The sequence below is a fragment of the Kogia breviceps genome, chromosome 10, assembly GCF_026419965.1.
Source record: "Kogia breviceps isolate mKogBre1 chromosome 10, mKogBre1 haplotype 1, whole genome shotgun sequence".
NCBI lineage: Eukaryota > Metazoa > Chordata > Mammalia > Artiodactyla > Physeteridae > Kogia > Kogia breviceps.
In genome coordinates this window covers 75,485,170-75,773,527 of record NC_081319.1, presented here as the reverse complement: position 1 = coordinate 75,773,527, position 288,358 = coordinate 75,485,170, and the positions used below count along the sequence as shown (strand labels likewise).

General features: G+C 44.9%; 1 protein-coding gene and 1 pseudogene across 4 annotated transcripts; one reads left to right on the top strand and one right to left on the bottom strand.

The window, feature by feature from the left end:
- Positions 1-60,412: 60,412 nt before the first annotated feature.
- LOC131764186 (small ribosomal subunit protein uS3-like) lies at positions 60,413-61,414 on the bottom strand (annotated as a pseudogene).
- A 16,342-nt stretch (positions 61,415-77,756) lies between these two features.
- Positions 77,757-284,341, top strand: TRERF1 (transcriptional regulating factor 1). Of its 4 annotated transcripts, none has more exons than XM_067006223.1 (18): positions 77,757-77,856; positions 78,698-78,783; positions 163,531-163,613; positions 216,891-217,005; positions 243,338-245,002; positions 246,434-246,480; positions 247,376-247,526; positions 248,591-248,833; positions 252,357-252,741; positions 253,901-253,967; positions 255,011-255,150; positions 255,285-255,388; positions 256,899-256,974; positions 264,830-264,918; positions 266,949-267,062; positions 273,871-274,074; positions 276,774-276,985; positions 280,582-284,341. In XM_067006223.1, the coding sequence occupies exons 5-18, from the start codon at positions 243,596-243,598 to the stop codon at positions 280,904-280,906; spliced, it is 3,564 nt and encodes a 1,187-aa protein (XP_066862324.1). In that variant the 5' UTR covers positions 77,757-77,856; positions 78,698-78,783; positions 163,531-163,613; positions 216,891-217,005; positions 243,338-243,595; the 3' UTR covers positions 280,907-284,341. The 4 variants fall into 4 exon arrangements, with proteins under 4 accessions (XP_066862324.1, XP_058931624.1, XP_058931618.1 ...); XM_059075635.2 differs by lacking the exon at positions 77,757-77,856 and adding an exon at positions 78,165-78,286 and having other exon boundaries at positions 248,591-248,893; positions 280,582-284,340; XM_059075641.2 differs by lacking the exons at positions 77,757-77,856; positions 248,591-248,833 and adding an exon at positions 78,072-78,286 and having other exon boundaries at positions 280,582-284,340.
- The last annotated feature ends 4,017 nt before the right edge of the window (positions 284,342-288,358 follow it).

Sequence of the window (288,358 nt, the reverse complement as noted above, 5' to 3'; positions counted from 1 at the left end):
TCATTGGGCAGAGATAACCAGCATTAAGTTTCTCTGGATCTTAGTTTCCTTAACTGTAAAATGGGAATAATAATATTATCAACCTTATAGAGTGTTAATGGGGGCTAAATGAGTCTGGCACATAAAAGGCACTGAATTATCTGTGATCAATTATGATAATTATTAATCATTAATATCATCATTCTTAAAAATTCAAATGGAGACATGTTATATGAATTGTTCTATACCTTGCTTTTGTTCACCTTTCATATCTTATTCTTTTTTACAAATGCATAGAATTCCTTTTTAAAAATTAATTAGTTGCTATTGATGGTCATTTATTTTCAACCCTTTTCTATTTGATTACTGCTTCAGTGAACATCTTTGTGCTGCAAAGATTGTCCAAAGGCACTTCTTCTGGGTAGTCTAGGCAGTGAGCCAGTCACAACTTGGAGCTGACCTCCTCTCTACTTCTCCTAGCGGGTGGGGCTACAACTGAACTCCTTGCTGGTGGAACTGGAAACCGGGCTCTCTCATCTAGGTGCTGGCAGTTGGCTTTCCCAGAGAGCACAGTAAACAATGGCAAAAGGGCTGAGACTAGAATGCTTGGACGCAAAATTAAGAGGGTACTCAAATCTCAGTAATCAAGGAAAATAACATTTAATGCAATACTTTTAAATATGTTAATTGCAAAAAAAAAATCCATGATGAGCAAAATATCAAAATTTTAAATGAAGACGGGATCAGTAACAGTGCTATGCCAAGTCCTTTTGGATTATACATTAATTTTTCTTTTAAAATATTTTATTAAAATATAATTTCTCTTGATTACTGTGTTTTTTGGTGCCCTCTTAAATTTTGCACCAGAGATGAGAGCCTTATTTGCCTCACTCTAATGTCTAGACTCTGGCTGGCACCTTATCCAGGTGGCACAATGTCCAAGCTTGTGCTTCATTGATAAGGTGGTTCTCATGCTTGCCCTAGAAGAAGGGAGCCCCTCACAGCAAGCGGGTCCCTCCTATGGAACACAAACCTACATTGCATATACAGTAGGCTGCTTGGTCCTAGCACACCTCTCCAGGGGCAAATGGGTTGATGAGGATCACAGGCCTTCTCTTGCTGGCCCTGACTTTTCTTTTACTTTCTTTCTTCTTTTTTTTTTTAGTAAAAATATATTTTTATAAGCTCAAGCTTTAAAAATGTTACTTATTACAGATTGATTAAGGGAGAATGCTAGGTGTACTCAGTTGAATGCAAAAATATGCATTCTTTAAATGTCTATTCTTTATTCTGAGTCCTGTAACACAACATGAATCACTCCTGAAGGGATCTGTCTAAGACAACAAATCTTGTTTACATGGTTTTGTAAACATATGAGAATATATCTACAGTATAAAGAACTGCCAGTCCCAATGGTGTGTACACCACAAGTTTTGATAAATACAACCAATTTCCTCTCCTATGATAATGTATTAATTTACATTCCCACTAAAAGTATGTGAGAATAACTGTTTCCCCATATTCTTGACAACATTGAGGATTGTGGCGCTTCTTAATCTTTGCTAATTTTACAGATAAAATAGTATTCCATTTTTGTTTTAATTTATAGTTCTTATTTATGAGCAAAACCAAGCACTTTAAATCTTTTTATGTGTTTATAAAACATTAATATGTTCTTCTGTAAGTAAGTTCCCTGGTCCCATTTTTCAAGTAGATTATTGGTCTTTTCCTTATTGATTTGTTAATACTCTTTATATATTAAGGAAAATGACTCTGGCTGTTATATATATTGCAACTATTATCCCTGATTTTTTTTTGTTGGTCTTTTGACATTTTAATGATTTTTTTCACCTGAAGGAATGCTTTACATTTTTATGTAGTCAAAGTTATTAATATTTTTCTTTGTTGTACTGGATTTTGTATTTTATTTAAAAGTTGTTTCTCAGAATGTTTATATGCTGTCTACCTATGTTTTCTTCTAGTACCTTTTATGGCTTTATTTCATCTGTTTACATCCATCTAGGATTTGCTTGGGAATAAAGTAAGAAAGACATCTACCTCTTTTCTCCTAAATGACTAGCCAATATGATTTACTGAGAAACTATTTTTTCCCCCACTGATTTGAAATGCCACCCATATCACATTTAACATTCTCATTTGTATATGGGACTTTTCCTGAATTCTTTAATCTGTTATAATTGTGTATTCCTGAACCAGCACCAAATTGTTTCAAATAAGGAAGATTTGTAATGTGTTTTAGTATTCAATATTTGTTTTCCCTGGAGTTAATTATTGCCACCCCTCCCCGCATTTGTTTAGTTATTTTTCTTAATGTCTTTATCATTAATTCACTTCAAATTCTTTTCCAGTATATAAAGCTCTTCTCAAGATTGATTATTTTATCAGTTTTAGCTTCCTGAAAAAAATCTGGACTTGTTGGTCTGTATGCCGGTGCATATTTGTTTGCCTTTGTCATTTGTCCTGGGGATTCCCTTGGCCTTTCTCCTGTGATAGAGCTCCAATTTTTGGACATTAGGCCTTCCTTTTTCTTGGTTTATTATCATGTTTTAGTAAAGCATATCCTTCAATAGCTTCATAAGGAAGGATGCTTTGGAGGTAAATTTTTTCACAACTAAAAATGTCTTTACCTTACTCTCATACTTGAATTGCTAGGTATGGTACTCTAGGTTGAAAACCACTTTACTCCAGAATTTTGAAGACATTGTTCTGTTGCTTTCTAGCTTTCTCTTATAGAAGTCAGAGCCATTTTTATCCCTCATCTTTTATATAGGCCTTTTGTTTTCCTCTCTAGATATTTGGAGGATTTTTTTTTCTTTGTCCCCTTTGCTCTGAGATTTCACAATGATATGCCTTAGTACAGGTCTATTTAAATTCTTTGTTCTGGGCTTCCCTGGTGGCGCAGTGGTTGAGAGTCCGCCTGCCAATGCAGGGGACGCGGGTTCGTGCCCTGGTCCGGGAGGATCCCACATGCCGCGGAGCGGCTGGGCCCATGAGCCATGGCCGCTGAGCCTGTGCGTCCGTCCGGAGCCTGTGCTCCACAACGGGAGAGGCCGCAACAGTGAGAGGCCCGCAAAAAAAAAAAAAAAAAAAAAAAAAGATAAATTCTTTGTTCTGAACGCTTTCAGTTTGGAGACTCATGCTCTCCAGTTCTGGGAAATTTTCTTGAATTACTTCTATAATGGTCTCCTCCCTTTTATGTTCACTGTTTATTCTTTCTGGAACTCGTATTGTTTTTGTATTGGGCCTCCTGGATCAGGCTTCTAATTTTTCTAGTCTTTTCTCTCTTATTTCCCATCTCTTTGTTTCTGTGCTGTACACTCTGGGAGATTTTCTCAGTATCATCTTCCAAACCTTCTGTAGATTAAAAACAAATCTCTGATATCATGTCTTTAAATTTCAAGAGCTCTCTCTCACTCTTTTTCTCTGAATATATTTTCTTTATAGCAGCGTAGTCTTATTTTATGGAGGCAATATCCCAATAGCTTTCCATTTTTCGAAGGATATTAGTGATAGTTTTTGTTTTGTTTGTTTTTGTTTTCCTCTTGTTGCATAATGGCCGTAATCCATTTCCTCAAAGTTCCTTTTTCTGTTTTCACATTTTGGTTTCTATGCTTCATGTTAGAAGTTTTCCTTAGATGCCTGGTGATCTTTGGTCATCTGCTCCTATTTAAGCTGATTGGAAGCTTTGATGGTGCTGAGAAGGATTTGTCGGGTGCTGTCCTTGATACATCTTCATGTCTTTCCTTGTGAGCTGGTCAGATTCCCCAAGTAAGTCTTATCCAATCTCCTCATGGAATGGTGAAAGGCAGGCTGACATCTTCTAGGAGCAGAGGCAGAGGAGGGCAGAGGTTTCAGCATCCAGTACTTACACCTCACCCTGTTTTCTGGTACCCCTGCCCTCAAGTGTGCCTAGTGTCCTCCAGACCAGAAGAGCCGACCCCTGCCCCCCCAGGTTTTCCCTTAACAGAGAATAAACCTGCAGTCTTTTGCTGTGGTGGGACAGGTAGTGGGGAGAGTAGTTAGGGCTCTAACTGCCTCTTAAACAGTATTTCAATCAGTTTTCTTTCTCCTTCAATCTCCAAATGTAACTAGTTCCACCAATTCCTGAGCCTTTAGGGGATTCTGTACTATAATTGGTTTGATTATTTTTCCCAATGCCACCTTAGAATTCTGTTCTCTCAGGTCTGAGTCCTTTACTTATAGAACAGCTGTTCATTTTTGTACATTTATTTTACAGTTAGACACTGTAGTGCATTTTCTTACTCTTAGGTCTTCAAAGTATATAATCACAACATCTGCAAATAATGAAAAATGTCTTTCCCTTAACAATTTTTATACTTTCTATTTCTTTCCCTTCTATAATTGCATTGCCTTATACCTTCAGTACAATGTAAAAGAGCAGTGGCGATGTGGGCATCTTTGTCTTTTTCTAGGTTTACTGGGTGTCCTTTTAGAATTTCACCATTAAGCCTGACGCTGGTTTTGACATGACCGCATACATTTATTATGTTGAGGAAATATTCCTCATTTCTATTAAGAGATTTTTATCAGAAATGACTGTTGAATCTTTCAGATTCATGAGTGAAGTTTGTCTGTAGTTTTCTTTCGGCTGCTGTGTTTTTCAGGGTTTGGTATCAGTGTAATACTGGTTTTGTAAAACAGTCTGAAAGCTTGCTTTCTCTCTTATGCTTTTGAACAGGTGAACAACATTGGAACTATCTGATGAGTAAATGTTAGAAATAATAGTGTCCAGTACTTGAACAGATTGGCGCGACACCATCCTTCAAATCAAATTATAGTTTGTAGGGTGATGCCTACCTCTAAGCAGATGCATATTATAAGCTGTAGTATCAGCAGGCACAACAGAGGTAATATTGAATGAAAGATGTAAAATTTACTTTCTGGAAGCTTCAGGGAGCCGGAAAAGGAGGAGAAGGAAAAGGAAAAGGAGGAGGAGGAAGTTAATTGTATTGTTTGGACAAGAATTTAGTTCGGCAGAACCATGCTTCTCTTCAGCAGGCCTGATAACATAGGACAAAGGAAAAGGAATAATACTACTCCTTTCTCCACAGTCCTCAGACTTGGCCCACTATTCTGTGGTCTCCCCAGTCACCTTTGTAGAAACTTTCCTAGAGGAAACATGTGAGGCCCTCTCCGTACCACTGGAACAAGGTCTGGGGTTGCCACGTTCTGACAAACAGAAAAGCTCTGTGTTGGTTTAGGGACTCGATCATCCCTTTCTCTGATGAAAGATGGTGTTTGATATATTCTACCAGTTTGACTTGGCTGTCTAATTCAAGACCTAATGGCTTTTCAAAGTTTGTCTACCACCAGGAAAAATGCTGAGGTGGAAGGTTCTGGAAAGAGTTCAGTATGTTATAAGTGAGAAACTTCTGGCTATGTTTGCAAATGGAAGTTGCTGCCTCTAGAGGCTGAACAGGGTGTCTGGGTGACTCTTGTAATTCTCTAATGTCCACAACTCTATGACATGGGGATGTTTTGAAGATGTCTTCATATTTTAATTAGGGCTTTGCACTTAGATCGTCTCTACACTCCCTTTAACTGTCATAATTGATGGGAGAGTCAGTAGAGTTCAAGTGACCAAGAGCATAGACTCTGGATTCAGACAGACACAGTGTGAATCCCATTTCTGCTCTAATTAGCTATATGACCTTGGTCAAATTAATGAGCCTCTCAGAGCATCAGCTTATCTATAAAGAGGGGACGTCCTAGTACCTACTTCATAAGGCTGATGTGAAAATGGAATGAATATTGGGTATAGGGCTTCTGACATGGTGTCTTATTACAAGACTTATTATATAGAAGCTGTTGTTAATGCTGTTAATATTATTCTATAAGCCTTCTGAGACTGATCCTTATATCACGAAATAGGAGCTTTTGGAGAGATACTGGTAAAATCCAGGCCTATCTTGGAGTAGATGGGAGCTGAGGACCTGTCAGTCAGTCCTGTGGTCAATCAGAAGACCCTGATCCCTGACTCTTCACTTCTTGCTCCTGAGTCTTTTGTCTTAGGGAAAATGGCAGAGACTTTTTGGATGCCTAAGTTCTGTCCTCTGAAAGTGGACCAGACTCTTGTTTCCGGCTAGAGACTGGACTCTAGGTGTGCAAATCTGGTTGCTACTTCTGATTGGTCATCAAAAGAACAAAGGCCACCTCAGGGGAGTCGCTGCTTCCTGTACCATCTGAGCTTTCTCTGGTCATCACAGTGCCCCCTCGCACCTTCTGGATAACACTGTGCAGCTCAGCTTCCCTTCCCTTTGACTCCAGCCACCTGCTGAGTCCTTTTTCTGACTGGTCAGCTAGGTTCCCAGGAAAAGCCTAGACTGGCTACAGATGAAGAAGTTTGTTCCCTTCTTCCCCCACTCTACCTTCTCTGCAATGTCCCCTCTTGCTCCCCCAGGGATCCCCCAGTCCCCATCTCCTTCCATTACCCTGTGTTTACATTCTTCTTCCCATTAAAATCAGATTTTATATCTTCTATTCACAAAATTTAATAAGTGAATCAGATTACTGGGAGTGCATGTTGGGCTCTTTTGCTGGTAATAAGGAGTCTTCCTTGGTTTACCACAAATAATTCCCTTACCCCCAGTGGGAAGGTGAGGTACACAATTATTGTAAGGAGTCCACATGGTAATTAATCAGGGCTCTGCAGGCACCTACAGTAGTTTCCCAGCTGGGCTTCACTGGAATTAGAACACAGCTCAGAGACCGGAAGGGGGTTCAGGACCCAGAGCTCTAAGGACAGTGATGTGTCCCCACCTGGGCAGGAGACTGCCCACTCCCCAGCATGACAGTGACACAGCCCCCTTCTGCCTCTGCTTCTCACACTTCTGTTACTACCAACCTACCTCTCACTCTACTTTTCTCTGCCTCATGGCTTCTGTTCTCTCCAAGCTGCTGCTTATCGAGAGTTCTGGGCCTCTGTGGCATCTACTACCTCGTGATACTGCCTCCTGTCTGATGAGCAGGAGTTTTCATAGCATAGCTCTGTGCTGGCTGGGCCACACTCACTGTGTTGGTTTCCCACCTCTGGTGCATCCATCTGTGGCCATGGAAGGCATGTGGTTGTCTGGGGCTTTGCTCCTCTGCACAGGGATGTGGCAGGGCCATGACTGCCCAGCACTCTGTGAACTTGGCTTTATCCAGGAAACGCTGTTATCCTTCCCACGAGCACAGAAGGGTTAAATGGGAATTTCAATGATTCCCAAACCAAGTGAATAGCAGACTCTCATGGGCAAATTTTTACAAATGCAAATTTCTAGGAGCCACTCATCTGTAAAATGGAAACAGTAATAACACTTACTAGATTGATGTGATCTATTCTTTTTTTTTTCTGGAATTTTTTGTGTGCTATGTTCGTTATGAAAAACAGTTGGAAATCTAATGCCCCCCAAATAGGAACTTGTTAACTCGGTGGTTTTCAAGGTCTGGGAAGAGAGAGAGGAACAGTATATCAGAAATGCTAGGGCTTCCCTGGTGCAGTGGTTGAGAGTCCGCCTGCCGATGCAGGGGACATAGGTTCGTGCCCTGGTGCGGGAAGATCCCACGTGCCGCGGAGCGGCTGGGCCCGTGGGCCATGGCTGCTGAGCCTGCGCGTCCGGACCCTGTGCTCCGCCGCAATGGGAGAGGCTGCAACAGTGAGAGGCCCACGTACCGACCGCAAAAAAAAAAAAAAAAAAAAAAAAAAAAAGAAATGCTTGGGGAGCCCCATCCCTGATCTTTGTCACCAGAATGGAGTCAGAGATTGAATTTCTCAGATTATATACCAGCTGCAACCCCCAGCCCCCAAAGCACTGCACTAAGTGACCTACAGTAATATATCCTTAAAATGGGATCTCATGTAGCCTGTCAAAACGATCTTGCAGGCGTGTATTTTTTTTTAACATGCAAAGGAGGTCATGATGGATCATTGCATAAAAAGAGCAGTTTATAAAACAGGGGTAGGAATTTTTAGAGAAAAGGTACATATAGGTATTTATGAATAATGAAGCATATGGAATATTAAAAGTATGTTTGGCAAACCTGCTGCATTAGCATTACCTGGGAGCTTCATAGAAATGTAGAATCCGGGACCTCACTCCAGACCTACTCAATCAAAGTATGCATTTTTGACAAGATCAACACCTGGTTGGTGTGCAGAGTCAAGTCTGAGACTCATTGCTCTAAGGACACTGGCTCTTGTCTTGGGTGCTCATCAGAATTCACCTGGGGAGCATTAAAAAAAAAAATCTGATGCCCAGGTAGCACCCAGGCCAATTAAATCGCAGTCTCTGTGGGTGGGGCTGGGCATCGTATATCTTGGAACTCTCAGGTGATGCCGAGGAGCAGCCAGGGTCGGAAACACCAGCTGTGAGACTACACCCCAGCTGTTAGAGTGCTTATTCTGTGGATGATGCCAACCTCGTGCTTCTGATTTTGTTCTTTCTGCTTTTCTATATTTTCTGATTTTTGTTTAGGAAGCGTGCATTATTTTTATAGTGATAAAAAAAAGTTATTTTAAATTAAAAAACCCTGGGCTTCCCTGGTGGCGCAGTGGTCGAGAATCCACCTGCCGATGCAGGGGACACGGGTTCGTGTCCCGGTCCGGGAAGATCCCACATGCCGTGGAGCGGCTGGGCTCGTGAGCCATGGCCGCTGAGCCTGCGCGTCCGGAGCCTGTGCTCCGCAACGGGAGAGGCCCGCGCACCACAAAAAAAAAAAAAAAAAAATTAAAAAACCCTAAATGAATGCAAGGCTCATCTGAAGTTTAGACAGCAACCTTGAAGTGAGGAAGATGTTTCAGAGCAGGATTCACCATAGAAAGGGTAGTAGAGGGCACATGCTCCCAGGCTGGGGGAGGGAGAGTGGTAACAAAGCAATATGTTGTGCTATTTCTTTTAGTTTTAGTCATGATATTGAACTTTTAAAATTCTGTTTTGAAATACAAACGATCAAAGAAAGCATGTGCTTTTAATGTTTAGCAAAAGGGAACATGGGTTAAATGTTGAAAAACCCTGTTTTAGAGGAAAAAGAGGAGTCAGTCATTCCATTTGCCACCTGACCTGGTGCATCTCTTCCCCTTTAAAGAAACTAAACGTTGCTGAGAGCTCGCTAACCGCCAGCATCATAATAGGCATTTCATTATCCTTGCAATAATGCCGAGGAGCAGCATTACCATGTCCCCATTTTAAGGGAGACTGAGCCCTACAGAGGTTACTTAATTTGCATGTAACCCCTAGCCTTGCCAATATGGCAGCCACTGGCCACACACTGAGCACTTAAAACAAGGCTGGCCCGAATTGATCTGTGCTGTGAGCATAAAATAGGCACCAGATTCCAAAGACTTAGTATGAAAAAAACTGTAAAATAGGGCTACCCTGGTGGCGCAGTGGTTGAGAGTCCGCCTGCCGATGCGGGGGACACAGGTTCGTGCCCCGGTCCGGGAAGATCCCACATACCACGGAGCGGCTGGGCCCGTGAGCCATGGCCGCTGAGCCTGTGCGTCCGGAGCCTGTGCTCCGCAACGGGAGAGGCCACAACAGTGAGAGGCCCGCGTACCGCAAAAAAAAAAACCCCACCAGCAAACAAGCAAAAACTGTCATTAATAATGTTTCATATTAATTACACATGGAAGTGATATTGTTTTGGATGTATTGGGGGAATAAATAAGATATATTATTAAACTTTATTTCAGCTATATCTTTTTCCCTTTTTAAATGTGGCTACTAGAAATTTAAAAATTATTTACGTTGCTTGCCTTTTGTAGTTCATACTTTATTTCTAGCCGAGCAGAGGCAACTATGAGTTAGACCCAGGGCGATTATTTGCTGTTTATTCTCTTTGGAACCATTCTAAGAGCAGAGGAAGAGGTGAGAGAGGAAGCAGCCTCTCCCTGTCTGATTGAGGATTGGATGGAAAAGAGGTTAAAATCAGTTTGAGGGCATCCCTGCCAACTTTCTTTAGTGTACTGGTTCTCAGCCTCAGCTGAACTTTCAAATTTCCTGGAGAGCTTTCTAAAATCCTGATGTTCAGCCACACTACTGTCTGATCAAATCAAAATCTCTAGAGGATTTCTATTTTTCAAGATACCGACCGAGGTTCAGCCAAGATTGAGAGCAACAGCTTTAGCCAGATTTTTTAATCCTACCTCCCTGGGAACAAACTACAGCTGTCTAGGAAAGTAGGCTAGCAACTTTTAGAAAGCAGAGACCTTAGATGATATTGAGGGGTGTTATTTGGGTCATTATATATTTTCTTTAAGATTAAAAAAAATGAGGTTGCTTTATTTCTGTTTTGTGAATTAATCTTGAAAGAACAGGGTTGGTTTAGTTATCTTGAAAATTCAGTCTCTTGGCCACTAGGGGGATTGGATTAAAACACTTGCAGAAGGATAAGCCTTTGTCCCTTGGAGAAACTCCTTAGAGTGGAAGTAAATTGGCACTGTCATCCTGGTAGGCAAAGGAGCAGCTTGTATTGCTACTTTTAAACTTTTATTTGACTTAAATCCTATAGCTGGAAGGGCTTGACCTTTGTCTTGTTTTTTTTTAAAATTGGGGTATAGTTGTTTTACAATGTTGTGTTAGTTTCTACTGTACAGCAAAGTGGAGTTCCTTGTGCTATACAGCAGGTTCTCATTAGTTATCTATTTTATACATATTAGTGTATATATGTCAATCCCAATCTCCCAATTCATTCCACCACCATCCCCACCCCCAGATATCCCCCCCTTGGTGTCCATACGTTTGTTCTCTACATCTGTGTCTCAATTTCTGCCCTGCAAACCGGTTCATCTGTACCATTTTTCTATATTCCACATATATGTGTTAATATACAATATTTGTTTTTCTCTTTCTGACTTACTTCACTCTGTATGACAGTCTCTACGCCCATCCACATCTCTACAAATTGAAAGGGCTTGACCTTTGTGTCAATGAAAAGCGATATAATCTTTCTGAAGATCATTTTAACAATATAATTATAGAAAATATTTAAGGAGGGCTCGCCCTGTGTCAGACACTGTGCTCAGTCCTTCACACACATTATCTCACTGAAATCCTCACAACAATCAAATGCAGCAGGTACAATTATTATCTTAATTTCAGATTTAAAAAAACACAAGGGCTAGAGGGATTAGAGAACAAACCCCATGGCCACAGAGCTGGAAAATAAAAGATTTGAGCCCAAGCAGTCTGTCCCTAGAACCTGCCTCTTAACCTCTAAATGATATCATATAAAATATACTTAGACTTTGCCCTGTGATTTTAGTCCTAAGACTTTACTAAAGGAAATGATCAGACAACAGCTTAATTCAGAACACAACTAGATCTAGAAAAATCTCAATGTCCCTTTTCTTGTAGGAGACTAAACAGATTACTGTATCACCATAAAATGAAAAAAATATGTAACAGCTAAGAGTACTGATATAGAAGTGATGTATTGAAATGGAAAAAATCTTCATGAAGTATTATTAAGTTAAGAAAGCAATTTAGAAAACATATACAGTACAATATCCAGAAAGAAAAAGCCAGCGGGTATGTGTGTAGGCAGGAACACTAAAACATTAACAGTGGCTATTTTTAGAGGGAATATCAGGAATTTTAACTTTCCTCTTTACATTTTTCCTTATATTCTAATTTTTTCATAATGTCTTTTCAGGCAGTAATTTTTTTAGAGCAATGCAAATGAAGATATTTCAGCATATGAAAGAACAATGCCTGCTTAAAGGAAGTGAAAGGAGTTAGTGGGAACATCTTTGAGGTGGCCCTGGGCACTAAATTTAGCACTAGAACTCTGGCAGCCAAAGGAAAAAGAGAAACATGTTGGTTGTATAAATTTCATAGTATTTCATCTTGTGTTTTATGAGAGAGTCTCTTAGGTGTTTTTCTGCATTTCTAACTGTTTACTCTTGTGAACTTCAGAGTGTGCGACCCTAAATAGATGCTCCACGCTTATCCCAATTCTCTGTTACCAAGTGCCCTGAACTTGATTGAACTTGTGTTCACTGAGTATCTGCCATGTACCAGGCTGGGGGCCGAGTGCTAAATATTCTCTTCCTTGCAACAAAACTGATTCATACCTTCCGCTCATCCCCCACCTGGAGTCCCATCCCATGCAAATGCTTCTGGCTCTAAAGTCTAGTTCAAGCACTGCTACTAGAGCCTCCAGGGCAAGCCAATCGTCCCCTTTTGAGATGCCTATTGTACCACCTGTCCTCATGGGACAATTCAGTACATACACATTCCCTCATCTTTTCATAAGCATTCACTATGTCTCCACTATTAGACCGGAAACAACCTGGGAACATGGTCCTATTTTCTCTTATGTATAGAACTCTGGAATTCTAGCATTTTAGAGTTTGAAGGGGATGCCTGACAGCTGGGATGACCAATGCACCCTGGTTTGCCTGGGACTTTCCTAGTTTTAGCACTGAAGGTCCCATATCCGGAAAACCTACTTAATCCTGGCAAGACAGCTGGGTACTTTCTGGGTACTCACTAATTATTACTTGATTAGTTGGATTATTTTATATGGTAAAATACCTACTGGGCGCATTCCCATTTTTAGCTATATATTCACAAAATAATAACCCCTGTATTAACATGGCTCTCTCTACTGCTGTGTTAGTATAATCTTCAGGCAAACTCTGAAAGCAAGAAAAGGCAGGGGTTATTAGTCCAGCTGAGAAAAGTAAGGCAGAGAAGAGTTTTGTAAATTTTTCCAGGTATTAAGTGAGTAGTCAAAATTATGAATTGGGTCTTTTGATTCCTATTCAGGGCTCCCTGGAATTTGAAAATACCCACCATGGAGCTTCCATTGTTTTAAATAATTGCGCAAGGCTTTTGTGAAGAAAAACACAAACTGTAGTTTGAGATCCAAAGGGCTTGCATAAATGGAACGTGGAATATCATCATCTTTCTAAATGGAACAATTCAATGTTATAAAGATTATTTCCCCAAAATTAGTTAATAAGTTGAATGCAGTTTTAACAAAAATTCCAACAAGATTTTTCTTAGAATGTGACAAAATTATTCTTCAGATCGTCTTCTTACAATACCCACTGAAGAAGAGTTCAAGAAAATTTTGAAAAGGAACAGTTGTGAAGGGGGTAATTGTACTTCTATGTTTTAAAAGTTATTAAACCACAGTGCTTTAAGCAGTGAGGTGTTGGCACAGGATTCATTGATCAATGGAATGAAATAAAAAGTCCAGAAAGAGAACCCAAAGCATCTTAGAAATTTGGTATATGATAAAGCTGGTTCAGGTCAATGGGGAATGATTATTTAGTAAATGATGTTGGGCAAATAGACCGATTATATAAAGGCAAATAGGGACTTCCCTGGTGGTGCAGTGGATAGGACTCTGTGCTCCCAACGCGGGGGGGCCCTGGTTCGATCCCTGGTCAGGGAACTAGATCCCACATGCATGCTGCAGCTAAGAGTTTGCATGCCACAACTAAGGAGCCCTGGAGCTGCAACTAAGGAGCCCGCCTGCTGCAACTAAGACCCGGTGCAACCAAATAAATAAATATTTTTTAAAAATAAATGCAAAAAGTTTAGGGCTCTGTCTCTCCCAAAATGCCCAAATAAATTAACTTTTAATGTAAAAAAAATAATGCTGCAAAAGAATCAGAAGAAGAACCAGTGAATGTTTAAGTGATCATTGGGAGAAGAAAAACCTTTCTAAATAAAACATGAAAGGCAGACATCATAAGGGTGAAAACAGATTAAATTTGACTACATGAAAAATAGATTTTTTAAAGGTTTAATAGAAATGACAATGTGGGAAAAACCTTTGCTGTGTATATGACAGTTTGAAAGAATTCTTACAAATCATTAAGAAAAAGATAAACATACTAATAGAAAAATGGCAAAGTACACAATTTGCCATGGAAGTACAAATTATTAAAAGTTCTGTTTCCTTAGTAAGCAAATGAAAGTAAATAAAAACCCAAAAGTTCTCCCCCTCCATTTTTTTATCTTACCTAATGATATTGGAAAAAAAAATTAAAACCATATTATCCTTTGCTGATGGGAGAATAAATCAGCAGCCTTCCTGTGAGGCCAGTTGTAATAGGAATTAAAGCCTTATTAACCTGTGTTCATTTTGATCCAGCAATTCCACAACTATATATATTTTTAAGTAATAATAAAAAATATGTGCAGATACCTCTTTATAATTATGTGTGTGGGAAATTTTTTTTAATTTTTTTTTTGTGGTACGCGGGCCTCTCACTGTTGTGGCCTCTCCCATTGCGGAGCGCAGGCTCCGGACACGCAGGCTCAGCGGCCATGGCTCACGGGCCCAGCCGCTCCGCGGCATGTGGGATCTTCCCGGACCGGGGCACGAACCCGTGTCCCCTGCATCGGCAGGCGGATTCTCAACCACTGCGCCACCAGGGAAGCCCATGTGTGTGGGAATTTTATTTACTGTAGTTAAAAGGAAGAAACAATGTCTAATTCTAGGGAGTTGGTTGCATAAATGACAGAATATTGCTCCAGTAGAATGAGAGGCAATTATACAAATATACTTTGCAGTTAATGTTGTAGAAGAATATTTAAGGACATGAAAAATATTCATGACGATGTATATTGCTAAGTGAAAAAATCATGTTACTAGGCTGTATTCATAGCATGATACTGTGTTTGTTTACACACATATGTAAACATATACACAGAACATGACTTGTGCATTACAAATGATTTGGGTTTTTTTTACGTTTTTGCATTTCTACTGTACACATTTATTAACTTTTTAATATGAAAAATTAATAATTACTATTAATTATTGTTAAAGAGAACTTAGATCCTGGGTTAGTGTTCTTTTTGAGGGTATGGAATTGTTTGTGTGCTATGATATATATTTCTGTAATGCTTGAATTTTGTTTACTGAATTTGATCATTTTTATAGTCAAAAGGAAACAATTTTTAAAAATAAAGAAAGGGCTGGGGAACAAAGAAGTTCATACTCTTTAATCCAACAATTTAACTTTTAGAAACGTTCTTAACCCTGAATATGAGTAAATATTTATACAGAGATTGCTCATCATAGCAGTATTTACAACAGAAAAAACAATCAAAAACCTGATAAAAAACATCTAAGCACCATTTAAACAATACAGAGCTAGATAAATTATGACAGGCCCATTAGATGAACCTACAGCAGCATAGTGAAGTCAGCATGAATCCAGCCTGCCTGGATTCAAATCTCAGCTCCACCACTTACTTGCTGTGTGACTTTGCACAAGTTACTTAACCTCTCTGTTTCAATTTCCTCTAGTAAAATGAGGATAACAATAGTACCTACATCATTGGATGGTTATGAGGATTTTGAAGTAAGAGCCCATGCAGGAAACAGATGACACACTCAAATTAGATAATTTGAGTAGAGTTTAATAAAAGGACTCTTTACAGAGGTGTGGACAGGGTGTAGTGAAACCACCAAGGATAGTGCAGTACTCTGGGCAAGTAGTAGTAGGAAGTCATAGGGAGCAGTTGGGCAGGTATTAGAACGTGGAGAGAGAGAGAGTTCCTAGGAGGAGCTGTGCTCTTTGTGAAAAGCCCAGTGACCCTTCATACCTTAACCTCACCCTCCAGGCTGCTTCTGAGACATCTGTGATAAGTCTGCCACTGCTGCAATAATGGTGCATATAAACAACCCCAAATCTCACTGGCTACAAACTGCAGACATTTGTTTTTCTCACTCCCAGGTTGACTGAAGCAGCTCTGCTTCAGGCTTTGGGTTGTTTGAGTTCAGGTCAGCTTCCTGGGCCTCTTATTTTGGGAACAGCCACCAAGAGGCCAAACCAAACAGGCAAGTCCCTTTCAGGCCTCTGCTCACACCAAGTGTGCAAACATTCCATTGGCCAAAGCATGTCCCATGACTGAGACTAAAGTAAATAGAGTAGAGCTATTTATATTCCACATACTCTAGTAGAAGGCAAACTCCCATGGCAAATCCTAACACAGGGAGAGAGGAAGAGAGTGGAGTTGGGAATGATAATCCAATGACAACTTGTCATTGGCCAAATCCAAGGAAGTGAGAGGGCACAGAAGCCGGGTGATGCGGTCTGTACAGGTTGGCCTTTGGGGGCACAGAGCAAGGTGGAAGAGGGTAGAGGGGTCTGGAGAGGCAAACAAAAATATCTGTGCAGGATTACATGAGTTAATAGTTTTAACGGGTTTAGGATAGTGACTGGCATGTAAAAAAATACTATATTAAGTGATAAATGAAATAATAAAATATGGTGCCATTGGAAATGATGTTTTCAAGAATAATTAAACATTTAAAATGTTTATAATTAACTGTTAAATGAAAGAGGTTATAGAGCAGATGTACACTATAATATCATTAAAAAATACAATATACCTAGAAGAAACACTGGGAGGAAATGTAGCAAAATAATAATGTTGTTGCTGGGAGGTAGAATCGTGGGGAATTTTTTCCTTTCTGTGCTCTGTGTTCAGAAATAGGTTGCCACATACGATCTCATCGGTTGTGCACTGTACAGCTCCTGGAGCGCCATTTGTCCCTCTGCACACCTTCAGCTTATACAAACTCCTTCATTGCCCACAGCTTCTAAAACACACATGTATTACCCTTGTGTAACCAAATAAATGCAATAAAAATTGCAACCTTGCTTTTTCTCCCTAAAACTCTTCAAAGACAACAGAAATTGTCGTAGTTTGACATTTTCACTTGAGTGGCAAAGAAATTATTCCAGTATAGTTGTCCTTCAGGATCCTGGGGGAATGGTACCAGGACCCCCATGGATACTAAAATTCATGGATGCACAAGTCTCTTTTATAAATGGTGTAGTAGTTGCATATAACCTACACAATCCTCCTGTACACTTGAAATCATCTCTAGATTACTTATAATACCTAATCCAATGTAAATACTATGTAAATAGTGTGCAGCAAGTTCAAATTTTGCTTTTGGGAACTTTCTGGAATTTTTTCCCCTGAATATTTTTGATCTGTTGTTTGGTTGAATCTGCAGATGTGGAATCCACGGATAAGGAGGGCCGATTGTGCTCTGAGATGATTGTTATAAGGCACACTCACCAACGCTTGAGGCAATCGAGGTTATACAGTCACCGTTGCAGAACTGAAAGGTATGTCTTCATGCATGTCATATAAATAGAGAAAACATGTTTGGCCTGTGTGAGTTACTACAATTTTTAAAATCCTTAATATATCTTTAGCGGAGAAATTCAGAACAGCTGGATCAGAAATGGGATATTTCTACTAAATCCACAATGGAGAAGATTTAAAGTAAAATGAAAGCTTCTCTCTCCATGCCCAGTATGAAATGAGCCTAGCTCTTAAAGGCATTCAGACCAACCCTGCACTTCCTGTCTCTGTATTTCTTGTTATATGAGATAATGAGTATCTTTACTACTTAGGCTCTATTTACTGTATTCTATTACTTGAAGCCAAAAATTATATGTATTCTCTTCAAAGCCCTCCCTTCCCAAGATAGAGTTAAACATCCCTTCCTCTGTGTATCCACAACCCCTGTGTATGTACCTCTATTTTAGAATTTAACATATAGTGTAATAGTCATTGACATGACTTGTTTATGAGATCATTCAAAGAATTCATGGATTTTCCTTTCATTTTTGTAACCTCAGTATCCTTCTTGGTACCCAACGCAGAAGCGTTTGTTGAGTAGGTGTCAAGACTTCCTATGTTCACTGTTCTGGGAGGCGTGGAGGGCACTGTCTCTTGAGAGTGTGGGACAGTGGTGGACAGCCCATGTACATACTCAGGTGAGCCTGTTGGGAAAGGCTGAGTCACAAATACCCTAGAGAACCTCCAGCCCTGAGCTCCCGACAGCACACTCCTGAAAACTGGGAGACAAAACCAAAAGCCATCCTAGATGCGGGGTGGAGCAATTCAGAAGAGTATGTCTCTTTTCCCATTTGGTTCTTAGGATCCTTTTTAGGTATTATTTTTATTTTTTTATAAAAATATTTTTGGAGATTAAAATGTCGGTTTCATTGCAAAGTTAGATTGGAGGGTGTGGCTTGGTTGTGAAGTCAAATGGGTTTGCTAATACTCTCCTGTTTTGAACTTAACCCTCCAAAACGCCATCCTCCACCCCTGCTGGGACAGAAGCTGTCCTGTTTGGCTTACCACATGGCTGGGGGTACAGACCAGAAAACACCTGCACTCCACAGAGCAGGTTCCCGAGCAAAAGTGAAGTCAGAAAGCCGGGCCTGCCAGGGGAGCATGTACAAAGACATGAACTTCTGCACTGGAGAACTGGTGCTGCACATTCTTTGTAATCTTTTTCACTTTCCTCTCCTGGTTTGGATCATTGAGAGGTCACAGTATTTAAACATTTCCCCCAACCTTGGTTTGGCTTTTGCTTTCTTACAATATGAAGAAAGTAGCCTCCGAACCAGCTGAGGAATGTGAGTGGCAGAGTGTGGACTGTTTCGTGTTTGATATCATCATATTTTGATACTTTCTCCACAAAGTCTCAGTGTGACGGCTGGAATGATCATTGGCAGAAATACACAGGATTCTGAATTTGAAAGTTTGGGCCACAGGTTGTGGTAAAAGTAACCAGTCCAGGGTGCTATTTTCAGAGTTCAAATATCCTAATGGGCAAATCTGCTAAACTAATTTGAAAAGTGTTAATGGGAAAGAATAGGTTTATGTGTTAGACCACCCAAACCTCATTTGCTTTTTTTATTTGATTTTTATCGGAGTATAGTTGATTTACAATGTTGTGTTAGTTTCTACTGTACAGCAAAGTGAATCAGTTATACATATACATATATCTGCTCTTTTTTAGATTATTTTCCCTTATAGGTCATTACAGAGTACTGAGTAGAGTTCCCTGTGCTATACAGTAGGTCCTTATTAGTTATCTGTTTTATATATAGTAGTGTGTTTATGTCAATCCCAATCTCCCAATTTATCCCTCCCCCTGCTTTCCCCCCTGGTAGTAAGTCAGAGAAAGACAAATATCATGTGGTATCACTTATATGTGGAACCTCATTTGCTTTTCAGCAGTCACTTTCAATGTCTTGCCTGAAAGGAGGGTGTCCCGTAGGAATGGTAAGCCATGTTGCAGGTCTCTTCAGGGAGGCGGTTGTATCTGGCACCCCTAAATCACGGCATATAGGAAGCTCCTACTTTATTCTCCCCTGCACAAGGCCATGTAAGATTGTAAGAATGCAGTGGAAAAGGGGGAATTTTCCAGGTTTAATTCAGAAGGAGCAAAGCACAGATGGCCCCAGAACAGGGACCCTTCCAGCTCCACGCCATCATGATACACTTCACCAGCTTGGGCTGAAACAGGAAGTAGGTGAGGGCAACACAGAGCCCTGAGAATGTGACCAGGGCACCATTTCTGGGTTCTGTAGCGTAAGTTGACCGGACCAGGCTCTCTCCAACCAGTTTGAGACTCAGCCTCTCCTGTCAGCCTCCTCAGCCTAATACTGCCCTGGGCCCCCAAAGTCCACAGTTCACCAGCCCCAGGCTCCATGACACAGCCACAGTCCCTGTGCAATACTGGCCAGTTGTCAAGTTAATGAGTCTCCGGGGTTCTTAGGGGACTGGGCAAGAGTGTGGATGACTCAGTGTGGCCCATCCCTGTTATTAGAGAAACAGCTCAAAGCAAATGGTTTGTGACGGTGAGTTAGTAATGTCAGCTTCATTAGAGAATATCCTGTGGAAGGTGCAGCAGTGAATAGCATTTGCAAACCTTTTAAGACTAATTTTTGTGTCACGGAAGAAAGGGGAAGTTAGAGTAAATAGCCTGAGACTCAGATGATTTATTTCTCAGTTTAGACTTGTGTGTTTCATTCACTTCTGGGACGTTTCTTCTCTTCTCGTCTATCTGCCTTTGGGGATCAGCATTGAAAGAGGAATGAGTCATCATTTGGCCACGTCTTCTTTTCTGTGTTTAATCCCTTAATGTAAAAGAGAATTAGGCAAGAGGATTAAGAGACATTAAACAAGATTCATTATTGAGTTATTAAAAATTAAGCTCTGGCTTAAACAGCCTAAGAGGAGGTGCATACAATATGTAAGGGACACAAACACTCCTTATTCAAACACAAGAGATGGTATCCGTTTGTTCTTGATAAAAATCAATGGTTAACAATAATACACTCAAAAGATATCATAATGTCTCTTCATTCACGAAGAGACCCTACCAACCCGCCTCTGGGAGGGTAAAGACTTAGAGAAAAATAACTCTGGTCCTGAGATGGGTTAACCTGATATTTCTCTTCATCTGCCATAGGACCAGGTCTTCTTACCCAGTGGGTACTCAGCATTTCCAGCTGATACGCCATCAAACGCCTGTAGGATTTATAAGCACCTAAGTAGTACTCTAGGGCAGGGCTTGAGTGAGATAATGAAAATGAACAAACTTCCCCTTCCTCCTTTTGAATCACAGACGTAGCCTCTGAGGTCAGCTTCTCAATTTCTTCAGGCCTTCAAGTCTTTATGTGGGAGAACCAGGAAAAATTCTGAAAAAAATTAAAATTAGGTTTTTCTCAGAGAACCTCTCAAAAACTGAAAATTTTAGATGATAGGAAGATGTATAAAACCTTTAAGATAAGATGGTCTTGGTTTGCACATTCAGCTTTATTCCTCTGAAGACATTTCTTTTTAAAATAACGTTTTTAAATATTTATTTATTTATTTACTTGGCTGCGCGGGGTCTTAGTTGTGGCATGCGGGATCTAGTTGCCTGACCAGGGATCGAACCCGGGGCCCCCTGCATTGGGAGTGCAGAGTCTTAACCACTGGATCACCAGGGAAGTCCCCGAAGATATTTCTTAAACCACAAAATAAGTGAAATTTCTGTAGGGTCCGCTCAGTCTTAGATTACACTTCGAGACTTCAGAGGCAGACTGAGACTCTCAAAAGACAAAATGTGTGTTTGCCTTCAGAGCTGCTGTGATTTTCATGAGGACTCACTGCCTTCTCTTTGTGGGCTTGTGGCTGCTGTGTTTAGTCTAGAGCAAAGTTTTATATAACTCTCTGCGAGGACCACGGATGGACAGCTAGGGGTTTTTGAACCCCATGAACTTGTAGCAATTTTCATGATACATGTATTGGTTGGGGCAATGTGGAGGATCCAAAGCTCTCATTAGATTCTCAGAAAAGTCCATGACCTCATATGGAAGAGGGTTGCAAGGCTTTTCCAAGGCTGAAGCATCTGCATGCTTTCTGGTTCAGCAGTAGCCCCACACCTGAAATACAGGTAATGTTATTATACTCACCTTACAGATGAGGAAACAGGCTGACAGAGTTTAAAAAACCCGTCGAACCTCCCACAGCTGGTAAATGGTAAAGCCAGGTTATAAACCCAGGTCTGTCTGACTTCAGAAACTGAGCCTCTCATTAGTGGGCAATGCTTTGTCTACATTTAACAGGTTTAAAAGAATAAGATCTGGAATTTGTTAGGGCTCTTCCAGCTTTCCCGAATCATTACGGTAGCATCCCTGACAGGTGACCCAGCTCTGCCCGAACCCTTCTGGGGATGGGCGCTTCCTACCTCACCAGGGATCAGTTCTGTTGTTGAACTTAATGAGCGCTTTTCAAATATTAACCCCCAATTTACCTTACGATTGGATGCTGGCAAGATGCTTTCAAATGTAGTGAAATACAGAATGTCTTCAGGTGTGCTATCCAGGACTGGAGTCTGAAATTCTGAAGCATGAAGACCTCTGCTTCTCTCCCTCTGCAAAGTGGGGCACATGGGAGAAAGTGGCCTGTGTTGGAAAATCCAAGCATGCACATCAAGAAAGAATCTAACATGTGGAATAATGGACAAGGCAATCATTCAAAGACATCAAAAGGTGTGCTTTGAAAATGAGAATGACCTGACAGTTTCCGTATACAGCAAAATCTTTATTAGCTGACATCGGAGGTCTTTTTTCCTCTAGCTTCTTTGGTAAAAATGATCCTTTTTTTAACTTCCTTTATGCTTTAGTGAATAAGAAATCTGGAAGGTGGTGGAGGATGCTTTCTGAGAGTATTGATGGTTTCTTGTGAGCTCAAGTTCTTTCCTGCCTCTCAAAAGGTCCTCAATGATAGATGACTTAAATGCCTTAAAAAATGGAAAGCATTTAACAGTAATGTTAGTAAATTAGAAAAATTACTATTATCGCCTGAGTAAACTATTCTTTTTGGGGCAGTTAGTCTTCATAGACGGTCACTAAGGGTCCATGCCTCCCAGGACTCATGCCTCGGAATCTAGACTGGCCCAATGGAGTGTGATGGGAGTGATGCTGTGACAGTTCCAAGCATCAGCCTTAGAAAGGTCTCAAAGCTTCCACTTTTGCACTTTTGGGAGCTCTGTGCTGCCATGTATCAATCCAACTACTCTCATGCTGGAGGGGCCACGTAGAGAGAGAGAGAGAGACACCCCAGGATGATGTGGAAAGAGAGTCCCAACTGCTCAAGTATTCCATCTGAGTTCAGCCTTCCAGCCATCCCTGTGAAGTCACTAACCAGACATGTATCTGAGCTATCTTGGATGTTCTGTGTAGTCGAACTTCCAGGTGACTGCAGCCCCAGCCGATATCACACAGAGAAGAAGAACCACCCAGCTGAGCCTAGCCAACTTACAGAATCATGAGAGATAATAAACTGGTTGTTGTTTTAAGCCCCTAAGTTGTGGGACGGTTTGTTACATAGTAATAGATAACCAAACACTTTTCATATTCATATAGCAAAACTGATTATTTTTATGGGTAAACAAAGTTGATAAAAATGCATATTATAGCAAAGTGATTAAAAACACTCACTTATCTTACAAAACACCCAATCAGAAATAAGCCTCATTAAAGCAGTATTCTAACCACAATGAGATAGTGCTTTATAACCACTAGGATGACTACAATCAAAAAGACAGATAATAACAAGTGCTGACAGGGATGTGGAGAAGTTGGAGCCCTCATATACTGCTGATGGGAATGTAAAATTGTGCAGCTGCCTCAGAAAGCAGCCTGGCAGTTCCTCAAAATGTTACTTATAGAGCTGGCATGGGACCCAGCAACTCCACTACTAAGTATATACCCAAGAGAAATGAAAACATATGTTCCCATAAAAACTTGTACAGGAATGTGCATAGCAAACATTATTCATAATTGCTGAAAAGTGGAAATAACTCAAATGTCCATCAACTGATGAATGGATAAATAACATGTATTATCTATACAAGGGAATTGTACAGATAAAAAGGAATAAAAAGGGATGAAGTATGGATACGTGCTACAGCATGAATGAACCTTGAAAATGTTAAGTGAAAGAAGCCAATCACAAAGACCAGATACTGTATGATTCTGCTTATATGAAACGTCCAGGCACATCTGAAGAGACAGAGTGTAGATTAGTGGTTGCCTAGGGCTGGAAAGCAATGGAGAGTGACTGTTAATGGGTACAGAACTACTTTTTGGTATAATGAAAATATTCTAAAATTGAATGGGTTGATGATTTCAACCTCCATGAATATACTAAAAACATTTAATTGCACATTTTAAATGGGTGACTTGTATGGTATGTGAATTGTATCTCAGTAAAGGTGTTACCAAAAAAAGAAAGTCAATCTCCTATAAGACTGATGTTCATTTTGTTTTGACTGCTTTGGGCACCAGACTCTTGCCTATGATCAGATAAGGCTAAATCAACCAAGAGAGCTAACAGCAGTTGAATGGGCTTTTTGATGGGGGAGTTTATAGAAACAACATATGAAGCGAAAGCTGAATGACAATTTATTATACAGTTAATATAGTGTAAACTTACAGTTAATATTCTTAGCTTCTTCTTATCTGTAAGGTGAAGATCAGTACAGAGATTTGGTCTGAATCCTTAAATTCTCTGATTGTGAAGTTTGTTAAGTCACTTCTTGGGACCTGCTGTGTTCTAATTATGACGTGATATTAGCTTGTCAGTATGAGGGCAGTATTGCCCCCCTCTCAGTTTCCCAGAAAACAAAACAATGTTCATAACTATATTTGCAGGAACTGTCAAAAGTATCTGAATTCATTACCTACATAGAAAACGTAAGTTCCAGTTAGACTATCCTGCAGCAGCGTAATAGCACATTTTTCATTGTCTAATGGCTACTGAATGGTTGACTTTTGTAGATGTTTTTTGTTTGTTTGTTTTTTTGCGGTACGCAGGCCTCTCACTGTGTGGCCTCTCCCGTTGCGGAGCACAGGCTCCGGACGCGCAGGCTCAGTGGCCATGGCTTACGGGCGCAGCTGCTCCGCGGCATGTGGGATCTTCCCAGACCAGGGCACGAACCTGTGTCCCCCGCATCGGCAGGCGGACTCTCAACCACTGCGCCACCAGGGAAGCCCTAGGTGGTTTTTTTTTTAATTTATTTTTTATTTTATTTACTTTTTGGCTGCGTCGGGTCTTCGTTGCTGCACGCGGGCTTTCTCTAGCGGTTAGCGGGTGTGGGGGCGCTACTCTTAGTTGCCATGCGCGGGCTTCTCATTGAGGCGGCTTCTCTTTGGTGTGGAGCGCAGGCTCTAGGCACGCAGGCTCTAGAGCGCAGGCTCAGTAGTTGTGGCGCCCAGGCTTAGCTGATCCGCTGCATGAGGGATCTTCCCGAACCAGGGCTCGAACACGAGTGCCCCGCGTTGGCAGGCGGATTCTTAAACTCTGCGCCACCAGGGAAGCCCCGTTGTAGGTGTTTCTGAAAAAAATATGTATGCTCTATTTGTTGTGATGTGCAATTTTATACGTAGCCATTTATTTAAGCTTAATTGTGCACTTATGTCCTCTATAGCCTTATAATATTTTAGCTACATTTAGAATGATAAATATTATAAATATAATATTTACTCATTGATACCCTAAAATGTATCAGGTCCCATGCCAGGCTCTGAGGATTCAGTCCTGATCAGTACACAGTTCCTGTCCTCACAGAGCTCACAGTTGATGACAAATGTCTCAGCAAATGAGGCTATAAGACCTGCAATGCCAGTTTGTATTTACTTTGAATGTATATTTTAAATTTATAGGTATATTTAATTTAAAGCTTTGCCTTTTTATCTTTTTTTTTAAATAATGTTAAAATCTATGGTCGTGAAGTCATCAAATTCTCCATTAGATCTGTTAATTTTTGCTTAATATACTTTGAGTCTCCTTTGTTAGATGTACCAGTTCAGGATTTTTATAACTTCCTGATGAATTCTCTCTTTTATCTCCTGCAGTGTCTAATCTTCACACCATCCAGTAAAACTTTCATTTTCATCTCTAGAGGTTCAATTTGGGTCTTTTTATATCTTACCATGCTCAATCTTTCCTCTACCTTCTTGAATTTATAGAATATAGTTACAATAACTTTTAATGTTCTTATCTACTAATTCTGTCATCTGCACTGTTTCTGGATGTGTTTCTATTGATAGATTTTTCTCCTCATTGTGGGTCAGAGTTTCTTGCTTCTTTGCATCCCTCATAAGTTTTGATTGGTTGCCAGACATTGTGTATTTTACCTTGTTAAATGCTGGATGCTTTGTATGCCTGTAAACATTCTTGAGCTTTGTTCTGAGACACAGTTAAATTACTTGGAAACAGTTTGGTCCTTTTAAAGCTTTTTTATTTTCAAGCTTTGTTAGGCGGGATCCAAGTAGACTTTAGTCTAGGGCTGATTTTTCCCCACTACTGTGGCAGTACCCTTCTGGTTACTCAATGCCCTATGAATTACAGGGTCTTCCACTCTGTCTGATGGGAGCCCAATTCTTCCTAGCCCTGTGTCATCTTCCTGGATTGCTACCTCTGCGTCATTCATTCTCTGGCTGTGGGTAGGTTTCTCACACTCATGGGCTGATGAGCATTCAGTTGAGGACTCAAGGAGGATCCTGTGCAGATCTCTGGGACTGACTTTCTCTGTGTGCAATTTCACCTCTCCACTATTGTGCCTGCAAACTCCAACAGCTTTGGCTTCCTTAGACTCCTGGGATTTATCCCTTCAACTCGGAGACCCTGCATCTGCCTGGGTTCCCCCTGCCTGGCTATGGCCTAGAAACTCTCCAGCACTAAACTGGAGCCATCGTAGGGCTCACTAATGTGTTTCCCCTATCAGGGATCACGGTGCTGTATGATGTCCAAAGTCTGAAAGACCTTTGTTTCAAATATTCAGTCCAGTTTATTGTTTTGTTTTGTTTTTTGCGGTACGCGGGCCTCTCACTGTTGTGGCCTCTCCTGTTGCGGAGCACAGGCTCCGGACGCGCAGGCTCAGTGGCCATGGCTCACGGGCCCAGCCGCTCCGTGGCATGTGGGATCTTCCCGGACCAGGGCCCGAACCCGTGTCCCGTGCGTCGGCAGGCGGATTCTCAACCACTGCGCCACCAGGGAAGCCCTGTCCAGTTTTTTAGTTGTTCCAGGCAAAGAGGGTAAATCCAGTTCTTGTTACTCCATCTTGGCTGGAAGCTGAGGTCTACTTAATTTCTAGTGATGCTTTTTCTTAATATGTATTTTTGTCTGGTATTGCCACACCAGCTTTCTTTCCACAATTATTTGCCTGGTGTTTATACGTCCACCTCTTTACTTTGAACCTTCTTATATCATTATGTCTCAGGTTTGTCTCTTTAAAAAGAACTTAGCAGTTGGACTTTATCTCCTAGTCTGAGAATTTTTGTCCTTTAAACACTGGGTTTAATCGTTTAAATTTATAGGGGTTAGTAATCTATTTGGATTTATTTCTATTTCCTTTTTTGTGCTTTTCCTTTATTATGCTTTTTATTTTTTCTTTTATTGCTTTCTATTGTATTAATATAGTTTTTCTTATGCTCCCCCTTTTTATTTCTACAGGTTTGGAAGTTATGTATTCTATTTTTGTTCTTTTAGGAGTTACACTCTGAATTTTAATATACATTCTTGACATAGTAAAGTACAAAGCTAATTGGTATTGCCATCCCCACCCTAAAAAAATACAAGGTCTTATAAAGATTTAATTCCTTTCTCTGTCTCCCACATTCCACACTAATGTGGCCTAAAATGTATTTCCAACTTGTTTTTAAACATCCCCAACAAATTAGTAATTTTTAATAGTCAATGTTTATTAGGGTTTAGATTACCCATTTGCTCATACTGCTTCTTGCATCACACTCCTTCAACTATAATACCATCTTACTGAAGAATGTCCTTCAGGAATTCTTTCCCTGAGAGTTAGTGAGACATGAACTCTGAGTCTTTCGTTTGTCTGAAAATGTCTTTATTTTATTCTGTGCTCAGTGTAAAAACATGATTTTGCTGAATATAGAATTCCAGGTTGACAATTACTTTCCTTAATACATTGAAGATATTGTTTCATTTTCTTCTGGCATTTGTTATTTGATAAGAAGTCTGTTCTCAGTAATTATTGTTCTTTTGTAGACAGTCTGTCTTTCCAGTTTGGCTGGATTTATCTCTTGTCTATATTGTTCTGCAGGTGTGATGATGTGTTTAGGTGTGGATTTGTATTATTTATTCTGTTCAAGACAATTTACTACTTCAATTAGAAAGACTCATTATGTTCAACACTGTCCTGCACCACCTGGATCCCTCTTCAGGACTGATGGACCTAATCCCCCAGATGCTAGGAGCTGGGGGTGCTTCCAGAAGACAACGCTCAGATGTCAGCCTTCTCTAGGAATTGCCCTCAGCTGAATAGTGCTGTTTTGCTCAAGAGGTTACACCCCTTCCTAAGGGCAGCCGACATCCAATGATTTGTCAGTACAGGGGTACAAAGAGCCAGCCCTCTTGTCTCAATGTGGGACAATTCTAAAGGTCCTTCTTAGCGTCAGAGCTCCCTTTGGTACGATAATCAACTAGTCCTTTGCCAAGGACTCATGTCTCTAAAACCCCTCAATCTTGCATCCTGGGAAACCCCTCGATCCTGGGCAAATGGGGACAATTGGTCATCCTTTCCATGAAGTTGGCCAAAGTCTTTGTTGAGGCTGCATCACACCTCACCTTCTCCCTCTGCCCAGTCCTGCTTCCATCCCTTCCACTGGTATTGATCTCAAGAGCTCTCCATAATAAGCCTCCTGCACACTAATCTCTGTTTCATTCTATTTCCCAGGGAACTGAACCTACAACATTAATGTATTTCCAAATTTAATTATAGAAAATTTCTCTTTAAATAGTGCCTTTTCACATTCTCTATTCTTTTCTTCAGGGACATCCACTAAATGCACGTTGAATCTCTTCATTCTATCCTCCATTTCTCTTAATCACTCTTCTTTTTTAAAATTTTTAACTTAAAAACATTTATTTATTTACTTATTTATTTATTTGGCTGCACTGGGTCTCAGTTGCAGCATGCAAGATCTTTGTTGTCATGTGCGAGATCTTTTAGTTGTGGCACGCAGATATTTAGTTGCGGCATGTGAACTCTTAGTTGCGGCATGTGGGATCTTGTTCCCTCAAGGGACAAACCCAGGCCCCCTGCATTAGGAGCATGGAGTCTTAGCCACTGGACCACCAGAGAAGTCCCTCACTCCTCTAAAAAAAAAAGCATTCCATCTCTATTTTTGAATTTGCTGATTTCATCTTCATGCAGGTCTCATTTGCTGTTTAACCCATCTGTTTACTTTTACACCTTAATAACTTCCTTCATTTGGCTTTGAAGACACATACTCATCTGGTTTTCTTCCTCTATTTCTGGTTGTTCTGTTTCAGTCTTGTTTGCTGATTCCTCTTCATCGTCCCTACTTCTAAATGATGAAGTCCTAGGGCTCAGTTCTTGAGACTCTTCTCTTTTTCACAGTTTAAATCACTTTCCAGATGAAGTCATCAGTCTTGTGACTTCAAATACCATAGATATGCTGATAACTTCCAGATTTATATTTCCAGCTCAGATGTCTCCCCTAAACTCCTGACCCACATATCCAGCTGCCTATGAGACAGCTCCACTTGGAAAGTTAAAAACTGAGCTCCTGTTCTTTATTCCCAAACCTCGAAGTTTTCCCTGTCTCAGTTATTGGTAACTGTTATTATAGGCATTCAGGGTAATATCTTGGAGTCATCTTTATTTCCTCTGTCTCACACTGCAAATACTGCAAATCCTATGGATTTTCCTTAAAAATGGATCCAGAATTGGCCCACTTCTTATAATCCTCACTGCTGCCCGCCCCCACCCCGCCCCCGGCTCCAAGTCACCATCACTTCCTGCCTGGATTATTGCAACAGCCTCCTGACTGGTCTGCTTTCAGCCGATTCTCAACATGGCAGAGTGACCTTGTTAAAATGTTAGTCAAATCCTTGCCTCCCTCTGCTCAGAACCCACCAGTGACTCCCTTGTCAGTCAGAGCAAAAACACAGTTCTTGCTGTGATTGCAAGTCCCTGCATGATCCAGCCTGTTGTTACCTCCTGGGCTTGTCTCCCACTGCTCTCTCTCTCTCTCCACACCCCTGCACACCAAGTTCCTTGCTGTTATTTAAAAATACCAGGCATGGTTCCCCATCAAGGCCTTTGCTCTGGCTGTTTCCTCTGCCTGAAAAGTTCTTCCCCACACATCCATGTGGTTTGCTCTCTTACTCCTTCAGGTCTTGAATAAACACCACTGGCTCAGTGAAGCTTTCCCAGGTATCTTATCTAAAACTTCAACCCCTCCCTCTTAACATTTCATACCCTTTTTTCCTATTTTAGTTTTACTCCTTAGCACTTATCCCCTACTTCATATGCTATATATTATATTTATTATCTATCTTCATTAGTAAAATGTAAACTCTATTAGACTAGGCTTTTTTGTCTGTTTTGTTCACTGCGATGTCCCCAGAGCCTTGAGCTGTGTCTGGCACATGCTATGGGCTCAATAAATATTTGGTGAATAAATGAAAGAGTGACTCTTTTTCATTTCTAGAAATTTGACTTTAAAAATCTGCATGTTCTTATTAAATAGTGTCCTTTTGCTTTTGATTTATAGTGATGAATAGCGAGTGCTCTAGAACTAGACTGCTTGGGTTCATATCCCAGCTCTGCTACTCTAACAGCTGTGTGACCATGAGCAGATGTCCTAACATCTCATCTGTAAAATGCAGAAAGTAATAGTAGCTGCTTCACAGGGATTTACTATATAGCTGTAAAAAAAATTAGGGAGCCTTTTACTGATATGGAGAGAACTTCAGGATCTATTTTAAGTAACAAAAAGAAGGTGTAGAATAGTAATATATAATTTTCTGTCTTTTATGCAAGAATTTGTACCTGCATAGACACATTTTGGAAGTATTTAAAAGAAATTAATATAAGTGCTGAACTACAGGGAGAAGGAGAGAGTAGGGGTAGCATATCAAGAAAGAGAGTGACTGGATTTCCTGTTCAAAGAGGAGGATAAAGATGTTGATTAACTTTAGGTTTCGTTGATCAAGTCAGGATAGGCTTGGTTATATTGTAGTTACAAACACACCAAAGTCTCAGTGGTCTTCGCCCCCAAGATTTTTTCTTTCTCCGACTAAATGTCCATCCCAGCAGACTGGGAGTTCTATTACGTAGTTCTGGGATGGGCATATAACCTAGTTCTGTCCAATGAGAGGTGACAAAATATCCTGAAGTGCTTCAGGGAAACATTTCCCCATTCTTGAAAAGAAACAAACAGGAATAGGTATCCCTTCTGCATCCCAGATTTATATAGGATGCTTGGTAATATGGGAGCCATCTTGTTGCCTTGGGAGAGGCAAGCTTGGAAGATTTACACATCTGACCTCCAGGGGATGATAGAGTTAAAAAATAGAAAGAACCTGGGTCCTTAATGAGGTCAGCAAACCACTGAATTAACCAGTTCTGGAGACTTCCTACCTCAGGATTTCTTATTATGTGAGATAATAGAATTTATTTATTGTATAAGCTATTTCAAATTAGATTTTCTCTAATTTGTTGATGAAAACATCCTCATTTATAGGTTTCTCATTCATTTTTCTTATTTCATTTTACTGACTAGATCTCCCAGTTTAATGCTATATAGTAGCATGAAAGCAGGCATCCTTGTTTTATTCCTGATTTAATAGGATTACCTCTAAAATTACCCCGAAGTATTATAATAACTGTAGGTTTTCATAAGTTGTTTTATTAAGATAAGAAATTTCCCTTCTAGAGCTAGCTGCTTAGAGGTTTGTGGGTTTTTTAAAAATCAATAATAGATTTAAATTTTACCAATTATTTTTCAGCATTTGTTGGTATCATCAGATACCTTAATCTGTAAATGTAGTGAATTATATAAGCTTTCTAAGTTAAAATTAGATTCTTGGACTTCTGTAATTAACCTCCCTTTGTCATAATATATTCCCTTGATACACTGTTGTATTTGCCTTGATGAAACTTAAATAGAATTTTTGCATCTATGTTCCAAGTGAGGTTAATCTTGTTGAGTTTTGGCGTCAGTGCTTTGCTGGATGCACAAAACGAGTTAGATACCTTTCCAACACTAGAATAATGTATATAACATAGAAATTATCTCTTTTTGGAAAGTTTACTAGTACTTGTCCATTAAACTTCTTAGGCTTAGTGTCTTTTTTTCCTGGCCGTGCTGTGCGGCTTGCGAGATCTTAGTTTCCCTACCAGGGATTGAACCGGGGCCCTCTGCAGTGAAAGCACGGAGTCTTAACTACTGGACTGCCACGGAATTCCCTCACAAATTTTTTAAAAGTTAGAAAAAGATGGGCTTCCCTGGTGGTGCAGTGGTTGAGAATCCGCCTGCCGATGCAGGGGACACGGGTTCATGCCCCGGTCTGGGAAGATCCCACATGCCGCGGAGTGGCTAGGTCTGTGAGTCATGGCCGCTGAGCCTGCACGTCCGTAGCCTGTGCCCCGCAACAGGAGAGGCCACAACAGTGAGAGGCCCGCATACCACAAAAAAAAAAAAAAAAAAAAAAAGTTAGAAAAAGACACTAAGGGAATTCTCTGGTGGACCAAGGGTGGTCCATCCCTCCCCCATCCCCCTTCCTCCTTGGCAACCACAAGTCTGTTCTCTATGTCTGTGAGTCTGTTTTGTAGACAAGTTCATTTGTGTCATATTTTAGATTCCACATATAAGGGATATCATATGGTATTTGTCTTTCTCTTTCTGACTTCCTTCACTTATTATGATAATCTCTAGGTCCATCCATGTTGCTGCAAATGGCATTATTTCATTCTTTTCTATGGCTGAGTAGTATTCCATTGTACATATGTACCACATCTTCTTTATCCATTCATCTGTCAATGGACATTTAGGTTGTTTCCATGTCCTGGCTATTGTGGATAGTGCTGCTATGAACATAGGGATGCATGTATCTTTTTGAATCCTAGTTTTGTCTGGATATATGCCCAGGAGTGGGATTGCTGGGTCATATGGCAACTCTACTTTTTGCTTTTTTAGGACCCTCCACGCTGTTTTCCACAGTGGCTGCACCAATTTATATTCCCACCAACAGTGTAAGAGGGTTCCCTATCTTACACACCCTCTCCAGCATTCGTTATTTGCAGACTTTTTTTTTTTTTTGGTTTTTTTTTGTGGTACGCGGGCCTCTCACTGTTGTGGCCTCTCCCGTTGAGGAGCACAGGCTCCGGACGCGCAGGCTTAACGGCCATGGCTCACGGGCCTAGCTGCTCTCCAGCATGTGGGATCTTCCCGGACCAGGGCACAAACCCGTGTCCCCTGTATCGGCAGGCGGACTCTCAACCACTGCACCACCAGGGAAGCCCTGCAGACTTTTTAATGATGGCCATTCTGACTGGGATGAGGTGGTACCTCATTGTAATTTTGATTTGCATTTCTCTAAATTAGTGATATTGAGCATCTTTTCATGTGCCTATTGACCATCTGTATTTTTTCTTCGGAGAAAAGTCTATTTAGGTCTTCTGCCCATTTTTCAACTGGGTTGTATGGTTTTGATTATTGAGCTATATGAGGACTCCTAAGTGGTTTTGACACTCTCTGTGGCCTTTGGCTTTCTTATCTCTGATATGACAATTTGTTCCAGACTCATCTTGTACCTTTCCTGAGCCAGACCTGGAATCAGCCTTTTCTCAAGTGAGCCCTAATTCCTTTTAGTGGTAAATGATGTTTAGAGACCACTACTTGGGTATCAGGGGTGCTCACTACTATTGGGTGGATCCATTTTCCAGCTCTTCATCGAATTTTTTAAAAATTTTATTTATTTTATTTATTTTTGGCCATGTTGGGTCTTCAGTGCTGTGCACAGGCTTTCTCTAGTTGTGGCGAGTGGGGGCTACTCTTCATTGTGGTGTGCAGGCTTCTCATTGCTGTGGCTTCTCTGCTTCTCTTGTTGCGGAGTGTGGGCTCTAGGTGTGGGGGCTTCAGTAGATGTGGCTTGCAGGCTCTAGAGCACAAGCTCAGGAGTTGTGGCTCACAGGCTTAGTTGCTCCATGGCATGTGGGATCTTCCCAGACTAGGGATCGAACCCATGTCCCCTGCATTGGCAGGCAGATTCTTAACCACTGTGCTACCAGGGAAGTTGCTCTTCCTTGAATTTTATTTTATTTACTTTAAATATAATCATACATAGTTTCTTTTTATTAATTTTTATTTGAATATCTTTTTCCATATCTTTATTTTCAACTTTCTTAGATGATTTTTATCATTTTTTTTTCCCACGTGGCTTGTGGGATCTTAGTTCCCCAACCAGGGATCCAACCTGGGCCTTCAGCAGTGAAAGCATGGGAGTCCTAACCACTGGACTGCCAGGGAATTCCCTAGACAAGTTTTAGATGTGTCTCTTGCAATAGCTAGATTTTTTAAAATCCAATATAAGATTCTCTTTTCATCCAGGAACTGAGCCCAATCACATTCAAAGTGATATTGATACATCTGAACTCCCATCATATTTTGCCTTTTCTACTTAGCCTGGATTTCTGTTGTTTCCTTTTGTCTTTTGTAAGATTGATTGACTTTTCATTGCCCTATTTTATCGTTCTTAAAATCTGGAACTTGTATCTGCTATTTCTTCAAGTGGTTACCTTAACTTATATGAATTTTACAATAAGTTTCACTGATTTCTTTAATAAGATACTGCTCATGTATCTCTCTAGGATTACTATTTTTCCTTTTTTTCTAGGTAAGTACATTCTCTATTAATTCTTTGTGGATGGCAAATGTTCTGCACCCTTGAATATCTACAAATATATTTATTTTACATTCACATTTGAATAATAGCTGAGTATAGAATTCTAGATTTGTAACCATTTTTCTCTCAAAATTTTGAAGATATATTTCTTCTGTCTTCTTGTATCCAGCATGTTTCCAGTGAGAATTCTGATTTGTAGAAATGTTTTTAAAAATCTTTTGATGATTTTAGGAATTCTCTTTATTGCCATTGTTCTAAAATTTCACTCTGTATATCTAGATGTAGTCCTTCCTTTCTTCTTTTTTAAAAAATTTACTTATTTACTTATTTACCTATCTCTCTATTTATTTATGTGTAGTTATCTCTCATTCATCTTACTGTGTTCCCAATCTGAAGAATTGTGTCTTTATTCAGCTCTGGAAAATTTTCTTTTATTATATTTTGAATTATTCTTCCCCTTTATCATTTATGTCTTTTATTTTTTCTGGAACATGTATAAATAGGTTGGGAAACTCTGGCTCTAGTCTCCATGTTTATAAATATTTCTTCATACATTCTGTCTTCTTGTACCACATTCTGGGAGAATCCCTTAGCTATTGTTTCCAGCTCATTCTGCTATTTCCCCTTCTTCTGAATACTTTTCTTTTCCAAGGTTTCTACTTGGTTCTTTTTTTAAAAAAAACAGTTATCTTCTTTTTTTAAAACTTTAAAAAATAATTAATTAATTAATTTTATTTTTAGCTGCGTTGGGTCTTTGTTGCTGTGCGTGGGCTTTCTCTAGTTGTGGTGAGTGGGGGCTACTCTTTGTTGTGGCGTGCAGGCTTCTCCTTGTGGTGGCTTCTCTTGCTACGCAGCACAGCCTCCAGGTGCACGGGCTTCAGTAACTGTGGCAAGTGGGCTTAGTTGCTCCGTGGCATGTGGGATCTTCCCAGGCTAGGTCTCAAACCCGTGTCCGCTGCACTGGCAGGTGGATTCTTAACCACTGCACCACCAGGGAATTCTCTACTTGGTTATTTTCATAACTTCCTTTTTGTCTCATGGATTCAGTTATCTCTCATTTCTGTGAAGATTTTAATTATATTTCCCTTAAAATCACCTTCTCTGGGTTCCATTAAACTGTTCCTTAGCTTGGGCTTCCCTGGTGGCGCAGTGGTTGAGAATCTGCCTGCCAATGCAGGGGACACAGGTTCGAGCCCTGGCCCAGGAAGATCCTACATGCAGCGGAGCAACTAAGCCCATGCGCCACAACTACTGAGCCTCTGCTCTAGAGCCCGCGAGCCACAGCTACTGAAGCCCGTGCTCTGCAGCAAGAGAAGCCACTGCAATGAGAAGCCTTTACATTGCAATGAAGAGTAGCTCCCACTCGCCACAATTGGAGAAAGCTCATGCACAGCAACAAAGACCCAATGCAGCCAAAAATAAATAAAATAATTTTTTTAAAAAAGAATTGTTCCTTAAATATTTGTCCTGTGTTGCATTTTGGCTTCCCTTTTATGATATATTAGTAATTCTTGTCTCTGTGCACATCTCTTCCTTTGAGAGTCTCTATTACCCTGACTATGGGAGCTGTTTATTGAAACTCGCTTCCAGCAGCTATTGGTGAGGAAGATGGGGATGGGCCCATTATGTCGCCTTTTGAGTATGAGGAGCCTCCCAAGATGCTGCCTTGCCTATTGAAACCAAGTGTCTCCTTTCACTGTTCAGGAGCACATACCTCTGCTAACTACTGCACAGCACAAAATGGGAAGTAGTGAGGGGCAGGCTATCAGTGTCCTCCCACCCAAGTGTACTGGGTTGAGTAGTGTCCCCCCAAATTCATGTTTGCCCAGACCTTATTTGGAAATAGGGTCTTTGCACATGTAGTCAAGATAAGATGGGGCTTCCTTGCTGGTGCACTGGTTGAGAATCCACCTGCCAATGCAGGGGACACGGGTTCGATCCCTGGTCCAGGAAGATCCCACATGCCACAGAGCAATTAAGCCCGTGCGCCACAACTACTGAGCCTAAGCTCTAGAGCCTGTAGGCCACAACTACTGAGCCTGCGTGCCGCAACTACTGAAGCCCATGTGCCTAGAGCCCGTGCTCCACACCAAGAGAAGCCACGGCAATGAGAAGCTGGCGCACCGCAATGAAGAGTAGCCCCCGCTCACAGCAACTATAGAAAGCCCACGTGCAGCAACGAAGATCCAATGCAGCCAAAAATGTAAAAAAAAAAAAAAAAGTACAAACTTTAAAAAAAAAAAGAAAAGATAAGATGAAGCCATGCTGGATTAGGGTGGGCCCTAAATCCAATTTGACAATAAGTAGGCTCCCTTACCAAGAGAAAGAAATTTATCACACAAGACAGTCTTTCCTGCTTGGTGTCTCTGCAGTCGAAATCACTGTCCCCTCCTAGCTAGATAACAAGTCATAATGATTCAACTCTTCAAGTCTCAGTTTACTCATCTAGAAAATAGGAATGATAATACCTCCTCTATAGAGTCATTATGAAGATCAAAAAAGATAAGATTGGGCTTCCCTGGTGGCGCAGTGGTTGAGAGTCCGCCTGCCGATGCAGGGGACGCGGGTTCGTGCCCTGGTCCGGGAAGATCCCACATGCCGCGGAGCGGCTGGGCCCATGAGCCATGGCCGCTGATACATATTTTAAATTTTTCGTAAAATATTTTATTTTTAACAAAATAGTATTAAAATTGTATTATAAAGATTAATTCACTGCAACCTTCATTAATATCCATGTTATTAAGACAAAATTTAACTTCCTATTGACATGTGACAAATACTTTAAAATACAAGAGAAAAAACATAATTTGTGATATACATTTTTAAATGGAATCATTTATTATACTTAGTTTAGGGACAAAATCTATATTTAATATAGATTGAAAGAAACTATATGCTGTATTTAATATAGATTAAAGAAAACAAAACATTGTTTTCATTGCCTAATGTTTAGATTTCTTGCATTTTAACTTAAAATATCAATGGTTTTATTTTTATAATTTTCATATTTTGTTTCCAAATGAAGAGTTGAGAGAGATTTCAGACTGTCATTTGCAAATACTTCTCTACAAATACATTTGGGAATGGAATTTGGGTGTGGATGACTGTTATTCCCAGTAAATGGATTGCTTCTCCCCACTTTTAAAACAGATTTTAATGTATAAGACATATTTTGAAGTTTGAATTCATGTTATTAGTTATAAAATAAAAACAACTTACATATCTCGTAAAGACTACCTCAAGGAAAAATGTCAGAATTATAATTTTTTTATTGTGGTAAAATACACACAATATAAAATTTACCGTTAATGACATTTAGCGCATTCACAATGTTGTGCAACCATCACGACCATCTAGTTCCAGAACATTTTCATCAACCCAAAAGGAAACCCCATAACTATTAAGCGACTCATTCCCCATTGCCCCATCTCCCAGTCCCTGGCAACCACTAATCTTCTTTCTGTCTCTATGGAATTACCTATTCTGGATATCTCATATAAATGAAATCATACAATATGTGGCCTTTTGTGCCTGGTCTCTTTCATCTAGTATGATGTTTTCAAGGTTCATCCATGTTACAGTATGTATCAGTACAGAATTATAATTTTAATGCTTCTCATTCACTTTCTATATTTTAATAACACTGTTCCTTATTCTTTCTGTTGAAAGTCTATAATCATTATGAGTGTAGACTAAATAATGCAATAAGGAATAAAGACTATAACTGTCCAATAGGTTTCCTAGGTATTAGTGCCCATGGTGTTGTGTTGAGCAGGGTAAGGACTGAGGGGATGGTTCATGACCTCTTCTAATCCTGTCTGTGCAGCTCACTTAACACATACCCAGAGGTTCTCTCGTGCTGGTTTTTAAAGGGGAAATGTTTTAAATAACTAATTGAGCTACTTTTTACTTTTTGAAATTCAAACAAATGTTATTGCCAACTTTGAATGTGGAATAATGTTCCACGTTCCCCGGAATTCCCTGGAATAATGTTCATGGAACTTGCAAAAGGTCAAAGACACTTTATGGCGTTCTCATGAGGTAGAATGTTTTGCAGCCATTAAACATAATGCTCATGAAGACAATGTATTACAAGAAAAATATTTATGATCTAATGCCAGAGGGGAAAGCAGGATTCAATGTTGTAAGGATGCTACGGAAACGAGAGCAAGACCACTTAAAGCTATGTAAAACACTTATAGGAAAAAGACAGAAAGGAAATATGCAAAATAATGAAATAACATGGTGGATGGTAGAATTATGGATATATATTTTTCTTTCCTAAATTTTCCAAAGATCTGTAATGTGCTTATATTACTTTCATTAGGTAAACAACTGTACATGAAGAAAGGTAATAGCTCATGATCGTTGACCTTTAGCAGCTGTCTGCTAAGTCATCCTTGATTCAGGCCATCTTAAAAGGACATGCAGACCCACATGTACTCTATAGATAGAAATCTTGAAGTTAAATTATTGGAAAATTACACAAGAACTTCTTTCTAATGTTCATTTTGGAAGGATAACTGCCATTGGCTTACCTTGTAGAGGACAACTTCTTTTAATAAGGCCCTTTATGTACTTCATTAATCCCCCTTGGATGGCCTTTAATCAGAATTCTGCTTACTATCTGCTTCTTAAAACAAAAGCACATGGAAGGTACCAGACCATCTATTACAATGTGCTGGGAAGGACATTGGCTTGGGTGTTAGGAGGCCTGAGTCTGAGCCTTAGCTGTGTGGCCTCGGACAAGTCAACTTCATCTCTGAACTTTATCTTCCTCCTCCGCACCATGGGGATGGGGGTCCTGACTTCTATGGAGCTCTAGATGAGAAGGAAATTCTCAGCTATTTAAATGACCTTTGACTTCTCCTAAGTAGGGACAATCAGAAAGGTGTCTGACTCCTACTAAAGTAGAAACAGCTGCAGAACAGGAAAGGGAAGAGTGATCAAAAAGGATACACTTGAAAATAAGCAAGAGCGAGAGCACTGGAGTGTGACTCTCAGGAGACCTGAACTCTAGTCCTAGCTATGCCACTGGCTGAGGGTGTGATCCTGAGTTAGTCATTTCCTTTTTCTAGGGCCTGGCTTCTTCCTCTGTGAAATAAGGTGACAGGCCTAAGGCCCTTCCTGGTTACAAATTCTGTTAATATATGATTCTATATTATAGGACGAGGGGTGCCTGTTGTAGCCTCACTTGGTTCTTGCAGGGCCTCTTTGTTATTCAAGAGACTCAGCACAATGTTGACTTTTTAATCTTTTAATTAATTCTCATGTCATCCATGAAGTAAATCAGAAGAGAAAATCCAGATGAACATTCCCATTTAAGCCAGTTTCTTGAGGCTGATATTTTAACAAACAATAAACTGATGAATCATGAGATGACTTTGGAAAATATTAGACTCTTAAATCTTCTCAACATTTTTCAGGAAATAGGCTGTAAATGAGGGAAGAAAAATGTAAATATGTTCAAGATGGGGAACTACCTTAAATAAAAATAACTACATTTTACTTTTAAATAAAAAAAAAAAATCTCCTCCTGAAAGAGTACTTGGGATGGGTACAAATGTAGTATCAGGGATTTTTCTTTAGATCCCACAACCAGCTTTTTATTTGCTAACCAGAGCATTTTGGAAAATTTGCATCATGAATGCAGACCCAGGCAAGGAGGCCGGTTGGGATGGGTGACTTCTCCAACCACTTTCTCAGTTATTTGGTTTTCCTGATGGTCAACTCTGCCCTAAAACCAAACTCATCATCATCAGGGGAAGCTGTGGGTTAAAAATTTATCTTCTGGTTCAGCATCTAGTTCTCCCTGCTCAGTGTCAACTCGCCAAAGCTGCCTTATATACCTGTATTCTTTCTTCTCTCTTTCCTCCCACCCTCCCTCCCTCCCTCTTTCCTTCCTTTCTTCCTTCCTTCCTTTCTTTCTTTTTCTTTCTTTCTTTCTTTTCTTCTTCCTTTCTTTCTTTCCCTTTCCCCTTTCTTCCTCCCTTCCTTCCTCCCTCCCTTCCTTCTTTCCTTCCTTCCTTCCTTTCCCTTTCTTCCCCTCTTTCCCTTTCTTTCTTTCCCCCTTCCTTCCTTCCTTCCTTCTCTCTTTCTCTCTTTATTTCTCTCTTTTCTCTCCACACATTCAATATATTTTACCAGGAGAAATTTTCTACATTTATTGTTCTGACCTATAATTGGTTGAGAATATCCTACAGTGGGTTATATATTCCCATGTTTGGTAAGCTTATAGGATTAAAACGCTCAAACAAATGGAATACCTTTTCCACCCACAGCCTTGAGGGAAGGTGGGGGTGTGAGAGGAAGGGGAATTTATAGGGTCTATCAATCAGGGTCCATCTGCAAATAGCAGAAACCACTCTGGCTAATTTCAACAACCCTTTAATTAGGGAATTATGTGCTTACAAAATTGTTTGAAGGGTTATCGGAAGAGCCCTAGGTTGAGCTTCCAAGAATGACCCCTAGAAGTGGCCCACAAAGGGAGCTGTTACTTCTGTCAATACTAGTAAGTTGGGGGATCAGGAAGTGCTAAGACCACATTGCTCCTGACACCCACAGAGCTAAGAAACAGACACTGGGACTCCTGCCACTGCTGTCACATAAGAACCCAACCTATCTCTACTTTCATGTGTGCCAACAGAAATAACAGAAAACAGCAGAAGTGTGGCCTGTACCTTATTTCTGCCTTCCAAATCCCCAGGTGTGTTTCCTTGATGGACTCAGAACTCTCGTTGTCAAGGAGTCTAGGAAATACATAGTCTACCTTTTTTTATCTGAAGTACTTAGTGAAGCATATTACAAGGGAGTTGGAGCGGAGCTGAGTGAGCCTAACTGTGATATGTAACATGGGAGGAGGGAGGAGGAACAACTTCATTTTCCCCAAGGGGCCTGGAGGTTCACTCCCATATGCCAAGGCCAGCTGTGAACATCATCATGGGTATAGAAAGAAGCCACATGGAGCATAAAGCCCTCTGGTAGGGTAAGACTCAGAGTATAGAGTGTAAGTCACTGCTGGCTTCCTAGAGCTTACACTGTCTCACCTGAGAAATGGAAACACAGACTCACAGTCTGGCAGGCCAATTATATATATAGATATGTAGATAATGATATATCTCTCTCTATATATAGATAATTATATATATGTGAATATATATATATATGTCTTTGAAAACAAATGCATTTGGTAATTTAATTTGCATTTAAAAAAAATCAACCTTAGATGCCATCCATATGTAGAGATATGTCCAACTCACAACATCTACTTGTTGTGAGCCTGCTAAGTGCCAAGGAATGCTTTCACATGTGCTTTCTCATTTAATTTTCATAGCACATGAATTCAGAATTCCTGCACTATGAGCTCTATTGTATATATAAGACAGTTATTAAACTTCTTCGAGGGGGAAAGGAGGGACTTCCCTTAGTATGTGTGAAGGCGATTCATGTATCCTTACTGGAGAAAGTGAAAGTTGAAATATACATGCAACTATTTAGAGAAGATGTCAGATTTCCAAAATCAGAATGTGTGAGGAAATTTAAATATATGTCTAACCCATGTGACATCGGACTGCCAAACTTTAATTTAATGGTGTTGCAAAAGAAGTGTTATGACCTTAGTGGTATTGTGTTCTTGTGTGTGAACAGAGCATAGTTTATTTAACCAGTTCCTTATTGATGGGCATTTGGTTGTCTCTGATCTTTTTCTATTGTAGACAGTGAAGCAATGATGAATTATCCTGTACATGCATCATTTTGTCAGTGTGGAGGGAAACATATAAAATCTCCAGAAGTGGAAATGTCAGGTCAAAGGGTAGATGTATTGCAAATTTGGGAAATATTGCCAATTGCTTCCTATTATGGTTGTGTCACTTTTCACTCCCACTGACAATGGTTGAGATTACCTGATTCCCCACAGCCTTGCTAACAGAAACTGCTGCTTAACTTTTGGGTTTTTCCTAATTTAATAGTTATCTCAGTTTAGTTTGAATTTGCTTTTTTCATATTATAACTTGAAGAAAGTTTACTTTTTATATTTGTAAGGGCCATTTGTATCTCTTTTTCTATGAACTTTCAGTTCACGTACTTTGCTCATTTTTCTTTAAAAAGACTGATCATTATTGGTCTATTTTGTATTGATTTATTGTAGGTCTTCATATACTTGGATAATTAGCACTTTGTCTAAGATTGCAGGTTGCAAATATATCTTTCCCAATTTATCATTTGTCTTTCAACATTGCTTTGGCATATTTTTCCATGTACTTTAAAAAGTTCTATGTAGTAAAAATTGCTAATTTTTGTGTGTGTCTTCTGCATTTTGAGTCATAGCTTGTAAAGAAGTTACTCATGTTTTCTTCTGATAGTTTTATAGTTTCATTTTTCAACATCAAGATTTTAAAGATAGTTGCTTTTTGGGGGCTTCTCTGGTGGTGCAGTGGTTGGGGGTCCGCCTGCCTATGCAGGGGATGTGGGTTCGTGCCCCGGTCCGGGAAGATCCCGCATTCCGCGGAGCGGCTGGGCCCGTGGGCCACGGCCACTGAGCCTGCGCGTCCGGAGCCTGTGCTCTGCAATGGGAGAGGCCGCAGCAGTGAGAGGCCTGCGTACTGCAAAAAAAAAAAAAAAAAAAGAAGATAGTTGCCTTTTTCCTGGTACATGATGAGAGGAATAGGTTCAACTTTATTTTTTCCAGGTGGCTACTCGGTTGTCTCAACATTTATTTGAAACTTTTTTCTTGCCACTCTGATTTGAGTTACCATCTTTTCATATACTAAATTTTTGTATGTATTTGTCTCTATTTCTGCAACTTAAATTCTCCTCCTTTAGCCTGTTTAGTCATGCACAATTATTAGGACCTGTTAGTATGTTTTAATATCCATTTGGGATAGCTCCAGCACATCGTTCTTCATTTTTCAAGTTTTTTTGGTTACTCTTGCTTATTTATTTTTTGGAATGAATTTAGAAAAAATTTATCTATTTCTTGGGAAAAAAACAGTTGGTAATTTTATTAAGATCAGGTTAAATTTATAAATTGACTCAGAGAGAACAGACTTTTTGTCATGTTGAATTTTTCTACCAAAGAATAAGGCATATATTTCCATTGTTCTGTTCTACTTTTGTGTCCCACAATAGTGTGTTGAAATTTTCCTCATAAAGATGTATATTTCTTGTGAAGTTTATTCTTGTGTTTTATCTATTTGTTGTATTTGCTGTTGCAGATGTGCTTTTCTTTTCCATTGTTTTGTTTTGTTGTTGTTGTTGTTGTTGTTTGCGGGACTCGGGCCTCTCACTGTTGTGGCCTCTCCCGTTGCGGAGCACAGGCTCCGGACGCTCAGGCTCAGCGGCCATGGCTCACGGGCCCAGCTGCTCCGCGGCATGTGGGATCTTCCCGGACCGGGGCACGAACCTGCGTCCCCTGTATCGGCAGGCGGACTCTCAACCACTGCACCACCAGGAAAGCCCTCCATTGTATTTTTAAAACTAGTATTGTTTTATATGAGAAAACTATTCATTGCTGTATATTAATTTTATAACCTGCAATTTACCACATTCTCTTATTATGAGTAGTAGATTTTCAGTTGGTTCTCTTAAATATATAATCATATCTTCTGAAAATAGTGACAGTTTTACCATCTCTTACAATTCTTACACTTTCTCTTGTCTAATTGTATTTCTTAGTATCTCTTAGTATCTCTTAGTGATAGAGAGCATCTTCAGCTTGTTTCTTACCTTAGCATGAGTTCTTCCATTGTTCTCCATTAAGATTGTTTCTCGTTTCTGGCTTAATAAATCATGTTAAATAAATCATCCATTTATAATTCATGGGGTGGTTTTTTAAATTAAGAATGGGTTTTTATTTTTTTGCAAATCCTTATTAGCATCAGTTGAGATAATTTTTCTCCTCAGATATATTAATATAGAAATATCACGGATATTAAACCATCTTTTCATTCATGGAATAAACCACACTTGATCATTATTTTAAATGTACCCCTTGATTCTGCTTGCTAATATTTTATTTAATGTTTTTATGTTGATATTTATAAGTGAGACTGATCTGTAATTTTCTTTCTTTGTGCAATCTTTGCCAGGTTTTGGTATCAATGTTATATTTGTTCTGGAACCATTAAGAAATACACAGATCGAGATTTCTCAGAAAACATGGGCCTTGTGAATTTTTTAAAAAAATTTAATTTCATTTATTTTTGGCTGTGTTGGGTCTTCGTTGCTGCGCACGGGGTTTCTCTAGTTGTGGTGAGCGGGGGCTACTCTTTGTCGCAGCGTGTGGGCTTCTCCTCGTGGTGGCTTCTCTTGTTGCGGAGCACGGGCTCTAGGTGCACGGGCTTCAGTAGTTGTGGCACGTGGGCTCTAGAGCGCAGGCTCAGTAGTTGTGGCGCACAGGCTTAGTTGCTCCAGGACATGTGGGATCTTCCCAGACCAGGGATCGAACCCGTGTCCCCTGCATTGGCAGGAGGATTCTTATCCACTGCACCACCAGGGAAGTCCCGGGCCATGTGAATTTAAGCCATGCACCTGAAGGCTAACTGTGGTTCTGTATTTTCAGAGGATATTTTTATTTTCCCTCCCATCCACCATCAAGATTGAAGCAGGTAAGTTTTCTTACTGTACTTTTCTGTATGCTGGATTTTTCTAGCTCATCTTTTGGTATTTTAGCTTTGTGCATGGGTCTCCTATCCATCTCCCTCACTTTGGGAGGACTTCCATGCTCTAGACATTGGGAGGCTGTCAAAATAGAAATTTGAGGTCATAAAAGATGACTTTAAGGCACCTGGCATTGCACTTGGATTTCTCCTTTCACCCATTTGGCCTATATAACTTTTTGTAACTTTATTGCTGACCTATTCTTAAAACTGAAAACAAATCTATTTTGTCCAGAATTTTTACTTGTCTTGCAGAAAGAAGCTGTTAAGGCTATCTGGCCTACCATACTGCTAGAAACAGATATTAGGACTTGCCATATGAAATATCAAAATATTTTATAATACTAAAGCAATTAAAATTGTGTGGTTTTGGCATAGAGATAAATAGGTTAACGAGGCAGAATGGAGACTATAGAAATAGATCTGTCTCTATATAAGAACTTAGTATATATCCTTGCCACATAGAACTTTTAGAATTAAATTCCAGATGGATTTTAAAAAAACCAAAGCTACGAAAGTGTTAGATAAAAATACGGACCAATGTATATATAACTACTGAAAAGGAAAGATCCTCTAAGTCAAACACACATACACTCATATAAGAAAATATATTTGTAACAAATATTTGTAACCCATGGGGTAGAGAAATTCTCTAAAGCAAGACATACTCATGCTTGCACAAAGAGCTTTACAGGAAAAGTTGATAAATTTGATTACTTCAACATCAAAACCAAAGTGAAAGAATAAGCAAGAGCCTAGAAGAAAAGATTTTCATCATATATACAGTAACAAAAAATTACTGTCACAAATCTATTAAACAGTCAACAAGACAAAAAAGCAATTCAGTAGAAAAATTGTCAATGGCTATAAAGAAGTAAAACAAAAACCCAATAAAGATATTAAAAGATATGTCCCTTTTACAGTTAATCAGGGACATGCAAATCTTAACAATGAGAAACTATTTGTTAACTATGATGTAGTCAAGAATTTCATACTGGTTATATCAAATGAAGGCAAATAGGCAGAAAATTGATATCCTAATTTCAGTTGGGAATCTAAATTTATATAATCTTTTTAGAGATAATTTAATGATATCAAAATTCTAAAAATGCATACCCTTTTATGTAAGCATGCTACTTACACAGCATACACTATAAGAATATATGCACATATGACAAAGAGATTCTATAATAGTAAAAATTTAAGACATTATTATTCTATAATAATAATTTTTTTAAATTTGTTAAATGATCTGTGGATTGTACATGTGCACAAGGAGACATGTACAATAATGTTTATTGCATCACTGTTTGTGATAGCAAATAGTCAAAAAGAACTTAAATGATAATGATGAAGGAATGGATAAAGTGTGGTCTAATCATATGGTAGATTACTATGTAGCAGTTAAAAGGAATAAACAGACATGTTTATCAATGTGGATGGATAGCAAATGTAATTTGCATGGTAAAAGCAAGTCATAGAGTCATACAGAAAGAAGCCATTTTTGTAATAATTTTTTTAACATTTTTTGTCTGTAGTATTAACATAGAATAGATTCTCTCATTCAATAGTATTTTGAGTATTCAATAAATCTTCTATGATGAATTATAGGAAACACAATACTTTGTTGCAGAATTCAAGAAACTAAGAAAAACAGATGTAATGAGAAATAATATCTAGTGGGCCAAGTGCCAGGTACTTTTACAGCTACTGTATTACTTATTTCTCCCAAGTGTTGGAGATGCATATTATTACCCTTTTTTTTTTCCAATGGGAAACTAGCTAAGTTAATTATATTGCATATACACAATAAAATACCATGAAGAAAGCAAACACATATATAGTCTTTGGTTGAACCATATACCATTCTAAGTGCTCTAGATTACATATACTATCTCACATAATTTCCCAACAATACTACTACTATCCCATTTTACATATGAGACAAGAAGTTACGTAACATGCCCAAGATGACACACACACACACACACACACACACATATATATATATATATATATATATATTATGTCATAATGTTGACATTCAGTCCAGTAGTCCTCCCTGTAACAGCTCCTTTACTCTGCAGTGAAAATTGATTTGTATATTTTTTGCCTCTGAGTCCTTGTGGGATGTTTAAATTCAAACAGAAAGTCACAAAAATTATAATCATCCTCATCAGTTCACTCAGTCCCATGTAATTAATTTTTTTTATCTGATCTTTTGTTAGCACTTTTATGAATTCATCAGTTTTCCATTAGAGTTCTGAAAATGCTTATTCATTCAGTTCAGCAGTATAGTCAGTTACCAGAAACCTGTACTTGTCAGAGTCTTTTCCATGAATTCCTTGAAGATGAAACCCTTTTATAGGAACATTTTTGCAAAAGCATCAGCGTACACCCAGAACTGTCTGTAAATGACAAAAGACTTAAAAATGACCATGGTTACAGATTTGATGAAAGTTCATAATAATGCAATTGACAAGGAAATTTACTTATTTCTGAGATATACATTTTAAAGTAATAACTAGAAGTATGACTTATAACATTATATGAGAACAAATAAGATTTTTAGAAATTTCATGTAATGTCTGAAACATTTATATTAACATATTTCCATACAAATAACCCAAAGAAAGTTTAGTATTAGTTGCTTTTTTTGTTTGTTTGTTTTTATATACTGCAGGTTCTTATTAGTCATCAATTTTATACACATCAGTGTATACATGTCAATCCCAATAGCCCAATTCAGCACACCACCATCCCCACACTACTGTGGTTTTCCCCCCTTGGTATCCATACGTTTGTTCTCTACATCTGTGTCTCAACTTCTGCCCTGCAAACCGTTTCATCTGTACCATTTTTCTAGGTTCCACATACATGCATTAATATACGATATTTGTTTTTCTCTTTCTGACTTACTTCACTCTGTATGACAGTCTTTAGAACCATCCACGTCTCAACAAATGACTCAATTTCGTTCCTTTTTATGGCTGAGTAATATTCCATTGTATATATATGTACCACATCTTCTTTATCCATTCATCTGTTGATGGGCATTTAGGTTGCTTCCATGACCTGGCTATTGTAAATAGTGCTGCAATGAACATTGGGGTGCATGTGTCTTTTTGAATTATGGTTTTCTCTGGGTATATGCCCAGCAGTGGGATTGCTGGATTATATGATAATTCTATTTTTAGTTTTATAAGGAACCTCCATACTGTTCTCCATAGTGGCTGTATCAATTTACATTCCCACCAACAGTGCAAGAAGGTTCCCTTTTCTCCACACTCTCTCCAGCATTTATTGTTTGTAGATTTTCTGATGATGCCCATTCTAACTGGTGTGAGGTGATACTTCATTGTAGTTTTGATTTGCATTTCTCTAATAATTAGTGATGTTGAGCAGCTTTTCATGTGCTTCTTGGCCATCTGTATGTCTTCTTTGGAGAAATGTCTATTTAGGTCTTCCGCCCACTTTTGGATTGAGTTGTTTGTTTTTTGATATTGAGCTCCATGAACTGCTTGTATAATTTGGAGATTAATCCTTTGTTGCTTCATTTGCAAATATTTTCTCCCATTCTGAGGGTTGTGTTTTTGTCTTGTTTATGGTTTCCTTTGCTGTGCAAAAGCTTTTAAGTTTCATTAGGTCCCATTTGTTTATTTTTGTTTTTATTTCCATTACTCTAGGAGGTGGATCAAAAAAGATCTTGCTGTGATTTATGTCAAAGAGTGTTCTTCCTATGTTTTCCTCTAAGAATTTTATAGTGTGCAGTCTTACATTTAGGTCTCTAATCCATTTTGAGTTTATTTTTGTGTATGGTGTTAGGGAGTGTTCTAATTCATCCTTTTACATGTAGCTGTCCAGTTTTCCCAGCACACTTATTGAAGAGACTGTCTTTTCTAAGCTCACAAAATAATGCTGTATGTTATCAAAGAAAAATATGACAGGTGGATTAGAAAGACACACATTAAATATCTGAGAGTAGATGTCTATAGTGAAGGGAGAAGAGTGGTGGTAAAGGAATAAAACCCCAAATTGGCTGTAACTAAGGTGTGTGAATAATCAAATCATGTCAATCCGTTTGTACAACTGAGGTCTAACAGTTTTTGAAAAACAAAACAAACAAACAAATAAACAAAACTCTGCTACAACCATACCAGTTCTTAGGTGAGAATTAAAAGAAGTTAAAAAAGCAAAATCAAGGGACTTCCCTGGTGGTCTAGTGGTTAAGACTCCACTCTCCCACTGCCGGGCACGGGGTTCAATCCCTGGTGGGGGGACTAAGATCCCACATGCCACAAGGCCAAAAAAAAAAAAAAACAAGTGAAAGAACCATGTGTACAGTGTAATAAAACATAAAACAAACCTACAAAATGAAACTCTCTTTACACACACACACGCAAATGCATAGAGAAAGTTTTGAAAAAGATAACTATTGGAAAACTATAAATAGTGATATGGAAAATTTTCTTACATTATTCATAAAAAATTATCAATAGTATAGGATAAAATAAATGCAGATAGAAACTCCAGGAAAAACAAAAAGCAGTAAGAAAGGAAATCTAATGATCACTGCTTCTGTAATGAACAATATTTTCACAGTCACAATAATGTAAAGAGGTGGGTTTTTTTTTTGGCCCTCTTTCTCTCACTCTACACAGGTGTGTGTGAATGATGTATATATATGTTACATATGTGAGTATTTAATTTTTGCAAGGATTTTATGCCCCAAATATTCATGCCATAGTAAAATTTTTTTCATTTATGTATAGAATATAACTCCCAAGCAGACCATATACTTGCTCTTTTACAGTCACATCATCTCTACCTATCTGAATGTCTGTCTGTCTGTCTCTCTGTCTTTGTCTCTGTCTCTCCCCAAATATATATATATAGGTATTTCTCAGCTATACAGCAGGTCAAGTTTTTAGAGACTTCCATGGAGTTAAAATGAGAGGAGATAGACAATGCTACTATTGAACAGTATCTGACTCTGTAATTATAATGCATTTATTGCCAAGAGCAAAGAGTTTTAATTGATTTTTAGTTGTTCATAACCAACCTATCGGTAAAGCTTAGGAGACCTAGTTATAAACTTGATAATGAAAAAATCAAGTATGGATGACAGAAGATACAAAGCGAAGTGTAGAATTACTGAGTGGATTTGTTGGGGAGCTAATATCTTAATTCTATAAAAAGACAGTTTATGAAATAAAAACGAAAGGTGTTAGGATGTTATTTATAGTTATAAAGGTATAGAGCAACTAAAAGGGGAGGTAGAGGAGGTGTTGGAAAATGAGCTGAGTTTTTCATCTATCATAGGACAGGTTCAATAGATAATGTCAAACATTAATAAACTAAGAAATGGCAGTAGAAGCTTATTTAGGAATATGGAAATATAGCAGAGTGCTTTTTTTCCCAATAACAAAAATAACTCCAATTCAGTTTGACTTGGATTGTCAGGAAATGTATTGGCTCTCATCACTGAACTTCCAGAGGAGGGCAGGTTTAAGATTGATCCAATCCAGTATATCTAGCTCTGTTTCCCTGCATTTCTCTCTCTCTCTCTTTTTTTCTTTTTTTCTTTTTTTTTTTTGTGGTACGCGGGCCTCTCACTGTTGTGGCCTCTCCCGTTGCGGAGCACAGGCTCCAGACGCGCAGGCTCAGTGGCCGTGCCTCATGGGCCCAGCCTCTCCGTGGCATGTGGGATCTTCCCGGACCGGGGCACGAACCCGTGTCCCCTGCATCGGCCGGCGGATTCTCAACCACTGCACCACCAGGGAAGCCCCGCTGCATTTCTCTTGACCCTGAACTTATTTGTGACTTGGCCTCTCCTCAGGTTGGTATTAAGATAGTTGGCATTCTAGGTCTTTCCACATTCCCAAGTCCTGGAAAAAATTGGTCTCTAATTCCCCAGAAGGAAAATGAAATTTCCTCTTTCTCTCATTTAAGGGTCTTCTTACATTTTTTATATTCTGACTGAAAATGAACCTATTTACATGATGGCTGGTGGCAGGAATAACCATTCTTCATAGAAAGGAAAGACTTGGCCACTTCCATGGTAGAGGGTGAGCTGCTTAGAGCAGGCCAGGGGAATGGCCATGGACTTGCTTAGACTTAGGAAGTAATTATAAGTTGTTCTTTTTTTTTTTTTTTTTTTTTTTTTTTTTTGTGATACGCGGGCCTCTCACTGCTGTGGCCTCTCCCATTGCGGAGCACAGGCTCCGGACGCGCAGGCTCAGCGGCCATGGCTCACGGGCCCAGCCGCTCCGCGGCATGTGGGATCTTCCCAGACCGGGGCACGAACCCGTGTCCCCTGCATCGGCAGGCGGATTCTCAACCACTGCGCCACCAGGGAAGCCCCTAAGTTGTTCTTAAGTAGTACACCTGCCTATTATTCTCAACCTCCAGTAGGTGTTATTTTTTTAAAAACCATTTATTTATTTATTTAATTTATTGGCTGTGTCATGTGGCTTGCAGGATCTTAGTTCACCAACCAGGAATCGAACCTGTGCCCCCTGCAATGGACGTGCAATTGTCCTAGCCACTGGATGGCCAGGGAATTCCCTCCAGGAGGTGTTATTAATGTTACATCTCAGTCTCAATGTTGCTGGGAGAAGTTAGGAAAGAGCTGGTGCCCAGGCTTGGAGCAAAGAATTACAACTAAAAGTGGAATACCTAACCCCTAGATGGAGATGGTTAGCAGTATCAGTCAGCAGAAGGAACTGGGTCCAGAAGAAAGGTGAGCCATGACGTGCGGACTAAGGAGAAGCTTCTCAAACACATTGGGGGATGCGTGTGGTTATTTATAGCGAGGAGTTTGCTAGGGGCTTGAATCATAATTATGGGTATAATTATGTGGGTATAAAGAGGATGAATGACCAAATTTTATATATGGGTTTCAAATAGATTGGATTTCAACCCAGTTTTTCATCAATCCTTCTCCCTTTTGGAAGAATATTTGGAAAAAAATATTCCCCTATTTTACAGAAAGTCGCTATCCTCTGTAAATGAATTTCCTGGACAGAATCCATTACCTGGCCAGTGGAAGGAAGGCTCCTTAGGTAAAACATAAATACCTCCTTGTCCACTTAGCTATTGATTTGATTTTTTTAAAAAAACTCTACCATTTGTGTGCAGGTGTGCCTGTTCATGTTCAATCACAAATTATAGCAAGACAGAGATGGAACCTGTGAAATTCTCCTTCCACAATGCCTGCCATTTCACTATGTGTAATTGCGCTTCTAATAAAAGATTCCATGTACTGGTGTTCTTCTAGGGGAGCTTTCTAGGGCAGTTGTGGGGCTGGAGATGTAGCTATTCTGGTCAAATATGAATATAATATTCACTTTTAAATTCTGGAGAAGACTATCTGGGATAGCAATGTATTTCCTGATTGCTAGAGACTATGAATGGAATGGACTGAAACTTGTTTTTGATAGTTTACCTGTTCATCTATCTGAAGGAAGAATGCAAAATCAGATACACTTTCAAGGTCCTTTTCTAGTTCTGCCTTTTTACATATTTAAAATTCAAGAGCACAAAAAAATTTTAAGCTTCCCATTTCATTTTGCCCCCAAGGTACATAAGTTTTATGAGAGCATGGGCAAAGTAAATGGGAAGAAAAATTATAAACTTGGGTTTAAACTTGTTTTTCCTTAAAATGACAAAGCTATGATTTGTCACATATTCTATATAGCTTTGGAAGAGAATTCTTCCTCCATTTACTCCTAAGAATTATTATACTCAGGAGAAAGGCATAGGGAAGAGTGTTTCTAAATAAAATTTCATTCAAGGTTGGCAGCCATCGATGTTCAAGGAAATAATAATAGGGCAATAATCATTTGTTCCTGCAAAATGCTTTTCCATGGAAGGATCTTAAAGAACATTTAGAAATGGTGACCTCATTAATCCCAGCCACATTTATGTGAAAGAACAGGCACACATGTGACAATGTTGCAGACAGCCAAAGGGCTGCAAAGGAAAGTTAAATGATTTGTCAAAGGTCAACTTACAGATCCCTAGGAAGAGTTTGACGATTATTTTAATCACTGACAGTGATATGTTAATATCACTGGCGTAATATGTTTCTCTTCCAAGAGTATGGGAAGATCGTCTTAAGTCTTTGGAATAAGCATCGTCTTTAAAATATAATTTGTTTTACTTTCTCGGATTATGAAAGTAGTACATGATCATTGTGGAAAATTTGAAGACATAAGACAGTAGAAAGATGGGGAAAAGTCATCATCATCCCACACTCTCAAAAACAGTATCTTTTCTTTCTTGTAATAGCTGGAATGGCTTTGATTTCTTGACCAGGTTCTGACCGATACATTGGATAGCATGGTTCAAAACTTCTATAGCACTACTTCCTGCTAAGTGACTGGGGTCCATATCATAGATCACAGATGCTGATTCAAGTAGGTCATTATCAGAAGGTCAAGTAGGGCTTCCCTGGTGGCGCAGTGGTTGAGAGTCCGCCTGCCGATGCAGGGGACACGGGTTCGTGCCCCGGTCTGGGAAGATCCCACATTGCCGCAGAGCGGCTGGGCCCGTGAGCCATGGCCGCTGAGCCTGCGCGTCCGGAGCCTGTGCTCCGCAATCAGAGAGGCCACAACAGTTGAGAGGCCTGCGTACCGCAAAAAAAAAAAAAAAAAATTCTCTACAGAGAATTGTACATGTATATAAATGCCTTGTTTCTCCTTTGCCTGAAATGGAGGGAAATTAAACCCATGAAAGACATCTTTTATATGGGCTCCTCTGCGCCATAGGGTAAACTTTCCTCCTTCTCTCTGCTATCTAATAATGGCCTCCTCCCTTTTTTTTTTCCTGCTATCTCTTCTATTACTTAAGTGACTTCATCTGTAAGGATAAAAAACTTTTTATGCAGTACCAACTTTAACGATACCAAATTTTGAAACTGGAACATAAGACAAATGGGCATGATTTTAAAGAGAGAAATTGTAATATCAATGACAATGAAAACTGTTATGAGTCAGAAGGAAAATATTTTCAAGTTTTAACAAATAGCTGTTCAGAATGTATCATGTACTATGTCAGGCACTGCTGGTGATGCAATGATTTTTTTTTTTTTTTTAAGATGTATTTATTATTTATTTATTTATTTTGGGCTGTGTCGGGTCTTAGCGGCAGCACGCTGGAACATATATTGGGAAGGGCCAAGCGATGAGTTGCCGAAATTTGGAGGAGGAAGAGCAGGTGTGAAGGCAGTTTGCTTCTTGGAAGAACTGGGATTTGAACTCCCCTTTGAGGATAGGAAGGATTCAATAGGCACAAAAGCCTGGGGAGGTCATCCCAGCAGGAGGCACTGACCTGAGCAGAAGCCTAGAAGCTGGACAATGCAGAACAGCCTCCGGTTAGGAGCAACAGAGACCAAATGTTAAGCGACAATGGAGTCTTTGGTTGAAAGACAAGGAATAGGACTGATTTTTAAAGCATTACCCAAGGCAAAAGTTCCAAGACCACTTGGCCAGAATAAAATGTGACTACTGAATTTGCTTCCCTGTTACTGGAACTGACACTCCTGTGTTCTATACACAACTCATGCCAGCAGAAATGATCGCATTATTTACTCTAATGAGTTCTCCTAATTTTTGGATTGTCCAAAATAACAGAAAGAGTGTAACCAGTGAATATATGACAACAGTAATCAAAATAAATACATGGGATGCCCGAGACCACAGCCCAAGGCTATTGTTCATTAAATGGGGGAAGAAAAATTCCTACAAATACAGGGTTCTGGGTCCCTTTCCTAAATATTAATTGTTTATTTCATGATTCTCCTCCACTCTAAACAGACCTTAAACCACCCCTTCTTAATATGCTCCCCTAAAGGATTATAAACTAGAAAGGAGGTTGGTTTAAACAAAGTAATCAGAAAGTAAGCAATCTTTTTCTCTTTCTCTCTGGCTCAAAGCTTGTTATGTCTGTTAAGGAACTTTTCTCTTCAGCGCACAGACTTCAAGGTCAAACAGAGGTCACTCTTCTGCTTTTTGAGGTATGGGTGCTTTCATGTTATTTGCTCATTTTTATTGCTGAGAATAACCATCCATTTGCCCACATAACCAGGGCCTCCCCAACACAAAGACTTGAGAGTGGGCTCTGGCGGGGGGTTAATCCCATTCAACACAAAGCAAACAAGTTCAAATCTTATTAAATGTTGGACTTTGAAGCAAGAATACAAATATTTTCAATTTAGAAAAGCAAGATAGAAATGTGACAGAAGTATTCTAATCATTTAGTAGAATAAATCGTACCAACATGATCCTAAAACTGTCAACTTGGTGGAAAAAACAATAAAACTCCATTAATAATACAACAGCAATGCTTACTTTTTCACATGAGGAAAATTCTATTATAACAAACAGCCTGAGGCTTTTAAATTGCTTTTGTTCTAGATCAGTGGAATATTGTTATGAAGAATATATTGCTAGCAATGATGGTTTGGATCTGAGGATGAAAACTAGCCGATTTTTTAGTGTGAACCAGCAGAGAAGGTGGTGATTGCACATGGGGCCGTGTGTGAATAACCTCCTTTGTGCAAAATTTTAAAAGGTAGACCCTTCATTTGGGCACACATCTTGGTGAGCAGAGTGCAGGGTGGAATTCAACTCCATTTGCCCCCTCAGCCAGGGCACAGCTATACAACCTTCTGCAGAGGCCCAGGTGGCACGAGATTGTTCTTTTAAGACCTATTTATAAGTTGATTCTCTGAAATTCTTTTCCTTGAGTCTACACCAGGACAGGCCTCACTCTATGCCTCCTTTTTAGTTATAAGGTCCTCTATGATAGAATTTCCCATTTAAAGATTTGGACCAATGTTTTTTTCCCCTGGTTTTGGAAGCACTTTAGATTCATCCTACAAGGGTCTTGTAGGTCTCTCAGTTACCAACTGTGGCATCTTGGGGTAAGTTATGGGTTTTTTTAATTCTCTTAGCCTAGCTTTCCTTAACAAGGAACTATTAGTTCACTGGTTCCCAATAAACATTTTGTAGTGTCCTTTTCTATACCAAAATGAAATTCATAGGTAATATGATCATTCTACACACAAAATTTTAAAATAATTATAATGTCTACATATAAAGGGGAAAGAAAAGAAGAGCTGTTTATCATAAAACTGTATAAAATGAATAGGCCTAACTATAATAGAAAACGTAATGAAGTTGTCAATGCTGAGCAAAACAAAGTTAGAATCTTCTCTCAGTTTAAATAGTAGTTTACATTCCTGGAAAAAATCAGTGTAAACCCACAATACACTTTGTGATTATGTGGAAAAGAGTTAGGTGCTAGTCTTGATCATTAGAACAGGCTTTCCGCCCATATAAATGGGCTTTTGAAAGTTATGTGGAGCATTCATGGAAATTGTTTGTTGGGTAGTACTGTCTCATACATGGAAGGAGGTATAGCACCCCTGGTCCCAATCTCCTAATGCCAGTAATGCCTGATCATTGTGATAATCAAAAATCCCCCCAAATTTCCACAACATACCCTGGTAGGGATGTATTTCTCTCATTGACAACCACTGGATTAACTAGTCTTGAATCCAAGAAGCCTGAAAAACTCAGGACCAGAAAAGGCCTTCCTCAGTGAAGATTTTACTACAACTTCCACTTTCCTTCAGCCTCTCCCAGGGATTCCAGCTCTTAGGGGAAGGGAACACAGCTGATGTGACAGTTGGCCAGGACCAGCCCTGAAAGGACCTTGAGGAAGACAAGTGATACCTCTACCTTCTCCCCACTCCATCCCCTCCCATCCCCACAGGAATTTTCCCACTTATTCTTCCCTCTCAGGCTTTCTCCCTATCAAAAATCACTTTCAGAAGTACAGACATGTTAGCGATTTATACTTCCATGTGAATATGTGTTAATTGTACGTCTCTTAAATCCAAATGGCTTATGAGCATATAAAAAGGTGCTCAGCCTCACCAGAAATTAAGGTAGTGAGAAATTTATAATAAAAATGAGACACTATTGATATTTCATACTCATCAGGTTGGCAAAAGTCTAAAACTCCAACAATACCAAATGTTGGAAAAGAGTGGGGAAATTGGTACAGCCACTTTGGGGAGCAGTTTGATTTTATCTATTAAGATTGGAAATGCTCTTAATCGTACATCACAGGAAATCGACTCTTAAGTCTATACCTTAGAGGAAAACTATTTGTTTGTACCGGAAGATATATATGTTTGTGGCAGCATTACTTTTAATAGTGAAAAACTATATCAGCTGGAAACATTTAAATGCCATTAATGGAAGATCAGATTCATATATCATTGTGTATCCATCAAAGGGAATATTATACAGCAATTACAATGATGAATCACAGCTTTGTGTCTGCACAATGATAAATCTCAAAAACAATGAAGAGGGCTTCCCTGGTGGCGCAGTGGTTGAGAGTTCGCCTGCCGGTGCAGGGGACATGGGTTCGTGTCCTGGTCCGGGAAGATCCCACATGCCGCAGGGTGGCTGGGCCCGTGAGCCATGGCCGTTGAGCCTGCGCATCCGGAGCCCGTGCTCCGCAACGGGAGAGGCCACAACAGTGAGAGGCCCGCGTACTGCAAAAAAAAAAAAACAACAATGAAGAAAAGCTAATTGCAGGGTATGTAGAGTGTGACACCATTTAAATAGTTAAAAAACCTGCAAAACGATGCCATATACTGTTTATAGATACATGAATATGCAGTAAAAGCATAAAACATGTATAAGAATGATTAATTATTCATGATCTTGGTTATTTCTGAAGAAGGAGAAAGAATGAGATTGGGAAGAGAACACACAGAAAGCTCTCAGTTGTATCTGCAATGTTTTTGTTCTCCAAAAAAATATCTAAAGGAAATGTGGCCAACTGTTAAGGTTTAATTTGCTATAGATAGTGCTGGATATACTAGGTACTCATTATATCTTTTACATATTTCGATGAGAAAGAATACCATAATAAAAATAATTTTTTAAAGTGATGCATCTTTAAGGGGTATTTGTATTCTTGATTTAGCAGATTCTTCACGACCTTCTAGGCACCAGGTGCTGACACAGAGAACTCAACAATGAACAAGATACGCTCCCAGTCTTAGATGGTGGTTCTTAAACTTTATTGTGCATCTGGATCACCTGGAAGGCTTGTTAAAACACAGACTGATGGCCCCACCCCCCAGAGTTTCTGATTCATCAGAGTTTCTGATCCTAAGTCTAGGATCAGGCTTGAGAATTTGCATTTACGACAAGTTCCCAGGTGATGATGATGTTGCTGGTTCGGGGACCACATGTCTTCTGAAGTTGTTTTAACACTATTGTGGAAGGACTTTATTCCTGCTCTAAGGATTCCAAGAACTGATGGGAGAAGTATATTTTCTGGACAGCATGCTTGGCCAAGTCTCTAAAGCACAATTATGCTGCCCACCCTGGGCCACAAACAGCACATCATCTTCCTGGCGTCTCAAGAAATGTCACTGCATCCTCTTACCCCTTCTAACTTGTGGTTGTGTATCTTTCAATTTATTCCATTAAAACTTCAGCTCCTCTATACATCCTATTTGGTGTACACCCTATACAAAATGTCAACAGCAGTTATTCTCTGATAATGGACTTATGGTTAATTTTAAAATCTTTTTGCTTGTCTGCATCATCTAACATTTCCATAATGAACATTTTCATTATGAACAAGAGTTAATTATATAATAAGGATATTCAAGTAAAATAAATATATATCAAATTGTGTTAGGCTCTGTGATGCGGGCAGAGGTGCTAAGAAGTAGTACGGATATGGACTTGCCTATAAGAGGTTTATGATCTCATTCATATATACATTGGAAAAACATTTAGCAATAAGACAAGCTATTCAGGAAAGTGTTCACCGAGAACTAAATGTACAGTTGGCAAGTACTTTGGAAGGAAAAAATGACTAGGCTGAGTGGCCCTAGAAGGAGCATTTGGGTCCAGCCTTGGATGATAAACCTGCCAGAGACTAAGCAGAAGGCGAGGGAGGATGCAAGGGTCTCTGCAAATCCCCGATATACGTACAGGAGCTCAGTGAACACTGAAGAATTGAACACTTACTGAATTCATATAGAAACTTCACTCAGGCACAGGTACATTCAGCATAATAGTGGTTATGATGATTACATCTCAAAAGTGCATCTGTGGGTTTGCAAAGAAAGACCCATCTGGACTGGACATCTCTTAGGTGTGTTCTCCTCCCCTTTTGCCCTTAATTAAGATGGGGGAGTTCTTACTGGTCTTCTAGATCCTCTGTTCAAAACCTTAGTGGTCTTCTAGTTCCTCTGTTCAAAACCATACTCACCCTAAAGGAGCATCTCTTCACCTCTTTATGTTTGGATTGATTATATTTTTCTCTGTGTTAAAAAAGCCTGGAGCCATCTCCTTCTGGACAAGATGAAACAACAGGGTCCAAATTTATCCTTTTGCCTTAGACAACTAGAAAAGCAGATTAAAATATATGAAAAAATGGGAGCAGAGGTATAAGCAGGGGCTGGACTGAAGAATTACACAGGTGCATGAGGAAACTTTTGAGACTGATGAATATATTCATTATCTCGATTATGGTGATTCTTTCGCAGGGGTATACATATTTCAAAACTTAGACTGTATACTTCAAATATGAGCAGTTTTTGTATGTCAATTATATCTCAATAAAACTTTTTTTTTTTTTTTTTTTTTTTTTTTTTTTTTTTTTTTTTTTTTTTGCAGTACGCGGGCCTCTCACTCTTGTGGCCTCTCCCGTTGTGGAGCACAGGCTCCGGACGCGCAGACTCAGCGGCCATGGCTCACGGGCCCAGCCACTCCGTGGCATGTGGGATCTTCCCGGACCGGGGCACGAACCCATATTCCCTGCATTGGCAGGCGGACTCTCAACCACTGCGCCACCAGGGAAGCCCTCGATAAAACTTTTTAAAAGTACTGGAGAGAGAGAAATAAAAAAAAGCCTGGGAGCACAGGTACCATCAAAAAAAAAAAAAAATACTCCCGTGCTATTAGTTGGATAGTTTCCCTTTCTTTTAGCAGATTTTAAAAATTACTGTTAAGCAGAGGTGAATATACAGAGAACAATAATCCTATGCTATTTAATTGAATAATTTCCCTTCTTTTTTATCAGATCTGTTATTCATGTTAAGCAACTGAGTTGCTAATGAAGTTAAAGCTTCTGGACCCTCACTTACAAGTTCTTTCCAAAGTTCTATAGCTGATTTTCTGTTTGTAATTGTGATTTCTTTTTTTAAAAAAGAGGCCCCAGACTTCCCTGGTGGTGCAGTGGTTAAGAATCCACCTGCCAATGCAGGGGACACGGGTTTGATTCTGGTCAAGGAAGATCCCACATGCTGCGGAGCAACTAAGCCCGTGTGGTGTGCCACAATTACTGAAGCCCGTGCACCTCGTACCTGTGCTCTGCAACAAGAGAAGCCACTGCCACGAGAATCCCGCACAACACACGAAGGGTAGCCCCCGCTCGCTGCAACTAGAGAAAGCCTGCGAACAGCAACGAAGACCCAAAGCAGCCAAAAATATAAATAAATTTTTTAAAAAAGAGGCCCCAGATTGTATAAGAGTCAGGCTCCATGAAACCTGGATGCAACCCTACTTTTTTAAAAAAAGATTTTATTAAAGGTCTTTATAGAGCAACATCAGACTCCAAATCCAGCTGCCAAGGAGACTGTGTTATGCAGTGGGTACTTGCTGGCATGGCAGGCATCTATGGCTTCCCTCCCTTCTGTTCAGGGATGGGGAAGGTGACAGTGGGCAGTGTCTCATCTATGGGTTCCACCATGCTCAGTAGTCAGGCAGGGGCTTCTTAAGGGCCCATCTTTCCACTTGGGTCCCAAGGCAGCATGATCTTCACTTTGATGCCCAGAACACCCTGTCTGAGCAGCGTATGGCACTCAGTGGTGTCTGTGTAGGAGCTAACAAGGTCCTCACTGTGGGTCATCAGGCCATCCACAACTTCATGGATTTAATAACCCTCTGTCCTTGGAATTGCCCAGGCATTACGACCTAGCAGCCCTTGTCCCCACTCTCCATGATGACCTGCAGCACACCACAGCAAGCCCTCCTAGAAGTGTGTACTGCAGATCCTGCCTGGGTGATGTGCACAGAGCTCTCATATATTCCTTTTCCTCCTAAAGCTCTACACTGCCCTCAGGGAAGCCAAATCTCTTCTGAAGCACAGTGGTCAATTCCTGGATCCACCAGCCCTTCTCCCCAAGAACATTGTGTGTCCTGGAGGCCAAGATGATGACTTCCGTCCTGGCTGGTGTAAATCGGACTTCAACTCCAGAGTCATCATCTTTGGCCAGCACCCGAGTGAGACGCTTGTTCAATTCAACCTTGAGGACGCCATCAGCAACATCTTGGAAATTGACACGGCCATCTTGCCACCTGGCAGCACCTTAAGGAATGGCCCAGTGCTGCTGTTAAATGGCCTAAGGAGTGTGATGTGAGCAAATGGTTCCCATTGCTATTGCAGACAGAACACAAACACCCAAAGAACTTTAGGACTATGGTGGCCTAGAGCACCATTCTCTCCTTGGATAAGCCTTTGTGTGGACTTGGTAACAGCAGCTGAGGGGCTGTGAATAATACTTCAGACTTCCTCACTTTCTTTTTCATCAATTGCTCTATCTGGAGGGACCCAAGTGTGAAGGAGAAAAATGACCCAATAAATACAATTCAGCTTCAGCAGCTTGAGAATGCCCATTCCCTGTCTCCTCCATCCGCACTCCAGAATTGAACAAGCAAGGTAGGAGAGGAGAGCTTTGCCTCAGGTGCTCTTTGTGACTCAATATTGGGTAATTTCAGTTCCAACACCTCCAGAGAAGGTGTCTTGAAATGATTGTGGAAATAGGATCTTTTACCACATTTGGGCCACATTTCACATTGTTCCTGAGTAGAATATCCTTGCTCTGCCTCTCTGTCAACCAGATCCCACTAGTTCCTCAGTACAAGCTCAGTGCCTTCCTCCTGGAATTGCCTTCCCAGATCTATCCAGTACAGAGTGAAATCTTCCTTACCTAAACCAAGCACTTAAGATATGAGAAGCTGTAAGGAGTTTAGACCCAAACTCCTATAGCCATGTGATCTTGGGTAAGTGATAGTTTTTCTGAGCAGAGAGTCCCCAATAATAATTCATTTCCCTCTCTAATATGTGTTACTTTTATAATTAAAATGTTTTATGATGGCAATAACAATTCGTACTGATCTCACGGAGCTGGCATGAAGCTTAACTAAGATAATATATGTAAATATCTTTTGTAAACTATAAAATGCTGTACAAACATAAGGTACTGGCAGAGGTGATATTCCAAATATTTAATGACCTGTAGGCACTGGCCTTGACCAATCAGAATAGTTTCAATCACAGCACTGGAGCTCAGTCCAGTAAACTCCCTGTGGTGTCAGACATTAACTCTTTAGTTGCTAAATTAAAGGAAGGTTTGGGGTTTCCTGAAGGAGTAGCTAAAGTAATGGGGGTCTAGTGGAAAGAGACTCAGGGGGCTAGGGGCTATATTCTTTTTCAGATTCTCTTCCCTTATAGGTTACTACAAGATATTGAGTATAGTTCCCTGTGCTATAGAGTAAGTCCTTGTTGGTTATCTATTTTATACATAGGACTGTGTATATGTTACTCCCAACCTCCTAATTTATCCTTTCCCCCACTTTCCATAAGTTTTTTTCTATGTCTGTGAGTCTCGTTCTGTTTTGTAAATAAGTTCATTTCTATCATTTTTTTTTTTAGATTCCACATATAAGTGATATCATATGATATATGTCGTTGTCTGGCTTACTTCACTTAGTACGATACTCTCTAGGTATCCATGTTGCTACAAATGGCATTATTTCATTCTTTTTTATGGCTGAGTAATATTCCATTGTATACATGTACCACATCTTCTTTAACCATTCATCTATTGACAGACATCTAGGTTGCTTCCATGTCTTGGCTATTGTAAATAGTGCTGCAATGAACATTGGGATACATGTATCTTAGAAAATATTTTTGCCTGGACAAAAATGAAGCACAACACATAAAAATTTGTGGGGTGAATTAAAGCAGTTCTTAAAGCAAAGTTTATAGCATTATAGAGTAGCTTATCTTAGAGAAGAAGAAAGGTCTCAAATCAACAACTAAGCATCCGTCTTAAGAAACCAAGGAAAGCAAAATAAACCAAATGCAAGCAGAAAGAAGGAAATAATAAAGAGCAGAAAAAATGACTTTGAAAACTGAAAAACAGTAAAGAAAATCAATAAAATCAAAAGCTGATTCTCTGAAAACATCAATGAGATCAATAAACTTTAGCCATACTAAAAATTTTTAAAAATAGAAGAGACACAATGTCATTAAAGACCCCACAGATATTAAAAGGCAGTGCTCTGAACAGCTCTATGCATATAAATTCAATAACTTAGATGATATGGACCAATTCCTTAAAAGCCACAAACTTCCAAAACTCACGCAAAGAAGAAATAGGCAACATATATATTAAAGAAATGGAATCCATAGGTAAAAACCTTAAAAAAAAAAAAAAAAAACCACCCTCCAGGCCCAAATGGTTTCACTGGTAAATTCTACCAAACTTTTAAAGAACAAATAGCACCAATTTTACACAATCTCTTCCAGAGAATAGAAGGGAAGAGGATACTTCCCAACTTATTTTATGAGGCTAGAATTGCCTTGATACCAAAAAACTAGGCAAAGACAGTACAAGGAGAGAAAACTATAGACCACTATCCCTCATGAACAGTACACAAAAATCTTCAAAAAAAAATACTAGGAAATCAAATCCAGCAATATATAAATAGAATACTACTCCATGACCAAGTAGGGTTTATCCTAGAAATGCATGACTGGCTCCAAATTCAAAAATCAATCAATGTAGTTCACCATATTAAAAAACTAAAAAGGAAAAATGACATGAGCATAACAAACAATGCAGAAAAAACATTTGAAAACATCCAGCATCGATTCATGATAAAAACTCTCAGCAATAGAGAAATAGAAGGAAATGTCCTTAATTTGGTAAAGGCCATCTACAAAATACCTACAGCTAATGTAATGTTTAATGGTGAAATACTGAATGCTTTCTCCTAAGATCAGGAACAAAGCAAAGATGTCCTCTATCCTATTCAGTATAGTACAGGAAGTCTTAGTGCAGTAAGGCAGAGAAAGAAAGTAAAGGCATACAGATTAGAAAGAAAGAATACTGTACCTATCTGCAGGTGACATGATTTTCTACATAGAAAATCCCAAGGAATTTACCCAAAAAGTCTTAAATTAATAAATGAGTTTAGCACAACTGCAAGAGATAAGGCTAACTCACAAAGAACATTATATTTCTACATGCTTAAACAATTTGGAAATCAAAATTAAAATATATATTTCATTTAAAAATTTTAAAAGAGAAATACTTAGGTATAAATTTAACAAAACTTGTGCAGGATCTGTATGCTGACAACTATAAACACTGAGGAGAGAAATCAAAGGACATAAATAAATGGAGAGACATACTGGATTCATGGGTTGGAAGATCCAATTTAGTTGAACATGTCAATTTTCTCTGAAGAAATCTATAGATTTAATACAATTCCAATCAAAAGTCCAATAAGATTTCTGCAGATATAGACAAGCTGATTCTAAAATTTATTTGGAAAGGCGAAGGGACCAGAATAGCCATAACAATTTTGAAAAAGAAGGATAAAGTGGGAGAAATCAATCTACCTACCTTTAAAACTTACTGTAAAGGAACAATAATCAAGACACTATGGTACTGGTGGAGGGATAGAGACATAGACCAATGGATCAGAATATATGAAGCAATTGAGTCACAAAATGTCAGTTGTTGACAAACGTAAAAAAGCAATTCAAGGGCTTCCCTGGTGGCGCAGTGGTTGAGAGTCCGCCTGCCGATGCAGGGGACACGGGTTCGTGCCCCGGTCTGGGAGGATCCCACATGCCACGGAGTGGCTGGGCCCGTGGGCCATGGCTGCTGAGCCTGCGCGTCCGGAGCCTGTGCTCCGCAACGGGAGAGGCCGCAACACTGAGAGGCCCAAGTACGGCAAAAAAAAAAAAAAAAAAAAAAAGTTATTCAATGGAAAAAGGATAGCCTTTTCAATATATGATGTTGGAATAACTGAACATCCATATGCAAAAGTATGCCACGAAAAGCTAAAGACAAAGAAAACTTGACCTCAGTCTCACATTTTATACAAAAATTAACTCAAAAATAGATCACAGATGTAAAACGTAAAACTATAAAATTTTTAGAAGAAGATATAGTAGAAATGTTTATGACTTGGGATCAGGGAGTTTTCTTAGACTTGATATTAAAAGCACAACTCATAAAAGAAAAAAAATTGACAAGTCCGACTTTATTAAAATGAAAACCTTTTGCTTTGTGAAAGACACTAAGAGAAAGAAAAGCTATAGACTGGGGAAAAATATTTTCAAATCACATATTCAACAAAGGACTTGTATCTAGAAAAACTCTTAAAACTCAATAGTAGGAAAACAAACAACCCAATAAAAAATGAGAACATCTTGTTATAGTTTAATTCTTATAATCCTTGAAACAAAGGTACCTATCCTGATAGGAAACGAAGACCAATGCCTTTTGTTTGTTTGTTTTCAATGCCATTTTAAAATATAGTGCTTTCTGGATAATTCACATTACTGTAGATGGGAACAAAGTAATCGAGGTTTAAAATTAATTCTGTTTAATATTATAGGAAAAGTATAAACTCAGCATTTTATTCACGTCAGTTTGATTTAAGTGATCAGCTCTTCTAGAAAGCTTTCCTTGACCCTTAAGTATGAATTCCGTATTCCCCCACTGTGCTTTGCCAGGTTCCTGTGCATATCTTTATCACAGCACCTTTCTTATTTTACAATATTAACCTGTCTCCTAAGGTTAAACCTCCTAAGGTTTCACTTTATTCCTAAGCCCTAGCATAGTAACTGGAAGGTAGTAACCACTCAGTGTGCTTGTTGAACAATTAAAGACTTGTGAAGAATAAATAAAAATTATTGATGAAATAATAAAATAGCAACAACACTAATAAAATCTGATAATATTAGGATGCTTTTAGAATGGTCCCTGACACATAGTAAGTATGCAATAAATGCTCATTTATTCAACAAATATTATTGTAGTTTTCCTACAATGTATGAAGCACTGTTATAGTTGATAGGTAAATTACATGCATTTTTGGTTATAGCCCTTAGAGCAAAAACAACACAGACCAAAACCCCCACCCTCATGGAATTTACATTTTAATAGGAGAGACAAACAATAAGTAAAATAAATAGGTGAAATATGTAGTTTGCTAGATGGAAAAAAGAAAGGCGAGGGGCAAAAGACTTAAACGTCTATGTACATTCACCAAAGAGGAAATAGCCCATGAAAAGATGGTCAATACAATCAGCTATTAGGAAAATGCAAATTAAAATCACGATGAGACACTACTACACGTCTATTAGGATGAAAATAAAATCAATAGCAACAAAAGCCTGACAGCATCTACTGATGGCGAGGTTGTGGAGCAACTGGAACTCTCATTTGTTGCTTGGAATATAAAATGGTACTCAGGTAAACAATTTGCCTGTTTCTTATAAAGTTAAACACATACTTACCATATGACATGGTATGATCCCCCTCCTAAGTATTTACCTTAAAGAAATGAATTTTATGTTCGCCCTAAAACCTGCACATGAATGTTTATATCTGTTTTATTCTAATTATCACCTAACAGTGGAGACCACCCCAAAATCCTTCAATGGGTGAACAGATAAACTGAGTACATTCATACTCTTTAGCATTAAGATACTATTTAGCAATAAATATTATTGCTAATAGAGTATGAACACTATTGAGCAATAAAAAGGAATGAAATACTATCATTACATGTAGCAACATGAATGAGTCTCAAAGACATTATGTAGAGTCAAAGAAGCCAGTCTCAAAAGACTGTATACTTTATGATTCCATTTCTATGACATTCAGGAAGAAGGCCAAGTGAAGGAGTAATGGAGAACAGACCAGTGATTTCTAGGGGTTACAATGGGGGCAGAGTGGAACTCTAAAGGGATTTTTTAGGGTGAAGGTGACAGAACCATCTGTATCTTGATTGTGATGATGTTTACACATAGGACTGTACACACACACACGTCAATTTTACTTACTATATGTTGATTTCAGAAAAGAAAGCCTACTGCGTGCAGCAATGAGGACCCAACGCAGCCAAGAATGAATGAATAAAATAAATTTATGAAAAGAAAAGAAAAGAAAGCCTATATTCAGGTAGGACCTCTGAATCCATCTGAAAGAGACAGTTTATCAAAATTCTGTGTTCCTCAATCAATTCCAAAGGAGAAAACAAATATTATTAAGTCAAATAAATAGATTTAAAAAACAACAAGAATTGGGCTTCCCTGGTGGTGCAGTGGTTGGGAGTCCGCCTGCCAATGCAAGGGACACGGGTTCGTGCCCCGGTCCAGGAGGATCCCACATGCCGCGGAGCGGCTGGGCCCGTGAGCCATGGCCGCTGAGCCTGTGCGTCCGGAGCCTGTGCTCCACAACGGGAGAGGCCACAACAGTGAGAGGCCCGCGTACTGCAAAAAAAAAAAAAAAAGAAAGGTTAAAAAAAAAACAACAACAAGAATTAAAAAAAAAAAAACAAACAAGAATAAACAAACCAAAACCACACCTTCTATATGCAAGCTCAGTAACTCAAAGTCAGAGTTGATTTACTAGGTAATTATCCTACACAACCATACAATCATGCTTCAGGTTATTACAGCAACAGGCTGAACTGAAAAAACTAGCTACGTGCTTTCTGATATGAAGTTGTCACTATTCACAGGTTTACTGTGTTGTTTTTCTTCTTTGACTTCATTTTTTATTTCAGGCTGGATTTATTGATAAGTGCTCTGATAAGCTATTTTTGTAGAAAAAAAAAGTGTGTGTGTGTAAGAGTTCACAGTGGGTTACGAGTGATCTGTATTTTCTTTTTGCCTCTTAGTGTTGTTTTAAAAATTTCTCTAATGAGCATGTATTACTTTATAAACCAATAACCTAAATAAATTATAAGAACTCAAGTCAATTGCTAACTAGAGTATCTCCCACATAGAAAATTCTTTGGAATGTGTTTTATTTTGTAGGCAAGAATGGGCTTAGTTACTCTAGGTATGATATCTAGTGGTTGTAAAATGGGTGCTTCTAAAAGGATTTCAGAGTTCCCTTAAAAAGATTGTGTAAACAATTTGGCAGTTCCTCAAAAAGTTAAACATAGAATTACCATATGACCCAGCAATTCCACTCCTTTGTGTATACCCAAAAGAACTGAAAATAGGTATTCAAATAAGTACCTGTACACTCATGTTCATAGCAGCATTATTTATAATTGTCAAAAGCTGGAAGCAACCCATATATCCATCAACTGATGAATTGATTAAAAAAATGTTGTATATCCACACAAGGGGATATTATCCAGCCATAAAAAAGAATGAAGTACTGACACATGCTACAGCATGAATGAACCTTGAAAACATTATGCTAAGTGAAAGCAGCCAGACAGAAGAGGTCATGTATTTTATGATTCTATTTATATGAAATATTCAGAATAGGTAAACCTAAAAACTGAAGGCAGATAAGTGGTTATGAGGTGCTAGGGGGAGGGAAGAATGGGGAATGACTGCTTAATGGGTATGGTGTTTCCCTTTGGCGTGATAAAAATGTTTTGGAACTAGATAGACGTAATGATTATACAACATTGTGAATGCATTAAATATCACTGAATTATGCACTTTAAAATGATTAATTTTGTGTTCTGTGACTTTTACCTCAATTTTTTAAAAAAGATGAATGTGTCCCTGCAATCTTATTCACATTTGCAGCAAAAATCTTATTTTTCAAGGAAATTATAGAGGATATATATAGTTTAGCCCGTATCTACATAGTTAAGAACTCTGAATGGCATGTGAATTAATGAGTGATATGTACTTTTTGGAAAGTGATCTGAATAGTCTTGAAATGTTCAGAGGAATTGAGTAGTCAGAATGGTTACAAAGCAGCATAATGAACTCCCTTTGTACAAGCTTTTCAATGCTCCTCATGTGTGAAAGGTATCTACAAATATTTAATTGTACCAAAATCCTCGGTTGGAATACATTCTATTTAGCTGCTGTTGCCCTAGTGGTCCTTGCAATTCTTGGGATGCTGTGCCTGTCAAAGGTACTTTTTTGTTGTGATGTTGGCCTAAGGGTGAAGGGGAGTGGGGTGTTACCTACAAAATTTGACTTTGGGGCCTGGAATGTTTCTAAAAATTTTGAAATCCCAGGCTTCTCTCTTCACTTAATGATGGCTCTTTCAAACATCTAATTTTCTTGAAAATTCTTGGATCATCTTGTTTTTCCTTTGAAAGTATGTAAAACCTTGAACATGATGCATACCAAATGATTACTCTTTAATAATCAATACAGAGTCCTTTACTGAAATTCATTGTTTGAATTTTCCATTTTCATGTTATTTACTCTTAACCATGATCCTGAAAATTTCAGGTAAAAGTCCTGAGCTGGCTATTCTCTGCCCTTTCCAGATTCACTCTTACCTTTTTCCACTGTACCCTATGCCCTGGCAGGCTGCCCTCCACTGATTTCATCAACAGGCTCCTAGAGCCCCTGGCTTCCTGTAGGGTTCAGCCAATGGGAGGCACATGTAGGAGATCAGAGGGCAGGGGCAGAGAGAAGCTGGGGTAGCTATTCATGTGCCTGTGCTGTCTGCAGGCTGTGGGTTGACTATGGCTGTGTTCTGTGTTGTGTTCTTACAGAAGGCCGTCACTTGTGTTGTGTGACCCTCTCCTACAGCTACAGTCACAGCCATAACTTCAGAGACAGCGTTTCCTCCGTTCCAGGTATTTCTCTTTCTTGCCCTTTCTGACTTATGGGTAGCAAATGTTCCACACTGTTTTTAGTTCTTTGGTCCTATACCAACCCTTGCTGGTTTCCCTTAGCCCTGCACAAAGGACTAACTACATAGTTTGTGGGGTCCAGTGCAAAATGAAAATGCAGAACTTTTTGTTCAAAAACCACAATGGATTTCAAGATGGCGACCGCAAGGCATAAAGCAGTGCAGGACCTTCTAAGTGCAGGATCCTGTGTGACCACACAAGCTGCACATTCACGAAGCCTGCCCTGACTGCACACTATTGTAAACAGTACTTACCATAAAAGCTCCTCAGTTACCTGTCGAGTGTGCCACCCATTTCCTGCCAGGATCTTTTCTAATACAAGGTCTTAATAGTTCTCCTTCCCATTTAAAAAAAAAATGTGACTCCATTACGGGTTCTGGAAAAGTAGCTGTTATCTATACTTAGATTTAAACACTCTGCAATTTAAAACTTTTGAATAGATTTGCATCTACAGTAGGAAATTCACTTATTCTCTCTCTTCCTCACCCTTACATGGAACAAAGCCACTCATTTGGGAACCAGTGGGGGCCACCGCAGCCCTTGAGCACTACCCACCATGTGCTGGTACCGTAGTTGAAATGTGTGACTCCCAAGCATGCCTTCTGGGCAGGTGCAGAAATTTTTAGCAGTGATTTCAACCATTGAGTTGCTTTTTGATTTTTGTCCTGGATACAGAATCTACTATCCTAGTTTGCTTGTTTGTTTTCCCTCTCTTCAAAATAAGACTTAAACTGAGAGCTTTCTCATAGCCTTTCTCTCTCTGGCTAGAAACTTGCCTGAGATAGTGATCTCTTAGTATTACTAAACAAACACCAGTTAGGCCTCCTGTCTTGAGTAAGGCCTGCTCTCTCTACACCTTCCTTAACAGACTTGGGGGTTGAGGTGACAGTCAACAAATTATGCTATCTTATTGGTTTCAAAATGGGAGTCCCATAAGCCCTTCTGTGCCAGGACTTTTTGCTTTCATTGCTTTGGTTGTTACAAATTCAGGGATGGCAAATAAACATGAGTTTGAGAAATACTCTACAACTATAATGTTTCACTGCTTGCACTTGCCACAGACTTACTGGCGCTTGACCGCGGAGCTTTCTTCAACAACTGCATTAGTTACATCCATCACTCATTTCTAAAGCACCCACTGACTTTTTCTACCCTCACAGTCCCTTGATTTGGCCACGTTGCCTCTCAGAGGCTTGGATAGAGCAGGAAGCAAAGTTGGGATTTTCTTTCCATGCCTTTTCTCCCCCATTTCTCCATGCCTCCAGTTTTCCCTGTTTTTAAGAAGCGCTCCTGAAGAGTCACCTTTAATGTAAAGTACTATATGGAAGGGTTCACTTCTTTGAAGAGTTACCAAATATACTGTCTCATCTTTTCTCGCAAATTTTCTCTCAAGGAGGACAAACTTGCATTTCAAAAAGGGGTCATATGAAAAAAATAATTCCAGCTGTTTAAATCCAGAGCACAGAAAAATTATTCCTAGAACAATACACAGAATGTTCACTGGGCCTGAAACATTTCATTTGGTTGTGAATTGGCTACAGTTCCATTGCCATTCAGTTTTTTTTTTTTTTTTTTTTTGTGGTACGTGGGCCTCTCACTGTTGTGGCCTCTCCCACTGCGGAGCGCAGGCTCCGGACGCACAGGCCCAGTGGCCATGGCTCACGGGCCCAGCCGCTCTGCGGCATGTGGGATCTTCCCGGACCGGGGCACGATCCCGCGTCCCCTGCATCGGCAGGCGGACTCTCAACCACTGCGCCACCAGGGAAGCCCTGCCATTCAGTTTTGATCTGTTCTTGAGTTAGGCAAATAACCAGTGTGGCCTCAGAAATGATCCTTCTCTTGTGAAAGCCAACAGAATGGCTTAGGCTTCTAGTCTGGATGGCTGGAAGGGGCCTGAGAGGTTTATTACACCCGAACTACAAATGAGGAAACTCAGAGCAGTTCTGGACTGGGTGACATAACTGGTAAGCATAGAGTAGAGAATTTTGCCCAGTGCATCAGATTCTTAATCCATGCAATTTTGAAGTAGCTCTGTGGAGACACATTTTTCAGGGAAAATTGGCTCCCAATTTTAATTTGCCTCTTCCTCCATCACCCAGTCCTGCCATTTTCCTTCCTGTACATTGTCCTCTGAGTGGTTGAGGGGTGTCCTTAACAATTACCTGTCCACCTTGCTCTCTGCAGTGTTCATTTCTGCCCCCTCCCTGATTTACCTGCCAGACATAAGTGTTGCTCTGAATGTCGCACAGTAACAAAATTGCCATTTTTGCATCTCTACTATAAGCCAGTACTGTATTTCAACAATTTAAAAAATTTCATAGTAAATACTTATCACAAATTAGATCACAAGCAAGTTTTATGTGTGTACACATACATATATCCATGTGTATCTGTCTAAAAATGTGTATACAGACATACATGTATCTATGCACGTTTGTTATCACTTAAATGTTTAAAATCAATTGTTTTCATTAATTAACAGTATTGAAAAAGTATAAACTAAGAAATCAAAAATGCAGACTAATTACAATAAAAACAAACTACTTAAAAAAATTTCATAGTTACTGATAACATTTCATAGTAATTGAATAAGCCTTATTTTAAATTTCAGTGCTTTAAAATAGAATTATTTTACTTTTAAATTTATTTCACACTTATTTGAAACATTTCAAACATTCAGCAGAAGTAGGGTGAACAGTATAACAGAAAGCTCTACCAATTATCCATACTTTTCTAATCTTGTTTTATTTATCTTTTGTTTTTTTGGGAGGCGTCTGGATTATTTGAAAATAAATCCTAAACATACTTTCACCCCAGATTCCCCATTATGCATTCTAATAGATAAGAACACAAGAAGAAATTTAACCACAATACCATTATCACATGTAACAAAATTAATAATTTCTTTTATTTTTTAATTTAAAAAATTAATTAATTTTATTTTTGGCTGCGTTGGGTCTTCGTTGCTGCGCAGGGGCTTTCTCTAGTTGTGGCAAGAGAGGGCTACTCTTTTGTTGCTGTGCACAGGCCTCTCATTACGCAACAAGACTTCTCTTGTTGTGGAGCATGGGCTCTAGGTGTGCAGGCTTCAGTAGTTGTGGCACTCAGGCTCAGTAGTTGTGGCACACAGGCTCAGTAGTTGTGCCTCGTGGGCTCTAGAGAGCAGGCTCAGGAGTTGTGGTGCACGGGCTTAGTTGCTCTGCAGCATGTGGGATCTTCCCAGACCAGGGATCTAACCTGTGTCCTCTGAATTGGCAGGCGGTTTCTTAACCATTGCGCCACCAGGGAAGTCCCATTTCTTAACATCTATATCAAGTCCACATTTTATTTCCCTGATTATCTCAAAGTCTTTTTTTTTTTTTTTTTTTTTTTTTTTTGCGGTATGCGGGCCTCTCACTGCTGTGGCCTCTCCCGTTGCGGAGCACAGGCTCCGGACGCGCAGGCCTAGCAGCCATGGCTCACGGGCTTAGTTGCTCCGCGGCATGTGGGATCTTCCCGGACCAGGGCACGAACCCGTGTCCCCTGCATCGGCAGGCGGATTCTCAACCACTGCGCCACCAGGGAAGCCCTCAAAGTCTTTTATTTTTTAATTTTTTAATCTTTTTTTGTGGTACGCAGGCCTCTCACTGTTGTGGCCTCTCCCGTTGCAGAGCACGGGCTCCGGACGCGCAGGCTCAGCAGCCATGGCTCACGGGCCCAGCCGCTCCGCGGCATGTGGGATCCTCCCGGACCGGGACACGAACCCGTGTCCCCTGCATCGGCAGGCGGACTCTCAACCACTGCGCCACCAGGGAAGCCCCTCAAAGTCTTTTAAACAATTGGTTTATTCAAATCAGAGCCACACAGGATCTAAACACTGCATTTGGTTTACTGCACCTTTTAAAAGCCATTATTTACACACATTTGACTTTCACTTCATTGACCAATGAAGAATGTATGGTCCCAGTACACAGGTGGGTGAACTGGGGCTCAGAGAGGTTAAGAAACCTCCCCAAGTTCTCATTGCGGGTAGGGGCCAGGGCTTGAATTAAGGTCTGCCTAAGTCCAAAGACTCCATTCTACTCCTTCCCCTTCAGGCTACCATAATTTTCCCTATGTTGCAGAGAGGCAAGAGGCCTAGTGGTTAAGAGAGAGCGTTTGGGCTCAGGTTGGCCTGGATGCAAATTGGAGCAAGTTACATAATCTCTCTGATCCTCCACTTCTGTCTGCGTCTGTAAAATAAGGTTAATGATGATGGTTTGGGGCTGATTAAATAGGAGAAAGCATGTCTAGTACTTAGCACAGTGACTGGCACATAGAAAGCACGCAGTAAACCTTAGCTATTATTCCTAGCATAAAGGAGGAGAAAGAATCACAAAATGGTTGTTTGCTTTTGTCAGTAGCTCAGGAATTGTGGTTCATCATTGTTACTAGAACTTGTTTAGGATTGAGGCTGAGGGGGTGGGGAGGTTGGGAGTAGGGTGTTGATTCTGCCTGGATTGGAGAAGGAAGCCCTGGACATAAAAATTTAAGTAGGCATCCAAGGAATTCTCCCGAGACCTCAGCTGGAAAACAGTTGAACCTGTCTTCTGACCTTCCATAGAGGGAAAACCAGTGGGGAGCAGACATGGTGGGAGGGAGAATTCTCAATGTTTATTTGAATTTGGAACCACGTAAATGCATTAAACCAATTGCAATAAAATGAATTGCATTAAAAAAAAAAACCCTCTTTTACCATGGGGTAAGTGCTGAGAATGGGAAAACTAAGATTTAATGACAATAATAATAGTAATAATAATAATCCCCTTTTCCAGCTTGACTCTGATTTAAAAGATCTAAGGTAATATTTTAACTTTCGCTATCCTCCCTCTGACACTCATTCTAAGAGTCCAGAACCAGCACTCCAGATTTGGAGTTGTCTTCAAGCATATGCATTGTCAAGGGCTGAATCTATTGGCTAACTAAGGTCTTTGTATGTACTGTCTGTACTGAATCTATTGGCTAACTAAGGTCTTTGTATGTACTGTCTGTACTGAATCTATTGGCTAACTAAGGTCTTTGTATGTACTGTCTGTACATTTATTGGTGCTTTCCCAGTTTATTAGGCCCTAAGTTGTTTTTGATGCTAAGTAAAGATTCTGGGGCTCTGATTTTCTAGAGTCCTTGGGAAGGGAAGGGGGTCACATAACCCCACTCACAAATAATCAAGAACTTGCCTAGACTCTGTTCTAAGGCCGTTACATACACGAACTCATTAAAACCTCACAATAACAGTACACTGCGGGTACCATTATTCTGATTTTACAGGCAAAGAAACTGAACCAAGTGAGGTGAAGTAACTTGCCTAAGGTCAGAGCCTGCACGACTAACCACTAGGCCTACTACCTCTCTGTTGGCAGTGGGCCAAGCATGTAGGGGTCCTTTGAAGGTGATGCAGGCATCCTTGGCTGTGCAGCAGCAATGCTTAAGGTTCCAAATCCTTCTTTCTAGTTTAGGACCAAGAAAGACCAGGGTGTCAATTTCCTCATTGACCCTGGGCAAGTCACTTACTCCCTTCAAGCCTCAGGTTTCTTATCTGTCCCAGGGAGGAGTTTTATAAAAGACCTCTCCTTGCATTACGAGTGTGGGTGTGTGCTGAGGGTGGGAGGTGTAGGGGTTGAGGTTTCTGGGCGGTACTGCGCTGCTTTTCCTAGGTGTCTTGAGGAAACAGGGTGTTTGGAGGTTTTGTCCTAGTCAGCTTCCTCCCAGGAGGTCGGGCCCCCAGTCAGTGATGGCGCGCAAGCTTGGCTATGCCTCCTTCGCTTGGAAAAGGGCCGCCAGTGCGGCCAGCTACCACCAAAGCCCGGCTGCCCGGAGGTCGAGGGTGGGTCTTTTTTCCCTGAGGGAGTTAGAGCTGAGATGTATCCTTAGGAAGGCTTCTTGGAGGTAGTGACAGTTGAGTCAAGTCCTGTAGGTCTAGCAGGAGTTAGTAAGAAGAGGTGGAGGGGGAAGGGTTACCCCCGGCCCAAACAACAGAACAAAGAAGCACAACCCGGCTTACAGTATGGGAGGAGGAGCTGTGAGAGTGGAGAGGTCTGTAGGGGCGAAATCGCGCGGGGGCTTCAAAGCTTTATTCTAAGAGCAATTGGGAGGAGTTTGAAGGAGGGTAGTCCGGAGTTTTAGAAAGATTCTTCTAGCCACTTGGGAAGAATGGGTCGGAGAGGGGCAGGAGGCTATCATAGAAAGCAATCGGGTTGGAAAATCACCGAGGACTGAGGAAAGTGGCGCTGGGGGGCGGAGCCGAGCATCTGAGCCTTTCTCAAACCCCACGACACTGTGCGCTGTCCCTCGACTTTCTTTGCTTATGTGGAAGGGCCCCATAAAGGGCAGGGCACCGGCCAAAAGCTCAAAGAGCGAAACAGCGCAGAGGTCTCTCTTCTTTCGGGGGCTCTCTGGTCCACGTGCCCCAGAATTCGTAGGGTTTTGCAGGAGAACTTAACACTGCTTAAGATGGAGAACCGTTACCCCTCAAAATACACAAAAACCTCGGCCTCTTTTGGCAGCAGCCTCCTCCGTCCATGACCTCATGCTTTAAGCTCCCATATAGCCTTCCCCCGCCCTGTCCACACCCGGTGCCCGAGTGGGGGTGGGGTGAGGGGACAGTGGCGAAAGTCTGGGTAGAGGGAGCACCTTATTTATATGCGCGAAGATTTGGGGAAAGGGGCACAACGATTTTCCCATACCGAAAAAAGCATGGTTTAACTTTCTCCTGAGCAAAAAACACTCGCTGTCTTGTGGGACCTCCTCGAGATAGATGCCCCGTACCCGGCCCGAGGTAGTCTGTTTAAGCCCAACCATCTTTGGTTCACGTTTCCTTGGACCAGAGAAGCCGCCTGGAAGTGCTGGCGTCCCGGGCTGGACCGAAGGGTGGCCGCGCCTTCGAGGGACCAGGGGGCTGTCAGGCTCTCGCCCCCCTGGCGCCGCCGAGGTTTGAACCCTTGGCTCGCCTTTCAGCCCGCGCCCTGCCCCCTGCTCGCAGCTGCTCTAGGTTTGGGTGCAGCGGTTTCCCCCGCAGAGGAGGAGGAGGAGACTGCACGAGGAGCGACTCCCTGCTCGGGTTTCCGCACCAATGCCGAGCGGCCCCAGGCGGCCCCCGGCGGCCGGCCCTCCTCCCCGGCACCACGTTCCACAGTCATGGCGCACGAGGAGGGGCAAGCGCGCGCCGCGGCGGCACCCGCGCCCCTTCCCTTCCCCTCCGCCGCCTGGTTCCGGCCCCTCTCCTAGGCAACCTCCCTCCCCGGCCTTCAGCGCCGCGGAGATGTCGACCCCTCCCCAGAGGGATGCAGTTCCAGCGCCGTTTGCAGCACCCCCTCCCCGCCCCCATCGGGGCGGAGGGATGGAGCCGCGCGCTTCGCGAACCTCCAAGCCCCTTCCCGGGAGCCTCAGCCTTTCTCCCAGCCCCACCGAGGCCGGGATGCAGCGGGGGGTAGGCGCAGACCGTTTCCCCGAAGCCCACCTAGACCTTGGCATCTTTGCAACCCCTTAAAAAATAAACATAAAACCCAAACCCCAGTCGTTAGATTGCAAAGCGCGTTACAATAACCGGGACGGCTACGCAGGAAACAATCCTGCACTGGTCCGGGTCTCAGGCGGCAGCTTCCCGGCCACGCCACCTTCTCCCGGGCCTCGATTTTCCGGCCTTGCCAGAGAGTCTGCCACACCCCGGGGCTGACAGGTCCCGCGCGGGGCCGCATCTTGGTCCGCGCCCCCTGCCCCATCCATGTCCAGAGTCTCGCCAGCCTACAAAAGGTGCAACCTCACGTACAGGCAAAGCACACAGATAAGGTCGGCAGCGCACGCCACGGAGGCTGCGAACAATGCGCCGGGCGGCCCGCGCCGGCCAAAGCGCGGCGCCCCGGGGGACAGGGGGCGCGGGCGGGGGCCGCGGCGGAGGACCCGCCGGCCGCGGCGCTGGACACCTTACTTCCTGCTTCCCCGCCCGCGGCCAGACCCAGCTCTGCGGAGGGATATCTCTCCCCTCCTCTGTCCCTCTCTCTCCCTTCCCCCGCCTCCCCTCCTTTTTGCTTCTGCTCCCCCCCACCCCGCCTTTCTCCTTTTGCAAGAAAATAATTTGACAGTCGATTTGCTGACAGGGGAGGAATTTGCATCCTGGATTAAAAAAAAAAAAGGCCGAGAGGAGCTTGGGAACGGTTGCTAGGGGTGGGTAATGGGTGAAAAAAGGGGGCGCCGGGGAGCGGATAAGGAGGGTTAAGGGAGGGGGCCAGGGTGGGGAGCAATGCAAAAGGTAAGGCCAGGTTACACCGACTCGGCCCCGAGTGGGCTGCGGCCGGGGGAGGGGCGAGAGATACATATGTATTTCTGTCTCCCTAGCACACCCCCTTCCCTCTAAGCGATGGCTGAGAGGCGGTGCATGCAGATGGGGAGTAAGTTTCCTGAAGGGGAGGGTGGATGCACGCGCGCGGCCCCGCGCTGCAAATTTCCACCGGGGAGGGAGAGTGGCTGGATGCAGAGTTTGGAGTTGCTTGCGGCGGAGGGCAGGAAGGGGAGCAGGGCCGGGAAAGGGGGCTGGCGGGCGCTATATCTGGGAGTAAGTTTCCAGGATCAGGAGAGCCTGCACGCTTTCTCGCTAGTAAGTTTCTGGCCGGGGAGGGCGCGTGGGGAGGAGGAGGGGTGCATGTATATAGAAGGGGGGAGGGGGGAGCAGATTTCCTGCGGGGAGGCTGAATGCATATGGAGAGTAGATTTCCTGAAGGGAGGGTGGAGGCGTAGACGGACCGAGTAAGTTTCTTGCTGGGGTGGTGGCGGAGGTGGTGGGTTGGTGCTCTGGACACCCGGAGCTTCCTACCCTGGGTTGGGGAGCACGCTGTTGCGGGGGGGAGCGTGAAGGGCCAGGTTCCCTGCTGGGGAGAGGGGCTTGCATCTGGGGAGTATGTTTCCTGGCGGAGCGATATTTGTTTACAGGCTGAGGGCAGTACTGTAAGTGAGTAGCGCTTCGAGAAGGCGGCTCTGACATAAATTAATATTGAAATTACTCCATCAGCTCTGCTCGCCCCCCCATCTCACCCCCCAAGCGAAGACTGGTCTTCTTGTCGGATTGCCCATGCACTTGTTGCAGAAACAGCCAAGGTAGGCAAAAAGCTTATTAAGTTTCATTTTTAAAAAATTAGTTGGGGGATGCTCCGTGAGAAGACGGGGGAGGGGAAGAGAAAAGTAGGGGGACAGATTAGGAGAAGTCTCCCCCCACTTCTTTACTTTCAGTATGTTAGCAGGGCCTTCTCTGCTTCCCTTCTTCCCTCTTCCCTCTGCGCTGCAGAGCATCCCAGCAAAGGGGGGAGGGGTGAGGTGGGCGCTATAATTGGCAGACCCGGCTTAAAGGGGGGGGGCTTGCAACTGAAGATTGTGTTGTTATAAAGCCTTCATTATTCCAGCCAAGAAACCGCAGGACCCTAGGGATGTGCCTTTTGGGGTTTTTGACATGATGCATATGTGTATGTATACGCTCCTGAGGGCTCTTCGAGGGCTGGGTACTACCCAGAAGTTAAAGTGGCCACCCAGATGGGAGAAATGTGTAGGGGAGTAAACCTGCCCCTTGACTCCCCAACTTCAGTTCGGGAGACTGTGAAGTTACTGCCGGTGGTCTAAAGAAGTAGATGTTAAAAAAACAGCATAAAACCACCCATTCACTGGCAGAGGCCGAGAGCACCTGGCGGGTCAGCCTCTGGCCAGCACTGGGCTGGAGCATGTGCGCCTGCCATCCTTAGGTTAAAAGAAAATGACTTCTGGTTTCTCCGTGTGCCTTCGACTGGCCCGTTAGAGCCAGCTTTGTGGAAACTCTTCCCCACACTAGACGCGGCTTTGGCAAGTGAACGTGTTGAAGCGGGTTGCTAACAGCATGGCCCCGGCTGTCTTGTGAAGTGCATGGAAGTGATGTTTAAGAATGACGGATCCAGGGATGGCTGGAGTTCTTTTAAAAAAATGCCGGCTGTTTGCACTTTTTTGCAGGCCATGGAGCAGAGCTTTAAGAAAGGAGTTTTAAGTTGTCCCAATTGGTACCAACCTTCTGCAACATAGACTGTCTCAAGAAAGCAGTCTGGTAATGGAAAGAAAATGTGGTCTTGGTGCTCGCTGCAAGGATAACAACCAGGAGTATTCAGCCCTTAACTAGTTAACCAGCCCTCTTTGCTTCTCTATGCCTCTTTTCCTGGTCCTCAGCCTACTGGTTTCTGCAGATGAGTTGTAGGTCTTGGCTGTCAGGTACCTTCATTAGGCTGGGAGCTTTACTTATTTCCTTCTTTTTTTTTTTTTCTTTAATTGAAGTATAATTGACCTAACAGCATTGTGTTAGTTTCAGTTGCATAACATAGTGATTTGATATTTTTATACATTATGAAATGATCGCCACCATAAATATGCTAGGAGTTTTTAACTTGGCCAGGATAATTTTAGCACCAGGGATTCAAACCCAGACAAGTTTAGTAGAGTCAGGGAGTGAACACTAGGCATTGTGGTTAACTGAAGTTAGTTAAGCTTTCTGCAGTGCTATAGACAGGCTCAATACTAGCAGGGGAAAAAATAGGTTTTAAAAAAGATGATCTCTTTACATGTTACTGATGGACAGTGGGTTTTTTTTTTTTTTTTCTTTCCTTTCTGTCATCAGATTTCCAGATTGAGAATTGGATTTTTGGCAGCTTGAGAGTTCAGTTAGTTGGGAATTCAATACTATTGCCACTCGTCAAATGTTCCTAACTAGGCATTCGTTAAGCAAATTAGCTATTATTTTTCCCTTGCTGAAAATCTGCTTCTGGTTGATATATATGCTGGGAAGATAAACAGAATCATTATGTGTGTTTACCCCAAGGTAGGGGAATTATTTACATGTCTACCCTCCAAGCCAAGCGTGGTCATTCAGTTTTGTTTTTTTTTTTAATTTATGAGATTTATTTTATTGTCTTTCTTTGGCCATTAATCAAGTCACAGTAGCTTTTTTTTCCTCTTCTGCTGAGAATGTTCTGTGGTAATAAAGGTTTGAAGGCCCATGAATCATAATTCATTCTTTTAAAAATATTGTCAGGATTTGATTTATAGGAATTGATACCAGGAGTGACACACCTCTTTGGGCTCCGCCCTTTTAGGCATGTCCATTTTCGCCAAAGAATTGTTTAAGAAGCCAGCTTAACATGTCAAAAAAGAGCATTTCCCTTCTGCTTTATGGGCACTGAGAAGATTAGTTTTGCAGGTTCCATAGTAAGCATGGGTCTTTTCACAGCTTGGTAAGCAGGCTTCCACATAGCAGGCATGTGGTAATATCACATAGCATTTATGTGAGCTTGCTGTGAAAACACTTGTTCTATGAACTGTGTGGAAAGTACTCAGTTTTGCCTCCATTAACCCACTTGGGCCTATGGTTTTTGTCGAGGTGGGAGCTTTCACTGTAAGAGAGGGGACAGACTAGTGTTCTTTGCTGCTTATATAATAAAATATGTGGTCACAGAAACAAGCTTACTTAAAATTCTTTTTCTCCTGCTCTGATGGGTGAATTGGTCATAATAATTGAAAGCATCAGAGGTTTTTTTTTGGGAAAGTCTGAGGATTCTCCGTAAAGTTGATTAATCAGAACATGTTAAAATTGTGTTCAGCAGTTGGCTCAGTTTACAGTATTTGTAAAATGACAAAGAACTTTTAAGGTGGTTTTATTCTCAATGCAGGAGCGCAGCGTCACTGGAAGAAAAAGTGGGGAGGGTGTCAGTGTCTAGCCATTTCTGGACTTCAGAGTTTTTATCTTAAAAACGCATGGTTTGATCTGTGAGTTCCATTCATGTCTGAAATTCTGTGAGTCAGTCTTGTGAAGAAAAGTCTCAAGAGATCTCCACAGCCTGTCTCTTCCTGGGCCAACGGCCAAATTGCCTCATGGACTTGGGTGAGTTGATTAACTTCTCTTTTTGTCTTCTCATGGAGAGAGTGGATTTACACCTTGGCATTCCAAAAAGGACGCTTGAGTGGCCTGGTAATCTTGACCGTCAAATGCAAGAAAATGCTTATGGAAGTCTGCCACCGTCTTGGAAAAAAAAAAGTGCATGGTTGAGTCCCAATTATACGTGCTAATAGAGAGTGGGGCATATAATCCCAGGCACCAAAAATAATTTCAGTTCATCTTGGAAGTTTTCCCCTCCAGCCAGCTGGTTCACCTGCCTAATTATGCCTGGTCAAGTCTAAGGTTAATTGAGCTGTTAATCCCAGGCAGAAGGGGGAGGTAGTCTTGGGAGGAGTGGGAGACCAGAAAGCCTAGTGTGGCTTTACCCACTTTCTGTGGAGAATTCACATGTGAGTAATTGGGATATGGTCGTATATTTGTGATAAGGTTCAAAATAATGATATTGTATTACTGTCACTTCTGGGATATCATATATTTCACCATGGGCACTTTTGGAGGAAAAGCTCTTGATGTTTTTATTGACTTTGAGCATTGACATGAGAAGTAAGGATCCAGACAAGTGGCTCAGACCCCAGGCAGTAGAGATTGGTGCCGATTGCTCTAAAAGCAGTTGACTTCAGCTTGTTTTATTTCTGACTTCATAAAACTGTGTGATTTAGGGAGGAGAATCAGCTGGAATCTTGTGGATTAATAATATTTCTGAATTTGCATGTTGGAGGGGAACCAATGAAATAAAAGGGAAACTAAAACATAGTTGATTTCCTTTGCGGGGAGAGGGAGACAAGAGCAGCTGGAGTCCAGATATTGGCATGTTTTTCAGCAAGGATATTGTGGCATCTTAAGGAATAACAGAGTCCTGGTAACATGAGTTTGATCCCCTGGCTCTCTTCTGGGTTAAAGAAAATACACACCAAAAAGTTTCTGTGGTGTTTTCTAAAGATGTTTAAGTTCTCAAGGCAGCTGCTTGTAGGGTCTTCTGGTTAATTGGGGTTTACTGAAGAAACATGATTTTTACTTTTTCCTCATGAAAGACATCAAGCCGGGGATGAGTGGAGTATACTGAGCTGTTGGACTGTTGGTTTAGCAACATTAAAAACATACATTTTTGACAGAGAGGAAGGGGAAAAAGAACTTGTATACCTAAATGGTCACCAAGGGCTTATAGGAGGTTAACAGTTACTTTCGTGCTGTGACTGGATCTGGTTTATTCATGCGTACGTATTGACAGCTCCTTATTGAGCACCTACTGTTTGCTAAGCACTGTGTTACCGCTCTGGGTATACACTAATAATTAAAAGACATAATCATCTTCCTCTACCCATCCCCCACCCCACCGCCTAGCCTATAGTCCAGAGGGGAGGCAGACATGTAAAGAAATATATCTTGCAAAATGTGGTAAATGCTCAGATGAAACCACAGGGAGCAGTTACTTAGTTAAAGTAGCCTAGAAAAGCCTCTCTGAGGATTGGGGGTGAGGGGAAGACAGAGAGCATCAGGCAGAGAGAGGAGGGCCTGTGTGGAAGGACTTTGGCCTTGGCCGGGCGGGGGGGGGGACTAAAAAGAGGCACAGGTGGACAAGGAGGCAGGGGGAGAGGGCAGCATGAGATGATCATGCATTACTCGGGGCCTTGGAAAGGTTTGGGTTTCATTTGAAGGGTAGTGGGAAGCCACTGGAAGTTTGCAGTGGGAAGTGACACCCCCTAACTCGTGTTTAAAGGGGGTGGCATTGGTGAAGAGGGCAGGTGTGGAATTGGGGAGTGCAATAAAAAGGCATTTGGAGCAGGCCAGGTGGGGAGGTGACAGGAGGTGAATGCAGGGGAGCAGGTGGGTGTGAGATGCTTATTAGAGGTAGAATGGGCAGGGCTTGCTGATGGATTTGGTGGAGGTTGGGGAGGAGGAATCTAATAACTGAGGTTTCTGACTGAGCAGTTGGGTAGATATGGGTGGTGCTCTTTGCTGAGATGGGGGCGAGGGAGAGTCTCGGGAAGCAGAATCAAGCGATTTCAGTTTGGACACTGCTAAGTTTGAGATGCCTGTTAGACTCAAGGTGGAGATGTTAAGCTTGCAGTCTGATATAATGTCCAGCGCTACAGGTATGGCCAGGCAGGAGATAAAAATGTGGGAACCATCAACTAAGGGGTGGTATTTAAATCCAGGAGGCTGGATGAGGTGCTCTAAGGAGTCTGTTGAGAGAAGAAAAGGCTGTGTGTGTGTGTGTGTGTGTGTGTGTGTGTGTGTGTGTGTTGGGTCGGGGTGAGTGTTAAATGTTTCATGAGTTTAAGGTCAGAAAAGTCCACTGGATTTGGCAAAATGGAAGCCATTATCAACTTTGCAAAGAACAGTTTGAATGGAGCAATGGATTGGGTGAGAGCAAGGTCCGAGGGATTGGGAGGGGAATAGGAGGTGAAGAACTGGGAGTAGCATGTGTAGACAACTTTGGGGCAAAATTTGACTGTGAAAGGGAGGCAGAGAAATGGAGGGGGAGCTGGAAGCACATGTGTGTAGAGGGAAGGGTTTTGGGGGCAGTGCTGCTGGTCTGTGTGTGCGTGATGATGGGAAAGACTAGTGGAGAGGGAGGGATTGTTCAAGAGCAATGGGTTGGGTCAGCTGAGCAAAAGCCATTGAGAAAGTCTGTGGGAAGATCTGGCCTTGGCCGGGAGGCAGGAACACTTCCTTCATGATGCCTGGAGGGAAGACCTAAGAAGAGTGAAGGTGCAGGTGAGGGAAGGGTGGGGAGCGGTGCTGGGGCACAGGTGCTGTGTCTCTCCAGGTTGAGGCCGCGCTAGCCTTGGGCAGGGGTTTGGGCTCGGGCTTTGACACCAGCCAGAGACGACAAGGGTTAAGACTGCATCAGAAAACTGTACTGCATTTTTCTGAACATTTGACTGCATTACTGAGCAGTACAAAGGAAAGACCAGATTCTTTCGCTTGGGGAAAAGAGTCTTCAGTTAAAGTAATTTGGGCCTTACAATTAGATTTATTTGAAAACTATGTTTGGGAGAAGACATCTGTGATTTGCAGCCCTGTTCAAAAGTTGGTGGGCACTGTGTTGTACGTTTTGAGCAAGGAAAAAAAAAAAAAGGCGAAAGGGCTGCTTCTACTTCAGGCCGCCTTTCACAAAAATAGGCCATAGACTGCCCTGCTTGCCCCGGTGGCCCCAACGATGGGGTCTGTATGGCAGATGCGTGGGTGAGCAGAGAGTCAGAAGACCTGGATTGGGGTCCAGCCCCGTCGTATGGCTCTGGACAAGTCAGTCTCCGAGTCTGTCTCCGCATCTGTAAAAAGAGGGTGATACCATCTGTCGCCTCTTCTCTGAGAGTTGTGAGGACTGAATCAGATAATGTACGCAAAGTGCGATGTAAACTGTAAGAAGCATGGCACACAGGCGGCAGCGAGGTGCAGTGATCTTCAGCCGGATCTCCTTTTAGATGTGAAACCTGACAACCCATGAAAAACTGCCGTCAGTTCCCTAAAGCTTCTGCTAAAAACCCCTTTCACCGTGTCCACTCTCTCTTGTTCCCTCCTTGTAGCCCCTTTCTGTTTGGGGTTTTCAAGTCCTCTGTGATTTCTTTCAGCAAAACTGGTCTTACTGCTGGAAGGCTGGCATCAGAAAAGCTGGCTGTGAAATGCCAGTCTGTATAGGTTCACACTCTGATTCCATATATAGAATTTGCGACCTGCCCACTCAAAGGTCCAAATGAACTTGGTTTGTGAACTTGGTGCAGGGGAACCTTGAACCTACCCAAGAATCCCAACTGTGGCCAAGTGGTCTTAGCAGTAATTCATTTGCCTTCCAAGTTTGTTTTGCAAATGAGAACTGTTCTATAAAGCTGAGTCTACCTTACAGTCCTTAGCCCTTAGTCTTACTGTGTATGCTGGAAAGTCATTTCTAGTTTTAAAAAGCAACCAATGTTTTTTACTAATTGGACTTTTGGCCTCTGCCTAAGAGGATGATGCTTTATTTATTTATTAAAATTAAATTTTACTATGAAAAAAGGTTAAACACACGCAAAAGCAGACAGACTAGTATAATGAACTCCGTCGTGCCCATCACCTAGATTTAGCAGTTAGTGAGATTTTGCACACCTGTGGATAAGAGGACTTCTTCCTGTATTTTTAAAATAAACACAAGTTATCAGTTTTGAGAGATCAGTGGAACCGATATCAATTTGGTTTCATAGGGAAAATAATCAACGAAAAATCAGAGAGTGAGAGAGGAAATGGGTGATGTCATTGTAATAGCCAGTGTTTACATAGCATGTTATGGGTCCAAAGCCTCTTTGGCATATCTTATTTTAACTGTCTTGCAACAACCATAGGAGGTAGATATTTTCATTTTACAGCTGAGGAAAGTGAGGCTCAAGAAGTAGAATTGAAAAAATATAAGTAAGTGATTAACCCAGAGTCACATGTCCAGTCAGCATTCAGAGCCCTAGTTTAATGCCAGAATTTGAACGGTCTCCAAATTTTGTGCACTCTCAGATAATGCTATATGGTATTCAGTAAGAGATGTGGTACAGAATATATGCAAAGGATCATGGAGACCAAGAAGATAATCTGGGAATTTGGGGCTTAGAACTCAACGACCTTAGCTGGAAATACTCAGATGATTTAAGCATGTTTTGGGCATTACATTTGTCAAAAAATTGTCTGGCTCGTGCTGGAGCACACAGCTTTAAGGATGCTTCATAATGAAAGCCCAAACTTGACTTTTAACAGATCTAGTGGCTATTCTTCATTAGCCTCCTACTCTCAGCCCTGTCCCCTCTGTGGAGCCCCTCCGTGGTCACTTCTAGAGATTGTGACCTTGAGTCTGCAGGCTCTGGCTTTGAACACATGGGACCTAGAGCAGGTTGCCACCTGGGTGAGGCTTCCTGAGGGCCCCCTAGGGTTCTTTGTCTTTACGGAGGCTATAACAGAGGCTGCTCTGAGAGCCTCTCCTCATCTTTGGGAAGCGCCCTCCAACCCAGCTTCTTTGGAAGATTTTTTAAAAAAGAAAAAGAAAAAAGAATGGAGTCGATGCCCAAGGAGTTGGTTTTTTTAAAAAATATTTTTTTAACATCTTTATTGGACTATAATTGCTTTACAATGGTGTGTTAGTTTCTGCTGTATAACAAAGTGATCAGCTATACCTATACATATGTCCCCATATCCAAGGAGTTTTAATAGGAGTGTCATTTGAGTTCCCTCTGTGGTCATCACAGTGGAAGATACCAAACTCTCTTAAAATTCAGCTGAAGGCTCTCCGTAATGAGCAGACTTGTTCACTTCTCTGTTTTAATTGGGTGAACACACATGAGCTGAGGTGCTTTCAAGGGGAGCCGGGGTAGGTAAGGTGTAGGTAAGGACATGCAGCGGCCTCTTTCCTTTTGAAGAGTCTGAGCTTCTTTAGAGACCAGCATGGAATTCCAGCAATTTCACTGTGCACATACTCATTCCTTAAGTCTTTCTTGAGGGCTCTGTGTGCCTGGTCGGGGGCCAGACTTGGGGGTGGGCTAGAGCGGGGGATGCCCTTGGGATCCTGCAGCCCTTGGCTCACAGGGCTGTTGTCATCCTGACTACTGGGCGTGTCCTTGACTCTTTCTAGACTGCCCTGGGAGGGCAGAACTGGGTCATCACTCAATTTTGCACCCCCATCACCTAGTACAGAGCCTGGCGCTAGTTAGTACAGTATAAATGCTTACAGCTCCTTTGTTGCTTTGGTTTTGCCTCTCTGGTTCTCTCCCGATCGGTTCTCGTTGGAGGGAGAAATCCGGGCCTCTCTGCCACCAGGGTCAGCTCTTGCAGCCGCTGAAGGAGACCAGACTGGAGAAATGTTTCCTTCCCCCTTGCCTTTCTGGCCTGGCAGCCTTTAGCTGGGGTGGTTTAACTCAGATGCAAATGTGGCCCCATCCCCCATCTCTTTTAATAAGTGACATTTTGTTGAATCACTTATTCAAGGCCTTATCTATATTTCTGTCTGTGCTGGCTTAGTCAAAATAGGAAAGAGTGAATATTAGATTCTTTCGCCCATCCCCTCCTCCCTCCCCTTTAAGCAACTCTACGTAAGATTCCTGATAGGGGAGGGGTGATGTGTCCTTGAAGTAGTAAAAGCTGCCTGCAGAAAAAATGTGGAGGGCTTTGACTTGTAGCGAATGCTGTTTTTCAGCAGCTGTGATTTTTCCATTTTTCTTTTTCTTTCTGTTTTGATTAGTGGAACTCATTGTGCTCCGGGGTTGGGATTGCGTTGGGGGAGGGTGCAGAGGGAACAACATTTACTGGGAGAGCTCAAGTTGGGGAGGAGGAAGGAGAGAAGGGATTTATTGAAAATATATGTCTACTTCTGCTGTGATAAAGCAGCAGGCATGTAAAAATGCAACCGGGAAATCATTATTGTGGTAATGTAGGCAGAGCTCTGCTTTCTCATTAACGGAGCTTAGCCCACGTGGAGGAGGGGGCTGCCTGGCTGCTTTGAGGGTCGGGGTATTCAATAATAGCAGAGACTCAGGGGATTGTCCCCATCCCCCAGTGCTCACCCCCTCCAGCTGCCTTCTCCTTTCTTTCTCCAGTCAGTTTGTAACCTTTTAAAAGCCGCTTGTTGGATTTCATGGTCTCCTTCCTCACCCCTGCCACCCCAAAATGCCGTGAGAACTGTTTAATTTTTAAAGTTAGATGGAATTAAAATAAATTTTCCCTTGGGGACTCGAGGAGATTTTTGGCAACACATTGTGAGTCAGAGATTGGATTATAACCCTTGCATCCCAGGGAGCATCACGAAGAGCCGATTTAGGGGCTCAGGAATTTGCATATGCCGTGGGGTACCGAAGTGAGGGTTCCACATCGCTTTAGGAGCAGTAGCTACTGCTTATAGACAGCTTACTGTGTGGCTGGCCTCGTGCAGATGTGTCAGGCATTTCACCTGCACAACAATTGTAAGAGGCAGATGTGATGCCTACTTTACACTTGAGGAAACCGAGGAAACCGAGGCTTTGAGCATTTTAGCAACGTGGTTAAGGACATTCAGGGGCTACGTAGCCCAGCTGGTCTCCAGACCTAGGACCCAAAGACTGGCTCCTGATCACTAGGCTATGCTGCCTTTAAAAACTGGCTAGTCACCTTCCTTGTACAGGTCTCTAGATTCTAGGAACTTGGGGATAATAGAGCCACCCTAAGGCCTGCCAATGACAGTTAAGGGTAGAGTCCTCAGGACAGTCATGAGAACCTTTCCTGAGCTCCTAGACAGAGCTGTCATTCTAAGAAAGGTCAAGTTTAGGGGCTCACATCTTTGGTAGAAGAGGTGAATGCCCTCCCCCCCATCCCTGCCAGGCTATGGTCCCTTTGCTGACAACTCACTTGTTCATTAGGCATTTACTGACTGCCTCCCATGTGCTGGGATTTTACCAGTGGCTAGAAGTACTAGGACAAATAAGAGAAGTTGCTCAGAATCTAGCAGAGGACTGTTACGAGGACACATATGTAAGATACACAGTGATGCCTGCCTAGAAAAAGACAAAACTTCAGAAATAGTAAGTAGGAGGGAAGTCTTCAGAGGTGGTACTTGGGTGGATTGTGTGGGTCCAGCGGGGGGCTTACAGGTAGACAAGGGAGAGGAAACAGCTGATGGCCTGGTGAGTATAAGAAACCACATACAGTCTGGCCTTACTGCAGCACCACTTCAACTTCAGGGCTTACCTGTCTAGTTTCATTTTCCATCGCCCTCGGTTGAATGCTCTCGAACGGTGCTGTCCAGCATGGTAGCCATTAGCTATTCATGGCGAGTTAAATTTAAATTAATTTAAAAATAAATAAAATTAAAAATTCAGTTCCCCAGTTGCACTAGCCATGTGTCAAGTGCCCAATAGCCACACACTGCCAGTGGCTGCCATATTGGAGAGCGTAAATGTAGAACATTTCCATTAGTGCAGAAGTTCTGTCAGATAGCACTGCTCACAAACTTTGCTCTGAGGTGTTTTTCAGTATGGAATGTTCCTTCCATTGCCCCTCACCTGGCTCACTCCCACTTCCTCCAGAGGCCTTCCCTAAGCAGCCCGGCTGGGCTTCCATCCCACCCACTGTCCATCTCGACTGCAATGCTCCCTTTCTGTGTCTGTCTCCCCAGCATGACTTTCAGCTTCTTTTTTTAAAACATCTTTATTGGAGTATAATTGCTTTACAATGGTGTGTTAGTTTCTGCTTTATAACAAAGTGAATCAGTTGTACATATACATATGTTCCCATACCTCTTCCCTCTTGCGTCTCCCTCCCTCCCACCATCCCTATCCCACCCCTCTGGGTAGTCACAAACCACCGAGCTGATCTCCCTGTGCTATGTGGCTGCTTCCCACTAGCTATCCACCCTACGTTTGGTAGTGTATATATGTCCATGCCACTCTCTCACTTTGTCACAGCTTACCCTTCCCCCTCCCCATATCCTCAAGTCCATGCTCTAGTAGGTCTGTGTCTTTATTCCCGTCTTACCCATAGGTTCTTCATGACCTTTTTTTTTTCTTAGATTCCATATATATGTGTTAGCATACGGTATTTGTTTTTCTCTTTCTGACTTACTTCACTCTGTATGACAGACTCTAGGTCCAGCCACCTCACTACAAATAACTCAATTTCATTTCTTTTTATGGCTGAGTAATATTCCATTGTATATATGTGCCACATCTTTATCCATTCATCTCTTGATGGACACTTAGGTTGCTTCCATGTCCTGGCTATTGTAAATAGAGCTGCAATGAACATATTGGTACATGACTCTTTTTGAATTATGGTTTGTTCAGGGTATATGCCCAGTAGTGGGATTGCTGGGTCGTATGGTAGTTCTATTTGTAGTTTTTAAAGGAATCTCCATACTGTTCTCCATAGTGGTTGTATTGATTTACATTCCCACCAACAGTGCAAGAGTGTTCCCTTTTCTCCACACCCTCTCCAGCATTTATTGTTTCTAGATATTTTGATGATGGCCATTCTGACCAGTGTGAGATGATGTCTCATTGTAGTTTTTTTTTTAAATTTTATTTATTTATTTATTTATTTATTTATTTTTGGCTGTGTTGGGTCTTGATTTCTCTGCGAGGGCTTTCTCTAGTTGTGGCGAGCAGGGGCCACTCTTCATCGTGGTGCGTGGGCCTCTCACTGTCATGGCCTCTCTTGTTGCGGAGCACAGGCTCCGAGATGCGCAGGCTCAGTAGGTGTGCCTCACGGGCCCAGTTGCTCCGTGGCCTGTGGGATCTTCCCAGACCAGGGCTCGAACCCATGTCCCCTGCATTGGCAGGCAGATTCTCAACCACTGCGCCACCAGGGAAGTCCCTCAATGTAGTTTTGATTTGCATTTATCTAATGATTAATCATGTTGAGCATTCTTTCATGTGTTTGTTGGCAATCTGTATATCTTCTTTGGAGAAGTGTCTATTTAGGTCTTCTGCCCATTTTTGGATTGGGTTGTTTGTTTTTTTGTTATTGAGCTGCATGAGCTGCTTGTAAATTTTGGAGATTAATCCTTTGTCAGTTGCTTCATTTGCAAATATTTTCTCCCATTCTGAGGGTTGTCTTTTGGTCTTGTTTATGGTTTCCTTTGCTGTGCAAAAGCTTTTACGTTTCATTAGGTCCCATTTGTTTATTTTTGTTTTTATTTCCGTTTCTCTAGGAGGTAGGTCAAAAAGGATCTTGCTGTGATTTATGTCATAGAGTGTTCTGCCTATGTTTTCCTCTAAGAGTTTGATAGTGTCTGGCCTTACATTTGGGTCTTTAATCCATTTTGAGCTTATTTTTGTGTATGGTGTTAGGGAGTGTTCTAATCTCATACTTTTACGTGTACCTGTCAAGTTTTCCCAGCACCACTTATTGAAGAGGCTGCCTTTTCTCCACTGTGTATTCTTGCCTCCTTTATCAAAGATAAGGTGACCATATGTACGTGGGTTTATCTCTGGGCTTTCTATCCTGTTCCATTGATCTATATTTCTGTTTTTGTGCCAGTACCATACTGTCTTGACTACTGTAGCTTTGTAGTATAGTCTGAAGTCAGGGAGCCTAATTCCTCCAGCTCCATTTTTCGTTCTCCAGATTGCTTTGGCTATTTGGGGTCTTTTGTGTTTCCATACAAATTGTGAAATTTTTTGTTCTAGTTCTGTGAAAAATGCCAGTGATAGTTTGATAGGGATTGCATTGAATCTGTAGATTGCTTTGGGTAGTAGAGTCATTTTCACAATGTTGATTCTTCCAATCCAAGAACATGGTGTATCTCTCCATCTATTTGTATCATCTTTAATTTCTTTCATCAGTGTCTTATAATTTTCTGCATACAGGTCTTTTGTCTCCTTAGTTAGATTTATTCCTAGATATTTTATTCTTTTTGTTGCAGTGGTAAATGGGAGTGTTTTCTTAATTTCACTTTCAGAGTTTTCATCATTAGTGTAAAAGAATGCCAGAGATTTCTGTGCATTAATTTTGCATCCTGCTACTTTACCAAATTCATTGATTGGCTCTAGTAGTTTTCTGGTAGCATCTTAAGGATTCTCTATGTATAGTATCATGTCATCTGCAAACAGTGACAGCTTCAGCTTCTTGAAGGGATGAACTAGGTCTTGTTCATCTGTGTCATGTCTTGTTATCACTGTGTCCCCAGTACCCAGCTGGGGCCCAGCACCTAGGAAGTTCTCAATGGCATTTGCAGGTGATGAGGCTGGAGGAGTAAGCAAGGGATTGGGCAGGGGGCAGCCAGTGCCACGTTATGGAGCTTGGTCTTGACCCTGTACGCCATGGGGGAGTCACTGAAGGGTTTGGCGTGTGGGAGCAGTGGGGTCACGTCAGAGTTATATATTAGAAAGATTAATCTGAGAGGTGTGGAGGACAGGCTGTCTTGGCTGAGCCTGCAGGCCAAGAGATCAGTTAGGAAAGTGTTAGAAGCACAGGGGCAAGAGGGCTAAGGGTCTGGACTTCGTAGGCTGTGGCAGTGATGTTAAAGAATAGCATCACCATCTTGCCAGGTCAGGGCCTCCTACCATTTCTCTTTCCACATTAGCTGCTCTTTTCCATATCTGAGGGAAACTGCAAAAAGAATTCCTTTCACTTCTTCTGGGTCCCCAATCCCTTTCCCTTTTGAGGCCCCCGGCCAGATACTCAGAAACCCTCCCTGTCCACTCTCCACTTTGTTGGTGGCTGCCCTCTTTCCACCTCCTCTTCTGCCCTGTGCCCACCTGTTCATTTCCCTCCTGGGAATGTCTCACTCTGGGTCGTCCCATGTCTCAATTTATGATCAAATCTGAGCAGAAGCGCAGAGCACAGAGGCTGGGGTTTCAGCCTTCTGTCTTTGACAACCCATGCCAGGTTCTTCTCCAAGGACACTTTTGGGGACTTAAATTTAAGAAGACTGTGGAGAGTTTTGAAAAGGAGTCTAGGATGTAACTGAGATCAATCCAGTGTCTCTGAGATAGTTAAGAAGGAACCAGGATGGTGGAGTTCAGAGAAGCATAAGAGGATTCATTTCTTTCAGAAGGTGAGGCCGTGTGCTCTGGCGGTGGTGACCTCACATTGTGCATGTTTGGGGATAAGATGCATTTCAAAGCACAACAGCTACCTAATAAGTGCAAAACCATGCCATCATTTTACATATGTTACCTCGTTTAATCCTCAAAGCAACTCCATGAGGAAGGCATTATTATCCCCATTATACAAGTGAGGAAACGGAGGCACTGAGGGATGTAGTGCTTGGGCCTGAACATGCTCTCAGCTCTGCCCCAGTTGTTCTATATGATTTGAGGGAACGGTTGGTGGACAGACCTTTGACCAGAGCTGGAGTGGCGTTCATGACCTTGGGAAAGTCACTTCACCTTCCTAAACTTCTGTTTCCTGAGATAGTCACATCTACTTGAATGGGTCATTGGGAAGATTAAGGGCAGAATATACGTAAACATTAAGCACATCGTCAGCCAGAGGGTAACACTATTTGTGGAATGGAAGAGTCCATAGTCTTGGCTCATCCCCTTTCCCTGGTCAGAATGTCATCCTCAGATTTACAAATGTTCTCCTGCTTGTAAAGCCTGGAGAAGACATGATTCAAAGCTTCTTTAGAGCTAAGACTTTTTCACTGAAATCGTGTAAATGGTAAGTGAAAAGAGTACATAAAACTTTCTTTTGCAGAAGGAGACTATAAATAGTACATGGTGATCATAGGGAATCCAGAAAATATCGACAGTTCTAAGGAAGAAAATAAAAATTGTCTTTAATTCCTTCCTGTGGGCTTCCCTGGTGGCGCACTGGTTAACGATCCGCCTGCTGGGCTTCCCTCGTGGTGCAGTGGTTAACAATCCGCCTGCTATTGCAGGGGACATGGGTTTGAGCCCTGGTCCGGGAAGATCCCAAATGCCGCGGGGCAACTAAGCCCGTGCGCCACAACTACTGAGCCTGTGCTCTAGAGCCCGCGAGCCACAGCTACTGAGTCCGCGAGCCTAGAGCCTGTGCTCTGCAACAAGAGAAGCCACTGCAACGAGAAGCCCGTGCACCGCAACGAAGAGTAGCCCCAGCTTGCTGCACCTAGAGAAAGCGCGTGCGCAGCGACGAACACCCAACACATACAAAAATAAAAATAAATAAAATCAATTTATAGGGCTTCCCTGGTGGCTCAGTGGTTGAGAGTGCCTGCCGATGCAGGGGACACGGGTTTGTGCCCCGGTCTGGGAAGATCCCACATGCCGCGGAGCGTCTGGGCCCGTGAGCCATGGCTGCTGAGCCTGCACGTCCAGAGCCTGTGCCCCACAACAGGAGAGGCCACAACAGTGAGAGGCCCGCGTACTGCAAAAATAAATAAATAAATTTATTTTTTAAAAAAGAATCTTATATTCCTTCCTGTTAACATTTTAATAATTTCCATCCAGTATTTTTTTGAGGCAGTGTAGTCTAGTGATTAAAAGTATAAGTTCTGGGGCTTCCCTGGTGTCGCAGTGGTTGAGAGTCTGCCTGCTGATGCAGGGGACACGGGTTTGTGTCCCGGTCCGGGAGGATCCCACATGCCTTGTAGCAGTTGGGCCCGTGAGCCATGGCCGCTGAGCCTATGTGTCCAGAGCCTGTGCTCCGCTACGGGAGAGACCACAACAGTGAGGGGCCCGTGTATCACAGAAAAAAAAAAAAAAAAAAAAAAAAAAAGTATAAGTTCTGGAATCAGACCGCTTGGGTTTGAATCCTGGATCCTTCACTTACTGGAAATAATAATGACGACTTGTTAGGACTGGGTGAGATGAGATGAGATGATACATGTAAAACATTTGGGGCTGTGCCTGGCAGACAGTAAATTCTCAAGAAACATTAGCTATATATTGTGCTTTAAAAATAATATGGGGGGGTTTATCCTGCATATGCTTTAATATCTATCTCATTAAATGTTCTCGGGAAACATTTTTTCTGAAATAGTTGTTTAGTATCCTCTTATTTAGATTCTGTGTTCAGTAAATATTTATGTAGCACCTACTGTTACCAGGCACTGGGTCCCCTAATTTAACTAGTCATTATTATTAGAAATTTAGGACTTCCCTGGTGGCGCAGTGGTTAAGAATCCACCTGCCAATGCAGGGGGCATGGGTTTGAGCCCTGGTGCAGCAAGATCCCACATGCCGTGGAGCAACTAAGCCCGTGTGCCACAACTACCGAGCCTACGTGCCACAACTCCTGAAGCCCATGCACCTAGAGCCTGTGCTCCACAACAAGAGAAACCACCACAATGAGAAGCCTGCGCACGTCAATGAAGAGTAGCCCCCACTCGCCCTAACTAGAGAAAGCCTGCGCATAGCAATGAAGACCCAACACAGCCAAAAACAAATAATTTAATTAATTAATTAATTTAAGAAAAAGAAATTTAGCTTGTTTATCATTTTTGATTATTATAAATAGTGCTTTGATGAGCAAAGATCATAGAACATAGATGTACATAGATCTTTGATCACATCTCAGATTATTTTCTTAGGCTAAATTCCTGGAAAGGAGAGTTACTGTGTTAAAGAGAGTGGGCGTTTTTAAGGTTCTTGATAAGATTTCCTAATTGTTCTTCACACAGTTTTAAAATTGATTTTCATTTGCACTACCAGCATATGAGAGTACCCACCTCATCCCATCTGCCCTAATATTGTTTTTCAAAAAATGGTCATTCTTGTGAGCATGGATTACTCTCTAAGCAATGTACATTCCTTTTCTGGGGCACAGTTTTTTTCTTGCTGCAAGGTGGAGTACAAATGTCTCTTGCTTGATGACTGTTATTATTTATTTATTTTTAAAATTTATTTATTTATTTATTTATTTTTGTCTGTATTGGGTCTTTGTTGCTGTGCGTGGGCTTTCTCTCTAGTTGAGGTGAGCAGTGGCTACTCTTCGTTGTGGTGCATGGGCTTCTCATTGTGGTGGCTTCTCTTGTTCCAGAGCACGAGCTCTAGGCATAGGGGCTTCAGTAGTTGTGGCATGCAGGCTCGGTAGTTGTGGCGCACGAGCTTAGTTGCTCCGCGGCATGTGGGATCTTCCTGGACCCGGGCTCAAACCCGTGTCTCCTGCATTGGCAAGTGGGTTCTTAAGCACTGTGCCACCAGGGAAGCCCCTTGATGACTGTTATTAATTTAGCAAGCTCTTTGGATTTCTGTTGTGGAAAGGCCATGCAGATGACTTGAATTACTCTCAAAAGCGACTCTTGCTGCTGAGTTAGAATTTCCTCATGCTTATTGAGAAGGAAAACTTTAGGAGTGCTCTCTCTCTTTTGAAACCCAGTGTGAGTGAGCAGTCATTCCACGCCCAGGGCACAGGATATGTCAGATAGCTGGTCTGTAATCGGTAGACAAACAGTATTTTTAGAATAAATGTTGCTAATAATTGACTGCAGAAATACAGGGTCTTGGTTCAGTTTTCTAGGAATTTGTTCTTTTTGAACCTTTATAAGAAAAAGACTACTTTCACCTCCTACAAGTATAAGAAAATAGTGTCTAGTGTTATATGAAACCAAATAATGAGAAAAAAGTTTTTCTACTGAAAATGCCAAAAAGTATAAAGACAATGAAAACCAGTCAGTATTCCATCATCTTGATAGAACCTCAGTTTTAAAAAATGGGGTTTCTTTCTAGTATTTTTTTCAATATATATACCTTTGCATAGTTGGATGCTTTGTCTGTGATTTTGTATTTTTGTTTTTGTAGCGTCTACCCTAAAGTAGTATTTTAACCATTTCCTGGGCATTGCAAGCTCCTTAGAACACTTAGACTTCTATACCTCCTATACCTTCATATTGCCTTTTGAGGTCTTGTTGTGCTTTTAATTCTCATAAAAATTTTATCCCATAAAATTATCATAATACAATATAAAATATAATTCAAATATAAGAGACTGTAAGAGTATAAAATTATCATAAGAATTTAATCCTTAATATATTGTTTTAAAAATTAACGATACTTTAGATTAATCCACATATTTACTCTTTTTGGTATTCTTTATTTCTCCCTATATAACCACATACATGCTTTCAGATTAATTTTCTTTTGTCCCTCATTATGTGAGTGTGTGTGTGTGTGTGTGTGTGTGTGTGTGTGTGTGATGTGTCTGCTGGTGTCACAATTCTCTCAGTTCTTGTGTCTGAAAATGTCTTTTTCACCTTTATATTTGGAGGATATTTTCACTGGGTATAGAATTCTAGCTTGTTTTTTGTTTTTTAATAATCCTTTAAAGATATCATTGCATTGTCTTCTGCCTTCCTTCATTTCTGTTAAAAGTCATCTGTCAATTTTATTATGATTGCTTTGAAATTAACCTATTGTTTTTCCTTTGGCTCTGTATTTTTAGCAGTTTTACTGTGAGGTGTGTAAGTATGGTTCTCTTCGTATGTAAACCCTTGGGAGTTTGGAGAGCTTCTAGAATTCATGGCCTGGTGTTTTTTGTCAGTTTTAGAAATGTCTTGGGCAGTTCTCTTCAAAGGTTGCTTTGCTCTACTATTTCTCTCATCTCCTTAGACCTCTGCACATGTGTTAGACCCTTTCATGGTAGCCTGTGTGTTGCTGAAGCTTGTTTTTGTAATTTCTGTGCTTTAATGTGAATATTTTTCCCTACTGTCCTGTCTTCCAATTCACCCACCATCTTTTCTACTGTTTCATCTATTTAATTCTTAATTTGTTTGTTTGTTTTTATTGTTTGTAAATATTTTATTTATAATAAAATATATCTTTGACTTTTTGTGTGTGTGTGTGGTCCACGGGCCTCTCACTGTTGTGACCTCTCCCATTGCGGAGCACAGGCTCGGGACGTGCAGGCTCAGCGACCATGGCTTACTGGCCCAGCCGCTCCACAGCACATGGGATCCTCCCGGACCAGGGCACGAACCCGTATCCCCTGCATTGGTAGGCGGACTCCCAACCACTGCACCACCAGGGAAGCCCTGACCGTTTTTAATGATTGTATTTTTCTCTTGGTTTGGTCCTTTTCCTGACTTGCTTGGTCGTTTTTGCTGAATGTTGGGCATTTTACATGGAAAATGTAGAGGCTCATATGTTGTATCACCTTGATTCAGTCAAGGCTGGTTTTTCTGGTTTGCCCTTACTTGTAGGATGGGTGTTTATTGGGATCCCCCTTTCTTAATAGGCCCTGATATCCAAATTTTGTCTCCCTGCCCCTGTGAAACTACTAAAATCTCTAGCTACCTTTTAAGTCTTTTAATAGTTTCTTGCTGCTAGATTCCCAGAGTCTAGCTTTGTACACACATGGGTTAGATGTCAGCAAATGCCTTCAGTGGAAATTGCTGCCGAATATTGAACTCACTTATGTGTGGTTCCTTTTCTCTGGGATCTTGGCCTCTTAAATCCTGGATATTGTCATAGCCCTGAGCTCCGGTTTTTGTCTTCTCAGTCCAGGGAGGAAGCTGCTGCAAGCTTTAATTTGCTGCCTTTTGTTTCACCTTAATGTTCTTTCTACCAAATTGGCAAATGTCCTGAGGGGAAACATTAGTACTAATATATACCTCACAAGCTTCCCTTTCCTCTAAGACCTTGGCCTCTCAAGTCCTAGCTGCCTTATTGTACTCCTATACCTGCAAACAGTTACTATTATTTTTATTATTTTGTATTTTATTTACTTTTTATGGTTGTTCTATACAGGAGGGTTAGTTTATTAGCAGTTATGTCATAATAGCTGAAAGTGAAGTCTAATTTTTTGTGTCCTTTATTATTTGACATTATAAGTATTTTCCATGTCTTTAAGAAAATCTTCATTAGGTGATTTTTAATATCTGCACAAAACCCCTTCTTATGGCTTTTGTAAACTACTCAACCATTCTACTGTCAGATACTTAGGTCATTTACCATAATATTCTTATGTAAGTAATGCTGCAATATTTGTGCCATAATACTTTATTACTATTTTAAAAGTATGGAATAGGAATTATCAGAGTTAAATATTTATCAGTAGTGATTGTTTTCATGCACATGTCACGTACAAAAATAAAATATAGACTTTTTCTCTCAGATGTTTTAGAAAGATGCTATCCTTTTTAAAGAATGTTTTTCCTTCTTTTATTTTTGGCCTTGCTGAGCTGCTTGTGGACTCTTAATTCCCTGACCAGGGGTTGAACCCGGGCCCTCTGCAGTGAAAGTGCCGAGTCCTAACCACCGGACCGCCAGGGAATTCCCTGTTTTTCCTTCTTTAAAAGTATTCAGGGCTTCCCTGGTGGCGCAGTGGTTGAGAGTCCGCCTGCCGATGCGGGAGACACGGGTTCGTGCCCTGGTCCGGGAAGATCCCACATGCCGCGGAGCAACTAAGCCCGTGAGCCATGGCCGCTGAGCCTGTGCGTCCGGAGCCTGTGCTCCGCAACGGGAGAGGCCACAACAGTGAGAGGCCCGCATACCGCAAAGAAAAAAAAAAAAAAGTATTCATATAATGTTTACCATGTGCCAGACATTCTTTTACATGCTTTATAATACTAACTTTAATTTTCCTAATTAAAGCCCTAGGACACAGGAACTAAATAATGATGAGGAATCTGGGGCAAGGGAGGGTAAGTAACTTACCCAAGTTCACACAGGTAACTTGTCTAAGGTCATGCTCTCTTCAGTGGCAGGACTGGACCGTGCTTTCTGGCTCTAGATCTTGCACTTTTAGCTATTACACTATACCATCTTGAGCTAATTCATATAATTCTACCAATTTTAGCTTATTTCAGGGCCTCCCCAGCCTTTTCTTTTTAAAAATTTTTATTTATTTATTTATTTTAAAATTTTTTGGCTGTGCCACGCAGCATGTGGGATCTTAGTTCCCCGACCAGGGATTGAACCACTCCCCCTGCATTGGAAGCACAGAGTCTTAACCAGTGGACAGCCAGGGAAGTCCCCCCGAGCTTTTTCTTAATTGGGCATTTATTTTTTTTCTCCTTGTGGTTGCTAAGGGATGAGTGTGAATGTGGGGACAATTTGGAAGAGGAGGTGCCGTGGACAGAAGTTGCTATTGGGCCTGGGCAGTGTGGTAGCAGCTTACTTTATAGATTGGTTAGGTGAGGTTGCCCAGTGGCTTATCGTGAATCTCTTGGGGATCTGGTGTGGCTTTAATGATGAGAGAGTTTCTGCTTCCACCTGACAGGCTAGTGTTCACTGGGCCTTTGTAGTTTAGAGAGTAAGAGTAAAGGAATCTGTCTTTTTCCTCCCTTGACATCAGGATAAAGAGGAAAGAGGTATAAAGAGAGGGCTCTCCACTGATTGGAGTATCAGGGCAGCCACAGGGCAGCAGGGATTGGAAAGCTTAAGTGCTTTGGACCTAGTAAACTAGATGGAGTGGATGAAGAATAAGGGACCCTAGGAGCAGTTGGGCTCCTGTTCCTTTGTCTTTCTGCTTCTCTTTGGAGCCTTCTGTTCATTCCCACGTGTTTCCCTGTCTCTCTCTGTTTGTTGTTGTATTTTCCTGGTACCCGTTCCCCCTCTCTTACCTTCTTACCTTCCTTCCCTTTGGATCTAATATTGATTTGAGGGAGAGGTAAGTGTGGGGCTTGCTGGTTTTCTTAGAGTTGTTTGAGTTTGTAATTTATAGTGATTAATCAGAGAGGGCTCTTTTTAAAAAAATATATTGCTATTTTAGTTTAAACTTTTAAAAAAATATATTTATTTATTTTTATTTGCTTGTGCTGGGTCTTAGTTGTGGCAGGCAGGCTTCTCAGTTGTGGCTCGCCAGCTCCCTATTCGTAGCACTTGGGCTCCTTAGTTGTGGCAGGCGGGCTCCTTAGTTGTGACATGCAAACTCTCAGTTGCGGCAGGCATATGGGATCTAGTTCTCTGACCAGGGATTGAACCCAGGCCTGCTGCATTGGGAGCGTGGAGTATTAACCACTGTGCCATCAGGGAAGTCCCCAGAGAGGGCTTTGCTGGAGAGATGGTTTTGAGCCGTATTTGTTAGATGTATCAAAGGAGGTTACTGGGAAAGAATGACAGAGTGGCAGAGAATTGCAGGGGATCTGTTCCTCCCTTGCTCATCATCCTTCCGTGGTCCCCCACCTCAGTCATTGAAAGCCCGAGTCCTTAGAATGGTCTGGTGATACCCTGTCCCCTCCCCCACCTCGCTTTTGTGACATTATCTTCTACTGTTCTCTGCCTGCTCACTCGCTCCAGCCACATTGACCCCATGGCTCTTCCTTGGACACACCTGCTATGTTCCTGCCTCAGGACCTTTGCCCAGGTTGTCCTCTCTGTTTGGATTGCTCTTCTATAACCCAGATACCTGTCTGCATTGCTCACTGTCTCCTCCTGCAAGTGTTTACCCAGATGTCTGTCTTTCTCATTGAGGCTTTCCTCACCGCTGTATTTAACAGCGGCCCTGAATTTCACATCCCCTTTATCTGCTCAACTTTTTCTTTTTTCCCAAACCCTTTAACTTTCTAACATTCTATTATAGCTTACCTGCTAATTATCTTTATTGCCTGTCTCCTTCCTCCTAGAATAGGAGACCCAAGAAGCCAGGGATCTCTGTGTGTGTGTTCCCTGAAGCATCCTATGCACCCAGAATCCTGCCAAGCACATAGTAGGCCCTCGGTAGGTGTGTGTTGAATGCTGGGTCCTTCAGGGGCTCTGTAGGGCCCCCAGCTCAAGAGACTTTCATCACATCTTAGGATCTGGTAACTCTCTTTGCCTGTAGGAATTTTTTTTAATTAAGATTTTTATCATTGTCATCCCCTTCCCCCTTCCAGTTCGTTTAAGACTGTTATGAAACAAAACTCATTATCCTTCAAAATCTGACAGAGCTCAGGCCCTGGGGAAAGGGACAGGGGGCGGTGGCAGCTTCCTCCATTCCCTTCTGTGCTTGGTTTTCTCGTGTGGTTGGTTCACTTAGGACGGCCTGAAGCCCACAGGGTCGAGGGGAGCAGGGGTCCCAGACCTCCCAGGGTGCATCCGAGGGAGAGTCTGTGGTCAGCCAGAGAGGATAAGCCTGCCTTCCTGCAGTGAAGCCTTTTCTTCAGTCACCAGTACCCAGGGCGGAAGGAAGAAGGAAGCAGGCTGGAGAGGAGAGGAGAGAGAAGGGGGAAGTGAGGCGTGTTTTGTTCGGGTCAGTTGGAGGAATAACATCACAAGGAGCAATTAGGAGTGTGGTCCTCCTGGAGTGACGGTTAGTTTTCACTTAAAGTGACACATGGATGTCATACATTTGTTCATCAGTAGTCATGGAGAGGCTGCTAGGATACAGATAGGCTAGAAGGGTCTGTGGGTCTGGGCTGGAGTCAGCTCTCCCATCTCGACTCAGCGGCTGCAGGAGAGGTGCTACCAGGGGACCTTGGGTGAACCCAGTGGCTCAGAGCCAGTGTGTTGAACTTCTCCTGGATCTGTGGGTCCCTGGGAAGTGGGAAGGCCCACGGGCAGTAATTAATGTGTGTGGAAGCGAGGGAGGAGGCCGCAGCGGTAGATGAGGAAGTGGCTTCGACTCCTCCCAGCATTCTTTTCTAAACATTTCCCTAAATGAATCCATCCTCGGGCTTTTCAGAGTCAAGGCAGGCCTGTCCTCTGACTTCAGCAGGCCAAGGGTTTGTTCTAGGCCTTGGAGCTTCATTCAGCTGTGAATCTCCTTGTGACTTTTGCATTTTCCATATGAACAAAGGAAGGGAGCTTAGGGAGTAATACTCACTCTTGGAACCTGATAGGGATAGGCCAGTGTTATTGATAGGCTGTCACCGTGCAGTGACATAAGATGTGGAGATCTGGTGAAGGATGCCTGCGAGGAGCCTCTGCTCTCCAGACGGGGCTTTCACCCTCTACCACCCCTCCACCCCAATCTTAGCATCTTATCTGCTAATAAAGTAGCAACATCAACTGATTTGAGTTTCACCTCCTTTCATTTCCTCTCTTCTGGTTCTGGGGCCATAATGAACCAGCCTAATCATCAAAAAGCCACCAGCCTAACCATCAGCCTCCGAATAATCAAGCCTATAGAACTAAAAATACACGGTTGCATTACAATGCAGATGTACTGATAAATTAAGGGGGAAATTATTGCATCGACAGTTGTCTACTGATGTGTTGTCCCAACCAGAAGTTACATAGGAAATAAATCATTTCTCCCTAGTTTGTTCTGGGCCTGTAGCTTACTTATTTAGAATGTAAGGCTAAGGAGGCCAAAATCCTGCTTTGAGCCCCACTTGGAGATTATGACAGCATCTTGACTGGCTACCCAGACTTGACTCCTACTTCTGCCGTCAGATGGCCTGCCAAACCCTTGCCAGCTGTCTCTCACTGTAGCTGTACAGTGTGCATGACTTGGTGTGATCCATCTTCAAGGCATATCTCCTACTGAGGATGTCAGGCACCCTCCCCCTTTTTTTTGTAATATAAAAGAACATATCTCCCATTTGCTAGGCATTTGTTAATGTGTGCCCTGGGTCAGTAAGGTCTTTGTTCTTATGTATTAGCTTGACTTGGGCTTATTTGAAATAATTAACTCAATAAAAATGATTGAATCCTCACTGTATGCAGAATACCAGGCTAAGCATTACATCAAGGATTGGCAAACTTTCTATAAAAAGCCAGAGAGTAAAACAGCTCTGTGGGCCATGTCTCTGTCCTGAGTACTCAGCTCTGCCACTGTAGCATAAAAGCAGCCACAGACAGCACGTAAGTGGGTGAGTGGCTGTGTTCCCATCAAACTGTGTTTACAAAACCAGATGGTGGGATTTAGTAGCAGGCCACAGTTGCTGACCCCTAGTCTGTCCCTTTCAACCCCTTTGTTAGAGACACAGCTATGAAGAAACGAGACCTGATCATGACCCTCATGGAGCTTTCATTCCACGTGGGAATAATTCTTTGCTACTGTAAATAACATTGCTTTGGAACCACACCTGTTATAAATAGTTGACAAGTAGCTTTTGGGGGGGCATTGGAAACAGAAGTAACTGTACTGAAGAAAGTTTCTAGTGAACACTCAGTTCTATTTATATTATCCACCCCTTGTCTGGGGGTACTGTGTGTACCTAATTTGGCATGTAGATCCTTTTTTTGAGTTGCTCTTTTTCCCACTTAATGTAATTTTGCCTGTTTATTTCTATGCATTGGCCTGGATTGTATAATTTTAGTGGCTACATAGTATTTCTTGCTGAGTTAAGGCATGTCATGTGCTGTGGGGGGGGGGGTGCGGGGTTGGGGGGGGGTGTATAGTAGGCATTTGTTAGATGTTTGTTTCCAGTTGCAGTAAAAACCCTTTCAGGGTTGAAAAGGAGCTGGTTTCTGCAGAAGCTCCACTGGTGAGAACTGTGAATTTGGGAGACTGGGAGAGCCGGGTGTGGGTGATCTCCTCGTGCCGGCCTGCTGGGTGACACCCAGCCTCTTTCAGCCAGGGACCTGCCAGGTAAGTGTGTCGTCAGCAGACATTTGAGTGACAGATAGCACAGTGACCTTTTACTGGAGCACCGCTCCCCAAGTGCAGGGAAAGCATTTGTGGGCTGCAGAGCAAAACTTGGAGTCTGAGGAGCTTTGTGGGGGCTGATGGGGAGGAAAAGCAGCCCATGCAGAGAAGGTAGAAAGCCCGGGGTTGGGGGGAGGTTGACAGCAGGTGTGTGGAATGGGCATGGGTTCTGGGGCCAGACTGCCCTTGATTTGACTCTGACTCTTGTCCCTTATATGCTATGACTGGGCACTTTCGTAGCCTCTCTGAACCTCAGTTTTCTGTGCTGTAAGATGGGGCTGTCATATCCATTCCATGGAGATGTTGGGAGGATCAGAATAGTCTAGCAGGCACCTAATACGGTGACTAGAGTCTAATAAGCACGCTATGTGTGTGATCGTTGTTATTTGGTGTGAAGTATGTGGCCCATGTTAGGCCCGCAATTGACAACAGTAGATGTTATTTTACTATTATTGTTATTGAGGAGGCACTAATTGCCCTGGGTGGAGACTGGACTTGACTCTGCCCTCTTTTTTTTTTTTTTTTTTTGCGGTACGCGGGCCTCTCACTGCTGTGGCCTCTCCCATTGCAGAGCACAGGCTCTGGACGCGCGGGCTCAGCAGCCATGGCTCACGGGCCCAGCCGCTCCGCGGCATGTGGGATCTTCCCGGACCGGGGCACGAACTCGTGTGCCTTGCATTGGCAGGCAGACTCTCAACCACTGCGCCACCAGGGAAGCCCGACTCTGCCCTCTTGACTCTGCCCTGGGTGGAACTTTCCCTCCCTTCAGTCCAGGTTCAGAGGTACCACCTCATCACCTCTACCCCTCTGAATAACTCAGTTGGGGAGGTCAGACCCCAACTGGTGAGCCCAGGCTTTTAACAAAATCAGATCAGAGCCTGAAGATGAACTGGATAGTCTCATTTACTCAGCTCTTTATGCATTCATTCATTCATACGTTCATTCATTCATTCACCATGCACACAGGGGCCCTACTTTGTGCCTTGGTACAGTGTGCAGTGGTGAAGAAAACAGGCATGGCGATGGGCTTTAATCAAGTAATCCCACAAATGTTTAATTATAGACTGTGATAAGAGCTGTGAAAGAAAAATACAGGGCCTCTAGGTTGGGATCTCTGTCTCTTTTTATGAGACACTTAATTTCATTACTAATCAGGGAATACAAATCAAAGTGAGATTCCATTTTATCCCCATTGATTGTCAAACATTAAGAAGCTGTGCAGTAGCAAGCATTGGAGAGAATATAGATCACTGTGGCCTCTTATGTGCTACTGGTAGGTGTGTAAACAGATGCAACCCCTTTGGAAAACAATTTGATATTATCTTGTAAAGTTGTAAGTGCACCTACTGCGTGACCTGGCATTTCTACTTCTGCGTGTAAAATCGTCATGAGAAACTCATTCATGTGGGCACAGGTGAGGTGTACTAAGAATGTTCCTTGTGGCACAGTGGATACTAGCAAAAAAAAAATGGAAACCCAGATGCTTATCAGGGGGAGAATGGGTCAAAACACTGTGGTCACACGATGGGCTGTTATCCGGCAGCAACACGAATGCACAATATCTCCATGCAACCATATGAGTGAATCTTAGTCTTCTAAGGTTGGATTTATAAAAGCAAGACCCTGAGTATTCCATACAGCATGATACTTTTGGAATAAATTTTAAAGTCAACAAATATTTTAAAACACATTATTTAGGGGTGCAGATATATATAATAAAGCCATAAATGTTGGGCGGTGGGTTCATGAAGCTTCGTCCTATTGGGAGAGACTCTTTTGAACGTGTTTGTGTTGAGATCCCTAAGTGCAGGGATAGAGGTAGGAGACAGGAGAAGCCAGCTCTCGTTTTGAAGGCACAGTAGACTTTTTTTACGTATTGCTTTGTAAACTTTTTTAAGCCCAAATTGCAAAATGTTACCCATCAAAGTAGTGACACTAGGTGCATGTGTGTGCATTTAATTTCTTTTTTTATCACCACGAATGCATTTTTTTGATGACCACAAACACAGATAGGATATGGGAAACTGTGACCGTATATAATATCTATTGTTTCTTGCGTGTGCATGGTGGTGCTGGGAGATCTCAGCTCTGAAGGGCTGTGTTTGCAGCCAGGTGTGAGACTCCTTGTCGCAGGGCCGCTTTCACCGTAAAGGGACAGATGTGGCTGGGTGATGAGGCCTTCTCGGTTTGGTTCCAGGGTTTGCAGGCAGAGCTAGTTCAGAGGTAAGTAAGAAGGGAGCACTTTCTGCCATATTGAAACTCTTCCTCACTTTCCCTCTTCTTGTCGATGGGCCTTGAGGCATCCTAATCTTCATTTGTGGAAGGACAGAGGAGGGAACACCTTTGTATGAAAGAACCAGCTTTCAGAGAGTAGGTGGGGATGGGCTGGAGGAGGCCAAGCTGAGTTCCTCTGGATGAAGAGCGCATCTGTTGGGAAGGTTCAGAAAGGTGCTCTTATCAGGCTGCTTGACCTGAGGAGACACAGAAGCCACCAGAGGAGCAGAACGGCTGCTAAATGAGCATGGCATCCTGGGCAGCGGTAATTGAAGGAGGAAAACTTGCAGAGGGAGGAAGGAGTCCAGAGGAGGGGATGCGGACGAAGAGGGATTGGGAAGCCGGATCACACACAGTGACTGCTCGAGAGAACAGGGGATGCTGCACATGCTTGAACATTTAACATGTGGAAGATGGAGCAGAGTTGTTCTGTGTGGTTCCAGAAGGTAAAGCTAGAAGTGAAAGGTGGAAGCTATGGGAGGAGGTATTTGGTCTTCGTATAGGTCAGGGTTTTTCAAAATGCAATTTCCATTAGGGGGTTGTGCAGTCAATTTAGGGATTAAACCACCAATTAAAAAAAAATGAAATAGAATAGAAAGGAAAGAATAGAATAGGAAAAAAATCTTGAGTGGATCAGCTATGTATGGGTTAGCATTGTTTCTTGAAAATATTTGTTCATATAAATATTTATTTATATGTATATATTGATATTTTATGTTCTGAGTTATGGTATAATATCTTACTAGGGTTAAGGTGGAAAAGTTTGAAGGCCATTGTTATGAGCTACAATTAATAATACTTATGTTTATGGAGCACATACACTGTGCAGGCACTTTGCTAAGTGCTTTATATACATTTTCTCATTTCAATTTTACAGTGACCCTTTTAAGCAGATATTATTGTTCTAGTCTTAGAGATGAGGAAATTCAACTTCACAGAGACTCAGTGACTTTCCCAGTGTCAAGGAGCATGTAAGAGGCTGAGCTTGGAATTGAACCAGAGTCTGGATCTCTTAAAAGCCTGTGCATATGTCAGAAAGAGAAAGACAAATACCATATGATATCACTTGTATGTGGAAACTGAAATATGACACAAATAAACTTATCTACGAAACAGAAACAGACTCGCAGACATAGAGAACAGACTTGTGATTGCTAAGGGGGAGGAGAGGTGGGGAGGGATGGATTGAGTGTGGCAAATGCAAACTATTGTATATGGAATGTGAGCAACAGGGTCCTACTGTGTAGCACAGGGAACTATATTCAATATCCTATAATAAATAATCATGGAAAAGAATATGAAAAGAAAACAATATATATATATATGTATTACTGAATTGCTTTGCCATACACCAGAAACTAACACAATATTGTAAATCAACTATACATTAATTTAAAAAAAAAAGTCTGTGAAATAAAACCCTACCTGATTAAAAAAAAAAAGCCTGTGCATATAATTATGACCATCCTCCACTGTAACAAGAACCATTGGAGCTTCCCTCAAATGGCCCAGGCTGCCTTGAAAAGGGCTGGAAAAGTGAGAATTGTTGGAGCCTCTGCTGGGTGGCCACCTGTCAGGGACAGTGGAGACAGGGGGATTGTACTGGATCATAATAATCTCCCCTGACATTCTATGGCATAGCCCAGGATGCCACCTGTCCCTCTCTAAGGTCAATTCCAACTCTGGGGTTTCTTTGATTATCAATTGGAATGTGATTTAATTAATAAATAGATTTAGATTTGTTTAGGTGGGATTTTTCTTTTAACAGGTTTTCTCATTTTTCTGTAATGAATTTACATTTATTTTATGATTGTAAAAAGTCATTAAAATGAAATGTTTTCTGGAGTGAATACAAATCAATTTTATAATTTAAAAAAGTCATTGAAAAGAAAATAATACTACAGTGCAACAAAAGACTTTAATTAAGAATTCTTGCTGGCAAATTTGTGAAGACAGCTGGCAGCTTGCTGCTCCTCCTCTTGTGTGGGCTGGGGAAGCTGTGTGTGGACCACAGGAGGCCACTGGTGTATAGGTTCTCTATGGACTGCAGCTTCTCATCAATTGCCTGGACCAGCCCACCCTCCCTTCACAGAGCAGGATGAGGCAGGGACCATGGCTTGGGGGAGCCCCTTTTCCCTCTCAAGTATAAAGTAAAGCTTCCATTGATTCTGTTTAAAGCTGGAAGGGATCTTAGAAGTCATCTCCACTAACCTCTTTGTTTTAGAGAAGAGAAAACTAAGTCCTTTTCTTAGGGGATGGGACTTTGCTTTGCCCTTGACCCACTGCATGGGGAGCAGAACTAGACCAGCTCTCAGATGGGTTATATTATGTTGCTTCCCCCAAGAGAAAGGGAGTCCTGAAAGTTGGTTGAGCTTGTGGGGGGAATAAAGAGCAAAGAAGTGGCAAACCTTCTAACTTCATAGGTGAGTTCCAAAGAGGAGGTGAAGGGAATGTGATTTAGTTGGAAGAACCTCAGGCTGGGAGTTGAGTGACCCGAGTTCTGTTCCCAGCTTTAAAACTCACTGTGTAATCTAGGGTGAATCATTTACTCACTGCTGGAGGACAGATTAATTCTTTTTCCTCCCATATTGCTTAGTCAGCACACAGCAGGTGTATTCACCTGCAGCAGAGGATGTCCTCGGGCTTATTTCCTTTCAGAGCCGATGGCCTAATCTTCACAGAGGAGTTGCCCTTAGCCATGTTCTGTAGAACTTTAGACCACAGGTATAGGAAATTCTTCAGATTGGTGGGTGCTAGCCATTGGGGAACTTAAGAGTATGGTAGTTGCCTGAGCATGAGGTGCAGTCTCAACTCTTTGACCAACTCCTCAAATTCAGGGATTGTGTTTTCTGAATCCCTACAGTCCCACAGTGTGTGGTAGGGTGCTGCATACTTTAGACGCCTGATTCACTGAATTGATGATGTGTGTTGTGTGAGTGGTTTGTGGGTCACATGGGAGTGGGGTCTAGGTCTACATTCAAACAGTCTGATTGTCGCTCTGCTGATGGACCACCTGCGTGAAACTTAAACACAGGCTGTCTGATTTCAGAATCAAGCCATGTCGAGGAGCTCTGTGGTTTGTGATGGGGTTGATTTGAAGTGGGTCACTCTGCCTAAGTAGGCAACCCGAGGGAGGGGGCTCAGGAGCAGGCTGTAGGGAGAGGCAGAGGCTTCTTTAGGCTTCCAAGTTACCCCAGGAGATGGGTACATTAAGGAAGTCACTAGGATTGTGGCATATCGTGATCGGTTTCCAGATTCGTCTCAGATGGGTCATAAGAGAGCTGATAAATTTCTCTTGTGTGGCCCATCTTGGGTAGGAGATTCTGACAAAGGCATTGTTCCCTTGACCCGGGATGTAATGCAAACGTTACCCTGCCTGACGGCCTCAGCTGAGAGGGAAGGCAAATGCGATTGTTGCTGGGGTTTGTTTTACGCTCTGTTATCAAAGCTAATAATATGACACTTTAAGGCTTTATGACTTGATTAGTGGCATCCGCCCTTGAAAGAGCTGGCTTAGGGCTGCTGTTAAAGGTTATGGGAGAGTAATTAAATGGTAGTTGTGAAATGCAGGGGTGGTTTCTATTTACCAATGGCCTTGCGGGAGCCCTGCCAGTTACCGAGCCCCCACCCCCACCCCCCGTGGTGAATTTTTCTAGAAAATGAGTTGGTTAGTTTGGGTGCTCTGCTGTTGGCCCCAGACAACCCTCAGTTTTTTCTCTGCCTGTGGTTAATGCCCGTAAACTGCTGCCTGGGAGCCCTCTGTATCATCTAGTCCTTTGCTACTCAAAGCGTAGCCCCAGGACCAGTGGCATCAGGCATCACCCAGGAGCTTCTTAGAAATAAATGCAGAACCCATGGTTGCAGAATCAGGATCTGCATTAAGATCCTCAGGTGATCTGGGTGCCCTTTAAGTTTGAGAAGTGCTGGGCTAGCACATATGGCCCCTGAGGTTAGAGATTTGTGGCAGTGTGGTTTTTATCGTGCAGTGTAATAAACTGTTTAAACCCTAGTGTGGCGGTATGATTCCCAGTCTGCATCTTTAATTAGAGCCTGGACTTGTGTGTGTGTCCATTGTCACTTGTGGCATCAGCATAGGGTTGTGGTTTACAGTGCCCCCCACAGCTCGCCAAATTCTTGGCACAGCTAGTCATTTCTTTGAATGCAAGTCTGGCATCCTAGAATGTGGGCGATGTGACCAAAACACCACTTTCTTCCTGTTACTCTCCCCCCTGCACAGGAGCCCACGGTGGTTCCCACTGCCTGCTGTGTCATGGCCAGACCTCTCGCTGGGGCTCCCAGGCTTATCTGCCCCCTTTTCTACACCACTAGCACACTGGGTTGATCCTCCCCCAGCCTGTCTTTGAGTCCCTTTGCTTGAAGTGTCTTTCCCACTGCCTTCCTGATGGTCAGTGATTCCTCCATTCTCGGCCCTCCTGATTTGCTCTGCTGTACTGGGCTGCTTACTGAGGCCTTGTGGTTACTTGTGGGCAGGTCTTAACCCCTCATTCAGATAACACACTTTTTTTTTCTTCTAGTTGTATTGAGATATAATTGACCTACGGGCAGCATAATGATTTGACTTACATACATCATGAAATGATTACTGCAGTAAGTTTAGTGAACCTCCATCATCGCATATAGATAAGAAAAGAAAAGAAAAAAATATTGATTCCTTGTGATGGGAACTGTTAGGATCCACGCTTTTAGATGGCAGGAAGACCCTTGTATGCCAGGAACTCTGGGCATCTGGCAGGTGCCTGATGAGTGAACACTTGTGGATTGCTTGGTGCCAGGCATTAGGAGGCCGAGGATTTGGTGTGAGTGGGGTGAGGCAGGCTGCTGGCTTCAGTGATGGGGTAGGGGCTGGTGAGGGCTCCAAAAAGAAGCCCAGGGGAGAGTGAAAGGGACTCCACTGAGGCGAGGTGAAGGGAATTGGTCCATTCACTTCCAGTCCTTCCCTGATGGTACTGGAGGTGAAGGAAGCGTGCCAGCGTGTTTCTGGTTTATTGCAAACCTGTCCGTTCTCATTTTATGTGAATCTGGTGGTGAGAGAAGAGGAGCGAGGAAGGATGGAGGAACAGGGGGTGCAGAAATTAGGAACCAGGCCATTTGGGTTTTGTCCTGGTAAGGTTTGTGGTAGAGGCTATATTTACCTCTTACAGCGATGCTGGTAAGATCTTTTCCTATGTTTAGAAATAGTTTATGTAATATGAGAATATGTGTTCTTTAAAAAAAAAAAAGAAACCCTGAAACTAGAATAGGATAAAATTTAAACAGACCAATGACCATAGAAGAAATTGAGAAACTTATCATAAGAGCTGTTCCTTAAAATAGTTGTAGGACCAGACGGTTTCACAGGTAAATTTTTTCAAATATTGAAGGTGCAGGTGATTCTAATGGTATTTAAATCATTCTAGAGCAAAGAAATAAGGAAGGAGTAAATTCTTTTTATGAAGCTAGTGTAACAAAATGTGACAAAAGAGAAGTATGGGCACACACAAAACTACAAAGTGATCTTAGTTTTGAATATCGATGCAAAATCCTAACAACATAATTAGCAAATAAAATCCAGCAGCCCATTGGAAGAACTCCATGGGCACGTGGGTTTCAGAACAGGAATGCAAGGATAGGTTAATTTTAGGATTCCTATTTATAAACTCCCCATATTAAAGGATCCAAGGAGAAAATAAGATGCTGAAAAGGTTTATGAAAAGTTAAGCATCTGTTTCTAATAAAAACTCATAATATAGGAATAATTAGATACCTCCTCATCATGAGAAAATATCTTTATCAAGCTGGTAGCCAAATTTTGCTTAGTACTGAAATAGTGCATAGTTGATGCATTCCAATTAAAACCTTGATTAAGTACGATAATTATATAACCTTGTTTTGGAGGGATAAGCTGGTATAATTAGATAAGAGAAAGAAATAAGAGGTGTAAAAACTAGAAGGGAGGGGGCCCAAACTAAAAAGCAATAAGAGAATTCAGTAAGGTAGTTGAGTGTATAATTAATGCACAAAAATCAGTAACTCTCCCACATAAACAATATTCAACTAGAAAATATGATGGAAGAAAAAATATTCCATTTACGTAAGCAACAAAAGAGAGAAAAAACTAGCTATAAGCTTAATAAAAAATATATTTATATGTTACTTCAATGCTACTAAGGGACATAAAAGTCTTAAACAGGAAGATAATATAACCCTGGCTAGAAGGAGTCAGTGTTACAAAAATCCTATACATTTAAGATGTGATCATAATAAAATTACCAATAGGATTATTTTGGTAGTAGAAAACTGATTCTGAATTCACATGGGAAAATTAGCATACCTGAAAATATAAAAAAGAAAAAGAGAGGAGGGGGTAACTCTAACAGATATTAAATATTTTAAAAGCTATAGTGATTAGGATAACTTGGTACTGAATAGATTGAACAAATGATGAGACAGAATAGAGAACCCTGAAATAAATAGTGGTGTGGTGTGTGTGTGTGTATAATTTGTGATAAAGGCAGTATTTCAAATTTGTGGGGAAAGATAGTAACTTCATACCAATTCCCACCTTGCGGGAAGTACATTAGGCAGGCTCCCTACTTTGTGCCTTAGATCAAATAAGTCTGTCAAAGATAGATCAAAGATTCAAATGAAGAATGAAAGTATAGAAGTAGTAGAAGAATTTTTCTACAGTCTCGGAAGAGAGAGACATTTCTAAGTTTGACACAAATCCCAGAAGACATAAAATAAACTATTGATAAATTTGACGACATAGAAATGAGAACTTCTGTATGAGAAAAACAACATCAACAAAGTCAAAAGATATGTGATACTCTGAGGAAAAAAATATCTGCAGTGGGCTTCCCTGGTGGCACAGTGGTTGAGAATCTGCCTGCCAATGCATGGGACATGGGTTCGAGCCCTGGTCTGGGAAGGTCCCACATGCTGTGGAGCAACTAGGCCCGTGAGCCACAGCTACTGAGCCTGCGCGTCTGGAGCTTGTGCTCCACAACAAGAGAGGCTGCGACAGTGAGAGACCCGCGCACCGCGTTGAAGAGTGGCCCCCACTCACCACAACTAGAGAAAGCCATCGCATAGAAACGAAGACCCAACACAACCAAAAATAAATTAATTAATTAAAATACACACACAAAAAAATTTGCAGCATATATGATAAAAGGAGCTAATTCTCTTAATATGCAAAGAGCTCTTAGAAATAAAGAAGGAGCATTAACTTAATTGAAGAATGGGCAAAGGACAGGAACAGGAATTCACAGGAAAAGAGGGTAAATGAATCTTAAAAAGAAAAGATGCATGAACTCTTTTATAATAAAACATACAAATCAGAACTACAGTAAGATGGCACTTGTAACCTATTAGATTAGAAAAGATCAAAACTTTTGATAATAAACTGAGTTGGTGAGGGTGTAAAGAAAAGGTACTTTTGTACATTGCTGGTGAAAATAAATGGTTACAACTGCTTTGGAAGGCAATTTGTGATTTTTATCGGAATTGTTAATGCCCATATCTTAGGGCCCAGTGGTTCTCTTCCTAGGTACCCGTTCTCTTCCTACGTATCTGCTCTAGAGAAATATTCACGAACATGCACAGTGTTCATGGAACATTGTTCTCAGGGTGGAAAATTAGAGACAACAGGGTAACTGTCCATCAGTAGGATGGATAAATAAATATTCATTTATTTAGTACGGGCAAAATAAAACAGACGGTTCAGACCATTAGTGGGTCAATAAATCAACGTAGTGGGTTGTGACACAGTGTGAAACAAAGAATAGAAAATAACAGAGTGCATTGCACAGAGTGGGTAAATACTGGGTGAGATTTTTGTTTCAGTTTTGCGTATTCACAAGTGCGAACTGTATCACATATTTCTTACTGTGGGACTCAGTCAACAAAGTTGGAAGAACACTGCCAGAGTAGTTGAAAGGAATATATTAGGTTGATACCTTATGATAAGAATAGATCTCAGAAATGTAATGTTGAGTAAAAAAAAGCAAGCTGCAGAATGATATGTACAATGTGATGCCATTTTTGTAAAAGTATATTTTTGGTGGAATCATGTATTCGTACAAAACAGGCCTGAAATATGTGCACCAGGCTTATATCAGAGAAGCCATCTGGGGACTGGAGTGGTATTGAGAGAGGCCTCAGCTTTAAATTACATCCTTTAATTTGTAAAAAGGAAAGCATGAGTGTTTTACTTGTATATTTAAGTGAGCAAAAAACTGTTTACACATTATATGGAAGGACTTTGCAAGGAATCCGTTAAACCCAGGTGCTTTTCCCTTTGTTGATTTGCGTTTTTCTAACTCATCTTCTTTTACTGCTCAGTTTGTGTCTTTCCTTTAGCTTTAATTTCAGTACCTTATAAATTTGTATCAGCTTGTTAACTTTGTTTTTCAGCTATTAGTTTAAGATTGCACATAAAATTCCTTAAACAGTGTGTCAGTGGCTCATTTATTGGGTCTTTGTATGTCTTTCCTAACTTTTCCAGCTTATTCTTTTGGAATTAATTGGGCCTATGGTTCAGTAATCTCAGATTTTTTTTTTTTTTCAGATATTTTTGCTAAGAGCCAACTTCGGCCTTCATTCTTTTCCGTGACATTTGCTCATATTCTTGTTTGTTAATTCTATTTTCACTTTTCCTTTTTCTCCTTCCTTTTTGCCTTCCACGAATTTCCTTCAACACAAGTATAGCGATGCTTTTCAAATTTTAAGGTGCCCACGAATCACCTGGGGACTAGAGCCCCTGTTAAATGTGGATCCTGATCCAGCAGGCTGGGAGTGAGGCCCCAGATTACACATTTCCAACCGGCTCCAGGTGGGGCTGATGTCTGAGGAGTGAGAAAGTGGAAACAGTGGCACCTGCTTCTCCTCTGACCTTAGGGCACCAAGTATCCAAGTGTCCAGTATCCAGCAAACCCACCAACTGTATAAACATGATGCTTCTAAGTATGTCCCCCCCAAAATTCATAGTGTTCTCCTTTAAAGCAGTGAAGGTGGGATGCCCTGACTCAGCCAGTTACTTTCTCTGGCTTCATGAGTGACCGGCCAGCTACACACTCACCCTGTGATCTGAAAGGACAGAAGAGAGCTTGTGGCTGCAGGATTTCTCAGGGCATATTTGGTTGGTTGAGCTGATGGCCTTCACTCAGCACAGCTGTCTAGACTCTACTGATTTAGCTGACTTTTTAGGTACGTTTGGATCGGTTGTTCTGAAACTTTTTGGTGGTCCATGGACCTTTGTGGGAATGTGATGGAAGCTATGTACTTCCCCTCCAGAAATATGCCACCCCCATTTATGGACACTGAAACCTCAAATTTTCTTTCACTTGTATGGGCTTCAAGCATCCAGAAGCCTGTCTGTAAATCATAGGACCCCTTATTTAAATGGTGCTGCTAAGGGGAAGAATCCCAAGATGAGGAACACAGGCCACAGCTCCCGTGCTCCCTGTGGTAGTGGGGGCCTGCTTGGCTGGATGCTGGTTCCCCTTGTTGTGGTCTGTTGCGCTGAGAGGGGGCAGACCCACCCAGACTCAGCCTGTATCGCCTTGGGGGAGGGCAGCCCACACGTTACTTCCTGCGGCTCAACCTTGCCCTCAGCTCGCAGAGTCACGTCTGGCCTGAGGAAGCGGAGACTCAGATCCCTTCCGGCCAGGATTCTGGGCTCAGTCGCTGTTCTGGCTTTGACATGGCAGGGCCTGCTGCCTTGTTCCTGTGTCCTGTTTCCTTCTCCAAGTCTCAGTTCTTCTGAGAGGCTTCTGTGTTGGTTCCTGTTCTGCCGACATGCCTGATATCCAGGTCCTGTGCTGGGACCGAGACCCTGTCGTGAGCTTTGCTAGAGACAGCAAGGTGCGGTGCGAAGGCATCCATCTGGATTCCAGCTCATCCACTTACTGGCCGTGTGGCTGTGGTATATTACATAACCCAGCTGGCCTCGATTTCCTTACGTGGGTGACGGGAACTATAGAATATACCTTTAAAGAGGACTTGGAAAGATAATTGTGTGCGGTGTCTGGTGCATAGTATGTGTTGCTAACCAGTAACTGGCATGACTAGTCCTACTCCCGGGGGTTGGATCTGCTGGATGCAGCTACCTGGGGCCTTGGTAATCTTCACAGATGTCCCGATGTCCGTGTTGCGGAGGCTCATCTGTTCCCCCCGCCTCTCCCCATCACAGGGCTTTGCCCACTTGTTGGGACAGTTCAAACCTCATCTTATGCTGTTCCCTTCCTCAAAGTCACTGTGGGGTCAAACACTAGTTGGAGTTCCCCAGTATCTCCTTGGACAGGAGGCCTGCCCAACAGACCACAGCTCCTTTGTGTGTGCATGGAATTGGGCTGGCTTGTCCATGCCCTACTGATCCCAAGAAGGAAATTACCAATCAATTTCACTTAAAAATACAGCTGCAAAAATCATCAGTGGAATAAATGAACTGACGAATGGCCTCACTATTTTGGGGAATATTTATTGTGTAACTCCCATCCAATAATCTTGGTGCTTAGCACTGGTGATTCTTCTGTCCTGGGGCCGTGATGGGGTCATGAGGCCCGTGGGGGTTAGGGGGAGGGGTGGGGCAGACCTGTGGACGTTTGATTGCGTTACAGTCCCTGTGATACATGTGGTAGTGGAGGGCAGGAGGGCTGTGGGAGCCCAGAGAGGGGGAGCTGGGAACTCTATTTCAAAAAAGTAAGGGTTGGGAAGGCTTCACTGAGTAGGTGACATTTGAATTGGTCCTCGGAGGTTGAGATCTCTATATCCTTGTCTCTTAATTTTTTCAGATAAATTTTATAGTCACTTAACAGGGCCTTGAAAAATGAGTTTTGAAAAATTACCGAGCATGGCTCATCACAGGAATATATGCCTGGTTCAATACAAAGAGACTAATATTAATAGAAATAAACCACAAAAATCAGAACACCCCGTATTTAACATAGTGCCTAGAATATAATCGATACTCAACAAATATCTGATGAATGAATGAATTTAGTCTCAGTCGACGCAGAAATATACTGGAAATAATTGTATGTGTATTAGAAAGCATTGTAAAACTAAAAATAGGTGTGTTAGAGGATTTACTCCTAAATATGATAAAGAGCCTGCCTGTGTATAATGACATACCAAGCCTTTCATGGGGGCTGCAGGTACAGAATGGAGAAATTCTAGAAGCGTGCTCTGCAAAACAGGAACTAAACCAAAAAGTCGCTTATCGCTACTCTTATTTAACATAGTTTAACAGATGCTTGTCATAACAATATAGGAACAAAAAGAAACTAGAGGGATTGGTATAGGGAAGGAAGAGATAAAAATATCACTGTTTGCAAATGACACAATTTCTATTCAAAGAAAATTACAAAATCCTACATGGACGCTTTTGTTCAGAAGTCACAGTACTGGAGGGTCAGTATCCCAGGTTTTTGCCTCGATTTCATGCTCTGGCAGTTAAAATTTCAATGAAATGCTTCATAAAGCATGAAAAATGATCATAATAATAGTCAGGAAAAATTGGTGGGCAAGCATACTAAAGGATGTTTTGAAAATCTTTTAGCAGTGGGCTCGTCTAAACAAACTAGGCAGGTAAGCAGTAGTTATTAAAACTGTACAGCATTAGGATAAAACAGAAAAATGAGAGGTGGGTACAATAAAATAGATCTAAATAAATAGAAGCCTCTTCTATATGGCAAATTTGGAAAGGCAGAAAATAGTGAAAGAAATTATTTAAAGTAAATGGCTCTTGGGAGGAACTAGATCACAATATGAAGAAAATGAACTCAGACATGTGTCTTATATTTATAAATTCTAGATGTATTTAAAACTTAGTTTTAAAAACTCTTTAAAGGGCTTTCCTGGTGGCTCAGTGGTTAAGAATCCACCTGCCAGATGTAGAGAATAGACTTGAGGAGACAGGGAGGGGGAAGGGTAAGCTGGGACAAAGTGAGAGTGTGGCATTGACATATATACACTACCAAATGTAAAATACCTAGTGGGAAGGAGCCGCATAGCACAGGGAGATCAGCTGGGTGCTTTGTGACCACGTAGAGGAGTGGGATAGGCAGGGTGGGAGGGAGATGCAAGAGGGAGGGGATGTGGGGATATATGTATATGTATAGCTAATTCACCTTGTTATACAGCAGAAACTAACAACATTGTAAAGCAATTATACTCCAATAAAGATGTTTTAAAATAAAAGCTAAAAAAGAGCAAAGAAAAAGAATCCGCCTGCCAATGCAGGGGACACGGGTTCAAGCCCTGGTCCAGGAAGATCCCACATGCCGTAGAACAGCTAAGCCCGTACACCACAACTGCTAAGCCTGCGCTCTAGAGCCCGTGAGCCACAACAACTGAACCTGTGTGCCACAACTACTGAAGCCCACGCGCCTAGAGCCCGTGCTCCGCAACAAGAGAAGCCACCGCAATGAGAAGCCCGCGCACCGCAACAAAGAGTAGCCCCCTCTCGCCGCAACTAGAGAAAGCCGACGTGCACAGCAGCGAAGACCCAACACAGCCAAAAAAATAAAAATGAAAACTCTTTAAAACTCAGAGAAAGTAGATGGAATATTTATCCTTGCTATGGAGAGCAAATGTGTTTGGAAAATTCCATAAAAATGATCATTGATGAAGTGGGATGTGTTCAACTATAAAGGCATAAAATCTATAAAGCAAAAATAATAACCATATACCCAGTCATTTCATGGTGGGCTTATGTGGCCTGAGGTTGGGGTAGTGCTCTCACAGTGACATGTTTACAGCTGGGGTGACTCAGTAAAGTGGATTTTTTTTTTCCAAAAATACCCCATAGTAATTGTGATAAAGGGGACGTTATAGAAGAGGGACACAGCTGTGATAAACTGATGGATGAAAACATGTTGTCAAAAGTATGCCTAGGGCTGGGCTTCCCTGGTGGCGCAGTGGTTGAGAATCCACCTGCCAATGCAGGGAACACGGGTTCGTGCCCCGGTCCGGGAAGATCCCACATGCCGCAGAGCGGCTGGGCCCGTGAGCCATGGCCTCTGAGCCTGCGCGTCCGGAGCCTGTGCTCCGCAACGGGAGAGGCCACAACAGTGAGAGGCCCGCGTACCACACACACACACACACACACACACACACAAAAAGTATGCCCAGGGCTTCCCTGGTGGCGCAGTGGTTGAGAGTCCACCTGCCGATGCAGGGGACATGGGTTCGTGCCCCAGTCCGGGAGGATCCCACATGCCGCGGAGCGGCTGGGCCTATGAGCCATGGCTGCTGGGCATTACTGAGACGGAGAGCATGGCGACTTTGGACTGTAGTAGCAGTGACACTGTTTATACCTTTTGACCAGTATTTTTACTTCTGGGAATAAGTCCCACAGAAGTAATTCCAAAGGGGCGGAACACCAACTTGTCCAAAGATGGGAAAAAATTGGAAATCATCCAATTGTAGGTAATCCGGGAAAGGTTCAGTAAACTCTGTGACAACAATTTGGAGGAATACTTACCCACGTAGAGACTGAGGATTACAGTTATGTGTATCCAGAACAGCATGGGGTAGCTTACCCGTGCTCATGGCAAGCTGGTAAAAATCTATGCACACACATTGAAAAGAATCTGGAAAAGGGCAGAGTTTATCTGATGTGTTTTCGATCAGGTTCCCCACCCCCTCACTGGTAATATTGTTAATATATAATGCAGGTTTTTCAAAGAAGAAAGGAGGGGAGGAAATAATTCTGGTAGTAAAAAGGGGAAATGTGGGCAGCGTATGGTGGAAGACAGCCCTGGGCAGGGCGTCCACGTGGGCTGGATTTGAGTCACTGCGTTGCCATGTGGTTTGGGGCAAGTCACACATCTTCTCCAGCTTCCCTTGTCTTCACCCTAGAAGGAAGTAATGGGGACACCCACCAATGAGATCCTGGGAGTTCTTGCCTTCCAGGCAAACACTCTTTCATTAAACAGCTTTGCAGCGTGCTGGGGGCCCTGGCTGTTATCCTTCGTTTTGTGCCCGTCTCCACTTCTAGGGCGGCAGTAGAGAGGGGGAGGCAGACAAACACACCCCAGAACTAGGCAGGCAACAGAACCGTTGCAAATAGCCCTGCGAAGGTACTGCAGCCCCCAGGAAAATTAAGCAAAGAAATAGGGGCCCCTTCTGTTTCAGAACTGGTGATGTGGCCCAAGGGGAAAAGACAGAGCCTTAAAAGAGAACATTCTGGTAAGCAGATTCAGGTTTACCATGCGGTCGAACTTTTTTTTAGAAGACTCACTTGTGGACAAGGCAAGAAGGGAAGGAGGCCAGCCACTTATCTGGTGTGTTTGGGACACTTTGGGGCCTAACTAATAAATTCTACTGTTGAGCTCCTCTCCTTGGGAGCTGGGTGACCTTGAACTTCGTAACCTGAGCCCCGTATTCCTCCTGGCGGGGGGGGGGGGGGGGGGGGGGGGATGAGGATAACCTCTCCCGAGTTTGTTGTGAGAATGACTTGGGATGTTGTGCCTAAATGTTCTCTGTGCTTTCAGTGACTATTTGTCAAGGTTTTTCCTGGGTGCATGCCAAAAATGGCACGACGCTGGATCCCGTAGGGAATACAGAGCCGTCTGAATTACTGTCCCTGCCTTTGGGGAGCTTGTGTAGCCTGGGGGTCAGGGGGAGATTACATGAACCCCTACAAAAGTATGTCATGAGAAGGCAGCAAGGTCAGGGATGGTGTTTTTAGGATGAGGGAAATTGGGCCATTCAGGGTGAGGGATGAGGGACTAGTTAAGAGGCAGAGTGTGGGGATGCCCAAGAGAGAGGTGGTATTTGGTGGGAGAAGGTTCCAGAAGGCCTGAGATGGATTTAACAGCCCTATAGGATGTCCTGAACACATCTATGGCTGTTACCTCGTGTGGGCCTTATAGCAACCTGTGAGGTGAGGGCACTGAGGTTTGCAGGGACTGAGGGATCCGAGCTCCTTCCTGGGCTGACAGGGCCCAGGACAGAGTCCTCTTGCCTGCTCTCCTGCTCTTGCATCTGAACCACACACCCTCTCAAGAAGAGCAGTCCCAGGCACTTCACCCTCTGAGTGAGGGGAGGGTCTGAGGAGAAGAGAATGAAGGGCAGGAGGTTTTTGAGGCGGAGAAGAAGGTGGAGGTCATGAAAGGGGTCTGACTGATTTTCAGGAGGCAGTGATAGGATGTGGGACCTGGAGTCAGTCCCAGCTTTACAACTGCCATGACTGTGACCCAGTAAATTAAGCCTTCTGAGCCTCAGTTCCTCCCTCTGTAAAATGGGGCCATGCAGCTTACCTCCTGGGTGTGGGAGGACTAACTCATTTAGAGTTATGCGCAGAAAGTGTTTGGCACTTAGTAAGTCTTCCATACACGATAGCTGCCGTTATGATGATGATGATGATTGTTATTATGATTTTATTTCATTTTTTTGTAATTATGAAGGATTGGTGCCTCTTGGAAACAAATAGATAGTCGGCTTGGATGCCTAGTGGGTCAGTAACTTTTTACTTCACATGGGCAGGTAGATGCTTCTCTCTCTCTGCCCCTATTTATTTTCAGTTTAAAGCAACTAACCTTTATTAAACACCTTCTATGTGTCAGACATTTTGTTCTGTAATTTTACATACATTATCTCATTTAGATCCTGCCAATACTTCTTTGAGGGGTGGTTAATTATTCTTGTTTTTCAGATAAGGAAACAGAGGCTTCTAGAGTCCACAGGAGGGGATCCAAACTCTGTCTCAGTCTCTGAGCAAACATCTGACGGGCGCAGGGCCTGGTCTCTTAGGGCCCTAGTGAGCCCGGTGCCCTGCCCCTTCCTACTCAGTGAACTGGGACAAAGTGGGTGGGGGCAGGGGGTGTCCGTTACTGCTGCCTTTTCCCCTCCAAATTGTAACTTTGAGTCAAGGTTTTTAACCCCTCAGTGCTCACTCTCCTGTGGTTACATGACAGTGATAACAGAGATTAACTGGAAGGTGATTGTAAAGATTAAATAAGATAATACCCAAAGCTCCCGAGCACAGCTGCAAGTGGTGGCTGCCGTCACCCCGTCTGCAGCCTCAGACTCTCTCCAGCCCCCCGGGAAGGGAACCTATTTGCTGGCTTTAGCCCGGGGAATGGGTATATAACAGCCTTGATTAAATATGTAAATGCTTTAGGGACAACTCCATATCTCTGTGTTTGTGCCCTTATCAAGAGGAGTTTGCTGAGCATTGCAAGTGTGAACTTATATCTCCACTTTGGATGAATCCAAAGCTAACTTGGTGTGAGTGTTTCCTAGTACGGGAAAGCAGGCAGTCCTAAGGTCTTGACTTCTTGGGGCCTTGGGTTCTGTGGTTGCTTAGCTAGGACAGGAAGGAGGAGTTGGCAGGGAGAGCAGTTAGAGAGTGGGATCAAGAGGAGGGAGGAGAGTGGATTGCTGGGCTGGGAGGACAGGGAAATGAGGCTGGGTGGGGCCCCTGACCGACTAGAGGCCCGTGGATCAGCCCGAGGCCTCCAGGCTGGGGGCAGGGGGGCCAGAGGTCAGGTGTTCTGAGAACTGAGCTTCCTGGGGTTAGCCTTGGCTGTGGTATTCGGGACAGCTGGATTGGGGTGGAGGGTGGAAAGGAAAGGGGAGTCCCCTTAGGGGGATGGAAACCCATGATGCAGCCAACAGAGAAATCCGGGAGGGAGAGGAGGTACGCCTGTGCTCCTGTCATGGGGTGGAAAAGAGGGCGTGGGATGGACAGCCAGTTGGTGACTCCCTGGATGTGGAGGAGAGCAGGGGAGTCTAGGGGGAGCCCCAGTTTTAGGGCAGTGACTGAGAGGAACCCAGCAGAAGCAAGGTGGAAGGGAAAAATGCAGAGCTGACGTGGGACATGTTGAGTTTGAGAACCTGTGAGAACAGAAGGTGGAGGCGTCTGGTCAGAACAATGTCCTGGCTGAAGGTGGGCGCCATTTGCAAACAGACTCTTGAAGCCCCGGGTGTGGATGAGCCCAGCAAGCAGAGTGTGGGCAGATGGGCGGTGGAGTCCTGGAGGACCCTAAAGGGATAGGACTGGAGGCCGCAGGTTGGAAGGGTATAAGCTCCAGACTGGTTTTTATAAAACACCCTCCCTGCACGCACCCCCTCTCTGCTGCTTAATATCCGCCCCATGGCCTGCAGCGGGGAGTCCACACTCCTTAACCCAATGTGTAGGTCCTGTCCAGAACAGGCCTTGTACTAACCTCCCAGGGCTGCTGTGACAACGTACCGAAAGCTGGGGGACTTAAAACAACAGAAATGTATTCTCTGGAGTTCTGGAAGCCAGAAGTTTAATATCAAGGTGTCGGCAGGGTTGGTTCCCTCCAGAGGCCCTGCGGGAGAATCTGTTTCACGCCTCTCTCCTAGCTTCTGGTGGCTCCCATCAACCCTTGGCGTTCCTTGACCTGTAGCTGCATCACTACAGTCTCTGCCTCCTCCGTCATCACATGGCCCTATGTGTGTCTGGGTCTCTGTTTTCTCTCCTTATAAGGGCACACTGGTCATTGGATTAGGGTGGGTTTAAGAGGACTGTGACCTCATCTTAACAGTTATATCTGCAAAGACCCTATTTCCTGATCAGATCACATTCTGAGTTGCCGGTGGTCGTGAATTTCGGTGGGGTGGGGGGGCACCATTCAACACAATATAGGCCTCGCCTCTCCCTGCTTTTTTGGCCTTATTCCCACCACCATGGCCTCCTTTCGGGAAGATGTCCAGAGCCAACCCTATAGCTCAGGTTCATTGTCTCCGTCTTATGAGCTCCCCCCTCTGCGAGCACCCCAACACTCCCTTCATTGCGCATGTCCTCCACCAGGCTTGAGCTCCTTGGGACGGGGACCAGGCCTGAGGTGTCCCTCCTCACTGCAAAGGTAAGTTGGCATTTGAGGGCCCAGCCCCAGAGTGCCCTAGAAGTGGATTGGAGTCCTGGCTCCACTTAATCAACCATGTGACCTCAGCCTCAGTTTCCCCATCTGTCAGCTGGAGCTATTAAATGAGAATTTAATAAATTCAATGAGAAAAAGTATGTAAAGCAGCTAGTGGGGGACTTAGGGTCTCCTTGAGGGCGCTTGCCGTGTTTTTTGAATTCACCTTGTGTATCTGGCACTTGGTCCAGGGTCTGACTTGGTAGGTGCTGTAGAAAATATTTGTTGAATAAGTGATTGCATGAGAGACGTAGCATTATGAGAAGGGACTCTGCTGTGTTTATGGATGTGACCCCCCTAGAAGCCCCCCTTCCTCCTGCCCTCGGTCTCCAAGAGCTGGGTAATTACAGTTTGAGTTTCAGCTAAATGCTGACGAGTGGCAGTGAAACGGGGGTCGCAGTTTGAGTCAGGCTCACAGCCCCGTACCCGGCGTTTCTCTTTCATGTGGATGGAACAAACTGGCTTTTTACATTAGCGGTACCTATGGTGGCTGCAATAGATGAGTCACCATTTACTGTAAAGCTTTCAGATGCCCGGCAGACATATGCCAGTCAGGAGTGACAGTGCCTTCTGCGATCAGGCACCCCAGCCATGAGCATCTAAAAACGGAGAAGTGTAGGAAGGTCTTGGGTGAGGATCCATAGCCCTCTTAGCTTCCTCCTTCTCCAATTTCCTGCCGGACTTTTATTTTGCTCTGTAGGCATATTTTTGCAGTCACTTAAATAAGTCTGTGCAAATTTGTGTCTGCTTGCTTCTAAGCTAGAGGTGTATGCTTCTGTCTGGTTTTGGTTTTACGTGGAATATTAATTTATTTTTAAAGCGACCTACTCCCGTGTCTTGATTATCGGCCACTGAGAGTAGTGGTTCAAAGCCTAAGACCTTTTTTTTTTTTCCTTTTAAGTAGAACTGTCTTTAGCTCCTCTTTGCCTGCAGGTGATGATTTTCTTTTCCTTTCAAGAGATGAACCTGTGAAATTCCATTTGGTCTCCAATGGTAGACAGAGCTTGGGAATTTCAGTCTTTGAGGATGAACTTGGTTGTGAAGAACCGAAAAGACTGGCAGGCGCAGCGTGTTCCATCTTGCAGGTGGGGCTGGGTGGGGCAGGGTGTGGGGAGCGGTGAGTGGCTGGAAAGGCACCCACAGAGTGCCCTGTACGTGCCTGGCTCCATGCTAGGAACCAACTTCCCTGCAAGTGGGCTGTGTGGCCAGGGCCTGGGGCTCTCATGGAATTTCCAATCTGATTGAACAGATGCAGCCTTTTTGTGCGTGTCCGTGTGCAGATCTGTGCCATGGGGCCTAGCGCAAGTTATGTAACCTCTCAGCCTCAAGTTTCCTCCTCTGTAAAATGGGCATACTGACCCTTTTCTCAATCAGGTGGTTTTAAGGATTCGATGAGATATTTAAGGCACCTAGTACAGGCCTGGTACATTGTAGGGCTCAAAAAAATGATCGTCGAAATTACGAGAAGTGCTGTCAATCTCTCATTTTGAGAGCGTGGATGGTGGAGGGAGCCTTTTGGTGAGAAGAGGGGAGTTAAGGTGTTCCTTCTAGCTAAGCAGTGGTCAACTCCCTGGTTTTTGGTGGTAATTAATTCAGCATCTTAAGTTGGCCTCCGTGTTCATTTGACATGTTTCTGCCTCTCCACCTTGGATTTGCTGTTGGCCCGTGTGGAATACCCCCTTTCCCATCCTCCAGGGCCCGTCCCCTCCTCTTGGGCTTCTCCTGTGATTGGTCAGACCATGCTTCCCTGCTGTATTTAGAGGATGGCCATGAGCCCCTGCCGTGTAGTTCACACCCTCCCACCTTACTCTGGCCAGTCAGAGGAGGTGGTCCCAAGGCCCCAGTCAGACCCTGGGGTCTCCCAGAGATTTTTGTGCCTCCCCTGGAAGCAAGAGGCTGTCGAGGACATCTATTTTGGGTTCTGAAATTCAGGGTGCTTTGGGAATAGCTGAGGTTTATGGGGACAGTGGTGACGGACTGTTTGAAGTGAGAACTTGGGGACATTGAGGATAGTGGTAGCCGTAGCTGGACATCGTCTGTGGTGAAGGATAAAGGGGCTGTGCTTGGCTTCCGCCTCCTTCCTCGTTGGTGGTGTCTCCTGAGTCCCTCCCTTCTCCCCTCCCCAGCTTCTGGAGGGGAAGATTCTTCACTTAGAGCAGAGCACACTTTCTTCCTGAATTTGCCAGTGTCACCGTGATTATGGTTGCCTCTTTTAGCCCGGTGTCTGCTGCCCTCTCCCACGGTACAGTCCTTGCGGTAAGGGAGGCTTTGTGTCTTGCCTGCAGCGGCATATCCCTAGGACATGCCCTCAATAAGCCAGCGTTGAGAGAGGGAGTGAATGAATGAAGGGCCAGATGAAAGCCCTGCACAACGAGAAAAAAATTCAGACAGGGTGAAATGCTGCCCCCACCCCTGCAGGAAGAGGGGGGTTATAATTTGTTATTCTTTCTTCTCTGTGTGTGTTTGTGTGCCGGGTAGTGTGGCCGGCACTTGGGTTGTATCACGTTGATCCACAAATCCCTTTGCTTGGTTGTTCCTGGTGTAGTAACGATGTGGCATCTCTGAGGCAGCTGGCTGGGACAAGGGGGACAGTCCACGGCTGGGACCAGGAGTATTTTCCTCTGCACAAAAGATGCGGGTCCCCTATGACCTCTGTTTCATCATAACTGGATCCAATGGGAGGAGGGAAGCCCACTCATGTCGGGTGGGCCAGAGAGGTTGAGTGACCTTTTGTGTGTAATTATCAGGATTCTAATGCCGTTCTGAGTCCAAAGACAGTGTTTCTTCTGCAGCATCACCCTGACTCCTAAACTGCTAGAAGGCTCTTAACTCCGGAATTCCCACCCACCCTGGGTCCTGTGTTACCTGCTTGGAGAACTGAAAGAGTATGATAAACGGTGGTCACCAACACTGGCTTTCTCCACTCACTGCCACACTGCAGAGTATCTGACCACCAGGGATGGGAATCAGAAGTCAGGGCACAGAAGCTGGCCACGGTTCTCATTGCCCTGAGTTCTACCGAATGTGTCTGGAACTCCGTGGCTCTGGTCTCAGCAAGCCCTGGAGCTCTCTTCTTCCCCCCACTCCCCCTCTGACCCTATTATCAATTTCTGGTTACTTCCAATCAGCATTAGGCCTGGCACTGTCTACAGCAATGCACATTACTTTTCTAAAGCCTTCCATCTGGAAGAGCTCTGTTGTCCCAATGTTTCTAGTCTAATTCAGGTTTGCATTTCCCGGGCACCCAGCACTGCAGCCACTCAGAAGGTGTGGGTCCTTTTCTGGTTAAGCATTGACATTTGGGGATCAGCTTCCATTCAGCAGTGCTTCTTCCCTTCTTTACATGCAGGCAGGTACCTGAGGTACTGAGGTACCCAGAGGCCCCAGCTGGTAATTGGGAAAGATAAGACCTCACTGTCAGGGAGCTCTGGATGTGGAATCTACTTGCAGTGGGGCCTATACCTTCTCTTTGATCGTTTTAGGTTTAATACTCTCTCCGCTGTAATGGAAACCATAACATAAGCTGATTAGTAAAATTTGACTCTTGGTTTAATGAGAAACCTGAGAGGGACCCACTTCCTCTTGATTTTTGTTTTATTTTTAAAAATTCTGTACATGCCGTTTCATTTCTCTTCCTCTGGACTTTTCTTTTAGAAAAGTCACAAACAACATACTATACAAACCAAAACCATTTAGAAAATAAAACTGGACCCTGGGGAATACACAGCACCTTCTTCCCACCATCTGGTTGAGCCTCTGCATGTGTCTGATGGGGGGGCAGGCAGTAGTTGACATGGAGAAGCTGAGGCCCACGGAGAGGCTGAGAGTGGATTGAAGGTCACACTGGAGTAGGACTAGAATCAGGGCTGTACTGCTTAGGTTCCAGGCCAGTGCTTGTGATTCCACCCAGAGCACTGGTATTAGATGCAAGATATTCTCCTTGTCAGTGTGTATCCTCATCCCTCCCTCCTGTGGTTTCATTGGCTTACTGAGTGTGAGCTCTCACTAAAGAATCGTTAGGATCCTGCATTTATACGGTATCTGGACAATCTTCAGTGGATTCCTTCCCCATCCATCTATCCATCAAAATATTTCTTGACCTGCTCTGCATGAGGCAATGTGCCAGTCCTGGAAGGCTGGAGGGATGAGAGAGTCAAACCTCCACTTCTGAAGGGCCTTTTCTTTGGAGTTGGGGCACAGAGCCATAACTGTAATACCAGGCACAGCAAAGTAAGTACTATGATAATCATCAAGCCAAATGGAGTAGTGGAAGAGGGGTTAAGTTTTGCCGAGAGATGCAAAGATGGCATTAGAGCTGAGTTGTTTTTTATTTTTTTTTTTTGCGGTACGCGGGCCTCTCACCGTTGTGGCCTCTCCCGTTGCGGAGCACAGGCTCCGGACGCGCAGGCTCAGCGGCCAAAGCTTACAGGCCCAGCCGCTCCGCGGCATGTGGGATCTTCCCGGACCGGGGCACGAACCCGTGTCCTCTGCATCGGCAGGCGGACTCTCAACCACTGCGCCACCAGGGAAGCCCCTGGAGCTGAGTTTTGAAGGATGAATAGAATTTTGGTGCTGGGCAGACTTGGAGAAATAAGGGCCAAAGGCATGATGCTTATGGCCACACTCTCGTTTCCTTAATACCACACTGCACAAATACAGAGGTGATCCGGTCCTGGGTTTAAGTGGTATTTGCCTAATAATGGTTTTGCAAAATTGCTTGGACCTCCTTTACTTTGGGATTAGGACTGGAGGTGGAAAGTTGGCATGAGGAGAGGGCTAGTATTTATTGAGTGTTTTGCTTACATTTATCCAGTTGATGTCCATCATCTAATCAGGGGCACATAGCTAGCAGGCTCTAGAGCTGAGATTTGAACTCAGAACTCTCTGTCTCCAGGGCCCCTACTCTTCCCATAGTACTGCCTTATCACCTTCTCCTGGGAAGTCGCTAACGCTAAATGGTCATTCCCAAACAGCAGAATTCAGGTTGCAGAGTAGAGTGGCTGGTGGGAATGCTTGTGAAAATATTTTGTCGTCTTAACTCACGTCATTCAAACTTCCTGTGGTTAGTGGAAGGAGTATTTCTGTGTCAGTCATGCTTTCTGGAGGACCCTGTGTGGTGCCATTCTTTTGTGATGCTGCTATTTGGCTGGCTTTTCAGACAATCGCCATTTATATTACTCTCTGATGAGCAGGTATCTTCGGGCCTCTCACCTGCCCAAGCTGACAAGTCACATTCTGTGCTTGAATGGGTTGTTAATGGCCTTCCTAATGGATACAAGCATTTGACCTGGCAGAATCGGCCAGGAGGGATGGTGTTTTTATTGGACAGACAATGCTGTCCCATGAAATCTAAGAGAGAAACAAGGAGAGTGAGAGGGTTGAGGAGCAGTAACTTAGTATGAGGTGGACTTCCTGGGGCAGAGGCAGTAGACTGGGCGTTGGACCCAAGTTTCCAAGGGATGTCCCGAGACATGGCGGGGGGTGGGAGTGTAAGGTGGGTGATAGTCATTGGGGGGGTAGGGTGCGTGCTTGAATCTTAATAAATATTTAATAATTGTGAAAAAATATTGTAATTCTAGAGTACATCTCAATGGTCCTCTGTCTTGATCCCTCTAACTAGGGGTTTGTGCCATAAATACTGTCTGAGGCAGGTGCCTGAGGCTGTCAGTTTTGTCACAGGAGGAAGGTGCTGTCCCCATGAGATCCCAATCCTGTTCCACAGCTAATTTCTTGTCGCCACTCTCCTCCGATGACTCTCTCTGCCTCCTTCCTCTCCTCCTTCCCCCCCCTCCTCTCCATTACAGTGCAGTTTTAGTGTGCAAGATTCTTTCAGGGCTGCAGAGCAGTTAATCTTAGAATCCGCTTCTCCAAGAGCATCTTGCTTTTTATCTCTGTTCTCTATCTTGGGGTCTGGGATTCTGCTGCTAAAAAAAAATCTCAAAACCAGATGTCTAGAGCATTTCTGCAGTGTTCATGGTCTGCAAGGGCAGCCCAAGGGGTTTGTGAGTGAGGGCCACACCTCCTGCTGTGTGTATTGCGGGGGTTGGGAGGTGCGTGGACTGATGCACCTGTCTGTTGCTCTTAGTCTGCTTCTGGAGTCTGGGTCCTTCTGGTTCTTCGGGGACTCATGATTCTCCTCCTTTCATCCCAGCCCGCTGAGGAAAACAAGTTGGGGTTCAATGAGTAAGTCCCAAGTTATATATACTCTTTCCTATAATACTCATTTCACAGACTAGGAAGCTCAGAGGGGTTGAGTAACTTGCTTGAGGTTACCCAGTGTGTAAGTGAAATGGCTTAGATTTGAATCCAGATCTGATTCTAGAATTCATCATTTCTTACTATTGTATGCATCAGCCATGCTTTTACCTACAATCAAAAATATTTATTATTCTCTGTCATTTCCCCCTCCTGGGGAGGTGGGCTAGGTACATTTAGCACTGTGTAAAGTAGTATAATATGTATATCCCAATTTTATTCACCTTGAAAGTACTGCTCTTGGATGTCTGGCTGAGGTGGGAGAGTTGGGGGCCCAGGCTCGGGGTCCTCAGTTCCGTCAATGTCAGGGTCAGGGGAGGGGTCTGGGAGGCTTACCTCCTAGCTCCTGAAACTGGACAGTAAAGTCAACATCTGAGAGCTTCAGAGCGCTTTGGCCGCTGGTTGCCCTCCTCTTTCTCTAAATCTTTCTCTGATGCTTTCTGGTCTTCCCCTGGATTTCTTTTTTTTTTTTTTTTTTTTTTTTTTTTGCGGTATGCGGGCCTCTCACTGTTGTGGCCTCTCCCGTTGCGGAGCACAGGCTCCGGACGCACAGACTCAGCGGCCATGGCTCACGGGCTTAGTTGCTCCGCGGCATGTGGGATCTTCCCGGACCAGGGCACGAACCCGTGTCTCCTGCATCGGCAGGCGGATTCTCAACCACTGCGCCACCAGGGAAGCCCTTCCCCTGGATTTCTGATGGAGTCCTTAGAGCGTGGCTCAGCCATGAGGAACTGGGAACAACCTGCTTGGAAGGTTCCAGGTGTGAATGGGGGCAGGGCTTGAGGAGGGCTGAAATTGAGTGTGTGTGGGACCATTGATCAGCTCTGGATTGCTGTCCACCGACTGTAGAGATTGGAGCCCCAGGTTGGTGAGACAGTGAGGCCAATCCGTGGGTCCCATTGGGCACAAAGTTGTTTAATGGTGTCTCCAGTATGGAGCTGTGAGTTATGCTATTGTTAAGGCCATGCTTCTCCTCAAGTTGTGAATATTAATTTTATTCCCCTTTTCCAGGGTGCCCCACGTCTCCACTTGAGGGAGTGGATACAGACCTACCGTAAGGGCTTAGATGCACTCATGAAACACTGGAAGGAAACTTGGAAAAGAAATCCAAGGACTAGGTTGCTGGAAGAAAATCCAGCTAGCTTGTAGGCCCCCAAAGCCTAAGATTCATCCAGAAAACTGGGGAGAGTTTTTCATTAGCTAGCTCTTTCTCTGGTGCAGTCACGTTTCAAAAGTCAAGTGTGGGGAGAAGGGATCAGGGACTCCGAGTTTGTTGAGTCCTGGTGGGCAGAATCCGTCCCCTGGACAGGACAGAGGGTGACGAGCCCCAGAGCCATCCAGGAGGCTCAGCCCTCGCTCTCCCTCCTGTTGCCAAATATTTATTTACTGAGAACTGAATACTCCAAAGCTGGAGCTTAAGAGCTACAGCAGCTCCAGGACGGGCCGACTCATTTCGCCCTGATCAGCCACAGCTTGGGCTGCCGTTCATTCATTCTGTGGAAGTGGGGTGTCTGGGCTTTGCCCAGTGGCTACCCTCTGTACATCAGGGTCCCAGGAACGATAGAGCTGTACATTGAGATGGGCCTTGAAGATCCCTTTTGTCATTCCACCCCTGACTTTGTAGAGGGGTGGCTGAGACCCAGAGAGGGGAAGCTGCTGCCACAGGCCCCACAGCTCCACGCAGAGAACCAGGTCACAGAAACTCTCTTTGCAAAGGGGTCCTCCGAGACACAGCCCCAGACTCCCCCAGGATGCTGGCCCTGTGTGCCCTGCCCCGCTTTCCTTGGAACAAGGGCTGGTGTTTCAGATGAGGACTTTATGACTTCATTTCAGATAATGCAGTTGGGTACAGTTTGCCTGGTGGTTGCCTAAATTTAAACGAAGTGGGCTGTGGTGGGTGGTAGTGAAGAAGATTGGCTTGGTGCTTTCATTAAAGCACAATGTGTTGGGGGAAGGTTCGATTTTTATTTTTACTTCACTGAATGAGGGATGAGCACAGAGCTGTGGGTCTTTTTTCCCCTTTCCTTTTCTTTCTTTCTTTTTAAAATTATTAAATCTTTATAGTCTCGAATCGGGACTGGTGGTGCATTTCGCTTTCAGACTGAGTATAAATTAAAGTAGGTTGAACTGGAATATTATCATTTTGCATTTCGTGATGATCAGGTACAGTTGTTGGGCCTCTTAAACATCTATAGATGAACTCTGGTTAGACTTGGGTTTCATTCCCAATTCTGGGCACTCGCTGGCTGCGTGACCCTGGATATAATTTCTAAACTTGACTTTCCTCTTGGTAAATTGTTGGTTTCAGTACCTATGTTTTAGAATTGCCGTGTATCTGAGTTCACATGTTGGAAGCTGTGCCACACATAGCTGCGTGCCACATGGAGGATACTCGTGAATTATTACTGGTTGTCCATCATCTGCTGTGCCTTCCATGCCTTGCCCGCAGCAAGGTGGGACTGGATCAGGGGGTGAGGTTGAGAGGATGGCCTCCTGATGGAGGGGCGCGGGGGTGGTGTGGAGGCATGTGCTGGAGTGTGTGTGTGTCTGTAGAGGACTTGGTGTTTGGGGGGGACCTGGCTTGTCTCCTTGGGGGGATATTAGAGATCTGAACATCTGGACCTTTGCCCCAGAGGATTGCCATCCTGGGGTTCACCTCACTGATTTTTGTAATTAGTTTTCTCAACCTTTGAAAATCCAGATGTATAAATATGGTCTATTTATTGTCTCTGGTTAGAAAAGCAACATGTTATAGAAAAGTGGGAGCAGACAGAAAATCATAGAGAAGAAAATAAAAATCGTCCATAATCCCACCCTTCTGGGAGAAACCAGCATGAGGAGTCTGAAGTCTGTGCGTCCAGTTTTTTTTTCTGTGCCTGTATACATAGGGCGTGTTTCCTGCTAGTTCATTTTTACAAAACTGGAATCCTATTGCACATATTGTTATGTAACATGCTTTTCAAACAATATTCTGTGAGCGTTTCCTAGTTGTAAACTGTTCTTTTAAAACACTGCTTTGGGTGGAGGCACAGCATTCCGCTCTGCGGATATTCCATAACTTATTCAACCAGCCTCCCTATTGTTCGTCATTTAAATTGCTTTCCGTTCCTTTTGCTCCTTCACCTCGTGGTGCAGTGAATTGGGGAATGCAGATTTTAATAACTGCATCACTGTTTTAGGAAAGCAATTTTCTGGCAAAGCACACTGAACGAAACCGTTTCATTAGTTTCAAGTTTGTTTTCACGCCTTCCGTGCTCCCCTAGGTCTTTGGGCTTTGTAGTGAATTCACCATCTGGGTAAGCACTGTACCTCTTCTGCGTTTCCACCCCGTCCTTCACATACTGCTCACCCTTCAACTATTTCTCCTCTGGTTATTAGGGGAGCAGGAACAACGAGAGATCACGACTGCCCCAGAAGATCCTAGTTCAAGCTCTGACCACGTCATTCGCTAGCAGAGTGCCCCTGAAAAATGTGGGAGCTTTTTAGCCCTCTGTTTCTTTATCTGCAAAATGAGGGTGATAATACCTTTCTGACCAGAGGATGAAGGTGAGATACAGTCATGGCCTCAGATCCGCTTTGTAACCTGAAGTTCCATAAAGATGTTGATCGTTAGTGAAGATTACTTGGCGCTTGACCTTGAAGAATAATCACAGGGCCTGGTCCAGCGGTGCCACAGCTGGCTTGCACCAGCTCTTGAGAGTTGATCCTGCCCATCTCTTCCCGACTCTATGACCTCTGGCCCTCGTGTTGGTAGCTTGAGATTGGCCATACTGAGAGTATTTACACCATGGAAATTGACAAATGCTACAATCGAGGCTTCTTTTTTTTTTTTTTTTTTTTTTTTGAGAGCTGACTGTTAGACATCTACCAGCACTTCACAGCCCCAGTGCCCACTGTGCTTATTTGCCATTTGACATACATTGTTTTGAGTTTGAGGTTGTAGTTTTTTCATATATTATTGTCTCATCTTCCCCAGCTGGACTATAAACTCTTGAGGGCAGGCATTAGATATTTTAAGACTTTAATGATTGGGACCCATAAAGCAGCATTTGCACAAATGAGCTCCTGACTTTAAACTACATGAAAAGATTTTACGCTAAGACTTATGCTCTGTGGGATTCATAGTAGCTATGCAGGCCCGTGGCCCAGTCCTCTCTTAATGACCCTCTATAGACGGGTCTTACACAGAATAGCCTAAAAACTGCCCAGGGTATAATAAAGAGGCTTTATTTCCCTGTGTTTCCATCAGCGACTGTGATAATAATAGCTAGCAAGTAATAGCTAACGTTTATTGATTATTTGCTGTGTGCCAGGTGCATCCTCAGTGCTTTTACAATCATTTTCTTGTTTAATCCTCACTCCAGTCATATAAAGAATACATTAATATGATCCTCATTTTATAAATGAAGAACACATGTTAACTTAGAGACGTTAAGTAACTTGGTCTTGATTGAGGAAGATCCTTCATTCATTCAGCAGGCGTCTAACCCCTGCCACGTGCTGAGTGCTGCCTAGCTACCAGGATGAAGAGCCAGCTTCTGCCCTCGTGGAGCAGTCCTTCTAGCGAGCAAGACAGATAATAAATAAATATGCAAACAAATATTACAGTGTCAGTTGTCCCCAAAGGTTCTGAAGAAAATCAGTCACGGGAAGGAGATAGAGGCTGATGGGACAGGGCTGGGGGATGTCTGACTCTCTGCCCTTGAAACACAGCCTACCCTGTAGCCAGCCGAGCACCCTGTGTGCTGTAGCCCCTCGTCACCTTGTTGTTGGTTGGGTGATTGGGAGCAAAGCCTTCCTCCATGGGGATGATACAGGAAGGCACATGGAGAGCGCACTTTCAGCTCAAATCAGGCACACATGCGCACTGCACCCTCCAGTGTACTGATCTCCGTTCTGAGGGCTCCTAGGATGTGCTGGGCTGGTGGAGTGTGCAGGAGGGCTGAGCAGTGAATGCAGGGGGGTGGGGAGGGGGAGCTCTGTGGGGCTCAGGGGGTGGGAGAGGATACGAGGGTTTAGAATCAGAGACCCACAGGATTAGCAGCTTCTTGGAGGCCAATGTTCTCATGGCACACACAGACCCAGGAAGGCATGGGGGGCAGGATGGCTCCCCTGAGGCCACCCTTGTGTTCACCAAGGGATGAAGCCCAGTGTTCCATTCCCAGTCCTGTGCCTTGTGCAACACCACCATCTCCCAGATTTTGTGTTTTTTTTTTTTTTTTTTAATTCCTGGTTGGGGAATAATGGCAAATGGGTGCAGTAAGCTAGTTTAGGGACCTGCTGAAGGGCACCCCCTAATCCCAGGCATTCAGGAGCCAGCGTGGGTTACGAGGATGGGCTACAGTACCTCCCAAAACATGCTACTAGAAGATGGGCCCTCCAGGTGTGTAAGAGACAAAAAGTATTTTAGGCTGCCCTCCCTGTCCCCACCCCCATGCATTTTGGACAAGCCAGTGTCAAGTGTGGCTGAGCCAACCCCTATTCAGCATCTGCTCCACGTTCATTTGATAAGATATTGAAAATCCCTGCCCTGGGAGATGGAGAACTGGGATCTAGGGTCCGCTCTGCTGTAATTAAGTCAGCTGGGGGAGACAGGTCTTGGTCTGGTTTCTTCCTCTGTAACAGGGGGTGCCTGGCCAAATGGTTTAATGTCTTTTTTTGCTCTGACCCTTTTTCTAAGCCGGAGATTAGACAGCGTCCCACTTCCAAAGCATTTCAGTCTTTCAGTTCCTTTCCCAGGTGGCAACCACTCCCTGGAGCACAGGGTTTGGGGAAGGATTACAGGGTTGGTTTGTGCTCCTCCAGGGCATTTCTTGGTCTGTGGGTGCCCAGTATTTTCCTGCCTGGTTCCCAGTTCTAAGCCGCCTGGTATTGACTGGTGGTTAGGTGGCCATTGCCCACATAGAACGTTCCCCACAAAGTAAAAACTTGCCCACAAATGCTTTCCTAGCAGTGGGTGCACTGCTGGCGGGCGGGGGTGAGAAGTTGGGTGTACTTTCCTCACCGTTGGTCGGTTGGGATTTCGTGTCTCAGAACCGTACTGTCCTCATCCTGGTACCGCCGGTGGCCTCCCACCGAAACTTTACAGTGATACCAGAGCAAACACATACGCTTCAAAACTAAAATGTGACGGGGTGAGGTAGCAACAGGAAGTGGGGAAATGAGCAGAGCAGAGCTTGTGATGTGTGCTCAGAATGCTGTTGACCTTTTTTCTCCCCCCCCCCCTTTAAAAAATCATATAGTTCGCTTAAATGGTTGAGGTAGAAGTTCTTGTTTGTTTTAAAAGGTTCAGCCTCTCGAGAGACCTAAGGAGAGAGCACATGTTGGGGGTAAAACAGGTTTAGGGAAGATGCAAACCACCCTTTCCCCACCGTGCTTGGCAAAAGGTATGCAAATTCAGGTCAGGTCGGTGTTCTCGAGGCTGTTTGATCCTTTCACTCCACTTTTCTTTACTAAGGGCTGGGGAAAGTTATTTAAATTGCTCTTCTTTGAGACCTCCCTCCGTAGGACTCTTCTTGACCTTGATTGAAGACGCAGTGGGGAAAGTGGAATTCTGCCCCCATGGTTTTTCTTTTTCTGCCTCCCCCTCAGTTTCTTATTTTCTACCGATGGTTGAAGAAGGAGAGAAAGCAAATTCAGTAGTTTGTTTCTGGTATCGGGAGGGCCTCAGTCTGTTGACTTTAACAAGACCCTGTCAAGCTGTCACTGCCTAGGGTGCCTCCCGCTGGAGAGGGCACACTTCACACAGGCGGGGACAGAACAGGGGCAAATCGCTGGCTGGCCAGATGGAGAGAGCAATTGTTAGTTTAGACAAATAGCTTTTCATCTGAAGAGCAAATACAGTCCTGAGGATGGAAGCTACGGGTAGGCATTCCCTGTTTGGATATTGGAGCCCAATTAGCTCAGGTTGAATTAGCTACGTCGGGGCTTTGAGTGGGGTGCAGCCAGCAATAACGGTGCTGTGTGATCAGAGCTGTGTGTTTTTAGATGCTTCACCTGCCTTTCCACAAATTACCCTCCTCCTAAGCTTACAAGTTTGGGAGGGAAGATAGTATAGGCTCTCAGTGATGGCTGGGTAATATTAATAATGAAATAATGAAACAGGAATGGTAAGCCACCACTTTCTTGGCACATTTTTGGATACCAGATCATAGGTATCATCTTATTTAATGCTGAGGGAACTCCACTGTACAGATGGGCAGTGGAGGTCTGGGAACAGTAAGCTCAGTGACCCGAAATGATGAAGCAGGTGTCCTGTCCCAAAGTTCACTTGGGTCAGAGCTTGTGTCTCCCATGTTGCCCTCTGTGTTCACTGCAATTGGTTTCTGAAATGGCTGGGTTTAGGGTGTGATCTGTGGCCTGGCCATAGAAAGTCTCTTTGGGGGAATTTTGCTGATCCAGGTGACGTCCTGACCGTGACTCCACTAGCTTTGTTGATGGATAGGCTGCCTTGCCATCGATACAGGTACACCTTGCTACCCTCTGCAGCCTTGTAGATTCATGTGCCAACTGTATTTCATTGGAAATGCGCCAGGGTGAAGGTTATTCCAAAGAAAAACTGAAGTTTTTTTTTTTTTTCTTTTTTAAGGTACCCATATCCCCAATTCTATTCAGTGTCTATGGCATTTTGGCTTTGCCGCGATCAGATTGTAGTAAGGCCTGCTCTGAGTGTCTGAGCTCAAGTCTTGCTGGAAGGGCTGTGTGGTACAGGCTCTTTTCACATGATTTTGGGCACCTTCCTACTTTCTTGTGGCTTCTCATTTCTGTTTTGTTTGTCTGTTTTTCAGTCTTGTTGGAGTAGAGGTATGGAAGGCATAGCGAGCTGGACGGTCTGCTAATTCAGAGAACTTGTACACAGCGAGTAGAACAAATAGGACATGGGGCTGAAACAGTTTTTTAAAACCCCGAGCAGGATCGCCTCCAGTGGAAACTTGGCATTCATGGGCTAGTCTGGGGAGTCCTAAGCAAATTGCTAGCGGAGTCCCCACCTTCTGAAGAGCCCAAGCCTATGGTGTCTCTGACTCTGCTGATGCCACCGAGCTGTGTAGAGGCATGCTAGGAGGGGTGGTAATAGCTGGTATTTTTGAAGTTGGCGAGACTTGAGGAATGAAGGTAGGGCTCTCGTGGCAGTCTGGTTTTTAGTGTTTTATGAATCAAACAGGCAGAGAGGTTGGTTTGTGTGACTGGGAGCTGTATCACTTGGCTGTGGTCAGTGGAGGGTCGTGTATGTGGGCCCTGCTCAAGTCTTTCTCATTCTTCTGCCGCTGGGGGTTGGGCACCATCCAACTGAAAGAAGAGTATAAACAGATGAAAAGTCATTCTCAACTTCCGGTCCAGCTTCATTTTAATGTTTCCCGTCCTGTTCCTTAATAAAGTTAACTTTTTAAAAGAAAATCCATGATGAAATCAAAGCAGAATCTTTCAACATTTATTGGAGTTCAGCCCATGTTCTGTTATCTCCCAGTTGGTTTTAATACCCTACGAGCCAGACAGCTCCCCGGTGGAATCTTGCAAATTAAATGTAGCATCTTGGTCTGTTGATTGTAAAATTCTTGCGGGAAGTGTGTCCCGGAATGTGAACATGGGAACTAGGCTTTTTTTTTTTTTTTTTTTTTTTTTTTAATTAAAAAGTGGTTCTCTATCTTTGATTATTTGTTTAAGCTCTGTAAGGAGTTCAGTGTTCAGCACTGGGGAGGGGTTGCCTCCCCAGCTCACCCATGAACAGGGAGAATATATTTGAACAGTTTAGAATTAAGAGTGCTTGTGGTTTAGAAACCCACCTTTTCTGCCATTAACCACCAGTGAATGCCAGCCTGAAACGTGTTCTTGTGCCAGAGTAAACCGCAAGGTTGTGGAAAAACGTAAAGGAAATGGGGGGTAAGTTAGTAGTAAAAGGTGAAGGCTGGTTGTGGGCTGGGGGAGGGAGAGGCTGCAGAACAGACGGAGGAGAAAGGAACGCAGTCTGTGGGGTCCTTGGCCTTAGGCCGCCTTGGACTTTGCTAGAGAGGGAAGGTTCACAGTGTGTGAACTAAACACTGATGTGCTACCTTCTGCATTTCCTTAGATTTGTATTTTCAAACTTCATAGAACAGGCAGCACGAAGGACATGGTTTACTTTTGTTGGAGTGGTTTTAGCCCCACCAGCCCATCTCGGTCAGATTAGACTTAAGGCGTTTAGGAGACTGGTTCTCAGTTAGGGGTGGTGTTGCCCCCAGGGGACATTTGAAAATGTCTGGAAGTTCCCTGGTGGTCCCCCGTGGCCTGGGTTCAATCCCTGGTCGGGGGACCTAAGATCCCACAAGACCCCACAGGGTGGCCAAAAGAAAAAAAAAGAAAGAAAGAAAAGAAAATGTCTGGAGACATTTTTAGTTGTCACAACTGTTTGGAGGGCAGGGAGAGTTTACTGGCAGCTAAAGGGTAGAGGCCTGGAGTGCTGCTAAACATCCCACACTGCACAGGACAGCCCGCACGACAAAGAATCATCAGCGCAAAGTGTCACTAGTGCCGAGGCTGAGAAACCTCGATCTCGGGGTGGTTGCTGTCCATTCATCCTTCAACACAGCAGTGTCTTGGCCCCGGGCTGTGGGACGTGCACACTTCTACTGGAGTGGAACCACCAGGTCTGGAAGGCTTACTGCTCCCGAGATCTGAGAGAGTCCCTAGGAATTGGCATCTTGGCCCAGCTGTAATAATTTTGCAGCTTAGAGTCATTTTTTCCCCACACTTTTCTTCTGACACTTCTCCATCTTATCTTGCTGCTCCATGAACCTGTCCCCCAACATTAATTCTCTAACTTAGTGTGTTTTGCCCCTGCCCCATACAAAATGCTATAATTGGAATTTTTCTTTCTTTTCTATCTCTACCACCCATCTTAAAGCTGTATTGGAGGAGTCCTTGGTCCTCTTTGGGGAATCTGTTTTTCTCTACCCTAAAACAGGTTAATGAGTCTCCAAATTGCTTTTCTGCATAAGATGTGTCCCATGTGCCATTTTCTCCCTCCCCCATAGAGAATTAAAAATATGAACTATTTAATAAACTATAGGCCTACCAGCAGTCAACTGTAAAACACATGCCTCTTTCAGGCCACTTTTTGACAAGTTTCAGGTAAGAATGATAGCATATTAAATTATTACACAGTTTTATGACTGTGCAGGGAAGATTTATCCTTCGATGAATAAATATTGCTGTAACCCAATTTAGAACTTGACGAATACTGATTTATGGCTTAAAATATATAAGGGTTGTTTTATGATGAAGTGGCAGTGGTGGGGGGCAGGGTTAAAGTGATGTCTGTGGCACCTTTGAGTAATATGCCATTAAAATATTGCTGCAGGCGGAGCTGCTGGGAGGATTCTTGGTGGCTTCTGGGGGTTCCTGCCACTGCTGGTGGGAATTGGGGTCCAAGTCACTTTGTGATGCACAGTCCCAGCTGATAGCACTTGGAAGCATTATTAAAAATGTGGGTGCCCCCGGGTCCCTAGCAGTTGATGCTGCAATGCACATTCTGAAGGATTCCACTTGCCTGCGTATGGAATTTCAGGGTAGCAGTGGTCAATGACAGTACATTTTTCAGGTAAGGAAGGCAGCTTTGAGGATGAATGCTTTCAAAACCTAATTGAGGAGGGAAGCCAGTTTCGTGTTCTGGATGTGGTGGTCGTCCTACCTTTTTTTTTTTTCCTCAAATCCTTACTTTTTTTTTTTTTTAATTGAAGTATAGTTGATTTACAATGTGTTAATTTCAGGTGTACAGCAAAGTGATTCAGTTATACATATATATGTATGTGTGTGTATATATATTCTTTTTCAGATTATTTTCCCATATAGGTTATTACAAAATATTGAGTATAGTTCCCTGTGCTATACAGTAGGTGCTTGTTGTTTTTCTATTTTATATATAGTAGTGTGTATATGTTACTCCCAAATTCCTAATTATTCCTCCCCTCCCACCTTTCCCCTTTGGTAACCATAAGTTTGTTTTCTACGTCTGTGAGTCTCTTTCTGATCATCCTACTTTTGAATAAAAAAATCTGGGACAGGGCTTCCCTGGTGGTGCAGTGGTTGAGAATCTGCCTGCCAGTGCAGGAGACACGGGTTCGAGCCCTGGTCTGGGAAGATCCCACATGCCGCGGAGCAACTGGGCCCATGAGCCACAACTATTGAGCCTGCGTGTCTCGGAGCCTGTGCTCCGCAACAAAAGAGGCCGTGATAGTGAGAGGCCCGCGCACCGAGATGAGGAGTGGCCCCGCTCGCCGCAACTAGAGAAAGCAGAAACGAAGACCCAACACAGCCAAAAATAAATAAATAAAAATTTTAAAAAATCTGGGACATTTGAACTGACAAATATGGATGCTTAGAGGAATAGAAGAGAATTTATCATTGAGACTGACCTGTAATATCTGTTGCATGTATAGGTGCCTCATGATGGTAGAGCTAGATCAGTTACTCGTGATCTCTTCTTATTTGTTTATTGAATAATGTGTGCACAGGGTATAAAAGTTGGAGGTCACAAAGAGTCAAAAGTGGTGTATAGTAAGTAATTCTTCCTCTCCTTCTTGTCCCAGACTCCCACTTCCCCTCTTCAGAGGCAACTACTGTTATTAGCTTTGGGGTTATCTTTTTCAAAGTTAATCTATGCATATAAATGCATATATGAACTCATAGTATTTTTGAACAACTGCTGGCGTACTTTTCATGTCGTCTGTGCCTTACTTACCTTACCTAACAGTATACATGGAAAATTATCCCATATCATGACATACAGAGTGCCCTTACTGTTTTTTACAGCTACAATAGCATTCCATTTTATGGATGAACCATAATTTATTAAAGAATCCCCTGACAGTGGATATTGAGGTTCTTTCCAATCTTTTGTCATTACAAATCATACTGCAGTGAGTATCCTTGTATACACACCATTTTGCACATGTAGGAGTATGTCTGCAGAATAAATTCTTAGAAGTGGAATTGCTGGTAAAAGCATATATACATCAGTGGTATTGGTAGACATTGCAAGTATCATTTCAAGGAGGTTGTAGCGATTTACACCCTCAATGAATGAGACATCCTCGCCAACACAGTGAGTTATCAAACTTTTTGATCTTTGCCAGTCTGATAGTTGAAAATTGGTATCGCAGTTTGTTCCAATTTGCATTTCTTTTATGAGTGCGGTTGAGCATTTTTTCACAAGGTTAAGATCCATTTGTATTTCCTTTTCTTGCGATTCATATTCTTTACCCATTTTTCTATCAGGTTGTTGGTCTTTCCCTATTGGTCTATTAGCTTCGGTGTCTCTTTGGCCCATTTCTGTATTTGGCAGAGCTCACTCCTGTGGGCTGAGGCAGACCGTGCATTCAAATGAGGCTTTGGAGAGTTGAGATGGATGATGAAATGGGTCCATTTTCTTGGGTGTGGCCATTGCTGCCTCTGAGGCAGCTGGAGTCCCTGGTTTCTGGTCTCACCCCGGCTGTGCTCCTTCAGAGCTGGCAGCAGTCGGACTCAGGCAGACAGTGAGTGCCTGCTGGTGTGTTGAACACGTGAGGATGGATTGGTTTGGGGGATGGATGGACGTGAATGAGACTGGGGAAGCGAGGTTGGGAGGAGGAACGGAGCATGGGGATGGGGCACTGGGTGTTTGCAGTTAGCAGATTCACAGGAAAGAAGGACGGCAGCCACGCTGAAAATTTTCAAATACATTGTGTCTGGGAAGTCAGGAAAAATAGGATACACTTATTTTTAAGTAGTATGTCAGTTCCATATGATGCTCAATATGTTTATTTCACCCTCAGTTGAAGTTTATCTAAATGTAAAGTGTTGGTTCTTAACCAAGAGTGAGCCCTCCCCCCGCCCCCGCCCCCAGCTCCAGGGCATTTGGCAAAGCCCGGAGACATCTTTGGTTGTCACATTCACAGGGGAGGGGAAGGATGGCGTCTGGTGGGTAGAAGCCAGGTATGCTGCTAAACATCCTACAACGCACAGGACAGTCCCACAGTAAAGAATTTTCAGCCCCAGTGGCCAAGTGTCAAAACATGAAAACCCCTTATATAAAGCAATGGGATCCAGTTGTTAATCTGGGCGGGCGGGTGCGGGGGAAAGCACAACAGATCCACTATTTCCTTCAGTTTTCAGACAGTTTGGACACTCTGTAGTGTCACAATTGAACTCACTGATTTATTACAGTTAGATGAACTTCACCTGAAAAGGTATGGAGGTTGAAGAAAAATATACTGAGAATTTTATTTGGAAACATAACTAGCGTACTGTTTTAAAGGAAGTTTATCCTATGTTTGCTGAGTCTGGGGACCCCCTGTGGGCTTCTAGTGGGAGCAGGGACCTGTCACTGCCGCCTACCCCTCCTTACTGCTTTCGCTCTTTGCCCTGTGCACACACTAGATACAGAAAGGGTAGGATTTTCTTAACCTGAGACTCCCAAAAGGAGAGGGCCAACAGTGCCCCAGCAGAGTGGCACTTTCTGGGTATCCAGGCTCTGAGCACAGTGGGAAGACGGTGCTGGGACCCCGCTGGTCTCTGCTTGAGTCTCCAGCACCCCCGTCTCCCAAGCAGGATGCCTGCTGCGGGCGGCCTTCAACCCCAGAGGTTCAGAGGAAGCAGCAGAAATACCCTTGGATTTTCCCCTTTTTTTGTTTTCAGAGAGGGAGGTGGCTGAGATCGTGGGGTGGGGAGCCAGACAACCCAGTTGAAATCTTTATTCCTCACCTATGCATAACTTTGGGCAGGCCTCAGTCGCCACCTCTGTAAAAGGGGAGTAGTTATTAGCATTGTTATGAAGATTAACTGAGTTAGTATATGGAAAGTACTTAGCACAGCGCTTGTAAGTGCTAGCCATTATTATTATTCGGTTCAGCCCTAGGAAGTTCCAGCCTTCTTGCCCTTCCTCTGCAGTTCTGTGGAAACCCTTTTCCCGAGATGAGCCAGCATTCTAGATCCCAGGGGGAGCCTGGGGGCTTCCCTGAGTCCCCACGTACAGGCGTGTCCCTCCCCGAGTCTGGGGTGGCCTCTGCTTCCCCCAGAAGGAACCAGCCCTGTATTCTCTGTCCCCAGCTCCGCCCACCCACCCTGACCTCTTCCATCTCCCCTGGGCCTGCCTCTCTGAGGTGGGTCTCCTCTTCATCTTACTCTCCTGATTGCAGTTTTCCATTTCCCACCACATCATTTGGTGTGACTGCCTTGGAAAAGCCCAAGTTGGAAGGTGAGAGGACGGTCATATCTGGGCCATGGGCCGCCCTCCCACATAGGACTTGGCTTTGGTCAGGCCTGGGCTGGTGAGCTCCCTGCCCTCAGTCCCCAAGGGGCATTTCAGCTTGGCCTCCACCACCGTCACCAGAAAGGGTTATTTATAAAATGGGGACAGCCTTTGGCCGGAACCTATAAACAGTCTACCCAAAAGTTGTTTGGGTGAAGCCAACTTTTAATTTTGTTTTCTTTTCATTCAACGTGGAGGTCCGTATTCAGATAGTTTTCATGGATCATTTAATGGCCGGGGATCACAAGGGTCTCATCCCTGGGTGGGTGGTTTAACTTGAGGGCTTCAATCAGCACCTTGTTTTTTTTTTTTTTTTTGGTTTTTTTTTGTGTGTGTGTGCTAGGTGGGCCTCTCACTGTTGTGGCCTCTCCCGTTGCGGAGCACAGGCTCCGGATGCCCAGGCTCAGTGGCCATGGCTCACGGGCCCAGCCGCTCCGTGGCATGTGGGATCTTCCTGGACCGGGGCACGAACGCGTGTCCCCTGCATCGGCAGGCGGATTCTCAACCACTGCGCCACCAGGGAAGCCCAGCACCTTGTTTTAAGACATCATTAAATATACAGAAGCCTCATGGGATGCAGTGAGGGAAAGGAGCAGGTAAACCCTGTCTCCAAGGAGCTTCCATCCAATGGGAGTGGTACAGCCCCTCACATCAGGTGTTCCCAATCTTTTGGGGGAGATAGAGCCTCAGCCCTCATGGAAACCCCAGGCTGATAGAGGAGACATAGGATGAATTCACAGTCCGATTGTTGGGTGAAGTTGTTGGTATTCTAGGTGAGCTCTCAGTCTGATGCGGGAGAGACAACGTCTGCTAATTCAGCCCAATGGAGGAGACCTGAGTCTTGCTTTCAAGACTTTCAGTTTGATGTTGTGAGACACAGACAGAACCCTCAGGGAAACGGACAGGATGGAGCAGTTCTTAACTCTATAACTTTCTTTCTTATGCATGATGGAAGTGGGGGAGATAGGGGAGACTTTGGCAGCCTGGTGAAGAAGCAGATTCAGCAGTGGCCTTTGATTTGGCTGCAGAAGCCACTTTCACCGGCCTCTGCTGGCAGAGCACCTCCCTGAAACATTGTGTGGGGCTGTGCTATCTTTAGTGGTCACCCTTCGTAATCTTTAGAGGACGTTGCTGACGTGGCTGCTTCCTGGGCTGGACCTTTCTCCCCAGAGAGCCGTGCCTTTTGCAGGGCGAGAATTTGTTTTGGGGCAGGGGAGGCAGTGGGGAGTGATTGGGGACTTCTAAAACTGGGCTGCTGTTCTTTGCCTTCTCCCGAGTCAGAGGGTGAGACTTTTAGACCCTTCGAGCATTCCATCTTAGGGTCAGAAAATAAGAATATTGTAGAAAGAAATATCATTAGGCATCATGTAGTCTTCTTTTTCTAATCAAAAAAAAAATTTTTTTTTAATTTGGCTTCACCGCACGGCACGTGAGGTCTTAGTTCCCTGACTAGGGATCGAACCCGGGCCCTGGCAGTGAAAGTGCTGAGTCTTAACCACTGGACCGCCAGGGAATTCCCAAGGCATCATCTAGTCTTACCTTCACATTTCACAGAGGAGAATGTGGAGGCCAGGAGAAGGGAAGTATTTTTCTGAGTGCTGCTTAGTAGCTACACTGGGCTTATGGCCTGTTTCCTGAATCTGGTCCCCAACACAGGCGTGGTAACAGTAGTTTCAGGCAAGTCCTGCTAAACCTTATGGCAGGTCAGTGATTCCCCTGCTCAGAGCCCTGTATGCTCCCATCCCGCTTGGAGTTAAAAACCAAAGGCCTTATCGTGGCTTCAGGGCCAGCCAGATCTGGCTCCCCACCCCTTGCCTCTGTAACCTGCCACTTTCTTCCTCATTCATGCCACTCTAGACTTCTGGTTGTTCCTTGAATGCACTAGGACATTCCTACCTCAGGGCCTTTGCACTTGCTGATCCCTTTGCCTGGAATTTCTTCCCTTAGATATCTGTATGGCTCACTCCTTCACCATTTACAGAGAGTCCTTACCTGGCCATCCTAGATAAAATGCTCTCTTTCTCTGACCTTCTCTATCCCCCTTATCCTGCTTTATCTTTTCTCCAGAGCATTTGTCACCATCTTACATGGTATATATTCATTTACTTATTAACTCTTAGTTTCCTCCCTTTAGAATATAAACACCAAAACGTTTTGTTTGCTGCTGTGTCCCCAGCAACCAAAACGTGCCTGGCACGTAGTAAGTGCTCAGTATCTGTTTGTTCAAGGAAAGAAAAGAAGAGTAAAGGTGGGGTGGGGGGCAGGTGAGGATGAAACACAAATTGAAATCTAGGCACTTGGTGTTAAGGATGGTTAGATTGGGTTAGTTTTCTTTCTTTCTTTCTTTTTTTAATTAATTAATTAATTATTATTATTTTTTTGGCTGTGTTGGTTCTTCGTTGCTGCGTGCTGGCTTTCTCTAGTTGCGGCGAGTGGAGGCTGCTCTTCGTTGCGGGGCGCGGGCTTCTCATTGTGGTAGCTTCTCTTGTTGTGGAGCACGGGCTCTAGGCGTGCAGGCTTCAGTAGTTGTGGCACGCAGGCTCAGTAGTTGTGGTGCACAGGCTTAGTTGCTCCGTGGCATGTGGGATCTTCCCAGACCAGGGCTCAAACCCGTGTCCACTGCGTTGGCAGACGGATTCTTAACCACTGCACCACCAGGGAAGTCCTTGGATTAGTTTTCGATTTAGAAAAAGGGTAATATGTGTTGGGGTGGCAGTGATCCATCACTTTCCAGTGGCCATCTGGACCTTTCTCTTTGGTGTGGTAGGCTGGCAGCATTTCCTGTCTGCCCCCAAGCTCCATCCACCCTGCGTGATCCTTGTACCTATAACTGCACAAAACTAGGTTAAACTTCACTCTTCCCAGGAAAAGAGTGTTTTATGAATGTCCTGGATATGGAAAGTCTCTGTATGCTGCAGTAGAGCTCTCTGGCCCTTTGCCAAGTGATGGGCTAGAGATTGCACTGGTGGAAGGAAGCTGCATCTTCTTTAGGGTATATAAATCTTACGTTTATCTGCACGACCAGACTCCCTCTTCTGAGGGACAAAGACAAGCACTAGAAGATTTGAGTTGAGGATCCAGGAGAAAATTGGGTGTGGGGGACATACACCCCGTATATGAATTTTGGTTGGACTTATGAAATTGGGACGTAGGAAGGGGAAGCTGCAAGCTCCCGGGTTCTGGTCCTGCCCCTTTTTGTGGGTGGCCTTGGTGGCTTACTTCCCCTCTCACAGCCTAGCTTCCTCATCTATAAAATGAGACTTGGACCACAACCTTGGGCCGGGGGCGGGAGGGATGTGTTTAAGGCTCCCGGGGATCCATGTGTGTGTGGTCTCCATGGTCCCTTCTAGTTACTGACATCAGCATAGGTGGCTGTATTTAAGTTCACTGCTGTCTTTGGATCAAATACCAGATACTTGGTGAAACCATGGCTTCCTTGATATGCTGGAAATGAAGGTGACAGTTTTTTAAGAAAAGTAAATGTTTAAAAAATTTTCTCAGTGCCGGTTACTTTAGTAAGTGTGGGTTTTTTTTTTTTTCTTTCTTCTTCTTGGTCTTAACCTGTAAGCGATTATAAGATCAAACAAGTTTCAGTTTGAGTCTCCCCTGCTTTACAGTCTGAGCCTGTATCACGTTGACTTATCACATTTACTTTCAGCTAGTCTGGCTGTTCCAGGGAGGCCTTATCAGCCAACTGTTCAGGCCTCAAGGTAGGAAGACGTGGTTTGGGGCAGTTTGGAAGCTGGGTTTTCAGCATCGCTATAGAACCTGGCCCCTCTCCCCACTTATCTGCAGACCCCACCCCCCGCCCCCCAGCCCAACTCAGTGAGCTGTTTGTTATGCAGCGATCTGCTTGGGAAGATTGTCTGAGTTCCAGCCCCATCCCAAACCCTTGCCTCTTGCCCAGGACGAGCTACGTTTGCTGGGCCCAGTGCAAAATGGAAATGGGGGGCCCCTTGTTGAAAAATTATTAAGAATTTCAAGATGGGGACAACAGAGGATTAAACCAAGCTGGGGGCCCTGTGAGCCTGTGAAGCTGGCTCTGCTCTCCCATCTTCCATTACCAGGGCCATGGAGATTTATAAAACACATTTTAAGAGTCATTATAAATTCCCTCAGAAGGAATTTGAGTTGTTTCTGTCGTGGCCTGTCTGGTTCAGGGCTGCTGTCCTGAGCCACTGTGTGTTTGGAAAATCCTGCCAGCCCAGTGGGGAGGGTTTGGACGGTGTCCATGGGTACTGATGGGAGGTGCAGAGAAGGATGGTTTACAAGTAGTTGCATTGCCCAAGCAGCCCTGAGGATATCGGGGGCTCCTTTCTTGTAGGAGCACCATTTGTTTGCCTTTTAAAAAGTCTTTTGATGGATAAACAAAATGTGGTTTATCTCTACATTGGAATATTATTCAGCCATAAAAGGGTATGAAGTACTGACACATGCTACAACATGGATGAACTCTGAAAACATTATGTTAAGTGAAAGAAGCCAGACACCAAAAGGCCACATACTGTATGGTTCTGTTTATGTGAAATATCCAGAGTGGGCAAGTCCATAAAATAGAAATTGGTTGCCAAGGGAAGAGGAGAAGGACTGACTGCTAATGGATATGGTTTTTTGGGAGGATGATGAAAATATTCCAAAATGAGGTGGTTGTGATGGGAACACAACTTGGTGAATATGCTAAAAAACCACCGAATTCGTCAGTTTAAAGGGTAAATTTTATGGTTTGTGAACTATACCTCAATTTTTTTAAACTAGAAGGAAAAAAAAAGGTCTTTCGAGGGCTCAGCATTTAACTCTCTACCCTCTGCCTCTGGTGGATGTAGCTGATTCAGTGCAGGAGCGGCCGTTCTCTCCTTCCACAAACCCCATCCCTTTTCTTCCTGCCTCTCCCTTGGTCGCAGATAATCTTTCCAGCTTCCCTCCCACAAAGCCCGTTTTCCAGGAAAGATCTTTTGGAAGTATTCATGCTGAGCAGATATGCGGCTGCTCTCCCGAGGCATTTGCATATTAGCTTCTAAAGGGAGAAAGCTTTTAGGTGAGAGGAACAAACGTTTAATTTTAGAATTCCAAGTAAGAGCAAGTGTGTGTGAAAGGTTATTATTTTTCGCAGGGTGGAGTACTCTCGGTGGTTCTGGAGCTCCGGGGTGGCAGGTCCCCCTTCCACCCATGGATCCAGCTCAGAAGCATCCCTTCAGGATGATCATCTTTGCCCAGACCCACCCAGAATTCCTCTAACATTTTTCCAGACAGGGGGGCATTTTGACTTTGGGGGGCTGCTGGGAGGAAACCCCCTTCCAGTCAGGTTTCATTTCTGCCCTGTGGATGTGCTTGGTTCTTGAATCACGTGGGCCCGATTTGAGACAGACCCTTTGCCTGGCTCTTTTCTGCTCTTGTCCCTGACAGTTCAGCACTACTTGTCCTTACCCAGTGCTCCTCTTTTTACATCTCCTGCTGCCTTCCCCCACCTTCCCTAGGGTCACAGCCCCGTCCTCCAAGACCTAATGTGGTCCAAGTTCAATCTTCCTTAGAATCCCCTTTCGTCAGTGTGAAGCCCTCTTCCTTCGTATTTTCTGTGGCTCTTGGATTCCTGAGACCTTTATCTTAATCATATTTGGATCTTCAGTGCCTGATACGGTACTTGTATACAGTAAGCAGTTAATAAATGCTTCTGGATTTCACTAAGCCAAGACTGTGTTTGGCCCTGTGGGGAACAATGAAATCAGAGAGGGAGGTGCTGAGGCAATTATAAGCCTCAGGAATGACTTGATAAGAGACAAGAAAAGAGCATTTGTGATACGAAGGGCTGGAGATGGGGGCACCTCAGAGCCTCACGTCATGAGCTCAGGGCATCTCAGGAGCCGCCGGTGGAGGAGCTGCTTCCATGGAGTATCCTTTCCTGAAAGATCTCTTGGATTTCAGGCTTCCATCCTTAGCCGGAAGGACCTGCACGAACAAATATTGATCGTGTCTACTGTGTGCTAGGCACTCATCTAGATTCTGCCACTTGGTTGGTGGATTTGGAGGAGCACAGGGCTTTTGCTTTTTTTTTTTTTTTTTTTTTTTTGCGGTACGCGGGCCTCTTACTGTTGTGGCCTCTCCCGTTGCGGAGCACAGGCTCCGGACGCGCAGGCTCAGTGGCCGTGGCTCACGGGCCCAGCCGCTCGGCGGCATGTGGGATCTTCCCGGAACAGGGCACGAACCCGTGTCCCCTGCATCGGCAGGCGGACTCTCAATGACTGCGCCACCAGGGAAGCCCAGGGCTTTTGAATATGCCCTGCCTGGACTGGGAGAGTTGCTTTTCCCTGAGCCTCTTGGGTTTTCCCCAGATTCCTAGGGATGTTAAAGTCCCACATGATCACTCATAGGAAAAACACATTGGTGCTTCTGTCTTAAACACTGCCATTCATATCCTGCCTCTGAGAGGAGGAAGGGAGTGAGAGTAAGACAGGGCTGCCCTTTCCACCCCGTGCATCTGGTGGATGGAGGCGGCCTTGGCTCTGTCCGTTAGGGTCCCAGCATGAGATGGCTGGCACATGCAAAGGGTTTATTGGGGACTCTTTAGTGAGGGGGAGGTATTTAGAGAAGTGTGGTCAGGGTTAGGGAAACCAAAGGGAGGCACCGCCGGGGTTGGCAACAGTGCGAAGCTGTTCCCTCCCCTTGGTCAGGAGGGCGGAGCTCCAGAGTCGGGGAGATGGGGCCCCCTGACAATAGCCACGATGCCGAAGGGACACAACTGCCGCCAAATTGTGGTGAAACAGAAGGAAGAGGGGAATAAATGCTTTCCCTTTGCCCACTCCAGCTGGAAGCTTAGGGAGCCCAGTTGCTGTAGTAGGTGGTCCAATAAGGGCAGAGAACTGTGTGTGCCTCTGTGTGTGTGGTTGAGAATTACCCGCCCCCCCTGCCGCCCCGGCCGCCTGGGCATTCCAGTGCCCTGCTGGCTCTTGCATTTCTTAAGTTAAAGAAGAAAGTATGCTGTCTGCATCAGCAGGATGGGCACTGGGTAGTTTTGACTGTAGCAAGAGTAACAGATAACATTCATTAACGGCAGGCACCCAGCATCCTAAGCATTTTCCTTGCATCCTCTAGTTCAGTCTTCACAATAGCCCCAGCAGGTAGGTACCGGTATTATCCTCATCTTCATCCCGGTACTGAGAGAGTTAGTAAGTTGCCCCATCGCAGTCTCACAGCTAACAAGAGGCACAGGTGGGCTCAGAGTGATTCTGTCTGACTCCTGAATGCATACGTGTACCCCCCCCCCGCCTCTGGTTCTCCTTCCTCCACAGCGGGGCCCCTACCCACCCTGTGGTCAGTGCCACGCGTGTGCTGGTCCCACTGCCTGGGATGGTCTTCCCACTTCCTCTGCACTTGACCCAATTGAATCCATTTTCGAGACCCAACTCAGATCTCACTTCCTCCATGAGCCCTTCTCCAGCCATTTCGGCCCCCATGCCTTCCCGTCGCATGCAGTGGCAGGGAACTGTCCACCGTGCCCTCAGCGTGTGATATCGGCTGTTCTGAGTGTGTACAACTCCTCAGTCTCCACGAAGACTCCAAGTTTCTTCCATACAGATCGTAGGTCCTGAGTTTTCTTGGAACTCTTCCCTCACTCCAAAGTTTTAATTGAAGAGACTTCAGTAATTATTCCAGGGTTCAGGGAACCAACAGCGATGGTGCCTATGGACCAACAACGTAGGGGAGATGCCATTATCACGCCACAGCCTGAGGGAACTTCTTCAGAGGGAGCTGCCGCGGAGCCCAGGGAAGGCTGTAGCCCTGGGAGAGGGGCCACGTGATAGGAGATGATGGATTGGAGGATTGGTTTTCTACTTGGTTAGTAAATGCCCACTGAGAGCCAATAGGGAGGGTTTTTTAAAAGGAAAGAGAATAAGCTAGAGATGAGGTCACAGGAGCATATGGTCTCTTTGAGTGTCTGCAGGAGAGATGATGGGCATGTAGCCCTGCCTAAAACAGCACGGTGCTTCCACAGAGCTATATATCTCCCCCGGTCAGATGCACGCGCCATTAGCCGGGTGGTCGAGCCCAATGGAGGTGGACGTTTGAGGAGCCAGAATTGTTGCAGGCGGGCTTCCCTGGTGGCGCAGTGGTCAAGAATCCGCATGCCACAGGGTGGGAGGGAGGGAGATGCAAGAGGGAAGGGATATGGGGATATATGTATATGTACAGCTGATTCACTTTGTTATAAAGCAGAAACTAGCACACCATTGTAAAGCAATTATCCTCCCATAAAGATGTTTTTAAAAAAGAGAGAATCCGCCTGCCAATGCAGGGGACACGGGTTCGAGCCCGGGTCCGGGAAGATCCCACATGCCACAGAGCAACTAAGCCCCGCGAGCAATAACTACCGAGCCCATGCGCCACAAGTACTGAAGCCCGCGTGCCTAGAGCCTGTGCTCCACAACAAGAGAAGCCACCACAATCAGAAGCCCACGCACTGCAACGAAGAGTAGCCTCCTCTCGACGCAGCTAGAGAAAGCCCGCACACAGCAACGAAGACCCAACACAGCCAAAAATAAATAAATAAAATAAATAAATTTTTTTTTAAAAAAGAAAAAAGAATTGTCGCAGGCTTCCTTCTTACGGGCCAGGAGGTGATGCTAGTCCAACGGCCTCCTGGAGGATTTCCCCAAAGGCCTCACGCAGGCCACAGAGGCATCGGAGTGGAGCACGGCCAGTCTGTGTCTCGGCTGTTTTGAAGCCTCACAGTTCTTTTGAAGTTTGGATAATTGGCAAACGTCCTTCACCTTTGGGGCTGACATCAAGGACAGGGCTATGCACCGTGTCCCCGCCCTCCTCAAGCATCACCCGAAGCCACTTGGTGTTGCACAGGGAAGACCTCAGCCTCTCTCCGTGTGGTGTTGCTTAATCTCATTTCTTTTTTCTCTATTCCTATTTTTCTACCCACTCCTATTGGCCTCGACCCAACTAGACACTGGAAGGGCTTTCAATTGTGAATTGTGGGGAAGCAGTTGGAAGGATGAGTAGCAGATGCGAGGCTGAGAACCCTTCGCTTTGGGGCCTCTCTGTGCTGACCTTTGTCAATTTTGCTATGTGTCTTTGGATTTTGCTTTCTGCTGAGGCTTGGATGTGCTAGGAGATGCTCCAGACAACCCAAATGCCTTTTCCTCCCCCAAACTCATCACACACCCTGCGAGCTCCGGGCCTTTGAGCTTGTGGTTCTTGCTGCCTGGAAGACGCTCTCACCCCTCTGCTTTGCCTTGTTAGGCTTGGGGAGCAGTGGGGACTGTGGACAATTCCACAGTTTACGCTCCATTGCAAGAGTTTCTGGGCTCTTGATCTTCAAGTTGTGGGTTTGAATGTTACTTGGAGTAGGCGTGTCTGCTTGCCTTGGCAGAGACTCAGGAAGGAAACAAGTAGGGGTGGGTGACACAGCCTGGGTAGAAACTTAGAGGCAGGGGGGACCAGAGGAGACACTCAGGAGAGGACAACTGCTCCATGTGGTTAAAACTCAAGGAGCAGGAGGAGGTGAAGCTGAGGAGGCCAGATGGGTCCCTTAAGGGACTTGACCTCTGTGCTAGGGCATCTTTTCTGCATCTATTCTTGGGAACTGCCAGGGCCTGGGTGTGGCTAGGGTCAGTTGTAGTGGTAGATTCGACCCTTAGGCAGGCTGCAGAAGCCAGGGCCTGACTGGGGAGAAATCTTGCATTTTACAAAAAAGGAGATGTTTCTACACACCAGACTGGGTCCTACTCTGGTGCCTTGGCTTCCTGATACTGTGTACGTTTCAGAGAGCAGATAATGCTTTGGTTCAGGTTTTAAACTTTCATTATTCCTTTATTACATAGATAAAACATAATAAAGATAAGCAAAGAGGAAAGGGAAGTGAAATTAACCTCACCCATAATCCCACCACCTAGATATCATTTACATTGAAAACTTGGGTATGGAGACTTCCCCAACAATTTTCTGTATTTTACAAAGTGGAAACAAACCGTAGGTGTATTTTGTAACCTGCTTTGTTTTATTATGTGTGTGTACGTATGTGTGATTTTTTTTTTTTTGACTTATTTATTTTTGGCTGAGCTGGGTCTTTGCTGCACGCAGGCTTTCTGTCTAGTTGTGGCAAGCGGGGACTGCTCTTCGTTGCAGTGCGCGGGCTTCTTATTGTGGTGGCTTCTCTTGTTGCGGAGCATGGGCTCTAGGCACACGGGCTTCAGTAGTTGTGGCATGTGGGCTCAGTAGTTGTGGCACACGGGCTTAGTTGCTCTGTGGCCTGTGGCATCTTCCCGGGCCGGGGATCAAACCCGTGTCCCCTGCATTGGCAGACGGATTCTTAACTACTGTGCCACCAGGGACGTCCCTGTATGTGTGATTTTTGTCCCATTTAAAAAATATATGCTTGCCCCAAACTCAAACTGAAGGGTATAAAGAGAACCCCTCCTTCCCACCTCCCCATCCCATCCCCTAATTCTACTCCTCAGAGGTAGCCCTCTTTAAAAGTTCCCAGTAAATCTTGGAAGGCATTTTGCTCAGTGAAGCAAGTCAGACAAAGACAAATACTGTATGATATCACTTATATGTGGAATCTAAAAAAATATAACAAGCTAGTGAGTATAACAAAAAGGAAGCAGATGTACAGATAACAACCAACTAGTGGTTACCAGTGAGGAGAAGGAAGGTGGGGTGGGCAAGATAGGGGTAGGGGAGTAAGTATACTACTAGGTATAAAATAAGCTGCAAGGATATATTGTACAACACAGGGGATATAGCCAGTATTTTATAATAACTATAAATGGAGTATAACCTTTAAAAATTGTGAATCTCACTATATTGCACACCTGTAACTTATATAATATTGTACAGCAACTATACTCCAATTTAAAAAAAGTTTCCTGTACATCCTTGATTAGGGAGAAATTTGGAAGGGATCATGTGTGTGGAAGAACAAATTGTAAATATTGGATGCTGGGACTTGTACAAATATTAGGTGTCGTGTGTTGCTCAGGAGAAAGGCCAAGGGTGGGTTTGGAGGGACTAGGAAGTAATTTGTGGTCAGGGAAGGGACTTTCAGAAATCGGTATTGTGGAGGTTCAGGAAAGGGGGAGATGGAGAATTTTGGAGGCCTGGGTTTTGTTTGGATTTGTCCTGTGGATGTTGGTGAGGGGCAGGGTGAGAAGGAGTGAGTGAGACTGTGGGCAGGGGCCAGATATGGTCCAGTCTTACCTCCTAGGCGGGGTTGGGGTGGAGAGGATGGCAGGTGTGCACATGAGCATGAGACTTGACAGGAAGCAGTGACAGTAATTGATAGATATTTATAAAAATACCCTTGCTTGACACAACAAAAAGTCGGCAACTCTGTGTTGGTCCTCCAAGTTAAAAAAAAAAAAAAAGGTTTTAACAATATAGTGAATATTGAAAATCTGAACGAGATTGCTGATCTGGACGGGGAGTTGTAAATGTCACATTTGTTTCTGGTTTTGTGTCTGGCTGTGTGGTCTTGGGCTGCACCTTCATTTCTTTAGACCTCCCCGTTTTCTTAGCTGCAGTAGATCAGCGGTCCTCAACCCTGGATGCACATTAAAATCACCAGGAAACTTATTTTTAAAAAAAAGAAAGAAAGAAACCAATGTCAGAACCCCACTACAGTCCAAATGTATCCAAATCTCTGGGGGTGGAGCCTGGGGATTTTTAATGCAGCCAACTTTGAGAAGCCCTGGATTAGGATCATCCTAATTGCACATTTGAGCCCTAAAGTGTTATGATTCTATGTGTTATATCATGCAGTTTTGTTCCTTTCAAATACCGTGCACAAAATGTTGTAAACTTCTTACATATGAAGAAAGTTTACTTTTTACAAAAAAACAAAAACCAAAAAAACCTCCCCATAATTCTCGTTAGGCCAATGGTATAATGTCTATGTCCTTTGTCCAGTAAATCAGAATCATAAATGTAATAAAACATGAAATAATTAATTTTTGACCCAGGACTTGCAAGTGTGGACTTTAATTTCTCATTCCCACATTTTAAAAATGGTACTGACTGCAGGCCTGAGGCCACCTGCAATTTTTTTTTTTTTTTTTTTTTTTTTTTTGCGGTACGTGGGCCTCTCACTGTTGTGGTCTCTCCCGTTGCGGAGCACCGGCTCCGGACGCGCAGGCTCAGCGGCCATGGCTCACGGGCCCAGCCGCTCCGCGGCATGTGGGATCTTCCCGGACCAGGGCACGAACCCGTGTCCCCTGCATCGGCAGGCGGACTCTCAACCACTGCGCCACCAGGGAAGCCCAACCACCTGCATTCTTAAGGAAGACCCTGAAAAGTTCAGAGAGAAGACGTTACTGGAAATATTTTTGCTAGAAGAATTGGGTATACTGTAAAGTTCCAAATTAGGCGGTCCAGTTTAGGGAGTCTTTATCGGATCTAAATTCTACATGGAGTAGGAGGTGTTTAAAGAGACTCAGTGCTGTTTTATCTTCACCATTGAAGTTTTGGGTTTTGTCTCTTCCTAAATGAGTCAGTTTTTTGAAAAGGAACCTAACTTGGGGAGGTGGGGAAACCACTGCCGGAGGTGCCGAGGAGGGGCGGGCACTGAGGCTGATAATCAGGGGACTGAGTTTACAGTTAGGCGGTTCACCTGGGAGGGGTGGAACCAGGGACCCGCCTGTGGAGGGTGGATCGGGACCAGGGGGACACAGTCTGGTGGGGGGTAGGGTAGTAGAAACGGCATCGATATTGTTTATTAATTTACCAAGTATTTTCTGGAGCACACCCACCAAACATACAGCCTGCTATCAAGGCTCAGTCCACATGTGCTAGGAGATTAAGAACAAAGGGGAAGGAACCTTCTAGTTTTCACTCCAGCTGGGGACACAAATCATGGAGGTTAGGTGTGTCTGTATTTCCCTGCCATTACAAGTAAGTGAACTGAGGTTATGGTGCCCCATACCAGTGTGAACAGTACAAATGAAAATGTTAGTCCCAGGCAGGATTTCAGAGGAGAAAACATGGCAGCCTGGAGACCCCATTGTGGAGCGCCAGGGGGCGTCGTGAAACACACACTGGGATCAACAAGACATTGGTCGAGAGCCCTGTGGGATCTCCGCACATCACTGCCTCTTTCTGTGCTAAGTTCTCCCAGCTGAAAAATGATCTCACACACTTGAGTCCCCCAGGCCCCTGAGAGCTGTTCAAAATGTCCACTGCCGGGCTTCCCTGGTGGCGCGGTGGTTGGGAGTCCGCCTGCCGGTGCAGGGGATACGGGTTCGTGCCCCGGTCCGGGAGGATCCCACATGCCGCGGAGCGGCTGGACCTGTGAGCCATGGATGCTGAGCCTGCGCATCTAGAGCCTGTGCTCCGCAACGGGAGAGGCCGCAACAGTGAGAGGCCCGCATACTGCACCAAAAAAAAAAAAAAAAAAAATGTCCACTGCCCTTGATGCCTGGGGAGGGAGGAGAGGGACAGAGAGCGGGGAGGTGTTGACAGGCTCCATGTGGAAACCAGAAAACGAGGGCAGCCACATGGGACTGGCCCACGTGCTTGGGGTGAGGAGAGGAGCACAGGGCAGGTGCTCCCGACACCAGGAGGAGCTGTATGTGTTTGGAATGTCGGCCAAGCACACTCCTTTTATTCCATGCTGCCTCCCGCCCCCAGGAGCGCTCATTTTCATCTTTTCTGAGTGGTGTCAACCTCCTGCAGTTGTGCCTGCATGTTTTCTAAGTTTGTCACAAACTTCCTGTTTGGGTCTGGTCTGAGGCTTGAAGCTTTGTGTGTTTTGAAACCCTGCCATTTACAGAGGTCCAGTGCTTCTCTCTTTGTGGCCATGGGGTGGCCCTTTTGTCCTCCTCCCTTTAGCTGACTTTGGCCATCCTTCTTTGCAGACCTTCCCCCTGGGAAATGCTCTGTAGCTTCTGCACTTGTTCCTCTTAGGGAGGGTTGAGAGTCGTGAGATCTGAAGGAGGGAGGGGAGCCACACTTACTGGGCCCCTTATATAATGCCAGGCACTGCGGTGGATGTTTTCCTACATGTCTTGTTTTATTTAGGCCTCGCATTAGCTCACGCAGAGCCAGGCTCAGAGAGGGGAAGTGACCAGCCTAAGTTTGGACAGCCACTGGGTGATGAGGTCAGGATAGGATCCCAGGCTTGACTCCAGAGCTCTTTGTATTTCCACTGTGTCACGAGAACCACACTGTGCCTTTGGTTCCACTGGTTTGGGGAGATCTTGATTTCTTATTGGGCATCTGGTGGGCAGCATCACCTTCCCCTCCATAGATTCCTCCCAGACCCTTGTTATTCAGGTGCTGCCCATTCTATCTGCATGGGGTGTGATTTGATGACCCTTGAGTGCCTTGTTGACTTTCACCATTCTCAACCATCCTCCTTCTGTGACCCCAAGAATCCCAGAGTTGTATGGTCCCTGGCTGACAGTCAAAGTAGGTTAGAGCCAACTCCCCGTTTCCCATAAATGGAGTATCCTTTCTCTTCCTTCTGCCAACTGCTAGTCACCATGATCTCCACTCAGCCAGATTTGGACTGCTCACATTTTAAGCTCTTCCTTTGAAGAGGGAGGAAGATAGGATATCTCTGTGTGTGAAACCATGTACCTAAGGAGGGATCCCAAGACCTTGAGTATGTAGGAGCAGGAAGGAAGGGAGAGCTACATCCAGCCTCTCCCCCCTCTTCTTATGGTGGCTGTTATAGGGTGTCAGACTCTGGGTGCTCCTGCAAAGGAAGAATAGTTACACTTCCCAAACTTCAAGAAGGCCCTGTGTCCCTTCCAGTTACCATCCTAGTTCTTTTGTATTTTCTGAAAAACTTCTAGAAGTATATCATCTGTGTTTTATCAGAATTGTTTTGTAGATCAAGTAACATTTACCACTGTAGACTCTGTGTTGAGCAGCGGGCAATTCCAAGCATTCAACGCACATATTAATTACCTTCAAGGGGTGTGCCATCTACGTGGAAGCTTAGCAAATGGAACCCTTGCCAAGAGAAGCTAAGTGCAGTGAACTCAGAAGAGCAGGGATTGCTCAGCAAGCTGGGGTATGAGCAGGGCGCTCAGAGGGGTGGAGCTATGGGGATGGGGTGGGGAGGAATGTCCTGGCATTGGGCCTTGAGGGGTGCATGGAAAGGGGAGGAGCATCCTGGATGGGGTGCAGTGGAGTGTGAGTGTGGGAAGCAAGAATGAAGAAGGAGCCCTTCCAATTGCATGAGTGCTGTGAACTATTATAAATACACTTCACATGTTCAAAAAGGAGAGGAGATCGTAAAAGAGGAGAGAAGTAGAAGATTCCAATGGAACTTTTAGAGCTGAAAGATACAACATTCGAAATAAAAAACACACTGCATGAGACTAAAGTAGATTAGACGCCAACTTGAAGACGCAGCAACAGAAACTATCCAAAAAGAAGCACAGAGATGTTTAAAACAAAAACATAGCATTGACAACTTGTGGGACAATATTAAGTGGTCTAACGTATGTGTGATTGAAGTCCCAGTGAGAGGAAGGGGAGAGGGAAAAATATTTGAACAAATAATGGACAAAATTTTTCATAATTCCATGAAGACTATAAATCAGTGGTTGGAAAACTGTGACTTACAGGCCAACTATGGCCTGGTGCCTATTTTTGTAAATAAAGTTTTATTGGAACAGGAAAGCAAAACAGTGTTGTAAGAGGCTTCATTTGGATGTGTGCCCTATAACAGGGGAATGCTGGGAGGTGAGTTAGAAGACATTTATCACATTGAATTTTAAGAATGAAACGTTGAGGCCTTGGACCAGGGTGGCGGCATGAATATGGACAAGAGGAAAGAGAGATGGAAGATTTCAAACCCCAGCTCTGCCACTTGCTACCTGTGTGACCTTGAGCAGGTGACTTCATCAAACCTCAGTTTTATCAACTGTAAATAGACACTCAGAACACCTCACAGGACTGGTGTGTGAGGGTTTTAACTTGGGTCGCACCCAGCACACAAGTGTAATAGGCAGGATTTGTGACTGACTGGGAGGAATTAGGGGAGTGGAGAGTGAGGACTCAGAGGGGCTCAAGGGGCTGAACCTGGGGGCCTGGGTGAGTGATGCAGCCCTGACAAAAAGGGATGGAGCTGTTTGGGGTCGTGGAATTCTTCAGTTGGAGGAAGACCCTTCTAAATCCATGCTGCCAAGGGCCTGTCCCAGAAACCCATAGCCACGTGGATTGTGTGTGTCTGAGCCCACGGCCTCTCGTTTCAGCTGATCCCTCTGATGCCGGCCAGCGGCTGGCTCTCTCTCCCGTCAGGGTTGGCACTTCACAAGGCAAGGAGGTACATGGGGCACAGAATTCGAGGAGGTACTCGGTTTCAGGGCTGACCTTGCAGGATGTTCCCTGCGATCCCCACTCCATCCAGCTCCACTCCCAGTCTTCCCTTCGTCACTCAGGAGACCTTCTGCCTTCACTGATTACTGACAAGGTCCCCTCGCTCAGCAGCGAGGTCACTCAGCTTCTCGCCTCCCCACCTCGCGCAGTTATCGCCATCTGGGCTCATCCCAGCTTGGTTTCCTTCCACTCAGAGGAGGACACACCCCTCCTCCTCTTCCTGGCCAGAGGGAACCTTCCTCCTGCACCCGGGTGCCCATGCAGCTCCTGGGACCTCACCCGCTCCAGTCATTCTGCTGTAGTCTTTCCTCAAACCTTCACCCCCTCTTTTTCTCATTCCCTTTTCTCCTTCCCTCACGAGACGCCTGGAAAGAATCTGCCCTCAGGTTTTGCTCCTTCGCTGAGGCAGCCCGCTAAGGTTGGCTTCTGCCCGTGGGAGGTGTGACTGGCGCAGGGGAAGGACCTGATGGGTTTGCTGCAAGGGGTTCCTGCTTCCACATGAGCTGTCCCCTCTCAGGTCACCTGTGGCCTCCATATTACCACACCCAACGGACACTTTGGTCCTTATCTTTCTGGACCCTTTGCTACTTTTGACACCGTGGACAGCTTCCTCCTTCTTGCAGCTCTCTTTTCTCTTGGTTTCTTTCAGTCTGCAAATAAATCTCTCAGCCACTATTACTTAAGCACCTACTATGTGCTGGGCTCTGGGGCATACCATAATTCCATGTCCCTGCTTTCAGGGAGTTTCTAGTCTAGTGTGAGGAAAGAGGGATAAAAATATAAACAAATGTCAGGTGGTGATGAGCACTACAAAGAAAAATACAACAGGGAAGGAGGATGGAAAGGGTGCTGGGGATGTCAGGAGGGTCTCACTGAGAAGGTGACATTATCGCAGAAACCTGAAGGAAGTGAAGGAAGCCTAGTGGAACAGTGTTCCAGGCAGAGGGAAGAGCATGTGCAAAGGCCCTGAGGCAGGAGCCTGCTTGGGATGCTTGAGGAAGCCACTGTGACTGGAGGAAATTGAAGAAGGGCAGAGTAGGAGACGAGGTCAGAGAAGAGGCTGGGGCAGGTCATGGAGCTGTGTAGGACATTTCAAGGACTTTGTCTTTTACTCTGAGAGATGTAAGATGCTATAGGAATGTTTTGAGCAGAAGAGTGAGTTTTAGGCTGGTGTGGGGAGCATGGTATATTGGTCTTCTAGGGCTGCCATAACAAAGTACCACAGACTGGGTGGCTTAAACAATAAAAATTTACCATCTCACAGTTCTGGAGGCCAAAAGTCTAAGACCAAGGTGTCCGCAGGGCCATGCTCCCTCTGAAGGCAGTAGGGAAGGATCTGTTCCAGAGCTCTCTCTTAGCTTCTGGTAGTTTCTTGGCTTGGGGCAGCGTGAGTCCAGTCTTCACATGGTGCTCTCCCTGTGTAGGAGTCTGTGTCCAAATTTCCTCTTTTTATAAGGACACCAGTCATATTGGATTAGGGACCCACCCTACTCAATGTATGATGTGTGAGCTCATCTTAACAGTTCGTTACATCAGCTTCAACCCTATTTCCAAATAAGGTCATATTCTGAGGTCCTGGGCTTAGGACTTCAACATAGGAATTGTGGGGAGACACAATTTGACCCATAACACAGTTCAACCTGCATGATACATGGATTATAGACAGGCAAGGATGGAAGTGGGGGGACCAGCTAGGAGGTTATTGCAGTATTCTAATGAGAGAAGCTGCTTGGACCAAAGTGGTAGCAGTGGAGGTGGATACATTTTGCAGATAAAGCTGGCATCATTTGCTGATGGATTGGACGTGGGGTGTGAAGGAAACAGAGGAGTCACAATGACTCCTGGTTTGGGGCCTGAGTGACTAGAAGACTGGAATTGAGTGTCTTTCCTAAGTCCTCTCCACCCTCAGGGACCTTTCAGGGCCCTCCTCCTGGGCAGGTCCATCCACTGCTGGGTTCTTCAGGGCTCCATCCTTGGCTGCCTCTCTAGTCCCTCCCTGATTGATATGATCTGTCCCCATGTTGAAGCCAGATATCCTGAATGTGCTTTCTGGGTCACCCCTACAGGCCCCGGCTCTGGAGGATGCTGAAAGAGGAAGACACAGAAGCAGGACGACCCTGAGAGATTAAGCCTCTTAATCGTGAAACAGGTAGCTTCTCCGACATTCTGGGTGTTTGAATGCTTTATGAGGAAGGGGTCATAAAATCGTTTCTTTGATCCATGTGGTGTGGAAAATGCCCCACAGAGGGGAGGTCGGCTGCTCTGGGCCTGGACACCCACAGGTGTCCGGGAAACGGTCAGCGCTTGTGGTTTCACGTATTGGGATTCAGCATCACTTGGCAAGGGGCTGAGGGCATCCTGTCTCGTCTCTCTTGACTTTGCAGAGTTGTTGCAGATAGTGAAGGATCCAAAAGATGTTCATGGATGGTAGCCTCTAGAAGTGGGAATTAAACGTCTCTGGAGAATTGGTACAGGAGGCCACTCTGAGAAACTCCACAGAGCCTGTCAGAGGCAGATTCTTACACCAAGGAGCCTTTGAACTGGCCCTGGGGTATTTCTAGTGTTTTTGTCAGCTCTGGCCCTGTGTGCTCTTTCCAGGCTCAGTTTGTCCCTCTAGAAAATGGGCACATAGCTATGATTCCTCTGCCAGATCTCACACAGAAGCTGTCTGGAGGGTCAATAGGTTTGTGTATAAACAGAATTTTTTTTTCCTTCAGTTTTAAACACTGTTCTAGCAAGAGATGACTATTTCCCACAAATTCTTAGTGACGGTGGGGAAGGAGGGTGGTGGTGTCTAATTTGATTCTTTCAGTGTGCGCAAGTTTTTTTTCTTGGCAAGTTCCACACTTTTCCTGTTTCTTCTGTGAGACTCCCAGTTGATTGCTTCTGTTTCTTTTTTATTGTGCCTGATTTTGATTTAATTTTTAAGCCACTGTGTCTTGGGGTTCCAGTAGGAAACAGATGGTACACTCAAATGGAGTAGTCCAAGAGTCTCTACTGAAGGAACTGCTTATAGTGGCATCAGCAGGGTTAAGAGAAACCAGCACGGGATGTTGAAGCATCCCAGGGTTAGCCATGTCAGGAAGCTGGTCCCATACCTGGGCCTGAAAAGAAGAGGGAGGGATTGGTTATCAGAACTGGAGAGAGAAGCTGTACAGAAAGGCTATCTCTGGTAGGAGGCAGTCCACCTACAACAACATGGCCGGGAAAGAGCCAAGAAAATGGATATCCTCATTGAACTCCCTGTCAGTTCTCCCGTCTCCTGATGATGCCTCCCATTAGGCATACTCAGCCAGAAGCCAGGAGGCAGGGAGCATATTGAAGCTGTGCAGAGATCAGAAGCTCTAGGGGTGCAAGCTGAGTGGAGACAGATCGGGGATGGCTATCAGGGCACAAATGGAAAATATCTGACCGACCGAGAGATGCAGATCGCTTGGAATATATTAAAAGGGATGTTTCTACTTTAGGACCAAAAGAGGGTTTTTCGTTTGTTTGAGTGTGAAACTTTGCAATATTGGGTCAGCTACATAGAACCATTGGCTGTGAGGGCTGGAAGGAGCACCGGAAACCCTCTAATCATACTTCATCCTTCTTATAGTTGAAAAGACCCAAGGAGATCAAGTGACTTGCCCAAGGCCACTCATTAATTCATGAAAGTGTTTCTTGAAAGCCCATTGTATTTTCTCAAGAAAAACAACTTGAAACAGGACCAAGCAAAATCTGAGCAAGTGCTAGGGAAAAGCTGTGGATGAGTGCTTATTTCCAGTTTATCAGTTTGGATTATTTGGGGGTTGTGAATATCATAAAACTGAACTCAAAGGGGCTCCCACAGCACAGGGAATTAATTAAGTGGCTTGTACTAGCAAAAAGCAGGGATGGGACAGACTACAGGGTGCATGTGAGACAACAGGTCAACTTGTCATCAGGAGTCCAGTTTCTTCCCATCTCTCTGCCGCTCTTCCATGGTATCAGTCCATCCTCAGGCTGGCCTCTCTTCTGGAGGCAGAATGGCCACAGAAGTTCCTGGGCTTATTGTTGCATATCCCTCTGGCCAGAAAGAAAACATCCCTTGCCGTAACTCTTGAGAAGACTGAGAAAGTGTCTTTCCCAGAAGCCCCTCCCCAGCAAACCAACCCTGCATTTCATTGGCTTGAACTGAGTCATGTGCTCATTCCTTAACCAGTCACATTGGCCAAGTGAATGCCTTCTGTTTGTTGGCAGGGATGGGAGATTCTCTTGATTGGCCTATCCCTACACTGGGGAGTGTAGCTTTCCTCAAAGCACAAGGGTGGGGGAAGCAGAGCTGTGGGTACTGTTGAGGGAGGAGGGAAATGGACATGGGGAGAGTGACAGTGGACATCCACTGTACTGTATCATCTATAGAGACCTTACTAATTTGGACTAATTGTTGGGGTAACAGTGAGAGAAAACTTACTCTTAACTACTGAAAGTCTGAATTTTAAAGTGCTTTAACATAATATAGTTTCAGACAGAACCTTCCCAAACAGTTCCTGTTGGAAGGCTTGCAATTAGCATCTGCTTTTCAGTATGTCTTAAGATGTAGGACTTTCTAGGAGGTTAACTGTGCCTTCTGCAATGCTGCTTTATTTATAATATGTTTATTCAACCTTTCTATAGCCAGAGTAAACACTGAACTCAAATTCTGGGTTACTGAAGATTAAATTACAGTAATGAAGTTCCTCATTTATAACCTCATCTATAAAATGGGAATAAGAATAATACCTGCTTTATAGGTCTGTTGTAAGGACTAACTGGGGTAATCCAAGTAAAGTGCCCAGTGGCCCAGTGACTGGCCCAATAAATGTTACCTTTATTAGCTTCATATAACTCAAAATATTGTCACATTTGTATGTTTATGTGCATGTTTATTCTAGGAAACTAACTCTTCACAACAAATATAGGTCACTGGTTAGCTCAGCTAGAGACAAAGTAAATAAAGATATTAAAATATTTAGTGTTTATGGATTTATTTTTTTACTGGAATGTTTTTTTAAAAAAAATCATTTTGGGGAAAACCTAAATTAAGAAAAATTTAAGTAGCACACAGTTTTAAATTAAAAGTAGTTATAATCCCTGGAAAATAGGGAATTTTAACTTTATGGTAACATATTAATGTATTCTTGGTTGAAAAAGTCTTGTAAACAGTTGAAAGCCTGTCATGACTTATCCTAGATGATTTTCTTGCCATTGTTCTCCGTTTGGAGGCTCTGGAGGGGCAAGTGACCCTCCTCAGCTTTGGCTTCCCAAGCCAGACACTCAGTGGGGTTTTTCTGGGCGGATGGATTTTAGAATCACCTGGATTGGGTGAGATGCTGCAGTAGTGAGAAGCTAGCCTTGGGCATTTATTTCAGTGGAATTTTAGCTGACAAAACGCTGTGAATCGTTCTCAAAAGCCTTGGGTGTCTGTCATAAGGCTGACTTCTCAAAATCCCAGGAGGGTGAAGTGTCTTGATTTGGGGTTCCCAGATTAGTGGGGAGAAGAGCAAAGGTGGGCGCAGCACCCTGAAGCTGATTTCAAAACTGGGAGGCGATAACTTTGAGGATAAGGGGTGGATAGGGTGCAGCGAGGGGCCTGTGGATGGAGGATGAAGTTCCAGAGTGACCAGGAACTTATCACACGAATTTATAAACCATAAAATTTTTCATCCCCCCACCCCTGAATATTGACTTAAATTAGACTTAAATTTTCTGTAGGTTGTTTGTTGCCCCCAAGGCTGTCTGGTCACAATTGTGATAAGTAGATGAGAACTCGTGATAACTGGACAGCTGACCCTGAATTCCTTGGTTCAGAGGGTGCTGTAGACAAGTGGTTCTCAAATGTAGTTTGTCTGGACCAAGAAACTACCAAAACAAAATTGGGGGGATTGGCTTAGGGCTACCAAGTTTTTATTTTGCCAAGGAAGGATGTTTTTAAAAACCTAGCATCTATCACTACAGTTCTTATACAAGAAAGGACCATCTTGATCCTAAAATAGTAGGAAGGAGACAGTCCAAGGAATAAAATCTTCACATTGAAAACATTCAGCTTAAGGAATAATTTATTGCACTCTTCTTATTTTTCTGACATCACCTGTGAAAACAACATTAAGGGTGGATGCCTCCCTGTATCTATGCATAACAGGTGTTGGAGAGATGTGGAGTTAATGTGCAACTGTAGGGGGAAAAATCGTATTTCTTTTGAAGCTTCTCATGAAGCCTTGGAATTCGCTGAAGCCATGCCTTTACTTGATTTAAAGGGACAGGAGAAATTCACTTAAACGCAAGTCTTAGTAAACCCAATTCATTTTATAAAAGAAGGAACTGTTTACCCTCAACTCATTAACTTAGAATTGTTAGTTTAATTTTCCACCGGTAGAAGAAAATTTTGCAGTAACTAAATAGTTCAAATGAAAAGGCATGTCAATAGTTTTTTCTTTTCCACAATTTAACCCTGAAAATGGTAAATTTGTTGAATTTCATTTGGCTTTCAGTTGTGTGCTATGTCTCTGTGTGTGCATGGGCACACTCTCTCTCTCTCTCTCTCACACACACACACACACACACACACACACACACACACATACACAGAGAAAACTTAGTTTGGTCTGAAAAGCCCCAGAAGGGAAAGGGTACTTTTGAGAAAAGCAGTGTGTCCATCAGTCAGTTGCTGGTAAGTGTTAGTACTTGTAGCAGCAGTTGCATCTTGGAACTGCCAAAAGAGTACGACTTTTTAAGATGCCTTTTGAAGTCATTAAAAAAACCCTCCAAACCAGGGACTTCCCTGGTGGCGCAGTGGTTAATCCACCTGCCAATGCAGGGGACACGGGTTTGAGCCCTGGTCTGGGAAGATTCTGTCTGCCGCAGAGCAGCTAAGCCCGTGCGCCACAACTACTGAACCTGCACTCTAGAGCCTGCGAGCGACAAATACTGAGCCTGCGTGCCACAGCTGATGAAGCCTGTGCACCTAGAGCCCATGCTCCGCAACAAGAGAAGCCACCACAATGAGAAGCCCACGCACCGCAACAAAGAGTAGCCCCTGCTCGCAGCAACTAGAAAAAGCCCTCACACAGCAAAGAAGACCTAATGCAGCCATAAATAAATAAATAAATAAATTTAAAACAAAACAAAAAAGCCCCCCAATCATACACCGAACCACCCCTGGCATCTAAAACAGCAATAAAATGTTTCTCGTTCTGCTTCACTTCACATTCCTGCTTGGCTTTGCCACAAAGATGTTTTGCTTTCCAGCCAGGGATTAAGCTTCTGTGTGAGGCCATGACTGGTGTGAAAGCAACGTCTCTGCCCTTGTCGAGGGGGAGAAAAAGACTGCCTGCTTATGTGAAATCCTGAATGGAATCATGGAATCCTAGTGCCAAAGAGGGTTTTGAGGTCCCTGTCTTCCTGCCAGACTACCCTAACACTCATCATCTTGATTGACAATTCTAACATTTCTTCGGTCTCTGATGTTTCATGGATCCTCTGTGAATGTGGACATGAACTGAAATGTGTCTTCGTCAAGAAAGAGCAGACTGTTCTGTGCACACTTACATCTTCAGTTACTGCCCTGTTCACAGCCTCATTCCTGGGCACTGTCACTGTTTGAGTGCTATTTATATTGTCACATATGTTCATACGGCACCGTCCTTGCATGTTCTAGTAGACACTCAATCATAATTGGTTCAGACTCCGTACCACTTGTTTCTTCTAAGGCGTATCTCACTCTACAGCAGGCTACGCAGTCTGTATAGCTACAGCTCAGCGTTCTTTTGGGAAGACATTACCACAACCCTCTCTTGGCTTGGGCTGCCATAACAAAATACCATAGACTGGGTGGCTTAAATAATAGAAATTTATTTCTCACGGTTCTAGAGGCTAGGAAGTACAAGATCAAGGGTGCTGGCAAGGTAAGTTTTATTCTGAGACCTCTTCTCTTGGCTTGTAGGTGTCCACCATCTTGTGTGCTCACATGACCTCTTCTTTGTGGAGAGAGGAACCTCTGGTGTCTCTTCCTCATCTTATAAGGACACTAATCCCATCATGGGGGTTCCACACTTGTGACTCATTTTTTTTTTTTTTTTTTTTTTTTTTTGCGGTACGCGGGCCTCTCACTGTTGTGGCCTCTCCCATTGCGGAGCACAGGCTCCGGACGCGCAGGCCTAGTGGCCATGGCTCACGGGCTTAGTTGCTCCGCGGCATGTGGGATCTTCCCAGACCAGGGCACGAACCCGTGTCTCCTGCATCGGCAGGCGGATTCTCAACCACTGCGCCACCAGGGAAGCCCTGTGACTCATTTTAACCTAATTGACTCCCAAAGGCCCCACCTCCTAATACCATCATATTGGGGGCTAGGGCTTTAACATATGAATTTGGGGGGGGGTGAGGATAAACATTCAGCCCATAGCAATGCTAAATCTTTTATTTATGGTCCACTGGAAGTGCTTGCAGGGTCTTTGGTCCAGGAGCCTTGCAGTAAGCAGAGAAAGCCATAAGAGTTATGAGCTTTATTGCTGTGGAGGAGATGCAGTGTCCTATAGCTGGAACAGATGGTTCTGTAGACTAGAAATTTGGAATACCTCTACCACAGAACTAGAGGTGACCTGGGGTAGACTGGTGATCCCCTTGTCTTTTCAGATCTTAGGTTTCTTAGTTCCATATGTCAGTGGTAATGTTGTGGTTGCCAAACTTGGTCAGCCTCAATGAAATTTGGATGGTTTAGCATTCAGTATTCTCTGACCACCTTGTATACCTTCCTTGATGGGCCTCTAAAAAGGAGGCTCTTGGAACCAAAGCCTGGGAAAATGGGTTATTTCCTAGGTCTTCATCATCTTGGACATTTACTCCCTTTTCAGCTGGGGAAGAAAAGGCAGTAAATTACAATAAAACTACTCCCCGTTCCATTAGAGATCAGTATCTTACAGTGTCATGTATACAAACACGGTAATGTCCACATGGACATAGGTGCCAGGTGGAATCTTTTAAAACATAAAAAGGCCTTTGAAAATTTTTTTTAACCTTTCAAAGAACCAATGATTCCTGTGTTATGTAAAGTGTTCCAGGATTTAGAAAAAAGATGGAAAACTTCCAGATCCTACTTTCAAGCAAACATGACCCTGATAACAAATCTGGCAAGTCCCCAAAGGGAGGCTCTATACCAGTCTTGCTTAGGAATGTAAAAATATTAGATAAAATTCTAGTGAGTAGATTTCAACACTAGAGTATGTGAATGTTTCACCATACCCAAGTGGGTTATATTCCTGGAATGTAGGAATGGCTTCATATACATATATTTTCATTTGATTCACATAATGAATCAAATGAAATATTTTAAATAGTTTAAGTGAAAATATGTAATAATCTCTTTAATTTCAAAAGTGCATTCAATCAATTCAACTTCTAACTTCTACAAACCACTTAAAAAGGAATATATAAAATGACCATTCCTGAACCTGATAAGGAAGATTGAGTTCATACAGTCCACTGGCATTATACTTTATTGGAGCCTTATAAAGGTATCACTGCATATGACTGAGATCAAAGCAAAATGCCAATGCAGAAAGTTATAAAAATAGTAACTTCAGAGAATAAATACTGTAAAGAAAAGAATAAAATAATCATTAACTACAGATCGCTTAGTTGTAAACCAAGAAGAGTTAAAGAGATTAACTAAAGACCTTATTTCTAAATGGTGAGATTAAAATTCAGGATTTGGATACTTCTGGAATTAGTTCATGAGTCTAATGCCATTCCTCTCAAAGTCCCATCAAGATTTTTTAAAATTTCACCAGATGGTTTTAAGTCTGTTTGGAAAAATAAGTAGATGAGAACCTCAAGGGGAATTATGAAAATGCTTTTGGGGAGAAGGGAATTAGATCTATTGGATATTAAAATATGTAGCCCTACCAGATATTAAAATGCATTATGAAGCCTTTGTAATTAAAGCACTGTGGGGCGGGCAGAAGAGGAGGAAGTAGATAAGTGAACTAGGACAGTTCAGAAATAGACTCTTGTAGTCATAATGTAATAAATCATAAAGAAGGCATCGCAAATCAATGGGGAAAGGAAAATGATTCAATAAATAATTTTGATGTGTAGCAATTTGGAAAAAAATCATTTGACTTCATCAAAATGAATTGCAAATGGATCAAACAATTAAGTGCAAAATGTAGATGCATAAGAAATCAGTAGAATTGAATATTGCTTGGAAACAAAAGAAAAACACTCAAAAAGGGAAAGAATAATCCATCAGGTTACAAGATAATCAAAGATTTCTTCATGTAAAAAACCAGTGGGGAAACAATAGCCTGGGAAAAAATTTGGGGTAACATGAAGGAATTAATCTTTGTTATGTGAAATGCTCAACAAATTAAAAAGAAAGGTACTAAAGCCTTGGTAAAGCACTTGAGTAACTAAATATAACACTAAACAAATGTATGAAAAATGTTCAATTTTGTAATAAGAGATATGTAGATTAAAACAGCAGTAAAGTACTATTTTAACATATTAGCAAAAGACCCCATCTTTAATGATAGTCCCCAATTCTGATGTCATTACAATATTATGAAACAGTTTTACAGTGTATTAAAGAATCATGTTATTCATTCATACATTTGATCCAGTAATACCACTTCTGTGGACCATCTTCCCACATCCCTCCATGAAGAAAAATAATACAAAATATTTAATATGCTGTTTAGACAATGATGCTTCCCTGATGCATTATTTACAAAGCAAAGTCACACACACACACACACACACACACACACACACACACACACACACACACCATTAATGTCCAACAGTTGGGTAACTATAAAATTAAATAGTTCTTCTCTCAGCATAATACTCTACTATAATGAATAATTATTTTGAAAATACATAGCATTGTGACAAGATATGTACAGTATAATTTTATTTGCAGAAATTGCAGTACACACTGTGGCACAGTCTAACTGTGGAATGTAGCTATATTAGCTGTGCTGTAAAAATGAATGAACCATAGCAGCTGTGACAACACAGAAGGCTCTCAGGAATATAACGTTAAGTAAAAAAGCAAGATGTAGAATAGCTGCAGTGTGATTCCAATTACATAAGGTTCAGATGCATGCAAAACCAATGATATAGTTTTTTTTGGTTTTTTTGCAGTACGCGGGCCTCTCACTGTTGTGGCCTCTCCCGTTGTGGAGCACAGGGTCCGGAAGCGCAGACTCAGCGGCCATGGCTCACGGGCCCAGCCGCTCGGCGGCATGTGGGATCTTCCCGGACCGGGGCATGAACCCGTGTCGCCTGCATTGGCAGACGAACTCTCAACCACTACGCCACCAGGGAAGCCCTAATGATATAGTTTTTAGACATCCACGTGCATGTGGCAAAACCTATAAGACCAAGTGAGCATAGACAAAGATTCAGGATAGTGACGGGAGGAGAGGCTAGGAAGAGGGAGAAGCCGTAGAGGCTGTGTAGGGGATTAGTAAAGTTCTCTTCCTCAAGCTGGGCTATGGACACACTATATTTATTATTGCTATTTTATATACCCTTAACATAAGCTATAAATATTTTACATGTATTTAATGTTAATGAAAGGGATATTAAAACCAGTATTCACGGATTACAATTTGGTACAAAATATTATCCCTAATAAAGATGGTACAGGACTTCCCTGGTGGCGCAGTGGTTGAGAGTCCACCTGCCGATGCAGGGGACGCGGGTCCGTGCTCCGGTCTGGAAGGATCCCACATGCCGCGGAGCGGCTGGGCCCGTGAGCCACGGCCGCTGAGCCTGTGTGTCCGGAGCCTGTGCTCCGCAATGGGAGAGGCCACAACAGTGAGAGGCCCGCGTGCCGCAAAAAAAAAAAAAAAAAAAAAAAAAAGATGGTACAGAGTGTATAGGTAACAATGACTGTGTTAGAGGGGTGAAATTAAGAGTGGTTCCTTCTTTCATTTTCTCTCATTTCCAAATTTTCAATTATGTGCTTACATTACATTATTTTTTAAAAGAAAGAAAGGAAAATTGAAGACAATTACAATTATAGGATGATGTAAGCTTCCAGTGGAGGGTGTGCCATTGCTCAGAGGATGGTGGACTTCAGCACTGAGGCGGAAGGGGAGATGGATTTAAACTGTAAAAGCAGTGTGTTTGGAAAATAAATCAGACCATCAGTAGTCACTGAGCATCCTTCCTGTGAAAAAGCATTGGTTTAGCCTGCCTTCCAAAAAAACTTTTGGATACTGCGTTTTAATGAATTGCTAAAATGGATGAATTATAAAGACTGGTATTTCTTCGAGTTCCTTTAAAATTTTTTTTAAGCTTTATTGTTTTGTCTGCTTATAAAAATAATACAGTTGATTTGAAATAGTCTTATAGAAAATATAATAGAACCTGAAGTTGATTAGACACTAAAACTAAATCTCAGTTGAAGTGAAATACAGGGAAGTGAGAAACCTGGTAAAAGACACCATGGGGATGCAATCAGGAAGTTCTTGGGCCTATGACCCATATGTTTCTCAATAAATAAAATGGCCTGGAAAAGGATGGCGGGGCACTGTATAATAAACTTTAAAAGAGACAAAAGACATACCAACCAGGTGCAAATGTAAATCTTGTTTGGATCCTGATTTAAATAAACCAACTTTAAAAAGACATTTATGAGATAATTGGGGAAATTGGGACACTGACTGGATATTTGATATTAAGAAATTGCTAATTTTTAGGTGTGATTTGTTATTATGGGTATGTTTTAAAGGTACATGCTAAAACATTTATTCGCAAATGAGATATCAGATATTTACTCTGAAATAATACAGTGGAGAGTTTGAGTATGTTAACTATAAAAAGTCCTTATGTCTCATGTATATATGACGTATCCAGGATTTACATTAAAATAATCCAGGGATAGGAGGCATAGAGTGGTATGGATGAAATAAAGTCAGCCATGTGTGATAATAGGAGCTGGGCAATGGGTAAATATATTCTTGCTACTTTTGTATATGTTTATTATTTTTTTTCATACTAAAACAAATAAAATTTATATATTTTCATGGTTGAAAACATATAAAATATAGAAAAGTATAAAGAAGGAAATGAAAGTCACCCATAGTCCCACCCCTTAGAGAGAACAACATTTTGATAAAAATCCTTCTATACTTTTCCTTATGCACTTACAACATAAGTTCTTATACGTACATACTTTTAAGCAATTAAGAAATTATACTATCTGTATTGTTTTGTATCCTGCTTTTTTATATTGTGGGCACTGTTGTACTTTAGTGCATTTAGAGATTCATCATAATTTAAAATTATGTCTGTCTATTATTCTAATATGTGAATATACACACACATGCCATGATTTATTTATCTAACAGGTACCTCACAGATGGGTATCTAAGTTGTTTCATCTTTTTTCCCCATTGAAGCAATTCTGCTTACTTGTTTACTTCTTTTGACAAATATGTAGAAGATCAAAGTCTTTTTTAAAGGTTTTTTTTTCCTATCATGCCAAACTATTTGTTGAAAATATGATACCATTTTGAACTCCCTCCATTTCATCATAATTTCAGCCACATTGAATGCTATATTCACAATATTTTAAATGTTTGCCAATCTGATAGAAGGATAAAGATGATCTTAATTTGCCTTTATTTGGTTATTAGTGAGCTTGAAAGTCTTTTTATAAGTGTATGTTAGTATTTTTTATTTTGTGACTAGGTGTTTATATCTTTTCCCCCAGTTATTGTATGTATCCCTCACTTGTTTCATAAGTGCTCTTTACATTTAAAGGTTACTAATAGTTCATATATTGTATAAATTGCAGTATTTCCTAGTTTGTTTTCATTTAACTTTGGATCAGTTTTGAACAATCATTTGTCTGGAATTGTTTTAGTAGATTTTTAAATGTTATACATCTAGATTTTTTTTCTTTGAGTCTTTATAATTTTCTACATTTTAATTTTTGTAACCTTATTCAGTACTTTATTGAGAGTTTTCATTATATAACATTGCCCTCTAAAGTCTGCTTTTTTATTTTAATAACTTTTTTGGGGGGGCCACACCTCACGGCATGCAGGATCTTAGTTCCCCAACCAGGGATCGAACCCTTGCCCCCTGCAGTGGAAGCATGGAGTCTTAACTGCTGGACCGTCAGGGAAGTCCCTATTTTTTAATATCTTTATTGGTTATAAAATACAACATGTTTGTGGTGGAAAGAATACACTTTTGAAAATAATTTACCTTATACTTTGTCGTACAGTGCATCAGATTAAATTTGGTAGTTTACCTTTCAGTAATTTTTCTATATGTGCGTCTTAGTTAGAGTAACACTTGCTGAAGAAACAATTAAAACTCCAAATTATAACTTCACACAATAGAGGTTTATTTTTTACTCAGTCCAACATAGGTGCTCCTGATTGGTGGTCAGCCCTCCAATGAGTGATTCAGAGGCCCAGGCTCATTCCATCTTACGGCTCTTTCATTCCCTAGGGCTTTGGGGTCCTTTGCATCTAGTTGGCAGATGGAGGAAGAAAGCATGGAGAAGGCACATCACTTTCTAACCACCTTAGCCTGAGGGTGCTGCACATCACTTCTGCCTGTATTCCATTGGTGGGAATAGTCACATGGTACCATGGGGCTACAAGGGATGCTGGGAAATGAAGTCTCTGGCTGGGCAGCCACTTTCCAGTGAAAACTCTACACTCTGAAAAGGAGTGTGAATATTTGTTGGATATTTAGCTGAATCTACTACCATTTATTGCACTTATAGTGCAATAGATTTGCATTTATAATGCATATAAGTATATATTACACATATATAAATATATATTGCATTTATAATGCATATAAAATATGTGATATATATTTTCTTTACAAAATGGAATTATCCTATTAAGGGTGTTGAATTTTAGCATCATTTTGTGAGTGTTGCCCTGTGTCTTTAAGATTTTCAAAAACATGAGTTTTAATGTCTACATATTATTCCTTGTATTGATAATATCATAATTCATTTTGCCATTTTTCTATTATAGTACAGTTAGGTTTTTCTAGATTTTTGTTATTATGAATAGTGCTGCTATAACTGCCCTTGTATGTAAATCTTTGAATATTCCTCTGATCATTTCCTCAGGGAAGATCCTTGCTTAGTGTTAAGGCTGGTGATACATCTTACCAGATGGGCCTTCAGAAATGTGGACTAATTTACACTCTCGTCAGTGGTATTTGAGGATTCTTATTTCAGAGCACCCTTGACTGTCCCGGGCCTTCTACTAGGGTTTTGGTTTTTGCCAATTTGTTGAGAACAGTATTGCATTGTTTGAATTTGAAAGCTTTGCTTAGTAATAAGTTTGAACATTTTTTCATGAGGCCATTGGTAATCTTTGTGTGTGTGTATGTGAATTGCTTCTTTGCATCCTTTTTCATTTTTATTTTGTAGTGTTCCATCTTTTTTCAGTCACTGATAAGAGATTTTTATGCAGTATGTGTTAACTTGTCATACGTTACAAATATTTTTATCTAACTTCTCCTTGCCTCTATTTTGCTTCATAACCTAATTTTTTTAGATTAAACTCTATACTTGGAACCCTGATGTGTGATATCACACCCGCTGAATATGCCCAGTTAGCAGTACTCCTGAGATTAATACCATTTAAAAAAAGCAATGCAGATTCTTTTCTTCTGACCCTTCATATGGTTTGAATGTTCTTAATGTGAATTTTAGTTATCTGGGAGTCAGGGGGTTGAAAGTAGTCATCAAGAAAATGGACTTGACAAGAAGGCTTTGGGGTGCTGGTCTAAGTCACCCATGGAGATACTGAGACCTACTTCTGTATCTTCCCGGGATACTTAGGAGAGACAAGAAGACATCAGATGGTATCTGACCACTCGGTGGTTTTAGGTAAGTGAGTAGCAGTGGAGTCTCAGAGGCCCTCTGGATGTTTTTCATGTTGGATCTTATTAAAAACATATGTAGTAGAGTGGCAGGGACCCAAACTAGGGGTCGGGGGGCTGAGCTGTAGTCCAGCTTTGCCACTTACTGACTGCGACCCTGTGCAAGTCTCTTGTCCATCAATGCCTCAGTTTACTCCACTGCAAAATGCAAGAGTTTGTTGTAGGTGGTGTTTTGGGTGCTTGAATTCCAGGACTTTGCAGCGGGGGTTCTCCACTAGGCCTCTTTTACATTTACCACCTGCTCTGACCTGTGTCAGGTGGGTGGGCAGGGAGTGGGGAGAAGGTTAGTCTCTTTTGGACTTCTGAGTGATTTATGAAAGAAATCAATCCAGTATATGTCTGTTCCAGATATAATGTGACCTAAATGTGATACTCACCTAATAAAATTAGATGAATCTAATACGGTTTTCCTCTAAAACACAAATACTGCACCACTTTTAATTGTAGTAGCCAAATTAAATTACTCATCCCAAATTAGATTTCCAGCAAACTTAATCTGAACATGAGCTCAGTACTACAGGCCCTATGTAATTTTTTAAGATATAAAATAAATCAATGGGATACCCATATTGTTCCTCTGGGCTCTTCAGTGGTTACCATGAAAGAGAATAAGTAAACATCTGGAAGAAACCTGCAAAAGTAGAGCTGAGATGGAAACTGATTCTTCAGCTCATCATGGAGGGGTTGTTTTCCCCCCTTCTATCTCTTCCATCACTAGGACCCTCACTGGTCTCGGAGGACAGGAAGCAAACAAAGACAGGCCCAGTAATCACTGAAGACTTAACTGCTTATGATCGCCTGTCTTCTTTTTGTTCCTTGAGTGACCCCCTTAATGTGTTCACCCCCTCAGGAGGACAGAGGACACTAGGTGGGAAGCGAATCTCCGGATAGTTTATGGATTTGGTGAGGGATTAGAGAGGTTTATAACATTGATTAGCCATATTTTCTCTCATTTTATGTCAGTTAGGTGACAGATTAACTGAAAGCCAATCCAAACTGGTTTAAGCAAAAAGAGAAAATGCATTGGCTTACGTGATGGAGCACCCATCCTGGCATCATGTGAGGCTTTATCAAAGGCTCAAATGAGGTGCCTCAGACACAGTTTCTCTCCTTCATTGCTAGTTCCTTTCTCAGGCATGACCTCCCCTTCTGCCCCCAAGATGTCAGCCCAGGCTCCTGGTCTCATCCAGCGGGAGAACGAGCTTCCTTGATGGGTCAGCCAAAGGCTTGTAATTGAGTCTAGTTGCCCCTGGTTGGCTCGACTTAGATCCTGTGCTTTCCTGAACCAGTACCGTGTGGAGGGGATGGGATGCATGACTGCCTGGGGGACACAGGGGACTGTTGGGAAAGTAGGGTAGGGAAGCTGGGGAGGCACCTCCAAATCCCACGACACTGTACGTAACCTTCTGCTTCTCCCAGCACTCAGGCTTACGTTTTCTCACTTCAGTAAATGAGCAGTAGGTAGGTAGCACATGTTTGTGGATGAGGAAGTCAAGTTCACCGTGGGATGAACTCACCCAGGGCCTTTGTCAGTGGTGGAGCTAGGACCGGGCTCAGTGTCTTATGAGTTTTCCATTTGTTTCCACCGTATCCTGCCTTCTTCCTACTGATCCCGTGCATGGTCTCCTCCTCACTCCCCCCACCGCCATACCAACTCAGGGCTCTTCATTAAATAGACAGTCAGTCAATAGTTGTTAACTTCTTATTGACTGACCAGTGCACCATCAGACCACACGTGGCCTTTCTATTCATACTGTGTGAATATCATTACAGCAAACCAACAATGTGGTCGATTCCCAGTTATTAATTTGTAGATGGTCCCTAATAATTCAGTTTCCCTTTCCCTGAATTATGGAGTTCTTCTAACAGAAAGATGGAGTTTGGATCACTTGAGGATAGACATGCAGAGAGGGGCTGAGGGGTGTGTGTGTGTGTGTGTGTGTGTGTGTGTGTAGGCACATGAACATGGATCTGCATTACAAAATTAAGTATGTTTCGATCCCCTGCCTCCTTAGCCCTGAAGGCTGAAATTAGATCTGATGCCTGTCTTTCCACTTAATATGTAACTTACATTTGTGAAAGTCACCGTTGGCCAAGGTCTCCAGGTACTTAAACCAAAGACCTGTGAGTAGGTGTGCCATTTTGAAACATTTTGAGTAAGGACTATACACTTGCTTTTTCCTTTTTAGGGAAAAATCACAAGTGCCTGTTGTCTTCTCCCTGCCTGGCAAACTCTCCCTCATCAGTTTTTCATCTCAGGTTTTACCTGCACTTCCTCTGGGAAGCTGTGGACTTTCTCCAGCTCTGTGTCTCTTTGTGCTGAAAGTGTATTCCAGGTTAGCACTTTGCCCTGTATCCTGTGGTACACTAATTGTGTCTTATGTATGGGTTTTCTCTCCTGAATCATTTGGTTCACTCTTTCAGGTCAGTGCTTGGTCTTCCCACCCTATCTTCCTTCCTTCCTTCCTTCCTTTCTTCTTCTTTTCCTTCCTTCTTTTCTCCCCTCCTTCCTTCCTTCCTTTCTTTTCCTTCTTCCTCCCCCTCCCTCCCTTCCTTCCTTCTCCATAGCACTTACCTCCAGGCTGAAGTGAGGTGGGTTGGTATTTGGTGCGGTAACTGGGGTAGGTGCCCCACATCACCATCATTGTACTTAGAATGGTTCTGCAGTTGTCTGGTTACTTGTCTCTATTCCCCCAGTACAGTTCTTGGCATCTGTTAAGGGCAGTGTGACTAAGTGTCGTCTATTGAATGATTCTCCCCTTCTCTCCACCAGCCCCACCCTGCCACCCCACCCTGCCCCCCACCACTGAACTGTAACTTCTTTGTGTTCTCCACAGGCCCTAACAGTGTCTGCCACACAGTAAATGCTCAGTAAGTCCTTGTTGAGTGAGTGGATTTTACCCGCTCAGGACCTGCCTTGGGGAGAGGCAGATGGGAAATGAAGCTCTGAGAGGGCAGAGGGGGATGGAGGCTGGACAGGGATGGGTTCGGGAGCTGGGTGTGACAGACCCTCTGCTGCTTCTGATTTCCATGTACAGATATGGCACTTCCCTAAGGGTGGAGCGCCATGTCCTCTCCCAGCTGGGCAGCTGGTGAGCCCAATGCCTGAGAAACAGTTGAGTAAAGGATAGTGATTCTGGGTGTTATTTTAACAATAACAGTAAAGGATTTTCTCTGCTGCCTGAACCCTTTCAGACATTTGCATGGTTGAAATGAGAGGACTCAAACTAGAAGGAGAGGCACATGGTCACGTCCGTATGTTGACCTCCTTATCCTTCCCATTGCCCTGGGGGTGCCAGTGGGCAGTGACAGGTCCACGAAGGAGGGAGGGAGAGTACCAAGGGGTCAGCAGCCCCTTAGCATCCCCGAGTGACATGCTACCACTGGGCTGACCAACTCGTCCCGGTTTGCCTGGGGCTGTCCCGGTGTTCGTCCCGGAAGTCCTGAGTCCTGGGCCACCCCTCTGTCCTTGGCAAACCAGGACAGATGGTCTCTTTAGATGCCACTCGCTCCCTTCCCTGCCCTGGCAAGCTCTCTTGATTTCTTTTCCCTTTTTGAGGTCCTTGGTTTGGCCTTTTTCCTCCTTTCTTTCTGTCTTTCCACCTCTGCTATTTCTACCCCAGCTCTTTTTTTTTTTTTTTTTTTTTTTTTTGGCGGTACGCGGGCCTCTCACTGTTGTGGCCTCTCCTGTTGCGGAGCACAGGCTCCGGACGCGCAGGCTCAGCGGCCATGGCTCACGGGCCCAGCCGCTCCGCAGCATGTGGGATCTTCCCGGACCGGGGCACGAACCCGCGTCCCCTGCATCAGCAGGCGGACTCTCAACCACTGCGCCACCAGGGAAGCCCCTCTACCCCAGCTCTTTCAAGCTAAGCCATGAGACTTGCCTGCATCTCTGCTTTCAGAGGCCTTTCAGACTGTTTTCTGAATCACTGTGGGTTGACCAGAGTCCCTGGCTCAGGACACAGTTGCAAGTGTTGCCTTCTCTTCCTCTCTGGCTCCACTTGGCTCCTGAAATCAACCGAGCTGTGAAAGCTTCTGTCACTTCGAGGTAAAACTCATCTGGCTCGGGGAGCGTGTGCCCTCTCTGGGGGCGGCTCTCTGCACACATGCGGCACTCAGATCAGCAGGCTCTGCCTGGAAGGTAGGGCAGGGGAGGCGGCAGGGCGTGTGGCGGGCACTGAGGCCCACCTGCCTCGGCCCAGCCTCAGCCCTCAGCCCCTCTCCTGTGGGCGCACCTCGGGCCCGGCTCTCAGTGAGGCCTGGGTGCAGCCTGCCCTCTTCCCCGAAGCCTCCTTTCCCACATTTACCTCTTTGTTCTCAGAACTCTTACTGCTCAGCTAAGAAGTGCTGCTCCACTAAGGGTGACTGGTTTCTTCCTTTTTTTTTTCGAGTGTTAGCCCTTCCTTGAAGGCAGACATCTCATCTTAGGTTGCCTTTCCTTCCACTTCACAGCACCTGGCCTTGCGCCGGGCCCACAGCTGGCCCTCACTTTGCACGTGTCGTTGTGGTCAGTGCCTCGGTGATTTGTGTGTGACGGAGGATATGTGAATCCTTGGTTGGGTGCCCTGTGAGCCCCTGTATGCAGAACGCGTCAGAGGCTGTGCCCGAGCCAGGCCCAGGGTCTTGGGTGGAATTCAGTAATCCTGACTTCCTCTTTAACACAGGCATGAGAGAATGAGGCTTTTTATTTTATTTTTTTACTGCGAAGTGAGTTTTTTTGTTGCAAAATACCTCACTTGATGTCTTAGATTTGCTTTACATGTTCTGGAACCTTCAGGTGTAATTTACAAATAATCACAGGATTAAACAATTCTGAGACGGCTCCAGAGAGGCAGGAAAGTGGGGTTGGATCTGGGAGGAGTTCTGAAGGAGGGGCTGCTGAGTGCCAGACCCTGTAGACCTAATCCTGTGATTTCTCTCGGCGTTGCTGATGGATGAGTGGGGATGCTGTGTGGCCCACCATCTGGGAGGTGGGTGCTCTGTGCTGCCACCAGTCCTGACCTCCTGCTTCGGTCGCTAATAACTAGTTGCATGCTTCTCCTGTGTGTCTGCCCACAAGCGTGCACAAGTGTGTTCATTTTCAACTATAAATAGGTTTAGAAACGTATAGGAATAATGCACGGTCTTTGTAAAACATTTGGAAGGAAGTTAAAACTGTTTTTACTCCTACTCCTTAGAAACAGTCACAATGAACATTTTCATGTGTATCTTTCTAGCTTTTTTTTCTGTGTCTTCACACATGTGCTCAGACACACACATGATATATTTACAGAGGTGAGATCGTTTTATATAAAATTTAGGGGCCTGCTCTCTTTTGCGTAACAAGATGTTATGGACATTTTTGCTATGTCAGTAAAGGTGAATTTGTCATTCATTCAGCAGATACTTACCGAGTGTCTGCCCATGTGTCTAGCACTGTTCTGAGTGCTGGGGGTAAAGCATGGAACAAAAGAGATCAAATTCCTTGCCCTCCTGGAACCTATGGCCTCGTTGGGGAGACCAGCAATAAATAAATACGATATGTAGTAGCTTAGTAGGTGATAAGTGCTATGGGAAGGAAAAAATGAGATAAGGAAGGTGAGAGGGAGTGAGGGGGGTAAGGTGCATTTCACGGTTTTAAACAGTGTGGTCAGGTGAGGGGGAGGCCTTTGAACCAACACAGGGGCTATAATGTTTAGCGAACAGCGTGCACTACTGAGAGGTTGCCAGGGTGAGGTCCGTAGTTGGGGCTGGAGGAGACACCAGCTGAGCCTTGGCAGCTCAGGGCAGGCCAGGTCCCCTGTGGTAGAAAATCCAGACTCGAGCATTCAGGCAGGGCCCTATGCCAGTCATTAACGATAAGAATGACCACCGTTTAGGTGACATGACAAGAGTTTCAAAGCAGCTTTTTCTCTATTATCCCGGTCGTGCTGCTTATTAGCTGCCCAATCTGGGGCAAACAACCCACCCTCTCTGGGCCTCAGTTTCCTCCTTTGTGAAATAATAGGGTTCTCGTACAGTTTAAATGAGTTCATCCAAGTGCATATAGATCAGTGCTGGTAAGACCTATTACCAAATAGTTCAGTTGTTATTATTATTGCCTTTCATTGATTAGTCGCGACAGTCCTGCAAGGAGGACACTGTGCTCAGGGTAGAGATGAGGAAGCTGAGACTGGAGGAGGTTGGCCTCCGCAGTTAACAAGTCCAGGGCACTAGTGGGTGGTGGGGTCTCCAGGTGCAGGCCCAGCTCTGTCCTTGCAAACACCTGCCCTCCTCCAGGTGGGTGCAGCTGCTCCTGTTTCAGGCGGATGCCCCGGAGACATGGCCACTACCTTCCTGATTGCTCCGTAAGTCTCCTCAGAAGAGAAGCAGCTCTCGGGGTGGCCGGGGGCGGGGAGGGAGAGTGGCCTGGCTGGTCAAGCTGGAAAGAAGGAAGGGTGTGGAACTTCCACAGGGAAGAACTGAGACTCAGAAGCTCTGCTCGGCATCCCCACTGCTGTCCATTCGGTGTCAGTGCATCTTCTTCTCCCTCCCCTCCAATCGCTGTAAACACCAACTTGTAACTATCCCTCTTAAGGACTTAGGGACCCTATAATTAGTGACTTTGCTAGTTTTAAATTGCTGATTTTGAGAACCATCCCCGTTCTTGTGTCTGCAGGAGATGGTTGAAAAGCACCAGCACCACAAACACGACCAAACCCCATAACCATGATCACTGGCCTCCTTCCCGATGGCCTCCGGGCAGCAGCCTCACAGCTAACCTGGTCCTGACAGGCCGTCATGTGTGTAGGCCGTTGGACCTTTAGGACCACACACTTTAAAGGACCTGTGGGCCTGAACGGAGCTGGGGGGGCCAGTGACTAGGGTCATTTCTCCCCTGAGGTCAAGACCCCCATCCACCCCACCACCCACAGGGACAACCTAGAGTAAATGCAGCACCAGGTTTACTTTGTGTCTGGTTCTCTGAAATGGAGTGCAGAGTGTGTTACCGTGGAAACCATAATATAAATGGTGGCTGCGTGTGGTTAAAATAGCACTGTTAGTTTTATGCTGCAGGTACATTATGAGTTCAGAAGGCTTTTGTGGGCTGGCCTGGGAGTCTAACCATCATTTAAAAGATGGTTTCTGTGGCTACGTGCTGTCAAGATTCGGAACAATTACTCTTAAGCAAACCTTTAGAGCAAGTTGTTTGTAACAGGGAAATTGGCAGTCGGTAATTTATACGGTATTTTCTTACCATCTCATGGGGTTTCTCCTGTCGCGGGACTGCTAAGCTCCCGGGAAGTCCTGTGGCAGATGCATGGAGCTGTGGCTTAACGGTAGCATGTTCAGAAACGGCGTCAGGGTGTTGGTATGAGCCAGTGCCAGATGCTATAGCAGAGCAGAGAATCTGCCAGGAGCAAGGTAACTGGCATGGGGGGCATCCTTGGGTACCACACCTCAAGAAGGGCTTAGATGGGTTGTTGTAAGACTGGGACAGCACTCCAACTTTAAGCCAAGTCATGTGAGTGACATATAAGGAAACTGGGCCTGGAAAAGGGAAGACTGGGAGGAATTTAATAACTGTGTTTCATTATTTGAAGCACCATAATGTGGTCCCCCAAAAGAGACTGATAACAGAGACACTTTAGTAATATAAGGAAGGAGTTTGACAGCCAAAACTATTGAAGATAGGAAGAGTTGCTTTAAGAGGTAGTGAGTTCCCCATCATTAGAAGTATATAAGAAGAGGCTGGCTGGTTACTTGTGGATGATACTCTAGAGGGGATTTAAGTTCTGGATGAGTGATTACTAGACTTCAAAAGTCTTTGCCAGCCTAGAGCTTCTATGATTCTAGGGTATGGATGGAAAATTAATTTTCTGACCCTCCTATTCAGGGTGATTAATAGTGGCTGCCTGGAGCAAAGGTGAGATGGCTTTGGAGCTGGCTCAGTCTGGGAGCAAGTAGGAGCTCGTTAATCGATTAGCAGTGTCTGCTATGGCAGGGGGCCATGTTGCAGGATGCCCAATATTAGCCATCGCCTTTCCAGTGGTAAGTGTCTAGTGATGAACTTGGACTCAGGTCACGTAGAAGCAGGATGACCTGGTTTGTTTGGGATCAGCGGGGTTCTCCCGACCTGAACCTTGACTCCCAAGACAATCCCAGTAAAACCAGGATGAATTGGTCACGCTAAGCAGAATGGATGGTCATCGGTGACTACATATTGGGTTCCATTTCTACTGATGATGAAGATGCCAGGAGCATCTTCATCGTCTCAGAGCATGAGTGTGGGGCTCTGCCCTCAGTCGGAGCCCACTAGACACATGCAGAATAAATGAGTTGGATGCGGTTCCTAGGGTATGGTTGCACTCTCCTTGCAATTAATTAATTTGTTTAATTAATTTAAATGACTTCACTAATTATATATACAGGAGATTGCACATTTCATTTGGCCGAGCATATGGCTCCCCTAATAATTACGAAAGCCTGGGGTTGCAGGAAAGAGGGGTGTTGGCATATGAATTGCTATTGAACACTTCAATTCCATCCTTCCTACAAATAAAGTTGAAACTCCTATCCCCATTACGGCCAAGATGGATTGAGGAACAGATTTTTAATTTGCTTCTGGTAGTGCCAGTAGGTTGTGGTAACTTGCTCTTTGTGACTGGTGATCATTTTCTTCATCAAACAGCTGGCTGTGGAAGGGGTGTGGGCTCCATGGCTTTGGAAGAAGTAGATGAGTCAGGGTTAGATCTGAGGCCTCTGCATCGTTCAGATAGCTGGCTAACCCACTGAATTGTGATAGTAAACCACATCTCCCAGAAAAATAACAGGCACATCATCTCCAAAGGGGACGTGCCTTCTTCTGCTACGTTATCCAGACCTTGCCCTGCCCTCACTCCGCTCCCATCCCTGGGGCTTTAGAATCTAAGGCAGACCCACAGACGTGCCAGAGAATGAAAATCCTGACCAGCTACACACACAGACCAGGCAGCACCTGTACTTAAGTGATTCTGCATCACATAGGTGAGTGAATGTGTTTCTGGAGTATCCTCGCCATGGTGATAAGGAGGAGGATTATTGGTAATCGAGGAGTGTCGAGCATCCCCTCTGGGCCAGAAACTTCGCACTCTTTGTGTTTCTTAAAACAGCCCTGCAGGGCAGGTGTTAACTTACAGATGAGAAAATGAGGCTTGGAGAAGTTAAGTAAGATGCCTGGGATCACACAAAGCTGGGTTCATACCCAGAGCTTTCTATCTGTAAAGCCTCTTGTTCTTTCCATCCCCTGCTCTGCTGGTAAATGATTTGGGGTCATGCAAGTCCTGTAGCCAAATCTGAAAGGATGTGATGGGAAGCCACCGGGCTGGGCTTACTCCTGCACACAAGTGGGGCACTGCTTGGGAGCCAGTCACCACCCATGGGCCCTCAGCACCTTAGAACCCACAGGGGCCTTGGGGTGATCGGTTCTGAGCAGTTTCCCAGCACCCGTAGTCAAGTGCTCAGTGCCTAAAGATTCTGCTTTAAACACCAATCAGCTGGCTCTGTTATGACGGAGTGATGTACTCGTCAGAGAAAGTTCCAGAAAGAAATTGATCATTTCAGAAGAATCTTCAGAATGTTAATTTCATGTGATCTGATAAGAGAGTTTTCTTTCTTGTTTATATTCATGGTTGGGGAAAGGTGACCCTTCTGAAGCTTTTTGTGTGGTATGTGAAGAAGAAACAAAGCTAAGGAAGGGGGAAAATACCAGCTGTAAAAGAGCAAATAGGTCAGTCTGCGTGCTGATGAATAGAGCTGAACGTGGCAGCAAGATTGCTGTTTGGGCAAATCAAGCATTGCAGTTGGAGAATATGCTCAACCTTGTGTGACGGTCCTGGCGAACGCCCATCCTCCTCTGGTCTGCCAGCCTGCCCCTCACCCAGGTTACTCTTGGGGTACTTGTCCCTCCCTTGAAGCTTTCACTCCACACTCCTTATGAACTAGAGCAGGAATAGGGTGGTGTGTTTGAGTCACAAAAAATTGTGAATCATTCTTGAGATGAGGGAGCCCTGAAAATGTGACTCATTTCTGTAGCATGTACAGGTAAGAAATGGCTGTCTGGTTGTGACTGGCAACCGCCATATAATTTCTAATTTTGACTTGGTTGCTGTTGTTTGGGGGGATGGGATCAGACCTGGCCCCGGGTGGGTGCAGTGTGGAAGGACGCAGTGCCATTTGGACCCGGTTCCTGCCTTTCAGTACTTCGCCACCTGAAGGAGGCTGAGGCATGTCCATAGTTGCAGAAAACATGTCGGTTTGAATGTGTATTAAGCGGTAAACTGAAAGGTGGAAATCTTAAGCTTAATCAAAATTAAAATATATTTTTCCTAATCACATATGCAAATAAGTGCTGGAGGGAGGCTGCAGGGCCCAGCCAAGTAGGGTCCAGATTACATCAGCCTGTGTTAGGAAGAGCACTGGGCTAGTTCATAAATTGTGTGTTTACACATCTGCTCTCAGATGTTCCTTATCCAAGGCCTTCTGTCTTTGTTGATGTGTCAGCCTGGATGAGCTGGCTGAGTCTGCATACCTGTTTTGAAATTCAAGATTTGTTCAATATAAATGCACTTGAGAAATATCCTTACATACTTTTATTAGCTGATAACAGTAATCCAAGAAGTAAAGAAACATAATAATGGAATTTGCTCATTGTTCTTTCAGCTTTGGGTAAAATTTGTAGCTAGGCTGAAGTTGCCAGAGATCAGAAGAGGTTGCTGCATGAGGACCAACGACTGGACATTCAGACTTGACCTTTCAGAAATGGGGGTTGGGCATCTGAGCCTGTTATATTATGGGCTGGGAGTGGAGGATGTGAATAGGAAAAGAATAAGGGAAAATGGAGCAGTCTGGAGGCTGGTGCAAAAACTAGGTGGAAATAGTAAGTGGGCAAAGAGGTGAAGCGTATGGGGCGGGGGGAGTTGGGGATAGGAAAAGACCACAGGCATGCTTTTGGCTGTGAGTAACAGAAAAGCAAATGAATCCTGATCTGAGTAACACATCCTCTCATAAAACAAGAAGTTGGGGTGAACACGGTGGTTGTCTGGTGTTGATCTGGCAGTTCAACAATGACATCAAGAACAGGAGTTTTTTCAGTTTCTCTGCTTTGCCCTTAGTGTTTTGGCTTCTTGTCTTGTCAGTTCTGGGAGTAAGATGTGGTTGCCCCAAGCTGCAAGGGAGGCTGTGAAGGGATTGGTAAGCTTTTCCAGCCTTGGTTGTAGAGGTGGGCGAGAGGGGTTAGGAACGGCTGGAGGGTTATCCAGCCGTGAACCAGCTGTGAACAAATAAAAATAAAAACAAATATATGTTGAATCATCACCACAAAAAAAAACAGATGCTCCTAGGAGTTTCCTACGTGTGAATGGTGTCCAGTACAAGCGTGTTATGGTGTGGAAGGGCATCGTGTAGGTCCCATTCCAGCAACGAGGCTGATCACCACCAAAGTCGGTGTGCAACACTGCAGGCTGGATTCAGGGAAAGCCGACTGAAGTCCTGCTCGGCGGGAATGGAGCATAGGGAGGGAGGAGGCAAGGTAGCACCACTGTGGATCTACCTTTGCTCCAGTTTCCAGCCCATGATTCTCAGAAGAAAGACAGCTGCTTTTCAAAGGTTAATGGTAGAGCTTGCTAATTTCTTTGTAAATTCCATTTTAATGAATAGATGCATTTAACTTAGGACACTGAGCTTCTGGTAGTAGCTCAAAGACTGATACCCCTTCAGCACCATTTTGAATTCCACACCTCTGTGCATGTGCATGTGTGCACACGTGTGTGCATGGCTGCACCCTCTATCCACATCCCTGTGGCCCAGATCAGTTTTTCTCATTGTCTCACAGAATCCCAGTCTTGTCAGAGGACCATTCCCCTGCCCCCCACCCCCCAGTTTCTTCCCTCTTTCCTGTATCGGTGCCATACGGTGATGCTTCTTTCCCCATGGTGCTCAGTAGAGGCCAGCTCTCTGATGTGTGGCTCTTGCTGCTTTTGGTCATTTGGTTATTGTTGAGGGGCCCGCCACTCACCCATAACAGTGAGTCAGATGCCTTTGATAAAAAAAAAAATGGAAGCCGGTTGGTCTAAATGCAACTCCTTGCTCTCCCTCTAGTACTCTAGAGCAGGGCCTCTCAAACTTTCACATGCACATGAATCACCTGGGGATCTTGTTAAAGGGCAGATTCTGATTCAGGAGGTCTGGGGTGGGGCCTGAGACTGTACTTCTTTTTTCGGGGCGGGGGGAGGGGAGTGGAAACATTTTTTTATTAAGTTTTATTGGAGTATAGTTGCCTTACAATGTTGTGTTAGTTTCTGCTGTGCAGCAAAGTGTCTGCACTTCCTCTTAGCTGCCAGGTGATGATGATGATGCTGGTCCAGGAAGCAGGACTGTCAGCCCTCAACCAGATTTCAAGTGCCTAACAGCCACACATGGCTATGGCTACCACATTGGACAGCACAAATATTAAATATTTCCACTATTGCAGAAAGTTCTACTGGACAGCGTTGGCTTAGAGTCTAGCCAGGGAGAGAAGCCTTTGTTAAGTAAACGGACAACCAAATAATGTGGAGCCATGGACCAGCGATAGAAGGTTTAGTAGAGGGAGTCTTGTCAACGAATAACCTAGTGGAGAGGGAGCCAGAGTTTCCTTGAGGAAGTGCTGGTTGAGTTGGAGTTGGATCAGGTGGTAACCAGGCTTGCAGGGAAGTTGGGGAGGAGAGTGGAGGAGAGAGAATCCCAGAGTTCAAGCACGTGAAAGTGCCTCAAGATTGCGCTCACGCTTGCTGGCATTCGATAAATATCATCCCCCATGCACACTCATGTTGACTGTTTAATCCAGAACTGTGTGGAAGCACAGATCCTGGCTATCCCTAGTGAGCCCAGGCTCTGGAGCCACATTTCCTGGGTTCAAATCTGCTTGCTTAAACTCTTAGTGCCTCAGTTTCCTCATCTGTAAAATGGGCAAAATAATATGTACACAGTAGAGCTGTGGTGAGAATTGAGTCAGTACCTGTAAAGCACCTAGGAGTGCCTGGTATACTGTAAATGCTATTGAGCTGTTGGCTGTTATTATTGTTGTTCCCCATGCCTGTGACTTGTGAGCAGGGGGCTGCCCTACCTCGAGCTCCTGGTAGAATCAAGGAGTATCTACTTGGTGCTGGCCCCAGCACTTGGGAGCAGGGCTTCTGGGCTCTGGGCCCCCACTTCCAGGTGAGCCAAGAGTTCTGAATCCTGGTGCCCCCCCTCCCCACCCTGCCCAATCCTGTCCTCTCTGCTTTTAATCCTCCCAACTGATCCCATAAATGTTTGGTTTGGCTATGTAGAAGGCACAGCAGTTGTAGTCATTTCCGTGGCCTGTGAGCCATGTAGCCTAATAACAATCCAGCGAGGTCAGTCCCAACACTAACACGTCAGATTCACATCATTATGGATGTTAGGACTCCAGAGGTGGAAGCATCTCGCTGTCTTCTATCAGGCTGGAGCCCCCGTGCCCATTCCTGTCCCCCACAATGTGTCACTCAGGCGCACATGGGGCGTCTTGATGCCGTGCAGCTACCATGGCCGGATCGATCACTCACAGCTTTGAGATATCAGAGGGAGCACTCCCGCCCTCCCATTTTACCTTTCGGGTTCCGGTGCCGCTGGGCCTGTGGTGTGCGGTGGCCCTTATCTGGGCGGGGTCTCAGGGTTTAATCTCTTTTCCTGTGAGGGAGTTGAGGCCATTATCAGAGCCATGACCTTCCTCACCGGCCTGTCTCAGGTCTGTCCGGCTGCCAGCGCAGAGCCAGCAGATTTTTAGCAAGGAGAGTGACCACTCTAAATGCTTGGGCCTGGATAGAGGATTTGCTGCACAGGATTCATTCCCAAAGAGATGTTTTTTCTAACCAGGTCAAGACATCACCATGACTTGGCCCATCCAAGCAATTCTTTTTTGAAATGAGATTTGATGCATGAGATGGGCCTGTATAATATCATTAGATAATATAATTGTTGAAAATATTAGAGTTGGGACTTGAGTTGCTTTAAAAGTTGAAAGGGGGTAATAATGGTGGAAGTTGCTGAGATCACTGTTCTGGAAGGAATGAGTATGTTACTGGTTGCTGCCGGCAGGTCTCCTGGGCTCTCTGTCTGAGGCTTGCCGTAACCCCCCATGACTCAACCACCTTCAAATCGTTGGGTTCCACTTGCTTTTCCAAAGTTTTCTTCGTTTTATTTTTAGATTTCCACACTTATGCCTTCAGGGCTTCTTGGCTCGTGTATCACACACACGTTCATATGTATGTGTGTGTATGCCCCCCTTTGAGTGCACGCACACACACACATGCACACACACACATCTCTTTGAGCTACATGTGTCTGTATAGTTGTGTTGTTTTGTTTGTCTTTTGAGTGGTCCCAGCTGAAAGCCCATCTAGGACTACCGACCCCAAAGAAAAAATATCTTTGCTGTATCCTTGAAATTTTCCATTTCCTTATGGCCAGGAGGTGGTCGGATGTGGCCGTTGGGATTCGTCACTGCCCTTGGCCTCCGTGTCTCTGCATCCGTTGGTGGGTGTCTGTGGGGCAATTTCCTCCTCACGTTAAGTAAGCACTGGAGGGGCCCATGTGGCCCTTGGAGGCTCCTATATTTTCCTCCCATGGAGGCTAAAGTCAGTAGCAGGGCGCCCTTTGGATCTTGTGATTTTTTTCCATCCCTTGTGCCAGTTGGAATGGGGGTGTACTTTTACTTAACAGTGGTGGGAACCCTGCATCCTTGCCCAGGGACCCAGGTCCGTTCTCGGGCGAGAAGAACCTTTATCTAGCTCCACAGGGTGGAGGGAGGCTGCTGGCTCTGACGTGGCTGCCGCAGGTTTGTGTCAGGCCAAGTGAACAGCAGCAGGGAAGGAGTTGGGTGCCTGACAGAACCACGTTACAGGACCTTCGGAAAACGTCCCCTCGGGCACCCCATTCACTTCTCAGGAGGAGGATGATAACTTACTCATGTAAGTAAGACCTTAAACCTTGACTGCAGTCATGAGCACCCCAAAATATTGCCTGAACCTCGCTTCCCAGTTTATAAGGACCCCAAGGATGATAAAAGCAAGATGTGAAATAAGCTTGTGAAAATTGACACATTTTCCTTTGCTGATGATTTGAGTCAGGACCCATCTGAGTTAACACCAGCCAATGAACGATTGATTACCGTTAAGGAACAAGCCCCTAAGCGTTGAGTGCGCGCTTCTGTGCTGGGCTGTGGGAGCTCGGTTCATTTTACCGCTCGCACACCTGACTTTCATGTGAACCTCTAAGCCCGTCTCTTACTAGGATCTCCTTGGGGGCAAGGATTGGTTCATTTGCCTTCCAACAGTCCCTGGAACATCAGGGATGCTCTCTTTCTATGTGTATATCTTTGTTGGAAACACGACAGAGGTCCAGATCCATAAAAGCAGACCAGTTTCCCGTCCTTTGCTCTCAGGTTGGCACAGAGATGTGCCAAGTGCTCTGTGGCATCACTGAGCCAGGTGCTCCAATGGAAGATCCTCTTCTTACCCAACTGGAAGTATTTTTCCAGCATGACCCGGATCTTAAGGCCAGAGCACAGCCTTCTGGAATTCTTAGAAAGTAGACACTGTGACAGGAAAGTAAATATTGACTGTCTTTAAAAACCAGTGGAAGGGGCTTCCTCAGGCCCTAAGTAAAGTGAGAGCCCTGTGAGCACATTTACAGAGGTCAGGTTCACAGTGATAGAGAGGGAGGCCTAGAAAAGGAGCAAGAGCTGTCTCCTTGCCTTTAGATGGGGCTGTCCCACCCGGCGGGGAGTTGAGACTGTCACCTGCCTACCAGGCTGAGGAGGGATACTCCTGCTCCCCCCGCCCCCCCGCCACATGAGGTCTCGCTCCCTTTTCAGTATCACCTGCAGCCCAAGGAGGTAAGGGGGCTCTGCTGTGAGCTTCACCTTGACCGTCTGAGAGAATCCAGTCACGGATCGCCTGTTGTCTGAGCTGTTGTTCTCTCTGTGTAGAAATCTCAGGAAAATTCGGAGTGAGCAAAGCTTCCTTGGGCTCAGCCCCTACACTGCACCTCACCCCGTACCTCACTGGGCCTCTTCTTTCAAAGATGTCACACCTGGTTTAGACCATCTCTGGACTTTTTCGGGAAAAGGATGGCTAGTGATGCACATTTGACTTCTTTGGAAACAAATTCTCCACTCCCAGCCCTCTGGCAGAGCTCAAGGGAAGTGGGGAGGCTGAGGGCAGAAGGGACTGTCCATGCAGCTGTGTGGTTGGGACAGCGCATGCCTCTGGCAGCGCTGCTAGTCTGGCTTTAGCTGGGACTCAGAGTGGCCTGGAGGGGAGGTCAGACCCTACACTGGGCTCTGAATCCCTTCCTCTCCTCTGCTCAGGGACCTACAGCACCTAGTAGCCCCCTTCATTCTGCATTTGTGCCTTTGCCCCTTCTGGCTTAGTGGTTAGCAGCTGGGGAACTTTTCTGAGTGACCCTTGGGGAACTGGTTACTAGTCGGGGGTGGCCCGTTTGTCATTCAGTTAATCTGAGGGGGGGACCTGCAGTCTCCTACCTGCAAGGTGCCTGTGCGTGGGAGAGAGGGAGTGAATGAGAGAGGGTGTGTGTAAGTGTCAGTCTTCTGTTTTCTTACTTCCAGTTAGTCCCCCTTTTCAGCCTCACTCCCCACCCTTCCCCATTCCTGGCATCTTTGCTTCTCTCACCCTCTGGAGTTTACAGAGCAGATCACACCCTTCTTGTCCACATCTTTCTCTGAACATTTGTCTTGCTATCTCAATTATGCCTCTTGTCCATTTGCGGTCGTCCTGGAATGGGTTGCTAATTGCCTCTTTTCTGTTCTTTTCAATGTTGTAAGTTTATATAATTTTAAAAATTCCTTTAGTATCATTTTAGTGGAGCCTTAGAAGGAAAAGGAGATCAACACACGTTTTCAATCTACCGTTTTTTTTAACCCGAAGACCGTGGCATAATTTGGAATCACTTCCTAGAATTCCAGTCTGTTTCTATAGCTGCTATTTACCCGGTCTTGGCATTTTACAAATTTATATTTTGCCCGCCCCCCTCTACCTGTCCATTAAAAACAGCGTATGAGCATCTTTGTAGCTAAATCTTTAGGCGTATTATGATCTCCTAAGGGTGAATTTCTGTAAGTAGAATTTCTGGGTCAAAGGATATGTAAAACTTTAAGGTATTACTGGTGCATATTGCTAAATTTCTCTTCATAAATATGACACGAATTTGCATTCCCACTAGCCATAGATGAATGTGCTTGTTTCTCCACACTCTTGTTGATACTGGGTGTCTTAGAGCATGTATGTTTGGGTATATGATGTGAACCTTCTGTGGGATAGATCCCTGGCTCAAAATGCCTGCACATCAAAGTTTGGATAGACGTTAGTCAACGTACCATCAGTGTATGAGCATGCTTGCTTCTTCTACATTTTTACCAACACTGCACTATGATATAAAAATCTTTTCCAGTTTAATAGGTTGATTTTATTGATTTCTCCCGAGGTTGAGGATTTTTTCATGTATTTATGCCATTTGTATTTCTTCTTTCATGGACTGCTTGTAACCCATTTTTTTCTTTGTGTGTTTATCATTTTCTTGATTTCAGCTCTCTTTATATATTAAGGATATTAATATGAATATGACAAATTGTTTTTTAAATTTTGTTGACATGTCATTTTGTTTGCCTTTTATGTTTGTTTACACATCCAACTGATAAGTTTTTTCTTTTTTTCTTTTTATTTCTGATATACACATTTTAAAGTAATAACTAGAATTATGACTTATAACATTATACCAGAACATGTAAGATTTTTAGAAATTTCATGTAATGTCTGAAACATTTATATTAACATATTTCCATGCAAATAACCCAAAGAAAGTTTAGTATTAGTTGTTTTTTTTGTTTGTTTGTTTGTACTGCAGGTTCTTATCAGTCTGATAAGTTTTATTATTAAATTTTTTAAAAAATTTTATTTATTCTTGGAGGCACTGGGTCTTCATTGCTGCGTGCGGGCTTTTCTCTAGTTGCGGCGAGCGGGCGCTACTCTTTGTAGCGAGCGGTGCGCGGGCTTCTCATTGTGGTGGTTTCTCTTGTTGTGGATCACAGGCTCTAGGCGCACGGACTTCAGTAGTTGAAGGCTTGTTGCTCTGTGGCATGTGGGATCTTCCTGGACCAGGGCTCGTACCCGTGTCCCCTGCATTAGCAGGCAGATTCTTAACCACTGTGCCCCCAGGGAAGTCCCTCTGACTGATAAGTTTTAAACAGTAAAGTTTATCAGCCTTTTGCCTCTGTGGTGTGCTTCCAGAATTACCTGAACCTTGGGCTTCCGGGGTGTCCTTTATTTCTTCATTTGACCACGCCTGAGGGATGGGCTGGCTGCACATGTGAATGTGACTGAGTTCCAGCGTGGTCCTCAGGTCCTGCAGAAGGAGGGCAAGGTCACCATGGACAGTTCTCCGGGGGCTGCTTAGCCGCAGTGGGCGTGGGAGGTTGGTCCTGGGGAAGAGGCAGCCCCTCCTGAGACCCAACATTATTGACCTGGGATGCGGCTGGCAGGAGTGTTCCAGGACCCGCCTCACATTGGGGTGATCCAGAGGCAGAAGGTGAATGTCATGAGGGGTATGGACGTGATGTGGACAAGCATGGCTGCTAATCTCAGTAAGCCCCTCCTGCCACTAACAGCTGGCCTCAGGGCAGAGGTGTTGCTCACTGGGAACACTGATTAAGAGGAGGGGCTCTTCCTGTCCAAATCTGTTCTGTTTGAGCCTAAGAGGAAGTCAGGACAAGACAAGTGGGACCAGGTCTTTAATGGGCCCACATTAATTTGGTTCAACTCAGGCTTTCTGTGATAAAAGCATAGAACAGCCTCAAATGACCCAGGACAGTGTTGCTTCGATGGCTTTACTTCCAATTTGTGTTTCTCCCCAGTGCTTACCTTACCAACTTGCCTCCTGCCTCTGCATTTTCCAGATTGACCCCTGGTGAGACGTGCTTGGGGGGGAGGAGGCCGAGGGGGGTGGATGCTGGTAAATTGCATTCAGAGCATAATGCTGGGGACTTCCAGGATTGAGGAGACTTGGAGCCTCATTTTCCCCAGCCATTAGTCCATGGGCTAGAAATAGGATCTGTTTCAGAAATGTGTCAACGGTGCTGAAGGGATTTTCTTAAACTTTCAGTAAAGTGAGTTCTTCAGACCTATTTGAGTTACTTTGACCAAACCTTCAGAGTGGCCTTTAAGATGCTGTCTACTATGGGGTGGCTATTCAGATGTATAATTCTACATTGACTTCTAAAAATTAGGGATAGAAATTGGGATGTAAAAACCGTAACAAGCTGGATTATGATCATTACAAAACTGCTACTTCCTTCTGCTCAGACACGCCAAGTTCACTCCCACCTCCAAGCCTTTGCCCCTGACACGCCTTCCGCCTGAGCTGCCCTCCCTCAGATCTGGTACAGTTGACTCCTTGTCTTCATTTAGGTCTTGCTCCAATGTGGCATTCTCAGAAAGCCCTTCCCCACAACCCTAGTTAAGGTAGCACACCCCCGCCCCCATCGTGCTAGTCTCTCTCATATTGCCTTTCTCTCTTTTCTTCATAGCAGTTAACAATATCAACAATAATAGTAATAGCTAATATTAAAGAGTACCAACCATGTGCCAGACAGTGTTATAAAAGCTTTACTTGTATGAATACATTTGATCCTCACATTAAGCGTATGAGAAGAATATTATTATTCCCATTTTACAGATAAAGAAATCAAGTCCAGAGAGAAGTTAATGTAATAGTTTGGCCCTGGGAGTCTTCTATTCAGTAAACATTTATTAAACACATATTATGGAACCAGGACCAGGCTCTCTGCTAGGATTAGGGGATACAAAAATGAGTAAGTCATTGTCCTTGCATTCAAGTCATCAGGAGACCAGTGTTCCAGGCCAGGCTGGGCCAGTGACTCCTCTCTGAGACCCTGGAGCAAGTTGCTTACACAGATATATGTGCTTTAGTTTTCCCATCTGTAAAATAGGAATAAAGGAACCTGCCCCAGCTAGTCCTCTGCATTCTTGGAAGATTTGTTGGTGAAATCACTTTGGGACGTGCACAGGGTGGTGCAGATGCAGGGAGCCATTGGGCATCCTCACTCTGGGACTAGGAAACAGCAAGCATATTCTCTCTTCCTACCTGGATGAGTGGTGGCTAAATAATTAGCCACCACTCATCTCTGTCTTGGTGGTACCAGGTCCTTATCAGATTTCACCCCCTTCCCTTATCTGCAGTCATTTTGTGGTATCAAGCAATTCTTAAATGTCTAAAAGAGTCTAACTAGAATCTCAAAATCAGTTTTTGGTCCATTGATGTAAGAGATGTTGTACTTATATAACTGGTCAAGAGGATTATGGTATGTAGGGCAGCTGTCCCATCTGATTGAAAGTGGTGAGTTTTATTTTCCAGGGACCCCAAAATCCCTTGCCTACTGATGGTACTTTTTTTTTTTTTTTTTTTTCCGGTACGCGGGCCTCTCACTTTTGTGGCCTCTCCCGTTGCGGAGCACAGGCTTTGGATGCGCAGGCTCAGCGGCCATGGCTCATGGGCCCAGCCGCTCCGCGGCATGTGGGGTCTTCCCGGACCGGGGCACGAACCCATGTCCCCTGCATCGGTAGGCAGACTCTCAACCACTGCGCCACCAGGGAAGCCCGATGGTACTTTTTGGAAGGAAGTTGTTCTTATTCATCATTAGGCTACCAGCCTGGCTGTTTAATTCTAACAGCTGGTGTTATTCTGAAACCAATGCAAGAGCACTGTTTTGGTTTCTGTAGGTTTTGCCAAGGCCATTAATTAAAAACAAGCTCGTGATAATGGATGGGATGTTGGTATGTGATGGGGAAACAGCCTTGTGGAAAGGGATTCTTGCTCCTTGTCATCCTCTTGAGATGGACTTTAAAGAATGGGTGACCAGACCTTTCAAGTAAAGCAGCCCAACATGTCTGACCCCATCCTCCTAAATAGTATGTGAGAGGGAGCTTTGATCGCTGATTCTTGCCCTGGGCCTCACCTGCCTTTCTATCATCATGGCTTGTTTCCTGTGTCTAATTTGTTGCATGATCTGTTAATAACCAAACATGCCCTCACAAGCTGGGGAACATTTGCAGAGTGATAAAGCAATTATGTTATAATCTCCCACTTTCCAAAAGAGACAGGCATCAGGGCTACACACTCTGGGAAGCATCCAGGTGCCAGAGCCTATTGATTCTGTTCTTTCATTCATTTGTACTGTTGCCATCCATCCCCCACCCGTCCATCCATCCATCCATCCACCCACCCATTGATCGATCGATCGATCCATCCATCCATCCATCCATCCGTCCATCCATCCAACCACCTGTCCCATCCAGTGGATCACTTATTTTTGAGCACTTATTATAGGTCAGGCCCTGAGCTAGGGCCTGGGGATGTAAAGATGAGTAGGTCACCGTCCTTGCATTCAAGTGATTCATACAGTAATAGCAGGACATATGAGAGTTCAGTGAAGTGTTTCACACTGCCATAGTTGGGGCTTAATATTCCCACTACCAAGAAAAGGCAGGGTTTGGTCAAGAAAAATTTTACAGAGGAGATGACTATGTAGTCAAGTCTTAAAAGACAAGCTAGGTGCTTACTTATATACGTCCTCCTTCCTTCCGTCCCTACCGGCCTCTCATCCTTCCACAGATATTAACACCTACTAGGAGCAAGTCCCTTCCTTGTGTGTATCCCCACCTTCCCTAGCTTTGACATTGGTTCATTTCCCACCCATGTAATTCCCTTACTGCTTCAGGCATGTCACCTGATCTGAAATTTGGGGCAGCATCCTGTTCTAAAGGTAAAGTTTCAGCTCCTGAGCTTGGCATTTTGGATCCCTCCACTGTGCTGCCCCAGCCTGATGACCAGACTGTGCCTCACTCATCCTGTGACCAGCAGCCCTACTCACTGCCCCCAGACGTGTCGTGCACGCTGCCATCTCCCGTCTAATTCCACTCACCCTTCAAGGAAAGCCTGGGAAGGTGTGTTGTTGCCTCCTGGTTTGGGCCCTGGAGGCAAGTGTGGCTCTTTTCATTGGATGCCCGTCCTACCACATTGTATGGTTACCTTTCTGTGTGTGTCTGGCTCACTTGCCTTTTGTCACGTGGAAGGGATTCTTGCTTCATATATCTTGGTTCTCCTCAGTGACTAAAGGGCCCACATATGGAAGTCATCCATTTCTATTTGCTAATTAAAATGGGGGGAAATTATACATTATTTATCACCTCTTCCTGGCAGTCCCTTAGTTCTGCTGCTGAACTAGACAAGGTTGAAATTACCACTCTGGGACAGATGTGTGGTTTATCTAATCCTTTTTTTTTTTTTTTTTTTTTTTTTTTGCGGTACGCGGGCCTCACTGCCGTGGCCTCTCCCGTTGTGGAGCACAGGCTCAGCGGCCATGGCTCACGGGCTCAGCCGCTCCGTGGCACGTGGGATCCTCCCGGACCGGGGCACGAACCCACGTCCCCTGCATCGGCAGGTGGACTCTCAACCACTGCGCCACCAGGGAAGCCCTATCTAATCCATTTTTTAACTCTCAGATGGGTAATGGAGAGTGTGAGAATGTGTGCTGTTTATTCTCCTTCTGCCCCCCGCCCCCCGATCTATTTCTGCCACGCTGTGTCTGGGGAGGCTGTGGCCCCTATGGATTACATCAGCTGGGCTCCTTTATTTTACCTTCTGGTTTCACTGGGTTTGGCCAGTAGGAGACACCAGCAAGAGAGACAAGAACAGGAGGAGAGAGAGGTTGGAGTATTAATCCCCCTGATTTCTGGCAATGGCTTCTTTTCCATCTGCAGCCCCTCTCCCAGTGCTGGAGAATCACTGGGCTCCAGGAACAGTTGTTCCCTCCCCTTTCTCTTCTAACTTAGGGGTGATCAAGGCTTCTTGCTGATTTCAGCCTCTGGGTGCCGTACCATATCTTGTTGGTTCCCTTAACCCTTCCTACACTTTTGTAACTGGTCCATTCATTAAATTATTTCCATTTAAACCTTTTTGAGTGCCATCTATAGTATCACCGAGAGTCAACCTTGCAGGCTTAGTTATCAGCCCATGAATTGATCTGTTTCATTTTCTTACAAAAGGGTTTTGGGGTTTTGTTCGACGGGGAGCACACATTCAGAAGAATCTATGATAAAAATAACAGTCTCTTGGCTTCTTCCCTCCCTTACTTGTCACTCTCCCTCGAGGCAACCTCTTTTAACTCTTTCAATTATTTTTTTCTGACATTTACCTCCCTATTTAAAAATAATGTGCTTTTGTTTTCCTCCTATTTTAGAAATTATCTGCTTACTTCCTGTTATGATAGATGACGATTTAGCTCACTTATACCACCCTCCTACCTCCCCTCCCCACATCCTTACAGTATAGTTGTATCGTTATTTATAGTTCCTCTACTTGGTTAGCTTTATAAGTAATATTTTTACTATCATATTTCTTGCTTGTTAACAACAGTATCTCGACTCCCTTGATCAGTAAGATGAAGGTATTAGTACCCTTACCCCAACTGCCTTCCAACTTTCCAATTTCTGTCATCTCTGTTTTTACTTTTACATTGTTAAGGGTGATAACACTTAACATTTTTATTTTGTAACTGCCAGTAAAAACTGTGCTGTGTCTGTAGGTTGACTCTAAAGACTGAAAAATCAGCAGATAGGGCTTATGTGATTGTGAATGTGGAAACAAGTTGTGAATTGACAGTCTACCCTCCGACATACTTGTTTGGTTTGCCTAGTGATTTTTTTAAAAAAGTTTCAGCCAACATTTTAAAATAAGGAGAGTTTTCCTAACAGATTCAGAGTTTGGGATATTGTTTTAAAGGCTGTGAGATCTGGTCTGACGTTCCATATGGCAACACTCTGTTGGAGGCTGCCCGCTTTAGAATGGGCTTTCCTACTCCAGTTTGCTGCAGTCCCTACTACTCATACAGTGTATGCATGTGCTCAAACTCCTAGCGTGCTGTGTTCATTTACTTATTTACCTGACCCTTAAGGCGTTTAAGTGTGTGACCCTGATGCCTGATCTGTTGTCCTCTTTGGAGTCCATAATATGTATTTCCTTTATATATGTGGCTTTATATTTTTCCAGGAGTATGTCATTGCCTTCCTTTTTTCTCCCCACCAATTGCTATTATCATATCCTCATTTTTTTTCCTCCCAAACTCTCTAGCCAATTGGGTATTTTATATGTTCTCCCTTCCCCCCAGAGTTCTCTATCCTTTTCAGGTTTGACCTGGTTTCTGTCTAGGCCTGCTACACAACTGACATTTGGGATATTCCTGTACTGTTATACTAGGTTAGTTCTGCTGCTTCCTGGATCTCATCTTTTCTTTGGGTCCATTCAGTTTCTTCAGAGAAGGAAATTCCTTTTTTTTTTTTTTTAATGCTTGGGAGAGTAGATACCTGGCTGCCCCATGAGTGCCAATGGCTCAACTGTTCTGACTTCAGATTTTATGTAATCCCCACCTCCCCCACCCCGCCACCTTTTCAGCCTCACGTTTGATTCCTGCCCTCCGCTGCCTTGGCAGCTCTGAGTCATGAGCCTCTTGGCCATTCTGCCAGGCTGATGGACTCTCATAATATCTGTGCCTACTCCAGGGTCAGGCTCCCTGTGGCTGCCTCATCAGTTTCTAATCTTTCATACTCTGTCTCTTTTCCAGTAGCCCTTACCTGTTCCCTTTGTTGTTTGAAATTATATCTTAAAAAAAACGTATTTCACTCTCATCTTGGTGATGATGTGTCTAGATGGAAAGAATATAAATGAATGCAGTTAATTTGTTGTCCACCATCTGAAGTAGGTGTTTTTAATCCTAACTTTACCCCTTTTAGGATTTAGAAGTTCCTTGTATTATAAACATGTTTATCCAATTCATAATTTTCTTTTAACTATCAAATTTAGATTTTGTACTAACACTGTTCAAGGCAATGGTAGCTGCCATAATCATCTCCCAGTTCTCAGGGGCTTACCATGATTGAAATTATTTCTTGCAGCTCTAACAGTCAAATGCAGCTGTCCTGGCATGACTGGCATTCTTCCATAAAGTAATTCAGGGACCCAGGCACCTTCCATCTTGTGACTGTGCTCTACCTTAGAGGATACATCCTCAACTGGGACAGTATCACGCTTAGGGGGACAAAATTAGTTCTTGGGGCCAAAAAAATTCTCATTTTTATACATTTGGTACATAAACAGATAAACAGTGTATTAAAATTTCCCAGGTGGAAGAAGGCACCTAGGAAAAAAGTGCCTGAAAACGCTCCTTACAAGGGCAACAGTGATGAAAGAAGGTTGAGAAACACCGCTACAGGGCCTAGGAGTACCATGTGTTCGGATGGAAGGGAAAAAACAAGGTGGTGAAGGCTCACCCACTTCTTAACAATCTTGGCCCCAAAATGACAGAGACCTCTTAGCCCCACATTTCATTGGTGAGCTGTAGTCACGGGTCCCACCTTGCCACGGGAGGAGCTGGGAGGTGTAGCTCCGGGCTAGGCAGCTGTCTCTCAGTGACAACTCTCAGCTAAATGAGGGGGAACACAGGTTTTGGAGGACGGCTGGCCTCCAAACACAGGGGTCAGCAAACTTTGTCTTAAAGAGCCAAGTAGTAAATACTTTAGGCTTGCGGGCCATGTGGTCTCTGTCACAACTTCTCAACTCTGCTTATTGTGGCCAAAAGCAGCCATAGACACTATTGACATGAATAGGTGTGGCTGTGTTTCAGTAAAGCTTTATTTACATAAACAGGTGGTTGGCTGGCCTGCAGGCTATGGTTGACCAACCACTACCGATCCCTACACCTGATGACCATTCCAGAGCTTTCTCCATTGCCTACTTTTCCTTGCATCTCAGGACCTAACCCAGGTTCTTCTCCATTCCCTGTGCCGAGACGGGACCTACAGCTGCCCCTTAACTGAGTGAGGAGTCCGTAGTTTTTCTGTGAGAAGAGTGGGATGGGGTATGACGCTCAACCAAGTGAAGTGTACAGGTCCCAAGTCTGGAGAAAGGGAATGCATATTGCATGTGACAGTATGGTATTAAGCCATCCCCACATCTAATCTCCACTGCCACCTGACACAGTAGGAGGCCGAGTACCTGGCACATGTAGTAAGCGCTCAGAATATGGGGACAACTCCTGTATTCAATGCTCAGGGGTCCCTTAAAACACCTGCATTAGGTGAAATAAGTCCTCAGAGGATCTGGGCTCTGCCTCTCATAACATTAGAGACTCTACCATATTTTCAGTGGCTTATTTCAATGATTAAAGCTAATAGTTTAATAACACAGCCACATGCTTACATTAGAAACAGAATAGAAAACTACATATACAATATGATCTCAACCATCGTATTTTAAAAGTTTAGCAAAAAAAAAAAAAAAAAAAGGAAATATTCTCACAAAATGATGGGATTATGAGTGGCTTTTCTTTTTCTCTTGTGTATGTTTAAAACTTTTACAGTGAGCATGCTTTCTGGGTGGAGAAGAATAAATGTTATTTTAAAACTATAGGGGAAGGGAGTCAGCCCTGAGTGAGAGTGGTAATGAGGGCATCTGCCCGCCTGTGGGCATAGACATGGACCCAAGGATTCCACCAGCAATTCTGTCGGAACAAGTCCCTCCAAGGCAGCCTGTCCCGCTCACCCTCCCCCAAATTAGAAAGGCTTTTTTACATAGCGACTATGGAAGGGTTCCAGCCTGCTTCTCCACGGAGAAATTCTTCTCATTTCTAAGTGATGAGAACCTCATCTAGATTCTCTTTCCGATGAGGCGGGACCAGCATCTCCCGAATGAATCATCCAGATTATCAATAGGGTGAGGAGGAGAGGCGCGCCTGGGGTTAACTGTGTGTCACAGACATTGGTCATCTCGGCCTCTCCCCTGTGGTCTTACTTGACTTTGGGGAGAAATGAAATCACTTGCACCCTAAAGTGCTCTCTGTGTTGGACTACCAGCCCGGTGGCCTGACCTCCAGGTGCCCCTGCCCCCAACGGAGCAGAGAACAACGCATTCTGTAGTCGTAACCAAATTCAAGATCATACCCAAATGCCCCTAATTGTCCAGGTCCCTCTGGGTTCCTCATTTGCCTCTTCCAGGTATTGAGTGGTAGGGTTTGGGGGCCCTCCACCCATATCCTGCCCACCTGAGTCCCTTCTCTTCACCCCGTGGCTGTTTCTTCTGGTGATTTCGTTTTTGAGTCCTGGGCTGCCTACACACTGGCTCAGCCTGTGCCCTCTGCACTCATCAGACCCTTTGTATTCTCCAGCTCTTAGCCCCTTCACTAGGACAGGGTGGCCCCTCTCCCCTCACCCAGGGCCCTGTCTTGACTCTCAAGGAACATCATCTGTTTGAAAACAGCTCCCCATGGCCTCCGTCTGCTTGTGCATAGCCTCCATGCCTCCCTGTATTCTACCTTCTCTGTCCTTGTTCCAGGACCTCCCTCTTAGCTCCCAATTAGGTTGGAGGAACCTTATCCCAGCTCTTTGCCTCCGCCCTGGCTCCTGTGTCCTGAGAGCTGGTCCTAGCATCCTCTCTTTCATCTCAACACACATACCCTGGACGTGCACGTGATGGACGCGCATGTGTAAGGACCCCACTCCGGCAGGCATGGGCACTGGTCAGTCCTGTGTGTGCACACGGACTCCTTACGGTGACTTGAGAGACCCTATACGAGGGCTTCTCGGCCTCAGCACTATTGACGTTGGAGCCCGATCATTCTCTGTTGAGGGGGGCTGACTTGTGCATTCAAAAATGTTTAGCAGCATCCCTGGCCTCTACCCACCGGATGCCAATATCACGGCCCCAGCTGTGACAACCAGCTGTGTCTCCGGACATTGTCAGATATCCTCTGGAGGACGAAATCACTGCAGGCTGAGAACCACTACCCTACATGTCGGGGACACCCTGCCGCGCCCCCCACCACCACCACTCCTCTGCTCTGTCCCATCCGCTGTGCCAGCCGTGTGCACACCGATCCCTGCCTCGGGGCCATTGCTTCAACTGTCCCTGCTGAATGTCCAGTGTTCTCCACTCAGATTTTCACTTGTTGGTCATCTGGGCCTCAGCTCAACTTTCACCTCCCCAAGGCCTTTCCTGAGTGCCCTGTGGGAGCAAACCTCGTTGCTCCATCATGTTTACATGAGAACTATCCAAGGCACCCAGCCTCGGATTTGGAGTTGAGAGATGAAAAAGGGTGGGTGGCAGAGTCAGGAGGCTGCCAAGAAGCCCCTCTCGCCGGCTTATGTAATTCGCTCCGCGGAGAGAGAGCGCAGTGGGGCTCAGCAAGTGAGTCGCTGGCTGCTTGTCATGTGAAGAAAACTGATGGGAACGACACTTTTCCTCCTCTGCTTCCTGCCCTGCTTTTTTGTTCTTTGTATCGTGAATAATGTGAATACAGGAGGAGCCTCATACTTGGAGTTATTTTTACAAGGTCTCATCTCTGCTGCAGATGACTCAGAGCTGGGGCCTTCTCTTGAAGACGTTTCTTGGGAAACGCCAGAGAGATGCTGCGCCCTAGGTGAGCTGGGGGTCAGAGAGGCCCCTGACCCATCTGGAGCCGTGTCTGCTGGGGGCAGGAAGTGGGGCTGGAAGGAAGGCCTTGCTGAAGGCCAGCGCCTCTCCCGGTTTTTCCCTCTGCCTAGCCAGCCCTGCCTTTTCCTCACCATCCTTCTCTGCTCCAGCAGAAACGACCAGGACGGCCTGCCAGTCTGGAGAAGAGAGAGGGCACTGTCCCCAAGGTTGGCACTGCAGGCTGCTGGTAGACAAGGCCCCAGCAGGCTGGTGGCTCTAGTCTAAAGGTATGAAAACTACCTGGACAGTGGTCACCAGGCCCTGAGGGAAAAGGAGAATCAGAGAAACCTGTTCTCATGTCTCCGGCCGCCCCCACTGCCCGTGTTCTTGGCGTGTAAAGGCTGCATCTGACTCTCTATTTCTTCCATGCCTGGCTCTAAGACCCAGTGAATGTGTGTTGAATAAAGGAATTAATGAAAGAGAAGCACCTTTTTATGTGTAAAGCTGAACTACCTGGGCATGTGTATAGCACAGGACCTCATGCCGTGGAGGATGGTGGGTTCTGCACCTGCTCCAGAAGATGGGCGTGCCCAGACCTCAGCACGTGGCCTGGAGGTTGTCATCACTCTCGGCGCGGGCATCATCTGACTTGACCCCTCAATACCACTCTGAGAGGCAGAGGTGTCGTTTCCTTTTACAGAGGGTCACGGAGATCAACGGCAGCACGCTCAGCGCTGTGCAGTTAGTAACCGGCACAGCTGGGTTCTTCTGCCCTAAATCTGCTGATTCTGTGACTGTTACCCTGACCCTGTGATGCCCTAGAACCTCAGAAACCCCAGAAGTGGAGACTCCCTTGCTTTTGGAATAGACTCCACACCCTCCTTTGCTCACAGCTGCAGTGCTGTCCTTCCGGAAGATCTGGTCCTTTCCCTTCTGTTCTGCCCGTAGCGGAATTGCTGGTTCCCACCCATCTACTACCCAACAACCCTTGGGAGAATTGGAAGGCCCCTCTCAGACACCTCCGATGGTTCTAGAGAAAGGGGTATTTGGGGGCATACACCCTTTTTCCTCCTGCTAAAATTCCCTAACCCCCCAACTCCCTTTCTTGCTGTCTTCTCCCAGGTCACACAGTCCCCGACTTCAAACCCAGGTGGATGAAAAAGGTTTCAAGTTGATCATTTGGAACTCAGAATGCATTTCTCCGTAGAAGTAGCTTGAACATGATGCTGAGTCTACCTGTAATATATCTGAGATAGAGTATTAATAACATTGGCCAAGTAGAGAGCTAGTATTAATATTAATGATTTCATTAATTAATTAACTAATAATAAGCCATCAGCATCTCTCGCCTGGAAGACTATAGCAGCCTCATCACAGGTCTGGCCTTTTCCACTCTTATTCTCCTGTAGTTTGTTCCCTATGTGAAACGCTGATCAAGCCTCATCTCTCCTCTGCTCAGAGCCCTCCAGTGGGTTCCTAGCCCCGTGACCTGGCCCGTTCCTGCCTTGCCAACCTCACATGCCAGCCTTTTCCAGCTCCAGAAAGCTTGTTTCTCCAAAGGAGTCAGCAGCTGCTGTTGCCTCTGCTTGGAACTCTTGTCCCTCCTCGAATTACCTGGTACAATCTCAGTTCATTCAGGTCTCTGCCAGATGACACCTTTTCAGTTGCCCCAGGACACTTCAGATAGGTGACCTCAGATACCCATCCCCCATCACTCCTCTGCACCCCTCCTCTTCGTAGCACTGATCATACCCATTTCACTGCCGGTGTATTTGTTTACTTGAGTCCTGTTGGTCTCCTTCACTAGGATGCCAGCTCCACAAGGGCAGGGACCTGGTTTGTTTTACTGGCTGCTCTGCTTTCAACGCTGGAAAAGTACCTGACATATGGTAGGTGCTCAATAAATACTTTTAAGTAAATAGATACATGAACGAACAAACGAATGATGTGTCCACACCTGACCGATAGGCAGATTGTGGTTACTTGTGGAATTTATCACACATTCCAAACATCAAAAATTAACTTCTTCATTTCCCAGCCCTTGGGATTTGAAGTGTAGGGACCTCATTTTAGTAATGAGTTTGTCGATTATTCTGGAAACCAGGACTTCTTACTCTGCATTCTTGGCGAAAATAGATACTCTTCTCCGGTTCTGAATTTGGCAAAGGAGGGGGGTGGGCACTTTGGTGTCGTGAGTCTCCTGCCTCCAGTTTTACTGAGAATGGCCGTGTATTTTTGATTACTCTAGCTGGGTGCTTCTCACCTTGGCACCACTGACACTTTGGACCGGATAATTCTTTGTTGCGCTGTCCTGTGCACTGTAGGATGTAGGATGTTTAGCAGCATATCCCTGGCCTCTACCCATATGATGCCAGTAGAACCTCCCAGCTATGACAACCAAAAAATGTCTACAGACATTGCCATTCCCTTGAGGGACGAAATCATCCCAGGTGGCAAACTACTACTCTACCATGTGCTGGAAGTCTCGCCACACCCACCCCCCGCAACAAAGAATTATCTAGCCCCAAATGTCAGTGGTGCCAAGTTCAAGATAGCCTGCTCTAGCACAGCACTGATGGAAATGTTCTATTTTGTGCTGCCCAGTGGTAGCCACTTGTCACATGTGGCTCTGGAGCACTTCAGATGTGGCTGGTACAACTGAAGAACTGAGTTTTTAAGTTTATTTCATTTTAATTAATTTTCATTTTTTTTAAGATTGTTTTTATGTGGACCATTTTTTAGTCTTTATTGAATTTGTTACAATATCGCCTCTGTTTTATGTTTTGGTTTTTTGGCCCCGAGGCATGTGGGATCTTAACTCCCCGACCAGGGATCGAACCCACACCCCCTGCATTGGAAGGAGAAGTCTTAACCACTGGACTGCCAGGGAAGTCCCCGTTAGTTTTAATTTAAATAGCCACTTAAATAGGCTAGTGACTACCATATTGGATAGCACAGCTCTAGAGAAACCTGTGCGGCTCACACTTTCGTGTCACACATGTCATCTGGGGAGAGCAGAGTCTGATTCAGCAAACCTGGGGTGAGGACTGAGAGTCTGCATTTCTAGTGAATTCCCAGGAGATACCAAGGACCACAATTTTAGTAAGATGACCTAAGTCTCTAACCTAAAGAGCATATAAACACAAAAATGACATTTCTGCTGCCTGGAAGGGCTTTTTAAAAGACACAGTGGTGTAGTATGGGGTAATGGGGAAAATACGGTCTGTGGAGTCAGATATTGGTATGAATCCACTGTTACTCAGCTGTGTGCCCTGGGCAACTTACTTAACCTCTCTGAGCCTCAGTCTGCTCAACTATAAAACAAAACAGTGATCATTCCCAACTTGCAGTGTGATTCTGAGACACTGTATTTGAAAGCACCAAGCCCAGTGCCTGCCTGGCCCATACTGGGCACTCAGGAAATAGTAGGTGTTACTGATTCATCTAAAGTAAAGGCATCATTTACACACATCAGCCCTTACGTTTAGGCCATGCCTGAGACCCCCATGTCAGAATCACTCAGATGTTCTTTGGAAAAGCAGATCCCTGGGCCCAGCCCACACCTACTGAGTCAGAGCCTCTCACAGTGGGGCCCTGGAAGCTTTGTTTATTGTTGTTTCTAATTGAGGTAAAATTCACATAGCATAAAATTAACCACTGACCACTTTAAAGTATAGAGGTCAGTGGCATTTAGTGCGTTCTCAATGTTGTGCAGCCATCACCTCTGTCTAGTTCCAAGGCATTTTCATCACCCCAAAAGGAAACCCCATACCCATTAAGCAGTCACCCCTCATTCTCCTACCGGCCCCAGCCCCTGGCAACCACTGGTCTGCTTGATGTCTCCATGGACTTACCTACCTTCTGGGTATTTCAGATGAAAGGAATCATTCAATATGTGACCTTTTGTGTCTGACTCTTTTCACTTAATGTTTTCGAGGGTCATCCACGTTGTCGCATGTATCAGAACTTCATTCTTTTTTATGGCTGAATGATATTCCATTGTATGTAGATACCAGATTTATCTGTTAGCCAGTTGATGGACGTTTGGGTCGTTTCCATTTTTGTGGCTGTTGTTAATAGAGCTTCTTTGGGGCTTCCCTGGTGGCGCAGTGGTTGAGAGTCCGCCTGCCGATGCAGGAGACACGGGTTCGTGCCCTGGTCTGGGAGGATCCCACATGCCGCGGAGCGGCTGGGCCCGTGAGCCATGGCCGCTGGGCCTGCGTGTCCGGAGGCTGTGCTCCGCAGCGGGGGAGGCCACAACAGTGAGAGGCCCGCATACCGCAAAAAAAAAAAAAAAAAAAAAAAAAAAAATAGAGCTTCTTTGAACATGTGTGAACAAGTGTTTGTTGGAGTACCTGTTTTCAGTTCTTTTGGGTTTACACCTAGGAGTAGGGTTACTGGGTCATCGATAACTCTAAGGAACTGCCACACTATTTTCTAAAGCAGCTGCACCATTTTCCATTCCTGCCAGCAGTGCAGAAGGGTTCCAATTTCTCCACATCCTCACCAACACTTGTTATTATTTTATTATTACCAACGTAGTGGATGCAAGGTGAAGCTTCATTCTTAACTTCCCCAGGTGGTCCCTATGGGCGCTAGAGCTATATTCATGAGAGCTTGCCCTGCACTGGGTTAAGTGACGGTCTACTTCTCACAGGGGCATGGGACTTGGGACTCGATCAAACAGTGCTTTTGTTGGTCTGGTGAAACCCATCAGAGGATTGGAGTTGTTACTTTGAGTGTGTTTAAGAGGTTGGATTTTTTTTCACACATCTTACTGTCTTAGCCCATAACGAAAAACCACAGAGGATGGCTTATAAACAACAGAAATTTATTTCACACCGTTCTGCAGGCTGGATGTCCAAGATCAACATGCCAACATGGTCACATTCTGTGAGGACCCTTTCTTCCTTGTGCATTGCTGATACTTTCTCACTGTGTCCTCAGGTGGCAGAAGGGGTGAGGGAGCTAGCGGGATCTCTTTGATAAGGGCACTAATCCCATTCATGAGACCTCCACCCTCATGACCTAAGCACCTCCCAGAGCCCCCACCTACTAATAGCATCACCTTTGGGGGTTAGGACTTCAACATATGAATTGGTGGGGGAGGGACAGAACACTTAGCACATAGCACGTACTCCCTCCCCTTTAGTAAGGGGAACTGAGAGGATAGGGACAGCTTGTTCTCAGCTTGCCCTGGAAAAGCCAGATCAGCGCAGATGACCCGTGGGAGCTTCCCCACCCCAGTGCCCCCACGGGCAAGTTACTGCAAAGCACCTCTACCTGCGGCTTGGAGCTGGCCTGGAGGGCCTGTCCCGGCATGAACTGGCTTTGAATTCTTCTGTTTTAATAAAATTTAATGTGAAGTTTTGCACTCTTCCGGATAGTACAGCTGGGCCTGATTTAATTTTTAAAATTAGGGGTTATCCCCCCAAATATTTAAGTGTATTTCAGGAACACATCAGGTTAATCCTGTGGCTCTGAGGATAAAGGTGAGAAACCAGGGTTAGCGGGCAGAGGAGTGTCGGGGAGGGGGTTATCGTGGGAGTGCTTCATGAAAGGAATAGTATTCCTCTCTAACAATGAGGATTTTGTTTCCCTCTTCCGGAATTTCCTCAAATTTAATCTCTGGGGTGGAAAACAACATTTAAACGATGCATTGTATCCACAAGCAAAGGGAGCAAGGTCCTACTGTAACTCCCTGGGCCACTTCACAATTGCTCTAGGACAGAAGCCCAGCACCCATGGCCTCCTTAGGTTCTCAGCCTTGGCCACATGTCACAACACTTGGGCAGCTTTAAGCACTATTGTCTAATGGGTTTTGGTGAACCCCAAGCGTCTGTGTTTTTTAAAGCTCCCCAGGTGATTTTGATGTGCAAACAAGACTGATAACTGCTGTGCTCACCCATGGGACACGATGGTGCAAAAAGCAGACACTCATGCCCTCAGAGAGCTTACAGTCTGACTGGGGAGGCCCCCTCATTAATCACATAATTAATTAATTGCAACTGTGATAAGTGCTGTTGCACACTTGCGTTTCTGGAGAGTCAAAGAAGTCTCACTGAAGCTGTATTTGAAAGCTAGCTAGACATTAACGAGGGGGGAGCTAGGAGAATAGCATCCCAGTCAGAGGGACCAGCATGTGCAAAAGTTCTGGGGTAAGAAAGAGCTTGGAGTGTGTGAAGACCTGAAAGACAAGCTGACTGGAGCTGTGAGCAAGGGAATAGGAGGCCTGAGGAGGTTGGAGAGTGGGTGGTGGTCCGCCATCCATTGTCAGCCTATATAAGTCTGTCTGATATGCTCTCAGTGTTTGAGCTGCTGTGATATTGGTCGAATACCCCAGCTTCTGTGTTCTGGAATAGCCAGGTGCATGAAGACCTGATGAAGTGGCCACCTATCTCTCATAATGGTCTGAGCAGGAATGCCCTCTTCTAGTGCCTATAAATTATTCTTCTCTCAACCTCCATGGAGCTAAGAGTGGGGCATCTACAGAAGACGAGAGATGGTTGGAGAGAGAATCGGAGTTTTCACCACATTGGAAAAGCTTCCAGGCCTCCCCATCTGTTGATAGAATGTGTCTCACTTGAAAATTAGATCTTCTTCTGTGTCACCACCATCTCTGTGCAGGAGAACTTGTTTGACAGAATGAGTGGCCCCCACGTGACTGGAGTCTAAGATTTCTCATTGCATTGATTACTCTCCACCCTGTTTCTTAGATGTTCTTAGATTAAATCTACAGATTTAATTCCTCCTCCTCCTCCTCAATTCCTTCTCCTCCCCCTCCTGCTCTTCCCTCTTTAAAAAATCTGTGCCAATTTCTAATTTATTGTGGGTGGCATGGAGGGAATTCTTCACACTTCATTGGGTCCTGCTTCCTATTTCAGAAGCTCCACAGTTTGTCTCCTGTGTCCCCTCCCCTCCCCTGGCTGCCACCCTGCTCCTGGTCCAGTTTTCATTTCAGCTGCTCTGTGGCCGACAGGAACCCTTCCTCTTTGGTTTGAGCCCCTCGATACCCATTTAAAATGTTCATGTCTCTATAGTAATGTTTCCCTCCCAAGACTCTTAAATCTTCATTCTCCCCTTAACTCTAACAGCAGTGTGGTCTGTAAGGCATCATTAGTCACCACTGTGTGCAGAAGGGAAACTGAGACCCAGACAGCCGTGTGGGGCATGGGACAGAGTCTGGCCTTGCCAGATGGCTTGCTGCCTGTGGGTCCCTGGAAAATCACAGAGCCTTCCGGGGCTGCATCCTCACTGGTCGTGTGGGAGAGACCTAAGTAAGATTTCCATCCCCGTAAGTCAGTGCCATGGTAGAGAGGGAGGGCTTTCTGGCTTCCCGTTCTGGTTCCGTCACTTAGTTCTATGGTCTGGGACGAACCAGCAGGCCTCAGTTTCCTCACCTATAACATGGTGATACCAACAGTGACCCCGCGGGACTCTAGTGACTATTCGGGTTCTTCTTGGGAAGGCCCAGCACCAGGCCTGGCCTGTGTTCAGGCCTTCAGGATGTGGTAGCTGTTCCATCTCCTCTCCCTCCTGGAACTCGGCTGTTTGTCCAAGGGAACCCCAGCCATTAGTGGTGGAACTAGAACCCAAGTCTGCTGACTGCCGGCCCAGAGCCCCTGGGTGGAGCTCCCTGTAAGTCCTGGGGTGGCATCCAGAGAGGGTGGGCCTGGGGCCACCGAGGTGAGACTCAGTGCCCGTTAGCCCTGGTGCAGGGGGACTTCCCGCTGGGAACTCTCAGCACAGTGGCAGGGGACCCATGAGGTCACACACCAAGAAACTGTGAGTCATCGGGACCCCTGCACCCCTGCAAAGCTGCCCTGCAGCCCCAGTACCAGCTGGGAAATTGTTTCATGGATTCCCGTTGATTTTCATGTTGAGGGAGGAGCATGGCTGCCCCCACACACTGCTGTGTGATAGTAATGCTGACACTTATCCAGGGCCAGTTGGGAGCCAGGAAACGTGCTCAGTGTAGGACCTGTGCTCTTGCTGATCTCGCAGCAAGGAAGGCACTGCTAACTCCATTTTCTGAAAGAACCAGGCCAAATGGCCAGTGAGGGGCGGGGTCAAATTTGAACCCAGGTCTGCTTGGCCCCAAAGCTCATGTTCCGTGCATGAAATTGTATGACCTTCTGTCGAGTAACATTCACCACGAGGCTTCTCCAGCAATCATTTAATAATAGAACACTTGTTCACATCCCAAAACCCACATCCACTGTCAGTCTATGTCAGCCCTGACCAACTGATTTTCACCACTGGTCAAATTGGATTTGGCCAAGTTGCCACTGTTGAAGAGAAAAATAGATGAGTCCCAAAACTTGCTATAAAATGGGAGGGAGGATAAGGTGGCCCCTGTGTTGTATGCCTCGGGAGAATTAGCTGACATGCACCTTACTTTCCTGGCTCGCCTTTAGTAATTTCTTGGGCACTTTTGGAAAAACCTGCACATCTATAATGCATGGTCTGAATACCGTCACAATGGAAGCATGATGTGAGTCAAGAACCGATTCGGTCCTTATTAAGAGCCTCCTTTCATAGCTAGAATGTGCCGTGTTCCTTCTGTCACAGGAACTTTGCACAGCCTATTCATTGTGCTGGCAACACCTTTTCTTTCTGTCTTCTCCCTCCTGCCCCCACCCTATTTTGTTTCACTAATTTATTCTTAGGGCTCAGATTAAAGATTAATTCTTTAGGAAAGCACCACTGACCCTTTCCTGTGCTAGATCTACCCCTGACATATGCTGTTATGGCAGTAATCATACTTCTTCAGAGCACCGCTATTATAGTTATTTCTAACTTATTAATGTCGGTTTCCCCGCTAGAGGATAAGCTCCATGAAGGCAGGGACCACATTGGTCTCAACTGTTGTATGCCTAGTGCTTTGCACTTGCCTGCGATATACTAGGCACTCAGTCAACAACGAATGGACCAGTGGATGGTTGGATAAGTGGATTGAGCTAGTTAACTTCATTTCCTTTACCTTAACTCCAGCCAATATACTCAGGAAAGAGGGGGATTGTAATTGCCTGTTTATATGTCCCCCTTGGGTCTCTTTGAAGAAGAACCCATATTGAGAACACTAGAATCTAGCCCAGCACCTGATATAGAAAACTTGGCTGTGTGGTCTAAGCTTAATCCTGCCCATGAGTGATTCCAAGGACTATTGCTCCTATCGGGGAGCCTGGAGAGTTATTTTCCCATGTTGAGAATAAGGATGAAACACTCATGGAAACTGAGGGAAGTCCATCCGTGCTTCCCACCTCGTGCCATGGTTTAGCTTCTTGGTAAGATCTGCTATTGACGTTGCCAGTTACTCTGTTGACTTATTTATGCATAAATAATTATTCCCATAACCTTCACTTCTCCAACGTTCAGAGATAAATGATAGACAATCTTTGTAACATCACAGACATCTCTTCCAAAGCATTCCCTTGCTATAGGAATGTTTATGATGTGCTTATCTCTAGAATTTCATGAGCAACAAACTCCCAAATTGCAAATGACTTAGCATTTGAAGCAGCGAGTGAGAGTATATGTGTGTACGCATTTAAAAAAAAAAAAAAAAAGACTTTGAAAAGGGAAGTTTTTCTTCTACAGAGATATCTTCTTCTAAAGTTTAAAATAAGAACTACATAAAAGCTGAGAGTTTAGAGGAATGAGCACTTTCTCTTAAGCATTCAAATGGGGGAAAATGACTTGTAATCTCTCCCTCAAGTATTAAGGCAATAGGCATTTAAAGGCTTTTTTGGGAGCTGGCTGTCATAGACAAAAGATTTCTCAATTTAAAAAACATCATTTTTATAACATTAAATGGTAGGAATGAACACCAGCAGCCCTCCTGACATTTTGGAAATGCTTTATTTTTTGAAACATCCCAGTCCATTTTAATAGATGACACTTTTGTTCTTCCCATTCCGGGCAGTAGCTTCGGCTGGGGTTGCCATAGTTACAATTGGAAGTTCAAGGTAGAGCAGGACAGGGCTCCAGGCACAACTTCTGACCAGGATCCCGTGAACCCAGTGTGTTGGTAACACCACCTCAGACACCCCACCGCCACACTTTCCCAAAGTCTCTGCTGTAACTCTCCTTCTTGGAGAGAGACTCTCTGAACTGTCTGAACTATAGTCCAGAGGGTGAATTCGACATCATTTTTATTTCCAGCCACCCTCTCTGAACCAAGAGCTCAGCCAGACATCTCAGGAAGGTTGCACTGTTTACAAACATTTCCTATAGCAATGCCTCTCGGCTGTGGTTTGTGGAGTGGTGCTGGTCTGCAAGCTGTTTACCAGTCCACGGGATCAGTACAGAAATTGAGAGGAAACGCTTAGAAACTCTCATGCCGATTTGACAGAGTAAGCTATTGAATCATTAAGAAGTAGGCTTGTACTCTGTATGAATATTTTTGTCATTTCATTTTTCTACCAGTTCCTTTTCTTATATTTTATAAAAGTATTCATCCATGATGGCTCAGAAATTAAAACAAAAACAAAGAACTGGTCCTTCATAACAAAGAGCTTGAGAAGCCCTGTGCTGTAGCACTTGTAGGCTGCCTCTGCTCCCTGTGGGACAGGTAGGCTGTTGAATGAACTTGGGGAAATCACAGCACTTACCAAATTATCTTGTAGTGAAACATGTGTACGTCTCTCTCGCGGGCGCGCGCTCTCTCACTCTCTCGCTCTCTCTCTTGCTAGGCTGTTGCTTGAAAGCAGGGACTGCATCTGATTCATCTTTGTAGCCTCGTTCCTTAGAGCCCTGCCTGGCACATCGGAGGGCGTGGGAAACATTTGTCCTGTGCCTGTCTGCTCCCCAATGACATGAGAGTGGCTGAGGCCAGCCTCGCGAGCTCCCGCGGCTTCTGGATAGTGTCCTTGGCAGGCTGGTGATGGAGAGCTGGGAGCAAACGATGAAGAAGTGATCTTTCTTTCTCTTTTTCCCACAGAACTAGGCCTCCTCTTCCCACCTGCCCAGCAACATGAGAGCAGCATGACTGGCCGGCCGCAGGAGAAGCCCCCAGAGCCAGGCCCCCAACTCAACCATCTGCTGCGGAGGCCAAGGTGAGCTCGCTTCCCTTTTCCTGGAAAGTTTCGGCATTTTCATTTGAACTAATTCTCTACGCTTTTGTAATCCCTTGCCATACGCTGGGAAAATGGTGTTTACTGGGACATGGGTAGACTGAAAAAGTACATGTCAGCCTAATGGGGCAAAACGTGCTCATTTCGGCTAATGGAGAGGCCGATGGTGGAGCAGAAAGGACACTGGATTAAGTTTCTGGGGACTGAAGCTCTCATTATTCCTCCACCACCTCCTGCATCTGGGACCTTGGGCAGATGTTTTAGGGATCGGGTATCCAGGGAGTTTGGGGTGAAGGAGTCTCTGGGATGGGATAGAATTGGAAGGATGGTCCACTCATGGTCTGGGACTCTCAGGACGCCCTGGACAGTCTCCTGTCCCACACAGGGTCATAAAGGGCCTTAGAGGATAAGCCAGGCCAATTCCCGACCAATGTTGAGCAATGAATTGTTAGAAAATTCTTCCTAATATTGGGACAAATTCTTCCTCTCTGAAATTTCTATCTTCTCTCCTCTGGTCTGCCACATGGACCCACAAAGACTGGGCTTTCAAAGACTCTCCCACATGACCCTCTCTTTGGATTTGGAGATGGCTGTCGTGACTCTGTTTTTCTTTTTTGTATAAATTCTCCCTGGAGACTGGCACCGCTCACCTTGTCCTCTTGTCCCCTTCATGTTGGAAAGGGCTTCATCCCCTCCAGTGTTGGTCCTCAGTTCTCACTCAGCCTGTACCATCCTCAACAGAGAATCCTTCGTTCGCCACTCATTCTTCAGGACATATTAAGAGCCCCCTTTGGGACAGTCACTGTACTAGACTCTGGAGATACATCAGTGAACAAGAAAGACAGGGTCTTTTTCTTTTTTAAGATAAAATAGGTATGGATCCTTGGAGAGAGTTTGAAATAAGCATTGAACCATTTCTTTGTGCTCCTTTTAAATATTTTATCTTTTCAACTTTTTTCTTAAATGTTTCATGAGTGCTTGAAAAAGTGTGTACTCTCTAATTATTAGATGTATAGTAGTTTTCTATATATGATCATTAAAATAAGCTAGTTCATTGTGCTGTTCAAATCCTCTATAATATGTCCTTGTCTGTTTTTATCTGACTAATCTTCTCAATAACACATTATTGAGAGACATGTTAAAAATCTCCCATTGGATTTGTCCATTTCTCCTTATAGTGCCAAAAATTTTGCTTAGGTATAAAATTTTGTGTATATATATATATATATATATATATATATATATATATATATAATTTTTTTTTTTTTTGTGGTACGCGGGCCTCTCACTGTTGTGACCTCTCCCGTTGCAGAGCACAGCACAGGCTCCAGACGCGCAGGCTCAGCGGCCATGGCTCACGGGCCCAGCCGCTCTGCTGCATGTGGGATCTTCCCGGACCGGGGCACGAACCCGTGTCCCCTGCATCAGTAGGCAGACTCTCAACCACTGCACCACCAGGGAAGCCCAAATTTTGTATATTTTAAGGCAATGGTGTTTGGTTAGAACGGGTGTATCTTACTGATGAATTGGGATTCATTTCAACCATCATTTGTTTTTTTCTGCTCCTTCTTTTTGGTTGAGATGTTTTTCCCTCCTCATTCCATCTTCTGTCTTCTTGTTTGAAAGTTATGTGCTCTGTATCTGTTCTTTCAATGATTAGCCCATCTATTTTAACAGGCATACTTAACAAAGTCTAAAATTAGTGTCTTTACCTGCCTCCCCAAAAATACAAGAACCATAAACTGGTTTAATTCTAACCACTACCTCTCCCAATTTATATACAATTGTTATCCTGTGTTTTCATTCTGTCCTGTTTTTTTCCCTACAATATAGGCATCATTGTTTTATATGATGTGTTTGTATCCACATTCTTATCAATATCTTTTCTCACCATTCTTTTTTTTTTCTCCTCACCATTCTTTCATGAATTGGAGATCATTTTCCTTCTGACTAAAATAAACCCCTTTAGCATTATCCTTTAGTGAGAGTCTGTTGGTGGTAAACTTTCAAGTTGTTTTTGCTTTGGTTTGGTTTGGTTTTTGTTGGCTTGAAACTGTATTTTGCTCTCAATTTTGAAAGGTAGCTTTACTGAATATTTTCTCTTCGGTCACTGAAACCATTATTCCACCACCTCTGGCTCTGAACGTTGCTGTTGAGACATTGGCTGTCGTTCTTCCTTTATAAGTGACCTGGCATTTCCCTCTAGTTACATTAAAGATGTTGCTGCTTTCTTTGGTGTTCTGCCACTTCTCTCTCATGTAACTAGGTGTCAGTTTCTCTGTCTTTATTCTGTTTGGGTTTCATTGGTATTCCTAGAGCTGAAGATGAGTGTCTTTCAACAGTTCTGGAAGATTCTCACCCTTCATTCTTTGAATATTGACTCTTTCCCATTCTTTCTAATAGCTCCTTTTGGAACTCCAGTTAGACATATGGTGGACCTTCTCATTCTGTTCTCTGTATCTCGTAACCTCTATTCCATATTTCTCACCTCTTTGTCCCTCTATGCTGAACTCTGAACTCTGAATAATTTCTTCAAACCTGTCTTCCATTTAATTTATTCTGTGCTTCAAATGCTGTTTAATCCATCCATTGAAATATTTTCCTTTCAGCTTCTTTATTTATCATTTCTAGAAGTTCTGGTCCATTAATTTTTAAATCTGCTTGGTGATTTTCTCTTATTTCTTGCTTATATTTGCAAACTTCTTAATTTCTTTAACATATTGAAGTTGCTATTTAGAAACTGTAGAACTTCATGTCTGGTAATTGAGAATCTGAAACCTTTGCAGGTCTGATTCTGCTGTCTGTTGCTTCTGCTGGCTAGTACTCATACAGCCTTGTTTCCATGTTGTTGTTATTTTCTTTGAGCTGTTCATTTTCCTTAGAACTTTACCTTTGTGAACTATTTGAGGTATGGCTTGAAGTTCATTTTTCCAGAGACGTTTTGCATTAACTTCTGCTAGTTGTCTGGGGGCACTCCCAATCAAAAATCACTTTATATTCATTTTCTACCCAAAGCTTTTCTGGCTACATAAGTAGCGTGAATTCAAACTGCAAATCTGTGTGAAATCCAGCGTATGGGTTCAGATTTCTACCCAGCCCAAGGTCAGGTTTCCTTGTGGTCTCCTTTTGTGTTGGTGGGGGTCTATTTCTCATTCATTGAGGGTGGAACCTTTTGAAGTCCCAATTTTATGAAGGAACTAAGCTTTTTCTCCTGTTTCCTGAACACTATGCAGCTGTCATGGGAAACTTAGAATCTGTAGGGTTTGGCAGGAACCCTCAGGGTGAAAGCCAGGTTTACTGCTAGCTTACATCCCAAAGTTCCTGCTTTTTTGGTTTTGGTTTTGGTCTTCGAAGAATCCTTCCATTTATACCAGTTCAGCAGTGTGTATACAATCTTTGTATTTTAAATTTTAAACAGCATGTTAGTTGTTTCAGTTGGGAAGGTCAAGTAGGGTATCTGATCTGCCATATTGCCAGAAGGTCTGTTTTCTTTCTTTTCTACCATAGCCCCATGGGGCAGGAATTACTATTCTTTGTTCACAGAAGAATGAACCAAGGCTCAGAAAGGACATGTAACTGACTGCAGTCACAGGGCTAGCAGGTGATGGACTGGCAAGGAGTATATCCCTCCCCTATCCCCTTTTCCCACCTTTGCTCTCCTCAGAATAACTTAACCATTTTGGGGGGGATTAGCTTTATGCTCACAAAGGATATAAGTTCCTACCAGAATGCTATAAATAGTTGGGCAGCTTTGTAAAATTTGTTTATGAATCTATTGTGTATCTTCCTCGAGAGAGGAAATGGCTTCTGCATATTTTGTGGTTTGTTTCTCCCGTGGTCCCCAGCAACTTTCCTACTTCATTCCCACTTGGCAAAGACCTCTTGGACCTGCAGCCAGATCCCACGTGCACCTCAAGGTTGAGGACAAGACCCCAACTTCCTCTTGTCCGCGTGCTCTCTCTCCTTCTTCTCCCTTCCCTTGTGCCTCTTTTCCACACCGCCCAACCCCATCCTTCCTGCTGTTAGTTTTCCTGTCTCCTGTTTGTGTGCCTTTCATCAGAGGGGAGGCCACAGAGCACAGTGGTTAGACTTTTTGGGCTTGGGGGCAGGAGAAAGAGCTGAGTTTGAACCTAGCTCTGCCTCTCACTAGCTTCATCTCTCTGAGCTTCCATTTCTTCATCTGCAACATGGGGACCACAGGCAGAGCTGTTCAAGGATGAAATGAGATGATGTATGTATGTATAGCTTGTAACAGGATCTTGGACCATCACAAGCACCCAGTCCCTGGTAGTCAGTATCATCATGACTAAGAACAGACCGCTTCAAGACTCGCGCCCTTGTTCAGTGATGCTCTCATGTTGGCAGAGCTGGTTTATGAAATGTGATGGAAATGGAGGCAGGAGTCTAGGGTCAATGTGGGATTCCCAGCCCCGCTGGGGTGTTTTTTAAAATAATCGGAGGGAAGGCAGAACACACTGGTCTGGCCAGTGTTAGCACAGGCTAGAAACCATGGGTTCTAGAAATGTTCTTCTCTAGAGATGGGGCATCTCAGCATCTCAGCCCTCCCTCCAAGCTGTTCCTTCTGTCTTAGAACCATGAGAGCTCTGGAACCTCATGACACCACTTGCTGGAGAGTTGTCCCTGTGATGCCCACACCCCAGTCAGTGGATGGCACACCGACTCTGCTGGACACATGTCCAGAAGGAGCAGGATGGGTGGTCTCCACTGTCCATTTGACTTCCATTCTTAAAGCTGACATGACTGCTTATAAACACCCACTCCCTGCTCATAAGTAAGTGACTTTATATTACACTCAGATTTGTGTCACTTCCTGATTTGTTATCTATCAGGCAACAAGCTTTTTTAGCACCTGCTATTTGTAGTGACTCTGGGCTTTGTACAGTGGGCAAGTGTTATGAAAAATGCAGAGAGTTGCTATGGCCCTAAAACTACTCTGAAAAATAGTCTATTCATTTAAAAAAGACTTTATGACCCCAAAATGCATAAAGGATAAAATGCCTTCATAAGATTAAGTGCCAGGTATTCAGAATAGGTTTCCAGCGGGGACAGCACTGTGCCTTTGAGTGCTCAGGGAAGATTTCCTGGGGAAGGCTGGGAAGAAGATTGGGGCTGGCCCCGTGGGGCAGGTAGGGTGAGGTGGTTGGAAAAGGAGCCTTGTACGTTGGGGGTGTCGAAGTGGTGTGAACTGAGGTTTAGAGATGGGCATTCTCTTGAGCTAGTGAGACCCAGTTCAGTGCTTCTAGCCCCACAGATGGCCTCTGTGGCGTCTCTTAGAGAGCCACCTCCAGTAGCATATCAAGTGCCCTGACAATTCCTGCCATCAATGTTTGACTGTGCTTCACCAGGTTTCCCAACTGTGTCTGATCATGCATGGTCAAAGAACATGGTGGTCTTGAATGGATTTGCATTTGCCTTTTTATCTCTCTGCAAATGCTACCAACTCACTTTTGTAAAACAGGAATTGACAACTTTCTTTAAAAATTCAGTCTGTGAGAATCAAACAATTATTTCCAAATCATTTGCAAAGACAAGTCAACCACTTGTCTTCCTTTTCCAAGTGTGGCTCAAATACTTTGAAGGGTGGGGTTTTGCAGGAGCCTGAAGATTGATGCTGCTGCACTAGGGAGGGAGCTGACTCCCAAGATGATGTCCACTGACATTCTCGACCTAGCTGAGGGGCCAGGCCCAACCCCACCCCATCCCCACCCTGCCTGCAAACCTCAAAGTCTATTAACGGCCTCTCTCCAGATAATGATTCATGCTTCCTGTCCCTCCTCCTTTCTAGTTACTCAGAGCTGTGAGCCAAGATTGATTATTTACACCATCCAACTGGCCTCGCCCATGGGGAGCTCAACTGGTAGATTAAATATTCTTCATGGGCGACACCCCAGGTTGAGTTCTCCTTGTCAGCCGAGTCCTGCGCAGTGAAACAAGCGGTGGTCCCAGATGCAGATGTGGAAACGCTTTCCCGAACTAGGGAGTCGGGACACATCATGTTCGGGAGTATGTGAGGAGTTTGGGGAGCCGGGGTTACTGTGAACAGAGAAACAAGGAGGTGCCCCAGGCACGGGACTCATATACTGCCATGGCCTCATAAAAGCCAACAGAAATAGGTCCTAAGCTGAGTCTGTAGGTGCTTCTCTGGAGACTGACTAATCTGTTCCTTCTTGCTGTTAGGTGGTCTTGGTTCTAAAAACATTTTCATAATCTTTATTACACTAGTCATATAGATTATTCTATTTTTTAAAAATTAAAACACTCTAACTGAGCTTAAGGCTGCCTGGATAACCTCCCCCACTCACTCAGTTCCTTTTCCAAAATACCGCAGAACCGAGACGGACACCCAGGTGTCCTGATTCCTAGTGTTCTTTCCCCCCAGGGGGCCAGGGTCCTTAGGGATCGGCTGTCAGTGGTAGAAAACCGTACTGCCTCAATATCCTGCCTCAAGGTTGCTGGGTGTCCCTGAGACAGGCAGGGTCTGGGAGGTTCACCCCAGCTAAGCCCTCGCTGGTCAGAGCCAGCGGGACCTCCTTGCAGTCCCGTCAGGTCCAGCCTCCTCATTCTGCAGAAGCTGAGTCTGAGATGCAGGGAGAGGAAGTCATTTGCCCAACAAGGTCACAGGGCCAGTCTCCTTTTCTGTTTGGCCCGGGTTATCTTTATATTGGGTTTGCATTTCCTGAATACGCAGCAACTGGGTAGGGGGTGGAGGGCAGGGGAAGTGGGCTTAGAAGAACCCCGTCTGAGAATGTTTAAATTTCCTGTGAGTGTCCCATGAAGAGGGAGATCATCTATGTGCACGTGATCCAGGGGAGAGGGGGAGGCTTGGTTTAGGTCCAGACGACGCAGACTGGAGGGGAGAAGGAGGAGGACAAATGGGAGCAATTCAGAGAGGCTGTGACGTTTTTATAGGTGAGACAGAAATAAATAGAGGTTTGTTTCTTTGCGTTTCCTTGTGGCCTTCTTGCTTGCGTTTTTGGAGAACACTCAAGTCATGTGGAGGCTCTTGTTTTAGTGGTGGTCCTTTGTGGTTCTGGGGGGTATCTTTGGCCGAGGACCGGAGACCTCTGCTCTTGTCTCCCTCAGGTTGGCTTCTTCCTGACACATGTGGTCCTTTGGAAATCTCTTCCCCGCTCAGAGCATCCATAGCTTAGCTCAAAATGGGAGTACAGCCTCCTGCTGGGCTGCCTCACAGAAAGAGTGGGTATGAGGGTGCCCCCCCCCAGATGTTAAGGGTTGGCTTCATTTTCTCCCTAACTTCTGGGAGGCTGGCACGGATACTGAGTGATTCGGAGCTTCCACCAGGAAGGGTCTCGTTTGCCCGTCAGATCAGGTGGCAGATGTGGGCACCAAGGCCACCCCAGGCCTGCTTTGGGATAGCCTTGCCAGACCGTGTGTCCCACGTTCCTTAAAGGGGGCCGTTGTTTAAGCACGCCAGGAGGCTGTAACTGAAAGTAAGGAAACGGCAGATATAGACAGAGTTACTGCCAATTTCCTGGAGTCTGAGAGCTGGGGGCCCCCTTGAAACAGGAAGGGAAGTAGATTATTTCCTTATCTGGTATCACGGAGGGAATGAAATGTCTCTTTCCGGGTAACTGGGGCAGCACCTTTCAACTTCTTGCTTTAATGATAACCACAGATATTCCTAAACTTTAGGTGGCCACTCAAGAATTACATCTCTTTCCCTCTCCTGGGGTCTTGAGCAGCTTGAGAGCCAGACCCCAGAGAGCAGAACACCCCTTCGTTACCGGTAACCACACTAGAGAGCTCGGCCTGACTCATGGCCACACTGAGTCCCTCTTAGGCACCTCCAAGTCTCACTGACCCATGGAGATCCACAGGACTCTCTCGCAGGGACCCATCTGCCCCAGAAAGCAAGTCTGCCCCATGAGCAAGTCACATGGGCATCTGTATCCTCCTGCTTTTTTCTCTGCCTGGTGAACAGTATGCTAAACGCACATTAGCCTTTCCACGGTGACGCTGGATCTTTAGGGATAAAGGGCTATGTCCTCTGATGCAGTGGTGCTTTCAGGAGGGTGTCAGGGTAAGTGAGGTTGCCCGTCCCTACACCCGAGGGCCCACAGGACTGTGGGTTTTCTCTCCTCCTTCCTGTGTCCACTTCCAGCCATTTCTGCCCCTGGGCGCCGTGCTGCTCACTGAAACAAAGGGAGGGCTGAAGGTTGCCCAGGAAACAAATAACCAAATGTATTCAATCATGACTGAGTCATTGAGCCTTGATGTCAACTGTACTCAAGTCAAAACAAACCAACAGAAACCCCACCCAGGCGGTGAGACTTTGTGAGTTCTCCCTGGGCACCACACATGTCCTGAACATTCTCCTGTTTAATCTTCACCAAAAACCTGGAATAATTAGGTGTTGTTATTCCTCTTTGACAGATGTCAATACTGAGGCTCCAAAGATTAGATCAGCCTGCCCGGTTCTCACTTTGCCAGTGGAACATGATGATTTTAACTCTGGTCTTCTGACTCCAGAGCCCAGTACTTCGGGTGTTTCTGTGAGGAAAACTCCTGCCACATAATCCATGTGTTTCTCTCCACTGAGAAAAGTTCCTGATGAGTTAAAAAAAAAAAAAAAAAAAATTTCCAGAGAACTGAAGCTAGCCCTTTAAACCTGGAAAGAGAGAGGGGTTTTGGTGTAAAGTGCATCAGATTCTTTCTCATACTTCCAAGTTCACGGCTATATGCTAGCGGGTTGAAGGCTGCCTGTAGCTGATGGCCAGGATGTGTCTATACCAGGGTACAAGCCAGCTCTCCTTGACCCTTCAGAATGTGGAGAGCGCTGCAGGGGTCCAACTTGGGGGAAGTAGCTTCATGCTACTCAGATCTGCGACGGGTGAATGAAGGACACCGCACGGTATCAGAGAAACCTCACCCTGGCATCAGAGGGCCGGAGGTTTAACCCTTTGTCACAATTGTGTGGCCTTGAGTGCATCGTCCCCTGCATGTGAATTTCCTCATCTTTCAAACGGAGAAAACAATTCTGACCTCACTGGCTTGTTGTAGGGACAGAGTAAGATAGTGGGTGTCGGTGCTTTGTCCAGTGCTTTTCAGAATGTTAACTGTTGGCCATGAGGACAAGCACCCCCTCCCATGAACTCCTCAATGTCCCTACCAGAGACTCCACGTGGGCCAGAGGATTCGTGGCTGTGGCCCCGGGGGACGGGTCTGCTCTGAGCTCCACTGACGTCAGGCAAACACACCCACGGCCGCCAGGGCGGGTCACTCTCCATGTCAGCACTGACCTCCTCGTGCCAGGGCTGTTGGAGAGAAGCAGCCATGAGCTTCTCACTCTTCTGCTCAGGAAAAGGAAAGAGAAAAAAAAAAGAAAGGGGGAAAAAAAAGAAAAATTGATTTTCTTTAACCTGTGGCTTTTTTTTCCCTTCTCCCCTCCTTGTTATGAGTGAGATTGCCACTTAACTTTTTTTTCATTAAAAAAAAATGATGTTCTGGGTGAGGGAACATAATATTTAGACATGTTGAACTGACAGCTGACGGGCGTGTTGTCAATACATCATCACCACAAATCACGGGACAAGGGTTGGTGGGGAGGAGATTTGTGTGTACGTGTGTGCGCGCGCACACTTGAATGATTTTAAGTGTTTGGGGAAGGTCCCATGACCCCTATGGAAAGCAGCTCCTGTGGAAAGTTAGCCAGGGAAATGGTCAGCCCTTAGGGTAGGAATGGGAGGTGGGCTTCCATTGTGAATTGAGGGGGTGTCTTCTCCATGTGAGCCTGTGGAAGCAAAAGGTCTCCCCTTCCTCTCTCTTTCTCTCCCTCTTTTGTGTCCTTAGCACCCAGTGGGTGCCCTGTATTATGCTGACCCTGGTAGACAGAGCTGATGAGGCACTCCTTGGAAGAGGTCCCAGTTTGACGGTGGATGCAGATAAAGCAGCTGGGACCAGGGCTCTAAGTGGTGTAATAAAGACACGCAGCCTGAGTCCTGCCATTCTCACTTGCCCTCCAGGCAGTCTTCCTCCCATCCCTGCCTTCACTTACTGCCTGTGTCAAGGGACTCACCAACCTCTCTTGAGCCTTGGAGCCCTCGGTCCAGCTGCCTCTGTGACTGCTCCTGTTGTAGGTCTCAAAGTGAAACAGCTTTCATGGTGCTCCGTCTTCACAGATGCGAATCTAGGTATCATCTTGACACTCCTCCCTCCCACACACCCCTGCCCATCTCATCACTAAGTCCTATCACCTTCACCCCCACATGCCCCTCCATCACCACCCACATCCAAGCTGCCTGGCCTGGACCATCGATAAGTTGAGTCCCGCTCCCCATATCCTCACTCACCCTCCTCCAGTCCGTTCTGACCAAGGGTCCACAAACTATGGTCCATGGGCCAAATCCAGCCCCTGCCTGATTTTATACAGCCCGTGAGCTAAAAATGGTTTGTGCATGTAAACATTTGATGATACGGGGCACTGACTTTGAACCCAATTAAGCAAAATGTTATCCCTCTAAAAAATAAGTCCATTCTTCTCATTAATAGATCTATTTACATTAAATTGTACTCGATTACTATTATATTTTGAGTTTCCTCAGAAAGTTTGTAGAAATTTGTTTTTTCTCTTACTATATAAGCATCTACATCATAGCCTCGATTTTGCTTCCTGGCTGTGAACCCTGCAATATATACTTTCTGGCCCTTTACAGAAAACGTTTGCTGACCTCTGGTATATCCTTTGGCCTTTTCAAAATGGAAATCTGATCAGTCACACATGCTTGTACATGCACACACACACACACATACATACGTACATCATACATCATATACACACATCCAAACACTTGAATCGTTCCCCACTGCTCTTGGTATAAAGATAAAACTCCTTACCTTCAAGAACCTGGTGTGGTCTGGCCCCTGCCCCCTCTCCATTTTCATTGCCATGCTCCTATCCTGGCCACTCTGGCCTTCTCTTAGTTCCTATGTCCACCGTGTTCCCACCTGCCACAGGGCCTTTGCCTGTGCTATCCTTGACTTTACCTGGGAGGCAGCTTTCCACACTCTATTTTCCCTATTTAAGTGCTTCTCATCCTGCAGATTGCAGTATCACCATGACTTCTGCAGAGGATCCTTCCCTGACCTTTCTGCTGAGGTCACAGCCCTCTATTATAACCACTCATCGCAATCATAGATTTGTCATTGTCTGACACTCCCCCCACCCCAGACGTCAATCCCCTGACACCATGAGAGCTGACACCATGTCATACAACCCCCTCATGGTGTCCCATGGTACATAGTGAGCACTCAGTAAATACCTCGTTACATTGAATGGCTGAGAATCAAGGAAGCCTTCATAAAAGATAAGTTTGAACAGGAACCAGTAGGTTGAGAAGATGGAGAATAGTTAGGTAAATCATTGGAAAGGGAGGTGAGGCCAAATCATGAGGGGCCCCCTGTGCCAGCCTGAGCTCTTTGGATTATTCTCCTGTGGGCAGAGGGCACATGGGTGGTTTGAAGCAGAAGGGTGGCGTGGACAGAGCTGCTGAGCGGACAGTAGACTGGAGGGGGCAGGACCAGCTATAAAGGACTGGCTGTTCCATGGATCGGGCAGTGGGGATGAGAGGAGATGGTCAGGGAATGCTATAGAGGAGGGGGCAACAGGAACTGACAGCCTACTGGAAGTGGGGGAGGTGAGCTCTTGGGGGTCCCATGTTTCTCCAGTATTTAAGATGAGCGAAGAGAGAGGAGTTAGAGCACAGGTGGAGGGATGGACGTTTGTTTGAGGGTCAGGAAGTGGAGGTGGTAAATACCTATAGTCCCCTGGTGTTCTCTATGAAGGAGATTAGAGTTACCTGCTGAGACAGAGTCTTTTGGGGTTCAAGTCATAGGCTTTGGCCTCTTCCCCTGTTGACAAGCAGTGGATGCCACATGCCCCCTAAACTGTTGGGGCGGTTCAGCTCATCCAGGAGCAGCTGGGGGTTCAGGCTGGCGGTTTCTATCCCAAACAGCTCCTCCGGGGGTTAAAGCCACTTAAAGGAGATCTTAGAGACCTGCCTTGCCTCATTCTTTTCCTAAAATGTGATGTCTAGATGTCAGCTTTGTCAGAAATCCTACCTCAAAGGCCTTTGGAAAAAAGAGTTCCACTCATGTCCGAAAATGTTCACCGAGGCCCTACACCACCCGGCTCTGCTCTGAGCACCATGAGGAATCCAGCTCTTGGCCCGCAGAGGGTCTGTGCCTGACCTGAAGACACATAACTAACACATGAAATGCACAGAGATGGAATTCCCTGGCGGTCCAGTGGTTAGGACTCAGTGCTTTCATTTCTTTGGGCCCGGGTTCAATCCCTGTTCAGGGAAGTAAGATCCCGCAAGCGATGTGGCGCAGCTGAAAAAAAAAAAAAGCAGAAATGCACAAGAGAACAGTGCGGGAAGGTGTCATTCAGCGACATAATGCGTTTTGTTTTCGGTTTTTTTTAACATCTTTATTGGAGTATAATTGCTTTACAATGGTGTGTTAGTTTCTGCTGTATAACAAAGTGAATCAGCTATGCATATACATATATCCCTATATCTCTTCCTTCTTGCATCTCCCTCCCTCCGACCCTCCCTATCCCACCCCTCTAGGTGGTCACAAAGCACCGAGCTGATCTCCCTGTGCTATGCGGCTGCTTCCCACTAGCTATTGATTTTACATTTGGTAGTGTATATATGTCCATGCCACTCTCTCACTTTGTCACAGCTTACCCTTCCCCGTCCCCATGTCCTCAAGTCCATTCTCTAGTAGGTCTGTGTCTTTATTCCCGTCTTACCCATAGGTTCTTCATGACCTTTTTTTTTTTCTTAGATTCCATATATATGTGTTAGCATATGGTATTTGTTTTTCTCTTTCTGACTTACTTCACTCTGTATGACAGACTCTAGGTCCATCCACCTCACTACAAATAACTCAATTTTGTTTCTTTTTATGGCTGAGTAATATTCCATTGTATATATGTGCCACATCTTCTTTTTTTATTCACACACACACACACACACACACACACACACACACACACTGTATTTTATTTTTACAAGAGATAAACTGACACCAAGCATTGTAAATGGATGACCACAACAAAAGCAACAATGATTGCAATTACCAAACATGAAACACACTCATACTATGTCATAATATTGACATTCAGTCCAGTAATCCTCCACTGTAACAGCTCCTTTACTTTGCAGTGAAAATTGATTTGTATATTTTTTGCCTCTGAGTCCTTGTGGGTTTTTTTTTTTTTTATTCAAACAAAGTCACAAAAATTATAATCATCCTCATCAGTTCACTCAGTCCCATGTAATTAATTTTTTTGTTCATCTTGATCTTTTGTTAGCACTTTTATGAATTCATCAGTTTTCCATTAGAGTTCTGAAAATGCTTATTCATTCAGTTCAGCAGTATAGTCAGTTACCAGAAACCTGTACTTGTCAGAGTCTTTTCCATGAATTCCTTGAAGATGAAACCCTTTTATAGGAACATTTTTGCAAAAGCATCAGAGTACACCCAGAACTGTCTGTAAATGACAAAAGACTTAAAAATGACCACAGTTAAAGATTTGATGAAAGTTCATAATAATGCAATTGACAAAGAAATTTAGTTATTTCTGAGTTATACATTTTAAAGTAATAACTAGAATTATGACTTATAACATTATACCAGAACATATAAGATTTTTAGAAATTTCATGTAATGTCTGAAACATTTATATTAACATATTTCCATACAAATAACCCAAAGAAAGTTCAGTATTAGTTGTTTTGTTTGTTTGTTTGTTTGTACTGCAGGTTCTTATCAGTCATCAATTTTATACACATCAGTGTATACATGTCAATCCCAATCGCCCAATTCAGCACACCACCATCCCCGCCCCACTGTGGTTTCCCCCCCTTGGTGTCCATACGTTTGTTCTCTACATCTGTGTCTCAACTTCTGCCCTGCAAACCGTTTCATCTGTACCATTATTCCAGGTTCCACATACATGCGTTAATATACGATATTTGTTTTTCTCTTTCTGACTTACTTCATTCACTCTGTATGACAGTCTCTAGATCCATCCATGTCTCATCAAATGGCTCAATTTTGTTCCTTTTTAGGGCTGAGTAATATTCCATTGTATATATGTACCACATCTTCTTTATCCATTCATCTGTCGAAGGACACTTAGGTTGCTTCCATGTCCTGGCTATCGTAAATAGTGGTGCAGTGAACACTGTGGTACATGTGTCTTTTTAAATTATGGTTTTCTCTGGGTATATGCCCAGTAGTGGGATTGCTGGGTCATATGGTAGTTCTATTTTTAGTTTCTTAAGGAACCTCCATACTGTTCTCCATAGTGGCTGTATCAATTTACATTCCCACCAACAGTGCAAGAGTGTTCCCTTTTCTCCACACCCTCTCCAGCATTTATTGTTTTTAGATTTTTTGACATCATGCTTTTTTGTAGTGTATTAAAGCTCCCAAGGCACATTCACATGCAGACACAGGGGTCTTTAACCAACTCCTACCTCACCACCTTCTCCCAGACACCCACACACATAGCACCCACTCCCTCAAATGAGGTTGGGGGCTGAGCGAGCATCACCTACGTTTCCAAACCTGCTTGTGCCCGTTGTCCTTGTTACTGTAGGTACATCAGTTAATTAGATGTGACCTGTGAATGCACAACAGAAAGAGAAGTTTGACAAACTTGTTGGCTGCATTCCATAAACACTGAGTGGGTCTGCTTTCAGTCAAACACTGCTCGTGGCACCGTGGAGAAAGGAGAGAGAGATGTAAAAGCAGAGGTATGAAGACAGTCCTGCTCCTAAAGAACTTAAAATCTAGCATTGCTTGAAAAATAGAACACCCAAGGTTCTGCTCTGGTTCTGGTCTGAGGACTGGCCTGGAGGAGTGACGTTTCACACAAACAGAAGGACACGTGTCTGGGCCTGCAGATCCTTCATCCAGGGCTTGGTCCTCACTTTCCCCGAGGCCCCCAGGCTCCAGGGGCCCCATGCCTGCCCGCTCACTTCAGCTGCCGGGGCCCTTGGTGGATGCATCACTTCAGCCCTCTGGTCTTTTTGTTTGTTTGTTTGTTTTGTTTTTTGTGGTACGCAGGCCTCTCCCTGTTGTGGCCTCTCCCGTTGCGGAGCACAGGCTCCGGACGCGCAGGCTCAGCGGCCATGGCTCACGGGCCCAGCCGCTCCACGGCATGTGGGATCTTCCCGGACCGGGGCACGAGCCCGTGTCCCCTGCATCGGCAGGCGGACTCTCAACCACTGCGCCACCAGGGAAGCCCAGCCCTCTGGTCTTATAGCAGCCAAGGGAGGCTATTTTGGCAAGAAATTGAGGCAGTGAGATGATGAGGGCCAATGACCAATGGGATATCTGTCTTGAGTGAGTCCAGACAGGCTTGGGGGCTTCCCAGGAGGGAAGGATCACCAGAGGAGAGAGCAAACCCAGAAAAGGGCAAGACACCCTCTTGATTCCCTGAGGCTTCTCAGTAGCTGTTGGGTAGACGGAAGCCAAGCTCTGTGGTCCTCCCACCATCGCACACAGAACCTCAACAGCGGGAATCTCAGGTGAATGTTCACTTCCAACTTTTTTCTGTAATAATACTTGAATTCCCAGAAGCATCCGTAAATGAAAGCAGGCATTTTTCCTCAATCTTGGCGCTTGCTATCATTTGGAACAAGACCCTCCTGACAGAACTGGTCTCGGCAGCTCCCATCAGCTTGTCTCCTGCAGGATGTCTTCCCAGTTCGATCCCTGGGTCTGTTCACCCTTTGCTTCCCCTCCCAGCAACTTCCCACGGGCCCCGGGAGCTCGCTCCGGGTGCCTCTCTCATCTGATTGAGAAGGCCGGCCTCCTTCACTTGGCACAAGGACAAAGGAGACATCGCCAGGGGCAGCGAAGTCACTGAGTCAAACCTCAGTCCAGGGGCTCCAGGGCGACGGGGGATGTGAGGGGAGCTGCGAGGTCCTCTGTCTGGCTCCCTCAAGCAAACGCTTGCTTAGCGTACTGCCAGATGTGAGGCATAGGCTGGGTCCCAGAGAGGAGCAAGAGGGGCCTCCAGCTGCCCTTGGAGAGTTCACCCCCGCTGGGAAGGTGGAGCCAGAGTGAGGGTGAACCGCCAGAACCTGGTCCACAGGGGCCTGGAGGAGGGAGGGACTCAGGAAGTGCCGGTGGGAAGGCCTCCAGCGCCAGACATCAGAGGTTCTCCTTTCTGGCTTGTTTCTTGACTCCCAGAATTCCCCCCAAAGTCTTAGAACCCTGAGCCAGAAGGGCCATGGCATCGCCCCAGGACGGGGCCCTATGTTGACAGGATGCCCAAGTGTGGCACTGACGTCATAACCCGGGGTACCTCCCATCTGAACTGCAGACAGAAGGGCCGAGAGAGACTGACAGACAGCCGAGCACGAGAACCTTCGTGCAGTTATTTCACACACAAGGGAGCATCACAGACTTTGTTACCCAGTGAACTGTGGGCTGCTTTCCAGAAAGAAGGGGCATTTGTTTTTTGTACAGTCTAATGTCTTCAAGGTGCCAGGCCAAAGCCAAGCCAGCTGCTCCATTTGGGAATTGATCCTCTAACCTCACAGCCTAGCTGGAATCCTGGGCAGCACTGGGGATGTGGTCCCAGAGCACAGTGCTGGCCACCCGGCTCCCGTCCTCTGCAGAGGAAGCCAGTCTGTGCTGCTGACCTGCTGGAGGCCCTGCCGGCAGCTCGGGCCAGGGTGCTGGGTGTGGGGCTTGAGTGATAGGAGCAGAGCCCTCAGGTGCTTGACTTGTGTTTTCTTAGGTTTATAATTTGCCCTGATGCTGGGACTGGAGCCTCACGCCAGGTCTACCCGCCAGCCACCCCCTTCCCTTCCGTCTTCACCCCACACTCCCTGGGGCTGTGTCAGAGGGAAGCCTCCCAATCTCAGCCCTGCCCTGCCCTGCCCTGCCCAGGACAGCTGTAGGGAGGGCGATCCTTTCCTTGGTTGTAGTTCCAAGTGCTGATTCACAAGGCCTGAGCCTCAAGTCCTTGGGCGCAGGAGTGGAGGTTCCTTCCTGCAACCCTGACCCAAACCACTCCAGCTGGCCACCCCGCTGAGACCCTCCCTGAGGCCCCAGCAGCAAGGATTTGCCCACGGTGCCTCCTGAGTCCTGGCTGGTGTGACCTCATCCCCCTGCCAGGCCTTCTTCCGCCTCCTCCTTGTGAAATTTCATGGATCTTTAGGAAGCCTGGCACCTGCCCCCCAAGACTGTAGGCCTCAAGACATAGGTTTGCGGGTCTTCATCTCCCCTAGCAGAGTCCTGGCACAGTAGGTCCTCCTTGTGAGTTTGCAGGAAAGAATATAGAGGATAAGGTCGGGTACAGATGCCAGTCTCTGGGCTTTGAGGCCAGATGTCATGACCTAGTCAGATCTCCTGGCACAAAGTAGGTCTTCAGAATACGGTCACATTGCTACTGAAATTCTCCTGGCAGCAACTCCGTAGGAGAAACTTGTGATTATGAAGTAGTCAACGTTCGGGTCACCCAGGGACTCACGTGTGACTTCTTCAGGTATCTCCGTTGTCCTCCCTTCTTTCTGCGGACCTCTTGTCAACCTCTGGCTACTCCCATATTCTTAATCTCCCCACCCAGGCCTAGCCATTTGTCAAGGCGGGTGGTTTGAAAAACTGTATCCAGGAATATATCAATAGGGCCCACTCAGGCCACTCCTCCAGGAAGCCACCCTAGACTCCTGAGTCCCCTACTTTTCTCCCTGTGCCCTCAGCATCATTCACACTGCTCCATGCCAGCTAGGGCGGGAGGGAAGCGGTGTGTGGCAGTCACGGGGGGGAAGATGATGTTAATTAACTCCCTGGTAGAGAACTACTGCTGGCCCAGAGGAGAGAGCACCGACAGGATCCGCACACCAGAAGGTGAGATAGCTCCCATCTCCATGTCCTGGTGGAGAGCTGTCCCCAGGAAGCAAACTCCAAACTCTCCATTTGTGAGTCAGGCTTTTTCCTGGTTCCTGGGGCTCGGAGGAAGCAACTGATGCTACAGGGTGCTCCTGAAAGATGGAGAAATAAATGTCTCTTGGTGTCCAAAGGAAGACTTGGGAATCCGCCCAGGGCTGAGCGTCAGCTTGAGACCCAGGGCAGGGAGCAGTGGGGCGGGAAGGAACAAGGATGCGCCAGTCACTCTACATGGAGGAAGATTTCAGCGCTAATCGCCGGCATTGGCAGAACTGGTCCACGGTAACTGGGTTACTGGATTATAAAACACCCACTGGCTTTATTTAGAAGGCTAATCAGAAAACATTTAGAACAACAACATTGCTATAAAGGAGACCATGAACCATGAACCCATGTCTTGGAGAACTGCCCTTGGCTTCAGCCTTTTTTGGGGAGCAGAATCCCAGGAGAGTCCAAGTTAAGCTTCTTTGACAGACCTGAGAGGAAGTCTTGATGAAAACCGAAGCCAAGTCACTTGGGGAATTGTGTATATAGTCTCTGAAGGACGGCCCAGTGTCAGAAAAAGGAAAATCTTTTTGGTTTTTCTTCCCCAAACAAGCAGTGGTGGTCTGGCGGGAGCAGGGTGTTAACCCTTCTGAATTATAAGCAAACAAGTCTTGCCGAGCCGTTGGCCAAAGTCAACTTCCTCTCTTCCCCCCACCCGTCTCTCTCTCTCTCTCTCTGGTTCAAAGGATGGTCCTTTTGGGCAGATATCTTCCTTGCAGACTGTGCCCCGTCTCCTGGTGCCCCTGGGGGTGCGGGGGGAGGGGATAGGAACTTTGATGCACTAGAACAGGGGTCAACATACTATGGCTGGGACCAAATCCAACCCCCGAGTGTCCTTGTACATAGCCTGTGAGCCCATAAGGGTTTTTTACATCTTTAAATGGTTGAAGAAAAATCAAACAAAGAACACTATTTCTTGACATGTGAAAATTATATAAAATTCACATTTCAGTGTTCATAAATAAAGTTGTATTAGGACACGACCACACCCATTCATTTATATATTGTTTATGGCTGCTTTCACTCTGCAACTGCAGAGTTATGACAAACATCGTATGGTCCGCAAAGCTGAAAATATTTACTAGCTGGCCCTGTGCAGAAAAGCCCCTGGCTAAAACATCTTTGTAGAGGCTTATTATTATGTACAGCATTCCATGAACGTGGCACTGTAGGGTCCTGTGAAAATAGTAAATTCTGGCCCTTGGTCCATATCAGAAGCATGGAAATCTAGGGGTGAAGTGCTTTGGGTCTCATTTGTCTGGCTTGGCATTTCAGCTCAATGAGCGTTTATTGAGCATCTGCTGTGTCTCAATCACTGGGGACCCAAGATGGGTAGGATGGTGTCCCTGCCTTGGAATGACTGGATAGACAGTGGGGAGATGGGCTCCGAAGCAGGTCGTTTGACTATAATGCTTCAGGGGGATCAAAGAGAGCATCTCAGATTCTGAGCAGACAATTTGTTTGTCGAACTGAATCCAGAATCCTGGGGTCTAGCTCTAATGAGGAAGGACTTGACCGAAGAAATGTGAAAGCAGTAGCTCTGTTAATTTGTTCATGAATGAAAAAGCTCCTGGTGCCAATTACCCAATGGGAAGTGTTGTACATAATGAGCAAAGCAGTTACCTTATTAGAAAAATAACAAAGACTTGAATCTTCAGTTGGTATTATAACAGTCCTGTGGGATTGACTAATCCACTAAGAAGAACAGTTTCCAGGTTTTAAATGATATGTTTAAAACAGCCTTTTGACAAGATGTTGAACTGTGTGCTACTGCCTGTGTAAAGGGGGTAGGGGTGGGGGTGTGTACAAGCATTCTTGTATGAGCATAAAATATCTTTAGAATATACAGGAACCTGAGCAACTGTCCCAGGAGGGGGGCTGGGTATCTGGGGACAAGGCTGAGGGGAAGACTTTGGGCAGATACCCGTTTTAAAATTTTTGCTCTAACTTTTCACTTTATTTTCAAGTATTTATTTAGGATGATTTTCAGTCTTTTGTATGCTCTTTTAAACCTTTTGAATTTTGAACCATGTGAATATAGTACCTATTCAAAAAATACATAAATTTAATGTAAAATAAGTAGCACGTGGTCTTGCTATTACCTTCATACATCTTCCTAGGGAGGTCGTTTTCCCTCTCTTTCATTCAGTATATGATTCTCTTTTTTAAAAATAGATCTTTATTGGAGTATAATTGCTTCACAATACTGTGTTAGTTTCTGTTGTACAACAAAGTGAATCAGCCACATGTATACATATATCCCCATATCCCCTTTCATTCAGTATATGATTCTCTTTTTTAAAAATAGATCTTTATTGGAGTATAATTGCTTCACAATACTGTGTTAGTTTCTGTTGTACAACAAAGTGAATCAGCCACATGTATACATATATCCCCATATCCCCTTTCATTCAGTATATGATTCTCTTTTTTAAAAATAGATCTTTATTGGAGTATAATTGCTTCACAATACTGTGTTAGTTTCTGTTGTACAACAAAGTGAATCAGCCACATGTATACATATATCCTCATATCCCCTCCCTGTTGAGCCTCCCTCCCACCCTCCCTATCCCACCCCTCTAGGTGCTCTGCGACCACCGAGCTTATCTCCCTGTGCTGGGCTGCTGCTTCCCACTAGCTGTTTTACCTTCGGTAGTGTATATATATCGATGCTACTCTCACTTTGTCCTGGCGTCCCACTCCCCCGTCGTGTCCTCAAGTCCGTTCTCTGTGGCAGGGCAGGAGTATATGACTCTTGATTGCCTACTCCTGTGAGTCAGGTACTGTTCTAGGTCCAGCAGTTACAGCTCTGGGCCTCAGCTTGTTCCTCTGAATGTGAGGAGTTGACCTCTGAGGCAGCCTTCAACTTGAGAGGGCATCAAACTCAACAGGAGGGCTCATTAAAACACAGACTGCTGGTCCCCACCCCCAAGATTCAGTGGGTTTGGGTGAGGCTCAAGAATCAGCATTTACAACAAGTTCCCAGGTGATGTTATATGCTGCTGGCCTGGGAATCACACTTCGGGATTCCCCCCTCTGACTTCCTAGGGTTCCCTACTTTCTAGGGTTCTTTATAAATAAACTACATTCTCAGTTCTGAGAATATGAACAAATAAAGAATAGATTCCTGTAGCTCAGAACACAAAGTAATCCCTCTTACCCTGAAGTTTGGGAACACAGCAAAACAGACAGGTCAAGAGAAGTAAAGTTATCTAGCTTCCATTCCCCCCACAGGGGCATGATGGAGGAACGCAGAGTCAGATCATGGTCAGAGTTTGATGAGTTTCAACAAGTAATTCTTCCTGGGGGAAGTGACTTGGTGCAAAGCTTTCGAGGAAGGTTAAGTGGCGAGGTTTAAGCCAGGCGGCCTGGCCTGATACCCACAGGATAACACTGCTGGACATCATTTTAAGGCCTCACAATTTATCCCCGACCGTACAAATTCAGCCTGATCATCAGTGAGATCCTGACAAGGACATGGTCCCCAGCATGGACCCCTGCACCTGACTCCATGCCTTAGTGCATGCTGTTCCCTCAGCCGAAATACCCTTCCTGGTCCCCTCACCTCTGTAAACCCTATTTGTCCATCAGGATCCAGGTAAAATCAAACTATGCTTCATGAGAATTTAATATCTTCTCAACCTACCCTTAATGTCTTTTTCTGTATCTCAGTTCATTGGGACACTTGATCATTATTTTTTTTTTTCATTTATGGATTCATTCATTCAACAATATTACCACTCCATCAACAAATTCTTATCAAAGGGCCTACCATATACGGGGAATTATGGTAGATTTGGAGAATAGAATCATAGGTCAAAACAGACCTGGTCCCTGCCCTAGTGAGAGAAAGATCCGTTAATCAAATAATTGCACTGGTGGAAGTACAATTACAGGCTGAGAAGAGTGGTCTGAAGGAAAGAAATATGGTTTTATGAGAACATAAAAGAAATGACCCTGATGTAGCCTTGGGGGTGGGTGTCAGGATAGACTTTCCAAGAAAGTATAGTTTGGGCTGAGAGCTGAAGGTTGCCCAGGACTTGGCTGGATGACGAGTTGGAGTGGGGAAGGGGAACGCTCTCCAAATTGGGGGACCAGCATGTGCAAAGGTCCTGTTGTAGGAGATAGCTTGGCAGGTTCAAGGAACTGAGAGACCACAGTGGCTGGGGGTGGGGATGGAGAGGTGTTGGAGAACAAGGAGAAGAGGCTGGGAACATCGTGAGGCTGGGAACAAACCCCGCGGAGCCCTGTCGGCCTTGTTAATGATTTTGGTCTTTAACCTAAGATTGCTAAGATGCCATGAAAGGGTTTTAAACAGTGGGTTGATGGGGGCAGAGTTATGTTTGGAAAAGTTTATTCTGCTGCTGCTGTCTGGAGAATGAACAAGACTGAAATCAGGGGGACCAATCAGAAGGCTGTTGGAAGAGTGCAGAAGGTAGATACGGTGTCTTGGACTAGGGTGATAGTAGTGGAACCAGAGAAAAATGGGTGGAGTTAAGAAAACGTTAGGAAGTAAATTGCTGGGTTGTGGTGGTTGGTTAAGAGAGAGGGAAGAGTCAAGGGCGAGACTTTGGAGGAGCATCCATTTGGGGGGATGTGATAATGAGTTTGCTTTGAACCTGACAGTGGAGCTGTGGAGTAGGCTGCTGATCAGGAGCTCAGACCCTCTGATCTGGGAGTGGTCACTGGGAGTCCTCAAGGCTCACTGCATCACTTCACCTTCAGGATCTGCTCCAGCCATCTTTGGCCAACCTTTGTCCCGTCCCACTGCTTCCCTTGTTCCAGCATTCATTCCACCAAACCAAACCCCCCACCTTGAATTTGTCCATCTCCTTCTCCTGTCATTCAGAAAGGGACAGAGACCAACTCAGGCTTGCTCCCAGTTGGAGGGGGCCTACTGCAGTGGTCTTCAAACTTTCTGCTTAAAATCCCCCAGAAAAGGATTTTGTAAAACCATTTACCCTCTCACACATTTTTAAGTTTACATCTACATTCTTTATTATACGTCTGCCAAAGATGCAATTTCCAGTACATTGTAAACATTGATATTTTTAAGTAAAACGATGACATCACTGTTTTAAATGTATCCAGTGGAATCTAAACACCATAGGAATTTGACACCCACCATCATCCATTTTGAAAATGCATGAACACGCTCTTCGTTAATAGTCAGTGTTCCTTCTCCTTGATATTTTACTTCTGTTTCACTTCCCCTGTGGAATTTTACCCTAATGTAATATATGTAATATGTTTTTGTGCTTAAAACTCTGTCGCTTGTTTCTCTGTAACAATTCATATGAAGTTAAAACTTTTTAAATTTCCTGAAATCAGAAAGTTCTAAATACTAAAATTTTCTTCGTGTTTGAGGTATAATTATGATTATTAATAGTATGTAGGCAATCAAAACAACATAAAATATATTCTAATTTGGATAAATAATTAATAAACATAAAAACTAAAATTACAATGAAAATGTACGTTAGGTGGTGATGCTGGAGACTTTTCAAAGTAATATTTTTTCATGTAAATACATTGTTCTTTTGTTTGCTTTTTGGAGTTGTTTGGGTTGTTTGTTTGTTTGAAGTATAGTTGATTTACAGTGTTTTGCCAATCTCTGCTGTACAGCAGAGTGACTCAGTTATACACATATATACATTCTTTTTTAAAATGTTATTTTCCATTATGGTTTATCCCAGGAGATTGGATATAGTTCCCTGGGCTATACAGTAGGACCTTGCTGTTTATCCACTCTCAATGTAATAGTTTGCATCTACCAACCCCAAATTCCCAGTCCATCCCTCTCTCTCCCCGCCTCCCCCCTTGACAACCACAAGTCTGATCTCTATGTCTGTGAGTCTGTTTCTGTTTTGTAGATAGGTTCATGTGTGCCATATTTTAGATTCCATGTATAAGGGATATCATATGGTGTTTGTCTTTCTCTTTCTGACTTCCTTCAGTAAGTATGATAATCTCTAGTTGTATCCATGTTGCTGCAAATGGCATTATGTTGTGCTTTTTTATGGCTGAGTAGTATTCCATTGTATATATGTACCACTTTTTTTTTTTTGCTGTACACGGGCCTCTCACTGTTGTGGCCTCTTCTGTTGCAGAGCACAGGCTCTGGACGCTCAGGCTCAGCGGCCATGGCTCACAGGCCCAGCCGCTCCGCGGCACGAACCCGTGTCCCCTGCATCGTCAGGTGGACTCTCAACCACTGCGCCACCAGGGAAGCCCCAGTACCACATCTTCTTTATCCATTCATCTGTTGATGGGCATTTAGGCTGTTTCCATGTTTTGGCTAAGTAATTTTTTTATTGATGTATAACATACATGCATGTATGTGACGAGGTCTGAGTGTACAGCTCAGGTTATTACAGAGTGAGCACACCCGTGCAGTTATCACCCAGGTCCAAAGATAGAATCTTGCTGGTGCCGGGTTATCTCTTCTGTTTTTTTATTTATCCATGGAAGAATACTATTTGTTGCATGAGATATGAGACAAGGATCAGCATTGATTGTATTTCCATTTTTCATTTATATAGATGTAAACACTGAAAAACTCATTCACATAAACTAATAGATAAAAATACAAGTTTTATTAAAGCAGGGTTAACTTAGTTCTTGATGTGCTTCTGAGTTATGTACCAAAAGTCTCATAGTGGGGCTTCCCTGGTGGCACAGTGGTTGAGAGTCCGCCTGCCGATGCAGGGGACACGGGTTCGTGCCCCGGTCCTGGAAGATCCCACATGCCGCAGAGTGGCTGGGCCCGTGAGCTATGGCCGCTGAGACTGCACGTCCGGAGCCTGTGCTCCGCAGTGGGAGAGGCCACAACAGTGAGAGGCCCACGTACTGCAAAAAAAAAAAAAAAAAAATCTCATAGTGATCTATCACTAACAATTATATTTTACTTACTTCTATTAGGGCTTTCTAATGAAAAAAAGAATTGGAAGCCACCCAGCTTGCAAAGAAGATTGACTACTTATTTATTAGTGTTGCTCACTTTCAATGTTCTGTGCCCTCTCGTGTGGCAGCTGGGGGAGTTATCCCTGGGGCATAAGCCCAGTTAAGTTTGGGATGGGATGAGTAAGAGATGAGTTTGTCTTTCTTTTGTAAGGGAGGAGGGCTGTTGTGAAAGAGCAGGTGTAAAAGGACAACTTGCACCTCTGTCACTGGTTAGCAGACATCTGGTCCTGTCCAAAACCATTTGGCATGGACCAAATGTGCTTTATGGACAGTTTGGATGAGACCAAATTTCAGGGACCTTTTGACGTGGACCAAATATCTTACGGACCCAATGTCTTATGGATGTTTTGGACAGGACCAAATGTCCTGCAATTCTGTCACCCATCAGATCTAGAAAAGGGTTTTTATGGAAGTTGAGGATCTGGAAATTGATTCTCTTAAAGCTTTGAATGTGTGTGTATAGTGCTTGGAAAGTGTTCGTGTACTCCCAGGGGATGACATACCCCAGTTTGAAGTTCACAGAGGAACCTGTATGGCTTCAAATCAGACTAGACCAGTCACTCAAAATTTCCTAGTTCATGTTTCTAAGAGAGGGAGTCTGATTGGCCCAGCCTATTTTTTTGAGTCAGGCCACATCATAGGCTTCCGACCAGGTGGTCAGCACTGTGCACAGATGTTTCCCTGAGCAGGGACCCCAAGGAGGCAGGTAGCTGTGTACTGACACGTGTACTGCTTTTCCTTGAAACCGTCTCTGGTTCTGTTCTACTGCTAGAAATACGCTCTCCAGACTATGAGTTCCTTATCTGTTATTGTTTACCTTTTTATTACATGCATCTCTTTCCTCCTTGTACTGTAGTTATTCTTGTGGCCAATTGTCTTTTCTAACTGTAAGCTCCTTGAGAGATGGCCCATGTCTTAATGATTTCCTAGCATTGTGCCTTACACTTAGTAGATGTCTATGTCTAGTAAGTATTTTTTGACCAGATGAATTGATTAATGAATGTCTTAAACTTCTTTATATCCCCTGCAGGACCTAGAATAGTGCTGGGCTTTCAATAGCAGGGTTCCAGAAGAATGGATGAATGAATCAGTGAGCAAAACAATGAATTAACGAATCAATGAACTAATGAGCCGTTGAGCAATGGCTTGAAAGTAAGAGAGTTCATATCTCACATGGGGGTCAGTGTCTGCAGAATCAGTGTAAAGGGAGTGACACGTATGAAACTGGCTATTTCTAATCCAGGCTCCTGTTTTGTGTTTATTTCCATAATGGGTTGTGGTAGATACGGTTGCTCATTGCAAAACATCCAAGTAAATCCTTTCCTGTCCTTTGCATCTCGTCTTGCAGGTGTGAGCAGCATCTCTTCACCACGGTGGTGTTTGGTCCGTACCTAAGCCCGGGTGAGGATGTAAAATCCCCCGCCCTGCACATGCGTGGTAGAGGCCAACAGGGACACCCGGCTCCAGCCACAGTCATGGACATATCAGCCGTGGAGTAGTGTGGACGGTTTCTCTCTGCTTCTCAGGGTTTCAGTCCTTTCGGGTTTGTGTCATTGATCTCTTTTTATGGTTTTGTGGCTGGACGTTCACGATCAAGTCAGGCACCATGGGGGATCAGCAACTGTACAAGACCAATCACGTGGCCCACGGTGGTGAGAACCTTTTCTACCAACAGCCATCACTTGGCATCCACGGTGGGCTGAACCACAACTATGGGAATACAGTCCCCGGGGCTGGAATGGATGCCCCTCAGGCATCACCCATCTCCCCCCACTTCCCTCAAGACACTCGGGATGGTCTGGGCTTGCCTGTTGGCTCCAAAACGCTTGGCCAAATGGACACCTCAAGGCAGGGAGGGTGGGCAAGCCATGCAGGGCCTGGAAACCATGTCCAGCTACGTGGCAACCTGACCAACTCGAACATGATGTGGGGGTCTCCAGCCCAGGCGGAGCCTACCGATGGCTACCAGTACACCTACTCCCAGGCCAGCGAGATCCGGACCCAGAAGCTCACCAGCGGTGTCCTGCACAAGCTAGACTCTTTCACCCAGGTGTTTGCCAACCAAAACCTGCGAATTCAGGTCAACAATATGGCCCAGGTGCTGCACACCCAGTCAGCGGTGATGGATGGAGCCCCTGAAAGCGCCCTCCGCCAGTTGCTGTCCCAGAAGCCCATGGAGCCCCCAGCACCGGCTCTCCCTTCCCGCTACCAGCAGGTGCCCCAGCAGCCTCACCCTAGTTTCACTGGCGGGCTGTCCAAACCAGCTCTTCAGGTTGGGCCGCACCCCAGCCAAGGGCACCCGTATTATGACTACCAGCAGCCACTGGCCCAGATGCCAGTGCAGGGAGGACAGTCACTGCAGGCCCCCCAGATGCTGTCCCAGCACATGCAGCAGCTGCAGCAGCACCAGTATTACCCGCAGCAGCAACAGCAGCAAGCCGGGCAGCCGCGGATGTCAGTGCAAGAAATGCAGCCACAGCAGCAGCAGCAGATTCGCCCAGCGCAGCCCCAGCAGCTGCAGCAGCGGCAGGGTTCGATGCAGATACCTCAGTATTACCAGTCCTCACCCATGATGCAGCATTTGCCAGAGTCGCGGCAGCCACAGATGCACCTGCAGCCCCCTTCTTATCACAGGGACCCTCACCAGTACACCCCGGAGCAGGCGCACGCTGTCCAGCTGATTCAGCTGGGCTCCGTGCCCCAGTACTACTACCAGGAGCCCCAGCAGCCCTACGGCCACCCCATGTACCAGCAGAGCCACCTGCCCCAGCACCAGCAGCCTGAGGACGGTCAGCCCAAGACTTATCCAAGCGACAGGCAGGCCCAGGCCATGCTGAGCTCCCACGGGGACCTGGGGCCTCCAGATACAGGAATGGGTGACCCGGCAAGCTCGGACCTGAACCGGGTCAGCAGTGCGCTCCCCCACCGGCCGCTCCTGTCCCCCAGTGGCATCCACCTCAACAACATGGGGCCTCAGCACCAGCAGCCGTCTCCCAGTGCCGTGTGGCCCCAGGTATTCTCACAGTGGCTGTTTCTCCTGGTGTCTCAGTGTGCTCATGGGCCAGCCACAGCTGAGTCTATGCAGTGCCCAGTCCGCTCTCCAAACCCCTCCAACACTTTTGTTCTTTATTTATTCCACAAACGTTAACCAGACGCTGTGGAATGCAAAAGCAATTTTGACTCAGTCCTTTCTTTGCCCATAGAGCTTACAGTCTCACGAAGGAGACGGCCAATACACCGTATCAGGTCCTGAATGATGCATGTAACGGTCAAGGCCTGATCAGGTGCCCAGGGACCACCACCGTGTCTGGTGCCCCTTAAGTCTGTATCCTTAGGGAATTTCCTATGAAATCCTTCCCCCTTTGGGAGGGAGACGACATTATGATAGCATTTCTCAAAGTCTAATGCCCAGAATAGGAGATCTGTAGAATGTTGAATGGATATTGCTGGGAGGAGGGGAATGGGTTCTCTGGATAAACAAATTTGGGGGTTCTTAAAGTGAAACAGGTTGCAGTACTGCTGGCCTTCTCAGAGCCTTTAATATGCTCATGTGCACTGCAGATCTCCCCACGGGGATACCTTGTGTAGTTGCAGAGGTGAAAACCTTAGCTGCCCACAGGATCCAGGCAGGTAAAGTCAATAAGCAAAATGGCCTGGTATGAGATAATAAGGACTGTGTGGACTAGAGAGCAGATGTCCCATCTAATGACATTCTTAGGATTTTTTAAAACAGTCCAGCCAAGCAAACCATGTCTGCAGGCCAGATTCAGCCTGAGGGTGACGGTTATTAACCCTTGATTATTACCAAAATGTATTTGATCACAAAACTGCCTACTGTGTCCTGGGCACCATTTAGGCCTTGGTGTGTCCCAAGTGCTACACTCAAGTGACAACAGGGTCGGGGGAGGAGGGCACCTTGAATAGGACTGGGGTAGATGGAGAGAGGGCTCCGATGAAGGTTGAAGACCAGGCATGAAGTCCCCTTGACCCTGTTTTGTTTAGGGCTCAGGCCTGTAGTAACTGAGAGACTTTGTGAATATACGAATAAGATGACATGGCCAAAGCTGAGGTCTCCCAGCGTGAGGCTGTGTCATCCAGCCCTCCATTCGGGAATGGAGCCTGTCTGTGTACAGAGTAGGTGGACAGGGAGAACAGGAAGGAAGGAGGTGGGGGATTGAGTCCCGGTGGGCTTGTGGCTGGTGGGGCTCCGTGAGGGGGCGTGGCCCCAAGCCAGGGAACATCAGGGGGGAAGGGGTCTGGAAGCCTCAGGTGTGGAAGGGCAAGGGCGTGCGTATCTGTGAGCCCGGTCAGCGTGAGGCAGAGAGCGGAAAGAATCCTAGAAGTGTGCAGGCCCTGGGGTTCCCGCCGCTCAAGGACTCCTCCCATCAGAAACACATTTGTTTTTTTTCTTCTTTCTTCCGGTGTCCTGCATGGCTCAAAATAGATGCACCTTCCTGATGGCAGAGCCCAGCCAGGGTCCCCTGACTCAAGGTAGGATGGATGCATGGAGGCTTGTTGGCATTTTGGGAGACTGGAAGATTTCCCTGAATTGTCTCATGATTCATTTCCAAATTCAAAGTCAATTCCTCAAAGAAATGTATAAGAATAATAATAGCAGCTATTGTTTTTGAGTGCTTATTATTACTCTATATCATATGTAATAAAAGTAGCTCAATGAGCGTTGGTGTGATTACCATGTGTCTAGTACATAGTAAGCACTCAACCACTGTTAACTATTATTATCATTATTATTTTACAAATGAGAAAACTGAGGCTCAGAGAGCTTAAGGTTGCGCATCAAGAAAGTAGGGATGCTGGGAAGGACTCCAAAGCCCATCTTCTGCCCTCTGTCCATTCAGTGAGTATTTATTTAGTACCTGCTGTGTGCTAGGCATGGAATTAAGCTATGAGGATGCCCCAGTGAATAGTACAGTCTTGTTTCCTCCCCTCATGGGTTTGGTAAATAAAGACTTAGCCAGAGCCTTACAAACTAAGGCATGCAACCTGGATGCTGAACTAGAAGACTTGAGACCCATGTGTCTAAGGGAAGACTTCTGCAGGAGGAGAGCCGAAGCTGATTCTAGAAGGGTCGTAAGCCAGAGGTGGGAAAAAACCCAGCACCTGAAGGTCTGGAATGAAGAAAGACGTTTGGTTCAACTCTTGCATGATTTTGAGCACACCCTTTCCTACTCTTGAGCCTCAGTTTTCCATCTGCAAATTGGGTTTAGTTCTCTGAAGGGAATTGGGGTGATACAAGTAGGGCCATGGCCTTGCGAGCTCTGGATGAATGAAATGGGTTCGTTGTGGGGTGGGAGGTCTTGTGATGAGTCACTGTTTCCCTTCATCAATGTGTGTGTCCTCTCCACTTGGTCCTACCCTTGAGCAGTGGCCAACCAAAAGGCGTGTTTGGGGAGCAGTTTGATGCCAAGAACAAGCTGACATGCTCCATCTGCCTGAAGGAGTTCAAGAGTCTGCCTGCCCTGAACGGCCACATGCGGTCCCACGGGGGGATGAGGGCCTCCCCCAGCCTCAAACAGGTGAGCAGGAGTCAGCCCCCGGTCCTTCCCAGGCCATGTGCTGCTTGCTTTGCTTTGCTGCCATCAGAGAGTGATGTGAGCCCCACTTGGCAAACCTGAGGAGGCATAGTCCTTCCCTAACGAAAGTACTCAAGCTTTGACGCCGGGAGCCAGCCAGGTCACACAGTCTCCGCTTCCACTGGCTTCATGAACGAGAGTCCAGAACTGAGATGGTAGAAATCCTTTTAGGGGATCCCAGCCTCTCCAGCTCCTGGAGAAGACAGCAAAGAAAATATGTCGATGCAATATTGTTTTTAACTTCTGCTGCTTGAAGTACTCAACACCAGGGTCCCTTGGGCCTTCCAGATCCATAGTCAATGGCCAGGGAAAGCTAGTGTGACCATTGGGCTCCCAGCCAGCATTTTCTGTTCACTAGGGCACTAGTGGTAGACTCTAGCATCCGAAGACCTTTAAATGCCCTTAGGATCATCCAGGTAGGATACCCTTGTGAACTACCCATGCAGTTTTAGAGTTAGATTAAAACTCAAAGAGCTCTCTCAATTCTTTGAATGCTGTTAATCTTAATTTAAGTCTATGGGATTAACTCTCTGTTCACCAAAAACTTTGATGTGACCCAGGTCACTCCGTCTCCTGACCATGCCAGTTAAAAGAGCTTTTCCTCCATTTGACAGATGAGTAAACTGAGGCCCATAGAATTAAAAAGTCCTGCACAAGAGCTTATGTGGGTTTTTTTTTTGGGGGGGGAGGGTCTGATTCTAAGTCCATGTCCTTTTCTTTAAAAGCAATGACAGCCACACAAAAATTTTTCTTCACTATTTGTTTTAATATACAAGTGATACACGGTCAAGATTTTTTTATGTAGAAAATCAAGCGCCTTGTCCATTGCTGACGGGCATCACTGGAGCCGAGGGACTCAGGCTGGCAGGAAGGAAACCACCCTGCAGCAGTTCTCTGTCACCCACGTGTGATGTCCAGGAACGTTTCAGGAAGAGCAAAGTGCATCCCCCCCCCACCCCATGAGAGCTGCTCTCAGCCCAGGATCAAAGCCTTTATTGTCTGTGTAGGAGGAAGGAGAGAAGGCCCCAGTGCCTCCGCCTCAGCCGCCACTGCCGCCTCCGCCTCCGCCGCCACCGCAGCTCCCACCCGAGGCGGAAAGCCTCACGCCTATGGTCATGCCCGTGTCTGTCCCTGTCAAGCTTCTCCCGCCCAAGCCCAGCTCTCAGGGCTTCGCCAACAGCGTCGCTGCCGCCCCCTCAGCCAGAGACAAGCCAGCCAGCTCGATGTCGGACGACGAGATGCCCGTGCTCGTGAGGATGACCCTCTCTCCCCCACACTCACCCCAAGGGGCTGCCCCCCACCCGCCTGCTGTGAGTTGCTGCTCTGCCCTGCCTGCCTGGGGTGGGGACATCCCTTTGCTTTCTTGGAGATGGGGACAGCTCTGCCAGGGCCACTGGCCTGAGCTCAGACGTGGCTTGGCCTCTCCGGGCCGAGCCCCCTGTGGCCACCTTGGGAATCCCATCCATGTCTGCACTGCGTGCTACCCAGTAAACACCTGGCACTCTACCAGGCTAATGGTCTGGGTTAGATTCTGAGAGACCTGAAGATGTTCCTAGATTAAACAGGGGTGATAACTCAGCTGGTGATCACAGTTATTAAAATATGGAAGTACTGTCCCAGATAATACATAGCTACTGCCCAGGGTCCTGGCCCCTCCCTCAGGATCTCCAGACTTCCCCAAATCCAGCAACCAAAGAGGCAACCCCTGGCACAGCAGGTCCTCCAGGCAGTAGCGCTGGCATCCATTCTGAGGGTCAGTCAGCCTTACCACATGCTTAATATTCAGTATCACCCCTGTGTAAATAAATACCCTCAGAGGACCGGATTCATTAAGATTCCCAAAGTAATTCCCCTGAGACACCCACCCCCCAATCTCAAGAAAGCAAAGAGATTTGTGTTTCTTATTCACCGCTCTTCTCTTTCTCGAGTTCCGAGTGCTTCACCCAAGCAGCTTAGCTTGGTTCTGGGACAGAGATCTCTCTCACTGTCCTTCCCTCTCTATCCCTCTCCTTCCCTCTTCTCTCCCTCTCCCTCTCCCCCCACCCTCTTTCTCTGTCCCTCTCTCTCTCTCTCTCTCTCTCTCTGTCCCTCTCCCCCTCTCTCCTCCCCTCCCCTGGGGAGTCTGTAACCCATGTGATTCACTACATCAGATTTGTCCCCTCCCCACAGAGTAGTGTGCTGAGTCACATTTGTCCTCACAGAATAGGTAGCTGCTGGGATTCCAGGAGACACGAGTGGGGTTGGGCCAGAATAGGGATAGGGAGGATAATTAAGAGAACTAGAAAAATCTAGAAAGAGCCTTTTTGGTTTTCTATGTAATATCAGGGCTCAGAAGAGGAAAGACAGATGGAGAACCTCTGGAGGTGAGGATTCTCATCAGCTGGCAGGTCTTGGGGGCCAGCAACACGCAGAGAGATGAAACGACACAGCCAAGCCCCCTCTTTGCCCAGGGCAGTTCCTCATTTGGTGGGAGGGATGCTGTTTCTACCCTCTGGAAACTCTCAGCCTGAAGCTGGAGAAAGTAAGGTTCGTAGTCACACAGGGGTCAGAGCCCCAGGCAGCAGCCCCACCCCAGTTCAAGACAGAGCAAGGCAGCAATGCCCTGCGTGTGGCTGGTGGGGAATATACCTGGGGAGCTAAGCTCATTAGGGACTGGGGTGAGGCAAGGGAAGTTTGATGTGAGTTTGCTGAGAAGATCATCACGAGGGGAGTTCCAAGTAGGGTTCTGAAGGCAGAGGTGAACTTGGTTTTGCGGGAAGGGTGAGAGAGATACTGTGAGGAGATAAGCCGAAATGGAAGCATGTAGGTAGCACCTGAGTAAGTGTGAGCAAGGTCCTGACACTTAATATAAAGAAATCAAAATGTCCAAGTAGGAGCCCTGTGTTTTAATCCCCACTCTGCTCCTAGCCACCTGGGATGCAGCCAGCCGAGACCCTTCCCCTCTCAGAACTTCAGTTTCTCCCTGATCTGGGGTTGGGGGGGCGGGGGTGGTATTGGCCTCCTCAGTGACTGTCACCTCTCTGAGGAGCTTTTAAAACCTCTCAGTGCTTGGTCCTGTCTCCAGCTTGGCTGGAACTCTGTAAATGCTTCCTCCCAAGTGACATCCAGGTCTGATATTCCGGGGGCCTTCCCTGGCCCAGGGTCTCAGAGCCTTGCCTGGGGGATTGGACAGTCCCAGAACAGAGCTGTTGGAACAGAACCCAGAGGCTCAAGTAGAGAGAGCCCGAAAGGGACCTTTGGCCCTGTGGTCAGAGGTGTGGATTCCAGTGCAGGGTTGAAGTCACTCGGGGTCCTCAGGTGACCCCATCAGTTACCCAGGAACCAGGTGTGAAGTGTCAGGATTGCTCCCCAAGTTGGAGGGCACGTGCACCTTCTTCCCATTCCTCAGCCCCCTCTCTCCACCTCAGCCTCAGGTGGTGAGGAGCCCTCTGGTGGGGAAAGGAAGCAGGTTGGGGCTCTCTGACCTAAGGAGAGCCCCCTAGGGGCCTGGGGGTCCCCGCTGCCCCTTCCCCTTTCCTCACCTTTCTGCTTCCCTAGACTCCCCTCCTAGGGGCTGGGACAGCACCCCAGAAGACGATGAAGCTGAGGGAGAGACAGGAGGGGCAGCCTGAAGTGCTGAAGGCAGCAGAAGGGGCCCTGAGGGAAAGGAGCCCAGAGCTGAGGGGTGACTGGGGCAGGTCACATGGCCTGGAGGAGGCTGGTCACATGACCATGGCCAACCCTTCCCATCACCCCCTGCTGCCTCCTCCTCAGGCGCCACCCTGGACACAGGGATTGCCAGGGACCACAGCTGTGACGAGCACTGGCCTGTAGGGGCCTGGGAGGGGACCACAGACTGCCCAGAACTTTTCTGCAGGTATCCTCACAGCCCCTCCCAACCTCACGGCTGCCTCTCCAGCCACACCCAGCTCTCGGGGGGGGTTTTCTGGTCTCATGCTGGCACACAACCAAGTCTGTTTGTGTTTGGCTTTGGCATGCCCTGCTTATCTCTTTCCGTGCGTGTGTTTACTTATTAGTATATCTGTATCCATGTGGCAGATCTTCCTTCCAGAAGATGCTTGGATCTGCTGGAATAAAATAAACTAACACTGCTGACAGGAAACCAACCTACGAGAAGGGTTTACCACAGATAAGCCACCAGTGCTGGGAGCAGTAATGAGGGGTGGTGAGGGGGGGAGGTTCCCCAGATCCACTTCTAGGAGAGCACATGGGCCTCAAAGATCCGAGATGGCTCTCCTCAACCCTAAGGTTACCTTGAAGAAGAGCCCAGTGTGGGTCACTGGCCCTGGGAGCCTTGGCCAAGGCCTGACCCCCTCTTCCTGCCCCACAGCCTCTGCTCAGCTTCCCTGAATAGAATCTTCTGTCGCCTTCTCAGAACATGTGTTATCTGTCCCCGATGTCTGTCCCCGGGGAGCAGTGGGGAATTAAAGGGCCCACTCAGCTGGATTCCACTCACCAGATGGGAATGCAGTGATAAGCAATAAAGAATGTGAATTTATTCTTTCTTGCCCACCCACTATTCCTACCACCCCCATCCCTCTCCAGACATGAGGGATTTCCTCCAAAACCAAAGTTTTCTCCCTAATCAAGCCACCAGATCTCGCCCTGTCTGAAGTGGATGTGGCCGTTTCTGAAGGCGGAGGATGCTGGGGTCAGACAAGTGGAAGGGAGGAGGGGTCCCCGTTAGGACAGCAGTCCCCCTTCCCTCAACCTGTGGAAAGGGCCTGTGGTAAAAGCCCAAGTATTTGAATCAGATCATTCTTCCCCTTGTAGGAAATTCCCAAGAAGCATCAGCCAGGCTTGGCCAAAGCCGAGGAAGCCCTCAAGACCGCGCCGGAGAAAAAGAAGTTCCGGCACCGGCCGGAGCCGCTCTTCATCCCGCCTCCGCCCTCTTACACCCCCAACCTCGCCGCCTCGCACTCTGGCGCCACCCTGTACCAGAGCCAGCTGCGCTCCCCGCGCGTCCTGGGCGACCACCTCCTCCTCGACCCCGCCCACGAGCTGCCCCCCTACACGCCCCCGCCCATGCTCAGCCCGGTGCGCCAGGGTTCGGGGCTCTTCAGCAACGTGCTTATCTCCGGCCACGGCGCCGGCGCGCATCCGCAGCTGCCCCTCACGCCCCTGACGCCCACGCCTCGCGTGCTGCTCTGCCGCCCCAGTGAGTCGCCCCTGTCCCCGCCTCCGCGACCTCGGGGGCGGCGCCCCGACTGTGCTGGGTGCTGCCCCAGGGGGCCTCCCATTCTGTCGTCTCATTTTCCACAGACCTTGACGGTGGCTCGACTCTGTACCGGGCAATGTGCTAGGTGCTAGAAATAGAACACTTCTCCTCAGGGGAAACACAGTCTAGCCGCGGAGACTAACGCGTAGAGCGATAATCAGAGTTTCTTTGGGATGAGGAAAAACAGTTGAAGTGTGCTGTGGATAACCGTGTAAGACACCCAAAGTAAATGTACTAAGTAGATGTACAAATGGGATTATAGGCAAGACCACACCTTCACAGTTTAGCGTGCTGTGTAAAGGTCAAGCAGGAGGGCTTCCCTGGTGGCCCAGTGCTTAAGAATCCGCCTGCCAATGCAGGGGACACGGGTTCGAGCCGAGGTCCGGGAAGATCCCACATGCCGTGGAGCGCCTAGGCCAATGCGCTACAACTACTGAGCCTGCGAACCACAACTGCTGAGCCCGCGTGCCACAACTACTGAAGCCCGTGGGCCTAGAGCCCATGCTCCGCAACAAGAGAAGCCACCGCCTGCACACTTCATCGAAGAATGGCCCCCGCTCACCGCAGCTAGAGAAAGCCCATCCACCACAGGGAAGATCCAATGCAGCTAAAAATAAAAATAAATTTATTTTTTTAAAAAATCAAGCAGGAGAGGCCTGTAGCCAGGATCTCTTTCTGGAGCAAGAATAGTTTCATAGAAATAAGACAAATTAACAGGGGAATTCCCTAGTGGCCCAGCTCTTAGGACTTCACACTTCACTGCAGAGGGCCTGGGTTCAATCCCGGGTCGAGGAACTAGGCTCCCGCAGGCCCCATGCACACAGCCAAAAATTATTTTTAAATAATTTTAAAAATGAAGAAATAAAAAGCTTAGCAGACCAGAGTGGGGCAGCTGGCCACTCCTTACCCTGTGTGAGAAGTGGGGAAACGCTAAGCCACATTGCTCCACGTTCCATCCAACTCCTTGGAGACTGCTGGGGTAACTCCGGCATGGGTTGGGTAGGAGAGGGGCCCTGTCTTGCCTGTTTAGGTAACTGCTCATTTAGTTTCTTCAGTACCCTTCCGTGTTGACCAATGACCCCTGGTTTTTGTGCTTCAGACAGCATCGATGGCAGCAACGTGACAGTCACGCCAGGGCCTGGAGAGCAGACCGTTGATGTCGAACCGTAAGGAAAAGCCAATTATTCTTTAGAACAGAAGCCTCAGCCTAGAAAAGGGATGGGGAGCTTTGAGAAGTATAGCTAGTGCTTCTGGGATCAGAGTGGCCACTGGGCAAGAAGTTGTAGAAAATGTATGATCATGGTATTTCTCAAGTACTGTTGTTTCCCTGTAACTGCCAGTATTTCAAGGCCTTTTCTAAAGACTAAACAGTAAAAGCAAGGAGCCTTGTGTTTGGAGAACCAGGCATCTCCATCTGTGGCTCCGTGAGCCAGTTTGGTTGGGGCCACATGCCTTCACATCCCCAGTGACATTGAGACATCTGTCTCAGGGTGCCTAGCACTCCACGAGGCTCCATCCAAATGCCCTTGATCCCCCCACTCCTCCCTAAGATTCTTGGCTGATCCTCCAAGTGGCCTTGTTGAGTAATTGAGTTGGGGGGTATAATGAAAGAGAAAGCTGGTTATTTTCATGGATAAGCACTCAAGAGGCCAGATGGTAGAGTGGTGAGTAGATTGAGTCAGGAATCATGAAACCTGGTTCCAGCACCGTTTTGTTATTTGATCTTGATCAAGTTAACCGTTCTAAGCTTTAGTTAACTCATCTATTGAGTAGGAATAATTATCACTGCCTTGCTTACATCACAGGTCTTGGTGAGGTTCAGATGGGATCATTTATGTGAAAGTGGTCTGAAAGGGCTAAAAAATGGAATAAGCACTTTGTATTTGTCCCATTGGGTTAAGTGATACCCTCGGCCATGTTCTGGGCAGCTGTTCCCTTGGAATTAGGACCCTCCCACTCCCAGTTATAGGGAGCTTTGAAGCCCCAGGCAGGCTTCTCTCTTGCTCCCCACAGCATCTCTCCACAATCTTAAAGCTGTTCCTTATCCCAGTGGAAAGGCCATGCCTGGAATCTTCAGATCACACTGTGAGGAAATGCCCCTGCATTCTTCTTGCAGGAGGAACTGGTTTCCTTCTTTTTCAAGTCCCTGACAGTTGCCCTTGGTCTCAAATTGAAGACCACACTGTTGTTTTTCTTCTTGTGATTAAAGACGCATCAACATTGGCTTGAGATTCCAAGCAGAGATCCCAGAACTCCAGGATGTCTCTGCCCTGGCCCAGGACATACACAAGGCCACACTGGTATGGAAGCCCTGGCCAGAGCTGGAAAACCAGGACTTCCAGCAAAGAGGTATTGGCAGCATGGGAAGAACTGGGCAGGAAGGGCTGGATTCTCTCCCGGGGGCCTCTGGCTCCAGGATCGGTTTGTCTTTCCGGTGACCCTGAGCTCTTTCTGATGCAGTGGCCTCTCTTTGTTCCCAACAGTGGAGAATCTCCTGAATTTGTGCTGTTCAAGTGCGTTGCCAGGTGGAGGGACCAATTCTGAATTTGCTTTGCACTCTCTCTTCGAGGCCAAAGGTGATGTGATGGTAAGGAACTGTGAAAAGGAGGCTTCCCAGTTCATACGCTTCATGTCGGAATTCTGAAAAGTATTTTACCAAGTTTCTGTGTTGTTTCATGCCCCCCACAACCAACTCTTAAGCTGATGACCAGTCAGTGTGCCTCCCATGTTCCTTATCTCAATGAGTAGGCCAGGATTTGAAAGCCTGCAGAAAACATCCAGTTGGATTTCTGTTTGCACATCTGTTCCCAAGTAACAATGATGGCAACATCTGTTTTGGGAAACTAGAATTTCTTTTCAGCAGTCTTGTAATTCACATCAGGAAACAGGTCTGCAGTGATGGAAGTAGAAGGCCTTCCCGAAGCAAGACTTGGCCTAAAATAGCCTGTCATGCTCTGCTCCTCATTCCTCCCTACCTGGAAATCAACCAGAGTTTGACGTTCATAGAACCGTTTGCTCCCCTAACCAAAACGAAATGTTCGCTGTGCACCATCTGGTGTCATTCTTCCACTTTGGGCACAGTTCTCTGGCATCCCCAAACCAGAAGTTTGGTGCCCTTTTCCCAGAATCAGAGCTGACCATTTGCCTGCTCAACCTGGACCCCTGGCTGGAGCACTTCGTCACTAGCCTCAGCTTCCCCTTTAGTAAATACATGATTCTTATACCAGAGCTAACCTCCTGCTTCTTTGATTTTATGAAAATGTGAAAGTAAACAAATGTCCCAATACTACCTTCTCGTGAGATTACTGATACCCTTCAAGGGTTCTCTAGAACGTTGGAGAACTCTTCTTGACCTTTTAAGATGAGTGCTGCAGAGCCGTGCTTCTCAAACTGTTAACGTGCGTGCATATCACCTAGGGAGTCTTGTTAAAATGCAGGCTCTTATTCAGCAGTTCTGGAGGTGGGGCCCAAGGTGCTGCATTTCTAACCTGCTCCCAGGGGATACCCGTGCTGCTGGTCCATGGACGACACTTGGAGTAGCAGGATTTGAGATCCCCAAACCACCCACAGCTCAACTCCACCTGCACCGCTTTTTTAACAAAGTCACTGAGGCTGAAGGATGTAGATTTGAAAGGGTTATTTAGCAAGGCTCCCTGGAAGGACAGTGTGTAGTACAGTTATTACTAATATAGCTGTTGATGTTCAGTTGTAATGAAACATGTGATTTTTCTGCAAAAACAGTTCCAAATCACCCACTCATTTCCTCAGAGACTCAGCCTCCAAACAGAGGAGGCTCCACCATATCTCTGAAGCTGGGGCCCTCACCAAGGAAGGAGTGGGGTTTTGGCTGCCACCTGTGTTTTTGTGACAAGACCAGCTGGCTGCAGGCATGGGCGGAAGAGGTATTAGAATGATGAGTCCTGTTGGGTGCTGACCAGAAGGAAGACCCCAAATCGGGGAGTCTCCTCTGTTTTTCCTTCCAGCCCCCCAACCCCGGGCCCTGCAATGCTGGCTCATTTTCCCTGTTAGGCAGATGGTCTTCTGAGGACACAAGCCCCGTGACTGACTCTCGCCTTTTCTCTCCCATGGGTCTGCAGGCTGCTCTGGAAATGCTGCTGCTGCGGAAGCCAGTCAGGTTAAAATGTCACCCTTTAGCAAATTACCACTATGCCGGTAGGTTGCCCGGAGCCCTGTGCCCCCTTGCTTCCTGAGAGCGGGCTGTCTGCGTGTTGGTTGTGTCCCCTTTTAATAACAGATAGCACCCGTCCTGTCCTCAGTGCCGCTTGTGTTTACTCAAGGCCTCTGGGGCATAGGTGGTGGGGCAGCTGTGTCTGATGGCTGGTTGCTGTTGGGTTCTGTCTGGGTTCCTGCCCCTCCTGGGTGTGCCAAGAGCTGGGCGACAGGGGACAAGGCCCGCACGTGCAGCAGTGAGATCGGTGCACCCGGAGGAAGAGCCACAGAGGGGAGACCACAGAGGCAACAGCACGCAGCGGCCCCTGGGCTTCGGGATCAGTCGACGTGGGTTCACATCTTGCCTGCACCCCATGGCCTTCTGCAGCCTTGGTTTCCTCACCTGTAAAATGGGGCTCATACTCCATCCCTTGTAGGATTTTGTGAAGATTGAGAGAGTATATGGAGCCCAATGCCTGGCACAGTCTAGTAGCTTTATTATTCATTGGTTGAACAATTAATGAGCACTTCCTATGTCCAGGAAACTGTGCTGAACACTAAGAGGAGGAAGTGACAGTGACAGATGTAGACAGAGTCCTGTCCTGTGCAGTTTGGAGTCTGAGGGGTAGGCAGTTGTTAAATGACAGATCAGTAATGGTGGGAGAAAGACGTGTACATGCACATGTATACGTGTGCATACACAGATAAATGTACACGTACACATACACGTACATATACATACGAGTCTCTCTTAGGAGGGGGTGGATTAACAATGGCATCACCAATACGAGGGAAGGAGGACACACCTTGGAGAGTTGAATGTACTGAGAATCGTGAAGAGAGAATGAAACAGGCTGGGGAACCTGCGGTGATAATGAAGTTGAAGTCAATGTTTGTATTTCCGTTAACTAGTAGCCCTGTCCATTCTGGGGGCCTCCACGAACCTTCCTGGGTTCTCTGTTTCAGAGAGGGCTGGATCCTCCAATGCCCCTTGGTTGTTAATCATTTGAAGGTGTCTCTGGTGCCTGGGGGGACCCTGCGTAGTTGGGTGCTAAGTACCTCAGTGGCCTTGGGGACCCAGTAAATACCTTTTCCAGTCCTCGGTCCAGGCGGCCAGATGTGGCCTCAGGTGAGGGCTGTTCTGCAGATTCCGGCGTGTTCTCAGGGGGCTCCCTGTGACCCCACCACCATCTGCCTTGCAGAACGGGCTCCTCTCCTGAGTTGGCCCTCTTGCCTGTCATCACAGGGTGGAAAGGCCTCAGAAGCCACTCACCTGAGCACAGCAAGCCCGGGATGCCTGCCTGTGGATCGCTCCCAGCACACAGGCTGCTGCTGGCACTAGACAAGCACAGAATGGGCTTGTCATGATGGATAAGAAATCCATCATGTAACCCTGTGGCCTCAAGGAGCTAGTTTCTTAATATTGTCTCCATCATTTCCTGCTTGGTGTCTACCCCAAGTGTGGGTAGAAGATGTGGGAGTTCTCTCTAATCTGCCATGGAAACAATTCAATCCTCTTAATTCCCAGCATCATCTGCTGCCCATTAAACCCTGACGGGCTGTCCAGCCTCCTGGAGCCTGGGTCAGGCTTCTCTGCTTAGTGGGGAGACTTCCCTAGCATCTGCTGTGGCTGCCCTCCGCCCTGGGTGACTGGGGTGGCCGGCGCCTCTGGGCTGCTCAGCTCCAGCTGTGAGCAGCCTCGTCTGGGCCCCAAATCCCCTCCAGTTCTTCCCAGCACGCCAAGCAGGTATTGTGATCTTTTTAGTGTGTGTCATGACATAAAAGAGACAGGAAAGCTATGGGCTAGAAACCACCTCCACCCCAAACAACACCAAACAACAACCTTAAAATAGTACTAAAAGCTTTGAAACTAGAAGGCCCTAAACTCTGCTGAAATTCATTGATCTTTGGGGTTGGGGGTTCCTGGGAAATCCTCCTTCATCCCTTGCACCCTTCCCCTATAAGCAGACCAGGAAGCACTCTTGTTGCTTCCAGAATCCTTTTGAGCCTTGGAGACAAGAGAGGTGGAGCTGTCAGGTGTGAAGGGTTGGTGTCCCATTAGCTGTGTGTCCCCAAGAAAAGGGTGCTTGCCTAGGTCTGCCAGTCATCTCTCTTCTCCAGGAAGTGATCACAGACTGGGCCCCAGAGAATCTTCTAGAATTATGAGCACGAAGGACAAAGGTCACAGATCTCTGAAGTCTGGCCTGACTCCATCCCCTTGGCGGTTCCCTTCCAGACCACAGAGGAGGCCGCGGAATCTACCCCCGTCACGTGCCCCAGCTACCAGCCGCGACCACCTTCCGCCCTTTTCACCGCCCCACCCTCTGATTGGTTCCAGGTGTCGGTGAATCCCACCCCGTGGCCCCGTCCTGCCTTGGCCTTCGTGCCAAGCCCCATTGGGTTACTCTCCAGCAGGACTGTCAGCTCAGGTCCAGCCTCGCCGGGACACTGTCTTCTGAAATCTCCTTTGCTTCCAGCTCTGCGGCTGTGGCCAGTGTCACTCCCGCCAGACTCCGGCCCTGGAATTGCACCCCAGGCTCCCAGTTGTCTAGCGAGAGGTCAGACCTCCTCGGCCTGTGCCCTGGAGGGAAGGTGGCAAGACTGGGTTCAGGGGTGCAGACTGTGAATTGGGGGGAGACAGAGACAGGAGCCTGTGAAAATCACTTCCCCCCTGACCTGCCCTTCCACCCCATCCCATCCCATCCCAAGCAGTTCAGTGAGAAAAGGAAAGACATCAGTATAGGTGGGCAGCTTGCCCAGATCTGGGGGCAGCTTGGCAAGCCCGGAAGAGCCCTGTTAAGATCCTCAGAGGAAGGGGGCTGTCGCAGTGGCCCCCAGGCTCTTTAATTCACACCAAGGTGCCCGGTCCAGCCCTCTCTCCCAACCCTCCGCCCATAAGTGGCAGCGGTTGTTTGCAGTGGCTCCCGGTCAGCGGTTGGGTTGGGTGGGGAAGGCTTGAGTGTGGGTCTGTCAGGGTAACAAGGATGCCTGGTTATGATTAGAGGGCTTCCAGTGTCCTTGGTTTTTCCGTTGAGCCGGTCATTCCTGCAGATGGGTGTGGAGTGGAGGGGTGTCAGACCTGGCCCTGGGAGTCTTGGCAAGGGTTCAGCGGAGGCTACTGTGGGTCCCTACCACAGCCCAAGCACTCACTGGGTCCTGAGCCCTGACCTGACTCTGGAGATGGAAGAGACCTGGAGGGAATATACCTATTCAGTCGGGGGGAGGCCTGGTCTCTGTCTTGGAAGCTGCCCCAGTTTGGTGAAGAGACAGAATTACGTTCTCCAGAGAATACTTTGCAAGAAGCGCAGCTGTGTGGGCTTCCCTGGTGGCGCAGTGGTTGAGAATCCGCCTGCCGATGCAGGAGACACGGGTTCGTGCCCTGGTCCGGGAAGATCCCACATGCCGCGGAGCAACTAAGCCCGTGAGCCATGGCCGCTAGGCCTGCGTGTCCGGAGCCTGTGCTCCGCAACGGGAGAGGCCACAACAGTGAGAGGCCCGCATACCGCAAAAAAAAAAAAAAAAGCACAGCTGTGAAGTCATCTCACAGGCATTCTTAGCCCATGTCGCTAGCTGGAGAGTGATCCCCTGAAAGGCAGGAACGGAGTTAATACTCTGCTGCTTTGCCTGATGTGGCACTTGTGGAAAAGAGGCTAGTGGACAAGCTCAGGTTCTGGATTCAGATCAAGGCCTCCTTGCCTTTGGCCTCCAGAGGGAACTTTGGTATTACCCGGTTCACCTGCACCCCTAGAAAAATTACTCAGTCTTCACCCATCATGGAAAACCTTTCACGGAAATGAAGATCTGGTGTAAAAACAGGTCCTCCTTTTTCTACAATGAACGTGTCTTTCTTATGTAACTGCTATAACAACAGCATCAAGAACAGTTTTTTAAAGCTTGAAAGGAAGACAGAAAGGCCTTCTTTAAAACATACTTGCCCAAACTTTCTCTCACCCCTCCATGTCTCTTTTTAATTGCCTGCTTTCGCTATAGATTGCCCCAAATTTCACCACCATCCAGAGCCTGTTTCCCAGCAACCGAAGCTCAGAACATTTTTCCTCTGGATACTGTTCCCAGCACCAGTTTCCTCCAGTTAATTAGGGTCTTTGTAATTAGCCTTAATCGTCTTGTTAGGGACCCCTGCTGATAATAGCCCACTAGCCAGGAATCCCCAGGGAGAATGGATGAAGGTGGGGGGAGGGTGTGTCATCAGCCCATCGACCCCAGGGACATGCTGAGTGGACAGCAGGGATCTCAGAGGGGGAGGGCAGCTGAGGAGTTGGGGCAGCCCTCTGCCTCGGTTTTGCATTTTATCCCGGACTTTGTTCAAGAAATAGAATCCAAGAAGGGCTGGCTTAGAAAACCTTGTCCAAGAATGAGGAAAATGCTCCTGCCAGACAGACCCCAGGAGGAGAGACGCTGAGCCTTGTCGGGATTACAGGAGGATTTCGGGGCAGGGAGAAGGCTGCAAGTTACAGGTAGCCCAGAGTAAGGCTGTGGGTGAGCACACACACGACAGGGAACGCTGCAGGAACCGGCAGGCTTCATGAGTGCCCACAGACGTCAGCAGGGGACAGCGTGCGTCCCATGGCTGCAGACTGATTTGGAATCTGCTGTCGGAGTGGCCAGATCGAAAACATTCTCTGTGCACGTACTTAGGACTAAACGCTGCCAGTCACAGCGTGACTGTCAGGATCCCCAGGTCACAAAAGAGGAAACTGAGACTCAGAGAAGTAAACTTGCAGGGGCCCCAGAAGAAGTGAGTGACAGAACCAGGTTCGCAGCCTGTGGTCTCCTGATTCAAGTCACCCCTTTTATCACAGCACAGTGGCTTTATTATTTGGGGCAAGCGCATTCAGATGTTATGTCTATAAACCCGGCTTCAGCCTGGGAATTCAGCCCAAGAGCCCAGGAGGGGATTCTCAGTCCTGTGGGCGATCCCATGATCAGGGTGCGGTGAAGATGGAGCGTGAGAACCGATGGGCTTGTCTGGCCCCGCCTCTGCCTCTCAGTTTGTGGACACCCTTGTTGGACAGACACACACGCACGGCAGTCACGTGTGCTAAAGCGGAGACCCTAGGACTACGTGGAGGAGCCATCTCTCACCGTCTGAGCACGTGCTCCCCACCCCAGCCCTCAGGTGGGGGGCAGCACAGAGAGGAAAGTGCGTGGGTGCGGCCCACTTCCAATCCAGAACTGGTGGTGTGGAGTAGACACTCCGGGATTGGGAAGACTGAAGACCCCATCACAGAGCAGCAGCCCTAAAAACCACCAAAGAGTTGATGGGGAGAAGGCCTCCTTCCCCCGTGAGGCTTGAGGATCCCCCATAACAGATGGTCCAGGAGGTCACTTCACCTTCTGTGCGGTTACAGCTGGAAGGCCATCTGGGGACGTGTAGGGACATACCTCTCACAAGTAAAGAGACCTGGGGACTTAACCCTGCGGTTTGGGCAGTAATCAGATGACAAGCTTGGCGTGGGGCGGAAGAAAGTGTGTCCACCATAGAGGCTGGGTGCTGGCCTGAGGAGGCTGCGTGACCCTGTGAGTGTCTCACGGGGGCTTAGAGCTGCACTCTGACTCGGGAAACGTAGGATCTGGCTGAGGGTGGAAAGGATTCTCATTCATCTAATTGGGGGTTTTCATCAGCAAAATACTCCCTAACTTCCTATATGAGGTGCAACCCAGAGCTGCACAGACTGGACCTGCATCAGGGCAGCACAGCAACCTCCCTATATGCTTGTCCAGGGGCTCAGCTAGTGTGACATGTCCCCATCATGGTCGCCTTACACCATTGCCTCTCTGATCTCTCTTTGCTGTTTTAATGGATACCTAAAAGGAGCCGCGACTTCTCTTTGGTCTTTCAGTTAGTTGTTGGTTCAGCCTTTCTGTTTTGCTCTTTCTGTCTCTGCCTCTGGGTAATGGGAGCAAATGGGAGCTGGGGCCCGAAGCCCTTGAGTGTTGGACAGAAGTTAAGGAATGGCGATGCAAGTGCTCCAGAGCTCCAAACCCCACCGAGCTGCTCTGCTCACATCCACTCTAGCAAAGCCTCTCCAAACCTCTGGCCCCACTTCTCCCTGTTACTATGGTTTGCGCAACCAGAGATGTCCTGGTCTCCAGAACCTGTGGAAGAGGCTTCCTTCTTCCGAGGGTTAATCAGAAAGCTGCTTTCCTTCTAGAAGTAAAGAGAGAAACTCACAAACTAAAGAAATCAGGTGGTGGCCCTACTTTTATAGAGGCCTGAAGCAGCCCAGCTGTGGAGAGCATATCCTGCATCTGGAGCCAGAGCTCTTGGCTTAAGGACCCATCAGGGAGTCACACAGAGACGGTGTTTATTTCAGAAATCTGAGCTGACATCACTGAGTCACATATTTTCTCAAGGACCCAAGGCTGTCTGCCTCCTGCCTGCCTGCCAGGCGTGGTTTCACTTGTTTGAATGATTTGGGCTCAGCCTTTTGAGAGAAGGAGCAATTCAGATTTTCTTACTTTAGCCCCTCCATCAACCATAGCAAAATGGAAATCTTGGGCTTGTTCTGGTTGGAAGGGAAAATGCTATAGTTTGGGGGATTACAGCTCTGAAAAGTAGAGGCTTATCAAAAGCCCAGCCATGTACCATCCAAAGAATCAGAGATACAGGGAATTCAAAAAATTAGAATGAGGCTGAGTTTCTGCAAACCAACCACAGTGATTGAGCCCCCAGAAATAGGACTTGCCTTGGAAATAGGCCAGTACCATTCTCTGTAAACATCTGCATATCCTGCTTTGACATGAATGTCAAGTTCAGCCAGCAAGGCAAGATGCACCAGCCCGGCACTGCAGGGCCTCTTCTTCGTTGGTCTGCAGATTTGTCAGGAACTGGTCCCTCTCACCTCCCATCCTCATCTGCTTTCCCTCTGCTGGAACCCTGTAGTTGAGCCGTACTGGATTACTGCTTATTTCTTGAACACCTCCATTTCCTCATCTGTAAAATGGGTAGCAGTAACACCAATCTTACAGATTGTCTGTAGAACCAAATGACTACTATCTGTGAAGTACTTTAGAGCCTGGCACATAGTAAGCACTTATAAGTATTAGCTTTTTTTCCCCTTGCGTCTTGCATGTAGTAAACACCTAATAAGTATCTGCCTAATGGATGAATGAATGAATGACATGTGTCCTCTCACTGCTTGCTTCTGACTTTGCACATGCCACCTTCTCTCCCCAGAATTCCTTTCCATCTCCTTCTTGCCTGACTTGCTTCTGTGTCTTTTTAAACCCCGCTCAGGTGTTCTCTCCACCTGGAAGCCTTCCAGGCTGCCCTAACCTGAGTGTGGTGTTCCTCCTTTGTGCCCCATTGGCCCCCGACCCCTCCCTTCATCCTCGCAATTATCACCTTGAATGCAGGGCCTCCTGGTTTTCTCCCCACTAGATTGTGAACATCTTGAGGGTGAAGACTGCTGAATCCAGCACATGTGAGGATCACTGGCTATGTGAATGCTTGCCCTTATCCCAATTACATAAAAACTGTAGCTAAACTCCATTAAGCATTCATGATTTTCCAGTTACTAAACTAGACACTTTTTGGGCATTACCTTCTTTAACCTTCACAGAAATCTTAAGAGGTGGAGACAATCAGAATTATTCCCATTTGTAGGTAATAAAACTGAGTCTTAGGCTCAATAACTTGCCAAGGTCAAGGCCACGGCTGAGATCTGAACCCAGGTGTCGGGGCTCCTCACCATTACACTGCACTTCCTGTTCAGAAAGAAGTGTGATATGTATTCTATCACATGCTGAACAGTTGTAGTTTGTAACTTAACTAAGTGACCCAGCAACCACAAGTGAGAACTGAGCTGTTTTTTATGAAATGTGTGTTTTGTTGTAGGTTCGGACAAGTGGACCTCCCTAGAAAGAAAACTGTTTAATAAAGCACTAGCCACTTACAACAAAGACTTTATTTTTGTACAGAAGATGGTAAGTATTCTTTTTCCCATTGCTCACTTGAAACCAAATTTGGGAAGTTGTACACCTAAAGATATATAGAGTTATTTGGTTACTGGCTTAAGACTCTCACCAAAAGAATGTCTTCCATCTCTTGCTGGTAAAGGATGGTGTTTGTTATGGATGGCTTGGCCCTGGTGTTAGGGATGTGGGGGGAGGAGAATATAGATTATTTGGATGTGGCAGTTGGGGGGGGATATTCTTAATTAAAGTGTGTAATTCACGCATTCTGTCAGAATAAGTAGACCTGAGGCTTCTGGTTCACAATTTATATAAATTATTTCATATGTATTTGACAGACCTATAGTGTTTCTGACAGAATTTGGGGAGGGGGGATTGGAGAAGGGAGAATATGAGCTGTCCCCCTAGCAGAGTTTCTGGTGTTGGGCCCCTGATCATAAGGACAGTGTTAATAAAAATAATATGTTACAGGGACTTCCCTGGCGGTCCAGTGGTTAAGACTCCGAGCTTCCACTGCAGGGGGCACAGGTTCAATCCCTGGTCAGGGAACTAAGATCCCGAAAGCTGTGTGGTGCGGCCACATAATAATAATAATAATAATAATAATAGCAACAATAACATGTTACATATATAGCATTTCACAGCAAAATAGAGCTCTTTAACAAAGATGAAATAGCGCTTTATGCAGCACATAATAAACGTAATAGGCCTTAATTGGCTGAGAGATGGCTTAGGCTAAAAGTTACAATGATTCAGAGTGTTTCAGCAAACTGACGACTGATGGAGCTATACTGAGTTATTAAGATGCTCGGGTCCACAGAGAACGGGGTCCCAGGTGACAGCTGCCACTGGCTCTGGGCTAGCCCTCAGTGTTGTCCCGGGTTCATGTCTCCTGTCCTTAATCCTGGGCCTTGACTGAATGAGAATCAGAATAGGTGGACTTTTTCTCCAACTTGCCTCTGTCTTCAGATCTGAATTCGCACCCACCTTACTCTGCCCTGGAGACCACTGGACTCCTTGCTGCCCTCTATCCCAGCAGCTCCCAAGCTCCCATCTCTCCTGGGTCACCTTCCCGGAGCTGGTCTGTCCTCGGCCTCATTCCTTAAAGGCCCTGCACCTTGTTGACTGATGATGGATTCATGTGTCGTGCTCGCCAGGCAGTGGAGTATTTAAAACAAGGGTTCTCTGGGACTCTCTCCTCCCTTCCTGGGTGATTCTAATGTAGAAATTCATGATATCAGGTGGACATGAAGGGGCCACCTTTGAGGAGACCAGACTTCTGAAAGTACTCTTTTCATTCTCACTATGCAGGTGGCCATGTTCCTGCCCCCAAGGGTCCAGCCAGCCTTTTTATCTACCTCCAGAAAACCCACATTATTGAACGCCACTTTGAGCTTAGAGCACTATGAACTAAACAAAGGAATTTTTTTCTCTTTAAAACACATTTATCTTTGCCCCTTTGGGGGAGAACAGGGCAAGCCTTGTTTTCTGCAAACACTAAGCTCTTGTCATCATAACTTTTGTCTTATATTCCTGTTCAATTACTAAGGAACATTTTTCATAAATAGATTTTGAAGGTCAACAAGTTGGAGAGCCAAATACACTCAAGCACTTGACAAAGCGTGCTGCTTTATGGGTTAAAAAAGGGAACGAGCTCTCTATGGACGAATGTGAAAAAAATCTCCAAGCTATCTTGTGAAAAAAGTCAAGATGCAAATCAGTACATAGAGTGTGCTACCTTTTGTGAGGCGGAATGATGGGGAGGAATATATTTTCGTGTTTGTTGGTATATATGTAGAGAAATTCTGGAATGACACCCAAGATATGAATAAGAGGGGCCAGCTGTGTTGCAGGGGTAGAGGGGGGGAACAGATGGATGGGTGGATGGAGAACGGGTGTGGGGAGGAGATTTTTCACCATGTATATGTTTTTATCCAACTGCATAAACCTAATACCCATTACAAACTTAAAATTGCACAAAAGCCCGCTGCTTTGCACCCTGCCCACTGCTGGAGCTGATCTTGAGGTGCCTTTCCTGGCAGGTGAAGTCCAAGACGGTGGCTCAGTGTGTGGAGTACTACTACACGTGGAAAAAAATCATGAGGTTGGGGAGGAAACACCGGACACGGCTCTCGGAAATCATCGACGATTGTGTGGTGAGTGAGTCTGCCCGGGTACTGCTTATTCAGGCCTTGCTCCTGCCCCGTGCCCAGGTCCCTAAGTGGCTGGCACTGGCGGGTGACAGGCCAGTTCCCAGGTGAGATTCAGGCCTTGATTTCTTGGGATAACTAGGCAGAAGGAAGGCAGTTTGGGGTTTGACCCGCAGCCCAGTGATCAGTTAAGGAGATGAGGGCTGGCTTGCGTTCCAGGGCAGGTAGGCACCAGGGGAGTTAAACCGTGGTGGTTCCAGCCTTGATGTGGGTGATTTATAAGAGGCACCCCGACATTCTGGGATAGCACTTGCTGATCCTTCCACAGTCACAGATGCTCCTGACCAGAGAACTAACATGCCTTAGAAAGACCTAAGCACACTCGGATTTTACACAGCTTCTGTGAAGCGTGCCCAGGGAGCAACGTTGACCTCTAGATGGCACCGGGAGCTCTCAGTTACTGGGAAACTGGTTAGCAGTGTGTGGATTATTCTGATCCTCACGTCACCATTTATCCTTGATACTGATTTCCTTCATTAGCAGACAATCCAAAGTTGTCTGCGTATTAAGATGAAGAACCTACTAAAGACATCACTAGGGACTTCCCTGGTGGCACAGTGGTTAAGAATCTGCCTGCCAGTGCAGGGGACATGGTTTTGAGCCCTGGTCCGGGAAGATCCCATATGCTGCGGAGCAACTACGCCCATGCGCCACAACTACTGAGCCTGCGCTCTAGAGCCCCCAAGCCACAACTGCTGAGCCTGCGTGCCACAACTACTGAAGCCCGCACGCCTAGAGCCCATGCTCCGCAACAAGAGAAGCCCCTGCAATGAGAAGCCCCCACACTGAAATGAAGAGTAGCCCCTGCTCGCCGCAACTAGAGAAAGCCCACGCACAGCAACAAAGACCCAACGCAGCCAAAGATAAATGTTAATTTTAAAAAAAAAAGAAAGAAAGAAGTTTTAAAAAAAGACATCACTAGGGCTTCCCTGGTGGCACAGTGGTTGAGAGTCTGCCTGCCGATGCAGGCGACACGGGTTCATGCCCCGGTCCGGGAAGATCCCACATGCCGCGGAGCGGCTGGACCCGAGAGCCATGGCCGCTGAGCCTGCACGTCCGGAGCCTGTGCTCCGCAACGGGAGAGGCCACAACAGTGACAGGTCCGCATATCGCAAAAAAAAAAAAAAAAAAAAAAAAAAAGGCTGGTGAGTGTGCTGTCTGAGCCTGATTCCCTGTTGTAACACTTAAGAGCAAGCAAATGCAAATCCTCTTAGAGAAGTGTAAAAACACTTGGACTCATTAATGCTTCAAAGCCTAAGTTCCTAACTAAGAATTGATCCTAGCTAAGAAATATATACACATATATAAATTTATATTTGGACCCAAATATCAAAAAATAATAGTCATCTGCAGAATAGAATGGTATTGCCATTCTTTTGATCAGAGATGGCAGTATTCTATATTCAGGGTTTCCTATGATGAGGAGTTTTGTTTGACTGCCTTAAGTAGTGATATCATATATCTGAATAGCCTTTTTCTCACCTGTGGCTAACGTTTAAAAAAGCAGCGTGGCCTCTTCTGGTTCAGTCAACTAAACGCAGTTGAGTTCCCACTATGTCCGCAGTGCTATGGGTGACCTGGGGCTGTTAACCAGCCTCCGGCCCCTGCCCCAGGAGCATATATTATAGGGGGGAAGATGTGGCATACACAAGGAGAAAGTTTACCGTGAACCACAAGAGTCTTTAAAAGTAGTATGAGAGGGGCTTCCCTGGTGGCGCAGTGGTTGAGAGTCCGCCTGCTGATGCAGGGGACGCGGGTTCGTGCCGCGGTCCGGAAAGATCTCACATGCCGCGGAGCGGCTGGGCCCGTGAGCCATGGCTGCTGGGCCTGCGTGTCCGGAGCCTGTGTTCCACAACGGGGGAGGCCACAACAGTGAGAGGCCCGCGTACTACAAAAAAAAACAAAAACAAAACAAAAAAAAAGTAGTATGAGATGAGGTCCAGAAAGTCTTAGATGTGGCCTTTGGGGACTCTCACTCACCCAGCTCCACCAGTCCTCAGGCAGAAGGTTGAGACCCAGCGAGGGGAAGGGGCTTGCCCAAGGTCACACAGAGCATTGCTTTCTGAATGAGCAGAATAGACAGTAAATGAGGAAGCGCAAAGAATCCTGGCCTGGGAGACCTAGGACCTGGCCCCTAAGCTTACTGACCAGTAAAAGGGGGCCGATGGTTTAGATGATTTGGAAAGTCCCTTCCAATTCTGGAATGTTCTGGGCTCTGTCAGAGTCATGTTTTGGAAGAGAGCAAAATCAGAGGATATGGTTTCTCAAAGCAAGTTGATGTCTCTTCAGCTTGGGTGTTACCAAGTGCCTAGAACAGTGCCTGACACGATATCAGCACTCAGTAAACGTTTGTTGAGTGAATGAGTGAACGTTTTTCCCAGGTAGGAGTTGCTCTGGGTCATGGCAACGATCCCTCTATGAACTCCCCGGGAGGAGAGGAGTGAACCAGGAGATTCTGAGCAGAGGAGGGCTGCTATGGAAGGTGTGACCACGTTAGGTGCAGTCGCCATCTTGGGCCAGCAGTGCCTTGCAGGTGGGTGGAAAGGCCCGAGCCAGCACGTAGCCTCAGACTGAGGAGGAAAAGATAAGACGTCACACCAGGCACCACACCTCCTTGGGCTTATTTGCCAGGAGCCGGTATTAGGCTGGGTCAGGTGCAACCACACCTTGTGACCTGTGAGCTTAATGTGCAGAGATGACCCATGCCCCCCCAAAAACAAGAAAATCTTGATTCAAGGCCAGCGTGGTAGCTCACAGCTCCCTTTAGGGCACTGTGAAAACACAGTCAACCTTCTGAGGATAGTTTGCCAAGTGGAGATGAGAAACTGGGACCATGCAAAGACGGGGAAGGTGCAGGAGGCACAGTCCTAGGAGGGGGTCCTGCTCTTTGTCCTCTGGACCTGCCTGGGACACTTGGGTAGCTCTCAATATTTTATTAAAGGGAGTATATTCCCCCCAGATGGAGCACAGTCAGGTAGCTCAGGGACTTTTCAAGGGAGAGGGGAGAGGAAGGAGGGTGAGGAATGACTGCTCTTTAGGGGCCAGGAGGTCAGCATAGCACAAGCTCATCCAGCAGGTGACCTGACTTCTGGCCTGAGACCGTCACAGGCCCTTCCACCCTTGCAGGCCGAAGAGGAGGCCAAGGTGGGGTCTGCTGAGGAGGCGAGAGGGAAGTGCTGGCCACAGCTTCCTGTTCCCTGCCCAGGTTCCTGCTTCCACTCAGGGTGAACCTGTGGGTCTGGCTGTGAGCAAAATTCAGCACAGTTCAAGAAACCAGCTGAGGCAGTTACCTGACTTTGGAAGACAGCGGTCAGGGCCCCGAGGGCACAGCTCCCCCATGGTCCCAGCCCTGAGTTGCCTGCAGTGCGATCCACTGACAAGGGGCCTGGGGAACATCCTCCTTCTCTCTGACATGGAAAGGCAGCTGGTTCTCAATAGTTCTGAGAGGTTTAGCTCTGTGTTTGAACTGAAAACCTAAGCCATGTCCAGATGGACAGATGTGCATCTGTGGACATGTGCAGGCAGGCAAGGAGCAAAGGCTGAGTCTTTAGAATCAGATGGTGCAGGTTTTAAATCTCAATTCAACTTCTTTACCAGCTATGTGCTCTGGGGAAAATTAGTTCTCTGGCCAATTTCTCATTTGTTTAAAAAATAAAAATTTGTAGGGAAGTCCCTGGTGGTCCAGTGGTTAGGACTCCGTGCTTTCACTGCCGAGGTTCTGAGGGCCCAGGTTCAATCCCTGGTTGGGGAACTAAGATCCAGCAAGCTGCATGGTGTGGCCTAAATAAATAAATAAAACTTTTTTTTTTTTAATGAAAAAAAATTGTGCAGGGTTTTTGTGAGAACTAGCAGTGTGTGTGTGTGTGTGTGTGTGTGTGTGTGTGTGTGTGTGTGTGTGTGTGTAGCCCCTGATTCACAGCAGGCCTTCAGTATGTTGTCATCGCCATCATCATTCATCAGTGACTGTAACACTCAAATTTGTGTCGTTGAAGAAATTTGGGTTGTTGAGCATTTGTGTTTTAACTTATAAATTTCTCATAATACAAATGCCATTTGCAGGCCTGAGAAATAAAAATCTCCTCAGGAAACTCTTATTTGGACTCAGGGTTTTGAGCACTTTGTATAATACATAACCATCTCCCTGCTCTGTACTTGCCCACTTTTCTGCCAATTTTGGAATAATACCAGATGTTTCCGTTCACGATACATCATGAAATGGCCAACTTGTTGCTGCAGAGTGCTACATGTTAGGGTTTTGTCCTCTGTCTTTGCATCTCTAGTCACATTGGTGAGCGCTTTCACTTGATAAATCATTTTGTGAACATGCGTAGATTGCTGTTTGAAGTAAACCTGTCTACGTTCATGAGACATATATAGTCACAGGACAGTATAATTTAATCTGTAATTTAATGGCTCTATGGAACTTTTAAGAGCTTTCAAACAATAGCATGGTGAGAAAATTGTATAACAACTTGAAAATTGTATAACAACTGCTGCGAAATAAGTGCCGTTGTCATTGAAAGTTACCATGTAATTTACTTTAAATGGTGAGCTGTAGGCCTCTGTCTGCTTAATAACCTGATACCTGAGACCACAGAGTTCCAGTTCTGTAAAGGAATGGAGCGAACCCGTGGAGTTAGACGTAACATGATTTTACCTGAAATTCTCTGAGATTGGAAGGTGGTTGATTCATATGAGAATAAGGCCATTTAAGTGATATCAACCTGTATATTCTATACTAGTAAGAGATCTGTAAGCTTATATCATAAATCACTCTGTAAAACGTATTAAGCCTACATCTGTATTCGATGAAGTCTTTCAGCAAATGTAATCATTACTGATTAATCCTAATTTACCCCCTGGAAACTGGGACCATTTCTTAAGTATACCCTATTAATACATGGTCTCAAATATGCATATATACCATATTAAATAAGGTTAATACCGAAACAGTGAGGAGTGTGCTAAATGCCCGTATTTGCTGGGATTATCTTTGTCTCCCATCCCCAATCCAAACTGGAGAGAGAAAGCTGGTGGTTTCTGGATCCCAGGGTACTGCTACTCTCAGAAATCTTTATTCTTCTTGGAAATTCTGGCTTCCAGTTTCTAAGAATTATAGGCTTACCCAGAGTTACATTGCTGTCTGGGGTAAACCAAACTGCAGCCCATGTGCATTATTTATTTATTTTTTTATTTTTTTGGCTGCGTGGGATCTTCGTTGCTGCGCAGGCTTTCTCTAGTTGTGGAGAGCAGGGCCCACCCCTCGCCATGGTGCACGGGCCCCTCATGTCGGTGGCTTCTCTCGTTGCGGAGCACGGGCTCTAGGCGCGGGGGCTTCAGTAGTTGTGGCACACGGGCTCTAGTTGTGGCTTGCAGGCTCTAGAGCACAGGCTCAGTAGTTTTGACGCACGGGCTTTGCGACTCCGCAGCATGTGGGATCTTCCCAGACCAGGGATCGAACCCGTGTCCCCTGCATTGGCAGGCAGACTCTTAACCACTGCGCCACCAGGGAAGTACCCCAGCCCACATACTTTAAGCAGTGGGTGTGCAGAGCCCAGCAGAGACAAATGACCCAGCAGGGTGGAAGGCAGCCGGACATCCCTTTTGTTTCTTCATCTGTAAAATAGGAGGACTGCTTACAGCCTATTCAGTGACATAGCAGACACACTTTGTACACCGCAAAGTGCTGTAAAATAGAAGCTAAAATGAGGTTGATGTAACATAGAATTCCCATCCCTGGTCCTCAGTCCTTCTAGGCCCGGAGGAGCAAGCATCCCTTACACACACAGCCTCCCCCCACCCCACCCCTGGAGGACTGAGATTGCAGAGTAAGGTAGTTAGTTCAATGAAAGGGCCTCCTAGATCCCTGGCCCCCATCCCCATCCAGCCCAGGTGCCTCCTCCAGGCTATTCCATTAACTGTCTTGTTAACCTTGAGGAAGGTCAGGACCTTCTGCTTCATTCTGCGTCTCGTTGCTGCTCTGAAGCAGAGGGAAGGGACACAGTCACAAAGAGGATAATTATTCATAGAAGTCTTTTTCTTTTTCTTTTTCATAGAGTGCTCATGATCAGAGACCAAAAAAAAAAAAAAAAAAATAGCACATGATAAATAAAAGGGAATATCCCCTTCCATTTCTGCTCCTTTTCAGAGTCACGGTGGTTCAGTCTCTGATCCTATTTTCTGACAAGAACAAAGAAGAAGTGCATCAGAATACCATGGGTCATGTGCCTTCCACAGGTCAAATCAATATCTCGGGAATCTTGCAAGGAAGTGTGTTAGAAGACCTTTAAAAACAAATCCTGATAGGTCTTTAGTCTCTGTCCAGAGGGGCTCCACAGTGTCATTACTGCTTGAAAACCCTCCTCACTGCTCTGGGGAGGCAGAGCTGCTGCAAGTGGGGTATCCTGCCTGAGTTTTAGTCAGTGTCAAGGTCTGCGGGTCTCAAACAAGGGGGAGAAACTCTACCTACAGAAATCTCTCCTCTGCCTTAGGATATTTTTTGATAAGTGATAAGGGGACCCAGAGTGGGCTGGGGGGACTTCCTTGCCCTCAGAATTCCAAGTGTCCAATGACCAACCTTGTAGAAACCGTATCCCTCCCCAGAGGCCTCTGCCAGCCCTTCCTTATGCACAAAGAAGCCGATGCAGCCCCAGCATCCAGCCCCTCTCTCCTCTCCTAGCTCCTGAGTTCTGTTCATCACTAAAAATGCCATTGGGGGATTTTCCCCCTTTTGTTTTTATTGCCTTAACACCAGACGAGTGAAGAAGATGAAGAGGTACAGGAGGAGGAGGAAGACCCAGAAGAAGACAGGAAATCCACAAGAGAAGAGGAGAGTGAATTGCCCAAGTCTCCAGAGCCACCACCAGGCCCGGTCCTGGCTTCCGCAGAGGGGCCGCCCCTGCAAGCCCTGGGCCAGCCCTCAGGCTCCTTCATCTGTGAAATGCCCAACTGTGGAGCTGTAAGTGTCTTTGCGCCCTCCAGGGATCTGGGGCTCGTGAGAGCCGTACATACAGCTGTGCCCGGCTTTGAGGGATGATGCACTTTGCAAAAGGTGTACTTTCAGCAGTGAAAGTTTGGCAGAGGGAAGTCCGTGTGGCCATGCTTTTCTTTCTTTCATCCATTTACTTATTCATTCAGCCCATAGATATTTCTGGAGTGTATGTTCTCTGTTAAGCACCGTGCTTGGAGGACACAGGTCGGTCCCTGCCCTCAGGGAGCATGTGATTCAGGCTCTGCAATGGACCTTGGCCTCCAGAACTTAACACTCCTCAGTTACTTGGTGCCTCCCCACTCCTCCCGGGCTGTGTCACACAGGTCATGTCCTGGAGACATGCATTTAAATGCAGTGGGAGAGCCCACAGAGAAGGAGTGTCCTTTTATGGCATAACTACAAAGATTTAGCTAAAGTTTATCTTTGGGGGAAGCAAACAAGATTTACTAAGCAAATTATTCACGTAAAAAGGCTAAAAAGGTGTCTGTGTAATTACCTAACCTAGTACTTTTCAAGTACATTAGAAGCGTCATTTAGCTAAAATAAAACTAGTTCACCATTTGATCACTAAAGGATGGCCTTACAGAATCTGTACTGGCCTGTTCTAAGGCTCCCTGTGTATTTTAATGGATATTTTTTTAAATTGTTAACTTTGGACTCTCAGTCCCCCTGGTACCCCACTCATCTGAATTGTTGAGCTTTTCGCAAATCAAGTTGCTTAAAGCTGGGCACACCTGTGCAGGCAAGCTCTAGAGGTATTGTGCAAAATATTAGAATGTTGCTCCTTTCATATGAAGCCCTGTTTTCCCCAAGTTAGTGCTTATCCTTGCTTGTGTGTTATATAGGATAATACTGTTTTCCAGAGTGCGTTGAATGCTGCTTATTGAGTCTGTCACTTAGATGAAGAAAGCAACAGTCTTTAAAATATTTAGATCCTAAAGCAGAAATTCACTTGATTTACATTTAAGAAAAAATGAAAAACTTTTTTTAAATGATACATACATTTTGCATTAGCTTTGAAGAGAACATAGAAATTGCTAGCTTGTTTCTATCTTTGATGTTTAATGAGCTGGACGCTTCACTCCATCACTGCCATATTGTATACAGCACTTCTCTTAGGGGATGATTAAGATGTGACTTTATTTTTTACACATCCTTATTGGAGTATAATTGCTTTACAATGTTATGTTAGTTTCTGCTTTATAACAAAGTGAATCAGCTATACATATACATATATCCCCATATTTCCTCCCTCTTGCATCTCCCTCCCACCCTCCCTATCCCACCCCTCTAGGTGGTCACAAAGCACCAAGCTGATCTCCCTGCGTTATGTGGCTGCTTCCCACTAGCTATAAGATGTGACTTTAAATGACAGTATCCTTGGTGAATTTGTTTAGAAATTGGATGCTTCCTCAATTCATAGTTTGGGTGTACAGTAAATTCTTTCCTGAGCAGGAAATCATCTTTTACTTTACCCAATCAAAAATGCTCAGCAAGGTGAATATTTTTTTGTGACTTTAAAAAACAACAGGAAAAGAAGCATGTTGGTTTTATTCGGTGCCTAATCATGGAGGGTTTGGTTGCTAAATCAGCGAAAGATTTTTTTTTTCCTGCAAGGCTATAAACAGAACTCGTGAACTTAACACAGAGTGACCATCTGTTGCTGGACGGTTCAGTGGGTACTCTCATTAGCTGATGCATTTAGCAATCTGGAAGTCAGGGCTCTTGGAATTCAGGGGTGTGGATTACATCCCTTTACAGCAGTGGATCTCTGCCGGGAATGATTTTGTTCCCCGTGAACATTTGGCAACGTCCGGAGACATTTTTATCACATCTAGGGAGGTGCTCCTGGCATCTGGTGGGTAGAGAGGCCAGGGTTGCTGCTGAACATCCTGTGATGCCCAGGACAGCCCTACAGCAAAGAATCATCCAGTTCCAAATGTCAGTAATACTGAGATTGGGAAACCGTGTATTATGGCAACCTTCAAAAGAGCAGGTCGTTCCCCTTTTTTTTATCCTACAGTACAATGTTGGGGTCTGAAACGTTGCTTCAACACTGGGCTACTGATTGGGGCTTAGAAATAACATATAGAATATATCAGAGCAGCTAGTCAGTGTCTTCCAAGCTGTGTCTCTTGGGGTTCGAGGGCTTCCTAGGGGGGGAGATAGAGCTGAGCAAATAGATTCAATTTTGGGGGGCTGTCTGTTTCAGCCAGAGTACCTCTGCTTTGAGCTTTTGAATAAGACCTGATTTTTTTAAGTAAAGAAAGGAAAGGAGAAAAGAAAGAAAAGAAAAAAGAGGTGGAAGGTAGCTTCTGGCTGTTAAAAAGTTTGAAAGCTGGTCCAAACCCTCTCATTTTACAGATGGAAAACATAAGGTGTTCAGAGGGGAAATGGCCCAATGGCCTCCCCGTGAGACGGAGGCACTGGATTGAGCCCTAGTCTTTGGTTATAACAGTGATGGGTTTTTTACTGGCACAGCACTTGTGGTTGTAGTATTCAATCTCTACTTTCTGTGGCATTTGCCCAGAGTTTGCTTATGTAAGACCCCTATGCCTTGTCATTAGACACTGTTTCGAGTATCACATGTTCTACCAGTGAGTAACTAATAACCCTAATTTCCTTTTCAGGACTGTAGATGTCATGTCACTCCCTTTCTTCCCCAGGTGTTCAGCTCCCGACAGGCACTGAATGGCCATGCCCGCATCCACGGTGGCACCAACCAGGTGACCAAAGCTCGGGGTGCTGTTCCCTCTGGAAAGCAGAAGGCTGGCAGTGCCCAGAGCGGGTACTGCTCAGTGAAGAGCTCACCCTCTCACAGCACCACCAGCGGCGAGACAGACCCCACCACCATCTTCCCCTGCAAGGAGTGTGGCAAGTAGGTAGAATTGGGCCAGGGACTGAATCTAAGTGTGTGATGAATAATGCCTCTGTAGGGGCTGGGCCAAGGTGGTCTTAGGTGTCTCCAGGTGGAAAAAGAACCCAGACTCTCCAGGTTTTCCTCATATAATCCTTGGGGTCTACATGGTGCCTCATGGTGAGTGGACCTTGTCTCTGACTCAGAATACGGTCATTCTGATGTCCTAAAGCCTAATAAGGATGGACATCATCAGAGAGCAAGTCTCTAGTGACAGAACTTCACTCTTTTCCAGAAATGATGGATGGGACTCTGATTCCCACCTCTTCCCTTCACACCCAAACCATATTCACTAGTACTGACTGCTCTCTTTGCATCCCTGCCGAGTGATTTGAGAATGGCTCTAAAACATCTTATCAGTAACTCTCTGTGGCAGAGATGGCTTTCCTACCAATACTGCTCATTCCTGCACCCAGGGCAGACATCACTAATCAATTGCTATACTTTTTGCTACCACATTAAGATAAGACTCAAATCCTTTCAAATTCTTTAAATCCTAATGCTTCAAGCTGGCACAACCAATTGATCAGAGTTGACTCATGAGGTAAAGTCTATTTGTCATCTCTGCCATTTTAAGTGTAATTTAAAACAATGAAAAGGAGGAACTGACAATAGGTGGTAATAACAGCATTAAATAACGTTTACTAAGCACTTAATTTTGGTACATACTTCATGTGCATGAGATCATTTAATCCCCACACAGAAACTCCATGTGGTGCAGATACTGTTTTATCCTTGTTTTTACAAATAAGGACTGAACATTAGGTAAATTTACTTGCCCCAGGTCATACCCCCAGTAAGAGCAGAACTGAGATTTGAACCCCTATGTGTTCAGATACAGAGCCTGGGTTTCTGACCAGTGTTCTGGCCTAGTGGTTTGCTTTGTTTGCTTATTTATTTATCACTGATGGTTGAGATGCACACAGTTCCCTCCCACAGCATCTAGTATAGAATTCCGGTTTACTTCTCAGTGAGTCTGCCTCCAGGAAGGGTTGTCATAAGTGACTTCTTTTAGGAGCCTTGCCGAGTTTCTCTTCCTGTAACCTTCAATGTCTCAAACATGCAGTGTTGCCTGGAGAGATGCCCACGAGGTAGCTGCTAAAACTCTACCAAGGGAACATCACTAGTTGTATGAATGAGGCCAACTGGGACCTCTGTTTATAATATTCATCCTCATGGAATAGTTCAGGTGTATTTCAGGCATCTTAATAATTCTGTCATTTATCAGTTACTCGGTATTTGCCTGGCACTGTTTTAAAGGATGTTTACGTGTATTGATTAATTTAATCTTAAGCCCGATGAGGTAGGTACTCTTAGCCGTAGGTCAGTGGCACCTGCCAAAGTGAGTTGGAACTAGCAACTCTCTTCCTGCAGAGATGGGGAGACAGACTTAGGCATGGGTCCCCTCCTCTGGGCTCTAATGTCCTTCAGAGCCAGGGCATGATATCATCTTCATGTCAGCAAGGAATAAGTGAGCCCCTGGATTGATCATCAGGCTTACTTAACTTGAAATAGTGAAACCTCCTCAGTCGGACTCCCGCACTACTTGCCCTGGGGTGGGAGAGGCAGGGAAGGGGCGTCTCACCCGTTTCTTCTCAGAGGAACCAGCATCTTCCCTCCACTCGCTCCCCTCCAACAGGCGACAACTCCTTATTCCACTAGGTGGAGACAAAGGACATTTTAACAACCAGAAATAAGTATTTCAAGCTCTGGTTGTCTTTTGGTGACGTCCAATAGATGTTTTTCCTGCCTTGTTTTTATGGTGCTTGGGACCTTTTTCTACCATAACTTCAGTTAAGATTTTTATGGAAAACAGAAATATTTTCTGTGGTTTTCCAGACGAGGAATAACGTCAGGCACATGTTTGCAGAATCCTTTTTCTAGCTGCTGAAATTATGTTCATTACATTAGACAGTTTTCAGTATGTCCAGTGGTGATTCATCAACTCTGTTCTAAGACACGGGTCTTAGAAATCAGGTTTTTTTTCTTTCCCTTTATGAGCTCAGGAATAAATATTTATGCCACCCTCCCTCTCTAAAAACAGGCCGTCTCACATCTGGACAAACTTGCTCTGAAAAAGGTCCAGATAGAAATATTTTAGGCTGGGTTTCCCTGGCGGCACAGTGGTTAAGAATCTGCCTGCCAATGCAGGGGACACAGGTTCGATCCCTGTTCCGGGAAGATCCCACACGCCGCAGAGCAACTAAGCCCGTGCGCCACAGCTACTGAGCCTGCGCTCTAGAGCCCGTGAGCCACAGCAAGAGAAACCATTGCAATGAGAAGCCCACGCACCGCATCGAAGAGTAGGCCCTGCTCACCGCAACCAGAGAAAGCCCACGTGCAGCAACGAAGACCCAAGGCAGCCAAAACAACAACAACAACAACAACAAAAAACCATAATTCTCAACTTTAAAAAAAAAAATATTTTAGGCTTTGCAGGTCATTCTGTCTCTGTCACAACTACACAGCTGTGCCATGTTAGTGCAGAAACAGCCATGGCCGATACATAAACAAATAAACATGGCTGCGTTCTGGTAAAACTTTATATACAAAAGCAGGCAGTGGGCAGGATTTGGCCCACTGACCATAGTTGGCAGACCCCTTTTCCCAGGATTTCTCAGCCTTGGCACTGATATTTTGGATCTGATGATTCTTTATTTGGGGAAGAGGGCCTGCCCTCTGTATTGTAGGATGTTCAGCAACGTCCCTGGCATCTACCCACTCGATGCCAGAAGTACCACTACCACCACCCAGCTGTGACCATCAAAAATGTCTCCAGACGTTGCCAGATATTCCCTGTGGAGGCAGAATCCCCCCTAACTGAGAACCACTATTTCATTCTAAAGCGAACAGGAGGGAACCATGATATATGATGGCCAAAACAAGATGGGATCTTGGGCAAAGAGGAATGGTCAGTGCAGCTCAGAAGTCCAGTACGATGAAGACAGAAGAGGGGCTGTTGGATTTGGCCACACAGTCACTAGCGATCTCAAGCACTTGGACTGAAGTGGAAGGGGACAACAGTCCCGTTGGAGAGTGTGGAGGAAAGAGGAGCTGTACGTGTGTGCAGGCAGACCCTCTAGAATTTTGACGGGAATGACAGGGACGGGAGGCCAGAGGCAAAGGATGGGTTGTTTTATAGTGGGAACCAACAGAGCTCGGCAGCCTGATTTGGGGATTCTCAGGTTGGTCGAGAGGGCTTGGTCAGTGATGGAGAGAGAAACGGGGAAGATAAGGAGGAAAGAAACGCTTGTGCCCCAGGCCACAGATGGACAGGAGAACTTTGAGGATTCATCCTCCGTTGTCACAGAGAGAAAGCCCAACGCACCGTAAATGTGTTCCTGTCCCCGTCCCCTTTCCTTGGAACGCTTGGAGAGAAGAGAGGTAACAGGTCACCAGGGGAGGAGGTCTTGGGAGCTAAGGAGATGGGAACTCTGTCAGAGCCACCCCAAACCAGACAGCAGACCGTGCACCTGCTATTCCCTATAGGATCCCTTGGATTTCCAAGAACTCAGATCTTCTAAATTTCACATGCTTCTTTTTCTTCATTTTGATAGAGTCTTCTTCAAGATCAAAAGCCGAAATGCACACATGAAAACTCACAGGCAGCAGGAGGAACAACAGAGGCAGAAAGCCCAGAAGGCGGCTTTTGCGGCTGAAATGGCAGCCACGATTGAGAGGACTACGGGGCCGGTGGGGCCGCCGGGGCTGCTGCCCCTGGACCAGCTGAGTCTGATCAAACCCATGAAGGACGTGGACATCCTCGACGATGACGTCGTCCAGCAGTTAGGAGGCGTCATGGAAGAGGCCGAGGTCGTGGACACCGGTCTCCTCTTGGATGATCAAGATTCAGTTTTGCTTCAGGGTGACACGGAACTCTAAAGTCCTGTGTGTCGCTTGGAGACAGCGAAAACCCACAGTCTCCATCCTCATTCATCAGGAAAGCTGGACTGTCTGCTTGTTTTGTAACCATTTTAAACTACCTGTTTAAAAAGTGGTCGTTTTTTTCAGGTTTAGAAAAACAATCGGGGTTTTTTTCCTTTTATTTAAAAACAATTGTTTTGTGGGAGGTTGGGGGGGAATAAATAATTGGCACAATCCTACTTTAAGATGTGTTTCATCTGGGCTACATTCCCATGAACTCATTCCTGGTTGGGAATGAACCTGACGTTCATGTTCTTTTGCTTTCAGATGCCAACCATTCTGGTTGCCTTTTATCCCAAAGCTTGCATGAGTGAGTGAATGAGAGAGTCTGTGTGCGTGTGTGTGTGTGCGTGTGTGTGTGTGTGTGTGTGTGTGTGTGTGTGTGTGTGTGTAAAGCAGGCTACTTTCTTTGTGCTGGAGTCTTGGGCCATCCTTTCCCACCAAGAGTCATTTTTGTGCTGACCTCATTCCGCAGTTTGCAGTGAACTTGGCGTCTTTGCTGGGAGACCATGCTAGGAAGTAGCTTTCCAGTGAGCAAAGGCAGCCCTGTGTTCAACAGCTTTCTTCTAGCACACACGTCATTTGAAGAGTTGACCAAATGTGAAAGTCATTTTTCTCCCTGCCCTGCCTGTCACTCAGCCTGTTTCTGAAAACTGAGTGCTGTGTCATTTCAGGCTTTTCCTCCCTGGCTGTGATTTACTAAGAAGGTGATTCATGGAGCAAGTGCGTCCTCTTCCCAGTTCCGTGAAGACCGGTTGACTCCAATTCATGGGTTAGGAGGATCCCTTGGATTTCCAAGAACTCAGATCTTCTAAATTTCACATGCTTCTTTTCCCGTTGGCCTGAGCCGACTGGAAATCCGTCTGGAGGAAAATAACCCCAACTATTAAGTTGCCTGGGCGTTTTCAGGGAGGATGGTGGAGGAGCGCAGATTAAAGTCCCTGGAATGCCAGGAGGCCCAAAAACTAGATCAGAAGAGCTGATTCTTTTTTGCCACACTGTTAATGGTCAGTGGAGTTCTGAAATTACTCTGTGCCACTTGGAAGTACTGAAAAACCTCATTCACTAGGATTCTGCTGTCATTCGCCTGTGCTGGACCGAAGTTTACCTTGACGCTAACTCTGAGGAAAAGGGTTGTCTAACAAATCTGATGGCAAATACAAGGGAAATAGCATTAAAGGCCAACAAAAATGGTTTCAGATACCACTTCAGCTACAGTGTTTGCATTCAAATGATGAATGTATTAATTAAAGTCATTTACCAAAGCCCTTCTAGAATTCTCCAAGCTACATACCCCTGCTCTGTCTCCTCCTGTCCCTGCCAGCAGGGTTGCTGTTTGTACTTGAAGGTAATAAACCTGTAATCCTTCAAAAATGGCATCGAGCTCAGGCTTTTGAGCTGAGTCAGACTCCTCCATGGCCTCCGTCAGGGCAAGTGAGTGCGCGCGCCTTCAGGCTGGGATGCGGCCCCAGCACAGAGCTGACGCTTCTGATGCCCCAACTCCTGCAGGTGTGGCAATCCTGCCAGGGCACTTTGCTGGCACAGTAATAGTTTGATGTTAAAGAGGATGTCAGCGGAAGCATGAGGATAGGACTGGAGCATCTTTAAGTTGTCTCAGCAAAAGCTTCTAGCACACACTGAAGACCCACAGCAGCCCCACGCAGGCAGTGTCCTCTGAATCTCAGGAAAGCCATGGACAGAAGATCAATACAAAGGTTCTTTTCATTGCCACCATTCGGTTTTCAGAAAAAGAGGTCTTGAAGATTTCCTTTATCTTTTTTTAGGGGAAAAAAAAAAGTGTTTCATTTGCTGCCATTTCTGACAAATTATTCTATGTTCTGAGTTCAGAACTGCCTGGGGAGGGCATCAGCTTTGTGGCAGAACTATTCCAGAACCATTCCAACAGATGGCTGATCCCATCTGTCCCAGTGACTACTTCCCTCCACTTGTGTGGGTCTGAGAGGGATTCTGGAATGGTTCTGCTATTGGGTCTATGAAAGCTTATCTAGCAAAGGAGCAAACACCCGGAAAAATGTTTATAAAGCAAATGTACTCGTTCTGTTTGGAGATTTGCCCGGCTGTTCCAGTTTAAAACATTAAAATAAAGTGAGTTGCCAAGGCAAAAATATAATGCACAATTTAATTTTGATTTTCCATGCAGTATAGCATTTGCATTTTTGACTTGAAATAACCAAAGAACTCCGCCTTGATGAGACAGTTCACTTTCCTGAATTAGTATTTTTCTTCACAATATCAACTTAAAGAATTGACTTCATAGTAAAATATTGCACTTATTTTTTTCCTAAAATGATTCTGCCTGCATGTATGTGTTGTGTTTTAGCTCCTCACCCCCCATCTCTCCCTGCCCTAAAGAACTTTTCTTCCCAATGGTTTGTCTTCCGCACAGTTACTGTTTACTCTCAGATAGTTTTTCATTAGTGAATTTAGACCTCTTTGAGAAAGCTTGTATATAAAAAGTTAAAAGATATATTTTATGGAAAAACCCATCTTATTTTCAAATATATTTAACTGCTGTTCTATTTTATTAGAGGAAGGTTGTAAATATTTTCTAGGAGTTCTATTGTAAAGAAAAGTATTTTTGAAAAAAATTAATGTAATAAAAAGGAAAACATTTTTAAATAGTGGTTGTGATTGCTTCCTGTTCTGGCTTCATTGTGTGCTATTCGTAGGAAATGACTTGCATGCCTTCCCATTTTAGGATGTAATTTATTCTGGTTTGCACTATTTTAAGTTGACATCATAATATCTAATGTGCTTCACTGTATTTTTCCCCAGAATGCAGGTCCCTTGGTCCATATCAAAAGCACTATGTATAGCATATTCATACTTTTTTCTTTTGTAACGTGTGTATTTTTAATAAGGATTTTATGTAACATTTTGGCAAAAAGAGGACAGTATTTTCTAGTGAATTTTATAATACATTTTGCTAAAAGTGTTTCTTCCTAGGTCAGTTTTTGTTAAGGCGAACCAAAAGTCTTATTTTCCCAGGGGTTTAAAAAAAAAGTTTGAAGCTTGAAAGCAAAGTTATATTTAAACATCATATGTAACAAATAAATAAAGATGTTTTATAGACTTGTCCTCAAAAAGTGCATTCCTTAAAAACAACTGGGGCATTCTAGGTTGGTTTTCCCCCTGAGCAATGAGCATTTTATTTTAATTGCCACAATACTTTTTTTTCAGAAAGCAAGCCAGGAGAATTTTACTTAAAAGGTTCCTGTCATTAGCCTCCTCAGAAATTTATTACAGTTCTTACAGATAGGCATTCATCAAACGGAGATGTAACCAAGTAGACACTGTCATATTTATTTGTGAAAACCTGATTCAATATTGCATCAGCTGCTCTGAAAATAAAATGTTATCTTTTTGAGTTTCATTTGGCTTAAACATTCCTTCTTTCTAGCTGCTGAAATGACTTCTCAATGCTAATTTACTGTTAGTTTCTGGAGACCGGTTTAGAGGGCTGCTGATTAGATTTTTATATATATATATATATATATATATAAATTTATTTTATTTTTTTATTTTTAGCTGCATTGGGTCTTCATTGCTGTGCGCGGGCTTTCTCCAGTTGTGGCGATGAGGGGGCTACTCTTTGTTGCGGTGCACGGGTTTCTCATTGCGGCGGCTTCTCTTGTTGCAGAGCACAGGCTCTAGGTGCACGGGCTTCAGTAGTTGTGGCACGCGGACTTCAGTAGTCGTGGCACACAAGCTCTAGAGCGCAGGCTCAGTAGTTGTGGCACACAGGCTTAGTTGCTCCGTGGCATTTGGGATCTTCCCAATCCAGGGCTCGAACCTGTGTTCCCTGAATTGGCAGGCAGATTCTTAACCACTGCGCCACCAGGGAAGCCCATGCTGATCAGATTTGATGCTCATATAAATGCCCCCACCCCTACCCTGGAGGCCAAGATGAATATTTCTGCTTCTCAAGCTGTTGGATGAGCCACTTGAGGGGTTGATGGCCTCTAACCCGTACTATTCACAATGCAGTTTGGGGGAGTCCAGTATTACACAAGGGTTATCTCACAGGGAACCACCAACAAAATCCAGTCCACCCTGGTTTATAGGCATTGCTAATCTGGATTTACAAATTCTACAAAGTGTGTTTACTTTTTTATTTATGTATATATATATATATATATATATTTTTTTTTTTTTTTTTTTGGCTGTGTTGGGTCTTCGTTTCTGTGCGAGAGCTTTCTCTAGTTGTGGCAAGTGGGAGCCACTCTTCATCGCGGTGCGCGGGCCTCTCACTATCGCGGCCTCTCTTGTTGCGGAGCACAGGCTCCAGACGCGCAGGCTCAGTAGTTGTGGCTCACGGGCCCAGTTGCTCCGCAGAATGTGGGATCTTCCCAGACCAGGGCTCGAACCCGTGTCCCCTGCATTGGCAGGCAGATTCTCAACCACTGCGCCACCAGGGAAGCCCAGTGTGTTTACTTTTTAATGGTCAACAGCAAAGTTCAGGAAAAATCTGAAATTCTGGATTTCATACAGAATTTGATTTAAGTAGGGCATACCTGTTCAAGACCTTGATCGTCTACGTTCTTTTGGGGTTTTATACTTTTAATTTGGGCAATGTTAGTCATGTGCCAAAGAAAATAGCTCTTCCTTTACAAACACTGCATTTAGCTAGTGTTGGAAATTTAAATTCTACTTCCAGGGGCTCAGGTGTCCAATCTGAAGACTTTTTCCTACTGTTTTAGTCTCATTCATTACTCATGTACCAGGCACTATTCCACGCTGTATTATACACGGGGCAGTTGAGTAGCTAAAGATGACTGTGACATCATTCCTGCCTGCCTGCCAAGGAATTTAATACTTAGAAAAAACATATAGGGGCCTGGGAACAGATCCAGTTCCATCACTGGGAAGAGCAAAGGTCATGCTTTATTATTATTACTGAACCATCTCACCATCACCCACATATTCACAGCAATTTATAACAGGTGCTCAGCAACTATTTGTTAATTATCTCTCTAATCTTCCAGGTATGCTTATCCGTGTGTGTGTGTGTGTGTGTGTGTGTGTGTGTGTAAATAAAACCTCTTGACTTTACCTAAAGTCAATTCTGAATTCCACAGACTCCCAGTCTACCTTCCTCAGCTGAGGACTGAGGCTGAGTTTTAATGTTGGTATAAACAAAGCATAATTAGGAAGGCATGTTAAGAAATTGAATAATATATTCCTAAGTGAACCATAGTGATCTTTGGGTCTCAGATATCCCTGTATAAAAGAGCCAAAGGGCTGATTATTTCTTTATATGAGAGAATCTTTTGAAAAGAGCTGTCCTCCTCCCACAACCCCCACAAGGGAAGTGTTTAATGTTTCTGTTTGAGTCGTAAAGGCCAAGCAGCCATACATGCTTCCAAGAAGCCATACATGTTTGATTTGCATTCCAGCACACATATCCTTAACATACAACACAGATCTCTCTTTGGGCTGTCTGGGGTCATTACTTCCTAACTTCCTCTCCTTATGTAATTTTATCTTTGCCAGTCTTGCTATTTCTTTTTTTTTTTCCCAACCACTTTATTAAGGTATGATTGACACATAAAAAGCTATACATATTTATTGTATACAACTTGATGAGTTTGGAGATAAGTTATAACCATGAAACCATCACAATCAAGTGAGAAGATCTGTCTTTTAAAACAGAAAAACCAGTGCAATCAAAGTATGATATAACTTAGAAATGTTTGATGCACACACTTTTATTTTTCCTGGATATAAAGCAAGGTGGACTTGCATCAACTTGATCTCCTGCTCATTTACACTAGTTCAGAGGTTTGAAGGCTTAGGTTGTAGGGAAAAGACCCATAATGGACTGGCCAAGCTTTAGAACACTGTCCACGCTAATAAACTAAGAACTTTTACATGTCAAAAAACCTCCACACTGTCCATGCCCACACACCATACCAAAGGGTTCTGTCCACAGCTCCACTGTTGGCAAAACCCGAGTTGGCCCCTCACAATGACTCCCACCTTACCCCCAGCTAATTGGACCAGGGCCAGCACCTGACCCCAAGCTATTAGGCCCATAGTCCATTTGATGACACATGACATGATTTAGCCCTGGAAAATGAGGGGACCAAATCCAATTCCCACATTTGAGAGTATGAATGGAGAAACTTGGTGAGCCAAAGGCAGCAAGCAGAATTCTGAGGGAGCACCAACTATTTGTAAGCAGAGAAAGCCCATTAATAAAGAGACCATGTTTGGCCTTAGGGGTGGAGAGGGCATCCAGTCCCTAAGGCTGCTTTGAGCCCACTTTTCCAATTGCAGGAGCAGTTCGGGCCGTACATGTCTTTAAAAATAAAAAATAAACTCCTTTTCTTGCAGGAGCGTGGGGAAATGGGGACCTCTATGCCTCACATCCAAAAGAGACTACTAAGAGTTCTACTTAGTAGAACTGGACCTTGTTACAAAGTCAGCACCAGGGGTGCTGCAGGGGTGGAAAAGGCACTGAACTAGGATTTTGAAGATGGTTATTGGTTCAACTATAACTAACTCACCCATATGACTTTGAATGAGTCATTTCATCTCAGCCTCAGTTTCCTCACCTATTAAATTAGGGCAAGATGCACATCTTGTTGTGAGGATCAGATTAGGTGACATAGGGAAAAGTTGTTTGCAAGCTGTAAGGTCACCATCACTGGCAGCTGCAGAACCCTCACCCAGATAAGGCTGCTCAAGGGGGCAGAGGCAGGCTGAGGAGCCATCCCAGAGGAGAGACTGATGCTTCAAAAGCAGCAACAGAGTTGGAGAGACATAGGAAAACTATATAGGCTATATATATATAGCTATATAACTATATATATATATATAACTATATATAACTATATATATATATAGGCTAAGAGAGACCAGCCAACTCTGAATGTCACAATTGACAGAGGGAGCCTGATTCCGAAAAGGACACTGGGCAGCCTGCCAAGGCTATTGTTGTTATAGCTATCACCATTAAAGTACAAACTCAGGTTGTTTCTCCAGGGCAAGATGAGGTAACAGATCCCGAGTCATGGACCACCTGGCCAGGGAATCGTAAACCAGACACTGTGACTCCCAAAACTACAATTCAGAAATGTCACAAGGTGATTAATCCCAGTCTCTTTGATCTTCTCCTATAAAAAACAAACAAAAAACCCCTAACTCAAATACCAAGTTGGTGTGGATCTGAGGCTTGTCTCCTACTCCCTTGCTTGGCGCCTTGTAATAAATCCTTACTCGGCTACGAACTCCCACTGTCAGTTTGGCTTTCTGCGAGCCACAGGCACACAAGCCCTTTGCTCCGTTATAATAGGAAAAAAAAATCAACCATTCATCCACTACTCAGAGATAAACAGTGTCAATATATTACTCATATTTTTTCCAACCATGTGTTTGTTGTGTTTG

Coding starts and splice junctions, on each gene's coding strand:
- TRERF1 (XM_059075635.2), top strand. CDS start 243,596: ATGGGGGATCAGCAACTGTACAAGACCAATCACGTGGCCCACGGTGGT. Junction 245,003..246,433: donor CCAGTGCCGTGTGGCCCCAG/GTATTCTCACAG, acceptor GGCTCAAAATAG/ATGCACCTTCCTGATGGCAG. Junction 256,975..264,829: donor AGCAAATTACCACTATGCCG/GTAGGTTGCCCG, acceptor GTTTTGTTGTAG/GTTCGGACAAGTGGACCTCC.